This window comes from Erinaceus europaeus, chromosome 2 (genome assembly GCF_950295315.1).
Source record: "Erinaceus europaeus chromosome 2, mEriEur2.1, whole genome shotgun sequence".
Taxonomy (NCBI): domain Eukaryota; kingdom Metazoa; phylum Chordata; class Mammalia; order Eulipotyphla; family Erinaceidae; genus Erinaceus; species Erinaceus europaeus.
Window position 1 is genome coordinate 183,791,450 of NC_080163.1, and position 243,373 is coordinate 184,034,822.

Below are 243,373 nucleotides of genomic sequence, written 5' to 3' on the forward strand. Positions count from 1 at the left end.
ATGCAGGTGGATCCAAGTTATTGTCTGGGGAGATGATGTCATGGCTGGAAAAGGGACAGAAAGCTGGATCAGGGAAGAGAGTAGCTCCCTAATATGGAGAAGGAGTATATTGTTGACTATAAACCCCATCGATCTGATTTGGTCTGGGGCCCATATTCAGCCTATGTGACATCTGCATCCCTGTAGATCTGAGACCGCATGTTGTGGTCATGAGTAGGAACTTTCCAAGCTACCCCAATATTAGGACCCATCTTCCTCAGGTGTAGCATAAAGTATGTTGTCCAGCCTCCCTTCAGAGGATGGAACATTCTCTATCGTTGTTGATGATCCAAGTTGAGGGCAAGGTCCTATGGGGGGCCCACAAAGGGGTCTTTTTTGTTGTTCCTGATAGGGATGACCTGTAACAATGGAGAGAGGGATTTATTCGAGTTCTAGGCCCATCATGTCTGTTTGGGAATTTCAGGACTCCCTGAATAGAGCCCCAGCTGATGGGGTGGCCTGATAATGACTAAAGAGTCGTCGTTAAAGTGTGCCAGTCTCTTGCCCTTATTCAGCTTTTGCAGTCCTTGCTTTGATAATGTTAACTTTGGAGTGAGTGAGAGAACTGTAATAGGAAGTAGGTGAGGAGGGTATCTAAGTGTAATTAGATACTATTTCATGAGGAACTTTATACTGACTAACTGCAGACTATTGTGTACTTTTGCTTTCAGGTATATATTTTGCCCTCATTTATGGATACATGTGAACATATGCTCTATCTCATGGGACCTGGTCTATATCTAGGTTTTGGGACTTTGTTAGGAAGTGAACCTCCTGGAATGGAATTAGAGAATACTATAAAAGGAAAGGTCTCAGCTGAGTAATGAAGCTGAAGGGTTGACATTCCACACCTGAAGTCTCTGGACACAGTCTGAAGTGAAGCATGCTGAGGCGGTACTCGTTGCGTTTGAACTTGATTTCTTAAAGTAGCATTAAAGATTTGCATAACTATGTTCCTGAGTGAGATCAGTCTTTAAACATGTCCATGGTTATATTTTTACATTTGGGTAATGCTGGTCTCATGAATTAGGAAAAGATCATCTATTTTCAGAAAGTTTATACAACATTGGTGAAATATCACCAGTTTTTATAAGAATTTTATGTAAAATTCAAAGGAAAACTTTTTATATGACAATAATATTTTATAAGACTTAAGGGAAGCCATGTGTAATTTTCTTCATGGAAAGGTGCTGAAAGTCACTTCCTTTTATTTTTAAATTTTTTATTTTTTAAAAATATTTGTTTCCTTTTGTGTCCTTGTTTTATTGTTGTATTTATTATTGATGTTGTCTTTGTAGGACAGGACTGAGAGAAATGGAGAGAGGAGGGGAAGACAGAGAGAGGGAGAGAAAGACAGACACCTGTAGACCTGCTTCACCGCCTGTGAAGCGACTCCCCTGCAGGTGGGGAGCCAGGGACTGGAACCAGGATCCTTGTGCCGGTCCTCGCACTTTGTGCCACCTATGCTTTAACCCACTGCGCTACCGCCTGACTCCCTAAAAATTTATTTTCAAGGTTACGTACTGCTGAGCCCAGTGCCTGCTCTACAAATCCACTGCTTCCAGCTGCCATTCTCTCCCCATCCTTTTTTTCCTCCTATTTTTATTAGAGCAGACAGAAATTGAGAGAGGAGAGATAGAAAGGGAGAAGGGGGAGCTAGGCGGTAAAAGCGCACATGGCACCAAGCACAAGGACCGTTGCAAAAGATCCCAGTTGGAACCCCTGGCTCCCCACCTGCAGGAGGTCGCTTCACAAGCAGTGAAGCAAGTCTGCAGGTGTCTTGTCTTTCTCTCCCTGTCTGTCTTCCCCTCCTCTCTCAATTTCTGTTTTATCCAATAACAATGACAGCGATAACAATAATAATGATAAACAACAAGAGCAACAAAAGGGGGAAAAATGGCCTCCAGGAGCAGTGGATTCATAGTGCAGGCACCGTGCCCCAGTGATAACCCTGGAGGCAAAAAAAAAAAAAAAAAAAGAGAGAGAGAGAGACAGAAAGACACCCGCAGCACTGCTTCACTGTTCGTAACACACCCCCGCTGCAGATGGGGGAGCGAGGACTCAAGCTATGTACCTTTAACCGGGTGCGCCACCACCCGCCCCCCAACCCCCGCCCACATGTGTTCTAGCCCGCGGTTAACGCCTCCTCCACCTGCCGCAAGGTGAAGCTCGAGGTTCAGCCCACTGCACGTGAGACACCATGGTGACACAGGGCGCGAGCGAGGGACACGAAGGGGCCCAACCGCCAAAGCCAAGGGAACTGGCAACGCTTTGGGACTTCCTGCATCTAGTGGCAGGTATGTGGCACCAGTTGTCCCACAGCCCTGAGATCCTGGGGGTGCGGGCAGGGTGCGCCAGCTCTCGGTGGTCACAAGAGCTCAGAGACTGCTCCCCAGCAGAGTCCAGGGGCATCGCAGACCTTCTTGGAGTGGAGACCAGGCTCTCTGGGAGGGTTCGGTATGGGCCACTTGAGGGGTGGGGGTGGTCTGCTCTGTCTCTAGGGCTACTGATTCACCCTGGAAAAGGGGGTGATGGCAGCAGGTGTTCTGGTGTTGATGACTAGGTGGAGCAACACCTGGCTCCAGAGCCCCTAGCCTCTTTAATCCTCCCCCCTTACACACACACACACACACACACACACACACACACACACACACACACACACACAAATGCTACCCCTGTCACAGTCAGCTAAGGACCCAGCATGCCAACTTCTTACCCCCAACGGTCCCATGTCCAAAGAAAGCCCCCACCTGAGGGCTTGTGTGGGCCCACCGAGAAGCACAGCATAGGACATCAGTAGCTGGGCTGTCAGAGTTTGTGGCATGGCCTCTATACCTGAATCTTACTGCTTTCTCTCTTTGCTTCTTAAGGCTTCTTATAGATTCCACTGGATTCTCTGCATACACAATCCTGTTTTCTGTGCGGAAAGCCAAGGTCTCACACATGAGTACTTTCAGAGAAACAGAGACAGAGAGTTGGATGTCATAACACCAGCATTTCCTCTCTTGCCAGGGCACCTCTCTGTCTCTCTGCCTCTTGTCTTTCTATTTTAAAAAGTTGACCTGAAGCAGTGAAGCCATGGAGATAACAACAACAACAACTAAAAAAATCTAATGAATTGTGTTTTCATTTAATTAAAAATACATATCCTTGCCACCACGACCAAGGCAATTCATCTGCACTATTCTGCTGCTCCCAGCAGGCTTTTTTCCTTTTTAAAAATTTTATTATTATTATTATTATCTTTTTTATTGGATAGAGCCAGAAATTGAGAGGGAAGTGGGAGATAGAGAGGAAGAGAAGCAGAGAGACACCTGCAGCACTGCTTCACCACTTGCAAAGCTTTCCCCCTGCAGGTAGGGACGGGGGTGGGGGCTTGATCCTGGGTCCTGTGCACTGTAACATACAGCCAACCAGGTATGACATCACCGGCCCCCAGAATTTTTTCCTTTCCCCTTTAAATCAAAGAAATAAAGAGAGAAAGGAGCAGGGAAGAAGAGTGATATAGTGACAAGGAAAAGCACTACAGCACTGATCCACCTCTTGTGAAGCTTCCGCTTATGCAAGGTGTTGTCATGTGGTGCCAGAGACTGGAACCTGAGTAATTCTTCACACCTGGTACCAGGTGAGCTATCTCCTAGCCTCTATTTTTAACTTTCTCCTACAGAGTGTTCTCTCTTTCTCTCTCTCTCTCTCATTTTATTTTATTCTCATCACTGGGGTTTCACTATTCTGATCCAAAATTCTCAGATAGAAAGTAGGAGATAGAGAAAGAAGGAAATACTCCACAGCACAGAAGCTATCCCCAGTGTGGTGGGGGCCAGAACCCAAGCCCAAGGGTAGCAAAACGGTCATCCTCCTAGGCAGACTTATCTTGCTGGGCCCTTATATATTATCTTTCTTTCCTTTTTTTCCCCCCTCTCTCTTTCTTCTTACCAGAACACTGCTCAGGATTACATTGGTGCCAGGAACTGAAATGAGGATATCAGGTATGAAAAATTTTTTATAACCATTATTTTTTATATTTATGTTATTTATATTTATATTATTTTTACAACCATTATTATTAACCCAGTCCCTATGGGTTATTTTTAAATGTGCTGTTAAGTCTCCACATACTTCGGGATGTTCCAATGATCTTTCTGTAATTTATCTCTAGCTTAGTTTTGTTCTGGTGGTAAAAAAAAAGCATAGTTTGTATGATTTTTATTATTTTAAATTTTATTGATATATGTCTTATGGCCCAGAGTGTGGTCTATTTTGGTGAATGTTCCATGTGAACTTGAGATTATGTTCGACTAAGGTTGGGTGAAATGTTTCTTAACTAATGGGTTGTTGGTAAATGTTGAAGCATTTGCATAGAAAAATGTCATGACTTTTCCAACAACCCAATGTATGTCAGATCTAGTAAATAGATGGTTCTCTTTAGCCTAATTGTGTCCTTATTGTTTTATTTTTTAGGGATATTTATTTTTTATCGAATTTATTATTGGATAGAAACAGAAATTGAGAGGGGAGGAGGAGATAAAGAGGAAGAGAGACAGAGAGACACCTGCAGCTCTACTTCACCATTTGTGAAGCTTTCCCCCTGCAGATGGGGGCCAGGAACTTGAACCCAGGTCCTTGCACACTGTAAAGTGTGTACTGAACCAGGTGTGCCACCATCTGGCCCCTCCTTATTGTTTTCTGAGTCTGATGTTTGCATTGTGTAGTCTGTGTGTGGTTATGGTGTGTGTGTGTGTGTGTGTGTGTGTGTGTGTGTGTGTGTGTGTGTGTGTGTGTGTGTTTGTTAAAACTGACATATTGAGATCAGTCAATAAAAGGAAAGAGGGCATATTCTGATGGCAGTCATTGTCCTATAAATTCTCTCTCTCTCTTTCTTCTTCTTCTTCTTCTTCTTCTTCTTCTTCTTCTTCTTCTTCTTCTTCTTCTTCTTCTTCTTCTTCTTCTTCTCTCTCTCCCTCAAGTTTATTGCAGCCTGGGGAAGGTGCAGTGGATAGAGCATTGGACTCCCAAGCACAAGGTCCCAAGTTTGATCCCAGCATTACATGTATTAGAGTAATGCTCTAGTTCTCTCTCTCTCTCTCTCTCTCCTCCTCCTCCTCTTCTTACTCACTAATAAACAATTATTTAAAAACATTTATGAAAAATAGAGGGCTGAGGAGAAATCATAATGGTTATGTGAAAGGTTTTCATGCCTGAGGTTCTTAGGTCCCAGGTTCAATCCCCAGCCCCACCATAAACCAGAGTGGAGCAATGCTCTGGTCTTTTTCTCTGTATCTTTCTCTCTCGTTAAAATAAAAAATATCTTTTAAAAAAATAGAGAGGGAGAGAGAGTGCTAGAGCATCATCCTGGCATATGCATTGCCAGAGATCCAACTCAGGGACCTGGTGCTTGAGGGTCCAATACTTTACCCACTGTGTCACCTCCTGAGCCACCTTGTAAGTTATAAAATTAGAAGGAAACTAGCCTCAAGTTCAAGTCCTCTGGGACAACAGTTAGAACCACAGTGGTGTACAGCTGATAAGATGAATATTGTGCTCTCTCTCCATAGCAGAACTTCTCAAGTAAGTGTGTTGATTCTGACCAGCCTCATCTGAACCCACAACCCTTGGCATAAAGACTGCTCTGGTCCAGGAAAACAAATGGCAGGTCCAGCTCAGTCCAGGAAAACAAATGGCAGGTCAAGTTGGTTTGACATAACTAGAAGTGACTGAGACTAACTAGTGAAGCAAGATCTATTCATGGGGACAGTGGTCACCTACAATTTCTAGAGGAAGCCTTTTCTTTCAAGTTGGTTCTTACAGAAGAAGAAAATGAATGGGTTGGTGATCCCACTTCTTTCTCCAAAGAATCTCTAGGAAGATGACAAGTGTGCCCCCAAAGGCATGGCTACTGCTTGCTGCATCCATTAATGAGGTACATGTGATCTGCTCAAAGGTGGGTTTTTTCTCAGTAATGTTGGCTCTTTCTGAAGTCGGTGTGTGTGTGGGGGGATATCTTGGCTGGGAAGATGTATTCTAACGGAAGGCCAGACTAAAAGTGACTTTTGGAGAACATATGAGGTCCTATCTCATTGCACCAGAAGTGGCTTCTTGGAAGCATATGAGGCCTCCTGTCACCTCACCAGAGGTGCTCTGGTTAGAAGCTCCTCAGCTTCCCCAAGTGCTGGTGGAAGCAGAATCATCTCCAGTTACGGTGTCACTGTCTTCTCTCACTGCACCAACAGTATGTGGACACCAGATCCACTGACTGTATCCTTGGACAAGAATTCTTCAGCCACAGACATGGTGCCAGCCCTGTTGATGATAACTATCAGGTCTGGCCAGATGGTCTTTATTTGTCTGGCAGGAAGCATGAAGTGTCCTCAGGCATATGTTTCTGCTCAGCAGTGCAGACTTCATCAACAGTAATGGGTTTGCTCTGGCCAGGTGGACGCCAGGTGCTTAGACCAGATGGACTATGAGAAGACTCCATGACACTTGCTGTTCTAGCTCCTCCCATCACTACACAGGTGCTCTGGACAAATGGGATCCAGATTCTCTGACTGTTACCAAGGACACACCCCTCCAAACACAGGCATGATTCTGGCCCCTCCCACTGCAATGGGTATAGTTTAGCTGATGGGTTCCAAGAGATCTGAACATGAAGAGGAATAGAAATGCGTTGACTTCAAACCACAGGCCTTCAAAATGGTGCCAGTAGTAAGAGGTGTGCCTGGGCTGGGCACCCAGATAGTGTGGCTTTAGCAGGAAAGGGAATGTCTCCTAGGGCAGTTATGCTCCCAATTGTGCTGGCCTCTCCCTTTGTAAGAGAGGTGCTCTGGGCTGGCAGGACACTGGTGCTCAGGTCTAAGCTTCTGCTGATGTGAGTTGAGATCCTTAGTGTTCCCCTCAGCCCTGTCCTAAAGCTAGGTGTGTCAGACATGGAACTGCGGCCCTGGACTGACACATTGTACCCAGAGCTATCACTACCCAATGGAAAGGTATAGCCCACCAACATAAACTGAGCCAGAGTGGTGGTAGCAAAAACGTGAGCTGTGCTCCATATCGGGCACCCTGATGATGTGCCAGGTCAAGAAGGAGCAGCCTCCAGTGAGGAAAAATACCCAAGGTGCCTCAAGAGGCAGGACAGGAGCCAAAAGCGATGCCTGAGGAACATGGGAGTGTTATATACGTATAACTGAGTGATGCTCCCATGGGGTGTCTGGGTTATAGTAGAGGTTCTGTCTGGAGCTTGTAAGGCTTTCCAAAGGCTAAATGCTGTCAAAGACATCAAGATAGAGGTGACTAGTGGCTTTTGGGGTGGAGTAGGGTGGCGTTCCTGAGAAAGAGGTATTGTATCCGTATCAAATTTCATCAGAGTCAAAAACAAGCCTGGGTAGCCAGTTGCCTGGGGTCCTGGCAGCTGGAAAGGAAGCAATTGGCAAAGCAGTGATGGATGGGAGGCTGTATTTAGAAGCACTAGAGAAAGTAACTGCCTACCACCACCGTCACTATCAAAGATTTCATATGTGAACGAGAGGTGGCTCCTTGGCTCAAGGAAAGATTTCAAAGTTGGGGTAAGGCTCCTAACCCTGAGTGTGAGGAAAGCTCCTCAAGACTGAGGCTGACTCCACACTGAATGAGCCTGATCAAGTGGGGGATGAGCTGATACTGGCTCCTGGTGGGAGGAGAGGCCAGGAACCATGAACCTAGGGAGGACAAGCGGTGCCCGTGTCACATACACCCACTTCCAACACAGTCTGGAAGGTTGAGTCTGCAGACACACCGACTTCACAGTGGAAGTGATGGGACACTAAGGGTAGGCTAGAGGACTGGGTGGCTCACAACTTAATTGGGGACACGATGGGGAGGTCAAAGGAAAGGAGCTTATTTTTGAAAAGCTGCCCATGAAGTGCAGCGCTCTCTGCTCTCTGCTCCTGAAAGTATAGTGTAAGATAACTAGGAGATGCCTCCTAGTTCCTTTCTCTTTCCAGGCCAACCATGCTGTTCAACTTATGCTTGTGTAGCAGCATTGAAATGTGTGACTGGAAAGGGTATGCCAGGGTCCCTACTCCTTTCTCTTGGAAATTCCCATTACCTAATTGCAGTTGCTTAGTTCTAGAAGATCCCTTCATGCTATGTGGGTACCAGTTCAGGATTGCAACTGTTTGGCACCCACAGAGCTGGATGGCCCGTGCATGGGCCTGTAGCCCACTTGGCATGTGAAGCTGTAGTATTTAGTGTCTGTGGGTCTACTTGTCCTTCCTTTCAGAGTCGCAGGACTACAGATTCTGCTCAGAGCCAAGCTCTAGAGCAACCTAAATCTCGACAGTGTGGACATCCAGTTCACATGTGACAGGCAGGGATTGGAAACAACAGGGTTGGGCTCTTGTTTCCTGCAGATGCAGGTGCACCCAGGAGGGCCAGGCTGAGTGTAGTGAGTCTTGCACTGAGATGGAAAGGATTGACTGAGCGGCGCAGATATGATTTACCCCAGCTTCCTCCTATCAAGGTGGGCACCACAAATGGCATCTAATTACCCCCATGCCTTAGCCCCCTCCATGTTGGCAGGTCAGGTCTTTCTTGCCAAAGGAAGTTGCTATTGTCTCTCCAAGTCCTGGAGCAAGATGAGCCTTCTTTATGGCTACCTTGGAAAGGGACAACTCATAGTCTCGGCTGGGCTGGAGAATTTTCCAAGATAGGGATGGAGCGGTACACTAAGCTAGAGAGTACACTTCATACTATCCTTTCTAGAAAGATACGTTCTCTTTCTTTCTTTAAAACAGATTTCACAAATTATAAGCAGCATTTAACCCTTAGGCTCTTCTTCAGTTCATCCACATGGTAGTGGAAAAGGCCAGGATTTGAACCCAGTCTGTCTAATTCTAGAGTTCATGCATTAACCACAGGACTGATGCCTCTCAATGTTTGTGTAGCCATCACAGATGGCCATTTTTATAGTAATTAAGGCACACAGCACCATGGTGCAACTATCATGAACACAGATACGCACATACGCACAGACACAAAGACACACACACACACACACACACACACATTTTTGGGAAATCTCAACTGGTGAAAATTGTAAGGCACCCATACATCAGACTAGGCTCTGGTCTTCTCAAAAGACATAGGGCAAAGATCAATAATGTTAACATAACCTTGTCAGGTATTTATTTCTACTTGGCTTAAAAGACTTTAAGTCCCAAAGCATAATGTCTAACTAGAATTCCATAGTCTTACTTTGCCTTTGAACAAAGGAATTCCCTCCTCCAATTCCTACTCTGCTTTTTTTTTCATTATGAGAGACAGAGACAGATCATATGAGGCAGAGAGGAAAAAGAGATAAGCATCACTCTGGGGCATGCAGTGATACATGTCTGAACCAAACCAGATATGTCAGGTATGCAAGTCCAGCTCTCTACCACTTGAGCATTTTCTCCAGCCTCCTGAGTTTTCTTAAAGGGATGTCAGACTGTGTCAATTACTTTTCACACTTTTTACATAGTTATATGACTTTTCTCCTTTATTCTCTTAATACAGTAAATGACATGATTGATTTTCAGTATTAAACCAACCTTGAATCCCTACTACAAATTCTAGTTGGTCATATTAGATAATTTTATATTTGACTAGATTTAATCTCCTAAAAATTAAAATGTTCATATCTATGCTCATGACATATAACAATCTGTATATTTCTTTGATGTGTTTTTAGTACTAGAATAATGCTAGTTTCACAGAACAAATAAAATATGTCTCCTCTATTTTCTAAGAGTGTCTAGAACACTAAGTATTTTCTTATGTCTGAGTAAATTCACATGGAAAATTGTTGGGACTTGGAAAAATGTTTATAATCACTTGTTATCCTTTCAGTGTCTGCTAGAATTGTCACTCTTCTTCCCTCTTTATATTGGTAATTTGAGCGGTGAAGCAATGTTGCAGGTGTCTCTCTTTCTCCATCTGTATTTCCTTTTCCCTCTCAATTTCTCTCTGTATATATCCAATAAATTTAAAAAAATTAAAAAGAGTTCAGAGCATCACTCTGGCACATGTGATGCCATAAATCAAATCAAAGACCTCAAAATGTGAGAGCTCAAAGCCTTATCCACTGCTTATCATGGGCTGTGTATATACTTGTTTTCAAGAACATTCAGTGCTCACTTGAGAAAGACTGGGCATTTGTTTATCACTAAGACCTGAAGCATTAGTCACCAGGAATCTTGTTTTTATACCATCAGTGAAAGGGAAGCAAATCTGGAAAACACAGGAGGAACCAGGTACTCTTTCTTCTCTTATCTGAGAAGAGGAAGAAAGGAAAGACACTTGAAAGTAGTGTAATAGATGTTGGGTGACTTAGAAAGGAAATGAAGGCAGGACTATTGAAAAAAATGGGAGATAGACTGATAGGTAGGCAGGTAGATAGATGATGATAGATAGATAGATGATAGATAAAGATAGATAATCAGTCCATATCAGTGACCTTGGGAGGAGAACTGCAATTTCCAATGGTAGGGATGAAGACAGAACTCTGGTGGTGGGAATGTTATAGAATTATCCCCCTATTAACTTACAACTTTTTAAGTCAATATAAGATCAGTAATAAAAAATTTTAAAGGCTGTATTAAATTAATGTTCCACATAGTAGTTAACTAATACCATTTAACTAAAAGTTAAAGAAGGGGGCAGGGCGGTAGCACAGCAGGTTAAGCACACATAGTGCCAAGTGCAAGGACCAGTGTAAAGATACAGGTTCAAGCCCCCAGCTACCCACCTGCAGGGGTCCTGCTTTACAAGTGGTGAGGCAGGTCTGCAGGTGTCTATCTTTCTCTCCCCCTCCTCTTTCCATTTCTCTCTGTCCTATCCAGCAACAACAGCAGCAATGGCAATAACAAGGGCAACAAAAATGGGAAAAATATCCTGCAGTAGTGGATTTGTAGTGCAGGCACCGAGCCCCAACAATAACCCTGGAGGCAAAAAAAAAAAAAAAAAAGATAACACAAAATATTTTAAATGAAAGATGTAAAGATGTCAGGTTCCTAATAAGAATTGAGTATCTCAGGATAAGGAGTAAGATAAGGGGGCTGGGCGGTGATGCACCCGGCTAAGCACACATAATGCAAAACATAAGGATCCCGACTAGAGCCCCCAGTTCCCCGGCTCCTCACTTGCATGGGGGTCACCTCACCGAGCAGTGAAGCAGGTCTGCAGGTGTCTATCTTTCTCTACCCGTCTCTATCTCCCCATCTCTCTCAATTTGTCTGTCCTATCCAAGGGAGAAAAAAGAGGAAGAAATGGCTAATGCCTCCATTAGCAGTGAATTCCTAGATAACCCTGGAGGCCAAAAAAAAAAAAAGAGTAAGGTAACACATGGGTAACAGGATGATGCTTAATGAACTGAACACAATTACTGACTACAGTAACAGCAAGAAAGGTGTTTTTTGTTTGTTTTGTGGAAATCCGAGGCAGAGAGCCTTCCATAGTTTGAGGGCAGCCTCACACCCCTCTTCTGTCCTTGTTGTGCCCCTCTCTGGAGACTTTCTTCTCTGGTTCCCTGCAAAACACACTGAAGTTCACAAAAAACGGACTCTAGCCCTTCAGGTTACACATTTTGTTTTCCTTAAAGCTAAACATTATTTTTTAAAGAGCAATAAGTTCACATTTAATTGTTCCCAGGATACCTGTGGGCAACTTTTTGGTAGAAAGGTTCCATTGGCTTTATAGTCTCTGAAAGTATCAGAAATATTTGCCTTCCAGAGCATGCCTAGTTTGATGGAATCTGAAATAATATGAATTTCTGAATGTTGCCCATGCAGGTGGAGACCTGGGGCTTGAACCTGGGTCCAAGCACATGGTACCTTGTGCACTCTACCAGGTGCATCACCACCTGGCCCCTCCCCCCATCTTCCACCACCAGGGGGCCCTTCTTGTGTGCCCAGCCCCACCATTGCCTCCGTTGGACATGGCCATGCCAATGCAGGTCTCCTAAGTCACTTTCTTGTGCCTTGGCTGCCGCAGTTATAGTTAATCTCCCAGGGTGGGAGGACTCCACTCTCCTCCACTTGCTGTGGGTCATCTGGGAGCTGCCAGAATCAGCTCACCCGCCAGACCTTGGTGGGCGGGGCTGGGGCGGGGCGGAGTCAGACCCTAGTGGGCGGGGCCTGACGTAGCTGGCCTGTGGAGGCCCTAGCGTGTGTGGGCGTGGCTGGCAAGTCCACGCCTGCGCAGATGAAGGACTCCCAGCTGCTATGGCGACACTGCAGCTTTGTCCGGCTTCCCGTGGGCAAGGCCTCAGTGCGGACACAGGCCCATGCAGCCTGCGCTAGGGGAAGAGCCTTGACCAGTGAGGGTCACCCTGGCCCCATGGCAGACACACCCGGAAACATAGTGAGTCCTTGTGCTGGTGCTGGCCGGGGATTGGGGGCCCTGGCGTGAGTGGGAGGTCACTATTAAAGGTCATGCATGGAGGGAGGGGACGCAGGGGCGGCGCTGCCCGGGTTCCTCTGGTGGAGAACTAAGTATGTAAAGAGAGGGAGAAAGAGAGACACGGAGGTAGAGAAGTGGAGAGAGAGGGGGAGGGCCGATAGGAATATGCTCTGTGTTCTCACATCCCAGGTCCTAGGATCGGATCCTTCCCAGGCAATGAGTGTTTTTCCCGCTTATTGGGGCCTGCAGGAGACATGTGTGCGAAAGTCCCCATAGGATGGGAGGGAGGGCCAAGAAACATTGCTAGCACTCTCGCCTCTCATGTCCCACAGGAGTTGAGTGTTTTTCCCACTTGTTGGGGCCTGCAGGAGACTTGTGAGCAAAAGTCCACATAGGGTGGGAGGGACCATAAGAATATTGATAACGTTCTCACCTCTCATGACCAAGGCAGGTCTACACGGGTCTCTCTTTTTCTCCATCTCTCTATCTCACACCTTCCTCTCAACTTCTCAGTGTATTTTCAAACCAAAGAGCAAAAAAAAAAAAAATGAGGGGATTGGAGGGGGCAATTGCCATTGGCATTCCTGGCTTCCTAGTGAAGGCACAGAGCCTGAGCACTCAACCTAGTGGTTTCCAAACTAGAAAAGGGGGCAGGGTCGACACCAGAATGCTGATGCAAGGACTCTCCTGCCTGAGGTCTGAAGTCCCAGGTTCAATGCACCACACCACCATGAGCCAGAGCTGACCAGTGCTCTGGTGTAAAAAGAAATCAAATAGAAAGAGAGAAAGGAAAGAAGGGGAGAATAGAAATGGGGAGTAAAGTACAAACAATGGTGTATTGTACCAAAATAAAAGACTCTGGGATGGTGTGGAGGGTTCAAAATCTGGAACACGATGGCAGAGGAGGACCTAGATGGGGTTGAATTGTTACATGGAAAACTAAGAAATATGCAGACTTCTGTTTTTTTCTGTAGACTCTAAACCATTAATCCCCCATTAGAGAAATTAGAAAATATTTAACCAAAAAAAGGACAATAAGAGAGCTATGGATAATAATAAAGAAAAGATTACAAACAAGAATGAATGAAAGAAAGAAATGAAGAAAGAAAGGAACAGAATATACAGTGGGGTGAGGAGGGAGAGAGCACATATGCAGGAGCCCTCACAGGTGGTGCTGAGGATTGAACTGCTAGAATGAAGGACAAGGTTGGTGTTTGTGATTGGACCAGCAACCAGAAACTGCATCAAAGTTTCCAAGCTGTGCACAGTATCTGGGGTCAGAGTAGAGGTCACAGCAGCAGGAATACTTCAAAGGGGCTCACTCCCTTCCAACTATTGATGCTGGAAGGCTCTGAGTTGCCCCCTCATTGAAACCAAGGTCTGTGGTGTCCCAGGATGTGGCTCAGTGCACGGGGCCTTGGAAGGTGATGTTTTGAGTTCCTCTGACCTTTATCTCAGCAGGAAATGCTCTGTATATCTGTATATATTTTTATGTCACTCTGTTCTATAGCTCTCCCTGCTGCTGTGATTGGTAATAATTAAGGTCTGAAAATTGTTGCATCTTAAATTGATGCCATTTTGAAAACAAATCAGAGTGAGGGAGAGAAAGGGAATTCACGTTTGCTTGGTGACTGCTCATTGCTAGGAAAATGGAGACTCTATAGTGCAGGAGTAAGGAGTGGAGGAGTAGGTGGGGTGAGTCTCCTCTGTGGCCAGGGATGTGGAGACTTTGCTTTTGCCATGCTGCACAGGAAGCCACTTTTTCTACAGGGAGAAAATAGGGGTGTGTGTGTGTGTGTGTGTGTGTGTGTGTGTGTGCGTGTGCGTGTGTGTGTGTGTGTGTGTGTATGTATGTATGTATTTGGCCATCAAGAGATGTGGGTCAAAATATTAACAACGTAAAGTGAATTAAATTGTTATGAAATGAAGGCCTGGGCTGTGATACAGCTTTAAGTAGCTAGCATCATTTATCCCTCTCCTTCTGTCTCTCTAGATAAATGTACAATAAACTAAAAACATCTAAAACAAGAAGACCTTGGGCTGAGGAGCTATTTTATGAGTTCTGCCATAGACTTTCATGCCAGTGGCTGGAAGAACCCTTCAGTCCCTGATACCTTTAGCTTGAGCTGACAGTGCTGTGGTGTTTCTCTGTGTGTTTTTCCCCCAGGCTTGGTGTCAGATGAAAAAGAGGAGAATATTAGGAGAAATACAGGAGCCCTTTGGTTGGTTCTAGTCTCCTATAAGGTGCATTCTGCTCCATGTCCACAAGGTAGCAGGGCCCCTGTTGGGTGGGCTGTGCTCCCACTGGTTCACCTCTTGGTCTGAACTAGTTGTTGCTTTGGGCAGGGTGTTTGCAGTCTGTGCAGTGCATCTATTCTTGGAAGCTTCCTTCCCAGGAGACAGGGTTCATTGTACAGAGCACTGGGCTTTTTCAGCTGAGGTGCCATGTTTCCTTCCACAGAGGCAGAAGGGTCCTGGAGCTCTGCCTTTGCTCCTCCTGTGTCTGTGCCATGGGTCAGTCCCCTTCTGTTTCCTGCACTGCTCCAACCCCCTTCCAGGGAAAAAGTGACTTGAGCACCTGTGCTGGGCTGCTGGGCTGTGATGGACCCGCTGGAGTTCCCAGACTTCCATGCACATGGACCAGGGTTGGAGCCCTGTTCATTCCCCATCTGCAGGGTGAGGAGAGGTGAGGCAGGTCTCTTTCTCTCAATCTCTCTACCTCACACCTTCCTCTCAATTTCTCAGTGTAGTTTAAAATCCAAAAGAAAGTTCTAATGGGAAGTGGTTGGGAGTTGGGAGGAAATGCTTCCTGCAACCCTCAGTTCCGAGTTCTGGCACAGAGCCTCACCGGTTACCCTAGTGGCATCTAAACTAGCCACTGTGGTAGGTGTAGATGTCATAATTGTGATGCAAAGTCACTCTCATGCCTGAGACTGATGTCCTAAGTTCAGTGCCTCACACCACCATAAGCCAGAGCTGATCAGGCTCTAGTTTAAAAAAAAAAAAGCCAATAAGAAGAATAAATGAAGGAAGGAAGGAAAAAAGGAAGGAAGAAACAGAAAGGGGGAATAAAATATAAACAATCCTTTATTGTACCAAAGTAAAAGACTCCTGGGTGTGGTTCAGGGTTCAGGTCCTGGAACATGATAGCAGAGGAGGACCTAGAGGGGATGAATTGTTCTGTGGAAAATTGAGAAATTTATAAACGACTGTGATTTACTGTCAACTCCTAGCCATTTTTCTTCCAATAAAGTAATTAGAAAAATATTTGACAAATTTAAAAAGATAATAAAAGGGCTATAGATACCAATAAAAACGTACAAGAAGAGATAAAGGCAAGGAAGAAGTAAAGAAAGAAAGAAGGAATAGAAAATGGGGGCTGGGGGGCACATATGCAGGAACTCCCATAGGTGGTGCTGGTGTTTGAACTGGTAGAATGAAGGACGAGGCTGGTGTTTGTGATTGGACCACCAATCAGAAACTGCATCAACGTTTCCAAGCTGTGCACAATGCCTGGGGTCAGGTGGTGGCCACCCCAGCAGGAATCCTTCAAGGAGATTCATTCCCTTGCCACTGTTGGCCTTGGAAGTCTCTAGCTGTTCTTCTCATTGAAATAAATGTCTGCAGTAATAAATGTCCTAAGAGGTGGGTCAGGGCACAGGGCCTGGCAGGTAATGTGTGAGTTCTTCTGACCTTTCTCTGATCAAGAAATGCTCTGTATATCTATGTCTCTCTGTGTTGTATTTCTCTCTATTTCTCCCTGTTGGTGTGATAGGTCAGAATTAAGATCTGGAAATTGTTGCAACTTAAACTGATGCCATTTTGAAAACAAATAAGAAAGGGGGGATCAGTTTGCTTGGGGACTGCTCATTGCTCGGAGACTCCACAGCACAGGAGCAGAGTTTTGCTCACTGCGAGGGTGGAGGGGTGGGTGGGGTGAGTCTCCTCTTTGGCCAGGGATGCGGAGAGTTTGCATTTGCCACGATGAGCGGGAGTAACTCTTTTCTTTTCTTTCTTTATGTCTTTATCTCTCTCTCTCTCTTTGAATTCACTCTTTTCTACAGAGAGAAGACGTGTGTGTATTTAGCCAAGTTTGTCAAGAGAGCAGGTCACAGCAGTTAGGCCTGGGAAGGGCAGGGAGTAGAACTGGGGCTCTCAGGTGTAAGAATCACTGTCCTTCATTGAGCCATGAGGAAGGCTGCCCCATTCTTGGACTGAATCCATAGTCTATTGAAAGAAGTCCTTGGGGACTGGGGAGATAGCTTAATGGTTTTGTAAAAAGCTTTCATGCCTGAGGTTCCAAGGCTTCAGGCTGAATCCCCAGCTCTCCTCATAAGTCTGAGCTGAGCAGTGTTCTGCTCTCACTTCTGATGTTATTATTTTAATTATTTTTTAAATTTTCTTAGTTTCCCCTTTTGTTGCCCTTTTTTATTATTGTTGTAGTTACCATTGTTGTTATTGATGTCGTCGCTATTGGATAGTACAGAGAGAAATAGTGAGGGGAGGTGAAGGCAGAGAGAGAGGGAAAGAAATACCTGCAGACCTACTTCATCACCTGTGAAGCGACTCCCCTGCAGGTGGGGAGCCGGGGGCTCGAACCGGGATCCTTATGCCGGTCCTGGCGCCATGTACACTTAACCCACTGCACTATCACCTGATCCCCCTATTTTAACTATTTTTTTTACCAGGGTCTTTCTCAGCCCTATGTCTAAGTGTTACGGAAACCTCAGAACTACAGGTATGAGAATCTCTTTGCATCAGCATTATGATACCTAGCCCTGCCCATCTCACTCTGGCTGTATCTTTCTCTGTGTATACCTAACTCTCCTTACAAAACATAACAATAAAAGAAATGTGATAAAATAAGAAATAAAAAGGAGAGCTTGAGTGGAAGTGACTGCCTTGTAGTTATCATCTTTCTCTCTTATTTATTTTTTTAATTTTTTAAATATCTATTCCCTTTTGTTGCCCTTGCTGTTTTATTGTTGTAGTTATTATTGATGTCATCGTTGTTAGACAGGACAGAGAGAAATGGAGAGAGAAAGGAAAGAAAGAGGGGGAGAGAAAGATAGACACCTGCAGGCCTGCTTCAACGCCTGTGAAGCGACTCCCCTGCAGGTGGGGAGCCAGGGGCTCGAACTGGGATCCTTACGCCATCCTTGTGCTTTGCACCATGTGCACTTAACCCACTGAGCTACCACCGACTCCTTCATCTTTCTCTCTTTAAACCTATCTCTCAATACTCAAAATTTTAACAAAGTAAAATAAAAGTATTTTAAAAACAAGACCTGGGGTGTGAAACAGCTTAGTAGCTAGCATTCTCTCTCTCTCTCTCTCCCTCCTCATAGATAAATATACAATAAATTACAAATATTTAAAATAAGAAGACCTTGGGCATAGGAGCTATTTTAGGAGTTCTGCCAAAGACGTTCATGCCTGTGGCTTCAAGAACCCAGTTATAGTCCCTGGCAGACTTTTAACTTGAGCTGAACGTGTTGCGTTTCTCTGTGTGTTTTTCTCCCTCAGTCTTTATTGGGCAGGGGGTGGGGTGGGAATAAGAATATTAAGAGAAATACGTGAGCACTTAGTTTGGGTCTAGGTTCCTATAAGTTGCATTCTTTTCCGTGTCCACAAGGCGGCGACATAATCCATCAGGGCCCCTGATGGGCAGGCCTTGCTCCCACTGGACTGCTCCTTGGTCTGAACTAGTTGTTGGTTTTGGGCAAGGTGTTTGCAGTCGGGTCACAAGATCTGTTCTTGGGAGCTTCCTTCCCAGAAACTAGAGAGAGTCCGGTTACAGGGTCCACTGTGCAGAGTACCAGTCTTGTGTGGCTGATGTGCCAGGTTTCCTGGCCTGGTGGGGTGGCCACAGAGGCAGAAGGGTCCTGGAGCTCTGCCTTTGCTCCCCCTGTGTCTGTGCCATGGGTCAGTCCCCTTCTGTTTCCTGTACTGCTCCATCCCCCTTCCAGGGAAAAAGGGATTTGAGCACCTGTGCTGGGCTGCTGGGCTGTGATGGACCCGCTGGAGTTCCCAGACTTCCGTGCACAAGGACCAGGCTTGGAGCCCTGTTCATTCCCCACCTGCAGGGTGAGGAGAGGTGAGGCAGGTCTGCAGGGGTCTCTCTTTCTCTCAGTCTCTCTACCTCACCCCTTCAATGTAATTTCCCAGTGTAGTTTAAAATCCAAAAGAAAGAACTAATGGGAAGTGGTTGGGGGTGGGGTGGGACAAAATGCTTCCTGCCACCCTCAGTTCCGATTGCTGGCACAGAACCTCACCAGTCACCCTAGTGGCATCCAGACTAGCTACCGTGGTGGGTGTAGATGTCATAATTGTGATGCAAAGTCACTTTCATGCCTGAGACTGAAGTCCTAGGTTCAGTGCCTCATACCACCATAAGCCAGAGCTGATCAGTGCTCTGGTTAAAAAAAAAAAAAATCGGAAGTCGGGTGGTAGTGCAGCGGGTTAAGTGCACGTGGCACGAAGCGCAAGGACCAGCAGAAGGATCCGGTTTGAGCCCCTGGCTCCCCACCTGTGGGGGGGGGTCGCTTCACAAGTGGTGAAGCAGGTCTGCAGGTGTCTTTCTCTCCCCCTCTTTGTCTTCCCCTCCTCTCTCCATTTATCTCTGTCCTATCCAACAACTACAATAAACAAGGTAACAAAAGGGAAAAAATAGCCTCCAGGAGCAGCAGATTCGTGGTGCAGGCACTGAGCCCCGTTGATAACTCTGGAGACAAAAAAAAAAAAGATGAATAAGTTCTTTCCAAGTAGACAGGTTAGAATAAAAGAACCTCAGATTCCTCAAATTCACCCAAATGACTTGCACATATACATGTGTGTTTTCATTTTCCTGAATAAAGTTTTTTTTACAGTTTTTTTCTGTTTGGATAGAGATTGAAAAGGCATGGCGCGTGTCTCTCTCTCTCACTTATTCCCTTCCTCTCTCTTTCTCAATAGTCCTCAACATCATTATTATTTTACCAGAGCACTGTCCAGCTCTGGTTTATGGTGGTGTAGGGGATTGAGCCTGGAACCTTAGTGCTTCAGGCATGAAAGTCTCTTTGCATAACCATTATACTATCACTCCAGTCCCCATAGGACAATTTTTACAAAGAGAGAAATGCTCACGGAGCTCTGCTAGTGGGTAGAGAGAAACAACACTCACAGACCCTTTGGACCAGCTACAGATAATTTTCAAATGCTCCTATGGGCATCACCCAGTGGTCCCCCAAACTCTGGTGTGGCAGTTACCAGGGACCACATGTCTTAATTACCCTGCTAACCTTGGTTAGCAGTCGCTTCAGCTCACCCACCATGGCGAATCTTCTAGGAAACCTAGCACTCAATGAGTCCTACTCTCAGCTCCAGGGAGTCAAGGGACTTGCTGGGTTGAGATGAGCTATTTATGGGTGAAATCTTCATGGAGTCAGGTTCCAAAATTACCCACCCTCAGATCCCACCCTAAATACTACACTCAAGCTCACTGATCTCTCTCTCCTTCCTCCCTCCCTCCCTTCCTTCCTTCCTTCCTTCCTATCCTTCCCGTCCCTCTTAATTTCTATCTGTCTCTAATAAAAAAGTAAAATATGTTTTTAAAGGGGACATGCGGGGAAGAGAAAAATGGGACCCCTGAGTGGGAAAACTCACTCTCACAGCCCAGAAGGAAACCTCCATTAGAACCAGGGGATGGGGGAAGGACAGGCTCAACACCCACAGAAATTGAAGGTCTGAGAGGTGAGAGGTGGTGGTGGGGGCTGGCTACTGCTACCTTTTAGGAATTGGGTGCCATTGGGGGTGAGGGGAGGAAGGGAGGCCTAATGCCCAGCAGGGAGCACTGGGTGTTAGGAGAGACACTAACTTCACACATAGAATGACTCTGGAGTCCTGAAGACCATCTGCCTCCCACCTCTGCTGCTCTTACCATTTGACCCTACACATCTGTCCTTCACTGTCATCATGTCTGGCTTCATAAGGAGCCTATGGGATGGCTCGGGACTGAGTCCAGACTGCATGTGGAGAGGCTGGGAAATAGCTTTGCTGGTAGGACTTGCATGTCTGAGACCACTGGTTAGGTTCCCAGCACCACCATAAGCTAGACTAAATCTCTGGATTCTCTCTCCTTCTCTCTGACTCATTTCAACAAACCTTTACAATATATACAAAGAGCACTGACACACTACTACTGCATAAGTAGCAGGGTTCAAGACCCTGCTCTCCATCTGGGAAGGGTTGGGTAGGAGAGGGGTTAGAAGATTCATGAGTGGTGAAGTCCTCTTCCCTCTCAATTTCTTTATGCTCTGTTGAATAAAAGGGTGGAGGGAGTGGCTACTGGGAGCAGTGTATTCCTTGTGCAGGCAGAGTCCCAGTGATAACCCTAGAAGAAATAAAAACAAGTGAAATACAAATTAAAAGAGAAAAGAAAATGAAGAAGTAGAAAAATTAAAAAATATGTATCTAGGAAAAATGTGGAAACGCTCCCTAATTTCATGACCAGTATTTCCTCAACTTCCAATATCTCTATATTGCAGTTGACAAAAAACAAATAAACAAAAAGATAAATAAGCCTGGCTTCCACGGCATTGAAGGAAATTTTGGCACTGTGGTCTCTTGCACTGTCTGTGTCTAAAAATAAATAAAACTGTATATGGACAGTCATGAACCCATCTTTCATTTGCATTGGTCTTTGGAATCTGCTCTGTGCTTTGCTCACTCATATTCCATTACTTTTTGTGAACTCTTTCTCCTTAATTTTGCTTTATTTTTATCATTTTTAAAATATTTATTTACTGATGGAGAATGGAGAAGGAAGAGCAAGAGAGAGAACCAGAGCGTCACTCTGGCACAGGCTATGCTGGGGATCTAAGTCAGCGCCTCACGCTTGAGACTCCAAAGCTTCACCCGCTGTGCCACCTCCCCGGCCCCAATTTTATCCTTTTCATTTAAGATGAAGAGAGAAGCAGAGATGACCCCTGAGATTCTGCACCACCTCACACGGGAAACTGACTTTCCACACATGGCTCTGTCTTCCCTTAGTTTTAGTTTTTTTTTTCCTCCCGGGTTATAGCTGGAGCTTGGAGCCTGCGCTATGAATCCACTGCTCCTGGAGGCTATTTTTCCCTTTTTTTTTTTTTTGCCTTTGTTGCACTTGTTGTACTTATTCTTGTCATAGTTGTTGTTGGATAGGACAGAGAGAAATCAAGAGAAGGGAAGACAGAGAGGAGGAGAGAAAGATAGACACCTGCAGACCTGCTTCACCACTGGCAAAGCGACACCGTGTAGGTGGGGAGCTGGAGGTTGGAACCAGGATCCTTATGCCAGTTCTTGCGCTTTGCGCCATGTGCAGTTTTAGCTTTTAGACTGGTGTATAACACCATCTATCACTCTCAAGAGTTTCTGCAACTAAACATCTTTCCCTTTTAAGTTGGATATATAAACACCTATCAAAGCAGTTGAAATTGTAGTCTACTGACAGCAAGGTTTAAGATGCCTTCAATCTCTGATTTGATTTTCTCCTGAAACCTTCCAGTCTGCCCTGCAGGTAACTTCAAAATCCGAGTGAAGTGCGGAGCTGGAGTATCACAGGGTTGTGTGGGCGGAGTCAGAACCTGGAGACCCGCCTGACCCACAGCTACCGGAGGACTCCCTGTGGGCGTGGCCAGCGAGTCCGCGCCTGCGCAGATGCAGGACTCGGGCTGCTAAGGTGGTATTGCAGGTCTGTCCCATGTCCCAAGGACAGGGCTTCAGTGTGGACACAGGACTGTATCGTCTGCGCTGGGGGAACAGCCTAGACCACAGTGAGGGTCACCAGGGCCCCATGGCAGCCCCCCACACCCGGAAGCATAGTGAGTCCTCATGCTGATGCTGGCTGGGGTTTGGGGGCCCTGGTGTGGGTGGGAGGTCACTGTCCCGGTCAAAGGTCAGGCATGGAGGGGGGGACACAGGGGCGGCGCTGCCCGGGGTCCTCTGTGCCCCCAAGTCAGAGGGGGACAGTGTCAGCCGGGAGAGCTGGGCCGCGGGGGCCGTTTCCAGGCCAGCTTCGCCTCTGGCTCCTGCACCTGCTCTTCAGCGCTGAGCGTGACAAGGAGCCGCGAATCCTTCCAGCCCCAGCCCAGTCCAGGGAGTCACGAGACTCCTTGGCGGTCCTGTGATTTTTTATGTTTTATTGGAGAGAGACAGAAATCAGGAGGGAGGATCGGGGAAGAGACAGAGGCACCTGCAGCCCTGCTTCACCCCTTGGAAGCTTCCCCCCTGCAGGTGGGGACTGAGGGCCTTGAACCCGGCTTGTCACACACCAGTACTTGTCCCCCCCATGTTGTCATGTTTCATGTTTTCATCATTAAATGTCAGTATGCAGAGTTATTTTTGTCTTAGTCATGTTTGTGGGTCCACGTGTCCCTCGGTAAGCGGCGCTGAGGAGGGAGGAGCCAGGACATGGCATCTCCAGGCACTGTGCGCTCCTGTATGCCTTCTCGCACCTGGGTCTTCCTTTCTTTTCACGGTTTACTGGCTTCACAAGGAAGGGAAAGATCTAGAAGAGAAGCGGGAGCAGCACTCCAGCACACGCACTGGACACCGCAGGGCTGCCAGCACAGCGAGCCACTCCGTTGCCCACCCGAGTCCCTTCACTAACCACTCTGCACTTTTTGCGGGGTGGGGGTGGGGGGGGAGGTCCAGCCCCGCTTGCCCAGGAGCCCAGGGCCCTATTGGTTGAAGATTTGGGGCCCCTGAGCTGCTTACTCGAGCTGAAGATGTGCTTGGGCTTAGCAGAGTGACTGATACTAGGTTGAGGTCATGTCAGAATTAGAGCCACAGTATTAGGGGGCCCTGAACTTGTAGTGGGCATGGCCACTGAGCCGGACTGAGGGGAAGCAGAAGCACAGGGTGCCCCTGAGAGTGTCCCCCCCACAAGCACACTCCAGAGGGGCTCTGCTGCCTGTCTCTGGTTTAGTTGGGAATCTGGTCAAGAGGGGCCAGTGATGACCCACCTGGTAGAGTGCACATATTGCCATGAGCAAGGACCCAGGTTCAAGTCCCCACTCTCTACTTGCAGGGGGGGGAGTTTTACTAGAAGTGGAGCAGAGCTGCTGCACTACCTTTTGATAGAACAGAAATTGGGGGTGGGGTGGGGGAGAGGGGCCTGCAGCACTGTTCCACCACTTGTGAAGCTTCTTGCCCTGCAGGTGGGGCCTGGGGCCTTGAACTTGGGTCCTTGTGCATGGTAGCACATGCTTAGCTGGGTGCACTGCTGCCCAGCCCCCCAGACAAGCCAGCACCTGAGGCTCCTCACCCCCTCCCCTTTCTTGAATGGCTTCCAGGTGGAGAACACTGGACTTGGGCAGAGTCAGCTCATTAGCATACAAAAGGCAGACAGCTTTAAAAAATGTTAAATTTATCTATTATTGTTATTTATTTTTATTAATATATTTTTATTTATAAAATGGAAACTGACAAGACCATAGGATAAAAGGGTACAATTCCCACCACCAGAGCTCCGTATCCCATCCTCTCCGATGACAGCTTTCCTATTCTTTACCCCTCTGGGAGTATGGACCCAGGGTCATTGTGAGATGCAGAAAATGGGAGGTCTGGCTTCTGTAATTGCTTCCCCGCTGAATATGGGCATTGACAGTTCAATCCATACTCCCAGCCTGTCTCTGTCTTTCTCTAGTGGGGCAGAGCTCTGGGTAATCAGAGCTCCAGAACACACTGGTGGGGTTGTCTGCCTAGGGAACTCTGGTTGGCATCATGGTAGCATCTGGAACCTGGTGGCCTCACCCGAACTTGCCAGTTTTGAAGCAGCCTCCTTGCAGAGCTCAGGCCTTGTGTGGTCTCCGAGTCGCCATCTTGGCTCCGCCTATTGTTATTTATTGGTGGATAGAGACAGAAATTGGGGAGGTAGAGAGGGAAAGAGAGAGACACCTACAGCCCTGCTTCATTACTCCTGAAGCTTTCCCCCTCCAGGTGGGGACCAGGAGCTTGAACCTGTGTCCTTACGCACTGTAATATATGTGCTTATCCAGCTGCACCACTGCTTGGCCCCATGAGAACTTTTTTAATCATTAGTGATTCCATATTGATTTACAAAATTGTAAAGTAATAGGGATCTAACAGTGTGGACACCATTCCCACCCCCAGAGTTCTGTGTCCCATCTTCCCCATTGGAAACTGCAGTGATTCTCCCACGCTCACCGACATGGGCTGCTTGTATCTAGGTATACATATTTCCCCCAGTTTGTTAGGAGCAATATATTCCTTTCTGAAATGGATCCGAACAGATACAGCTCACTTTAGGACTCTTTTTTTTTTTAAGAAAAGAAATCACTTTATTGGGGAAAATGATGTCTGGGCCAGTTGTTTATACAGGCACGTACTTCCTGACCCCTGTGCCAGGAATCTGCACCCCACCCCAGCTGGAAGCCCCCCACCCCCGTCCTGTGGCGGGGCCAGGAGGTGGCAGCAGGGCTGCAGTCAGGTGTCTCTGGGCTCTGTGGACTATCGAGAGCCCAGGCTTCCGCCGGATCTTTCTGTGTGGACTGTACAGATTATCCATGAAATGCGTCCTTCTCCTTTGATGGGAGTTGGTGTGCAGATAGGCTATTATGTGTTTATTTATTTGGCATGTCTTTATTTATTTAACCATGAGCGTGTAAGTGGTGTATGCAGGGTTCCCTGGCCATGATGGACTCCTCGCTTAATTCAGGGCCTAGGGGTTGTGACTTAGATGGGAAGAGAGAGGAGAGAGAGATAAGGAAGAGTCATGGTCTGGGACCAAATGGTGGATAAAGCATTGGATTCTCAAGTATGAGGTCCTGAGTTCAATCTCTGGCAGCACATGTACTAGAGTGATGTCTGGTTCTTACTCTCCTCCTATCTTTCTCATGAATGAATAAATAAAATCTTTTAAAAACAGAGAGAAATAAGGAAGAGAAAGAGACACCACTGCATTGCTCCATCTCATGTGAAACTTCCCTAGTGATGTTGTTTTTTGGAATTTGATTTAATTTTGGAAAAAAAAAAAAAAAGGACAGGTCAGACGTTGGTCTAGAAACTGATCCAGACACTAGTGAGAGACCTCTTGGTGCTAGAGTACCCAGATGTGCAGCTCTGAGGCCCAGGTGCCTCTGGGAAAGCCAGGCGCCGAGCGGGCCTTGATCTCCACTGTCTCGACTATCCAGTCAAGACTGACTAATCTAAGTAAGCGCTGTCACAGAAAACAGCTTGAAACATCCTCACTGTCCAAGCAGGATCCAGTTAATAGCGAGTTTAGACAATAAAAGTGGCTTGGGGCTAGGTGGTGGCACACCTGGTTGAGCACACATAGTAAAATGCAGGAGGGCTTGGGGTCAAGCCCTGGGAGAAAAGCTTCAGGAGTGGTGAATCAGGTCTGCAGGTGTCTCTCTGTCTCTCTCCACTTAGTTTCTCTCTATCCTATCAAGTAAAGGTGGAAAAATAAAGGGGAAAAATGAGAGGAGAAAGCTCCCTGGCCCCATCTGGCTGGAGCACGGCAGAGGGGAGGCCTCTTGATTGAACCACAGTACCCCACAGACACCACAGTAGCTCCCTGCTGACCAAAGGTAGCCCTGGCTCTAGAGCGCTGAGCTATAAATGATCGTTCCTCAGACACAGAAGGGAAGGCAGCAGGCCTTCTGACACAATTGGGCTGAGCAGTTTAATAACGGAACCGGAATTTAATAACCAACATATATAAAGAGTTTGCCAAACTCAACAACAAGACAACAAATAACCCCATCCAAAAATGGGGGGAGGACATGGACAGAATATTCACCATAGACGAGATCCAAAAGGCCGAGAAACACATGAAAAAATGCTCCAAGTTTCTGATTGTCAGAGAAATGCAAATCAAGACAACAATGAGATATCACTTCACTCCTGTGAGAATGTCAGACATCAGAAAAGGTAACAGCAGCAAACGCTGGAGAGGGTGTGGGGTCAAAGGAACCCTCCTACACTGCTAGTGGGAATGTCAATTGGTCCAACCTCTGTGGAGAACAGTCTAGAGAACTCTCAGAAGGCTAGAAATGGACCTACCCTATGATCCTGCAATTCCTCTCCTGGGGATATATCCTAAGGAACCCAACACATCCATCCAAAAAGATCTGTGTACACATATGTTCTTGGCAGCACAATTTGTAATAGCCAAAACCTGGAAGCAACCCAGGTGTCCAACAACAGATGAGTGGCTGAGCAAGTTGTGGTATATATACACAATGGAATACTACTCAGCTGTAAAAAATGGTGACTTCACCGTTTTCAGCCAATCTTGGGTGGACCTTGAAAAATTCATGTTAAGTGAAATAAGTCAGAAACAGAAGGATGAATATGGGATGATCTCACTCTTAGGCAGAAGTTGAAAAACAAGATCAGAAAAAAAAAAAACCAAGTAGTACCTGAAATGGAATTGGTGTATCGCACCAAAGTAAAAGACTCTGGGGTGGGTGGGGAGAATACAGGTCCAAGAAGGATGACAGATGACCTAGTGGGTTTGTATTGTTATATGGGAAACTGGGGAATGTTATGCATGTACAAACTATTGTATTTACTGTTGAATGTAAAACATTAATTCCCCAATAAAGAAATTAAAAAAAATTAATAACGGAACCGGAGCACCGCTAGCTCACCACAAGTTGCGGTTCAGATACGGTCTTTGGAATCAAGTCCCCAAGGAGCAGATGAGCTGCCCTTCTCCTGAGGCTACTGCCCTCTGGTGTGTTTGTATACCTCCCTGTGGTCTCGGGGTCTTTCTCCTCTTCTGAGAAGCCAGTGGTCTATATTCATTCATTTAAAAGCACTTCTGGTGCAAGAACCGGCATAAGGATCCTGGTTCAAGCCCCCGGCTCCCCATCTGCAGGGGAATCGCTTCACAGGCGGTGAAGCAGATCTGTAGGTGTCTCTCTTTCTCTCCCCCTCTCTGTCTTCCCCTCCTCTCTCCATTTCTCTCTGTCCCCCCTCTGTCTTCGCCTCCTCTCTCCATTTCTCTCTATCTAACAATGACAACACCAATAACAACAATAATAACTACAACAACAATAAAAAACAAGGGCAACAAAAGGGAAAATAAATAAATATAAAAATTAAAAAGATTGTTAAAAATAAAAATAAAAGCACTTTCGGGTTGCGGTAGGTAGCATAATGGTTATGCAAAGAGACTCTTGGGGCGGTAGAGCAGGGGGTTAAGTGCACGTGGCATGAAGTGCAAGGACCGGCGCAAGGAGGATTGAGCCCCCAGAACCCACTTGCAAAGGGGGTCACTTCACAAGCGGTGAAGCAGGTCTGCAGGTATCTATCTTTCTCTCCCTCTCTCTGTCTTTCCCTCCTCTATCCATTTCTCTGTCCTATCCAACAACAACATCAATGACAACAGCGATAATAACTACAACAACAATAAAACAAGGGCAACAGAAGGGAAAATAAATAATAAAAAATAAACCAAAGAGACTCTCTTACCCCAAAGTCCCAGTTTCAATCCTCCATATCACCATATGCCAGAGCTGGTTAAAAAAAAAGTTTCAACCTGGGATTCTCCAGAGAGATCACCAGGTTGCAAATGCTACCATGATGCCAACCAGACTTCCCTGAAGCAGACGACCCCACCATGTATCCTGGAGCCCCGCCTCCCCAGACCCCCACCCCTCTAGCAAAATAAGAGAGACAGGCTGGGAGTATGGGTTGACCTGTCAATGCCCATGTTCAGCAGGGAAGCAATTACAGAAGCCAGACCTCCCACCTTCTGCACCCCATAATGACCCTGGGCCCATAATCTCAGAGGGATAAAGAATAGGAAAGCTATCAGGGGATGGGATGGGATGTGGAGTACTGGTGGTGGGAATTGTGTGGAGTTGTACCCTTATCCTTTAATTTTTGTCAGTGTTTCCTTTTTATATATAATTAAAAAAAAAACCCACCTTCTACACTTCCTATCCATGTAATGAGGGAAAGGGTATTCCCGAGAAACAACCAGGCCCAGGATTGGCAGGGATTTAACCTGGGATCACACATTCAAGTCCTGCTCTCCACCACTGAGCTATCTCCCCAGCTTCTATATTATCATTATTATAATTTTAGCAGAGCACTGGTTGATGGTGGTTCGAGAGATTGAACCTTGGACCTCAGAACCTCAGGCAGGAAAGTCTATTTGCATCACCATTATGCTGTCCCAATTGCCTTCCATGGTATTTTTAAGTGTAGTGAGACGAATATCTGAATATAAAGTTTACACTGGGAATTGATGAATTCGCCTATTCAGATGCATTCTACAGTGTGTCCACGAGGTGGCAGCAAAACAATCTAACCTGTTTCTAAATATTTTGTAAAAAGGAGAGCTCACACTTTGTACTTAGTGCATTTCTTAAATACTTTTTTAAAATTAAGTTTCATATATATATGTGTGTGTGTGTGTTTATTTTTTTTTAATCTGAAGAGTATATGGAGAGTTACAACTTTTTCTATTCAGATGCATTCTTCAGCATTTCCACAAGGCGGCAGCAGAACACTGTCAGCCTGGTTGTTTCGAAGCATTCTGTGTAATGTGGCTTTTTGCACAGTGGATTTAAACACGTGAGTGCCACAATTACCCTCAAACTACTGTTTTGTTTTTTTTCTCCTATGATGTATGGAGTATCTGGTGTTTATAATATGTTACTTTATATTCAATGAACATCTTTCTTTAGGCACCTGGTAGATTACTGCTTTGTTTTTAAATTAGAGGTGAGAGCCAGTGAGATAATGTGGACAGGAGATATCAATGCAGGTGAAGAGAGAGAAATAGAGAAAGTAGCGGTCCGGGAGGTGGCGCAGTGATAAAGCTTTGGACTCGCAAGCATGAGGTTCCAAGTTCTATCCTCGCAGCACATGTGCCAGAGTGATGTCTGGTTCTCTCTCTCCTCCTATCATTCTCATAAATAAATAAAAATCTTAAAAGAAAAGAAAAAAGAAAGAGAGAGAGTGAGCTGCAACACTGACACACTGTTCCTGACTGTTGCCCATGCAGGTGGAGACATGGGGCTTGAACCTGATCCGAGCACATGGCGCTTGGTGCACCACCTGGTCCCTCCCCCACCTTCCACCATGAGTGTGCTCCTCTGTCTGTGAAGCCCCACCTTTGCTTTGGCTGGATTTATGGCTACGCCAATTCAGAAGGTCTCCTAAGTCACTTTCCTGGAGATGGACACGCTGATTGGAAGGACTGCAGGTGTGGTTAATCTGGGGGGTGGGGGTCAACACCCTCCCCCTGCTCCACCCTGGTGGGAGGGGCCCGACGTGCATCACGTGAGGTCGTCCTAGCACGTGTGGGCGTGGCCCACAAATCCGCGCCTGCGCAAATGCAGGACTCCAGATGCTGTGGCGGTGCTTCAGCCCAGTCCCTTTTCCCATCCTCGGCCTACAGGTTGGACACAGGGCTGTGCCGTCTGCGCTGGGGGAACAGCCTTGACTTGTGAGGGGTCACCAGCGCCCCACGGCAGCCCCCCGCACCCGGAAGCATGGTGAGTCCTCATGCAGGTGCTGGCTGGGGGTTGGGGGCCCTGGTGTTGGTGGGAGGTCACTGCCCGAGTCAAAGGTCAGGCATGGAGGGAGGGGACACAGGGGCGGTGCTGCCCGGAGTCCTCTGGCTCCTGCACCTGCTCTTCAGCGCTGAGCATGACAAGGAGCCGCGAATCCTTCCAGCCCCAGCCCAATACAGGGAGTCACGAGACTCCTTGGCGGTCCTTTGATTTTTTATGTTTTATTGGAGAGAGACAGAGAAATCAGGAGGGAGGATCGGGGAAGAGACAGAGGCACCTGCAGCCCTGCTTCACCCCTTGGAAGCTTCCCCCCTGCAGGTGGGGACTGAAGGGCTTGAACCGGGGTTGTCACACACCAGCGCTTGCCCCCCCCCATGCTGTCATGTTTCATGTTTTCATAATTAAATGTCAGTATGTGGAGTATTTTTGTTTTTGTCATGTTTGTGGGTCCATGTGTCCCTCAGTAAGCGGCACTGACGGAGGAGCCAGGACATGGCATCTCCAGGCACTGTGCGCTCCTGTATGCCTTCTTGCACCCAGGTCTTACTTTCTTTTCACGGTTTACTAGTTTCACAAGGGAAGGAAAGATCTAGAAGAGAAGCGGGAGCAGCACTGGACACTAGACACCGCAGGACTGCCACCGGCTGCAAGCCACTCCAGTGCCCACCCGAGTCCCTTCAGCGCTGGCCTGCACTTTGCAGGGGGCGGGGAGCCCCAGCCCCGCTTACCCAGGAGCCCAGTTGGTTGAAGATTTGGGGCCCCTGGGCTGCTTACTCGAGCTGAAGATGTTGGGCTTAGCAGAGTGACTGACACTGGGTTGAGGTCATATCACGGTTAGAGCCACAGTTTTGGGGGGCTCTGAACTTGTAGTGGGAATGGCCACTGAGCCAGACCGAGAGGAAGCGGAAGCACAGGGTTCCCCTCAGCTCCGGCTCAGGAGGCCTTGGGCACACGGGTCCTGCGCTTTCCCACTGAGCTCTCTTCCTGGCCTGAGAGATTTCTGCAGCAGGGAGATGGGGCCGCAGGCAGAGCAAGGGACTTGCATATGTGAGGCCCAGAGTTTGGTCCCAGCCACTGCCAAGGCTGGAGTGATACTCTGGTTCATTCTCTAATAAATATATTTTTTAAATGGTTCTTTTTAACATACTTTTCCTTTTGTCCAGAGCCCCTATCATCTCTGGCTTGTGGTAGCAGGGCCTCCGGGTCCCAGCCCGTGGGGTCTGTTGCGTGAGTGTGCTGCGAGCTGTTCGATGCAGACAGCAAAGTGGGCACTGGCTGGGGGGTGAGGGCAGATGGTGTAATGGGACTCAGGAGCAGGGCACCAACCTCCGGCGTCAACAGATGGAGCTACATCCTCACAGCCCAGTGCTGGCCACAGGCTGCTGATCCAGATGAAGCCATCCACCCGTCACCTCAAGGCCCCCAGCAGCCCCTGGCCTGGAGACACCTTCAGGGGTTGGGGGGGTACCCTCCTATTTGGTCAATTCTCACCCTGATTTGCCCCTTCTCCTGGCAGGGGCTGCTGTAGCAGATTCTCCTGCAGGAAGTTGAGAGAGTTGTGTGGGTGTTGGGGGGCGGTGAGCCCAGAGCCCACCTGGGCTCCCAGGGCCTTGGGTTCAATCCTTGCTTGTCACAGCTTGAAGGAGAGAGTTGTCAGAGGCAGCTTGGTGTGGGGTGAATAGCCCCGGAGGCTGGCATGTTTCTTATGTCCCAGGTCCGGGTTTCAGTCCCCCCTAGTATCTCCCCATATCCCAGTGTGTGAAGCATTTCCAGCTTTTCAAGCCTCAGCCCCCCCCCAACCCCAGCCTGGAGGAGACTTGGGGGCAGAAGTCCAGGAGGCAGGTGACTAGCCCCGAAGAGGCCTCTCGCCTCTCACAGCCCAGCTCCCGGGATCAGTCAAAGGCCAGTGCTCTGAGCACTTTCACACGTGTTTGGGCTTTAGAGAGATGAGACCTGGTGGAGAGCTAAGTAAGTTAAAGTTGGCCTAAGGTGGTGGGCGGGGGGTTTAGGAACACTGCTAGCGCTCTCGCCTCTCACGCTCCAGGTCCCGGGATCGGATCCCCGGGTGCCGAGTGTTTTTCCCTCTGGTCGGGCAAAAGTCCGAGTAGGGCAGGAGGGAGAAGAGGAGAGAGGAGAGAGGGGAAAGGATGAAGGCGGGGGAAAGGATGAAGGCGGGGGAAAGGAAAGGTAGGTAGGTAGGTAGGTAGGTGAAAGGATGAAGGCGGGGGAAAGGAAAGGTAGGTAGGTAGGTAGGTAGGTAGGTAGGTAGGTAGGTAGGTAGGTGGGTGAAAGGATGAAGGCGGGGGAAAGGAAAGGAAAGGTAGGTAGGTAGGAAGGAAGGAAAGGAAGGGGGTGGGAGAGTGCCGATAGGAACATGCCAGGATCCCGAGTGCCCCCCCTGAGATCCCCCGAGTGTCTTATATACTTGTTGGAGTGTTTTATATACTTGTTCGAGCCTTGCTGCCTGGAGAAGACTTATAGGCAAAAGTCCGCGTAGGGAGGGTGGGAGAGACAATAGCAACATGCTCAGCGCTCTCGCCTCTCGCGTCCCAGGTCCCGGGATCGGATCCCCCCAGGAGACAAGTGTTTTTCCCACTTGTTGGGTCCTGCAGGAGACTTGTGGGCACAAGTCTAGGTAGGGTAGCAGGGATGGCCCATAAGAACATTGAGAGTGCTCTCGCCTCTCATGTCCCAGGACTCAGGATCAGGTCCCACACCCCCAAAAACTTTTTCACTCTTGTTTGAGCCTTAGGCCTCAGCAGCCTGGAGGAAACCCAAATGGCCTCGGAGGGTGGCGGCTGGCTCAGTAGCCCTGTGAAGGTGCACTTACCTCGAGTCCCAGGTCTCCAGTTCAAGCTGCTGTAGGAAGGCACTGACAACATGAAGCAGTTTACTTTTGTCAACGTGTTTTATTTTCAACGTGTTTTATTTTCATGAACTCTAGTTAAAGACAGGGAAGAAGGAGGGAGGCCCCTCAGAACCATGAAACCTCTCCAGGTCTTTGTCTTTCCGGCAGGAACTGCAAGTGTCTGCAAGTGTCCTCTGTCCTCTGCAGCTTGACTCCAGCCTCGTCTGCCATCCAGACTGCTGAGAGTGGCAGGAGGGGACAGGGGCTGAGTGACACAGCAGGAAGCAGAGACAATATAAGTGAGGGAGATCCCAGCCCTGCTGTTCCCTGAGTTCTCGGCAACAAGTCTGCTGTGAACACAACCGCAGTGATTAATGATTTTAATTTTCAGCTCCGGAGGCGGAAGGACAGGCTGGAACAGGGCAGGAAGCAGGTCTCAGGCCCTGCAGGATCGGCACCGGCTCTGTGACTACCCGGCATGGCAGCTAGCACCTGGGTCTTGGATGCAGCCGAGAGACAGATCTTAGAGCTTTTCTGAAGAGAGAGATTTAAGGATTCAGGAGCATATGAGGGGCCAAAAGCAAACTGTATTCAAGTGTCCCAATGATCCAGAGTGCTTGCTCAAGTTTTCTGGGTGATGGGGGAAGAGTTTGAAACCAAGTGAGACCAGGGTTGCCCCGTGGAAATCCCAGGCCATCAAGAGACTGATGATAGCTGACCACACACACGCGCACGCACACACGCACGCACACGCACTCACACACACGCACACGCTCACACGCACACTCACACACACACACACACACACACACACACACGCAGCTTCACCATCTCTGTTATGCTACAAAATATTTCAAAGATGCAGGAAACGACCCATACTGTATTGTTCTTTGTGGAGATGCCTGCTCCCTCTTCCTCGACTGTCTTGTCTGTCCCATTCTGGCATCTAGGTGTTTTCTTCCCCTTCTCTCATTAGCATGGCTTCTCCTCCAGGTGAAATCTATCCAGCTCACTCGTTTGAAGGTCTTTGCAAACCTTAATCACTTCCCCCATGAGGCCCAGCTGAGAGCTCCCCAACGTTCGTGCAAACCGTGCGCTCAGATCCTCACGGCCACGGGGCTCAGGAGGCGGCACAGTGGCTACAGTGCCGGGCCCTCTAGCAGGAGACCCAGGTTCCACGCCAGGCACCACATGGTCCAGAGTGATGCACATGCTCGTGCTCCCTCGCTCACACACAAATAAATCTTTTTTGAAAGATTCCCTACATCTGTGTATGTAAGCGGCACATACCTGTCTGCCTACTTGCCTACATCCTACCAGTCAAGATACTTAACATTTGAATGCTGACTTGACAAAGCAACAAACTATTCCGGGGGGACCAGGCAATGGCGCACTCGGTTAAGCAAACAGAAGGTGTGTGGGAGGACCTGGGTGAGGACGAGGGTTCGAGACCCTGCTTCCCACCTTCAGTAGGACTCTTCAGGAGCTGTGAAGCAGGTCTGCAGGCATCTATCTTCCTCTTCCTCTCTACTCAGTTTCTCTCTATCCTATCGAACAAAATAGGAAAAGAAAAAAACTATTTCTGACAAGGAAATAAAACTCCAGGGAGTGGTGGGCACAGAGCAGGTTTCTGACCTGTGAGGAGGTAAGATGCCCACTGGGTGACAGGCCTCTGTCTCCTTCCACCTGAAATATATGTTACCTGGTGGGGAGCCCAGGTGACGGTGGGGACTGAGAGCCTGAGGCCACCGAGGAGCCGGAAAGCCCTGCAGGCCTGAGCCAGGGGTGGGAGTCGGCCTGTGTCAGCTTAGGGTCCCTGCTGGGGCACAGAACTGGGCACTCTGTCCACTAGTCCGTCCCTGTCCACTAATCTGTCCCCGGTAACCAGCGCGGCATGTTCTCCACCTTGTCCCAGGCAGCTACTTAGAGACCATCTTTTTCCAGAGCTGCAGGACAGCGTCCGGGCCACATGGGGACAGGCCCAGGGGACAGCAGGGCAGGCACTGGGCGGGGAGCGGGGAGGCCGAGCCGGGACTCACCAGGGACACGAGAGCGGCCGTGCAGGTGACCGGAGCTGCGGGTGGAGCAAGAGGAGACACAAGCACAAACCTGTGGCGCCCCCGAGCGGGCTCAGGACAGGAGCTCCCAGTCTGCGGCTGCCGGAACAACAACTACCCGGAAGTGGGCGTGGCCGGGGCGAGACCCCGCCCCCGTGCTCGTGAGGGGCGGGGCCTACAGTCATGGGGGAGGGGCCAGTACCTGGTACTGGGCTGGAAACCCCTTCACTCACCCCCAGAAGTCACTGCTCCCTGAATTTGGGCTCATAGACGATCTTCCTATAAAGGGTCTCTCCTAGAGCAGGGTTGCTCCTGGTCCTGGACATCATGACATTAGAACAGCTAAAAAAGTGGTGGCATCCCAATGAAGTTTTTATTGGAAATTCAACAACTTAGAAAAATAAGGCCTCTGTTCAACAATTTGTTTAGCTTCGTATGTTAACTCTCTTTCAGCCACCAGGTTCCGGATGCCAGCACGATGCCGACCAAACTTCCCTGGACTGACGACCCCATCAATGTGTCCTGGAGCTCCACTTCCCCAGAGACCCACCCTATTAGGGAAAGAGAGAGGCAGACTGGGAGTATGGACCGACCAGTCAACACCCATGTTCAGCTGGGAAGCAATTACAGAAGCCAGACCTGCCACCTTCTGCAACCCACAACAACCCTGGGTCCATGCTCCCACAGGGATAGAGGATGGGAAAGCTATCAGGGGAGGGGGTGGGAGATGGAGATCGGGCGGTGGGAATTGTATGGAGTTGTACCCCTCCTATCCTACGGTTTTGTTAATGTCTCCTTTCTTAAATAAAAAAAGAAAAAGAAAAAAAGGCCTCTTCAACAAATGGTGCTGGAGAAACTGGACAGACACATGCAGAAAAATAAAACAAGATCACTTCATATCATGCGCCAAAATCAGATCAAAATGGATCAAAGAGCTAGACATTAGACCAGAAACTCTAAAATGTATAGAAAATTCATCAAAACACTGCAGGATCTTAACACCTCCCACCTGAGAGAATGGCCTACACCGACAGGAAACAGCCGAGCAGGTGGTGGAGAGGTCCTGGAGAAAAAGAGACTTTTCTGTGCTGCTGCTGGGGAGGCAACTTGGTCAGCTTCATGGAAGGTGGCATGGAGCACCTTTACATAAAAATGAAATCACATGACCGGGCAATAGCACTCAGGTATTTACCCAAAAGATACACAAACACCCAAAGGGGCATATGTGGGTAGGGGTAGACAGTGTAATGGTAATGCAAACAGACTGTCAATCCTGAGAATCTAAGGTCTTAGGTTCAATCCCCTGCACCACCATGAACCAGATGATCAGTGCTAAAAAAAAAACAAAGAAAAAGCATATGTGTGACACCATATTCATAGCAGCATTATTCACAGTGGCCAACGAGATCTTCAGCTGTTTATCCTATCTCGCCCTCTCAGTCATCCCCTCCTCTCCTAATTTCTCTCTGCCCTATCCAACAACAACAACAGCAATAACAATAATAATAACAATGATATGGGCAAAAAAAGGAAAAACATAGCTTCTAGGAGCAGTGGATTCGTGGTACAGGAAGAGAGCCCCTGCAATAACCCTGGAATCCAAAAACTAAAAATAAAAAAATGAGTATGAAAGAAAGTAAATGAAGATAATATTAGGAGAAATACGGGAGTGCTTTGGCTGGCTACTCTCCCATAAGGTGCATTCTGCTCCGTGTCCACAAGGTGGAGACAACACAGCAAGGTCATTGCTGGGCTTGCATGATTTAGGAGCCAGGATTACTGGCCTGGTGGGGTGGCTTCACAGACAAAAGAGTCCTGGAGATTAGCCATTGCTTCCCCCCTTTCTGTGCCATGGGTAAGAAACCCCCATAGACCTGCCTCACCTCTCCTCACCCTGCAGGTGGGGAACGGGGCTCCAAGCCTGGTCCATGTGCACGGAAGTCTGGGAACTCCAGCGGGTTCATCACTGCCCAGCACCCTAGCACAGGTGCTCAAATTGCTTTTTTCCTGGTAGGGGATTGGAGCAGTGCAGGGAAGAGAAAGGGAGTGACCCATGGCACAGACAGGGGGAGCAAAGGCAGAGCTCTCTATATGTTTCTCTCTATATTTGTTTCTCTCTATACTATATATGTTTCTGTATTTCTAACCTTATAAAACATAACAATGAAATAAAATATGACAAAATAATAAATTTAAAAGGAGAGATTCTGTGGAAGTGACTGCCTAAGTGTGATCTTGCTATTTTTAAACCTATTTTTCATTACTCAAAATATTAACAAGATAATGGTCCGGGAGGTGGTGCAGTGATAGGACTTTGGACTCTCAAGCATGAGGACTCGAGTTCGATCCCTGAAAGCACACATGCCAGAATGATGTCTGGTTCTTTCTCTCTCCTCCTATCTTTCTCATAAATAAAATCTTTTAAAATTTTTAAAATATATATTAACAAGATAAAGCCTCATGAGTGGTGAAGCAGGGGTGCAGGTGTCTCTCTGTCTCTCTCCCTCTGTATGGAACAACCCCTTCCTGCAATTTCTGGCTGTCTCGTTCCCACAAATAGACATAGTAAAAAAAGTTTTTTTATTGCGAGCCCCTGCAATAAGCCTAGAATAAAAAAATAAATAAATAAAAATAAAAATGAGTAAGAGAAAATGAAGAGAATACTAGGAGAAATACGGGAGCGCTTTGGCGGCTACTCTCCCATAAGGTGCATTCTGCTCCGTGTCCACAAGGTGGAGACAACACAGCAAGGTCATTGCACAGGTGCTCAAATTGCAGCACCTGTGAACTCCAGCAGGTTCATCACTGCCCAGCACCCCAGCACAGGTGCTCAAATCGCTTATTTCCTGGAAGTGGGCTGGAGCAGTGCAGGGAAGAGAAAGGGACTGACCCATGGCACAGACAGAGGGGGAGCAAAGGCAGAGCTCCAGGACCCTTCTGTCTCTGTGGCCACCGCAAAGGCCGGGAAACTGGTTCCTCAGCCAAGCAACTCCGGTGCTCTGCCCAGTGAAGCCTGTCTCCTGCCTCTCTCTAGCTCCTAGGTAGTAAGCTTCCAAGAACACAGCCTGTGAGCAGACTGCAAACACCCTGCCCAAATGAACAATTAGGCCACACCAACAGGCTTTTATTCCAGTGGCAGCAAGGCCCCCATGCACAGCAGTGGCCCTGCTGAGTTATGTCGCCACCTTGTGGACACAGAGCAGAATGCACCTTACAGGAGAAAAGAACCAACCAAAGGGCTCCCGCATTCCTCTCGAGTATTCTCTTCATTTTCGTCTCTTGACACAGACCCAGTGAGAAAAGCACACAGAGAAACACCAGAACACTGCTCAGCTAAAGAAAATGGTGGCCCTGGTGTTGATACTGGGTTCTTGAGACCAAAGGGATATAAAGTCTTTGGAATAACTCCTAAGATAGCTTCTGAGCACAAGGTCTTATTCAAATATTTTTTTCTCCAGAGTTATTGCTGAGGCTCAGTGCCTTCACTGGTTTCCTCCCAGGAAGATCTACCTGCGAACAAGCCCTGGCCCTCTCAACTTACATTGAAAATGGATTCCAGAAGAATTTAGAGATGGGTGCTGTCTTTGTTGATCTCACAGCAGCCTATGACAGGGTCTGGCATCGTGGTCTCCTAGTCAAGATCTCAAGATGCCTGCTTCCATGGGTGGCCAACACTATATCGTTTCTTCTCCAAAACAGAAGATTCCGGGTGCATCTGGGTGACAAGTCTAGCAGATGGAGACTTGTCTCAAGTGGCCTCCCCCAGGACTCTGTTCTGGCTCCTACGCTATTTAATATTTACATCAATGACCTTCCAGAAACTTCTTCAAGGAAGTTCATCTATGCCGATGGCATCTGCTGTGCAACTCAGGCATCCAAGTTTGACATACTCGAGGAAACACTCACGAAAGACATGTCTCTGATATCTGATTACTGTAAAAAATGGCGACTAATCCCTAGCACTGCAAAAACGGTATCATCTGTTTTCCATCTACACCATGCCTTGGCCTCGCGTGAGCTTAATGTGCAGCTTGATGATACGAGAATCCGGCATGAAGCCCAGCCAGTCTATCTTGGCGTTACTCTCGATCACACCCTGTCATTTCACGAACATCTCATAAAAACTGCAGCAAAGGTGGGCGCGAGGAATAACATCATTGCAAGACTGGCCAGCTCCTCATGGGGTGCGAGCGCTTCCACACTACGATCATCATCTCTGGCATTATGCTATTCCACTGCAGAATACTGTGCCCAAGTATGGTTCCATAGCCCCCATGTCCACTTGGTCGATTCCAAATTATATTCCTCCATGAGGATAATTTCTGGAACCATCCGTTCCACCCCGGTTCCATGGCTGCCAGTTCTTAGCAACATCGCCCCGCCAGATATTCGTCGGGATGCGGCATCATCTAAGTTCATTTCCCACGTCTACACTCGACCGGACCTGCCAATATATGCGGATATCTTCGCCCACCCTGTCCAACACTTGATGTCTCGTCACCCAATCTGGTCCCCTACGCCTACATTGAACTTCTCTGTTCCAGACTCTTGGAAACAGAATTGGCAGTCAGCTGAGGTAAAGAACAAACACCTCATCACAGACCCCTGCAAGCGTCAACCCGGCTTTGACCTAGCACGTTATGATTGGGCCCTCCTCAATCGCTATCCAACAGGCCATGGCCGGTGCGCCGCTATGTTCCATCGCTGGGGAGCCAGAGACGACCTGAACTGCCCCTGCGGCTCCAGACAGACTATGACCCACATAGTCAACGACTGCCACCTCTCCAGATTCAAAGGAGGTCTCGAAACTTTACATCAGGCTCAACCTGACGCTGTTGACTGGCTACGGAAGAAGGGCAAACGCTAGAAGAAGAAGTGCCTGCACTATGAATCTACTGCTCCTGGAGCCTATTTATTCCCTTTTGTTTCCCTTGTTGTTTATTGTTATTATTATTGTTGTACTACTGACATCATTGTTAGATAGAACAGCTTGGAACATTCCTACTCATGATCACAGAATGCGAGCTCAGCCCTATAGGGAAGCAGAGGTCACATAGACTCCTAAGCTGAATATGGGCCCCAGATCAGATCAACAATATTTATGTACCTTTCCCATATTTGGAAGCTACTTTCTTCCCTGATCCAGCTTTCTGGTCCTTTTTCCAAGCCATGACATCATCTCCCCAGACAATAACTTGGGTCCACCTGCATATCACGTGTCAGACTCACACACACACACAAAACCACTATTATAGTCATGGGCCCTTTGGACTACAACTAAAATAGGCCTACAAACTATCTGCAAACAGAGACCCTCCAAATCTTCATCTGCACTATTCCAGCCTTTGGATTCATGATAGTCAACAATTTGTTTGGCTTTATATGTTAACTCTTCTTTCAGCCACCAGGTTCCAGATGCTACTACCATGATGCCAACCGGACTTCCCTGGGCAGAAAACCCCACCAATGTGTCCTGGAGCTCCACTTCCCCAAAGCCCAACCCACCAGGGAAAGAGAGAGGCAGACTAGGACTATGAATCAACCTGTCAATGCACATGTTGAGTGGGGAAGCAATTACAGAAGCCAGACCTTCCACCTTCTGCATCCCATAATGACCCTGGGTCCATACTCCTAGAAAGTTAAAGAATAGGAAAGTTGTCAGGGGAGGGGATGGGATACGGAGTTCTGGTGGTGGGAATTGTGTGGAGTTGTACCCCTCTTAGCTTATGGTTTTTGTCAGTGTTTCCTTTTTATAAATAAAAATTATTTCAAAAAAAAGCTACCGAGGAGGCCAGTGGTGGTGCACCTGCTTGAGTGCACATGTTATAATGCGCAAGGATCTGGGTTTGAACCCCTAGTCCCTACCTGTAGGGGGGAAGCTTTGCAAATGGGGAAGCAGCGTTGCAGGTGTCACTTTGTCTCTTTCCCTCTCTATCAACCCCTTCCTTCTTGATTTCTGGATGCCTAGTCCAAGAAATAAATAAAAATAAAAATAAACTAAAATAACACACTGAGATTCTACCTACCAACTGAGAGAATCGCCTACACCAACAGGAAACAACAGAGCAGGTGGTGGAGAGGTCCTAGAGAAAAAGAGACTCTTCCGTGCTGCTGGTGGGGAGGCAAACTGGTCAGCCTCATGGAAGGTGACGTGGAGCACCTTTACATAAAAATGAAACCACATGACCAGGCAATACCACTCTCAGGTATTTACTCAAAGGAAACACAAACACTTACCCAAAAGGACATATGTGGGTAGGGGTGGACAGCGTAATGGTTATGCAAACAGACTGTCAAGCCTGAGGATCTAAGGTCCTAGGTTCAATCCCCTGCAACACCATGAACAAGAGATGATCAGTGCTAAAAAAAAAAAAAAAAGAAAAGAAAGAAAAGGCATATATGAGACCCCATATTCATAGCAGCATTATTCACAGTGGCCAAAGAGTGGAAGCAACCTCAATGCCCACTGACAGATGACAGTGTAAAGATACCGTGTGGCATATATTGCACTGAATATTATATTACTCAGCAGTCAGAAAGGAGGATGTTGTGACCTTTCAGACAAGATGGATGGAACTGGAGGTGATCATGCTTATCAGTTGAGCAAAGAGATAAAGAACAACACCACATGGTTTCACTCATATGTAGAATCTAGAAAGCTTTATACACACAAACTTTCAAACAAAGAAAAAAGAAAGAAAGAAAGAAAGCAAACTGTTTCTGGGACTTGGGAAAACTCTGGTGGTTATCTTTGGGAGGTGTGAGGCTGGGAACAAAGAACTCTGGTGGAGGGTGTGGTGTGGAGCGATGCCCTCTGAACCTCGCAGCCTAGTTGTTTCTAATTAAAAACAGAGAGAAGCCCTGAGGGTGGCGCTCACTTCACTACCTTCAGTCGCTGTTGCAGAAAACAACTCCTGGCGGAAGCCCCTACCGCCACACTCCGAACACGCTGACCAGTGTGTCTGCACACAGACTCCAGCATTCTCAAGGACGTCTGAATGCTCCTTCCACTTCCACGTTGTTCTGTCTCACATTTCACTAGGAACACAGTCCTGCAAGTTGCCTCTCTTCAGTGCAACAAGTGCACTATCAGGGGAGCTATTTTGCCAGCCCACAAATGGACGTTTGAAAGGAGTGATTTGGTGATACTATGCTTTTCTTTTATAGAGACAGAGGAGGAGGGAGGGAGAGAGAGAGAGAGAGAGAGAGAGAGAGAGAGAGAGAATCAAAGAGACCATAGCCCTGAAGAGCAGCACACTGTCCAAGTCAGTTATTTCACTGGCCTGCCCTCGACTCTGGATTAAAATCATGGCTTTGTCCTTAGGAAAGGAAGTCTCAGGTAAGCACGTATTACATGCGTGTGCACACACAGAGACACAGAGAGAGAGACACACACACGACACTAAATTTGCTTAAAACTGTACTGACTGACTAAATGAGAGCTAATAAAAAATCTACTTCAGGGGGAACTAGAAAGGCTGTCTGGTGTAGGGGAGGAAACATCCTGCCCCCCACAACTGTTTTTAGCCACTCTCTGTATGTTTCTCTCTATATTTCTAACTCTCCTTATAAAACATAACAACAAAATATGACAAGATAATAAATTTAAAAGGAGAGCTTCTGTGGAAGTGACTGCCTAATAAGTATCATCTTGCTATTTTTAGACCTATCTTTCTTTACTCAAAATATTGATAAGATCGTGGTCCTGGAGGTGGCACAGTGACAGGACTTTGAACTCTCAAGCATGAAGTCCCGTGTTCGACCCCTGACAGCACACGTGACAGAGTGATGTCTGGTTCTTTCTCTCTCCTCCTATCTTTCTCATAAACAAGCAACATCTTTTTTAAAAAAATTAAAAATATATTAACAAGACAAAGCCCCATGAGTGGTGAAGCAGGGCTGCTGTCTCTCGCTCCCTCTGTATCAACCAACCCCTTCCTGACAATTCCGGGCTGTCTCTATCCAACAAATAGATATAGTAAAAAAAGTTTTTAGTATTTTAAAATGAATAACTGGGTGTAAGACAGCTTAGTAACTAGCATCATAATCACCTCTCCCCATAACTAGCTATAATAATTCAATAAAACACAAATATTAAAAATAACAAGGCCATAGGCTTGTGAGCTATCTGAGGAGTTCTGGCAAAGACTTTCATGCCTGTGGCTTCAAGAACCCAGTTTCAATCCACACGACCACCAGAGCTTGAGCTGCGCAGTGTCCTGGTGTTTCTCTTTGTGTTTTTCTCCCTGGATCAATGTCACGAATAGAAAATGGAGAGGGGGGCAGGTGGTAGCTCAGCGGGCTAAGTGCACATGGTGCAAAACATGAGAACCAGCATAAGGATCCCGGTTCAAGTGCCTGGTTCCCCACCTGCGGGAGTGTCACTTCACAAGCCGTGAGGCAGATCTGCAGCTGTCTACACTCTCTCGCCCTCTCAGTCTTCCCCTCCTCTCTGCCCTATCCAACAACAACAACAGCAATAACAATGATAACAAGGGCAACAAAAGGAAAAATATAGCCTCTAGGAGCAGTGGATTCGTGGTGCAGGCAGAGAACCCCTGCAGTAACCCTGGAATCCAAAAAGCAATAAAAAATGAGTAAGAAAGAACAAAAATGAAGAGAATATTAGGAGAAATACGGGACCACTTTGGCTGGCTATTCTCACATAAGGTGCATTCTGCTCAGTGTCCACAAGGTGGAGACCTAACACAAAGGGTCATTGCTGGGCTGGCATGAGAGCTGCCAGGATTCCTGGCCTGGTGAGATGGCCTCCCAGACAGAAGGGGCCTAAATGAACAATTAGGCCACACCAAGAGTTATTTATTTTTTCCAGTGGCAGCAAGGCCCCCACACACAGCAGGGGCCCTGCTGAGTTATGTCACCACCTTGTGGACATGGAGCAGAATGCACTTTACAGGAGAAAAGAGACAACCAAAGGGCTCCCGTATTTGTCCCGAGTATTCTCTTCATTTTCTTCTCTTGACACAGACCCAGTGAGAAAAGCACACAGAGAGACACCAGAACACTGCTCAGCTAAAGAAAATGGTGGTCCTGGGGTTGAGACTGGTTTTACAGACCAAAGGGATAAAAGTCTTTGTCTTAATTGTTAAAGACACCTTCTGAGAAAAAGATCTTATTTAAATATTCCATTTTTTTCCTCTGGGGTTATTGCTAGGGCTCGGTGCCTGCACTATGAGTCCACGGTGCCTGCACTATGAGTCCATGGCTCTGGGAGGCTATGTTTTCCCTTTTGTTTCCTTTGCTGTTTACTGCTGTTATTATTGTTGTTGTTATTGCTGGTATCATTGTTGGATAGAACAGAGAGAAATGCAGAGGTGGTGAATAGAGAGAAGGGGAGAAAAAGATTGACACCTGCAGATCTGCTTCACTACCTGTGAAGTGACCCGCCTGCAAGTGTGGAGCCAGGGACTAAAACCTGTATAGGTTAGCTGGTCCTTGCTCTTTCTGCCATGTGCACTTAACCTGCAGCACTATTGCCTGGCCCCGTTATTCAAATATTTTATAGTATTCTTGTATTTATCTACTGAGAGAGAGAGATCGAGAGAGAGAATGATGCAAGCTACTAATAGCCCATAATTTGGGCTACTGTGAAGAATGCAGTTATGAACATGGGAGTGGAGTGCATATGTCCTTTTGAATCATTGTGTTTGTCTTTTGTTTTTGTTTATTGCCACCAGGGTTACTGGTGAGGCTTGGTGTCTGCATGACAAATCCACCAATCCTGGAAGCCATTCTTTTCCTTTTCCCATTTTTATTACAGGACAGAGAAAAGGTGAGATGGAACAAGAAGACAGGATAAAGATGCACCGTATGGACAGTAACTGGGGGCCAGGTGGTGGTGCACCTGGTGGACTGCATGTTACAAGCTCCTGGTTCCCCACGTACAGGGTCGTTGCTTCACAAGTGATGAAACAGATCTGCAGGTGTCTATCCTCTCTCTCCCTCTCAGTCTTCCACTCCTCTCTCAATTTCTCTCTGTTCTATCCAACAACAACAACAGCAATAACATCAATAATAATAACAATGATAACATGGGCAACAAATAAAAACATATAGCCTCCAGGAGCAGTAGAATTGTAGTGCAGGCAGCGAGCCCCTGCAATAAGCCTAGAATCAAAAAATAAATAAATAAAAATAAAAATGAGTAAGAGAAAATGAAGAGAATACTAGGAGAAATACGGGAGTGCTTTGGCTGGCTACTCTCCCATAAGGTGCATTCTGCTCCGTGTCCACAAGGTGGAGACCTAACACAGCAGGATCATTGCTGGGCTTGCATGACTTAGGTGCCAGGATTCCTGGCCTGGTGGGGTGGCTTCACAGACAGAAGGGTCCTGGAGACTGGCCATTGCTACCCCCCTCTCTCTGTGCCAAGGGTAAAAACAACCCACAAACCTGCCTCATCTCTTCTCACCCTGCAAGTGGGGAACAGGGCTCCAAGCCTGGTCCATGTGCACAAAAGTCTGGGAACTCCAGCGGGTTCATCACTGCCCAGCACCCCAGGACAGGTGCTCAAATTGCTTTTTTCCTGGTAGGGGGTTGGAGCAGTGCAGGGAAGAGAAAGGGACTGACCCATGGCACAGACAGAGGGGGAGCAAAGGCAGAGCTCCAGGACTCTTCTGTCTCTGTGGCCACGCAACAGGCCAGGGAACCTGGTTCCTCAGTCACACAAGTCTGGTGCTCTGCCCAGTGGAGCCTGTCTCCTGCCTCTCTCTAGCTCCTAGGTAGTAAGCTTCCAAGAACACAGCCTGTGAGCAGACTGCAAACACCCTGCCCAAATGAACAATTAGGCCACACCTAGAATTATTTATTCCAGTGGCAGCAAGGTCCCCACACACAGCAGGGGCACTGCTGAGTTATGTCGCCACCTTGTGGACATGGAGCAGAATGCACTTTACAGGAGAAAAGAGACAACCAAAGGGCTCCCGTATTTGTCCTGAGTATTCTCTTCATTTTCTTCTCTTGACACAGACCCAGTGAGAAAATCACATGGAGAAACACCAGAACACTGCTCAGCTAAAGAAAATGGTGGTCCTGGGGTTGAGACTGGGTTTTTGAGACTAAAGAGATATAATTCTGTCTTAACTTTTATGATACCTTCTGAGCACACGGTTTTATTTAAGTATTCCTTTTTTTTCTTCAGGGTTATTGCTGGGGCTCGGTGCCTGCACTATGAATCCACTGCTCCTGGAGGCTATGTTTTCCCTTTTGTTTCCATTGTTGTTTATTGTTGTTGTTGTTATTGTTGTTGTTATTGCTGACATCTTTGTTGGATAGAAGAAAGAGAAATGGAGAGAAGTGGGGATGACAGAGATGAGGAAAAAAAGACAGACACCTGCAGACCTGCTTCACTGCCTGTGAAGTGATCTGCCTGCAAGTGTGGAGCCAGGGGCTAAAACCTGTATTGGTTAGCTGGTCTTTGCTCTTTGTGCCATGTGCACTTAACCTGCTGCCTGGCCCCTTATTTAAATATTTATATTGTATTGTATTATTATATTTAACTACTGAGAATGCAGTTATGACCATGGCGGGTAGAGTGCATATGTTCCTTTGAATCAGTGTCCTTGTCTTTTGTTTTTGTTTCTTGCCACCAGGGTTACTGGTGGGGCTTGGTGTCTGCATGACAAATCCACCAATCCTGGAAGCCATTCTTTTCCTCTTTCCCCTTTTTATTATAGGACAGAAAAAAGGTGAGAAGGAAGGACAAGACAGAATAATGACGCATTGTATGGATAGTAACTGGGGGCCAGGTGGCGGTGTGCCTGGAGGAGCGCACATGTTACAGTGTGCAAGGACTAAGTAAAATAGCAAGATGCAAAATTAACACCCATAGCTATGTGGCATATCTATATAGAAATAACAAGTTAGGGTGGAGAGTAGATAGCATAATGCTTATGCAAAAAAAGAGAGAAAGTATGACAAATCAGAGAAAAGGGAATTGAATAACTCATTCCCATTTGCAATCTAACCTAAAAAAATAAAATAAACCCAGGTACCGAACAACAGATGAGTGGCTGAGAAAGCTGTGATATATATATTGCAGCTATTAAGAACAATGAACCCACCTTCTTATGGAGCTATAAGGAATTATGTTAAGTGAGCTAAGTCAGAAAGATAAAGACAGATGATCCTACTCATAAACAAAAGTTGAGAAAGAAGAACAGAAAGGGAAACTCTAAGCAGGATTTCACCAAAGTAAAAACCCTGGGTTGAGGGTGGGCATGGATGTTTGGCTTCATGGAGAAGGGGGGGAGGATGGGTTGGGACACAGTCTTTTGGTGGTGAGATGGTGTTTATGTACACTCCTATTAATTTGTAGTCATATAAATCACTATTTAATTAACATGAGGGTGGAGTGATTGAATGATCAAACTTTTTAATGCACAGACTGAATCTTTTTAATACATAGGCCGAGTCCTTGATATGTTGACTCTCTTAAAAGCGTAGACCAGGGAGAACAGAAGCAACTGGTGGCACAGCCGTATACAATTAATGTCAAAGGACACAAATTATGGTGATGTTGTGTATGATACAATAAATTCTAACAAATGATTTGTTAGGTCATTTCAGACTGTGTCCAGAGATGTCAGGAATGGAATGTCAACCCTTCAGCCTCATTACTCGGGTGAGACCTTTCCTTTCATAGGATTCTCTAATTCCTATACAGGTGGTTCACTTCTTGACAAAGTCCCAAAACCTAGATATAGATCAGGTCCCTTGAGATAGAGCATATGTTCACACGTATCCATAAACTAGGGCAAAATATGTACCTGAAAGCAAAAATAAACAATAGTCTGCAGTGAGTCAGTATAAAGTTCCTCATGAAATAATGTCTACTTAGTCTTAGATACCCTCCTCACCTACTTCCTATTACACTTCCCTCACTCACTCCAAAGCTAACCTCATCAAAGCAAGGACTGCAAAAGCTGAATAAGGGCAAGAGACTGACATACTTTAACGATGACTCTAGTCACTATTGGGCCACCCCATCAGCTGGATCCCTATTCAGGGAGTCCTGAGATTCCCAAACAGACATGATGGGCTTAGACCTCAAATAAATCCCTCTCTCCATTGGTACTGGTCATCTCTATCAGGAACAACAAAATAGACCCCTTAGAGGGCCTCCATAGGACCTTGCCCTCAACTTGGATCAGCAAAGGTAGAGAATGTTCCATCCTCGCAAGGGAGGCTGGACAACATACTCTATGCTATACCTGAGGAAGATATTGAGGCATCTTGGAACGTTCCTACTCATGACCACAGAATGTAAGCTCGAATTTACAGGGATGCAGAGGTCACATAGGCTCCTAAGCTGAATATGGGCCCCAGATCATATCAGATCAATGGGGTTTATAGTCATCAATATTTATACATATTTCCCATATTTGGGAGTTACTCTCTTCCCTGATCCAGCTTTCTGGTCATTTTTTTCAGCCATGACATCATCTCCCCAGACAATAACTTGGATTCAGCTGCATATCAGATTTCAGGCTCAGGGGGAAAAGAGAGAGAGAGAGACAGAGAGGAGATAGAGAGAAACTAGTATAGCCACTGGCCCTTTGAAATATAACTAAAATATGCCTACTAACTATCTACAAAACGAAGGACCCCCACCTCTTCATCTGCACTATTCCAGCCTTTTAGGTTCATGACTAGTCAACAATTTGTTTGGCTTTATATGTTAACTCTCCTTTTAGCCACCAGGTTCCAGATGCTAGCATGATGCCAACCAGACATCCCTGAACAGACAACCCCAACAATGTGTCCTGGAGCTCTGATTCCCCAGAACCCTGCTTCACTAGGCAGAGAAAGACAGACTGGGAGGATGGATCGACCTGTCAATGCCCATGTGTAGTGGGCAAGCAATTACAGAAACCAGACCTTCCACCTTCTGCATCCCACAATAATCTTGGGTCCATACTCCCAGAGGGATAAAGAATAGGAAAGCTATCAGGGGAGAGAATGGAATAAGGAGTTCTGGTGATGGGAATTGTGTGGCATTGTACCCCTCTTATTCTGTGGTTTTGTCAGTGTTTCCTTTTTTTTAGTGTTTTATCTATTTATTTATTTATTTATTTATTTATTTTTATGAGAAAGATAGGAGAGACAGAGAGAGAAGCAGACATCACTCTGGTACATGTGCTGCCAGGGATTGAACTCAGGACCCCATGGTTGAGAATGCAATGCTTTATCCACTGTGCCACTCCTGGAACCACCAGTGTTTCCTCTTTATAAATAAAAAAATACATCACTTGTGTCTTTCTGTATCTACAACTCTCCTTACAAAATAGAACAATGAAATAAATATTAAATAAAAAAAAGGAGAGCTTCCGTGGAATTGTTGACCGAGTTATTATCATCTTGCTCGTTTTAAACCTAACTCTCATTACTCAAAGTATTAACAAGATAAAGTAAAATAAAAGTATTATAGTGGGGGTCGGGCGGTGGTGCAGTGGGTTAAGCGCATGTGGCGCAAAGCATAGGGAACAGCGTAAGGATCCCGGTTCGAGCCCCCGGCTCCCCACCTGCAGGGGAGTCGCTTCACAGGCGGTGAAGCAGATCTGCAGGTGTCTATCTTTCTCTTCCCCTCCTCTCTCCATTTCTCTCTGTCCTATCCAACAATGAACAACATCAACAATGGTAATAATAATAACCACAACGAGGCTACAACAACAAGGGCAACAAAAGGGGGGGGAAATGGCCTCCAGGAGTGATGGATTCATGGTGCAGGCACCGAGCCCAGCAATAACCCTGGAGGAAAAAAAAAGTATTATTGAGGGCTGGGTGGTGGCCCACCTGGTTCAGTACTTGTTACAGTGCAAGAACTGGATTCAAACCCCCAGTCGCCTCCACCTGAGGGAGGAAGCCTGATGAGTGGTGAAGCAGGGATGCAGGTGTCTCTCTCTCCCTCTGTATTGACCAAAGCCTTCCTCTCAATTTCTGGCTGTCTCTTTCCAACAAATAAATAAATATAGTAAAATTTTAAGTATTTATAATGAATAACTGGGTGTAAGACAGCTTAGTAACTAGCAGCATAATCATCTCTCTCCATAACTAAATATAATAATTCAATAAAAAACAAATATTAAAAATAAGAAGACCATAGGCTTGTGAGTTATCTTAGGAGTTCTGCCAATGACTTTCGTGCCTGTGGCTTCATGAACCCAGTTTCAATCCACACCACCACCATTAGCTTGAGCTGAACAGTGTTCTGGTGTTTCTTTTTGTGCTTTTCTCCCTGGATGAATGTCAGGAATAGAAAAATGAAGAGGGGGTAATCAGGAGATAGCTCAATGGTTAAGCGCAGGTGGCACAAAGCGCAAGGACCGGCATAAGGATCCCAGTTTGAGCCCCCAGCTCCCCACCTGCAGGGGAGTCGCTTCACAGGCAGTGAAGCAGGTCTGCAGGTGTCTATCTTTCTCTCCTCCTCTCTGTCTTCCCTTCCTCTCTCCATTTCTCTCTGTCCTATCCAACAACAACGATAACAATGAGGGAAACAAAGGAAATAAATAAATGTTTAAAAAAATAAGAAATTTAAGAGGAGGGGCAGGCGGTAGCATGGTGGGTTAAGTGAACATTGCTCAAAGTGCAAGGACCAGCCTAAGGATCCAGGTTCAAGCCCCTGATTCCCCACCTACAAGGGTGTCTCTTCACAAGCGATAAAACACATCTGCAGCTGTCTATGCTCTCTCCCCCTCTCAGTTTTTCCCTCCTCTCTTGATTTGTCTCTGTCCTATGCAACAACAACAGCAATAACAACAATTATAATAGCAACAACAATAACAAGGGCAACAAATGGAAAAATATAACCTCCAAGGGCAGTGGATTTTATAGTGCAGGGAACGATCCCCTGCAATAACCCTGGAATAAAAAATAAAAATAAAAAATTAATAAATAAGTAAGCAAATGAAGAGAATATTAGGAGAAATACGGGATTACTTTGGCTGACTAGTCTCCCATAAGGTGCATTCTGCACCGTGTCCACAAGGTGGAGACCTAACACAGCTGGGTCACTGCTGGGCTTGCATGGCTTAAGTGCCAGGATTCCTGGCTTAGTGGGGCGGCCTCACAGACAAAAGGGTCCCAGAGATCAGCCTTTGCTTCCTCCACCCTTTTCTGTGCCATGGGTACGAAACCCCCACAGACCTGCCTCACTTCTCCTTAACCTGTGGGTGGGGAACGGGGCTCCAAGCCTGGTCCATGTGCATGGAGGTCTGGGAACTCCAGCAGGTTCATCACTGCCCAGCACCACAGCACAGGTGCTCAAATCGCTTATTTCCTGGAAGTGGGCAGGGAAGAGAAAGGGACTGACCCATGGCACAGACAGAGGGGGAGCAAAGGCAGAGCTCCTTCTGTGTCTGTGGCCACCCCAGCGGGCAGGGGAATCTGATGCCTCAGACACGAATGTCTGGTGTTCTACCCAATGAAGCCAGTCACCTGCCTCACTCTAGCATCTGGGTAGCAAACTTCCAAGAACACAACCTGTGAGCAGACTGCAAACACCCTGCCCAAATGAACAATTAGGCCACACCAAGAGTTATTTATTTCTTCCAGTGGCAGCAAGACCCCGAAGCACAGCAGTCCTGAGTTATGTCGCCGCCTTGTGGACACAGAGCAGAATGCACCTGACAGGAGAAAAGAGCCAACCAAAGGGCTCCCGTATTTCTCCCGAGTATTCTCATCATTTTCTTTTCTTGACACAGACCCAGTGAGAAAAGCACACAGAGAGACACCAGAACACTGCTCAGCTAAAGAAAATAAAGAAAATGGTGGTCCTGGGGTTAAGACTGGGTTTTTGAGACCTAATGGACCTTTGTCTTAACTCTTAAGATAGCTTCTGAGCACAAGGTCTTATTTAAATATTTCTTTCTTTCTTTTTTTTTTTTTTACTCCAGGGTTATTGCTGGGATTCGGTGCCTGCACTATGAATCCACAGCTCCTGGAGGCTATGTTTTTCCTTTCGTTTCCCTTGTTGTTTATTGTTGTTGTTATTGCTGACATCTTTGTTGAATAGAACAAAGAGAAATGGAGAGAGGTGGGGAAGACAGAGAGGGGGAGAAAAAGATAAACAACTGCAGACCTGCTTTACTGCCTGTGAATTGGCCTGCCTGCAGGTGGGGAGCCAGGGGCTCAAACTGGGATTCTTAAGCCAGTCCTTGCTCCTTGTGCCATGTGTGTTTAACCTGCTGCACTATTGCCCGGCCCCCTTAAATATTTCTGTTTTATTGTATTATTATATTTAGCTACTAAGAGAAAGAGAGAGGGGGGAGAGAATGATGCAAGTTACTAATAGCCCATATTTTTGGCTACTGTGAAGAATGCAGTTATGAACATGGGAGTGGAATGTATATGTTCCTTTGAATCAGTTGTCTTTGTCTTTTGTTTTTGTTTCTTGCCTCCAGGGTTACTGGTGGGGCTTGGTGTCTGCATGACAAATCCACCAATCCTAGAAGCCATTCTTTTCCTCTTCCATCTTTTTATTATAGGACAGGAGAAAAGGTGAGTTGGAAGGAGAAGACAGAATAACGACGCATTGTATGGATAGTAACTGGGGGACAGGTGGTGGTGCACCTGGTGGAGTGCACATGTTACACGGTGCAAGGACTCGGTTATGTAGCAAGATGCAAAGTTAACGCCCATAGATCTGTGGCATTTCTATATAGAAATAACAAGTTAGAGTGGGGAGTAGATAGCATAATGGTTATACAAAAAAAGAAAAAGAAAGATAGAAGTGACATATCAGAGAAAATGGAATTGAAGTATTTAATCCCATTTGCAATAAAACCTAAAAAAAATAAAATACCTCTGAGTGAACCTCACAAAGGAGGGAAGGACCCTTATAAGAACAACCACAGAACACTGATAAAGAAATTGAAAAGGACACACAGAAATGGAAGAACAGGGAGTCGGGCTGTAGCGCAGCGGGTTAAGCGCAGGTGGCGCAAAGCACAAGGACCAGCATAAGGATCCCGGTTCGAACCCCGGCTCCCCACCTGCAGGGGAGTCGCTTCACAGGCGGTGAAGCAGGTCTGCAGGTGTCTATCTTTCTCTCCTCCTCTCTGTCTTCCCCTCCTCTCTCCATTTCTCTCTGTCCTATCCAACAACGACAACAACAATAATAACTACAACAATAAAACACCAAGGGAAACAAAAGGGAATAAATAAATATTTTAAAAGAAATGGAAGAACATTCCTTGTCCCCCGATTGGAAGAACATGCTTTAAACAGCTATTTCATCAACACCCATCTACATCTTCCATTTCATTTTCCTGTCAAGATCCCAATGGTGACTTTCCTGAAAACGGAAAAACTTAGACAATAAAGCCCCTTCCGCAAATGGTGCTGAGTAACTGGACAGACACATGTAGAAAAATAGAACTAGATCATCGCCTCATATCTTGCACCAAAATCAGATCAAAATGGATCAAAGAGCTAGACATTAGACCAGAAACTCTAAAATGTATAGAAAATTCAGCAAAACACTGCAGGATCTTAACACCAAAGACATATTGGGAGACTCCAGTCCCTGGGCTTGTGAGATGAAAACAAGAGGAAACAAACGGGACAAGATCAAATTCAGAAGCTTTTATACATCGAAAGCCAACTACCCAAAGCTAACCAGGCAACTCAGAAACTGGGAAAAAATCTTTACACACCACACATCAAACAAATGATGGATGTCAAACATCTAGAAAAAACCGGGATAGCTTAACAAGAAGAAAAAAAACAACCCCATAAAAAGTGGACAAAGAACTGAGCAGGCAGCTCTCCATTTAACAGATACATGTGGTCCACAGACACAAGAAGAAATGCTCCATCCACATCACTTATTATGCGACAAATGTCAATAAAAGTACAGAGGACGGGTGGTGGCACACCATGTTATAATGTTCAAGGACCCGGGTTTGAGCCCCCAGTCCACACTTGCAGGGGGAAAGCTGTGCAAGTGGTGAAGCAGTGCTGCAGGTGTCACTCTGTCTCGTTCCCTCTCTCCAACCCCCTTCTTTCTTGACCTCTGGCTTCCTCTGTCCAAGAAACAAATAAAGATAATTAAAAAAAATTTTTTTTAAACTGAGATTCCAATTCCCAACTTAGAGAATGGCCTATACCAACAACACAGGAAACAACAGAGCAGGTGGTGGAGAGGTTCTGGAGAAAAAGGGACTCTTCCATGCTGCTGGTGGGGAGGCAAACTGGTCAGCCTCATGGATGGTGATGTGGAGCATCTTTACATAAAAATGAAATCACCACATGACCGGGCAATAGCACTCTTAGGTATTTACTCAAAGGACACACAAACGCTTACCCAAAGGGGCATAAGTGGGCAGGGTCAGACAGCATAATGGTAATGCAAACAGACTGTCCATCCTGAAGATCTAAAGTCCCAGGTTCAATCCTCCTCACCACTATGAGCCAGAGATGGTCAGTGCTCGGGTATAAAAATAGAAAAGGCTGGAGTTGGGCAGTAGTGCAGCGAGTTAAGTGCAGGTGACACAAAGCGCAAGGACTGGCCTATGGATCAAGGTTCGAACCCCGGCTCCCCGCCTACAGGGGAGTCGCTTCACAGGTGGTGAAGCAGGTCTGCAGGTGTCTATTTTTCTCTCTCCCTCTCTATCTTCCCCTTTTCTCTCCATTTCTCTATCCTAACAACAACGACATCAATAACAACAACAGTAATAACTACAACAACAATTAAAAAAACAAGGGAGGGAGTCAGGCAGTGGCATAATGTGTTAAGCACAGGTGGTTCGAAGTGCAAGGACCATTGTAAGGATCCAGGTTCAAGCCCTCAGCTCCCCACCTGCAGGGGAGTCTTTTCACTGACAGTGAAGCAGGTCTGCAGGTGTCTATCTTTCTCTCCCCCTCTGTCTTCCCCTCCTCTCTCCATTTCTCTCTGTCCTATCCAACAATGACGACATCAACAACAACAATAATAACTACCACAATAAAGCAACAAGGGCAACAAAAAGGAAAATAAATCATTTTAAAAAGTCTCTGTAGAATCAAGTCTATAGCAAGGAAAGAAAAAAAAAACAAGGGCAACAAAAGGGACAATAAATTTTTTAAAAAGGCATATGTGAGACCCCATATTCATAGCAGCATTATTCACAGTGGCCAACGAGTGGAAGCAGCCTCAATGCCCACTGACAGATACCATGTGACACATATTCCACTGAAGATATTACTCAGCAGTCAAAAAGGAGGATGTTGTGACCTCAGGGACAAAATGGATGAAACTGGAGACGATTATGCTTATCAAATAAGCAAAGAAATAAAGAACAGGGGCCGGGTGCTGGTGCACCTGGTTGAGTGCACATGTTGCAATGTGCAAAGACCCAGGTTCGAGCCCCTGGCCCCCACCTGCAGGGGGAAAGCTTTGTGAGTGGTGAAGCAGGGTTGCAGGTGTCTCTCTGTCTCTCTCCCTCTCTGTCTCCCCCTTCCTCTCGATTTTGACTGTCTCTATCCGTAAATAAATAAAGATAAAAAGAAATAAAGGGGAGTCGGGCAGTAGCACAGCGGGTTAAGCGCAGGTGATGCAAAGCACAAGGACTGGCCTAAGGATCCCAGTTCGAGCCCCGGCTCCCCACCTGCAGGGGCGTCGCTTCACAGGCGGTGAAGCAGGTCTGCGGGTGTCTGTCTTTCTCTCCCCCTCTCTGTCTTCCCCTCCTCTCTCCATTTCTCTCTGTCCTATCCAACAACAACAATACAACAATACAAACAAGGGCAACAAAAGGGAATAAATAAATAAAATTTTTTAAAAAGAGGAAAAAAAGAAATGAAGAACAACTACCACATTATTTCACTCGTGAAATCTGGAAAACTTTATACACACAAACTTTTTTAATATATTTATTTATTTATTCCCTTTTGTTGCCCTTGTTGTTTTATTGTTATAGTTATTGTTGTTGTCATTATTAATGTCGTTGTTGGATAGGACAGAGAGAAATGGAGAGAGGAGGAGAAGACAGAGAAGGGGAGAGAAGGAGAGACACCTGCAGACCTGCTTCACCGCCTGTGAAGCGACTCCCCTGCAGGTGGGGAGCCAGGGGCTTGAACCGGGATCCTTATGCTGGTCTTTGCGCTTTGTGCCACCTGCGATTAACCCACTGCGCCACCGCCCGACTCCCCCACATAAACTTTCAAAAAAAAAAAGCAAGAAAATTTGTTTCTGAGACTTGGGAAAACTCTGGTGGTTATCTTTGGGAGGTGTGAGGCTGGGAACAAAGAACTCTGGTGGAGGGTGTGGTGTGGAGCGACGCCCTCTGAACCTCACAGCCTAGTTGTTTCTAAGTAAAAACAGAGAGAAGCCCTGAGGGTGGCGCTCACTTCACTACCTTCAGTCGCTGTTGCAGAAAACAACTCCTGGCGGAAGCCCCTACCGCCACACTCCGAACACGCTGACCAGTTGAGTCTGCACACAGACTCCAGCACTCTCAAGGACGTCTGAATGCTCCTTCCACTTCCACGTTGTTCTGTCTCACATCTCACTAGGAACATAGTCCTGCAAGTTGCCTCTCTTCAGTGCAACAGAAAAGAAAGTGCTCTGAGTGGTCCCGGAGGTGGTGCAGTGGATAAAGCACTGGATTCTCCAACATTAGATCCTGAGTTCAATCCCCAGCAACAGATGTACCAGAGTGAGGTGCGGTTCTTTCTTTCATCCTACCTTTCTCATTACGGGGCAAGTGAAATCTAAAATAAAATAAATAAGTAAATAAGTAAAAAGTTCTTTGAAGGTTTGAACATGCGATCCAAGGAGACTCGCTCGGCATTTGGCTAAAATAGTAACATCTCCATCAAGAACAACACACTGGACCCCTTTTGCGGGCCTGCATAGGACCATCCCTCAATGTGGATCAACACCGGTAGAGAATGTTCCAGGAGGAGTCGGAGAGGAGTGCATTGCGTTTAGCGCACGTGGTAGGAAGCGCAGGGACCAGAACAAGGATCCCAGTTCAAGCCCCATTCTCCCCACCTGCAGGGGAGTCACATCACAGGTGGCGAAGCAGGTCTGCAGGTGTCATTACTCTCTGTCCTATCTAACAGTGACATCAATGACAGCAACAATGATAACTACAACAACAGTAAAAAAAAAAAAAAAAAACAAGGGCAACAAAATATAAAATAAATAAATATTTTTAAAAGATAAAGAAACTAGAAAATGTTCCAGCCTCCAAAGGAAGGCTGGATAACATACTATCGCTCCCACCTGAGGGTCATAGGTCCTGAAACCAGGGCAGCGCGGAACGTCGCTACTCATGACCACAGAGTGTGAGCGCAGATCTACAGGGATGCAGAGGGCACGTGGGCTCCTAAGCTGAATGTGGGCCCCAGATCACATCAAATTGATGGTGGTTACAGTCAACAATATTTATACATCTTTCCCATATTTGGGAGCTACTCTCTTCCCTGATCCAGCTTTCTATTCCTTTTTTTAAAAAATATTTTATTTATTTATTCCCTTTTGTTACCCTTGTTGTTTTATTGTTGTAGTTATTATTGTTGTCGTCATTATTGGATAGGACAGAGAGAAACGGAGAGAGGAGGGGAAGACAGAGAGGAGGAGAGAAAGATAGACACCTGCAGACCTGCTTCACCGCCTGTGAAGCGACTCCCCTGCAGGTGGGGAGCCGGGGTTCGAACCGGGATCCTTATGCCGGTCCTTGTGCTTTGCGCCACCTGCGCTTAACCTGCTGCGCTACAGCCCGACTCCCTCTATTCCTTTTTTCATCTAAGACATCTTCTCCCCAGACAATAGCTTGGGTCCACCTGCATATCAGATGTCAGGCTCGGGAAAGAACTAGTACAGTCATAGGCCCTTTGGAATATAGCTAAAGTAGGCCTACTAGCTGTCTTCAAAATGGAGACCCCAAATCTTCATCTGCAATATTCTAACCTTTAGGTTCATAATTTTCAATAATTTGTTTGGCTTCATATGTTAACTCTTCAGCCATAAGGTCCAGATGCTACCATGATGCCTGCCAGATTTCCCCAGGCAGACAACCCCACCATGTGTCCTGGGGCACCAATTCCCCAGAGCCCTGCCTCACTAGGGAAAGAGAGAGACAGGCTGGGCGTATGGATCGAACTGTCAACGGCCATGTTCAGCGGGGAAGCAATTACAGAAGCCAGACCTTCCACCGTTTGCACCCCACAATGACCCAGGGTCCATGCTCCCAGAGGGATAAAGAATAGGAAAGCTATCAGGGGAGGGGATGGGATACGGAGTTCTGGTGGTGGGAACTGTATGGAGTAGTACCCCTTTAATCCTATGATTTTGTCAGTTTTCCTTTTTAGAAATAAAAATTATAAAAATGAACATATGCACAGCACAGCTATGAATCAATGTTGTGAGTTCACCGTGTAGTTTGTACACGTGTTTACAATGTCTGTAGTGTTGGAAGAAGTGGGACAAGTTTTATGGCAGAACAAGTGCCATCAGGGGAGCTATTAGCCAGCCCACAAATGGACATTTGAAAGGGAGTGGTTTGGTGATACTATGCTTGCACTTGACGCTTTGCTTTTATAGAGACAGAGAAGGAGAGAGAGAGAGAGAGAGAGAGAGAGAGAGAGAGAGAGAGAGAGAGAGAATCAAAGAGACCATAGCCCTGAAGAGCAGCACACTGTCCAAGTCAGTTATTTCACTGGCCTGCCCTAGGCTCTGGATTAAAATCATGGCTTTGTCCTTAGGAAAGGAAGTCTCAGGTCTGCACGTATCACATGCGTGCACACACACAGACACAGAGAGAGAGACACACACACGACACTAAATTTGCTTAAAACTGTACTGACTGACTGAGAGCTAATAAAAAATCTACTTCAGGGGGAACTAGAAAGGCCGTCTGGTGTAGGGGAAGAAACATCCTGCCCCCCACAACTGTTTTTAGCCACTCTCTGTATGTTTCTCTCTATATTTCTAACTCTCCTTATAAAACATAACAACAAAATATGACAAAATAATAAATTTAAAAGGAGAGCTTCTGTGGAAGTGACTGCCTAATAAGTATCATCTTGCTATTTTTAGACCTATCTTTCTTTACTCAAAATATTGATAAGATCGTGGTCCTGGAGGTGGCACAGTGACAGGACTTTGAACTCTCAAGCATGAAGTCCCGTGTTCGATCCCTGACAGCATCGTGACAGAGTGATGTCTGGTTCTTTCTCTCTCCTCCTATCTTTCTCATAAACAAGCAACATCTTTTTTTAAAAAATTAAAAAATATATTAACAAGACAAAGCCCCATGAGTGGTGAAGCAGGGCTGCTGTCTCTCTCGCTCCCTCTGTATCAACCAACCCCATCCTGACAATTTCGGGCTGTCTCTATCCAACAAATAGATATAGTAAAAAAAAAGTTTTTAGTATTTTAAAATGAATAACTGGGTGTAAGACAGCTTAGTACCTAGCATCATAATCATCTCCCCATAAGTAAATATAATAATTCAATAAAACACAAATATTAAAAATAACAAGGCCATAGGCTTGTGAGCTATCTGAGGAGTTCTGGCAAAGACTTTCATGCCTGTGGCTTCAAGAACCCAGTTTCAATCCACACGACCACCAGAGCTTGAGCTGCGCAGTGTTCTGGTGTTTCTCTTTGTGCTTTTCTCCCTGGATCAATGTCACGAATAGAAAATGGAGAGGGGGGCAGGCGGTAGCTCAGCGGGCTAAGTGCACATGGTGCAAAACATGAGAACCAGCATAAGGATCCCGGTTCAAGAGCCCGGCTCCCCACCTGCGGGAGTGTCACTTCACAAGCCGTGAGGCAGATCCGCAGCTGTCTACACTCTCTCACACTCTCAGTCTTCCTCTCCTCTCTGCCCTATCCAACAACAACAACAGCAATAACAACAATAACAATGATAACAAGGGCAACAAAAGGAAAAATAGCCTCTAGGAGCAGTGGATTCATGGTGCAGACAGAGAACCCCTGCAGTAACCCTGGAATCTAAAAAGTAATAAAAAATGAGTAAGAAAGAAAGAAAATGAAGAGGATATTCAGAGAAATACGGGACCACTTTGGCTGGCTAGTCTCCCATAAGGTGCATTCTGCTCAGTGTCCACAAGGTGGAGACCCAACACAGCAGGGTCATTGCTGGGCTGGCATGAGAGCTGCCAGGATTCCTGGCCTGGTGAGATGGCCTCCCAGACAGAAGGGGCCTAGAGATCTGCCATTGCTTCCCACCCCTTTCTGTGCCATGGATAAGACACCCCCACAGACCTGCCTCATCTCTCCTCACCCTGCAGGTGGGGAACAGAGCTCCAATCCTGGTCCATGTGCATGGAAGTCTGGGAACTCCAGTGGGTTCATCACTGCCCAGCACCCCAGCATAGGTGCTCAAATTGCTTTTATCCTGGTAGAGGGTTGGAGCACTTAAGGGATAAGAAAGGGACTGACCCATGGCACAGACAGAGGGGGAGCAAAGGCAGAACTCCAGGACTCTTTTGTCTCTGTGGCCACCGCAAAGGCCAGGGAACCTGGTTCCTCAGCCAGGCAACTCTGGTGCTCTGCCCAGTGAGCCTCTCTCTAGTGCCTGGGTAGTAAGCTTCCAAGAACACAGCCTGTGAGCAGACTACAAACACCCTGCCCAAATGAACAATCAGGCCAGACAAAGAGTCATTTACTTATTCCAGTGGCAGCAAGACCACCAGCACAGCAGGGGCCCTGCTGAGTTATGTCGCCACCTTGTGGACACAGAGCAGAATGCACCTGACAGGAGAAAAGAGCCAACCAAATGCTCCTGTATTTCTCCCGAGTATTCTCTTCATTTTCTTCTCTTGACACAGACCCAGTGAGAAAAGCACACAGAGAAACACCAGAACACTGCTCAACTGGAGAAAATGGGGGACCCTGGAGTTGAGACTGGGTTCTTGAAACCAAGAGAAAAAAGTCTTTGGCTTAACTCCTAATATAGCTTCTGAGCACAAGGTCTTATTCAAATTTATTTCCTCCAGGGTTATTTCTTGGGCTCAGTGCCTGCACTATGAATCTACTGCTCCTGGAGCCTATTTATTCCCTTTTGTTTCCCTTGTTGTTTATTGTTATTATTATTGTTGTACTACTGACATCATTGTTAGATAGAACAGCTTGGAACGTTCCTACTCATGATCACAGAATGCGAGCTCAGTGCTATAGGGAAGCAGAGGTCACATAGACTCCTAAGCTGAATATGGGCCCCAGATCAGATCAAATCGATGGGGTTTACAACCAACAATATTTATGCACCTTTCCCATATTTGGGAGATGCTCTCTTCCCCGATCAAGCTTTCTGGTCCTTTTTTCAGCCATGACATCATCTCCCCAGACAATAACTTGAGTCCACCTGCATATCACGTGTCAGACTCCATCCTGACCCCTAGGCACTGTGCACCGCTTGGAAACTTTGGTGCAGTTTCTGAGGGCTGCCCTGATGACAAGCACCCGCCTTGCCCTTCATGCTACCACTTCCATCCCCAGCAGCAACTATGAGGGTTCCTGCATGTGTGCTGAAACTGCCTATGTCTTTCTGTTTTTGTTAACTTTCTTCTAGTCTGGACATTTTTCCACTTCTGATTGTGTGTGTTTTTAATAGAGCACTGAACACCTCTGGCTTATGGTGGTGCAGAGCATTGAACCTGGGACTTCAGAGCTTCAGGCATGAGAGTGTCTTTGCATCACCATTTTGGTCTCTACCCCCAAACCCGCTTTTCTACTTTCCTTAACACTAGGTTGATTGCTGAAGCTCTGTGCCAGCACATGGAATCCACGGTTCCAGATGTAAAATAAAAAAGTAAAATAAAGGGATTATAGGTGGCGGGTGGTGGCCCACCTGGTTCAGTGTACTTGTTACAGTGCAAGAACCAGATTCAAAGCCCCAGTCACCTCCACCTGCGGGAGGAAGCCTCATGAGTGGTGAAGCAGGGCTGCAGGTGTCTCTCTGTCTCTCTCCCCCTGTATCAACCCCTTCCTTGTGATTTCTGGCTGTCTCTATCCAACAAATAAATAAATAGAGTAAAAAAATTAAGTTTTCTAAAATGAAGAACTGGGTTGTAAGACAGCTTACTAACTAGCATCATAATCATCAATCTCCATAACTAAATATAATAATTCAATAAAACACAAATATTAAAAATAAGAAGACCATAGGCTTGTGAGCTATCTTAGGAGTTCTGCCAAAGACTTTCATGCCTGTGGTTTCAAGAATCCAGTTTCAATCCACAGCACCACCATGAGCTTGAGCTAAGCAGTGTCCTGGTGTTTCTCTTTGTGCTTTTCTCCCTGGATCAATGTCAGGGAGGGCAGCCAGTTGGTTGGCTGGCAGGCTAGCAAACTTGGCACAAAGCACAAGGAATGGTGTAAGGAACCCAGTGTGAGCCCCCAGTTACCCACCTGCATAGGGGATCACTTCACAAGCAGTGAAGCAGGCCTGCAGGTATCTGTCTTTATCTCTCTCTCTGTCTTCCCCTCCTCTTTCCATTTCTCTAAGTCCTATCCAGTAATAGCAATAGCAATTAACAACAATAATAATAACAACAAAGATACAACAAAAGGAAAAAATAGCCTCCATGAGCAGTGGATTCTTAACACAGGCACTGAGGCCCAGTAATAACCTTGGAGGACAAAAAGAAAGAAAGAAAATGAAGAGAATATTGGAGAAATATGGTGCGCTTTGGCTGGCTAGTCTCCATAAGGTGCATTCTGCTCTGTGTCCACAAGGTGGAGACCTAACACAGCAGGGTCACTGCTGGGCTTGCATGACTTAGGTGCCAAGAATCCTGGCCTCATGGGGTGGCCTCACAGACAAAAGGGTGCTGAGACCAGCCTTTGTTCCCTCTCCCTTTCTATGCCAAGGGTAAGAAACCACCACAGACCTGCCTCACTACTCCTCATCCTGTGTGTGGGGAACGGGGCTCTAATCCTGGTCCATGTGCATGGAAATCTGGGAACTCCAGCAGGTTCATCACTGCCCAGCACCCCAGCACAGGTGCTCAAATCACTGTTTTCGTGGAAGTTGGCTGGAGCAGTGCAGGGAAGAGAAAGGGACTGACCCATGTCACAGACAGAGGGGGAGCAAAGGCAGAGCTCCAGGACCCTCCTATCTCTGTGGCCACAGCACCAGGCCAGGGAACCTGGTTCCTCAGCCACGCAAGTCAGTGCTCTGCCCAGTGGAGCCTGTCTCCTGCCTCTCTCTAGCCCCTGGGTAGCAAGCCTCCAAGAACACAGCCTGTGAGCAGACTGCAAATACCCTGCCCAAATGAACAATTAGGCCGGAACAAAAGGCATTTATTTATTCCAGCGGCAGCAAGGCCCCCATGCACAGCATGGGCCCTGCTGAGTTATGTCGCCACCTTGTGGACACGGAGCAGAATGCACCTGACAGGAGAAAAGAGCCAACCAAAGGGCTCCCGTATTTCTCTGAGTTTTCTTCTCATTTTCTTCTCTTGACACAGACACTGTGAGAAAATCACACAGAGAAACAACAGAACACTACTTAGCTACAGAAAATGGTGGTCCTGTCAGTTGGGCAGCAGGGCAGCTGGTTAAGCATAGGTGGCACAAAGCAAAGGGACCGGCTTAAGGATCCCGGTTTGAGCCCCTGGCTCCCCACCTGCCGGGGAGTCCCTTCAAATCCCCTTCACAGGCGGTGAAGCTGGTCTGCAGGTGTCTATCTGTCTTCCCTCCTCTCTCCATTTCTCTCTGTCCTATCCAACAATGATGACATCAATAACAACAATAGTAACTACAACAATGCAACAAAAGGGAAGAAAGAAACAAAAGAAGGGAAAAGAAAAAAAAAAGAAAAGGAAAGAAAAGCAATAGGTGGTCCTGGGATTGAACTGGGTTCTTGACACCAAAAGGATCAAAGTCTTTGGCTGAACTCCTAAGACAGCTTCTGAGCACAAGCTCTTATTTTAAATATTTCTATTTTATTGTATTATTCTATTTAGCTACTGAGAAAAGGTGAGAGAGAGAGAGAATGATGCTAGCTACTAAGCTATCTCCCAGCCCAGGATTTCTTTTAAAAATATTTTCCTTTTGGGAGCTGGGCAGTAGCACAGCGGGTTAATCGAAGGTAGCACAAAGCAAAAGGACTGGCTTAAGGATCCAGGTTTGAGCCTCCAGCTCCCCATCTACAGGGGAGTCACTTCACAAGCGGTGAAGCAGGTCTGCAGGTGTCTTTCCCTCCCCTTCTTCATCTTCCCCTCCTCTCTCCATTCCTCTCTGTCCTATCCTACCACTATCAACAATAACTACAACAATAAAACAACAAGGGCAACAAAAGAGAATAAATAACTACTTAAAAATATTTTAATTTACTTTCTTAATAGTTTTAGTAATGAGAGATATGTTTAAAAATAGATGAAGATGATAACCACAGGGCACTCTCACTTCTGCCCAAGTCTCCCTTTTCACTCAATATTTATCATATTTTATTTTATTGTTATATTTAGTAATGAGAGATAGAGATACTGAAAGATACAAAGAGAGGGAGATGGGCAGGGGTAGATATCATAATGGTGATGCAAAGAAACTCTCATCCCTGAGCTCTGAGGTTCCTGCCACACTGTGACACAGGGCAAAGCAAGGCTCTCGTGAAGTAGAAAATAAAAATTTTATATATTTTAAATATATATGAGTGACAACAGAGCACTGCTCAGCTCAGACTTACACTACAGAGCTGGGGATTCACCAGAAACCTGATACCTCAGGCATGGCAGATTAAGCGCACATGGCACAAGCATACGGAATGGCTTAAGGAACCCACTGCGAGCTCCCAATTCTCCACCTGCAGAGGGGGTCGCTTCACAAGCAGCGAAGCAGGTCTTCAGGTATCTATCAGCTTAGGTACCATTAAGGGCAGCCCACTGTCACCATTACTATTCAACATAGTGTTGGAAGTTCTTGCCATAGCAATCAGGCAGGAGCAAAGAATTAAAGGCATACAGATTGGAAGAGAAGAAGTCAAACTCTCCCTGTTTGCAGATGAGATGATAGTATACATAGAATAACTTAAGGAATCCAGCAAGAAGCTTTTGGAAATCATCAGACAATACAGTAAGGTGTCAGGCTATAAAATTAACATACAAAAGTCAGTGGCATTCCTCTGTGCAAACACTAAGTTAGAAGGAGTTGAAATCCAGAAATCAATTCCTCTTACTATAGCAACAAAAATAATTTTTAAAATCTAGGAATAAACCTAACCAAAGAAGTGAAAGACTTGTATACTGAAAATTATGAGTCACTACTCAAGGAAATTGAAAAAGACACAAAGAAGTAGAAAGATATTCCATGTTCATAGGTTGGAAGAATTAACATCATCAAAATGAATATACTACCCAGAGCCATCTACAAATTTAATGCTATCCCCATCAAGATCCCACCCACATTTTTTAGGAGAATAGAAGAAATACTACAAATGTTTATCTGGAACCAGAGAAGACATACAATTGCCAAAACAATTTTGAGAAGAAAGAACAGAACTGGAGGCATCACACTCCCAGATCTCAAACTGTATTATAGGGCCATTGTCATCAAAACCACTTGGTACTGAAACATGAATAGACACACTGACCAGTGGAATAGAATTGAGCCCCCAGAAGTGAGCCCCCACACCTATGGGCATCTAATCTTCGACAAAAGTGCCTAGACTATTAAATGGGGAAAGCAGAGTATTTATTTATTTTTAAGATTTTATTTCATTATCAATGAGAAATGTGGGAGGAGACAGAAAAAGAGCCAGACATCACACTGGTGCATGTGCTGCTGGGATTCAAGTGGAGACCTCATGCTTGACAGTCCTGTGCTTAGCCACTGCACCACCTCCCAGACCATAAGGTCTTCTTTGAAATATTTGTATTTTATTGTATTATTATATTTAGCTATTGACGGGAGTCAGGCAGAAGAGCAGCAGGTTACACACACATGGCACAAAACACAAGAACAGGCCTATGGATCGCGATTCAAGCCCCTGGCTCCCCACCTGCAGGGGAGTCATTTCACAGGCGGTGAAGCAAGTCTGCAGGTGTCTATCTTTCTCTCCCCCTCTCTGTCTTGTCCTCCTCTCTCCATTTCTCGCTGTCCTATCCAACAATGATGACATCAATAACAATAATACTACAACAATAAAAAACAAGGGCAACAAAAAGGAAATAAATATTTTTAAATGACAAAAAATATATCTTTTGACATAGAGACATACACACAGAGAAATGGCATATGTGAGACCCCATATTCATAGCAGCATTATTCACAGTGGCCAAAGAGTGGACGCAACCTCAATGCCCACTGACAGATGACAGTCTAAAGATACCGTGTGACATATATTGCACTGAATATTATAGTACTCAGCAGTCAAAAAGGAGGATGTTCTGACCTTTCAGACAAGATGGATGGAACTGGAGGTGATCATGCTTATCAGTTGAGCAAAGAGATAAAGAACAACTACCAGATGGTAACACTCATATGTGGAATCTAGAAAGTTTTATACACACAAACTTTCAAACAAAGAAAAAAGAAAGAAAGCAAACTGTTTCTGGGACTTGGGAAAACTCTGGTGGTTATCTTTGGGAGGTGTGAGGCTGGGAACAAAGAACTCTGGTGGAGGGTGTGGTGTGGAGCGACGCCCTCTGAACCTCACAGCCTAGTTGTTTCTAATTAAAAACAGAGAGAAGCCCTGAGGGTGGCGCTCACTTCACTACCTTCAGTCGCTGTTGCAGAAAACAACTCCTCGCGGAAGCCCCTACCGCAACACTCCGAACACGCTGACCAGTGTGTCTGCACACAGACTCCAGCACTCTCAAGGACGTCTGAATGCTCCTTCCACTTCCACGTTGTTCTGTCTCACATCTCACTAGGAACATAGTCCTGCAAGTTGCCTCTCTTCAGTGCAATAAGTGCACTATCGGGGGAGCTATTTTGCCAGCCCACAAATGGACGTTTGAAAGGAGTGATTTGGTGATACTATGCTTTTCTTTTATAGAGACAGAGGAGAGAGAGAGAGAGAGAATCAAAGAGACCATAGCCCAGAAGAGCAGCACACTGTCCAAGTCAGTTATTTCACTGGCCTGCCCTTGACTCTGGATTAAAATCATGGCTTTGTCCTTAGGAAAGGAAGTCTCAGGTAAGCACGTATCACATGCGTGTGCACACACAGAGACACAGAGAGAGAGACACACACACACGACACTAAATTTGCTTAAAACTGTACTGACTGACTATGTGAGAGCTAATAAAAATATACTTTGGAGGGATTGGAAAGGCTGTCTGGTGTAGGAGAGTCATCATCCCACCACCTACAAGTGTCTTTGGCAAAAAATTATTTCAAGGGAGGGGAGGGAAGGCAGACTGATGATCACCTGTGAATGAATCAGACATCACTCTCCCTGTAACTTTCTCTCTGTATCTCTAACTCTCCTTACAAAGCATAACAATGAAGTAAAATATGATAAAACAATAAATTAAAAAGGAGAGCTTCGGTGGAAGTGACTGCCTAGTTATTATCATCTTGCTCTTTTTAATCCTATCTCTCATTACTCAAAATATAAATAAGATAAAGTAAAATAAAAGTATTATAGGGGGCAGGTGGTGGCCCACCTGGTTCAGTGTACTTGTTACAGTGCAAGAACTGGATTCAAGCCCCTAGTCACCTCCACCTGAGGGAGGAAGGCTCATGAGTGGTGAAGCAGGGCTGCTGGTGTCTCTCTGTCTCTCTCCCTCTGTACTGACCAACCCATTCCTGTCAATTTCAGGCTGTCTCTATCCAACAAATAAGTAAATATAGTAAAAAAATATTTTAAGTATTTTTAAATGAAGAACTGGGTTGTAAGACAGCTTACTAACTAGCATCATAATCATCTAACTCCATAACTAAATATAATAACTCAATAAAACACAAATATTAACAATAAGAAGAGCTTAGGCCTGTGAGCCACCTTAGGAGTTCTGCCAAAGACTTTCATGCTTGTGGCTTCAAGAACCCAGTTTCAATCCACACCACCACCATTAGCTTGAGCTGAGCAGTGTTCTGGTGTTTCTCTTTGTGCTTTTCTCCCTGGATCAATGTCAGGGATACAAAATTAAGGGGGGCAGGCGGTAGCTCAGCAGGTTAAGCACACATGGCTCAAAGCGCAAGGACCAGTGTAAGGATCCTAGTTCAAGCTCCTGCTTCCCCACCTGCAGGTGGGTCGCTTCCCAAGCGATGAAACAGATCTGCAGCTGTCTATAGTCTCTCTCTCCGTCTCAGTCTTCCCCTCCTCTCTTGATTACTCTCTGTCCTATCCAACAACAGCAGCAATAACAATGATAACAATGGCAACAAAAAGAAAAACATACCCTCTAGGAGCAGTGGATTCATAGTGCAGACAGCGAGACCCTGCAATAACCCTGGAATCAAATAAATAAATAAATAAATAAATAAATAAATAAATAAATAAATAAATAAAACGAAAGAAAGAAAATGAAAAGAATATTAGGAGAAATACGGGTGCGCTTTGGCTGGCTATTCTCCCATAAGGTGCATTCTGCTCTATGTCCACAAGGTGGAGACCTAACACAGCAGGGTCATTGCTGGGCTTGCATGACCTAGGTGCCAGGATTCCTGGCCTGGTGGGGTAGCCTCATAAACAGAAGGGTCCTGGAGATCAGCTTTTGCTCCCCCTCTCTCTGTGCCATGGGTAAACCCCCCCCCCAGACCTGCCTAGCCTCTCCTCATCCTGCAGGTGGAGAACGGGGCTCCAAGCCTGGTCCATGTGCGTGGAAGTCTGGGAACTCCAGCAGGTTCATCACTGCCCAGCACCCCAGCACAGGTGCTCAAATCGCTTATTTCCTGTGCAGGGAAGAGAAAGGGACTGACCCATGTCACAGACAGAGGGGGAGCAAAGGCAGAGCTCCAGGACCCTTCTGTCTCTGTGGCCACAGCACTAGGCCAGGGGAACTGGTTCCTCAGCCACACAAGTCCAGTGCTCTGCCCAGTGAAGCCTGTCTCCTGCCTCTCTCTAGCCCCTGGGTAACAAACCTCCAAGAACACAACCTGTGAGCAGACTGCAAACACCCTGCCCAAATGAACAATTAGGCCAGACCAACAGGCATTTATTTATTCCAGTGGCAGCAAGGCCCCCACGCACAGCATGGGCCCTGCTGAGTTATGTCGCCACCTTGTGGACACGGAGCAGAATGCACCTGACGGGAGAAAAGAGCCAACCAAAGGGCTCCCGTATTTCTCCTACTTCTCTTCATTTTCTTCTCTTGACACAGACCCAGTGAGAAAAGCACACAGAGAAACACCAGAACACTGCTCAGCTAAAAAAAATCGTGGTCCTGGGGTTGATACTGGGTTCTTGAGACCAAAGGGATAAAAGTGATTGGCTTAACTCCTAAGATACCTTCTGAGCACAAGATATTCTTCTAAATACTTCTATTTTATTGTATTATTATATTTTGCTACTGAGAGAGAGAGAATGATGCTAGGTACTAAGCTGTCTCCCAGTCCAGGGTTTCTCTTTAAAATATTTTCCTTTTGAGAGTCAGGTGGTAGTGCAGTTGGTCTAGCCACATGGTGCGAAGTGCAATGACCGGCATAAGGATCCTGGTTTGAGCCCCCGGCTCCCCACCTGCAGGGGGATTCACAAGCGGTGAAGCAGGTCTTCAGGTGTCTTTCTCTCCCCCTCTCTGTCTTCCCCTCCTCTTGCCATTCCTCTCTGTCTTATCCAACAATGACAACATCAGCAACAACAACAATAAAATAATAAGGGCAACAAAAGGGAATAATAAATAAATAAATATTATATATATATTCCTTTTAATTTACTTTCTTAATATTTTTAGTAATGAGAGACAGGTTTAAAGAGAGGAGGATGATAACTACAGGGCACTCATGCACTTCTACCCAAGCTCTCCTTTTTTACTCAGTATTTTATCATATTTCATTTTATTGTTATGTTTAGTAATGAGAGCTAGAGATACAGAAAGATACAGAGAGAGGGAGATGGGCAGGGGTAGACATCATAATGGTGATGCAAAGAAACTCTCATCCCTGAAGCTCTGAGGTTCCTGCAACACCACGACACAGGGCACAGCAAGCCTCTGGTGACATCAAAAATGTATAGTCTATTTAAGAGTGAGAGCAGATTACCGCCCACCTCAGACTTAATCTGGAGAGCTGGGGATTCAACCTGACACCTTGAACCCTCAGGCACGAAAGCTGTTTACATAACCATTAAGCTGGCTCCCTAGCCCCCAAGGTCATCTTTCAACCTGAGCCCACAGACAGTTGATTCAGGCCAAGAATGGAGCAGCCTGCCACATGGCTCAATGCAGGACAGTGATTCTTATACCTGATGGCCCCAATCTGATTCCCTGCCCTTCCCAGGCCTAACTGTTTTGACCCCCTCACTGATTCACTTGGCTAAATACACAAACCTGTTCTCCCCCTGTAGAAAAGAGTGACTTCCTGTGCAGCATGGCAAAAGCAAACTCCCCAGATCCCTGGCCAAAGAGGAGACCTTGACTCAAGTCCCCTGGTACCGCCCAAAGCTCTGCTCCTGCCATATGGATTTCCATGTTCCTAGCACTGAGCAACCCCCAAACCAAGGAGATTTCCCTTAGTGCCACCACCCACTCCCTGTCCTCTCTCTCTCTCTGAATTTTTTCAAATTGGCATTAATTTTGCCTGAAACATTTTCAAGATGTTTAGTGCCACACACCAACTGTGAGAAACAGAGAGACAGAAATAAAGAGAGATTCAGAGCATGTCTTGCTCAGACAAAGGTCAGAGGAAATCAGACATCACCATCCAGGGCCCCGTGCACTCACCAACGACCTGGGAACCCAGGTTCCTTTGTGTCAATGAGGGGGACAGCTCAAAGCCTTCCTGAGTCAACAGCTGCAAGGGAATGAACCCCCAAAAGGATTCCTGCTGCTGTGACCTCCACCCTGGCCCCAGTGACTGTGCACAGCTTGGAAACTTTGACGCACTTTCTGATGGCTGGCCCCATCACAAGCCCCAGCCTTGTCCTTAATTCTACCAGCACCACCTGTGAGAGTTCCTGCATATGTGCTTTCCCCCATTGTCTGTTTTTTTTAACTTGTCTGTACTTTTTGCCATTTGTGATTGTAGATGTATTTTGTGTTTCTCTCTCTCTCTCTCTCTCTTTTTTGGCCTCCAGGGGCTCGGTGCCTACACCATGAATCCACTGATCCTGTAGGCTAATTTTCTTCCCTTTGTTGCCCTGGTTGTTTTTATGGTTGAGATTATTATTGTTGTTGTTATTGATTTTGTTGTTGGATAGGACAGAGAGAAATGGAGAGAGGAGGGGAAGACAGAGAGTGGGGAATAAAGACCTGTTTCATAGCTTGTAAAGTGACCCCCCCTGTAGGTGGAGAGCTTGGGGCTCGAACCGGGACCCTTACGCCGGTTCTTGCACTTTGTGCCACATGCACTACCGCGGGACCCCTGTGTAAATATTTCTATCAGAGCGCTGAACACCTCTGCTTATAGTGGGTGGTGCAGGGCATTGAACCTGGGACTTCAGAGCCTCAGGCATGAGAGTGTCTTTGCATCACCATTTTGGCATCTCCCCCCCCCCCCCGCCCCATTTTCTACTTTCCTTAACACTAGGCTGATTGCTGAAGCTCTGTGCCAGCAGTAGGAATCCATAGTTGCTGGCGGCTTTCCCTACCCCACCCACTCCCGTTTGATCTTTTCCTTGATTGTAAAGTACACTGAGAAGTTGAGAGGCGAGGGGAGCTAGACATGTGGAGAGAAAGAGTGATGACCCCCAAAGACCTGCCTCACCTCTCCTTCCTCTGCAGGTTGGGAAAGGGGCTCCAACCCTGGTCCTCTGTGCACGGAAGTCTGGGAACGACAGCGGCGGCAGTGTCCTCACAGCCCAGCCCCCCAGCACAGGTGCTCAAATTACTTATTTCCCCTTAGGGCTTTGAGCAGAGCAGGAGGCAGAAGGGGGCTGACCCACGGGACAGAGAGAGGGGGGCCAAAGGCAGAGTTCCGGGACCACTGTGTGTCTGTGGCCAAACCACTATACCAGGGAGCCTGGTTCCTCAGCCACACAACCTGGTGCTCTGCCCACTGACCCCTGTCTCCTGCCTCTCTCTAGCTCCCGGGAAGGAAGCTTCCAAGAGCAGATCCTGTGAACAGACTGCAGACACCCTGCCCAAATGAACACTTAGTTCAGACCAAGGGGCGGTCTAGCGCAGCAAAGCCTGCCTGCCTAGCAGGGGCCCTGCTGTGTTATGTCGCCGCCTTGTGGACATGCAGCAGAGTGCATCTTACCGGGGACTTCTAGCATTTGCCCTTCTTCCGTAGCCAGTCAACAGCGTAAGGTTGAGCCTGATGTAAAGTTTTGAGACCTCCTTTGAATCTGGAGAGGTGGCAGTCGTTGACTATGTGGGTCATAGTCTGTCTGTAGCCGCAGGGGCAGTTCGGGTCGTCTCTGGCTCCCCAGCGATGGAACATAGCAGCACACTGGCCATGGCCTGTTCGATACCGGGGACTAAAGCCAACCAAATGGCTCCAAGTTTCTCTGAATAGTGTCTTCATTTTCTTGTCCTCACACAGATCCAGGGAGAAAAGCACCCACATAAACACTAGAACACTGTTAAGCTAAAGCTAATGGTGGTGCCAGGGAGTGAAACTGGGTTCTTGAAGCCAGAGGCATAAAAGTCTTTGGCAGAACTCCTAAGATAGCCCCTAAGCCCAAGCTTTTATTTTATTTCATTTATTTATTTTTAAGATTTTATTTCATTATTAATGAGAAACATAGGAGTAGAGAGAGAGAAAAAACCAGATATCACTCTGGTATATGTGCTGCTGGGGTTTGAAGTCAGGACCTCATGCTTGACAGTCCTGTGCTTGTTCACTGCACCACCTCCCAGGCCACAAGGTCTTATTTTAAGTATTTATATTTTATTGTATTATTATATTTATCTATTGATGAAGACACAGTGACTGAGAGAGAGAGATACAGAGACAATGATGCTAGCTACTAAGCTATCTCCCAGCCCAGAACTTCTTTTAAAAATCTTTTTTACTTTACTTTTTTAAATATTTTTAGTAATGAAAGACAGGTATAAAGAGAGAAAAGAGACAACATAGTCAAGATGTTTTTTTTCATATTCAAAATGTTGATAACTTTCTTTTTGGACTTTTTTCCATTTGTGATTGTGTGTGTGTGTCTGTGTCTGTGTCTGTGTGTGTGTGTTTCTACTAGAGCACTGAACACCTCTGGCTTATGGTGGTGCAGGGCATCGAACCTGGGACTTGAGAGCCTCAGGCATGAGAGTGTCTTTGCATCACCACTTTGGTGTCTACCCCCAGCCCCTTTTCTACTTTCCACACCACTAGGTGATTGCTGAGGCTCTGTGCCAGCACATGGAATCCAGGGGTGCAGTCTGCTCTCCCTCACCACGCGCTCCCATTTGTTCCCATGTATCAAAATTGTACCATGACTCTCTCTGTCCACCCCACAATTAAATCATCAATTTTAATCTCACTGTTTACAAACAATATTAGAACAATTAGTAGCCCAGGAGGTGACACGGGTGGTTGTGTTGGACTCCCTGCTTTGAGGTCCTGAATTCTACCTCTGGCATCGCACGTGCTAGAGTGATACTTTGGCTTTTCTCTCTCCTCCCTATGGAAGAAATAAAATTAAAAACTCACATTAAAAAGAACTATTAACCCTGGGGATATATCCTAAGGAACCCAGTACACCCATCCAAAAAGATTTCTTTATACCTATGTTCATAGCACCACAATTTGTAATAGCCAAAACCTGGAAGCAACCCAGGTATCCAGATGAGTGGCTGAGCAAGTTGTGGTCTATATACAATGGAATACTACTCAGCTATTAAAAATAGTGACTGCACCGTTTTCAGCCCATCTTGGATGGATCTTGAACAAACCATGTTAAGTGAAATACGTCAGAAACAGAAGGATGGGGGTTGTACTGTTATGTGGAAAAATGAGAGATGTTATACATGTACAAACTTGTATTTACTGTCAACTGTAAAGCATTAATTCCCCAATAAAGAAATTTAAAAAAAAAGAAACAGAAGGGTGAATATGGGATGATCTCATTCACAGGCAGAAGTTGAAAAACAAGACCAGAAGAGAAAACACTAAGCAGAACCTGGACTGGAGTTGGTGTATGGCACCAAAGTAAAAGACTCTCGGGTGGGTGGGGGGGGAGTACAGGTCCTGGAAAAGGATGACAGAGGATCTAGTGGGAGTTGTATTGTTATGTGGAAAACTGAGAAATGTTATGCATGTATAAACTATTGTATTTACTGGCAACTGTAAAACATTAATCCCCCAATAAAGGAAAAAAATGTTTTAAAAAAATAGGCTTGTAGGGGTGAAGTGTGAAGATACCTAAAATTCAGTAAACTAAAAGGAAGAAATGCCCACCAAGTTGCAGATGCTAACATGACGCCAACCTGACTTCCCTTGGCAGATAACCTCATCAATGTGTCCTGGAACCCCACCTCCCCAGAACCCTGCCCCACTAGGGAAAGAGAAAATAAATAAATAAATTTATTAATTAATTAGAACAATTAATGGGATATAAGAGCTACCATATTTGTAAGTTTATAATTTACATTCCATACAACTTATTATAAGCCTTTGGAAAGGTTTGTCTATTAAATTATCCTGTGGTTTTTAAATGGAAAGGTCTAATGTATTAAATTTACAAGTATAGCTTGAAAGTTTTAAGGGAATTTTAATTAACTTATAAAAACTCTCCTGGAAAGAAATTGTTAAAAGCTTGTAGACAAGGCTAGCATAACCACGAGTTGCTAAAAACCACTAGGCAGCTGTGCTCACTCTGGCTGCACACACTGGGACTATACACTAAGACATGTATTGGATTGGCAGAAAACTGAGGACATTTTTGCATAGAAAATACATCAGGGTGGGGAGTCCGGCGGTAGCGCAGCGGGTTAAGCACATGTGGTGCAAAGTTCAAGGACCGGCGGAAGGATCCGGGTTGGAGCCCCTGGGTTTGACACCCCGCCCCCCGCTCCCCACCTGCAAGGGAGTCACTTCACAGGCGGTGAAGCAGGTCTGCAGGTGTCTTTCTTTACCCCTACTCTGTCTTCCACTCCTCTCTCCATTTCTCTCTGTCCTATCCAACAATGACGACATCAATAATAACTACAACAATAAAACAACAAAGACAACAAAAGGGAATAAATAAATAAATATAAAAAAATTTTAAAAAGAAAATACATCAGGGTGGCAGGCAGTGGTGCACCTGGTTAAGCATACACATTACCACTCACAAGGACCCAGGTTTGAGGCCCTGCTCTCCACCTGCAGGGGAGACACTTCATGAGCAATGAAGCAGGTCTGCAGGTGTCTCTCTATTTCCCTGTCTCCCCCTCCTCTCTCAATTTCTCCCTTCCCTATCTAGTATTTAAAATCCTTATCTGTTAAAGAAAGAAAAATGGCTGCTGGGAGCAGTATATTTCATAGTGCAAGCACCAAGCCCCAGCAATAACCCTGGTGCCAATAAATAAATATTAAAGAAAAATACATCATGACTTTTCCAACAACCCATAAATAATTTGCTTCTAAATCCTCTTAGAGTAAAGGACAGATATGATTTTTTTAAATATCCAAATAGTAGAGCCTTTATTTCCTAACAGCAGGAGCATTCCGCTACATAATCACAAAACCCCATCAATATCAGGAAATTAACAGACTAACACCCATAGACCTTACTTTAAAGTCACATTTGGTGGTTCATTGGACCAAAGCAAAAGACTCTGGAGTAGGAGGGAGAAGGAAGGGAGAGAGGGTTGCTAGGTTTCCAGGGTCTGATGATCCAACAGAACCCAAGTTGAGGGAGAGTGTCTTGCAGACACCTATGGTGGGGAGATGAGAGATTGTACCTATGTGACAACTATAACATATGAAGAATCAATTCCAGAAGCCAGAACTCCCACTTTCTGCACCCCATAAGAAATTTTGATCTGTACTTCCAGAGGGGGGAAATGTAAGGGGAAGATTAACAGAGGGCTCTGAACTCCAATTCCATCAAGATCCGAAGAGAGAAGAGGAAAAAAAACTAAGGACCTTCAGAAGTAGTTACAGGTGTAGGTGTGACTTAGAAAAGCAGAGAAGGAGGGGCTGGGTGGTGGCGCACCTGGCTGAGCACACATGTTACAATGTGCAAGCACCAAGTTCAAGCCTCAGGTCGCCATCTGCAGGGGTAAATCAGGGCTGCAGGTGTCTCTATTTCTCTTTCCCTCTCTATCTCCCCTTCCCTCTCAATTTCTGGCTGTCTCTATCCAATTAACAAATAAACCTAAAAAGAAAAAAGGAAGGAAGGAAGGAAGGAAGGAAGGAAGGAAGGAAGGAAGGAAGGAAGGAAGAAAAGAAGGCAAGGGCAGGGTAGATAGCATAATGGTTATGCAAAGAGACTCTCATGCCTAAGGCTCCAAAGGTCCAGGTTCAGTCTCCCATACCACCATAAACCAGAACTGAGCAGTGCTCATGTTTATAAAAAAAAAAAAAAAAAAAATATATATATATATATATATATATATACATACATATATATGCAGAACCAGATGGAAAAATGGGCAAAGATGTATAAATACAGATAGTTATATCAATAACAGTGAGCATATGTCTGTGACCTTGGGAGAAGTACTGAAGTTTCCAATGGAGGGAATAGGGACACAGAACTCTACTGGTGGGAATGGTGTGGATTTATACCCCTGTTATCACATAATTTTTAAATCAATATTAAATCACTAATAAAATAAAATTTTAAAAAGCTATAACAAAGCCATCAAACCCCTCCAACAAAGGAAAAATAATAATAATACAAAAGAAATTCACATCTGGTGACAGGGACAGTGAATTATATATACACATGTTACACAAGTATAGGTGTCAAACTATACTCTTAAACTCTTACAGTTTTTATGTACCAACATCAATAATAACAAGATAAAATAAATAACTAATAAATTCACCCTTGTGGCCCAGAGATAGTTCATTGATAAGGGATGTGCCTTACTATTCACTTGTCTCACTAATAAAAAGATAAAAAAAAATTTAAAAACCTGTATGGTCCAGGAGGTGGTACAGAGGATAAAGCATTAGACTCTCAAGCACGAGATCCTGAGTTCAATCCCTTGGCATCACATGTACCAGAGTGATATCTGGTTCTTTCTTGCTCTCCTACCTCAAAATACAACCTCAAAAAAAAAAAAAAAGCCTTAATGGGAGTCAGGCCACAGCCAGTTAAGCGAACGTGGCACAAAGCCCAAGGACCGGTGTGAGGATCCCAGTTCGAGCCCCCGGCTGCCCACCTGCAGGGGAGTCGCTTCACAGGCGGTGAAGCAGGTCAGCAGGTGTCTATCTTTCTCTCTCCCTCTCTGTCTTCCCCTCCTCTCTCCATTTCTCTCTGTCCTATCCAATAATGATGACATCAATAAGAACAACAATAATAAATACAACAATGAAACAGCAAGGGCAACAAAAGGGAATATAAAGAAATTTTAAAAAGAATAAAAAACTTGAAAAAAGAGTTTTTAAAAAATAAACAAAAAAAAAAGCCTTAAGTGATTTTATCCAATTTTTTAATAGGATAGGACAGAGAGAAATTGAGAGGGAAGGAGGAGATAGAGAGGGAAAGAGACAGACACCTGTAGCCCTGTTTCACTGTTCGTGAAGCTTCCCCCCCTGAAGGTGGGGACCGGGGGCTTGAACCTGGGTTCCAAGTTTTAAACCCCAGTACCACATGTAAGTACCATTGGAAACAGGATACTGTGGAGATATGTATGTATATGTATATATGTATATGAATAAAGAATGAAAATCAGTTCTCCGGCAGTGAAATTCAAGAGCATGGATGTAAAGCTGCAAAATAAATAAAAATGTTTGATATATGAAATGTGATGCTAGAAAATAAAATAAATGACCACTTATTATTTTTCTTTCTTTTTATAAGGAAAGATTTTTTTTCTTTTTTTTTTTTATTTAAGAAAGGATTAATTAACAAAACCATAGGGTAGGAGGGGTACAACTCCACACAATTCCCACCGCCCAATCTCCATATCCCACCCCCTCCCCCGATAGCTTTCCCATTCTCTATCCCTCTGGGAGCATGGACCCAGGGTCGTTGAGGGTTGCAGAAGGTAGAAGGTCTGGCTTCTGTAATTGCTTCCCCGCTGAACATGGGCGTTGACTGGTCGGTCCATACTCCCAGTCTGCCTCTCTCTTTCCCTAGTAGGGTGGGGCTCTGGGGAAGCTGAGCTATAAGGAAAGATTTTAAAAGATTGTATTTTATTTATTTATTTTATAAGAACACCAAAGATTCATTCATTTTCTAAAAATCTTTATTTATTTATTATTTACTAGATACAGAGAGAAATTGAGAAGGGAGAGAGATAGAGAGGAAGAGAGACAGAGAGACACTCGCAGCCCTGCTTCACCACTCCTGAAGCTTTCTCCCTGCGGATGGGAACTAGGGGGTGGAACCTGAGCCTTTGTGCACTGTAATGTGTGCACTTAACCCAGTGCACCACTCCTGGCCCCTCACATATTATTTTTCTCCCATTAGCTTGTTTATGATTTCCTATTAGCTTGTTTGATGCTGTCATCAAACCTTCGAGGAGGATCTGACTTAGCCTGCAGTGTTCATATATGGACATTAAGGTTCAGGAGTGCAGCCACCCTGTTCAAACAGACTGCACAAAGAATCCAGTTCACTCGATATCCAAAACCAGCCTATGTAGGGAGTTATCCCAGGAATTGCACTCAGCTCGGGAGATTAAAAAATGAATTCCTGGAAGAATCCATATGCCATTTGGACTAATAGCAGTTCCAAGATGCAGCCTGGGAGGTGGCATAGTGGCTAGAACATTAGGCCTGAGAACACAAACTTCTGAGTTTTATCCCTGGCATTGCACATGCCAGGTTGATGCTCTGGTCCTCATTCTCATATTAGTAACTAAATAAAAAATATGCAAAAAATACCAGGGGCCAGGCGGTGGCACAGCAGGTTAAGCGCACATGGCACAAAGAGCAAGGACCAGGGAAGCAATTACAGAAGCCAAACCTTCCACCTTCTGCATCCCACAATGACCTTGGGTCCATACTCCCAGAGGGTTAAAGAATAGGAAAGCCATCAGGGGAGGGGATGGGATATGGAGTTCTGGTGGTGGGAATGTGGAGTTGTACCCCTCTTATCCTATGGTTTTGTCAATGTTTCCTTTTTATAAATAAAATAAATTTAATAAATTTAAAAAGAGCAAGGACTGGCTTAAAAGGATCCCAGTTCAAGCCCCTGGCTGGCTTCCCACCTGCAGGGTATGAGTCTCACCTCCCGGGACTGCCACCATCCCCCACACACATACCTGCTAACCCTCAAGATAGTTCCCTCCTTCTGGGCCTTTCTTGACAGGTCTCTCTCCCCCAATCTTGCTGGCAATTGAATGGGTAAAGTCATTTTCTTATAGTTGGAGAAACTGAAGCAAAGTGAGGTCAGCTAGCTACTTCTGGTCAGGTCTACCCCGATGTCTTGGCCTTTTTTTGTTTGTTTGTTTACTTCCTGTTTTTTTCTTTTCCTTCTACTTCCTCTTCCTCTTCTTATCCTCCTTCTCCTCCTCCTTCTTCTTCTCCTTCTCCTTCTTCTACTGCTACCTTTTCTACTACCTCTTCTGCTCCTGCTCCTGTTCCTCCTTCTTGTTCTTTTCTTACCAGAACAACTCAGCTCTGGCTTATTGAGGTCCCAGGGACTGAACCTGGAACTTCACCGCCTCAGGCATGGAAGTCTTTTGTATAACCCACTCTGCTATCTCCCTGGTCTCCATTTTTTTTTTTTTTTTGATGCATTCGTTTATTTGTGAGACAGAAAGAGACAAAACCAGAGCATCACTCTGGTACATGCAAGACTTGGGATTGACCATGTTTGAGAGCCCAACACTTTGTGCACTATGCCACCTCCAGGACCACTTGGCCCTTATAGTTTTTATATGGAAGCGACTCAGAGCCTCAAACACGCATGATACACTCAGCTCCAGCTTTTGTTCTTTCTATATTTTTTGAGAGGGAGAAATACCGAAGCAGCAGCCACCCTCCATGGAGTTCCCTCAGTACTGTCCTGGGTGTTCTCAGGTGGTGCAGGGTCTCTCACTTGTGCTCTACCCACTGCACCATCTCCCGTGCCCTCTCCGCAACCCCCGTTTTTATACCACTGTCAGGAAGAAAGCAAATTACATGTCCCTGAACACCTCCTCAGCCCAGCGCCTCACAACATATTTGTAGCAGCACACTGCAACTAGATATTTGATGATTTCGAACTTGAGGTATATTTAATACCTAACCCAACACCTGGAGGCCTCTGTGCCCAGTAAAGTTATTTGCAGACTTCTCAAAAAAAAAAGTCACTGTGCAAAATCATCCAGAATTAGGTTGATTCCAATACAGATGTGGAGAGTCAGTAATTTGCTGAGGCAGTGGAAACTTAGGTTTAGATTTGGATATTTGAAGGTTTTATTGCTGTTTCCTGGATCCAAACGCCATTTACCCATGTACTACTGTTTGTCCTGCTTCCTGCTGAATCAACTCCTTTGTAACCTGGACTTTTTGATGTATTGTAAGATTTGCTATAAGAGGGGTTCTGGCCCTTACGGAGTCACTCCACTCTTTCTTCCCCCTCCTATAGGGGTGAACACTCAGTGGAGACATCTTCAAGGCTGTTGTATCATACAATTATAATGCTTTTGCCAGGCTGACAGTTCAGGTGGGCCAGTAAAAAAAAAAACCCAGGCTTAAGACATTTGCAAGTGGGGACTGAGTGGTAGCACATCTGGTTGAGCACACATTATAATGAACAAAGACCCAAGTTCGAGTCTCCAGTCTCCACCTGCAGGGGGAAAGCTTTGTGAATGCTGAAGCAGTATTGCAGGTGACTCTCTCCCTCTCTATCACCCCCTCCCCACTCAATTTTTTGGCTGTCTCTGGCCAAAAAATAAATAGAGATAATACCAAGACATTTACAAGTGCAAAAGCTCACTGTCACCTGGCAAATGAATAAGAGACCATCAACTAAGACAGAAAGAAATCTGTCCCTGAAGCCAATGTGACTACTGACACATTTTCCCTCCTTTCCCACAGACCCAGCTCTCATGGAAATGTATATAAGCATCCCATCCCTGCTAGGAGGGAGGCAGGCTAGCTCTCTGCTGACCAGCCTCCTGCTGTTTCACCTGTGAGCAGATGGTTCCTTTTCACTGTCTACCCTTCTCTTGATGACTATCTCTTAACTTGTTGGTTCCAGTAAACTCTGTAAGACCTTTGCTTTTGCCTTACTCTCTTTCCCAGATCCCCTGTGTATCACCAGCCATAAGAAGGCAAGTTATGTCTCCAAGGGTCTCAGTCGGACACCTAGCTTATGTCGCTCTGGGTGATCTTTTGCGTTCATGGGTTGAGGGAGTGAGTAGCTAACTGGGGCCATTCCCCAGTTTCCTCCCGTGGGATTTCTAGTCTGACTCCTACATGGAAGAATCACAGGAGTGTCACGTGGTCTTCCAAGCTTTATAGTCCCTTCAGAGGAAGGGAGGGACCATCAGGGGATGTGCTTCAGCCTGTGTTCTTCCTGTGCTCACCATAAGCTTCCACCTGCATTGTCCGGCTTGTTGCAGTCAGGTAGGGAGGGAGTGCTGGGGAAGGATATGCAGACACATAAACGCACTGGTGCCTCTGGCATCTTCTTCCAGCTTCCCGCAGGATGAGGGGCAGGGGTGCTGCTTTCCCTAAGCTGCCCTCCAACACATGAATCACCTGCCCAGCAGGTGGACAACACAACCATATTAAAAGACAAACTTGGAGCAATTCCTAGAGGAAAAAGACTCGTGCTTTTATTTTTCACAGACATCAGAAGCAGGAGCTGCCTCCCCAAGGAACTATCACCAGGACTTCATGTCACAACACAGAGGGAATGCAAAAAGCTGGGGGTGAGGGGTGTGGGGGCTTGCCTGGTGAGGCTGATGGTCGTGAGACCCTGCAGTGGGGTGGCGAGAAGCGAGGGACAGACAGATCAGGTCTCAACCTAGAGAAAACAGGTGCTGGTTCCCAGAGCAGATGGGACACAGGCAAGGAACAGAGCCAGCTCCTTGATGACTGATATTTTTCAGGGTTCTGCCAGAATCAGAAAGACTTGTCTAGAAGAAAACAAAAGGACAGTCAGTGGAATGTAGTCACTGCCCCCCCCAAATCTGCTGATAACAGATCCAGCTTCCACAATACTCTCTCATGGACTACCTTTTTCACCTATGGCCCCCTCCTTTTTACTCAGGCTAGGGTTTATTTATTTATTTATGTATTTATTTTTAATATTTATTTATTTATTTATTCTCTTTTGCTGCCCTTGTTTTATTGTTGTAGTTATTATTGTTGTTGATGTCATCATTGTTGGATAGGACAGAGAGAAATGGAGAGAGGAGGGGAAGACAGAGAGGGGGAGAGAAAGACAGACACCTGCAGACCTGCTTCACCGCTTGTGAAGTGACTCCCCGGCAGGTGGGGAAGCCGGTGGCACGAACCGGGATCCTTATGCCAGTCCTTGTGCTTTGTGCCACCAGTGCTTAACCCACTGTGCTACCACCCAACTCCCCTCAGGCTAGGGCTTTTACAGCTCTAGGCTGAGTGTATCCGATAGAAAGGCAGAGGTCGAAAAGCAAAAGGCAAAAGACAGAGGGAAAGCAGAAAAGACACTGAAGCTGTCTCTGGGCAGGCATATGGCAAAGTGCCTTCCCAGGTGAGCTATGCTCTGGACCCTTTCTGCTGTAAAACAAGCATCACCTGCTGCCAAGTTCATGTTACCCCTGTCCCATGGGTGACACCCTTCCTCCTGCCTCTGGACACCGGAAAGCCTCCCTCTTCTCCAGCCCCCCCAGAATAAGGCTGATCCCTTTCTGTCTCTGGCTGCTCCTGCCTCTCCCACCTCTGGCAGGCCTGCATTCAGACTCCACAGAGGAGACCCCACTCTGGAGTCTCCTCCTTTTTAAAATTGATTTATTTAATTTTTATTTGTGATTAATAGTAGGTTGCAAGATTGTAATATTACAGTGTATAGTTCCAGATGAATTTATTTTATTTCTTTCTCAAATGAGAGAGGGAGAGCAGCCTTCTGGCCCATTTGATGCCAGGGATTCACTTGAGGCCTCATGCCTGCAAGTCCTGAGCTCTACCACTGTGCCACTTCCTGGCATCCTCCTCCAGCACCCCCCAGGAAGAAGAGAACCACCCAGAGACCTTGGGCTCACCTACCAGAACTTCACCCACTGCATTAGGTCAGGTTGTGTCTGGAAGCCTGTGGGATAAGGAGGAAGCCTAAGGGCCAGGGAGATGCCACCCCCACCCCAATAATGTGCCTGCTTTGCCCTGCCTGTCACCCAAGTTCCAGCCAGGCCCCCCACTGCACTGGGGAAAGCTCCAGAGTATGGTGTCTTTCTCCTCCCAGTCTTCCTCTGTTTCTCCCCCCTCTGTCTCTGTTTCCCTCTTTCTTTCTTTTTTTTTCTGTAAATAAAAGTTTATTAGCACATAGTCCCACCCATTTGTTTATTGAGGTTTTAAAAATTGTTTTATTTATAAAAAAGGAAACATTGACTAAACCAGAGGATAAGAGGGGTACAACTCCACACAATTCTTACCACCAGAACTCTGTATCCCATCCCCTCCCCTGATAGTTTTCCTATTCTTTAACCCTCTGGGAGTATGGGAGTATGGAGCCAAGGTCATTGTGGCTTTGTATACTAACTCTCTTTTCAACCACCAGGTTCCAGATGCTAGCATGATGTCGACCAAACTTCCCTGGACAGACAACCCCACCAATGTGTCCTGGAGCTCCACTTCCCCAGAGCCTTTCCCCACTAGGGAAAGAGAGAGACAGGCTGAGAGTATGGATTGACCTGTCAACGCTCATGTTCAGCGGGGAAGCAACTACAGAAGCCAGACCTTCCACCTTCTGTTTCTCTCTTTCTATCTGAAAGGGACAGGCTGGAGCAGTGAAGCCCCAGTGACCAAAAAAAAAAAAAAAGAAAGAAAGAAAGAAAAAGTGCCCCAGTGAGTGTGGCACTGTCCCCTGTCCCCTGTCCCCTGTCCCCACAACCAGGGGGCTCAGAACCCTTCTCTAGAGGACTGGGTTTTCTCTCTTGCCCCCTCCCCAGAATTTACCAAGGAAGGAAATGTGACGCCCCCCTGTAGAGAAGACTCAGTAAAAGCCAGTGACAGTGGGCTTCAGGCTGTCTCCTGCCATGGTCCCAGGGCTCAGGAGGGGCTGGTGGTGGAGACAAGCTCAGGTCAGCAATGTTTTAAAGGCCCTTTGTTTGGACTGTGGACATTTGGTAGCAGTCACTCTTTTAATATTTTTAATATTTTATTTATTTTAATGAGAAAGAGAGAGAGAGGAGAGCACCACTCTACTCTTGCTAATAGTGGTACTGGGGATTGAACCTGGGAGCTCAGGTACTCAGGCACAAGAATCTTTTGCAGAACCATTATACTGTCTCTCCTGCCCCGGGACTGTGAACTTTTGGGACCTACAGCAACCTCCTGATCCAAAACACACTTTCCTCAGGATGGTTTTAACTGTGTTCCCTGGGAACCCAGGGGACCAGGAAGAGGGAGGGTGGTCTCCCTGGACCCCAGCTTACTGGAAAATTGGGTACCCACAGGTGTCATTGCCTACACTGTCATCTCCTCTCAGTCAGCAGTCTTGATGGGAGTCCTCTCCCCAACGGCAGGGGCGTCATTGTTCTGAGACATGGAGGGAAATACATGCTTATTAGTGTTGCTTTGACTAGCTCCAGCCCCAAGAGCCTATAGCCCATTCAATCACTAAACCAAGCCAAAGGCTGGTGTTGTCTTTGCCTTTGTGACATGAAACCTTTCTTGTCCCACCAATCAAGAGCTGCTTCTGGGCTGACTGTCCCCAGGAGATGCTGCACCCTACCCCACCCCCAAAATACTGTAAGGTTTGCAGAACAAGACAGTAAAAAAAAAAAAAAAAAAAGGCTGGCCACTTGCATTGCCCTGTGTCCTGTGTCTATCTGGGGTCCATACTGTCCTTGCCAAAGCCCCAGTGACTATTTATTTATTTATTTATTTATTTATTTTTGTGTGGATGTGAAGGGCATTGCACCCCAATCTTCACTTGCAATTCTCAGGTAGCCTGAATCTCTTTCCAAGTCACCAGGATTTGACCTCAGCTAAGCAACTAGAGGGCCCCAGTGTTGAAAATGCAACCCTCCCCACACACAAACAGAGGGAGACCCCAGTTGGAAGGCTTACCTTAGTGGGCATCTTGGCTGGGTGCTGGTTGTAGTCATAACTCTGTGGAGGGAGGTAGGGAGTTAACAGGGGGAAGACAGCAGTTGGTGGGGTTAGCATGGGGGCAAGAGAGACGCAGGAAAGCCCTGTGCTCTGGAAGAAAGAGTGTGCTCTGGCAGGATCTCTCTCAAAGCCCCTGCCTTCTCCTTTCTTTGTGTCTCCTGTGTCTTCTTCCTTTCTTTTTTCCAGAGCACTTCTCATCTCTGACTTATGGTGGGACTGGGGATTAAATCTGGGACCTCAAAGCCTCAGGCATAAGATCTATTTGCATCACCAGATGCTATCTCCTTCCCCCACCCTCCTGTGTGTTTTCCTTTATAGAAGCTCCTTCAGGACCAGAAAGAGACCTCAATCTATTACAACAGCAATTTGTAGGTCTGGGGCCCCAGAGGCCACAAGTTCGATCTCTGGTACCACCTTATGCCGAAGCTGAGCAATGCTTTGATCTCTGTTTCAGTTTGTTTCTCCTTTATCATCTCCTCTCTCTCTCTCTCTCTCTCTCTCTCATATCTCTCTCTCTTTTTTTCTTTCTTTCTCTATCACCACTAAGTTATGAATCAATGAATCAGAAAGAAGGAAGGAAGGGAGGGAGGGAGGGAGGGAGGAAGGAAGGACATTAAGAAGAAATGAGAGAAGAGAGGAGGGAAGGGTAGAGGAGTAGAGAGGGTGGGAGGGAATGGAAGAGGAAAGGAAGATGGGGGCAGAATATGGAAAATTTCCAGTTGGCTAGACCCAGAGATAGGACAGAAGGAACTGTACCCCAAGGGCAGTCTGGAGCCAGGAGGCCTCACCTCATCATTGCCACTTGCCCTCCTATGGGCCAAAGATGCCTTGGTTCCCTAAAAGAAAGAGCAGGAGTGAGAGTGTCTCCCCCAGGCCCAGCCAGGTTGTTGGGGCTCCAGCCCCAGCTGTCTGAACTCTGACCTCCTTTGGAGCAGCAGTAACCCCACCAACCACCACCCTTCTCACCACCACACTCCACCCCTCTCAGTGGATGGATGGCCCATGCGAGCGCTGCCTACAGAGCAGGCAGTGAGGAAATCCATCTATCTATCTGGGGCACACAATTTCCACACAGTGTGGGTGATGGGGAGCCAGGACAGAGCCCAGGGCTTGGCAGCACCGGCCCCACCCACGGCCTTACAGCCCTAGGGCGCTGGCAGTCTGGCCTGGTCTGGAATGACACACGGGTTTCCCTCTGCCCACGCCAAGCCCTGCTCCCCCTTAGGCCCTGAATGTCAGTTCATGAATGCTCTTTCCTATGGGTACTTGGAAGGGTGGGCTGACAGCTTTGATATCTAGCTTCTCTCTGTGGAATCAAGGTCAAAGCCTCGTGTGTGTGTGTGTGTGTGTGTGTGTGCGCGCGTGTGTGTATGAGACACAACAGTCTGACAGGGGGGCTTGAACTCAGCTTTTGTGCAGCCCCACCCCACCCAGCCCCTCGGGCCCATGTAGGCAAACGCTTTAGTACCCCAAAATCCTGATCCCCTATGGTCACACAAAGTCACAATGTGGTCTTCTGTGCAGCCTCCCAGAAGAAGCCTTTCAGAAGAAGCCAGATACACAGGCTTTCCATACCTGCCTACATTTGACCATGAGCTGCCCCCTCCCTCCCCCATATAGCCTGTCTTTCTGTCTCCCTTCTGATTCCCTGCCCCCCCTTTTCCAGCAGCCTGAGAGCTATCCCCAGCTCCAGGTCCCTACCTCATCCCTAACATGTGGCCCCACACACTCACCCTACAGCACCCACCCAGCTGTGACTATCCCCCAGTCAGGCTGTGCCTCACAGGGCCAGCAGCAGACAGAGGACAGTGGCCAGCTTTGTGTCACTGTGCTTATAAAGGCCCTGTCCCTGGGCCACTGGCTTTTATCCTAGGGAGCCCCCCACCCCCACCCACACCTATTCCTTCAGTGACTCGAAGCTTCTCTCTCCCACCCTGCCCCCACATGTGTAAGAGCTAAGAGAGGAGAAAGAGGGAGATACCATCTCTCTGCAAGAAGGGGCAGGGATGGGAGACACACTCTGCTATCACAGCCCAGAGCCCCCTCTCCCCAGAGCTGAACTTCCTGGACCTGAAACCAGAGTTCCCACAGCCCTTACCTCAGTAATGGCTTTCCAGTTCAGGAAAGGAGTGTTGTGTTTGAAATCCTGGAGGAAGAAGGAGAAATTAAGTGGGTCACTGGAAGATGGCATGGGAGGAAGGTGAGGGGCTAAAAGGTTTCCATGTCATGTGCAGGCATGCTGGGGGTGGAGTCAGAACATAAGGTGCCTGAGTCGGAGTTGGTCTTGGTGATAAAGTGTAGGTGTCATGATGCCATCACACAAAGGACAGGAAGTAAAGTAGGTGGCACTGGATTCTCAAACACCAGGTCCCAAGTTCAATTCCTGGCACCACTAGAGGCATGCTGGGGTACAGGATGGTAGGAACCCCCTCAGTTCCTCAAGAAAGGAGACCTCTCCTACCTCCCAGAGACGGCTGAAGTACAGGCGGGCTCGAGTGCCAACAGAGGAGGGTTGGCTCTGTGGGTGAAAATGGGGAGCTGATTAGCAGGGAACCTGAGCTTTACTTCCAAAGCCTCTGCCTACACCACCCCTCAACCAAGTCTCCTTGGTCTGAACATGTGCTGGCTGAGTTTGAGGAAACCGCGTTTGGAAGAAAGACCGCGTTTGAGGAAGAAAGACTGGATCTCAGAGCCTTTACCTGACTCCCAGCCCCACCAGCATGCACACAGAGTCCCAGCCCCATCATTGGCAGAACACCATACCAGAAAAATCTCAGGACTGGGACCAGCCCCCAGGGCTGCCTACCTTCTCAGCTGCCCAACTACTTTATGCCCAACTCTCTAAGCTATGAGGCTGAAGTCATCCTTCCACACATAACCTGGGCATGTAAAAAAAAAAAGGGCAAAGACCAGGTTGTAGGACAGCTGAGGTTTACTTCAAGGGCTAGAGGTAAAACTAGCAGTGAGCTTATGGTGTGTTAATGAAGAGTAGTGGGCAGCTCAGGAGGCATTATGGTGCAGTGGCTAAGGCATTGAACTCTCAAGCATGTGGTCCCAAGTTCGGTCCCTAACATCACATGTGCCAGAGTGATGCTCTGGTTCTCTCTCACTCTCATATATATAATTTAAAAGGAGGAGGAGACCATCCACCTGGTAGCTCCTCGTCTGAAGGTCTGGGGTGATGAAATTACCTCTGGTCCTGGGAAAATAAATCATTTCTAAAAGGACCCTCCAGGAACTGGGATTCCCAGCATACAGAACTCAGGCAAGGATTAAACAAACCAAATCTACTTATGAAATCTTCAGGAACCTGTGTCCCCAGGGCTGTTATCTGGTCAAACTCAGGATCCTCAGATCCTGCTTGGTGTGGAAGCCCTCTGTTGGGTCAGTATCTTTACATATAGGCCCTCCTGTCCTCCCTTCTCCTTCCCTACCAAGTCCTCAGCCCCCTCACCCTCTGCTGAAACAAGAGATGTGGGTGACATCTCTGCCTGTCTCTGTCCTAGTCCTCTCCCCGCAGATCACTTTCCCCTCCAGGAATTCACCCAAATAGTACCCACCTAACCATGGGGTCTCAATTTACTGCCCCCTAGAAGTCTGTTCTGGCCCTCTGGGGAGTGTCTGTTGAAGCCCTAATTTTCCCCTGGGGACCTGGTCTCCCTGAGGATTATCTATGGCACAGGAACGGCCCCAGCTGTTTGAAACTCCGAGGCAATTGGGAAACTCTGTGTCTCCCATCTTTCACCTCCATGTACCCAAAAAGGCAGGTTTTCACTTTCCTGCAGTTGAGACTGTCTCTTTGCCTCTCCACCAACTGTGATCCAATGTCCCCCACAAAGTGCACAAGTTTTCAGGAGAAGGACTTCTGGTCTTTATTTTTCAAGGTCAGAACCCTGGCTGGTCATAAGGCTAGAATGACAGTAAGGGACAGTGGGGGTTGGCATTCAGGGACAGCTGTTAATAGTCCCATGGGGCCAAATTCTCAAGAAAAAATCAGAAATCTCAAAATGGGATTTTTGTGAAGCCTGGTTTTGTTGCCATTGGGTCTTTGTGCCTGCCAGATTCTACTGCTACTGCTAGTGGAGGTTTTTTGTGGGGGGTGGGAGGAGGGGATTGTTCAGGTAACAGATGAAAGAGAGGGAGAGAGAGAGAAAGGAGGACACCACAGCATTGCTTTACTGATGATGAAGCTTCCCTTTTGCACAGCACTCCCAAGTGGTAGCTTGAGGGCTCAAACTTAGGTCCTTGTGCCCGATAAAGCATTCACTCTATTGGGGAACCATCTCTAGACCCCCATCATTCTCAGTTTAAAAAAATTTTTTATTGTTTTTATTTATTTCCTTTTATTGCCCTTGTTTTATTGTTGTAGTTATTAATGTTGTCATTGTTGGACAGAGAGAAATGGAGAGAGGAGGGGAAGACAGAGAGGGGGAGAGAAAGACAGACACCTGCAGGCCTGCTTCACTGCCTGTGAAGCAACTCCTGCAGGTGGGGAGCCGGGGGCTTGAACTGATACCCTTACTGGTCCCAGTACTTTGAGCCATGTACACTTAACCCACTGCACTACTACCCAACTCCCCGTTCTTGGTTTTTAAATGTCGACCACTATCTCAGGTTGTACACAGGGGAACGGGTCACATGGAGTAAAGGTGTGGGCCACCAGAACCAACTTCTGCCTTTGGGAGTCTTGTTTGTGTGCTTTTCGCCCCTCCACTTCCTGCCCCACCCTCTGCTCTGGAGGCACTCCTGTCATTCTGGCGCCATATCTGCCTGGCCAGAATGGTCTCCAACAAGAGGAAGAGGTGGAGGGGGAGGAAGGAGAAAGGGCTCCTGGGGCCCCACTATCTCCAGGGGTTATGTGTGATGGTAATACCCACGAGGTACTCCAGGAGGGGTCACTTTCTTTCTTCCCCTTCCTACTCCTACCAATCCTCACACAGATTTTGACTCCCCTGCCTCTGTGCCCTCTGTGGTCTCCTGGCTCCTTCTTTTAACTTTCTAGGTCTCGAAGAGGAACCTGAGCCTTAATCCCCAGGACCACCATATGCCAAAGCGGAGCAGTGCTCTGGTAAAAGTAAGTAAAAAGATAAAACAGGGGGCAGGTAGTAGCGCACCTGGTTGAGTGCACATGTTGCAATGTGCAAGGACCCAGGTTCAAGCCCCCAGTCCCCATCTAACTCTATCCAATAAGTAAAGATAATTTTAAATAAATAAATAAAAAGATTAAATGCATAGGGCCGTGTACTATTTTAGTGATCATTGCTTCCCTGGATCAACCATCATCAGCCTTACCTTGCTGATGGCATCCCAGTTAATGATATCCAGCTTGGACCTGAGATTCTTCAGAAGAGAGGAGGGAAAAAAACAAGAGGATGATCAGGCTTAGGGAGAGGTAGTGTAGTGGTTATGGAAAAATGTTTTTCATGCCCGAGGAACCAAAATTCCCAAGCTCAATCTTCAGCAACATCATAAGCTGGACCTTAGAGTTGGTCAAGCAGAAAAAATATATGTCAAGCTGAGCCTTAATCAAGTTAGTTCAGGGCTTTGGGACAGGGGAGAGCAATCCTAATGGCTGTTCTAGAAAGAGAACTACACTCCAGATTTGAGCCCCGCATCACTTGAGAACACCACAGACAGCACCTAGGAGAGCTCCGTAGATAGTGGAATCGGGCTGTGCTGTCTCTCCTCTTTGTCTGTCTCTCTGATTTCTCTTCTCTCTCTCTTCTTCTCCCTCCACTCACCTACTCTCCCTTAGAATTTCCTTTTAAAGGGTGTGGGGTCAAAGGAACCCTCCTGCATTGCTGGTGGGAATGTCAATTGGTCCAACCTCTGTGGAGAACAGTCTGGAGAACTCTCACAGGGCTAGAAATGGACCTACCCTATGACCCTGCAATTCCCCTCCTGGGGATATATCCTAAGGAACCCAACACACCCATCCAAAAAGATCTGTGTACATATATGTTCTTGGCAGCACAATTTGTAATCGCCAAAACCTGGAAGCAACCCAGGTGTCCAACAACAGATGAGTGGCTGAGCAAGTTGTGGTATATATACACAATGGAATACTACTCAGCTGTAAAAAATGGTGACTTCACCGTTTTCAGCCGATCTTGGATGGACCTTGAAAAAATCATGTTGAGTGAAATAAGTCAGAAACTGAAGGATGAATATGGGATGATCTCACTCTCAGGCCGAAGTTGAAAAACAAGATCAGAAGAGAAAACACAATTAGAACCTGAAATGGACCCAAGTAAAAGACTCTGGGGTGGGTGGGTGGATGGGGAGCATACAGGTCCATGAAAGATGATAAATGACATAGTGGAGGTTGTATTGTTAAATAGGAAACTGGGGAATGTTATGCATGTACAAACTATTGTATTTACTGTTGAGTGTAAAACATTAATTCCCCAATAAAGAAATAAATTTAAAAAATTAAAAAAAAAAAAAGAATTTCCTTTTAAATGGGAATGTCAGCCTTGGAGAAGGCCACTTATCAGTGGTAACTGCTACATAATTTTTAAAAAGAAAAGAAGAAACAAAGAGCTAGAGTGGGACGAGAGAGAGAGAGAGAGAGAGAACTTCAGGACTGGCAACACAGTTCACACCAATACTGAACCTACTTTGCCGTGTACACAATCCAGGCTCCAATTTGACACTCATCACACTAGGGGAAGTTTCAGTGCAGTAATGGTGTCTTTTCCTCTCTCTGTCTGTCTCCCTATCTCTGTCTCTGTCTAAACTGTGACACTGGCAAAAGTTAGTTAATTCATTAAAATAAGAGTTCCACCTGTGGGGCCAAGGACTAGAGCTTCAGCCTTTAAAACAAAGGAGCAGAGCCATCATGCAGAACTCACCTTCCAGAAATCGTCAAAGTGGAAGATTCCAGGCGATGTCTGATACCTCTAAGGAACCAAAGAGAAATGGAGTAAAAACTCACTCTACAAGTGGGAGGCTGAGGCAGGAGATATAGGTGTCAGGAAGGGAAGTGGGGGCAGGGTGCTGGATGCCAGAGTCCCAGACTGAGGTCCAGGGATGCCTCTACTCACCATAGAATTGAATCCATTGGCATATTCATTCCCTCCGTTGTACCCTTGGCCCTGGGGGAGGAGAAGGGTGGAGTTCAAGACTCATGAATCTAACTATTCATGTCACCTCTCAGCTGTACCCCACCCACTCATCTCTGCCTACTCCAGCTCTGCATATCTCTGTAAAACTATGTACTCTGGAGACATCAAGATAACTCTTCTGGGAAGACACCTATTGTGCAATGCATGCAACCCAGGTTCGAACCCCCAGTATGCTGCATGTGAGTACCATGGCGCTAGGGAAACCTGGGTGCTATGATCTATCTGTGTCCCTATCTATCTGAAAAAGTCAGCAACAACTTATATATATAATTTATGTATGTGTGTATTTATTTATTATTATTATTTATTATTGAGAAAGGAAAGGGAGGTAGAGATGGCGAAAGACACCTGCAGCACTGTTTCACTACTCATGAAACTTCCCCCCTGCAGGTGGGAACTGGGAGCTTGAACCCAGGTCCATGTGCATAGTAACATGTGTACTCAACCAGGTACACCATCTCCTGACCCCAACTATTTTCTAATGTCTCCTTAGGGCCTGGAAGAAAGCTCAGCCTGTTAGAACACCACGGTGCATGCCTGAGGCTCTAGAGGCCATAAGTACAGAACCCAATGCCATCTGTGCCAAAGCTGAGCACTACCCTGCTGTCTTTATTCTATTCCTTTCTCACTCTTCCATAAAGAAGTTAATCTTTCGTTAAAAAATTAAGTAAATATGGGACAGGGCAAAGGTTTTCCCAGTAGATCATACATCTGACCCTGTGTAAGAGCCTGAGTTCAAGTCCCTGGCCACCAATTGGGAGCATCATACAAAAGAAACAGTGCTACTGTTTCTCCTTCCCTCCCTCTCTTTCTCTCTTCTTCTCAACCTCTATCTAAAGAATCTACTAGGAGTAATAGAACTGTGCAGAGAGAAAAACAAATGAGTTAATGAATATGTCTCTTTGACTATCCTCCCATTGTTTGTGTCCCTGTCTCCACTCACAAAGGGAATATGGCTCAGATCCTGTTCCTTATTAGAAGGAAAGAGAAAGTGGATGGATGGAAGGGGAGGGTGGCAAGAATCACAGAACCCCTCTTTACTGATGTCCTAGTCACTACCTGCCCCCGACTCATAGAGGCTAGCTAGAAGGAGCTGGCTATCCCTGTTTCTTTTCCCAGGCCCCCAACATTCTCCCCCCTATACTACAACAGGAGTCCCCTTCCCCCAAACCCAGGTCTGCTTACCTGGTAACTGCCTTGGGTGCGTGCAAGGATACGGTTGGCCTGTGTGCTGATTTCCTGAATGGGGTGGGGGGGAGCATAGAGAAGAGTCTTCAGGGACTCAGGCTGGATGGGAGTGAGACCACATGAAAACAGAGCGTAGTCAAGGGACTCCTGAGTCAGGCCTGTGACCTGAACATGATGGAGGGCTTCCCAGGGGAGACCCTTCTCTCTGGCTTCCTACACCTTCCCTGGAAAATCTTGTCTCAACCTCTGTGGGGCATATTGTGGCCCATTTACTATGCTTCTTGCCAATATAACCATCTTTGTGTCTCTTGGCACCTATAAACTACCTGTAATTCAGCAAGAAGAGGGTTTGCCACCCCTTGGTTGGAACTAGGCTGTTGAACTGAGTTGACTCAGACTGCAACACTCAGCCTGGGCCGGCATGCTGCTGGGGAGAAGTGGGAACTGGGGAAGGGAAAAATGTAATCTCCTGAGTCCAAGGCAGGCAGGCTCCTCTTGAGTCCTCCTTTCATTGCTATTGAGGAACCCCAGCCCCAACAGCAGCTCCTAGTCCCCAGAGCTAAAGCAAAGAACAGGCTGAGATGCACAACTGTCAGCATTTCTCCTAGGGACCTGCCCCCAGCTTGTTTAGTGCTGACTATGCCCTAACACTCAAGGGTATTTTCTTACCCGGATGTCACCAGAGCCACCTCCTTGTGCCCCTCTGTAGGCCTGAGGGATGAGACCGTGAATCAGATTCCTTGACTGCATCCTACATCCAACCCTGCAAGTGTGTGTGAATTCCTTGGCTATGAGTTTTCTAAAACCTCTAGTGGGATTCCCTTTTGAATTTGGTCATACCATCTCAAAGTTCACTTAGAAGACTAAGTGTTCTGGGGGGTATGAGATGAAGCACCTGATTGCACACAAGTTACAGTGCACAAAAACCCATTGGTTACAAGGCACAAGAACCCAGGGTTCATGTCCCTGGCCCCCACTTGCAAGGGGAGAAGCTTTAGGAGTGGTAGAGCAGTGCTGCAGGTGTCTCTCCCTCCCTCTGTGTCTCTATCTTTCTGTCTCACCCTCTATCAAAATAAAATGTTTAGTGGTCCGGGAGGTGGTGTAATGGATAAAGCACTGGATTCTTAAGCAAGAGGTCACTAGTTCAGTCCCCAGCAGCACACGTACCAGAGTGATATCTGGTTCTTTCTCTCTCTCCTCCTATCTTTCTCATTAATAAATAAATAAAATCTTATAAAAATAATAAATAAATAAAATGTTTTTAAAAAACTGGTCACCACAGTGAAGTTGTGCAGGCACTGAGCCCCAGCAGTAACTCTGATGGAAAAAAATAAAAATAAAATCCAGATGAACTAACAAGTTAGGTTGAATAAAATAGCAATTGTAGAAGTATCAATAGTGCAAGAGGAAAATACAGACTTATTTTTAAGAGCAGAAACCATAGAAGAGAAAAAGACTGATTTATTTGACTGCATATTTAAGACTTTGGTATATATAAAATCAGACAGAGTGGGCCAGGTGGTGGCGCTCCTGGTTGAGCAAACTTATCACAGCGCACAAGGTCCCAGGTTCGAGCCTCTGGTCCCCTCCTGCAGGGAGGAAGCTTCACAAGCGGTAAAGCAGGGCCATAGGTGTCTCTCTGTCTCTCTCCCTCTCTACCTCTGCCTCCTTTCTCAATTTCTGACTGTCTCTATCCAATAAATAAAGATTTTTAAAAAAACAGACAGAGTTATAAACTGGGGGAAATTTTTTTTTAATCCCAGAGCACTGCTCAGCTCTGGCTTATAGTGGTGTCAGGCATTGAACCTGGGACCTCAAAACTGCTCCCTGGCCATGGGAGAGATTTCTTAAAACCTGTCTGCCTTGGGTGGAGGAGATAGCAAAGCGGTTATGCAAAGAGACTCTCATGCCTGACACTCTGAGGTTTAAACCCCTACACTACTCAGAGCTGAGCAGTGCCCTGGTTTAAAAAATAATCAGTCTGCCTTGGGGTAGGGAGATGGCTTACCCAGTACAAGGACCTGGGTTCAAGCCCCTGGCCACTACATGAGAAGCTGCATGTGTGAGTGTGGAGCAGTGTGTCTCTCCTTTCTATTTATCACCTTTTAGGAAGGAATGGAGGTAGGGAAGGAGGGAAGAAGAAAGAAGGGGAAGGAGTAAAGAGTGAAGAGACAAGAAAAAGGGTCCACCAGGAGCAGAATAATCATGCAGGCATGTAGCCCAGTGTCACCATGGTATTGAGGAGAAAAAAAAAAGAAAAAAAAAACCCTAACACTCAAAACACTCTTTAGAGCTCCTTCTCCGGGTGGTGGGTGGCACTGTTTGGCCACTGTCTGCTTCTCCCTCCTCCTACTCTGCCCGCACACACCCACAATGTCAGCTTCCCTGGGGCTGGTTAGAAACCAGAATCCCTGCCTGCCTGGTAACCTCTGACTCAGAGCCTGCTTTTACACAAGTACTCCAAGCTATTTCAGGGGACATTAGGGGAGCACTCCCTATGTCTGCCCTGCATGTGCTGACAGGGGTGGGGGAATGGAAGGGGGACACTACATTTCCAGAATAATGAGAAAGAAATGCAAGCTGTCTAAACTCCCTCAAAGAGTCACTGAATTCTCTTTTGCAACTATCTTGTTGTTTGCTTTTCTTGTTTTGTCTTAGTTTTCTTTTTTGTTTTGTTTTCTTCTGATGCTTCTTCTTCTTAGATAAAGAAAGGCAGAGAGAGAGAGAGACCACAGTACTGAAGCTTCCTTTAAGGCAATGGGGGTTGGGCTCAAACCTGTGTCGTGTACATGGCAAAACACCACACTAGTCAACTGAGTTATTATTTCACCAGCTTTGTTTGTTATGGAGTCCCAGGTCTGCAAGATTTCTCCCTCTCAGCTGCTTTTTTTTCCCATTCAGACAGAGAGACAAAGAAAGAGATAGAGATGGCAGAGATACCACAGCACTGAAGCTTCTTCTGTTACCATAGCTCCCTCCCCGTGTGGTGCCAAGGCTCGAGGCTGGACCATACATATGGCAATGCAGGCACCCTACTCACTGAGCTATCTGTCCAGCCCAGAAACTTAAAGAAACTTAAAGGGCTGGTCTTCACACAGTTCTCCACACGCACACCTGTGTGTGACTTATTGCAACAGGATTTACAGCTAATTCTTTGGAGCTAGGAATTCTAGGCATGTGCTGTGGTTGGGAGGGATAGCCGTAGCTGTTGTGTCCCCACAGGGCTGGCTCTCACCTGACCCGCTGACCCTGAAGATACACGGACTTCATTCCCAGAGTTTTCACACTGTGGAAGAGGGGGGGATATTGCAACATAACAGCCAGAAGCTAGCCCGTGTGTGTCCCTGTGAACCCAGCAGCCTTCTCAGCCCCGATGACACCTCCCCTGCCATCTGTCACCCAAGGGGCCTCAGTGCCTCTTATTTCCCTCCCCACAACTGGAAGGAGAGATCTATGCAGGAGTGTGTACCCTGGACACTCACCCCTGGGGTGTTTCTTCCGTTGCTTCCACCACCACTACTGCCAGAGGAAGAGCCAGTGTTGGAGACCTGCTGGAAAACAAGAGTACACGCAGGGTCCTAAAGGGCCTGGGGAAGATCCCAAAACATCCCTGGAGATACTAGGAGCTGTACCTCCACATTCCCGTCTCCAAGCAGACCCTCATCTTTAGCCAGCTGGTCACTAAGGGTAGTTTTTTGGGGGCACAGGAAGACCCAGATAGGCCAGGTGTATTTGGAAACACACCCCCTACACACACACACACACACACACACACACACACACACACATTGTGTGCCAGGGTGAGAAACTTCTGGAACCTAGTTGCACTGAAGCCATGACCTTGGCTCTGGCGGCGGGGGGGGGGGGGTTGCCCAACCCTCTCCTGCCTCACTTCACCCCTCATCCTCTCTTAAATATGGAAAGGAGAAGGCACCCCCCTCCCCAGAATTCTTAGCTGATAACCTACATAGTTGCTTTGATCAAAAATTGTAGAATTTTGTAAGGTGGTAATGAATGAAGGGAGGAGCAGGCAGTACAAGAAGCATTAAATTAAAGCAGCCTGGGTCACTGAGCACCCTCCTCTTGCCTGACACCTTCTAATCCCCAAGGAAGCCAGGTGTACCCACTTCACCCCTAGGTCCCATCTTAGTCAGGGTGCCAACTGTGGACCCTCCTGGCCCCTCTCACAGAATTTGTTCCAGTTTTCTGCACCTCAGCTCTTTAAATACCCTAAATGTTTTGTCCCAGTTTTCTGAGAGCTCCCCCAGACCAGTGTCATGTCTTTCTGTGCCCCCCCTTCCCCTTACTACCCCAAATTGCAGTCGGATTTTCCCAGGAAAGGGAGCCCTAAATGATAGATGCCAGTGATGCCACCTGCCCTGCCTGGTACTAGCAGCTATGGTGACAACCCCAGGAATGGTGGCATCTCAGCCCCATCTGTGACATCAATAAAGGAGCAACTCACCCCGCTGGAGCCAGAACTGCTGCCACTATAGCCGTTGTTGTTACTGTAACTGTCACTGTAACCACTGGTGCCACCATAACCGCTATTGCCATTATAACCGTTGTTGCTTCCATAACCGTTGTTGCCACCATAACTGCTGCTGCCTCCATTGCTATTGCTGCCTCCACTACCACTGCTGCCGCTACCACTGCCATTACTGCCACCATTGCTGCTGCTTCCCTAAGGGCCGGGACAAGGTCAGAGTGAGAATTAAAAGGGAGAACACAAGATGGCTTCCCTCCCTTGTCCTTGCAGATTCCCACCCAGTCCAAGGAGGGCAGAGCCTCTGCTTCCTCCCTGTGCCCCAGGCCTCAGGCTGCTCTGTCCTCATACCCCAGAGTTTCCAGAGCTTCCATCTGAACCAGACGGAGGAGAGTTGATGCACTGTGGAGGGAAGGGGACATATGAGTGTCGGAACCATTGCCACAGGCCTGACTTTCCTACTTCTATTACTTTTATTTAATAAATTAATTAATTTAATAAAACCAGTGCATTGCTCAGTTCTGGCTTATGGTGCTGCTGGGGGCTGAACCTGGGACCACTGGGGTGTCAAGCATGAAAATCTGTTGCACTATCCTTAGTGTTCTCTCCCCGGCCCCCATGGTGTGACTTTCTATCCTTGACACATCCTTGACAGAAGAATGAGATGGACAGGGGGATGTGTTTACATGGTGAAGTCTTGGCTGTGGCAAGTCAGGGTGAGGGTGTTAGGGTGGAGAGAGAAAACCCACACATCCTCCTCTTCCCCAACTCTTCCTCTTACCTCATTATTAGGGTTGCCACTGCCTCTCACGGAGTCGTACCCAGGCTGAGCCACAGCTCCCTGCAGGAGAAGGGTGAGATTGAGAGTGTGAGATCCAGAGGGTGAGGGAGGTGTGGGAAATAGAGCTTGGAGGGAAGGAGGGGAGGAGAGAGGGAGGTGGTGGGCATCAGGGCAGTCACCTTACCTGAGCATTGGTCCCCATGTTGAATGGCCCTACTCCGTTGCCTCCTTGACTCCAGGAGCCTCCCTGAGAGCTGCCACCCAAGCTGCCATCAGAGCCTGGGGGTGGTTCCTGGCTCCAGGGAGTCCCTGACCCCCAAGGGTGGCCTTGGCCTTGCCATCCACTGATGCCACCCTGAAAGCCATGGCCGCCAGATGATCCCTGCAAGGACAGAGTTCTGCTGGGCATGGGAGGCAGCAAGGCAACAGGAGAGGGGGGACAGGAAGGGGGGCAAAGAAAGAGATAAGGCCATAAATGGCCACAAGGAGGAGACTCATTCACTCAACCCTCTCTCCCTACACCCAACTTCCTAGCCACTCACTCACCCAGGTGCCACTGTTGCTGCCAGGTGCCCCCTGCCAGGAGCCAGGGACATTGCTGCCAGGTGCCCCCTGCCAGGCGCCATGGACGGCATCCATTCCTTGCCGAATGACGGTCTCAGCCTGTCTGCCAGCCTCACCCCCAGTGTTCCCAAGAGAATGGACTGCTTCCCCAACCCCTCGGTAGATGGCCTCTCCCACTCCGGGGTCCATGGCCCCCCTCACTCCAGAGCTGGCTGCCTCTCCAGCCCCTTGGCCAACAGCCTCCCCAGCTGCCACTCCAGCACCCTGCCCTCCAGTCAGCAGTGGCCCAGCCTCCCCACAGCCCAGACACAGGGCTAGCAGGAGGCAGGCCAGGGACCCCTGTAACTTCATCCCTGCTAGCTCCTTCCCTCCTCTCTCTCTCTCTCTCTCTCTTTCTCTCTCCTCTGAGTCTCTACTTCCCACCCAAGTGCTCTTCTCTTTGCCCTTTCTCCTCCTCTGCACCCTCTTCCCTTCTCGCCTTCTTTCTGCTGCCTCTTCACTCCTCTAGCCTCCCCAGCCTCCCCAGAGGCCTCCACCCTACCTCCACTCCTTATACTGTACCTGGGGATGGTGACAGGGCTGGGCAGCCCAGAGTCCCTCCCCCCAGTGACTCAGGACCATCCAACCCGCCCCCCAGATAGGGTAATAGACTGTAATTGTGAGTTTGGGAATCAGTGTCGAAATAGAGATGAAGCCCGGCCTCAGAGAGGAAGGGAGAAGCGAATGCAAAAGTGATCTGGTTTCCCAACCCCAGGAATTTGGGCCACAGGGTGGAGGTGAGGGCATCTCAGAAGATAGGCTGGTCATGTCTCTTGGAACCAACAGGGTGGAGGGGACATGGGAGAAGGACTCAGGGGCAGGACAACCCCCCCATACACACACACACACACACACACACACACACACACACACACACACACTTGGGTAGTAGGGGCAGGGAACTCAGCAGAGCCCAGCAGGGTATCAGCAGTGGGTGTCCTTTATCTTTTTTCTCTGTCACATCAGCTGGTCTTTGACTGTCCCACCCCAGCTCCTGCCACCCAGGTGACCACTGTCAGCTCTTCCATACCCTCAGGTCACTGAGGGCCTGTTGGCTGTGAGATCACCTTCAGTGGCAGGGACCCCAGGCTTTAGAGAAGAAAGCAGCCACCACCACCACCACCCCCAGAGTGGTCTTTAGAGTGTCTCAGGCTGCCCTTGGCTGAAAGAGAGCTGGGTGCGGAGCAGGGGAACTGGGCGGGCCACCAGCCCCAGGGAACAAGTAGGAGGGAGATGCCAGGGAGGGCACAGCTGACCCAGTCAGCCTCCTGTTTACCTGCTGGGGCCCCACCCAACTCTAAGCCTCCTCCAGGGACCAGGGTGGGGGACACAGAAGAAGGGGTTCAGCACCAGGCCAGAAGTCCTAGGTTACTGCATGGCCTCCCTTCTCCCATACCCAGTACAGTCCCCCCACCCCACCAGATCTCATCCTTGCCCTGTGAGTTGCTTCTCCACTCCTGGGAGGCCTGGGTCCTCCCACTTGGCACCTTTGTGGTATCACTGGGACTCATCACCCTGCTAGGAGGGGCCGGTTTCCATCTGCCTTTCTCAATGTCTCTGTGTCAGTCTCTCTCTCTCCACCCCAATACCTGCACCCTGACTTGTCACAGCCAAGACTTCACCATGTAAACATATCCTCCTGTCCATCTCATCCTTCTGAGCTCTGGTCTCCCTGGAGGGGTCCATCTTTGATTCTGTCATTATGATAATCATGGTGATGGTGAGAATAAGTAGAATAACCAGGATGCATTGGATCGACCTTCTTGTGGTGCATCCCGTGAGTACCCATTCATTGGGGAAACTGACAATCCTTCCTAGCCGACTGAATCCACGTGGATCCCAGTCACTTTCAAAGCCAGCAACAAGCAGCTCCTGACAGCTTTCAACCTGACCTGTTGACTGGCTACGGAAGAAGGGCAAACGCTAGAAGAAGAAGAAATAGAATAACTATAGGCTTCGGTTCATTGAGGGCTTTCTATGTGCCCAGCAGGGGACTGAGAACTTCAGTTCCCATGTTGTCCTGGGAGAGAGGTTTTATTATCTACTCAACTCCTTCCAAAGGGGGGGGGGGACAGACAAAGACAGAGAAGTTGAGGCTGAGGGAGACAGACATGTAGTCAGAACCAAGCCCAGGCACGCCTCCTGCCTGAGCCCTGGCTCCCAGCACGTCCTGCTTTTAAAAACCCTCATTGTCTCTGGACTGAATTGGGTTGGGTTTTGCTCCAGGACCAGGAGCCTATAGAGGTCTCAGAGACAGGTGGTGGAGACCCCAGCTCCCAGACCTGCTGCTTCACCTCCATCAAGCAGGACCTCAGAGGAGAGTGGAAGGGACTTGACTCCAAGCCTCCTTCCCATACTTCCATAAGGAAAACCACCTTCCAGAGGCCTGTGCCTGCCCTCCTCCTTCCTCTGTTGGCTGTCTTTCCTGCAGCCAACTTCCTTTCTGAAGTGTATTTTTTATTTTATTTATGAAAAAGAAAGAGTGGACAAATGGTGAAGCAGGTCTGCAGGTATCTATCTTTCTCTCCCCCTCTGTCTTCCCTTCCACTCTCCATTTCTCTCTGTCCTATCCAGCAACAATAATAGCAATAACAATAATAATAGTAACAACAATGACTATAAACAACAAGGGCAATAAAGGGAAAAAAGGAGAAGTGGATTAGTAGTGCAGGCACCGAGCCTCAGCAATAACCCTGGAGACTAAATAAATAAATATTTTTTTAAAAAAGGAAACACTGACAAAACCATAGGATAAGGATAAGAGGGGTACAACTCCACACAATTCCCACCACTAGAACTCCGTATCCCATCCCCTCCCCTGATAGCTTTTCTATTATTTAACCCTCTGGGAGTATGGACTTAAGGTCATTGTGGGATGCAGTAGGTGGAAGTGTATTTTTAAGAGAAGACTTTATATCATGGCTATGAACAGAATGCCAGGATCACTTGCCCACACATAGGAAGTTATAGAAAAAGCACCAAACAAGGCCACAGCTCCTGCACTGTTTTTGTTTTAAAAAGGGAGACCAGCAACAATGAAGGAGACAATCAAAATACACTGGCACAGAAAGGGAGATATAGATAGATAGAAAGAAAGATAGATAGATAGATAGATAGATAGATAGATAGATAGATAGATAGATAGACAGACAGACAGGTATGGTGTCATAATGAGAAAGGAAAGTGAGAGAATAGGAAGTTTCTCACTATGTGATCATTGTGATTCAGTTATTCAAAGCTGTGTTCATAAACCACAGAGCACCCCTTCATGCCTCCTGCAGATCTATGGCTTACCTTCTGGGGAAAATTGCCCTCTGACATCTGTGGACCTCAGGGGTCACCTCAAATCAGTCTTGAGGTGCATTTAGTAAATATGTATTACATGCTAAGAGCCATATAGGAGGCTAGGTGCTGACACATCTGGCTGAGCATACACAGTATCAAGTGCAAGGACTTAGAGCCCCCACTACCCACTTGCAGGGGAGATGCTTCACAAGTGGTGAAGCAAGTCTGCAGGTGTCTATCTTTCTTTCTTCCTCTCCCCTCTAAATTTCTCTCTGATATATCAAATAAAATAGAAAGAAATGGGGGAAATAGAATAAGGCTAGGTGCTTTCATGTGAACAATTGAGTCCCATCCTTACTCTATGCTTGAGAAGAGATATTTCCTTCTGATAGGGATAGTCACCAAGCTTTTCACTGTCACACAGGGTCTTGTGCAGAAAGATCAGGGGAGGGGGCCAGGCAGTGGATCACCTGGTTAAGCACACACATTATAGTGTGCGAGGACCCAGGTTCAAGCCCCTGGTCCTCATGTCCAGAGGGGGGAAGCTTCACAAGTGGTGAAGCAGGGCTGCAGGCATCTCTTTCTTTCCTTTTCTACCTTCTCCTTCCCTCTCAATTTCCCTCTGTCTCTGCCCAATAATAAATTTAAATAAATATAATTTTAGGGTATTGGGTAGTAGTGTAGGGGGTTAAGTGCACATGGCATGAAGTGCAAGGACCAGAGCAAGGATTCCAGTTTCAGCCCCTGTCTCCCCACCTGCAGGGGGGTCGCTTCACAAGCGGTGAAGCAGGTCTATAGGTGTCTATCTTTCTCTCCCCACCTCTGTCTTCCTGTCTTTATTTCTCTCTGTCCTATCCAACAACAATAACAGCAATAACAACAACAATAATAACAACAGTGATAAACAACAAGGGCAACAAAAGGGAAAAAATAGCCTCCAGGAGCAGTGGGTTAATAGTGCAGGAACTGAGCCCCAGCGACAACCCTGGAGGCAAATACATAGATATAATTTTTAAAAGAGAAAGATCAAAAAATAAAATTAACATATCAGGGGGGAAAAAGCTGTCTGGATTTTGACAGACTTGATGCAGGCTTGTTTGACTCCAAACAACTTTGTAATCTACACACCTCCTTTATTCCTGTGTGGAATCTGGTATGCTCCCTCTGCTACTGCGGTTGGTTATAGTTACATGTTTTATTTATTTATTTTTTTTTTATTAAAGAAAGGATTAATTAACAAAACCATAGGGTAGGAGGGGTACAACTCCACACAATTCCCACTGCCCAATCTCCATATCCCACACCCTCCCCCGATAGCTTTCCCATTCTCTATCCCTCTGGGAGCATGGACCCAGGGTCGTTGAGGGTTGCAGAAGGTAAAAGGTCTGGCTTCTGTAATTGCTTCCTCGCTGAACATGGGTGTTGACTGGTCGGTCCATACTCCCAGTCTGCCTTTCTCTTTCCCTAGTAGGATGGGTCTCTGGGGAAGCTGAGCTCCAGGACATATTGGTGGGATCTTCAATCCAGGGAAGTCTGGCCGGCATCCTGATGACACCTGGAACCTGGTGACTGAAAAGAGAGTTAACATACAAAGCCAAACAAATTGTTGAGCAATCATGGACCCAAAGCTTGGAAAAGTGGAGAGGAAGTATTAGGGAGGTACTCACTGCAAACTCTAGTGTACTTCTGCTTTCTTACTTTGGTGCCATACTCCAAACTCAGTCAATTTCTGCTTTGCGTTTCTACTTCTTCTTTTTTTTTTTTTTTACATGTATAACATTCCCCAGATTCCCATTTAGCAATACAACCCCCACTATTTCATTCATCATTTTTCATGGACCTGTATTCTCCCCACCCACCCACCCACCCCAGAGTCTTTTACTTTGGTGTAATACTCCAATTCCATTTCAGGTTCGACTTGTGTTTTCTTTTCTAATCTTGTTTTTCAACTTCGGCCTGAGAGTGAGATCATCCCATATTCATCTTTCTGTTTCTGACTTATTTCACTCAACATGATTTTTTCAAAGTCCATCCAAGATCGGCTGAAAACGGTGAAGTCACCATTTTTTACAGCTGAGTAGTATTCCATTGTGTATATATACCACCACTTGCTCAGCCACTCATCTGTTGTTGGACACCTGGGTTGTTTCCAGGTTTTGGCTATTACAAATTGTGCTGCCAAGAACATGTGTGTACACAGATCTTTTTGGATGGATGTGTTGGGTTCCTTAGGATATATCCCCAGGAGGGGAATTGCAAGGTCATAGGGTAGGTCCATTTCTAGCCTTCTGAGAGTTCTCCAGACTGTTCTCCACAGAGGTTGGACCAATTGACATTCCCACCAGCAGTGTAGGAGGGTTCCTTTGACCCCACACCCTCTCCAGCATTTGCTGCTGTTACCTTTTCTGATGTGTGACATTCTCACAGGAGTGAAGTGATATCTCATTGTTGTCTTGATTTGCATTTCTCTGACAATCAGAGACTTGGAACATTTTTTCATGTGTTTCTCGGCCTTTTGGATCTCTTCTGTGGTGAATATTCTGTCCAGTTCCTCCCCCCATTTTTGGATGGGGTTATTTGTTGTCTTGTTGTTGAGTCTGGTAAGCTCTTTATATATGTTGGTTATTAAACTCTTATCTGATGTATGGCATGTAAAGATCTTCTCCCATTCTGTGAGGGGTCTCTTGATTTGGGTAGTGGTTTCTTTTGCTGTGAAGAAGCTTTTTAATTTGATGTAGTCCCATAGGTTTATACTTGCCTTAGTCTTCCTTGTAATTGGATTCGTTTCATTGAAAATGTCTTTAAAATTTATGCGGAAAAAAGTTCTTCCAATATTTTCCTCTAAGTATCTGATAGTTTCTGGTCTAACATCCAAGTCCTTGATCCACTTGGAATTTACTTTTGTATTTGGTGAAATACAGTGATTCAGCTTCATTCTTCTGCATGTTTCAACCCATTGTTTCCAACACCATTTGTTGAAGAGACTCTGCTTTCCCCATATAATAGTCTGGGCCCCTTTGTCAAAGATTAGATGTCCATAGGTGTGGGGCCTCATTTCTGGGCTCTCAATTCTATTCCACTGGTCAGTGTGTCTGTTCATGTTCCAGTACCAAGCAGTTTTGATGACAATGGCCCTATAATATAGTTTGAGATCTGGCAGTGTGATGACTCCGGTTCTGTTCTTTTTTCTCAAGATTGTTTTGGCAATTCTAGGTCTTTTCTGGTTCCAGATAAACATTTGTAGCATTTGTTCTATTCTCCTAAAAAATATGCTTGGGATCTTGATGGGGATAGCATTAAATTTGTAGATGGCTCTGGGTAATATATTCATTTTGATGATGTTAATTCTTCCAACCCATGAGCATGGAATATCTTTCCACTTCTTTGTGTCTTTTTCAATTTCTTTGAGTAGTGACTCATAATTTTCAGTATACAAGTCTTTCACTTCTTTGGTTAGGTTTATTCCTAGATATTTTATTGTTTTTGTTGCTATAGAAAAAGGAACTGATTTCTGGATTTCAATTTCTTCTAACTTAGTGTTTGCATAGAGGAATGCCACTGACTTTTGAATGTTAATTTTATAGCCTGACACATTACTGTATTGCCTGATGATTTCCAAAAGCTTCTTGCTAGATTCCTTAGGTTTTTCCATGTATACTATCATGTCATCTGCAAATAAGGAGAGTTTGACTTCTTCTCTTCCAATCTGTATGCCTTTAATTCCTTGCTCCTGCCTGATTGCTATGGCAAGAACTTCCAACACTATGTTGAATAGTAATGGTGATAGTGGGCAGCCCTGTCTAGTACCTGATATGAGGGGAAATGCTTCCAGTTTTTCACCATTGAGTATGATGTTGGCTGTAGGTTTGCTATATATAGACTCCACTATCTTCAGGAATTTTCCATCTATTCCTATTTTTTGTAGTGTTTTGATCATAAAGGGATGTTGTATTTTGTCAAAGGCTTTCTCTGCATCTATTGATATGACCATGTGGTTTTTGGCCTTGCTTTTGTTGATGTGGTGGATCACATTGATTGATTTACGTATATTAAACCAACCTTGCATGCCTGGGATAAACCCCACTTGGTCATGATGAACAATCTTTTTGATATACTGCTGTATCCGGTTGGCTAGAATTTTGTTCAATATTTTCGCATCTATGTTCATCAGAGATATTGGTCTGTAGTTTTCTTTTTTGGTTGTGTCCCTGTCTGCTTTTGGTATCAGGGTGATGTTGGCTTCATAGAAGCTGGCAGGGAGTATTCCAGTGTCTTCAATCTTCTGGAAGACTTTTAAAAGTAGAGGTATTAGTTCTTCTTTGAAAGTTTTGTAGAATTCATTTGTAAAACCATCTGGTCCAGGACTTTTATTTTTGGGAAGATTTTTGATAACTGTTTCAATTTCATTAGCTGTGATGGGCCTGTTCATGTTATCCACTTCCTCTTTACTTAGTTTTGGAAGTTGGTAGGTATCTAGGAAATCATTCATTTATTCCAGGTTCTCTAACGTGGTGGCATATAGTTGTTCATAGAAGCCTCGCATGATATGTTGAATTTCTGCAGTGTCTGTTGTGATATCTCCTCTTTCATTTACTATCTGATTTATTTGGGTCTTCTCCCTTTTTTGTTTTGTGAGTCTGGCTAAAGGTTTGTCGATTTTGTTTACTCTTTCGAAGAACCAACATTTACTTTCATTGATCTTTTGTATGGTTTTCCTATTCTCAATGTTATTTATTTCTGCCCTAACTTTAGTAATTTCTGTCCTTCTGGTTGCTTTAGGGTTCCTTTGTTGTTCTTCTTCTAGGTCTTTAAGATGTGCAATCAGGCTGTTTATTTGTGCCTTTTCTTGTTTCCTAATGTGTGCTTGTATACCTATGAACTCCCCTCTTAGGACTGCTTTAGCTGTGTCCCAAATATTTTGATAGCTTGTGTCTTCATTTTCATTGAACTCTCGAAACATTTTGATTTCTTCCTTGATTTCCTCTTTGACCCAGAAGTTGTTAAGAAGTGTACTGTTGAGCTTCCACATTTTGGTACTGTTACTAATCTTTTGTTGATTGTTAAGTGTTAGTTTAATTCCACTGTGGTCTGAGAAGATGCTTGGGATGATTTCAGTGCTCTTGAATAGGCTGATGCTGTCTTTGTGGCCTAACATATGGTCTATCCTTGAGAATGATCCATGTGGATTTGAGTAAAATGTGTATTCCAGTTTCTTGGGATGAATGACTCTGAAAATGTCCAATAGTTCTAGTTTATCTATCTCTTCATTTAGCTCCCTTATGTCTTTACTGATTTTCTTCCTGGATGATCTGTCAAGTTGAGAGAGTGGGGTGTTGAAGTCCCCTACTATGATTGTGTTACTGTTAATATATTGCTGTAGCTCTTTCAGTAGAAGTTTGATGTATTTAGATGGATTCTCATTGGGTGCATAGATATTAATAATTGTTAAGTCCTCTTGATTGACTGATCCTCTGAGCATTAAGTAGTGTCCATTCCTATCTTTTTTAATCTTATCTATTTTAAAGTCTATCATGTCAGATATGAGAATAGCTGTTCCTGCCCTTTTTTGTGGGCCATTGGCTTGAATGATAGTTTTCCATCCTTTCACTTTAAGTCTGTGTTTGTCTTGTTGCGTTAGGTGAGTTTCCTGTAGACAACATATTGTTGGGTTGTGTTTTCTGATCCATCTTCCTACTCTTTTAATAGGTGAATTCAGGCCATTCACATTTGTTGATATCAAAGATTGAAGATATTTTAACGCCATTCTTGTAGAGTTTTAGAGTGTTTTGATATATGTTCTATTTGTGGTAGTCTGGTTGTTTATAGGAAACCTTTCAGAACTTCTTTCAAGGCAGGCTTGGTGATGGTTGCTTCCTTCAACTGTTGCTTGTCTGAGAAGGTTTTGATGCTTCCATCTAGTCTGAATGACAATCTAGCAGGATATAGTATTCTTGGCTGAAAGCCTTTCTCATTGAGCACTCGATAGATATCTTGCCATTCTCTTCTGGCCTGTAGTGTTTGTATGGAGAAGTCTGCTGCTAATCTTATGGGTTTTCCTTTGTAGGTGACTCTTTGTTTTTCTCTTGCAGCCTTGAGGATCCTTTCTTTATCCTTATTCCTTTCCAATCTAAGTATGACATGTCTTGGTGTCTTTAGGTCTGGGTTAATTCTGTTTGGGACCCTCTGGGCTTCTTGAATCTTTATGTCTTTGGTGTTGTCTAGACTAGAGAAATTTTCAGCTATTATGGCCTGGAGAACGCTTTCTTCCTCCCCTTCTCTTTCTTCCTCTGGTAAGCCAATAATGCGTATATTGTTTCTTTTGAAGTCATCCCATAGGACTCTGTTGTTGTTTTCAGAATCTCTTAATCTCTTTTTGAGATCTCTTACTTCTTTATTAGTTGTCTCTAATTCATCCTCAATCTTGCTAATTCTGTCTTCAGCCTCATTGATTCTATTCTCTCTGCCCTCTACTGCTTTCTGGAGTTCATCTATTTTGTTGCCCTGCTCTGATACTGTTTTAACTTGTTCAGCTAGTTGCCTTCTTAGCTCAGCGATTTCAGCTTTCAGCTCTCTAATAACCATGAGATTATTAGAATTTTCTTCCATATTCTCATTTGTTGTTCCTGCAGTTCTGATTACAATTTTTTCAAATTCTTTACTCACTCCTGTTATTATTTCCTTAGCTAATGTTTGGATGTTGAACTCGTTGTTTTGTGCTTCGCCCTCTGGAGGACTTTTAGCTGGACTCTTGTCCTGGTTCGAGTCTCCATTATTTTTTCTTGTTGTTTTAACCATTTTATATAAGTTAACAGTTTTTTCAATCCCTAAGTTGGAGTTCAGTGGTGTAAAAGCCTTTTTTTTTTCCCCTGTAGGCTATGGTAGCCTGAGGGCTTTTAAAGTATCAATAGGCTTCTTCGCTTAATCAATGACTCCTGACCAAGAGATAAAGCAGGGTGTGGCAGAGATAATCCAGTGGTTATGCAAAGAGACTTTCACAGCCCTTCAGCTATGCCACCGAGGTATAGGTCTTCTCCTGAGTTTCCCGGTTAGATCTCTGTGCCCTGGTGTCCCTCCCTCTTGCTGCTCCAGATTCTGAGGGTAGTAGCAATGGAGACTCAGAGTTGTACTTGGTGAGTCTCTGGGGAGTCCTTTCCTCCCTTCAGCTGTCCCCTTGTTGGTGGAGCAGACTGGAGGTGGTGTCTCCACTGACAAACTGTGGAACTGTTAGCAGTCACTTAATCTCTCCTTAGGCCCCTCTCTCCTCTCTGTCACCAGCCATGCGTGTTTGTACTCACGGGTGATTTACTGGGTTTCTGTGGTCATTCTAGTCCTGTCTTGTTTCGGTCAGGGTGGTCTCCTTTGGTATTCCTAGTTGATCCAGGAGAGGAGAGCTAGTTACATGTTTTAAACCAAGTTTGTACTTTTTTCTCCAAACAGAAACCTAAGTGACCCAAAGAGATTTCTCAGATATATTTGTTCTCTGCCCACAGTTCCCCAAAAAGATCTGCACACAGATCCCCAAAGCCTTAAAACTTTTAAAGTATTGAGAGTGGTGAAAGTGTCTTTTGCTTTATTTGTGTGTGTTTGTTTGTTTGAGGTTTGGGGGAGGGGGGCTTGTTCTGTTATGTTTTTCACCAGAACACTTCTCAACACTGACTTATGGTGATAACAAGGATTGACCCAGGACCTCAGAGTCTCACATATGGAAGTCTTTCTACATAACTACTGGCCCAAAGGTGTCCTTTGGTAAAGAGAATTGAAGTGACTTGGAAACAGGTGAGGAAGAAACAGTGACTAGAGTCTTAGTGCTTTCAGCTACACTCCTCAACCTCTGCTAAGATAGAAACACAAAAGTTGCCAAAGGCCCGAGTTTAGTCCACAGTGCCTACATGAAAAAATCATCCATCAAGACCCAAGAGGATAGGACCTCAACATGGTCCCAGGCTGGGTGCCCAGAAGCCCCTGCCTTCCCCCATACTAAGCCCAGACTCCATGAGCCAGCAGCTCCTCTGCTCAGGACCTCACTGTTTATATTCCTTTATTTTGCTGCTGCTTATTCATATTTGTAATAAAGCAACAGTCTTGTGAGTAAATGTATTCCCTGAGTTCCGTGAGACCTTCAAGTGCATTAATCAAACCCTGCTGTGGGATCATGGGAACCTCCCGTCTATAGCTAGCCAGTCAGAAGTGCTGGGTTTGTGCCAGGCCTCTGCAGGGAGGGTGGTTCTCAGGGCCTGTGCCTCATGTGTGCAGCTGCTGAGGGCACCCCAATAACCTAAGAACAGCTTATTGATGATGAAGTCTCCATATGCACTCATATTAGAACTGGCCCCCTAACCCTTTCTTCCACTTTATGCCCCAGACTCTCTAATTCCAGCTTCTTGTATCTAACTTATTGCTTCACTCATTCAACAAGTTCTTTGTTGACTATGTGCTCTGAGCCTCACCTGGTGTTGGGGTAACAGTGTGAAGCAACAGCATGAAAAGCAAGACAGAAGGGGTGTTTGAAAGAGTGTGGCCGGAAATGGGGTTCAGGGGAAGTGGCCTATGAACTGAGACACAAAACAAAGGATAGAGTGAGTCATGAGGCTCTCATATCTGGGGCTAGAGGAATCCCAGCAAAGGCTAGCAGAGAAGAGATGTGTAAAGGCCTCGAGGGAAAAGCTTGCTGACTGCTGACTATTGTGGGCTGGAGCAGGGAAAAAATGGAAGGAGTTGAAGTCAAAGATGTAACCATTATTGGGGGATAGGAGAGCACAGAAAGGACTTTGACTGTGGATGAGGTGGACCCCACAAAGTCTTTGAGCCAAGGAAGGCTATGATTCAACTCAGGCACTAGCAGGGTTCCTCTGGGGAACAAACTGAGTGAGGAGGACACTGGACTCATGTGCTGAAGGGGGATGGTCTATGTGGAGTCTCCACCCCAGCCTGGGGGTCCTAGGCCCCCACATTGACAGCTGTAGGCACAGTTTACCACAGTGCTACCCTAGAATCTAGGTGGATACACACCTACCTGTACAGCAGCTTCCTCGTTTATAGGAAGAATGGCCATGGGGATTGCATGAAGCAACACATGCAAAGAGCTTGGCTAGGGCCTGGCCTGCAGGAGCTCCCAGTACCCATCCTTAGTAAGGATGGACACCTTGATGCTGGAACACTGTGGGCAGTTGTTTGGCTTTGAGACATAAGCATGCACGTGCATACACTTCCTGCAAAGGCCGGATGCAGAAAGTTATTTTTTAATTTAAGATACATGGTATTTATGGTAGAATATACTTTTAGCCCACCTGCATGTTGGCTGTTGGGCTCAGGCAAAAAAAATTAGTAAAGTCCTGGGCCCCTTGAAATATAGCTAAAATAGCTAGTAAGCTTTTTCCAAAATAGAGCCCAAATCTCATCAGCTATATTCTTACCTTTGGGTTCCTGATAATTAAACAATTTGTTCTTCTTTACATCTTAATGCTTTTCCACTGCCAATTTGCAGATGCTACCATAATGCCAACCTGACTTCCCCAGGCTGACGACCTTGCCAATGTACCCTGGAACCCCACCTCTCCAGAGCCCTACCCTATTAGGAAAGGAAACCTGACGCTGTTGACTGGCTACGGAAGAAGGGCAAACGCTAGAAGAAGGAAAGGACAGTAACAAGCTGGGAATATAAATAGACCTGCCAATGCCCATGTCCAGTGAAGAAACAATTACATAAGCCAGACCTTTCGCCTTCTGCGCCCCATAATGATCCTGGGTCCATGCTCCCAGAGGGACAAAAATAGGAAAGCTTTCAATGGAGGGGATAGGATGAAGAATTTCGGTGGTGGGAATTGTGTGGAATTGCACCCCTCTTATCCTACAGTCTTGCCAATCATTATTAAATCAATAATAAAAAAAAGAAAGAAACCACATGTCACAAAAATCCATCTTTGTTGTTGTTGTTGTTTTTAACTACCAAGGTTATTTCTAGTACTCTATATCTGCATGACTCCACTGCTCCCAGCAGCAATTTTTATTTTTTGAGGTAGAGAAAGAGAGAGAGAGGGAGAGAGAAGAAAGGACACCACTGGTGAAGCTCTCCCCCCACCCCTTGCCTGCAGGTGCTACTTCTAGTAATTTCAAAGTTATACAACCCTCACTACTATCTAACTTTCATCAAATCCCCCTAAAGAAACCTTTACCCATTAGCATTTACTTTCCACTCCCCTCTCCTTCTAATCCCAGAGGAGTAGTAATCTACTTTCTGTCACTGTGGATTGTTCTGCTTCTCTACATGCCATAGAAATAGAATCACGGGCGGGGGTAGATAGCATAATGGTTGTGCAAAGAGATTCTCGTACCTGAGGGCCCAAAGTCCCAGGTTCAGTCTCCTGCACCACCATCAGCCAGAGCTAAGCAGTGCTCTGGAAATGAGAGAAAGAAAGAAAGAAAGAAAGAAAGAAAGAAAGAAAGAAAGAAAGAAAGAAGAGAAGAGAAGAGAAACAGAAAAAACACAACGGTCCATGGGTTTGTGCATCTGCAGACTTCTTGTGCCTTCCTGAAAGACTTCTTTCATTTCACTTAGCAATACACTTCCAGGAGTCATTCATGTGGTGGCACACCCCAACACCTCATTCATTCATACCCATGGCTAAATCAGTTCCCATCCCACGGATATGCGGTACTGAGCTCATCATCTATTACCAATGCATACATTGGAGTTGTTTTCTGTTCTTGGCTCTTGTGATTAATGTTGCCATGAAATCCATGGGTAAGGGAGTCGGACGTAGCGTAGCGGGTTAAGCGCACATAGTGCAAAGCACAAGGACCTGCTTAAGGATCCAGATTGGAGGTCCCAGCTCCCCACCTGCAGGGGAGTCACTTCACAAGCAGTGAAGTAGGTCTGCAGGTGTCTATCTTTCTCTCCCCCCGTCTTCCCCTCCTCTCTCCATTTCTCTCTGTCCTATCCAACAACGACGACAATAATAACTACAACAATAAAACAACAAGGACAACAAAAAGGAATAAATAAGTAATTTTTTAAAAAATCCATGGGCTTTTTATTTATTTTTTATTTCATTTTTTATTAGTGATTTAATATTGGTTTACAAAAGTGCAAGCTTACAGGAGTGCAATTCCACACCATTCCCACCACTGGAGTTCTGTGTCCCTGTTCCCTCATGGTATAGATTTTGCACAGACATATGTTTTCAATGTCATTGAATAGATAGAATTTCTGGGTCATATAGTAACTTTACTTTTTACTTTTTGGGTTTTTTGTTTTTTTTTTTAAGATTCTATTTATTTATTAGAAAGATAAGAGGAGAGAGAAAGAACCAGACATCACTCTGGCACATGTGCTGCTGGGGATTGAACTCGGAACCTCATGCTTGAGAGTCCAAAGTGTTATCACTGTGCCACCTCCTGGACCACTACTTTTTACTTTTTGAAGAATAAAGTCCTTTAATAACAACCATTCAGGTGCAAAAGGTCCATAAGTCAAGTTTATTTAAGTCAAAGACTTAGTTTTTAATATTTTGTTTATTTTAATGAAAGAGAGAGAAAGAGAGAATGAACAGAGCACTACTCAGCCCTGGCTTTTGGTAGTACTGGGGACTGAACCTGGGACCTCAGATCCCCAGGCTTGAAAGTCTTTTGCAGAACCATTGTGCTGTCTCTCCAGCCCAGAAACTTTTTTTTTTTCCCTCCAGGGTTATTGCTGGAACTCGACGCCTACACTATGAATCCACTGCTCCTGGAGGCCATTTCTTCCTATTTTTGTTTCCCTTGTTAAATAGGACAGAGAGAAATGGAGAGAGGAGGGGAAGACAGAGAGCAGGAGAGAAAGACACCTGCAGACCTGATTCAGGTGGGGAGCCAGGGACTTGAACTGAGATCTTTAAGCTGGTTCTTGCACTTAACCTGTTGCACAACCGTACCCCCCAACTTCTTTTTAAAAGAGACTTGCTTTGAAAAAGCCCTGTCCATTCGACTTCTGGAGGCGGAGCTACGAGCAGCAGATCGCTTTCTCTCCTCTCCTCTCCTCTCCTCTCCCGGATCAACTAGGAATACCAAAGGAGACCACCCGGACCAAAACAAGACAGGACTAGAATGACCACAGGAACCCAGTAAATCACCCATGAGTACAAACACGCGTGGCTGGTGACAGAGAGGAGAGAGGGGCCTAAGGAGAGATTAAGTGACTGCTAACATTCAGCAGTTTGTCAGTGGAGACACCACCTCCAGTCTGCTCCACAACAAGGGGACAGCTGAAGGGAGGAAAGGACTCCCCAGAGACTCACCAAGTGCAACTCTGAGTCTCCATTGCTACTACCCTCAGAATCTGGAGCAGCAACAGGGAGGGACACCAGGGTACAGAGATCTAACCGGGAAACTCAGGAGAAGACCTATACCTCGGTGGCATAGCTGAGGGGCTGTGAAAGTCTCTTTGCATAACCACTGGATTATCTCTGCCACACCCTGCTTTATCTCTTGGTCAGGAGTCAGTGATTAAGCTAAGAAGCCTATTGATAGTTTAAAAGCCCTCAGGCACCCATAGCCTACAGGGAAGAAAAAAAAGAGGCTTTTACACCACTGAGCTCCAACTCAGGGACTGAAAAAAAACTGTTAACTTCCACCACGGTAAACCCTTTAATTAAATTACTTAGACACAAGTCAATCCAGGCAATAGTGATCAATAATTTGAAAAGTACTGATAAAGGGAACTCATAACATAATATATAAAATGGTTAAAACAACAAGAAAAAATATTGGGGACTCGAACCAGGACAAGAGTCCAGCTAAAAGTCCTCCAGAGGGTGAAGCTCAAAACAACGAGTTCAACATCCAAACATTAGCTAAGGAAATAATAACAGGAGTGAGTAAAGAATTTGAAAAAATTGTAATCAGAAATGCAGGAACAACAAATGAGAATATGGAAGAAAATTCTAATAATCTCATGGTTATTAGAGAGCTGAAAGCTGAAATCTCTGAGCTAAGAAGGTAACTAGCTGAACAAGCTAAAACAGTATCAGAGCAGGGCAACAAAATAGATGAACTCCAGAAAGCAGTAGAGGGCAGAGAGAATAGAATCTATGAGGCTGAAGACAGAATTAGCAAGATTGAAGATGAATTAGAGACAACTAAAAAAGAAGTAAGACATCTCAAAAAGAGATTAAGAGATGCTGAAAACAACAACAGAGTCCTATGGGATGACTTCAAAAGAAACAATATACGCATTATTGGCTTACCAGAGGAAGAAAGAGAAGGAGAGGAAGAAAGCATTCTCCAGGCCATAATAGCTGAAAATTTCTCTAGTCTAGACAACACCAAAGACATAAAGATACAAGAAGCCCAGAGGGTCCCAAACAGAATTAACCCAGACCTAAAGACACCAAGACATGTCATACTTAGAATGGAAAGGAATAAGGATAAAGAAAGGATCCTCAAGGCTGCAAGAGAAAAACAGAGTCACCTACAAAGGAAAACCCATAAGATTAGCAGCAGACTTCTCCATAATAACACTACAGGCCAGAAGAGAATGGCAAGATATTTATCGAGTGCTCAATGAGAAAGGCTTTCAGCCAAGAATACTATATCCTGCTAGATTGTCATTCAGACTAGATGGAAGCATCAGAACCTTCTCAGACAAGCAACAGTTGAAGGAAGCAACCATCACCAAGCCTGCCCTGAAAGAATTTCTGAAAGGTCTCCTATAAACAACCAGACCACCACAAATAGGACATATATCAAAACACTCTAAAACTCTACAAGAATGGCGTTAAAATATCTTCAGTCTTTGATATCAATAAATGTCAATGGCCTGAATTCACCTATTAAAAGACACAGAGCAGGAAGATGGATCAGAAAACACAACCCAACAATATGTTGTCTACAGGAAACTCACCCAACACAACAAGACAAACACAGACTTAAAGTGAAAGGATGGAAAACTATCATTCAAGCCAATGGCCCACAAAAAAGGGCAGGAACAGCTATTCTCATATCTGACATGATAGACTTTAAAATACATAAGATTAAAAAAGATAGGAATGGACACTACTTAATGCTCAGAGGATCAGTCAAGAGGACTTAACAATTATTAATATCTATGCACCCAATGAGAAGCCATCTAAATACATCAAACTTCTACTGAAAGAGCTACAGCAATATATTAACAGTAACACAATCATAGTAGGGGACTTCAACACCCCACTATCTCAACTTGACAGATCATCCAGGAAGAAAATCAGTAAAGACATAAGGGAGCTAAATGAAGAGATAGATAAACTAGAACTATTGGACATTTTCAGAGTCATTCATCCCAAGAAACTGGAATACACATTTTACTCAAATCTACATGGGTCATTCTCAAGGATAGACCATATGTTAGGCCACAAAGACAGCATCAGCCAATTCAAGAGCATTGAAATCATCCCAAGCATCTTCTCAGACCACAGTGGAATTAAACTAACACTTAAAAATCAACAAAAGATTAGTAACAGTCCCAAAATGTGGAAGCTCAACAGTACACTTCTTAACAACTTCTGGGTCAAAGAGGAAATCAAGGAAGAAATCAAAATTTTTCGAGAGTCCAATGAAAATGAAGACACAAGCTATCAAAATATTTGGGACACAGCTAAAGCAGTCCTAAGAGGGAAGTTCATAGCTATACAAGCACACATTAGGAAACAAGAAAAGGCACAAATAAACAGCCTGATTGCACATCTCAAAGACCTAGAAGAAGAACAACAAAGGAATCCTAAAGCAACCAGAAGGACAGAAATTACTAAAGTTAGGGCAGAAATAAATAACATTGAGAATAGGAAAACCATACAAAAGATCAATGAAAGTAAATGTTGGTTCTTCGAAAGAGTAAACAAAATCGACAAACCTTTAGCCAGACTCACAAAACAAAAAAGGGAGAAGACCCAAATAAATCGGATAGTAAATGAAAGAGGAGATATCACAACAGACACTGCAGAAATTCAACATATCATGCGAGGCTTCTATGAACAACTATATGCCACCAAGCTAGAGAACCTGGAAGAAATGAATGATTTCCTAGATACCTACCAACTTCCAAAACTAAGTCAAGAGGAAGTGGATAACATGAACAGGCCCATCACAGCTAATGAAATTGAAACAGTTATCAAAAATCTTCCCAAAAATAAAAGTCCTGGACCAGATGGTTTTACAAATGAATTCTACAAAACTTTCAAAGAAGAACTAATACCTCTACTTTTAAAAGTCTTCCAGAAGATTGAAGACACTGGAATACTCCCTGCCAGCTTCTATGAAGCCAACATCACCCTGATACCAAAAGCAGACAGGGACACAACAAGAAAAGAAAACTACAGACCAATATCTCTGATGAACATAGATGCGAAAATATTGAACAAAATTCTAGCCAACCGGATACAGCAATATATCAAAAAGATTGTTCATCATGACCAAGTGGGGTTTATCCCAGGCATGCAAGGTTGGTTTAATATACGTAAATCAATCAATGTGATCCACCACATCAACAAAAGCAAGACCAAATACCACATGGTCATATCAATAGATGCAGAGAAAGCCTTTGACAAAATACAACATCCCTTTATGATCAAAACACTACAAAAAATGGGAATAGATGGAAAATTCCTGAAGATAGTGGAGTCTATAATAGCAAACCTACAGCCAACATCATACTCAATGGTGAAAAACTGGAAGCATTTCCACTCAGATCAGGTACTAGACAGGGCTGCCCACTATCACCATTACTATTCAACATAGTGTTGGAAGTTCTTGCCATAGCAATCAGGCAGGAGCAAGGAATTAAAGGCATACAGATTGGAAGAGAAGAAGTCAAACTCTCCTTATTTGCAGATGACATGATAGTATACATGGAAAAACCTAAGGAATCCAGCAAGAAGCTTTTGGAAATCATCAGGCAATACAGTAATGTGTCAGGCTATAAAATTAACATTCAAAAGTCAGTGGCATTCCTCTATGCAAACACTAAGTTAGAAGAAATTGAAATCCAGAAATCAGTTCCTTTTTCTATAGCAACAAAAACAATAAAATATCTAGAAGTAAACCTAACCAAAGAAGTGAAAGACTTGTATACTGAAAATTATGAGTCACTACTCAAAGAAATTGAAAAAGACACAAAGAAGTGGAAAGATATTCCATGTTCATGGGTTGGAAGAATTAACATCATCAGAATGAATATATTACCCAGAGCCATCTACAAATTTAATGCTATCCCCATCAAGATCCCAAGCACATTTTTTAGGAGAATAGAAAAAATGCTACAAATGTTTATCTGGAACCAGAAAAGACCTAGAATTGCCAAAACAATCTTGAGAAAAAAGAACAGAACCGGAGGCATCACACTGCCAGATCTCAAACTGTATTATAGAGCCATTGTCATCAAAACTGCTTGGAACTGGAACATGAACAGACACACTGACCAGTGAAATAGAATTGAGAGCCCAGAAATGAGGCCCCACACGTATGGACATCTAATCTTTGACAAAGGGGCCCAGACTATTACATGGGGAAAGCAGAGTCTCTTCAACAAATGGTGTTGGAAACAATGGGTTGAAACATGCAGAAGAATGAAACTGAATCACTGTATTTCACCAAACACAAAAGTAAATTCCAAGTGGATCAAGGACTTGGATGTTAGACCAGAAACTATCAGATACTTAGAGGAAAATATTGGCAGAACTTTTGTCCGCATAAATTTTAGACATTTTCAGTGAAACTAATCCAATTACAAGGAAGACTAAGGCAAGTATAAACCTATGGGACTACATCAAATTAAAAAGCTTCTTCACAGCAAAAGAAACCACTACCCAAATCAAGAGACCCCTCACAGAATGGGAGAAGATCTTTACATGCCATACATCAGATAAGAGTTTAATAACCAACATATATAAAGAGCTTGCCAGACTCAACAACAAGACAACAAATAACCCCATCCAAAAATGGGGGGAGGAATTGGACAGAATATTCACCACAGAAGAGATCCAAAAGGCCGAGAAACACATGAAAAATGCTCCAAGTCTCTAATTGTCAGAGAAATGCAAATCAAGACAACAATGAGATATCACTTCACTCCTGTGAGAATGTCACACATCAGAAAAGGTAACAGCAGCAAATGCTGGAGAGGGTGTGGGGTCAAAGGAACCCTCCTGCACTGCTGGTGGGAATGTCAATTGATTCAACCTCTGTGGATAACAGTCTGGAGAACTCTCAGAAGGCTAGAAATGGACCTACCCTATGACCTTGCAATTCCCCTCCTGGGGATATATCCTAAGGAACCCAACACATCCATCCAAAAAGATCTGTGTACACATATGTTCTTGGCAGCACAATTTGTGATCGCCAAAACCTGGAAGCAACCCAGGTGTCCAACAACAGATGAGTGGCTGAGCAAGTTGTGGTATATATACACAATGGAATACTACTCAGCTGTAAAAAATGGTGACTTCACCATTTTCAGCCGATCTTGGATGGACCTTGAAAAAATCATGTTGAGTGAAATAAGTCAGAAACATAAGGATGAATATGGGATGATCTCACTCTCAGGCCGAAGTTGAAAAACAAGATTAGAAAAGAAAACACAAGTCGAACCTGAAATGGAATTGGAGTATTACACCAAAGTAAAAGACTCGGGGGTGGGTAGGTGGGTGGGAGAATACAGGTCCATGAAAAATGATGAATGAAATAGTGGGGGTTGTATTGTTAAATGGGAATCTGGGGAATGTTATGCATGTAAAAAAAAAAAAAAGAAGTAGAAACACAAAGCAGAAATTGACTGAGTTTGGAGTATGGCACCAAAGTAAGAAAGCAGAAGTATACTAGAGTTTGCAGTGAGTACCCTCCCTAACACTTCCTCTCCACTATTCCAAGCTTTGGGTCCATGATTGCTCGACAATTTGTTTGGCTTTGTATGTTAACTCTCTTTTCAGTCACCAGGTTCCAGATGCCATCAGGATGCTAGCCAGGCTTCCCTGGATTGAAGACCCCACCAATGTGTCCTGGAGCTCAGCTTCCCCAGAGACCCACCCTACTAGGGAAAGAGAGAGGCAGACTGGGAGTATGGACCGACCAGTCAACGCCCATGTTCAGCGGGGAAGCAATTACAGAAGCCAGACCTTCTACCTTCTGCAACCCTCAATGACCCTGGGTCCATGCTCCCAGAGGGATAGAGAATGGGAAAGCTACTGGGGAAGGGGTGGGATATGAAGATTGGGTGGTGGGAATTGTGTGGAGTTGTACCCCTTCTACCCTATGGTTTTGTTAATTAATCCTTTCTTAAATTAAAAAATAAAATAATAATAATAAATATTAAAAAATAAATTTAAAAAAAAAAGAAAAAGCCCTGTCCATCTCCAGAGTAGAGCTGGGGGGGGCTGCCATTGCACTTAGAGGTCCCCAGCAGGAGCCGCTCAGGAATAGGGGCTGAGGCTATCACCTTTCTATACCTGGGTGGCCTTTGGCTACTTTCCCTACTCTGAGCCTCACGTCATCCCCTGTGAAGAGGGTAATCACAGGGCCTGCTCCATGAGGTGGTTGTGAGGAGGGAATGAATCATGGCTAAGCATTTAGCATGGATGTAGTAAGCACTCATTAATAGACTGGGTGAGAAGGTCTCGCCCAAACTCCTCATCCAGTTCTTCCACATCTGCAGAAACTGACCCTCCTGTCCTTGTTCACTCCCTTCAAGAGACATGGATACATGTTTCTTGCTCACATTTATTCTCAAGCCCGAATGAGCTGGCAGTCTCCCCTGTACCAGCTGCCTGACCTTGAACATGGACAAGACATGACACCCAACTGTGACAAACAGGGTGAGTGAAAGTATGGCTGTGCCGTGAAAGAATAGCAATGGTGCTGGTCAAGACAGCGGAAACCAGAGGGTGAGGAGAGCCCCACCAGGGAGGCCTAGAGAATCTCCTCCCAACGAGAGACTAGCACAATGCTTATCAGCCTTTTGGCTAAGATCAAGTCTGGAGGGACTAGCACGCAAAACTAGCACAGTGAATAAACTGTTGGACCTCAAGCATGAAGTCCTGAATTTGATACCTGGCAATGCATATGCCACAGTGATGCTCTGGTTCTCCCTGTCATTAAAAGATAAATAGATCTTTTTGGGGGTTGGGCGGTGGTGCAGTGAGTTAAGCGCATGTGGCGCAAAGTGCAGGGACCGGCGTAAGGATCCCGGTTCGAGCCCCGGCTCCCCACCTACAGGGGAGTCCTCTGTCCTTTCCAACAACGAACATCAACAATGGCAATAATAATAACCACAACAAGACTACAGCAACAAGGGCAACAAAAAGGGGGGAAAAATGGCCTCCAGGAGCAGTGGATTCATGGTGTAGGCACCGAGCCCAGCAATAACCCTGGAGGGGAAAAAAAAAAAAGATAAATAGATCTTTTTTTAAAAAAAGTTTTCTGTAGATATGTATTTTACATTTTATTGGGTGCTTCTTTTACCCTTCAGAACCAGCCAAGCTTGGCTTTTCCAGAAACCTCCCAGGACTGATTAAAGTTCTCCAACACACACTGATTACCGTAAGTCTCCTGGACTTTACTTTCAAGAACCCCAACAAAGCCAACAAAGTAAGAAGACACAGGGGCAAATAAAATCAATGAAAGACTTGACTGTGAAATAATGATTCCATAGACTATTCCTCTTCAAAAAGGAACTCCTCTAGCCCATTTGAGACAATGCCCAGCCCAGAGTAGACCCTCAAAAAAACATTTGATATCAATAAATGATCCATTGATTAAAGTGTAGGAAACACATGTCCACAATTTACTTGGGGAGTGCACCCAGGATGCACTGCTAGACAGATGGCTGTGTGCAGAAGGCTTGTGTGCTAAAGCAGGTGTGCTAAACACTGGTGGTTAAGGGCTAGGTAGACAGCATAATGGTTCTGAAAAAAAAGACTTTCATGCCTGTGTCATGGAAGGTCCTAGGTTCAATCCCCTGTAACACCATAAGCCAGAGCTGAGCAGTGCTCTGGTAAAAATAAATAAATAATAGTCATCATTGCAGTAGTAGTAGTAGTAAGCGGTGGTGGTGGTGGTGATGGTGGTCTTGAGCTAGGAGACAGCATGATGGTTATACAAAAGATTTTTAATGCCCAAGGCTCTGAGGTCTCAGGTTCAATCCCCAGCACCACCATAAACCAATGCTCTGGTAAAAAAGAAAAAGATAGTAAATAAATGCTAGTGGTTGAATTTAGGTAATGGATGTGTAGAACTTTGCTGTAAGTCTTTCATCTTTGTGGTGCTTGAAACATTCTTAAGACAAAATATTGCCAGGAAGGAGAAGGAATGTGTGTGAGGAAAATGATGGTTGTCTACAAACAGGGAAAAACACAGCATACAGTGTCAGGAAGTATGCAGGAGCCCCACTCTCAGCTCTCAGCCATGTCACTTCACTCTTATTGCTGTCTTGTTTATTTTTTATACATTTTTTAATATTTATTTATTTTCCCTTTTGTTGCCCTTGTTTGTTTTTTACTGTTGTTGTCATTATTGTTGTTGTTATTCATGTCGTTGTTGTTGGATAGGACAGAGAGAAATGGAGAGAGGAGGGAAAGACAGAGAGGGGGAGAGAAAGACAGATACCTGCAGACCTGCTTCACTGCTTGTGAAGCGACTCCCCTGCAGGTGGGGAGCCAGGGGGGCTCAAACCAAGATCCTTACAGCGGTCCTTCCACTTTGTGCCACGTGCGCTTAACTCACTGTGCTACCACCCGACTCCTTGGTGCCTTATTTATACCTTGTCTCCCAGGCAGCCTGTCTGTCCCCTATAGGCAGACACACTGTCTCTTATCTTTGTGGTTGTTGAGATTTTGGAGCTGGGAGCCATGTGTGAAGGTTTGCCCTGCAGACACCACTACCTCCCTTACTGTAGGAGGAAACTGTGGGGAAGCCACTTCCCTTCCCCTGGGGAAGTCAGGTGCCTCCAGGCACAAGGTTGGGACTGGACTGCAGTTCTCCATGCAATGGAGCTTGTGATGCTGAGACTTTATAGGCATGAGGGAAGAAGGTCAGGCTCCCAGAGTAGATAGACCTGCTGCTTCCTCATGGGTTCCCGGGCACATCTGTGGGCCTCTGTTAGCTCATCTACACAACTTGAGTCATCAGAGGACCTCTGCCAAGGCCTGGGAGGTGGTGTAGTGGTTAAAACACTGGACTAACAAGCATGGGGTCCCAAGTTTGACTCTGATCGTGAATGCCCTCAGAGTGATGGTCCAGTGTTCGTTCTATCTATCTATCTATCTATCTAGCTAGCTAGCTAGCTCTATCTCTCTCATAAATAAATCATTTTTTAAAAAAATTAAATAAATAAAATTGTACTTACAAGGTTTAAATTGTCAGAGTACAGACAGCTCTTCACACAGTCTCTGAGACTCAGCAGTCAGTCAGTTCAGGTTATGGTAGTTGTGGTCATTATACCTCTAGGCTTTCAGATCTGTATTTCCTGCCTTCCATGTCATTGCCAAGGGACCCTCCCTCCTGTCACTGACATACCTGTCTCTAAGCCTCCCAGAGAAAGAACCTTTCATTTGTCTCTCTGTCCCCTCAGTCAAGATCCACTCTGCACTAATGTCAAGCAGGAAAAAACCTCCATGTTTCCAGAATCCCCCTTGTGACCTCAGGCTGCCCACCCCTCCACTCCCAAGCTGTCACCCGGTGGTGGTTCTGGTTTTGCCAGCATCCCCTCCCTGTGTTGCTCTCCCTTATGGGGCAATAACTGTGCCTCTTGCCTAACTGGGAGACTTGGGTGATGTCAGGCATGTGAGCAGCCTGCAGGGAGTCTCGTGGGTCACAGTTGCACAATGAATACAAGTCACCATTGTTATCCCTGTGAACCACGCCTCCTCCAAAAAGGTACTGCACCCTTCAGGCTCCACCTGGATGCCCACCCCCCATCTCTTCCTGGGAGTCTGTGTCCCTACCACTGGCCCCAAGTGGCTGGTGCCTCTCAGGGCCCAGAATGATCTTGGCTCACTAGCCCTGACCCTACATCTGCTAGCTCTGTGGTCTCCAGGGAATCCCATCCTGGGCCTCAGCACCCCCAGCCCTACCCCCAACTCTTTCAGCAGGAAAGGGAGATAAGACAGGCAGGACCCCCACCGTACCCACGATCCTTCCTCAGGGAGCACAGTAATGAAAGAGCACGGTCAAATTTATTCACAGATCTTACCACAGACCCCCCCAAAAAAAAGTACCCCAGATATTTACCACCCACCCACCCCTACCCCACCCCACCCCAGGTCCTCTGTCACTTCAGCTGAAGGAACCACAGCTAAGTCAGTCTGCTCGAAAGTCTGGTGCCTCAGTTCAAGGGATGATGTTGGCGACGCTCTGGAAGAGAGCAGGAGAGAAGGAGTGAACGAGGTGGACATCACCTCTGCCCTTGTGCTCACCCCCTTCCTCAAAGAAATGAGAGGGAGATGGGGAGGGGAAGTTGCTTGTGTTTTATAAAGGGGTCTAGAGGAAAGCAGCACCTTGTTTTAGGGAGAAAAGGAAGTAGGGGCACAGGGTGGGAGTGGAGATCCATTGGAAATGAGAAGCCTGGTCTGTTGTACCTCAGAAGAGGTTCCTCTGCTTCCACATGGTCTAGAAATCAACAAGGGATTTACCCCCCACCATCCTGGTTCAGGGATCTGGGTACTAAACTACTAGTCACACACTCACACTCTGGGAAATTGGTGAGCTCCATGTACAAGGAAGAGCCAGGCCCTGCCCTGAGGCCCAGAGTGAGGACTTGGATGTTGGGTGGGGGACAGGGGGGTGTCAGCATACAGGGAGGGGGATACAGTTGATGGGAGGAAGACAATTATAGAAAGGACAGAGCTGAGGACCAGGTGGTGGTACATTTAGTAGAGCACACCTTACCGTGCACAAGAACCCCAGTTTATGTCCCTTGTCCCCACCAGCAGGGGTGAAGTTTCACAAGCAGTGAAGCAGGTCTTCAAGTCTCTCTCTCTCTCTCTCTCTTTCCCTCCCTCCCTCCATCTCTATCTTCCCCCTTCCATCTCAGTTTCTTTCTGGCTCTATCATATATATATATATATATATATATAGAGAGAGAGAGAGAGAGAGAGAGGGAGAGAGAAAGGAAGGGAGGTCATGCAGTGGACTTTCAAGCATGAGGTCCCAGCAGCACATGTACCTGAGTCATGTTTTGATGCCCTCTCTCTCTCTCTCTCTCTCTCTCTCCCTCTCCCTCTCCCTCTCTCCCAATCACTCTCATCAATAAATAAAATCTAGAAAGAGAAAGAGAAAGAAAGAGGGCCCCAGGTTGCCTCCCACTATGACCACTGCCACCAATATGGCTGCCAGGTTGAAAGAGATATTCACTGAGGGCATCAGAGGACTGATGATATGGGGAGACGGTGGGGCCCTGGAGGGGTCTCCTCCAGCCTGTGCACCCCTCCATCACCTCCTCCAGAAGGGAGTGAGACCAAAGGTGAGAGCAGGGCTCAAAGGAAAGAGCAGAGGAAAATAGGGAAAGCCAGGGCGGGACAAGGCGCGATGAGCAGGGAAGCATCTGTGGGTGAACAGGCAGGGGGAAGAGAGTATGAGCAGGGTGGAAAAGCCTAGTGGACACTCACCTGCCACAGAGCTGAGAAGCTGATGAAGGGCTTGTTGACTGAGGCCTGGAAATCAAGGATGAGAAGGTCAATGGCCACCCTCTGTCCCAGCACCATCTCAGGAGGATGACTAGTGGTCTCTGTCCACCCGCAACACCCCCATCCCTGCTCCTCCCCCCCCTCCACTTCTGGGTCCTGAAAGTTAGGAGACTTACTCCAGATGTTGCTGTGGTGGCGGCCCCTCCATGCTGGCCGGTATAGCCTCCTTGATGGCCGCCCTGTGGACAAAGCGCCCCCCATCATTCCAGCCCCTCAGCCCCAGGGGGAAGGGGTGCTCCCGAGTTCCTTTTCCCAGAGACCTGCTCCCCTTTGGGATGACTGGGACTGGGCTGGGGAGGGGCACAGGTTCACCCCTGCACTCCATTCTGCAGGAGGTGAGATGGACAGCCACAAAGAAAGTCTGCTTGTCCCCTACCAACTAGCCCTCCCCTCTCTTTCATTGCAAATAATGGGGAGCTCTCTGTCACCAATAAGAAGCCTGACCAGAAAGGGAGCTTAAGGATCCACGTGAAGATCAGGACTGTAACTGGATTTCAGCCTTGCCCTCAAACCCACCCCTCTACCCATAAGCTAGCTTGATCCGCAGTACAAATCCAAAACACTTAACTCTCCACAGTGTCTTCCACCCACCCACCTATCCTGCTGTTACCTGGAACCCCTAAGCAAACCTCCCTCCCCGGGCCTCTACTAGAAACCCTGCATTCTAACTGAGCCCACTCCCCCAACACCAGGTCCCCCCATTACCCCCTCCCCACCGCCCACCATCACTGGCTTCCTGCTGGGCAGTCCCTGTGGCCATGGTCTTCAAGACCTGGGCTCCCCATCCTCGTCTGGACAGCATCCCAAAGATTCCTCCTAGGGACTTGGAGAGTGGGGAGCTGGGGTGAGCAGGAGTCAGCCCTGACCCCCAACTTGGTGCCTGCTCTGCTGTGACCATTTGCCCAACCTGGCTTCTGGCACCTGCTCCTGCCGTACAAACCAGGATGGAGCTCCTTCAGAAAGGGCGGAGAAAAAGCAGACAGGGGGCCAGGCAGTGGAGTACCTGGTTAAACATTCACATTACTAAGTGTGAGGAACCAGGTTCAAGCCCCTGGTCCCCACCTGCAGCCTCACGAGTGGTGAAGCAGGGCTACAGGTGTCTTTCTGTCTCTCTCCCTCTCTATCTCCCCCACCCTTCTCAATTTCTCCCTGTCTCTCTCTTCTCTCTCTTCTCTCTCTGTCGTGTGTGTGTGTGTGTGTGTGTGTGTGTGTGTGTGTGTGTGTGTGTGTGTGTGTGTGTGATAAATCAGACAAGCTGTGTGCTGGCATGGGGGAGCAGGGCAACTCCTCTGGGACCTCACTGCATCCTCCCTACCTTATCTGAGCATCAGGGTGTTGGCCTCCTCCCCCCACTACCTCACTGACTTGCTATGAAGACTGGCCTGAGGGTGATCTCCCAGCTAGTCCTCACAGGAGCTTTCTCAACAAGCAACACTCAACACTCACTCTCATGGACACCGTGATAGGATTTGGCCTAGGTAGCTATCCTGCTCCTTCCTCCCCAAGAACATGGCTCTCCAGGACGGGACTAGGTCCCCCACACACTGTGTGGGCTTCAGGGTTTTGGGGATAAGAGTTTAATCTACCAGCAGATTTCAGATTCTTTGTAAGAAGCCAGAGGGGAAGGAGGACATGGTTGCACAGCTGCCCAAGCTTCCAATATGGAATGAAGGCCCCACTCAGACTTCCACAAACATCCCCAGGGCTTAACCTCTCCCTCCCCCAGGGCCCCTTTGCCCCCTCTCCCAGCCTTTGTTCACCTACATTCAGCAGCTGGTTGGCATCCTTGCCGGCTTGGTGGACCCCATTATGAACATTCTGCTGCAACCTGTCGGCCTCCTTCCCGGCCTGGCCAGCAGCCTGGTGGACACCTTGGCCAAGTTTCTCTGCTTCCTTTCCGGCCTGGCCAGCAGCATGGTTGAGCCCTTGGCCAAGTTTCTCTGCCTCCTTCCCGGCCTGGTTGACCCCATCATGGAACCCTTGGGCCACTTTGTCTGCTTCCTTTCCGGCCTGTTCAACAGCATGGTGAACCCCCTGGCCAAACTGCTCCACCTTCTTCCCAGCCTGGTTAACTCCATGATAGAACCCCTGGGCCACTTTAACCCCCTCCTTCCCAGCCTGCCCAGCAGCTTGGTGGACACCCTGACCCAACTTCTCTGCCTCCTTCCCAGGCTGGCTGACCCCAGCATGGAACCCTTGGGCTATTCTGTCCCCCTCCTTCCCAGCCTGCCCCATGGCATGATGAACATCTGAACCAAACCACCCTGCCTCTTTCCCAGCCTGGCTGACTCCATGATGGAGCCCCTGGGCCACTTTGTCCCCTTCCTTCCCAGCCTGCCCAACAGCTTGGTGGACTCCCTGACCCAGTTTCTCTGCCTCCTTCCAGGCCTCACTAGTCCCATGGTAGACCCCCTGGCCAAACTTCTCTGCCTCCTTCCCAGCCTGATTGACCCCAGGATGGAACCCTTGGGCTATTCTGTTCCCCTCTTTCCCAGACTGGTTAGTTCCATGTTGGATCCCCTGACCTAAATTCTCTGCCGCCTCCCCAAAATTCTCTGCTGCCTCCCCAGCCTGGCTAAGTCCATGATGGTTCCCCTGACCCAACTTCCCTTCCTCCTTTCCAGCTTGATTACCATGTTGGATCCCCTGACCTAACTTCTGTGCTGCACCCCCCAAATTCTCTGCCACCTCCCCAGCCTGGCTATCTCCATGATGGTTCCCCTGACCCAACTTCCCTTCCTCCTTCCCAGCTTGATTACCATGATGGATCCCCTGACCTAACTTCTGTGCTGCATTCCCCAAATTCTCTGCTGCCTCCCCAGCCTGATGAAGTCCATGATGGTTCCCCTGACCCAACTTCCCTGCCTCCTTTCCAGCCTGGTTGACCCCAGCATGGAACCCTTGGATTATTCTGTCCCCCTCCTTCCCAGTCTGTCCCGCAGAGTACTGAACTTCTGGGCTAAAATGTTCCACCTCCTCCCAAGCCTGGTTGCCTCCATGATGGAGTCCTCCAAATATTTTACCTCCCTCCTTTCCAGTCTGCCCAAAGGCATGGTGGATCCCATGACCTAACTTATCTGCTTCCTTCCCAGCCTGCCCAATGCCATGGTGGATCCCATGACCTAACTTATCTGCTTCCTTCCCAGCCTGCCCAATGCCATGGTGGATCCCCTGGCCAAGTCTCCCTGCCTCCTTCCCAGCCTGCCCAATGCCATGGTGGATCCCATGACCTAACTTATCTGCTTCCTTCCCAGCCTGCCCAATTCCATGGTGGATCCCCTGGCCAAGTCTCCCTGCCTCATTCCCAGCCTGCCCAATGCCATGGTGGATCCCCTGGCCAAGTCTCCCTGCCTCATTCCCAGCCTGCCCAATGCCATGGTGGATCCCCTGGCCAAATCTCCCTGCCTCATTCCCAGCCTGCCCAATGCTATGGTGGATCCCATGACCTAATTTTTCTGCCTCCTTTCCAGCCTGCCCAATGCCATGGTGGATCCCATGACCTAATTTTTCTGCCTCCTTTCCAGCCTGCCCAATACTATGGTGGATCCCCTGGCCCAACCTCCCTGCCTCATTTCCTGCCTGATTGACCCCATGATGGACCCCCTGAATCACTTTGTCTGCCTCCTTCCCAACCTGTCCAGCAGCGTTGTTGACCCCATGGGCAAACTTCTCTGCTTCCTTTCCTGCTTGTCCAACGCCATTATTGATCCCATGGGCTACCTTGTCCAAGCCGTGGTTGAGCCCCTGGATGCCCTTGTCCAGATCCTTGCCAGCCTGGCTCCCCGTGTTGCCAAGTCCATTAAACACTTTCTCCACCTCTCGCCCAGCTTGAGTGATTCCGTTGTTAATGCCTTCCAGGGCCTTGCCCACTTCTCTCTCTGCACTGGTCAGCCCTCGGTTGATACCTTCAATGACCTTCTCAAGAGGGTCTTCCTTGGCTGCCCATCCCGGCAGGGCCCCCAATAGCAGCAGAAGGGAGCAGAAGCTAAACACACTGGCAAGATGCATATTGTTGGAAAGGTGGGAAGGATGCAGAGAGGAGCCAGGGCCGTAGAGCTGCTATTTATTCTCTGCCCCCTCCCTCCCTCTTCTCCACCCCTCATGACTCAATTGCCTCTGTGAGGCACTGACTTGGTCCCCAGTCAAGGAGGTGTTTCCCAGGGAGATTTGAGGTTGAGCAACATAGAGGAGGAGGAAGAGAGAGTGAGTCACTCACGGAGAGGACTCACATGGCATCTGCACTCCTTCCCAGTTCAGGGACCTCCACCCCAGAGCCCAGATGTCTGCCCTTCCAGTCACCTCCCCATTTCATTCCTCACCCACCATTCAGGCATCCTCTCTCCCAACCTCACCTTCAGTTGCCTGCCATGCCTGGGACCCAGGCCTGTTTCTTCAGCATGTTTACTCTCAGATCTGAGGGCCCAGCTACCCCAACAATGAGCATCAGGGGAGAAGGGAGACTCCTGGGGAGTTGAACTTCATCAGAAATTTTTTTTTTTTGGGGGGGGGGTTGCCTCCAGGGTTATTGCTGGAGCTTGGTGTCTGCTCTATGAATCCACTGCTCCTGGAGGCCATTTTCCCTATTTTGTTGCCCTTGTGGTTGTTATTGTTATTGTTGCCATTGTTGTTGGATAGGACAGAGAGAAATCAAGAGAGGGGGGAAGACAGAGGGAGAGAGAAAGAAAGACACCTGCAGACCTGCTTCACCACCCATGAAATGACCACCCTGCAGGTGGGAGGCCGGGGACACGAACCAGGATCCTTACACCAGTCCTTGAGCTTTGAGCCAAGAACTTATTCTTAACCCCTCCCTGGTATACACACACACACACACACACACAGTGCTCCAGGGTCTTTTCCCTCAAAGCATGCTAAGTCCACACCTGCCTCATGGCCTTTGCATTTAATCTTCCCTCCACCAGAAATGAAGAATTCAGAGCTTCATGTGGCCAGTTCATTCTGTCCTTAGCATGCGTGTCACCCTTCTGCCATATTATTATTATTATTATTATTATTACTATTACTATTACTATTACTATTACTATTACTATTACTATTACTATTACTATTACTATTACTATTATAGACAGGGAGAAATTGAAAGGGGAGTGTTGTTGAGGTGGTCTGGTGTCGGGCTGCACCGCGGAGAAGAGAGCGGACATCCAGAGCAAAGGGGTACACAAATCTTTATTATAGGATGGGGGGGTTGGTTCAGACCACGTGGAGCCAGCCAGCAATGGCCGACCACGGGGGGAGAGCAGGGAGCGAGACCTCAGAGAAAGAGATCTGAGAGCCCAGAGAGGGGGGAGGGGTGAGGGGGCTTTTTATTGGGCGACAACCAGAGGTGACGTGTAGGGCCAGGATTGGTTGAAGGGGGCAATGCTAGGGTTTCGCGCGGTGTAGTAAAACCTGGGGACGGAGACTGCATCAGAATAACTCCTCAGCAACAGAGGAGGGAGAGAGAAAGAGAGACACCTGCAGCACTGCTTCATAGCTCATGAAGCTGTCTCCCTGCAGGTAGGGAGTGGAGACTTGAACCTGGGTCCTTGTGAACTGTAATGTGTGCACTCAACTGAATGTACCATCACATGGTCCCTTTCTACTCTGTCATATCATCCTTTTAGTTTTATAGCCCTTACTATGATTCAAAATTTTCTTTTTCTTTCTTCTTTTTTTCTGTTAACTCTGTTTCATCTACCAGATTATAAATTTTCAGAGGACAGGGCCTTTGTCTGTGTGAGTCATTGCTGTGGCCCCAGTTTCTAGAATGTTGCCTGGGGTTTGGAAAGATGTACAAGTTGAACAAGTGTACAAGTTTGAAGAGACCAAGGGAAGAAGGGTCCAGACCTGAGTCTCACAGAGGCCCTCTCATGGGGGTGGGGAGTTAAAGGGAGGGGACTGGGGGATGGGCCCCCAGAACATCCCAGGGTCCCCTGGAGGACCTTGCAGATTCTGAAGCCAGGATGTCATTCTGACACAGAGACCTGGCCTCCTGCCTCCCAGCCCTTGGGCGAGGGCAGGGGGCTGATTGCCATGAGCTGGTAACAGGACGCAGTGGCTCCTGAAAAGCCGGTTGAGGTAGCACTGGGAGGGGCCAAAGACCGAGGGTGACAGGAGAGCAGCAGCCAGAACCTGGGCTAAGGGCCAAGAACTCATCCTCGCTGCCTTCCGTCCCCCACCCGGGGGCCTTCCACATCCCAGCCTGCACTTAGCAGCATAGGCTTGAGGGACAGCAGCCCCAAGTGTGGACTGGGCTTTGCCAGGGGGCTGCAGGAGGCAGGACAGGGAGTGGCCAACAGGCCTGTGGATGCCTAGTGACCTGGAGCTAGTTTAGCGGGAGCCCCGGACCAGAAGAGCAAGAGCCAGTGGGTGGATACAGTTGGGCATCGGAGTGAGAGATACTTAAGTTTTGGTGCCAGTGGGAAGAATCTGAGAGAGGAGGTGGAGGTGGGCAGGCCAGGTGGGAAGGAATGTGCAGGGTGTGCGCTAGCGGAGGTAGTCGAGGTATGTGTGTGGGTGCCCGGGGCGAGGTGAGAATCGGCACGTGTCTGCAGGCTTCTCTCCAACCAGGGCAGCCAAGCCCACTCCCCTCAGAGGACTCAGGGTCTCACCCCCCCCAGCCCCCAAGATCCTGGACACTGGGTTCCACCCTGGACCAGACACCCCAGAGCTTCTCCCTAAGCGAGGGTGAATAATGGTGCCACCACTCCAAGCTGGAGCTCATCAAGTCTGTTTCCCAGTTTCATGCTCCAGGAACAAAGCCAAAACCCTGGGCAACCTCATATGTGGTTTTCTATCCCTGTCCAGGGCCCAAGTGAGGGCATTTCCCAGACAGGAAGATGGGTGGATGGGAAGTGCTGAGAGGTGTCAAGACACAGAGTCCAAATCCACCAAGACATTGAGAGGAGAAGTTTCTCCCTTAGAAACATGCTCCCTCTTGGGTTTCTCTCTCTCTCTCTCTCTCTCTCTCTCTCTCTCTCTCTCTCTCTCTCTCTCCCCCCCCTATCCTACCACCTCCAGTTGGTCCCAGTCCCTCTCCTGGGTGATCTAGTCCCCAGCTGCCACCATTCCATTCAGGGCTTTGGCATCTGTCACCATCTGTGAGGTTGGCCTGGGACTGTCTTCCTTTGCCATCCTCTGCTGCTTTTGCTAATGTGGTAACTGCTTTTCTTTTTCTTTTAAAAATGTATTCCTTTAAATTTACTGGATAGAGGCAGAGAAAGTGAAAGGTACGAGAGAGAGAGAGAGACCTGCAGCCCTGCTTCATCACTCATGAAGCTTCCTTCCTGCAGGTGGGGGCCAGGGGCTTGAATCTGGATCCTTGCACACTAATGTGTGACCTTAACCAGGTGTGCCACCATCTAGCCCCCCCTTTTTAATTTTCTTAATTGCCACCAGGGTTATCTCTGGGGCTTGGTGCCTGCACATCAAATCCATCACTCCCAATGGCCATTTTTTCTTTTTCTTTATTTTTTCTTTATTTTGTTATTTGTTTTATTTGGCAAGACAGAAATTGAGAGGGGGGATATAGAGAAAGAATGAAAGACATAAACCTGCAGCACTGCTTCACCACTTGTGATGATTCCCTCCTGCAGGTGGGGATCTAGGGCTTGAACCTGGGTCCTGTGCATGATAACATGTGAGCTCAACCAGATGCACCATGATCCAGCCCTTAGCACTGGTTATCTATATTGAGTCTGGAAGGCTTACCAGTAGTCCAGCCATCATGCCCCACCCTTCTCGCCAAAGCACTCCTGAGAAAGCAGCAAGTGCCGTTAAGTACACAGTATATACTTGTCAGTTCCAGGGTCTGGAAGCCTGTGCCCTGCCCAGAGCTTCTGTGCACAGCAGTAGCAGTCAGGCATCCCAGTTTGGCTTGGGATCTGCCACTGACCCTCAAGAATAGCAAATATTTGTTCTCAATCCTTCCACACATCTTCCCGTAAAATCATATGGGCGGTAGTGCAGCGGGTTAAGCGCACATGGCGCAAAGCGCAAGGACTGGAGTAAGGATCCCGGTTCGAGCCCCCAGCTCCCCACCTGCAGGGGAGTCACTTCACAGGCAGTGAAGCAGGTTTGCAAGTGTCAATCTTTCTCTCCCCATCTCTGTCTTCCCCTCCTCTCTCCAGTTCTCTCTGTCCTATCCAATGACGATGACATTAATAACTACAACAATAAAACAAGGGCAACAAAAGGAAAAATAAATAAATAAGTAAATATTTTAAAAATATATATATATATGGACCTGAAGATCTTTGGAAGACTACATATGACTCCTTTTGTCACTTCCCTTGTTACCTCTTTGGTTCCAGCTTTGGTCCTTGATCTGTCCATGTTTAAGCTGTGTCAGACCATTTTTATTTCCCCAGAGTCTCAGAAAGAGACATTAAAAAAAATCCAGGGTGCAGGATGGTAGTGCAGTGTAGTGCAGTGGGTTAAGTGCACATGGCGCAAAACGCAAGGACCTGCTTAAGGATCCTGGTTCAAGTCCCCAGCTCCCCACATGCAAAGTGTTGCTTCACAAGCGGTGAAGCAGGTCTGCAGGTATCTATCTTTCTCTCCCTCCTCTGTCTTCCCCTCCTCTCTCAATTTCTCTCTGTCCTATCCAACAACAACAACATCAGGAATAATAATAACTATAAAAATAAAACAAGGGCAACAAAAGGGAATAAATAAACAAATATTTTTTAAAAAATTTAAATCCAAGGACAATATTAAATCAGTCAGCCTGAGTGGCTTTCAAAGGGTGAATGGTTATACATATCCAGGTAATGGTTTCTGTTATAAAGGATTTGTATTGTTTTTCTTTTTCAAACTTTTGTTTAATAACATGAGAGAGAAGGAGAGATACCTGTAGCGCTGCTCTACCACTTGTGAAGCTGCCCCTGCAGGTGGGGAAAGGGGGCTTGAAGCCTGGTCCTTGCACATGACAACCTGTGTGCTTTACTGGGTGTGTCACAGCCTAGCCCCCACTGGGAATTACCTTCTACTACTAGTGCCATTCATGAGAGTCCCCGGACCCTCAGATACTCTTCTCTGATCACCACTTGCCACCACAGGTGGTGTTGAGTCCATTTCCAGTTTAGATGTCCTCCTTGCTTCCCTAACTACCCCCCCCCACTTTCCCAGATGCTGAGTTTCACCCAAAGAAGTGAACAAATCACAAAGCCAGTGAAGAATTCACCCTCTGGTCAGTTCACTAATCTAAAGAGGAAGAAGACAACTTCAGCAGATTTTCTAGCAAAATAGTGCACAGGAGACTGGTGGAAGACCCTTGTTTCTCTCCTGGTCTCTGTCTGCTATCTACAAGTCCTGAGCATCTCCGCCTGCCCTGCCTTAGCCTCAGGACCATCTAGACAGAGGACAGGCTCACAGCTGCTACTGTGCCAGAGCAACAAAATGTGATGCTGGGACCCTTTCCCAGGGTTCATAAATACATGTAATAGATATAAAAGGAGCCCACTCTGCTTCAGCCCAGACTCCATCTTCCAGGATCCAGAACTTCAAAAGCAAAGGGTGTCTAGCCATTCGCTACAAACATATGATTGTGGAAACAAATGTTTATGACTTTTTATGACCAGTGGAGTAGCTGTTATAAAAAGGAAGCATTGACAAAACCACGGGATAAAAGGGGTACAACTCCACACAATTCCCACCACCAGAACTCCGTATCCCATCCCCTCCCCTGATAGTTTTCCTATTCTTTAACCCTCTGGGAGTATGAACCCAAGGTAATTGTGGGATGCAGAAGGTGAAAGGTCTGGCTTCTGTAATTGCTTCCCCACTGAACATGGGCATTGACAGGTCGATCCATACTCCCAGCCTGTCTCTCTCTTTCCCTAGTATGGTAGGACTCTGGGGAAGCAGGGCTCCAGGACACATTGGTGGGGTTTTTTGCCTAGGAAAGTCCGGTTGGCATCATGGTAGCATCTGGAACCTGGTGGCTGAAAAGAGAGTTAACATACAAAGCCAAAAAAACTGTTGGCTAATCATGAGCCTAAAGGCTGGAATAGTGCAGACGATGAGTTGGGGGGTCCTCCATTTTGTAGATAGTTGGTAGGCATATTTTAGTGATATTCCAAAGGGCCTGTGTCTATACTAGTTGTATGTTTTTTTTTTCCCTGAGCCTGAAATCTGATATGCAGGTAAGGTAGATCCAAGTTATTGTCTGAGAAGATGATGTCATGGCTGGAAAAGGAACAGAAAACTGGATCAGGGAAGAGAGTAGCTCCCTAATATGGGAAAGGGGGATAAATATTGCTGACTGTAAACCCCATCGATTGGATTTGGTCTAGGGCCCATATTCAGCTTAGGAGCATATGTGACCTCTGTAACTCTGTAGATCTGAGCTGCATATTTTTTAACTTTTATAGATTTTTTTTTTTTGCCTCCAGAGTTGTCTCTGGGGATTGGTGCCAGCACTGCGAATCCACTGCTCCTGGAGGCTACTTTTCCCATTTTGTTGCCCTTGTTGTGGCTATTATTGTTATAGTTGTTATTGTTGTTGGATAAGACAGAGAGAAATGGAGAGAGGAGGGGAAGGCAGAGAAGAGGAGAGAAAGACAGACACCTGCAGACCTGCTTCACGGCTTGTGAAACGACACCCCTGCAGGTGGGAAGCTGGGGGCTCATACCGGGATCCCTAAGCAGGTCCTTCCACTTTGCACCGCCACCAGTGCTTAACCTGCTGCACTACCACTCAGCCCCCACTTTTACAGATTTTTAAAACTATGATCCTATATGTGTCTTGAGGTTTCTATGGTAAGTTTTACAGCAAACAGTTATTTTTTCACTCACTTTTTTGTCACCAGGGTTATTACTGGGGCTAGATGCCTGAATGACGCCACCTTCCAGCAGCCTTTTTTCTTTCTTTCTTTCTTTCTTTCTTTCTTTCTTTCTTTCTTTCTTTCTTTCTTTCTTTTTTTGTATAGAGGCGAGAGAGAGAGAGAGAGAGAGATGAGAGACTTCTTCAATACAGCTTCATCACTTATGAAGCTTATCTCTGCAGTTGGGGACCAGGGCCTTGAACTCAAATCTTTGTATATGGCAACATGAAAACTCTACCACGTGAGCAACCACCTTGGCCCCAGTATTATAAACTTTTTATTGTCATCGAAATACATAAATATCCTAGTAATTCTCTTATTCTTCTGCTTCCTTTGACTCCAGCATACACCAAAAAGAACTCCTTACATTCTTTGTTTTATCATTATTAGATAACAAAAGTATTTTTGCTAGTGTGAAAAACAAAGGTAAGTTGTGTCTAGCATTTATTACTTTTTTAAGTTTTCTTTTTATTTCTTTATTGGGGAATTAATGTTTTGCATTCAACAGTAAATACAATAGTTTCTACATGCATAACATTCCACAGTTTCCCATATAACAATACAGCCCCCACTAGGTCCTCTGTCATCCTTCTTGGACCTGTATTCTCCCACCCACCCCCACCCCAGAGTCTTTTACTTTGGTGCGATACGCCAATTCCATTTCAGGTTCTACTTGTGTTTTCTGATCTTATTTTTCAACTTCTGCCTGAGAGTGAGATCATCCCATATTCATCCTTCTGTTTCTGACTTATTTCACTTAACATGAATTTTTCAAGGTCCATCCAAGATTGGCTGAAAACGGTGAAGTCACCATTTTGTTTTGTTTTGTTTTATTATTTTTTTAAATTTATTTCTTTATTGGGGAATTAATGTTTAACATTCAACAGTAAATACAATAGTTTGTACATGCATAACATTCCCCAGTTTCCCATTTAACAATACAACCCCCACTATGTCATTTATCATCCTTCATGGACCTGTATTCTCCCCACCCACCCACCCCAGAGTCTTTTACTTTGGTGCGATACGCCAATTCCATTTCAGGTTCTACTTGTGTTTTCTTTTCTGATCTTGTTTTTCAACTTCTGCCTGAGAGTGAGATCATCCCATATTCATCCTTCTGTTTCTGACTTATTTCACTCAACATGATTTTTTCAAGGTCCATCCAAGATTGGCTGAAAACGGTGAAGTCACCATTTTTTATAGCTGAGTAATATATATACCACAACTTGCTCAGCCACTCATCTGTTGTTGGACACCTGGGTTGCTTCCAGGTTTTGGCTATTACAACTTGTGCTGCCGAGAACATATGTGTACATAGATCTTTTTGGATGGATGTGTTGGGTTCCTTAGGATATATCCCCAAGAGATGAATTGCAGGATCATAGGGTAGGTCCATTTCCAGCCTTCTGAGAGTTCTCCAGACTGTTCTCCACAGAGGTTGGACCAATTGACATTCCTACCAGCAGTGCAGGAGGGTTCCTTTGACCCCACACCCTCTCCAGCATTTGCTGCTGTTACCTTTTCTGATGTATGACATTCTCACAGGAGTGAAGTGGTATCTCATTGTTGTCTTTATTTGCATTTCTCTGACAATCAGAGACTTGGAGCATTTTTTCATGTGTGTGTCGGCCTTTTGGATCTCTTCTGTGGTGAATATTCTGTCCATGTCCTCCCCCCATTTTTGGATGGGGTTATTTGTTGTCTTGTTGTTGAGTTTGGCAAGCTCTTTATATATGTTGGTTATTAAACTCTTATCTGATGTATGGCATGTAAAGATCTTCTCCCATTCTATGAGGGGTCTCTTGGTTTGGGTAGTGGTTTCTTTTGCTCTGAAGAAGCTTTTTAATTTGATGTAGTCCCATAGGTTTATACTTGCCTTAGTCTTCTTTGTAATTGGATTCGTTTCATTGAAGATGTCTTTAAAATGTATGCGGAAAAGAGTTCTGCCAATATTTTCCTCTAAGTATCTAATAGTTTGTGGTCTATCATCCAAGTCCTTGATCCACTTGGAATTTACTTTTGTATTTGGTGAAATACAGTGGTTCAGTTTCATTCTTCTGCATGTTTCAACCCATTGTTTCCAACACCATTTATTGAAGAGACTTTGCTTTCCCCATTTAATAGTCTGGGCCCCTTTGTCAAAGATTAGATGTCCATAGGTGTGGGAAGTTTTTTTTATATTTAATTATCTATTTATTTTTCTTTTTGTTGCCCTTGTTTTTTTATTGTTGTTGCAGTTATTATTGTTGTTATTGATGTCATCACTGTTAGATAGGACAGAAAGAAATGGAGAGAGGAGGGGAAGATAGAGAGGGGGAGAGAAAGATAGACACTTGCAGATCTGCTTCACCACCTGTGAAGCGACCACCCTGCAGGTGGGGAGCTGGGGGCTCGAACCAGGATCCTTGAGCTTTGTGCCATGTGCGCTTAACACGCTGTGTTACCACCCGACTCCCTATCATTTCTTATTACTATAAAGTTGTCCAAAATTGTTTCTTATATAGTTCCTGGATTGATTTGTGTGCTCTTCTCTCCCCTTTGTCACCGATGGTAAAGTACCCCCCCTCCTGATTTGTTTGATTAGTCTGTTTTTTTACATTTCTTTTTTTTATAGATAGATATATCTTTAGCTACAGATATCAAGTATTTTTGGACTATTTATTTATTCATGAGAAAGTCAAGAGGAGAGAAAGAACTAGATATCACTCTGGTACATTTGCTGCCAGGGATCAAACTCGGGACCTCATGGTTGAGAATCCAGTGCTTTAACCACTGTGCCACCTTCCGGATCACAACATTTCTTTTTTTAATATTTTATGTATTTAGTAATGAGAGGGATAAGAGGAGAGAGAGAAAGAATCAGACTTCACTCTGGTACATGTGCTGCCAGAGATCGAACTCAGGACCTCATGCTTGAGAGTCCAATGTTTTATCCACTGCACCATCTCCTGGACCACTTTTTTTTTTCTTTTGGCTCCTTGATATCGTCCTATTTTTCAGCCTACCCAGCAGTTGGCAAACTGGCTTTCACACAGAGGCTTGGGAAAGGAAGGAAGAGGCTATGTCATTCTGGCTTCCACACCTCTCTCAGGGATGGTGACTCCTTCCTGGCTCAGACCCCCACACCCCCTAGAAATTGGTCACAAGTGTGTCAACCACCCCTGCAGGTGAAGGTGCCTGTGAGTCACAGGTGTACAAGAAAGCCAAGCCCTCTCCCCCATGTTTTAGGTGAGGGGAACCCCTCGTCCATTTGCTTTTCCCCAAGCATCCATCGAAAGATTACTCTGTTCCAGGCACAACTGTAGGCCCAGTGGTGAACAGACAAGGGTGAGAGGTTTACACCTCAATATGGAGGTAATCAATAAATAAACTCAGAAATGGTAATGGGTTCCATGGAAGGCCCCAAGGCACAGAATGGAGTGCTTCGAGATGTGAGAGGCTACAATTTGGAAGATGCTTTAAGTTTGAAGATCCAAAAAAACTAGAGGGGGGAACATGTATTTATCCTATTATTCATTGAATGAACACTTTCTAACTGCTAATCATCCTTCTAGTGATCGGAATGTAAAAAATGATGATGGCAGACAAGCACTCTGCCATCCCAGATCTCAGTCTAGCAGACAGAGACAAACTGGCAAGAAAGTGAGTGAATACACTATAGAGGGGCCAAGCAGTGGTGCACCTGGTAGAGTGCACACGTTACCAAGCTTGAAGACTTGGGTTCAGGTTCCTGATCTCCACTTGCAAGGAAGAAGTTTCATAGGTGATGAAGTGAAGCAGTGCTGCAGGTATCTATCTCTCTCCCACTATCTCTCCCTCCCCTCTCAATTTTTGTCTCTCTATTTTTATTAATGAATGAATAAGCAGCATGATTTTTAGAGAGAGAGAGACATGCTGGGGAGTGGGATTCAAAAATAGGTTTTAGGACCAGAGCACAGCCCAGGTTTGAACACCAGACCCACATGGAAGGTATCATGGCACCAGGGAAAATGCCAGTGCTATAGTGTCTCTTTCCCTCGGTGTCTGTCTTTCTCTTCTCCCACCCTGCCTCTACCTGAATCAGAAAGTCCATTCAGCAAAAACTAATAAATTATATTTAAAGTGCTAATTTATTAGATATATATAATGTAATGTATATTAAACTATATACTACTGTGGTAGGCTTTTATCCATTGGAACACCTAACCAAGAGCAGGCAGTCAGTCAGGCAAAAGGGTGTTTAGGTGTTTGTAGAGAATCTGGGAAAGGGAAATCAGAGGGGCCTGTCTCAAAGAGGGGCATTATGGGAAGCCCAGGTAGATGTCTAGAGAGGAGGTCAAGGAACACTGCGTCTAGGGTGCCAAGGGGAACCGGGGTCAGGTTCTAGACACAGAGCTGGGCCTTGGCCAAGCGGGAGGTGATCTCACCTGGACCTCCTTTGTGTGCTTGTCTGTGATGTCACTGTGACGTCAGCCACAGCCAGAAGAGCCACGGCCAGAAGCCCCGTGCCCACTAGCCCGGCGCCCAGCATCCCGGTAACATCACAGGGCACTAGATCATGAGACCTTAGGAGGCCATGTCGAAACGCGACGTCGTACTCACCAATGTCACCGTTGTCCAGCTGCTCCGACAGCCATGCCCTGGTGAGGCCAGAAGTAGGGCCACTCCTGAGGGGTGGGGGAAGAAAGGATGGTGCAGGGCTCTCTCCAGCCCCTTACCCCCTCACTGTGCGGGGACCCCCATTTCTTCTCGCCCCTTCCCCCGCTCTTCCACTCATGGAGCCGCTGCCCTCCCGCCACCCCTACCCGGGTTTGCAGGCAGGGTGGAAAGGAGGCTTCCCTTCCTGGGGCCGGGTTTTGCGGGATGGGGAGGCGGGTTGACATAAAGGTCTGGATGAGGGCTACAGCACACATAGTGCGAAGCGCAAGGACACACGCAAAAATCCGGTTCGAGCCCCCGGCTCCTCACCTGCAGAGTGCAGTATATAGTAGTATATAGTTTAATATACATTACACTGTATATCTAATAAATTAGCATTTAAAATATAATTAATTAATTAGTTTTTGCTGAGTGAACTTTTTGATTCAGATAGAGGCGGGGTGGGGGAAAAAAACACCAAGAGAAAGAGACACTATAGCACTGGAGTGGTGAAGCAGGTCCACAGGTGTCTTTCTCTCCCCTAACTTCCCCTCCTCTCTTAGTTTCTCTGTCCTGTCCAAAATATCGAAAAAGTGGCCACAGGAGCAGTGGATTCCTAGTGCAGGCACCAAACCCCAGCGATAACCCTAGAGGCAAAAAAAAAAAAAAGAGGGCGGGAGAGATAGCAATAGTGGTTATGTAAAGAGACTCTGATGCCTGAGGCTGTGAGGTCCCAATCTCCTGCACCACCAAACCAGAGCTGAGCAGTGCGCTAGTTAAAAAATAATAATAAAATAAAAATGAAGCCGGCTTCCCAAGAAAGCTCCACTATTGTGGGCCCGCGCTTTGGGCCTACCTGTGTTTTGCCCCCCCCCACCCCCGCTCTTGTACAAAACGAGGGCACTTTACAGGTGTGCGCTCGTGGCAGCCTCACCACCGCCCACTGAAGTGGCGTGTTTATTGTCCCCATTTTGCAAAAGGGCCAGAAGCGAAGTGAGGTGGCACAAGCAAACCATTTCCCTGCGGCTCTCAGCGCGCCCAGGGATGCCCAACCCTTCCAGCCAAGGGGGGCGGGGCGTGGGGTGGGGAATTCTATCGACTGGGCGTGGTCTATCGGTTGGTGGGGCGGGGCCTGTCGGTGGGCGGGGCCGGGCTACTGGGCCCCAGCAGCATACGAGGGGCAGCAGCACAGAAGCTCTGGCCTGAGCCTCGGTTTCCCGGTTTCTAGCCCATGCCCGGAAGGGCTCAGTAAGCTGATGCACAGCAAGAGCTCCTGGCCCCAACCCACGTTGACACCCAGGAAGTGGGAATGCTGATGTAATGGGAAGAGAGGAGGCCTGTGCCCTGTTGCACAGGGCAACAGCTCCTCTGGGCTTTTCCTGGCATAGTTGTGTACCCCACCCCGAGTATAGCAGAGAAGATAGGAGGGTTGGAAGAAGTAGGGAGCAGAGGGCTAGCTGAGGGTTTTTGTTTTTAAGATGGCTTGTAAAGGAAGTGTTGATTTAAAAGACCTTTATTGTCACAAGAATACAGTTTCACCTGAATTTGCTTTTGAAAGACGGCCAAGTGAGCTCAGGTCCCCACTCCTAAACTGGACAGGCAAAGTCTTCCTTCATGATAGCAGAAACAGAACTTTCAGGTGGCCCAGGAGGTGGCAGTGGATAAAGCATTAGACTCTCAAGCATAAGATACTGAGTTTGATCCCCAGTAGCACATGTATCAGAGTGATGTCTAGTTCTCGTTCCTCCTCTCTCTCCTATCCCTCTAATTAATAAATAAAATATTTTTAAAACCTTATAAATAAAAAATAAGAAACAGAACCTTCAGCAACAAAAACTTCTTTAAGGTCACCAGTACTCACAGGCACCAATAAACACTGACTCATACCTTTATGAACTTATGTTACTACTGGAAACACCCACATCCCAGCCTCAGGCCACAAGGTCTGTCACAGCCCAGAGAGGTCAGGGAGACAGAAGCCAACTGCCCGCCCCCAACACCATCACCATCACCACCACCCTGCCTTTAATTCTGGTGCCAAAAGCAATACCCACTGCCATCTCCCTACCATCTAGTCCCTTCTCTCTCCCTTTCCTCATACTCTTAGTACTAGACTTCCTCTTCTCTACTGAAATAAGCACCTACTTCTGGGCCTCAAGCTCTCCTTGGAGTCTTCCCTAGTGGAAGGTAGATTTAACACCAGGAAACAGACCAGAGAGGTTCATTAACTTGCCCAAAACCACACAACTAGCAGGCGACTGAAGCAGACTCGATATCCAGACCTAAATCTAAGCCTAAAATCCCAGGCTACCGTCTCCCCAACATGGCTCTGCTCCTCACAAGCCCACATTCGCACCTCAGTAGAAACACCCCTCCAGACAGAGGTTTCTAAATGTAGGAAGGGAATGGAAGTGTGGATTTGGAATGCTGAGACCTAATATGAGTTCTCATTTGTTCATATTTACGATAGTTATATTTCCTTAAAAATTCCAAGGAAAAGAATCACCTGAGGGCAGCAAAATAGCTCACTTTGATAGTGTGCTGCTTTACCATGTGCACAGTCCCCATCTGAAGGAAGCTTTGATGCTGTGGTCAGTCAGTCGGTCTCTCTCTCTCTCTCTCTCTCTCTCTCCCTCCCTTCCTCTCCTTCTCCCTCTCTTTTCTTTCCTAAATAAAGAAATCTTTAAAAGAGATATAATCGGGGCCAGGCAGTGGTACACCTGGTTAAGCGCACACATTACAGTGCACAAGGTCCCAGGTTCAAGCCCCTGCTCCCCACCTGTAGGGGGAAAGCTTCACAAGTAGTGAAGTAGGGCTGCAGGGGTCTCTCTGTCTTCCTCTCCCTCTCTATCTCCCCGACTCCTCTCAATTTCTATCTCTATCCGATAATAAATAAATATGTTTTTTAAAAAAGAAAGTGAAATCATCATTTTAAATAAATAAATAAATAATAAAAGATATATATATAATCACCTCGAGTGCATCCCTGGAGGTTGTGCAGGTCAAGTGCCCAACTTGCAAGTATAAGACCCCCCAGTTCAATCACTAGCACCACATTTGCCTGAGTAATGCTCTGGTCCTTTCTCTCTTTCTCAAATCTTTAAAGAGACAAATCACTTGGGTTACTTGATGAAAACATCATTCCTGGACCTCAGTGCAGACTTAACTAAGTCAGATACCCCTAGGAAGAAGCCTCACACATAAATGCACACCTATTTATGGGCCTCGAGCTCTCCCTTGAGTCTTCACTGGTATTGAAGACATACATCCAAACTACATGTAACATATAAACTACATATAACATACATCCAAACTATATCCAGGTTTGAGTCCCCACTCCCCACCTGTGGAGGCTGGGAGGGTGCTTCACCAGCAGTGAAGCAAATCTGATTTTTTTTCTCTCACCTTCTCTCTCCTTCCCCTCAATTTCTCTCTGTCCTATCAAATAAAATAGAAATAAAGAGAAAAAAAGATGGCCACTGGGAGCATTGGATTCATAGTACTGGCACTAAACCCCAGCAATATTCCTGGTAGCAATTAAAATATATGTATTTTATATATATTTACATATATTTTGGAGATATATATATATATATATCCAAACTATTTGCAAAGCACCAGCTTATATAAGTTATCAGACAGGGCAGAGGGTAGATAGCATAATGGTTATGCAAACAGACTCTCATGCCTGAGGCTCCAAAGTCCCAGGTTCAAGGCTCTGCACCACCATAAGCCAGAGATAAACAGTGCTCTGGTAAAAAAAAAAAAAAAAAAAGTCATCAGACAAGTTTGGAGAATGACTTTTGAAGTATGAGCATGTGAAAAGTTTACAGGACAACACTATAAGTACTACATACATATTTAATTCTCACAGTGATCCTCTAAGAGGAATACTATTATCTCTCTCTTATGGAGAAGGAAGCTGAGGCACAAAGCTTATCATCACCCCAGTCAGCTGTTCACAGTACATAGTCACTGAATTTGAATCTGCAGAGAAGGGGCCCTGGTGTTGCTATTTTCTTTTCTTTGTTTTTCTTTTTCTCTTTTTTTAATTGCCACCAGGGTTATTAGTGGGGCTCAGTGCCAGCACTATGAATCCACCACTCCTGACAACCATTCCCCCTCCTTTTTTTTTATTTTTTATTAAGACAGAGAAATTGAGAGGGAGAAGATAGAAAGTGAGAAAGAGAGACACTAGCAGTACTGCTTTACCACTTGTAAAGCTTCCCCCTTACAGGTGGGGAACAGGCACATGAACCCAGGTCCTTGAGCCTAGTAACCTGTGCACTAGCTGGGTGTGCACTGTCCGGCCCCTGGAGTTTCTATTTTAAAGCAAGTCCAGTCTCAAGCCATTCTGGGGGTTTGTCAATTTAGGAAACGGTGGGCCACTAGGAGCTAGGAGCTAGGAGATAGCCATAAGTTCTAGTGACAAAGATGGTTCGTTCTTAGTATGACCTCTGACACCACTTTCCCGTAGTAGCCAGGCCACCACCACCACCACCGCCACCGCCACCACCACCGCCACCGCCGCCAGAGGCCAAGATTGAGCCAGAGCCCAGGCCTGTGTCCCCGCCTCCACCCCAGCCTATGCCTGTCATAGAGGAAGCCCCAACACCACCACCACCGCCTCCACCACCACCTCCCCCACCTCCACCTAAGTCAGTCCTGACAGTCGGCATCAATGGGTGAGTAGGCCATGGGCCCTGAATAATATATTCCTGGAGCTCACAGCCCTAGTCACTCAGAGCTCTAATCACTAACAGGGGCTTATCACTATCAGTGCCTGCATTAGTCTACCCTGAAGAAAGAAGGGATGAGGCAGGCAGAGAGCTCACACTCTGGTGGCACTAACCAATCAGTGTCAGGCACAGCATAGGAGTGTGGAGTAGAGTAAGGCTACAGAGGGCATGTTAGCAAGGGCAAAGGTGGGGGGGGTGGGGCTTGAGAGAAAGGCCTCAGAGTGAAGACTGAATGACAGCTGTGCAGCCAGCCAAGGCTCTTGGACAGAGATGCTTAGGACAGGCAGGAAGTCAGTGTCGCTAGTATAGTATATAGGGAGAGAGTGAGGGAGGAGAGAAGTAGCAGAGGCCTTGCACACCATGGATTTGGTTTTCCTGAGAGTCATAGAGACATAAGCTGGCCTGTCTTTTCATAAGCTCCATGCAACTAGAAGGTTAGGAACAGTGGGGAGGGGGTGGATGTACAGAGAAGACAGCAGGTATACAGCTGGCAAGATCATCTGGGTAGAAGAGAGTGGTTCAGTGCAGAGCTGGCTAACCTCTTCCCCAGCCTCCAGGGAGCCCCAGTCCCCTTGAGGGGGAGCCTGCTCTCTGTTACCCCCTTGTCTGCTGACCAGATAAACATTCTAAGAACAAGGCCTGCAACCTTTGTTCCTGGACAGATTCGGACGCATTGGCCGCCTGGTGCTGCGTGCCTGCATGGAGAAGGGAGTCAGGGTGGTAGCAGTGAATGACCCATTCATTGATCCCGAATACATGGTAAGCGGTGGGCAGAGGGACATGGGTAGGGAGGAGTTTGGGCAAGCTCTGTGGAAGGTTCCCATGATGAGGTCGGACCCCCTAGGAATGCTCCCTCCCACAACAGCCCTGCACCCACATGACGAGGAACCCCATCTCCCACAGGTGTACATGTTTAAATACGACTCCACCCATGGCCGATACAAAGGGAACGTGGAGTATAAAAACGGACAGCTGGTCGTGGATAACCAGGAGATCACTGTCTTCCAGAGGTAAGGACCGGGCACGCCCAACACTTAAGAGGGCAGGGGCTATAGAGACGACAAGAATGGGATTCCATGCAGTGCATAACTCCCAAACTGGGGCCCCCTCGGGATACTGGTTTGGAGAGAGGTTCTCAGAGAAGGTGCTGGCTGCTGAAAAGGTCTAGACACACTAGTTGAGAGACATCCCTCTGCACCCAAAATCTTTTTGAACACACATTTGCTGGTTTTTTCACAGAAGCTCAGCATGTCTAAAAAGTCAACTCTTGGACCCCTTCGGCTCCCAAACGTATTTATCCTGACCCCCCCATACCACCCCAAAACAGTACCATCTGGCCACTTTGTTTCTACATGGCAGTCACAGAGTCCTCCCTCACAGCCCCTCAGAAAGACACAGAGAGTCCACAGCACCAAAGTTACATCCTATACAGAGGGGGCTGGGCTTGAATCTGGGTCTCACATGGGAAAGCAATGAACTATTCAAGTGAACTATTTTGCCAGCCTCACAAGCCATTCTAAGACATCAAATGGCAGGCTGTAGAGGCAGCATAATGGTTTTACAAAAAGAATGTCCATGCTGTACTATGGACATTCTCGTGTGTGTGTGTGTGTGTGTGTGTGTGTGTGTGTGTGTGTGTGTCCAGAGTTCCAAACTTAATCCCAACATCTCCTATAAGCTAGAGCTGAGCAGTTCTCTAGTTTAAAAAAATTTTTTTAAACACCTATTTAGATCCTCTAGTGGTTCCCCATCATTCCACAAAGATAAGCCCATAATTACCCCCTACACACACACACACACACTATACCCCCCACCCTGCAGTCTTTCTGTCACTTCAGCCACACTGGGTATCCCTCTTAGCATCTTGAGCCAACAGCATTTACCCCGATGCCTACAGGCTTCTTACTGCCACAGACACTCCTGCATTCAAGACAGACACTCCTGCATTTCAAGATATCCTTGGAATCTTTAAGACAGCCAGTAACATCGTAGCTACCTAATGCACTACACATTTTCAAGATATCAAAATTTGAACATACAAAATCAGAATCACCCTAGTTTATATTTTTTAATATCTTTACTGGTTTACTGACACAAGAGAGAAACAGCATCATTCTGTGCCCAGGTGATGCCAAGGATGGAACCCAGGACCTCATGCTTGAGTCTCAACAGTGTAGCCACCTGCTGCCTCCTCCTAGGCTGCCTGCTTTATATTTCTTTATTTATTTATTATTGAGAAAGATAGGAGGAGAGAGAGAAAGAACCAGACATCGCTCTGGTACATGTGCTGCTGGGGACTGAACTCAGGACCTCAGGCTTGAAAGTCCGATGCTTTATCCACTGCACCACCTCCCGGACCACATAGTTTATATTTTTAATGCAAACATTACTCACTGCTGGCCCCAAAGCACCTCTGGCTTTACAGGATTGCTAGCCTCCTCTGGATCCAGGGAAGGTCTTCAGCCTGTTTTTGTGGAGAGGTGGCCGGGGCAGGGTGCTAGAGAGTGGCAGGGTAAGTGGAGGCAGGGCCTGGAGCCAGGATGGGAGAAGCTGCCTAATGCTGCACGGCTGACGTTCTCGTACGTCTGTGTGTATTGTGCATATACATTATACATGCATGTTCTTTACCTCATCCACCCCCTCTTGTTTGGGCAACCTTGAGCAAAGGAATCGACTTTTCAGAACCTGATTCCTCATGTACCTGCAGGAATGATCTTCCTCATCATCCCCACCACAACTGGAGCACAGCTGGAGTTAACAGCATTTTCCCATCAAGTCCCCATTCCCTTATGTGTGTATGTGTGTTGGGGGGGGGGGGAATATGGGTTTGTGTCAACATCATTTCTTGGGCATCCTCAAGTGCAGGACCTCATCTTTGTTAGGTTCAACACTTCCATGAATGAATGAATGAATGAATGAATGAATGAATGAAATTTTTAAATGAGTCCATCCTCTTGGCTGAAGGGATCTAAAGGAAGGGACTGGAGTCTCTTGCAATACTGCCCTGCCCCAGGCCAACTCCACAAATGCTATAGAGGAATTCCTCAATATGGCCCCCAACTTGGAAGGCAGGGAATTGGGGTGGGGGACATCAGAAAAGAATGAGCTTGGTCAGATGATGAAAAGTGTGACCAGACAGAGCAGAGGGTCAAAGAGACAGAACAGCCATATGGTGACCCAGAGACTAGAGGGGAAGTATTTCCACCATTTGTTCATGCATTCAATTCAGGTAGGGTGGCTAGGAAAGCAGATCACTGGGCCAGCCCACCTGCATGCACACCCTCTCTGCTCTGCCTCCTCACACCCTCACCTCTACCAGATTTCAGCTTCTCTGAAAAAAACTGCCAATGATATAACATTAGTCAGATGGTGAGAGTGAAACAAGTGCAGTACAGGTAAAACACTGCCCACACCCAGCAGGTGTTCAGTGAACGCCATTCATAGATAGAATAAGCTAATGAAAACAAAACAAAAAAAAAACATATTAAGTGAGGCCCTCCAGGGTGGGGCTGGGGAGTGACAGACACAGTGGTGGAGGAAAAAGACACAGCCCTCTGCCACAGGAAAGACAAAAGCAGATAATCACAGAAGCATAGCCAGCAAGTGTAAAGAACTCCGTGCAGGAAAGACCTTTTAGTTTACCAGTATATTCACTCACTGCTCATTTGTTAAGTAGCAAATAGCAATGTTAGCTGTTCAACTGTGGCCCAAATACAAATGCTTGGTAAAATGGATCACTGAGTCAGCATAGTATCACTTCACCTTTCCATAAACTATTAGCCCTGCTGATTAACAGTAGGGTGCACAAGGGGGTGTCCATGATGTGAGGTGGAACTCATCTGGGGCAGCAGGTGTGTGTGAATGTGGGGGAGGAGGGGTGCAGGCCAGATGAACAGGTATCTAGTAACCCCTTCAAACAGTAAAAAGGCATGGACTGTGAAGATGGGGCGGTGGGGACTGGCTGTGACAGCTCACAGCTGTCTTCCTTCCACAGCAAGCTGCCCAGAGAGATCCCCTGGCGGTCCGTCGGGAGCCCATATGTGGTAGAGTCCACAGGCGTGTACCTGTCCTTAGAGGATGCTTCGGTAGGATGGGGTGCAGGGCCAGGGCTGCCTGGGGCTGTGGCACCCTGCACAGGCACCACATGACAGCCCTGCTCTGTCCCTAGGCACACATCGGTTCAGGTGCCCAGCGTGTGGTCATTTCTGCCCCCTCCCCGGATGCACCCATGTTTGTCATGGGGGTGAACGAAAGGGAATATAACCCTGGATCCATGAGAGTCGTCAGGTAATGGGTGCATAGGGGTGGGGGGCCAGAGGACACGTGACCATGTGGTGGTGAAGGATCATACCTGCCTGGTCACCCCAACCAGTGCTTAAGCCAGGTTATTCCAAAGTCTTCACTAAGAGATAAAGTGACTCAAAGCTGCCTGCTAGAAATGCATGACTTCTGGAGAACAAGTTTGGGGAGCTTCCCCTATGGCACTGCTGTGCCTCCCGCCCTTTGAAGACATCCCCAGTGACCCACCCTCATCCCCACAGGGCTGTTGCACCCTCCTACGACCCACCCTTGTCCCCAAAAGAGAGAAATGAGCAAAGCACAGGACTTGTAGAACAGGGACCCCTTCCCCAAGTTCAATCTGCATCATTTCATGTACCAAAGCTGAGTGGTCTGTGTGCCGCCGCCCCCACACCAATGAAAAAAAAAAACAAAAACAAAAACAAAAACCAGGGGGTAGAGAGTAAGTTATGGTTTAATGGTTTAGACCAGCTACTGTGTTCTATCATCCCTTCTGAGATTCCCCCTTTTCATACTAACACCTCTCTGCCTCCTGGAGAAGAGTTTCATTGGGAGCTGGGTAGTGGCTCAACCAGTAGAGCCTAGGTTCAAATCCCCAGTCCCCACTTATAGAGGGGAAGCTTTACAAGCAATGGAGCAGTGCTGCAGCTGTCTTGCCTTGCCTCTCTCCCTATCTGTCTCTCACCTATGAAAAATAAAAAATGGCCACCAGTAGACACTGAGCCCCAGAGATAACCCAAGTGGAAAAAATAAAATAAAATACAGCGGGAAGAGCAGAGGGTGGCACTGAGACTCGACTCAGTGTCCTTTGCACACCTGACCATTTCAGCAATGCATCCTGCACCACGAACTGCCTGGCCCCCCTTGCCAAGGTTATCCATGAGCGATTTGGGATTGTGGAAGGGCTGATGGTGAGTAGGAGAAAGGAGCTGGAACAGGATGGAGGGTGGGGAAAGCCAACCTCTTCTTCTTCCCAGGACTTGCTCAGCATATACCATTAATGGGGGAAGGCCAGTTTGGGGGTGAGTGGTCCATTAGCAGTGAGGTCTTTTAAAAACACGGTGTATTGGGAGCCAGTAGTATACCTGATTAAAAGCACATATTTCATGCACAAGGATCCGGGTTCCAGACCCTCCTCCCCACCTGCAGGGAGCTTTGTTGAGTGGTAAAGCAGGTCCTTCTCTCACTGTCTCTCCCTCCTCTCTCAATTTCTCTGTCCTATGCAATAAAAAGAAAGAAAAATGGCCACTGGTAGCAGTGGATTCGTAGTGCTGGCACTAAGCCCCAGTGGTAACACTGGTGGCCAATAAATAAATCACTGACAAGGCATGTGCCCCCTCGCCCTGCAGCCTGTGCTGGTGGCCCTGGGCCTAGGCACATAGGAGCAGAAAGATCTCACCTTTGTCCTATTCTTCCCCAAGACCACCGTCCACTCCTATACTGCCACCCAGAAGACAGTGGATGGACCATCGAAGAAGGACTGGCGAGGTGGACGAGGTGCCTCCCAGAACATCATCCCAGCCTCCACTGGAGCTGCCAAAGCTGTGGGCAAAGTCATCCCTGACCTAAAAGGGTATGAGGACAGGAAGCCACAGCCTGGGGAGAGGGGGATAGAGGGGGAACACATCTAGGACTGGACTGGACCCTAATCCTTGAGGTGTCTATTGAGGGGAAAGCAGAGTCAAGGGAGAGGGAGGGAGAAGCCCCTGGGGTCTGACAACCCCCCCCCCCCATACCACTTGGGATTCTCCAGGAAGTTAACAGGAATGGCATTCCGGGTGCCAACCCCAGACGTGTCTGTTGTGGATCTGACGTGCCGCCTGGCCAGACCTACCCAGTACTCGAGCATCAAGGAGGCCATAAAAGCAGCAGCCAAAGGACCCATGGCTGGCATCCTGGCATATACAGAGGATGAGGTAGGTGCTGAGAAGACAGGATTCTGGGAAAGGAGAATGGATTTCGACTTTGCAGGGAGCTGCTGACAAAGTGTAGAGTGGGGCTACAGGGCAGGGAAGGTCAGCTCTCCCTCACGACCTTTGCACTTACTGCTTCTTTGTTCTGAAAGGCTTTCCCCCAAGTGGCTGTCAAGTCTGTCCCACCTCCTCCAAGGCTTCAACCTACACTTCAGCCTCCCTCCTCAGCAACATATTCTTTTCCTTGGCCCTGTCTTTCACCTAAAATTTTGTTTCATAGTCAGGATTCCCTGACAGACACCTCTGGGTGTTTGCCCTCTGTGTACTTTGGCCAGTCCCCCTGCCAGCAAAGCCTGTGCTCCTCTGCCTTCCCCATCGCCTGAGCACTGACACAGCTAGGCTCCAGCAGGTACTCCAGATGAAATCATCATGGACTGTGGGCCGTGGACTCGCAGCCTGAGCTCCCAGAGGGCCTGGTTCTACCGCCCACACTTGTCTTTGAAATTCTGATGCCCACAGGTCGTCTCCTCGGACTTCTTGGGCAATACCCACTCATCCATCTTCGATGCGAAGGCCGGCATAGCGCTCAATGACAACTTCGTGAAGCTCATTTCCTGGTGAGGGGGGCAGGGGCTAGAGAAGGGGGGAAGGGGTGCGCCTTGGGGGTGGTCGGGAGGGACCCCCTGACCCCGCCCCTCCCCTTCTCTCCCCAGGTACGACAACGAATACGGCTACAGCCACCGGGTGGTAGACCTCATCCGCTACATGTTCAGCCGGGACCAGTGAAGCAGGAAGTCCCCGCCTCCGCTCCCCTTGCTCCCCGGGCCTGAAGAAGAGTCTGGGGTCCCGCACGCAGCCTCCCTGAGAAGGAGAGAGCGCTCATTTAGTGGCCTGCGCCGTTGGCCAGCGGCGAAATAAAAATCCAGAGTGGTCACTGCTGCTCCCCTTTTCTTTGCGTCGGTCTAAGTGTGATCAAACCCGGGCGCAACAGTTAATGCGATGGAAAACTGGGCTTTCCTCTGCGGGCGGGGAACTGCGCAGGCGCAAGCGGGGCTGCCTCCGGGGAGCCCAGCCTGGCCCGTCCTCATACGTCATCACACCGGCGCCGCGACGGGACTCCCGTTCCCAGCAGGCCGCGCGGGCCGCGCCGGAGGCAGGTGGGCGCCAGGCCCGGCTTGGGGCGCCAGGCCAGCGGGGGGAGACTTCCGCGCTCCGAGACGCCGCCCCGACAGCCCGCTCCGGCGGGCCCGGGCGGCCGGCGCCATGACGCTGTTCCACTTCGGGAACTGTTTCGCCCTAGCCTACTTCCCCTACTTCATCACGTACAAGTGCAGCGGCCTGTGAGTGTGGGGCGGCCGTGGGGCGGGGAGGGCAGGACAGGCCCGACCCCTCAACCTCCCGCTCCCGCAGGTCCGAGTACAACGCCTTCTGGAAATGCGTGCAGGCCGGGGTCACCTACCTCTTCGTGCAGCTGTGCAAGGTGAGGGCAGCCCGGACCCCACGCGGCGGGCCCCCAAGCTTCGGAGACCCAGGGCTCCGCCCCCGCTTGGGTCTCCCCTTCCCCCCGGGTGGGACCCGGTGTAGGGACGCTCCCGAGTACCCACAGAAGACGACTTTGGAAGGCATGGAACCTGAAAAGGAGAGGTCTCGCAGCAACTTTTGCATTGCACTTTTAGGATCATTGAGGAACTCTGTGTGGTTGAGAGGGCTTTGGTACAGTTAAGAACCGACCCCGAACCGCTGTGCTCAAACCTGACCCGATCCCCTGCGATATCACACACTTCCAGCCCCCTCAGAGACCAGGTTCCTACCTTTAACCACCCCTGGTCTTGTTACCCTGTCCCTGCCTAGTGATCCCTCTCTCACACACGGGTCCCCAGACCCCCAGGGTCCTTTCCTTCACGTACACACTGACTGCCCTTAAAGCCTTGTGGTTGATCCCTGTCACCTTGAGGTGACCTCTCCACTTTCCCTTTCGCAGATGCTGTTCCTGGCCACTTTCTTTCCCACGTGGGAAGGCGGCATCTATGACTTCATTGGGGTGAGTCTGTAAGGGGGTGGAGGGGAGAGAGTAAAGTGAGGGCCCTGGCACCTGTGCTGACTCCAGCCTTACTCTGACCCGTAGGAATTCATGAAAGCCAGCGTGGATGTGGCTGACCTAATAGGCCTGAACCTCGTCATGTCCCGGAATGCTGGCAAGGGGGAGTACAAGATCATGGTCGCTGCCCTGGGCTGGGCCACTGCGGAGCTCATTATGTCCCGGTGTGTGCAGCAGCTTAGAGCTAAGATTCTTGAGGAAAGAGACAACTGGGTTCCTCCCAGGGAGGGAGGGGTCGCTGGAGGTGGGGACTCGGAGTCTGGGCATTGAGGGTATCTGGGTACTGGAGAATCCCTCCTTTTGCCATCCTCAGCTGCATCCCTCTCTGGGTTGGAGCCCGGGGCATCGAGTTTGATTGGAAGTACATCCAGATGAGCATTGATTCTAACATCAGTCTGGTAAGCAGCCCTGCTCTCCCACACACCTTTGTGCTCTGGCTGCACTCCTCCCCAGTGCGTGACCCTGACTTCCTGCCTCCTTCCAGGTCCACTATATTGTCGCATCCGCTCAGGTCTGGATGATCACACGCTATGACCTATACCACACTTTCCGGCCGGCTGTCCTCCTGCTGATGTTCCTTAGTGTCTATAAGGGCTTTGTCATGGAGTAAGCTGAATGGGTCTGAGGCTGGATGGGTCCAAATGAGGGTGGATTATCTGTTCTCTCCTCACTTCTCTTTCTCCACAGGACCTTCGTCCACCTCTGTTCCCTGGGCAGCTGGACGGCACTGCTCGCCCGAGCAGTGGTGACGGGGCTGCTGGCCCTCAGCACCCTGGCCTTGTATGTTGCTGTTGTCAATGTACATTCTTAGGCTTGATGCCACAGAGGTTCATGCACCTTTTCCCCATCTGCTGATCTCAGTGAAGTAAACAGTATTTGGGAAATTGTTTCTGTCTCCATTTCTTCCCAGTGGAACTATCTGCCAATGTCATGCTCTCCCAGCTCCTACACGTTCTCATTCTCACTTTGGAGTCAGTCACACAGATTGGAAAACTAGCCAGGACTGGCTTGTCTTATGTTCCAGGGACCCAGCCCCTTGTATTTCTAGAAAAGACAGGACCTAAAAGATAATCTGGGGGCTGGGCGGTAGCGCAGCAGATTAAGCGCACATGGTGCAAAGTGCAAGGACTGGCATAAGGATCCCGGTTTGAGCCCCCAGCTCCCCACCTACCAGGGGGATCGCTTCACAAGTGGTGAAGCAGGTCTGCAGGTGTCTTTCTCTCCTCTCTGTCTTCCCCTCTCTCAATTTGTCTCTGTCCTATCCAACAACAATGACCACAACAAGGGCAACAAAATGGGGAAAATAGCCTCCACGAGCAGTGGATTCACAGTGCTGGCACCGAGCCCCGTCGATAACCCTGGAGCCAAAAAAAAAAGAGATAATCTCTGAACTGTGGCAGAGACCAGGGCTGTTCATAAACAGGTGACAGAGGTGATAGAACCAAAAGAGGATTCTAGGACCGGGAAACTAGCTCACTTAAATAATGCCACCTGCCTTATGCGCAGTTGACCCAGGTTTGAGCCCAACTCCCACTGAACTGGAAGAAACATTGATGCTATAGTGTCTTTCTCTGTGTGTCTCTTTCTGTTTGAAATAGTCTGGGGCGGCACAGCCGTGGCAACAACTACCACACAAAAGGGGGGAAAAAGGGTTTTTCTGTGCTTCTGACAACATCAACCTGGCCCTCTCCCTGGCTGGTCATCTCCTAGGCTTCCAGCCCCAACTTCCCACTTATGATCCCCCCTTTATGTGACCATCAAGGGGATTTGTATTCTATTTTAAACCATCTTTGACTCCCCCACTGTGCACTGAATGGTATTAACTACTTGACTGTTGTTTTGCCCTTGGGGGCAAACTGTTGACATTTTTTTAGCTTTTCAATTCTTTTGAACACACGTCTATCTCCTCAGGGTACAGTTAAGAGACGATTGTGGCCAAAGAAGATAGTTAAGCCCACTTAGTTACTGTCCTAGCTGCAAACCTTCTTACCCCAGTCTTTCCTTGGTCAGTGTGGTCAGCTCTGCTCCACTCCCTCCCTGTCCCTAGGTGGTATATGTCTGAAGCAGGGCTCTGAGTGTGGGGCTAGTCTCCACCTTGGTGTTCACAGTGGGCTCCCTCAATGTATTAGACAGTGATCAGTGGAAACAACTGTGTCCACCTAGCTGTGGACACAGTCCTGCCATGATTTCTTTGCCCTAGGCCTAAAGAAAGCACCAAAGGTGCCTGTACTGTCAGCTTGGTGTTTTCTGTGGGAGCGCTAGCTCATCACTGGGGCAGCCTGCTCTCTCCTTGCCCTAGGTAAGTCGCCTCTAGGTATCTTGGGAATGTGGTGGGAAGGCAGGTGATTGATTGGTCATCTTCATTTCCATGTGGAAAGGGGTGGGGGCACTGGGGCACTCCCTAGGCCCACCTGGGTAGTAAGTAGTCGGTTCACTTTCTCCCTCACTTTTCCCTACCTACCCTTTGACAAATCAGGAGGCAAGTGAAAGTTGGAGAAGTCTGACAAGCCGGGACTCTGAGCCAGGCCCCCTACTGATGGCCAGCTGTCTGTGATCTAATCTTGGCTTTCCTAGAGCTCAGGAAGACACCAGAGCAATGGGGGCTGAGGTGAGAAAACCAGGGAGGAGTTTGCAGGGCAAAGTAGAACAGCAAGTGTCAGGGCCTTGAGGTCAGAGAGAGCCTAACCCTTGCACAGAAGCCTGAGGGCTGATAAGTGGAATATGTGTGGAAACTTATGAGACCACAGAAGGCTTTAAAGGCTAGGAGTTGGCCAGAGACTGTGGAGACTAGGCAGGGGAAGGAGAGGGTCATACTTGGCTTTAGGCAGATCACAAAACCACTGTGAATGGAAAGACTGAAGCTGGTGTGGGTGGGAGCAGATTCGAGAAGTAATGGTGACTGGTGGGCTAAGTGTGTTTCTATTGTTGGGGCTGAGGGTACCCACAAGGAGTGTGCACAGTATACGTGACTAAGGAGTGAGCCCCATGTAACAATTTGGGGGCTTGTGTCCCCAAGGGCTTACCACTTTTCCTGAGGAGGAGGAACCACACTGGCTCCCTTCAGACAAAGAAAGAAGGAGGCTTGAGAGATGTGGTCTGCCAGAGGTGAGACAGGGAGTTGGGAGGGTGAGTTGTGTTCTAGCAACTGGAGAGTTAACTATTAACCTTTCAGGTGAGAGTGAGCTTGAAGACCTGTCACTTTAGCCTCCAGGAGTTGTGACAGCATGAATGCCCACCGCGGGGATAACAGAGTGAGCAATCCCAGTCAGAGTGGAGAAGTTCACAGCTCAATGTGGAAACGGTTTTTGACAATACGTATCAAGGAGAGGCCAGGTGCTAAGAAGCTATAGCTCACCTGGACAGTGCAGCTGCTTTGCCATGTGGGTGACCCAGGTTTGAGTCTGGCCCCTACCACACTGGAGGAAACTTTGGTGCTGTGGTGTTTTCTTTGTCTATCTCAAGAAATAGACTCCAGGAACAATTTTTAAAAAAAAGGGGGGGGGGGGTGCCTGGTGGTGGCACACATGGCTGAGCACACGTGAGCAGGCACAAGGACCTGGTTTCAAGCCCTTGCCCCCCACCTGCAGAAGTGGTAACACAGATGTGCAGGTGTCTCTCTTACCCCCTCCCCTATTTTCCCTTGCCCCTCTCAATTTCTCTGTCCTAGCAAATAGAAAAGGGGAAAAGGGGGTGGAGGGTGGGAATGGCTACCAGGAGCTGTGGATTTGTAGTGCTGGTACCAAACTCCTGCAGTAACACTGGTGGCAATTTAAAAAATTGGAAATAAAAAGACAACCCTGGATGGAATTGGCGGTCTGGTCAAAAGAGTGGTAAGAGGTTCTGCTTGCATGTGGTCTCCTATGTAAAAAAAAATTGGGAAGGCTCATTCCCTAGCTCCCCAGAATATTGAGTGCCTACCATGTGTCAGGCTGAAATCTAGAAACTAGAGGAGAGCCTTTAACCAAGTGACCCTAAGGTTGCAGGGTTGTGGAAGGGTAAGAAACACTTAAGACAACACCTCGCATAGAATGAAGCACAAGTTCATGTGAGCTGGTTCTGGTTTATTACGATCACGCTGACATTGTTTTCAGAGCCCCCAGACAATCCTCTTGCCTGGGCTGGAGTCCACAGAGCTGCTAGCTCCTACACCCCCACCCCCCAAAGCCCCCAGCCCTTTAGGGGGCAACTTCCCCAAGGCCAGCACAGGGTACAGATCCAGGAGGGTAGACCCCTTGTGCATGGGGAAAGGAAGTGGATCCATTCCACTCCCCGCCCCAAGGCTGAGGTGCAGTGGACTACAAGATGACACAAGTGGAGCCAGGACTCTTGACTGCTCGGAAGTTCAGGTGGCTGTTCGGAGGGCTCCAGGGGTCCTGCCCCACCTGGCCGTCCATGGTGGATGCAGGGAAGAGTTGCAGGCAGTGACCTAATAGTAGAGCTCCTTATCCCACCAGCCTGGGAGAGAGAAAGTGGACTCAGAGCTAGCCTAGAGCAGGTGAGGGAGGGAATACCTGGGGCTTAGAGGTCACAAATCAATGGTAGCTAGATTAGGAGGTCAAAGATGAAGCAACTACTCTAAAAACTTGTGCACCGGAGTCAGGCGTAGCATAGCGGGTTAAGCGCACGTGGCGCAAAGCTCAGGGACCAGTGTAAGGATTCCAGTTCGAGCTCCCCTGCTCCCCACCTTCAGGGGAGTCACTTCACTAGCGGTGAAGCAGGTGTCTGTCTATCTTGCCCCCTCTCTGTCTTCCCCTCCTCTCTTCATTTCTCTTTGTCCTATCTAACAACGATGTCAATAACTACAACAATAAGAAAAAAGGGCAACAAAAGGGAAAATAAATAAATATAAAAATATATTTTAAAATTTTTGCACCACCCCAAACTCTCCAAATTCCACACTCACTCCCTGGGCAACAGCGAACTCCCAGTTTCCGGATTTCATCATAGACAAAGATGAGGAGGCCGAAGGGCATGGGGACCAGCCACCACTGGTACCTGCAGGCATAGGTGAGACAGCAAGGTGAAGGCTGCCCCAGGTACATACAGTCTTGCAGGCCCAACCCTCTGCTCACATGTCACAGCCCCTCACCGAATGGGCATGAAGTTGAAAATGTTGGGCATCCCGGGGCAGTAGCACAGGAAGCAACCGATGCAGACCTGGAACACGATAGCAATCACCAGGATCTTGTTCCTGCAGGCGGGGCAGGATGGGACAGGCTCAGGTAGGTAGACGGGGGAAAAGGCCATGGGGAGTTGAGAACCAGATGGAAATCAGGGTACTGGGTCAGAGGAGGTTGGGTGGCATCAGCAGTACAGAGACATCCTAAAGCGTTTAACCTTGCTCCAACAGCGGCTGACAACCTGCCAGTTTCCCCATTAGTTGAGACCTGAAGGAACCCAGCTAAGAGGCACATAGTAGGAGCTACTGGCCAACCACTGAGAGGAGTGTTAGCACCTGGCACCAACTTATCCAAAATGGAATATGCTGGCTGCAGCAACTCCTAGTCAAGACCTCACAGGGGCTGGACTAGGGCATGGGGGTTAGACAACAGGCAGGGCAGGGGCCAGCCTGGAACACCTGAAGAATCCCTGCTGGAAGGCAGAAAGGCGACGTGTCTTGCGGATGAGGACGTCAGCGATCTGGCACATCTCAATGCTGATGAAGAACACAGTGTAACAGGTGTACTGCTGGTACAGGCGCTGTCCAAACGTCTGTGGACCAGGAGGGAACAAAAGCAGCTTGAGTCCAACAGAACTCCAGAGCCAGCCAGGAAAGTGGGGCCAGGAGCCCCTAAGTGTTATCCCTTATGTCAAAGCTGAGCTGGGGGGAGACAGGAGAGACAGAATCTGCTGGATTTGCAGGTCCCTGGAACATGGGCCCAGGAATGTTGGTCTAACAGATGGCAGTGCCTGGGCAGATGGCAGGCAGGACAGTTGCTTTCATAATGCATGACAGGGGAGATGGAGAATTTCCTGGGTGTTCTACTGGAGAATAGTCCAAGGCAGGAGTCACGTTTGGCTTAAGAGGGTCTTAACTGTGGTCCGGGAGGTGGCGCAATGGATAAAGTGTTGGTCTCTCAAGCATGAGGTCCTGAGTTCAATCCCCAGCAGCACATGTACCAGAGTGATGTCTGGTTCTTTCTCCTCCTATCCCTCTCGTTAATAAATAAATAGAATATTTAAATAAAAAAGAGGGTGTTAACACAGATATGTCCCATTTAAGAGGGCAGTCACTAATGAATCCATTTCTTTTTTTCTTTTTACCAGAGCACTGCTCAGCTCTGGCTTATGGTGTTGCTGGGGATTGAACCTGGGATCTCAGAGCCTCAGGCATAAAAATCTTGTTACATAATCACTATGCTTGTCTCCTCAACATTTCAGCTTTAAAAAAAAAAAAATACCAGCTAACTGTATGGAAAACATTGTGCCCCAGGTATTGAGTGGTCCACATGTATCATCTGATTTAGTTCTCCCACTGAGTCTATGAGGCAAAGCGGTGTAATCAAAACATCAGAATTCCCAGAAGGCTTCCAGGCCCCACTCCCAGAGTATCTGACCTCAGAGGAATTGAGACTTGACATTGGGTCTGGGAGGTATCTCAATAAGTAGGGCATGAACTTGGGAGCCTGAAGTCCTGAGTTCAACCTCCAGCATCCCACATGCTGAATGGTGCTCTGGTGTTTCCTCCATCCCTCTCATTAATATATTTTTATTATATGTATTTATTTATTTAGTGAATAGAGATAGCCAGAAATCAAGAGGGAATGGGAGTTGATAGAGGGAGAGGGACCAGGCGATGACATACCTGGTTAAGCACTCACAATACAGTGTGCAAGGACCCAGGTTCAAGCCCCTGTTCCCCACCTGCAGGGGGAAAGTTTCACAAGTAGTGAAGCAGGGCTGTAGGTGTCTCTTTGTCTCGCTCCCTCTCTATCTCCCCCTCCCCTGTAAATTTCTGTCTCTGTTCAATAATAAATAAAAAACATTTTTTTAAAAAGAGGAAGAGAAATACCTGCAATACTGCTTTATCACTCACAAAGCTTTCCCCCTGCAGGTGGGGACTGGGGGCTCAAATCCATGTCCTTGCACAGTATAACATGTGCACTCGACCAGATGTGCCACCACCCAATCCCAATAAATCTATTTTTTAAAAAGGCAATTTACATCCCAAAGATGTTTCCATCCCAGGTACTGCTGCTGCTTTTCAGGGAACCACACTGAAAAGTCACTGAGGTAAACATTAGGATTCACTTTCTGGGTAAGAAAACCAAGGTACAGAGAGACAAAGCAATTTGCTCAGGGTCACACAACTGTGAGAAGTAGCAGGTAACCATGAACTGAGGCAGTCTGGCTCCCCAGGTCTGCATTCTTCTCATGATGGCAAATATGTATGGGGAATGTCCTGATCTGTAGCCCTCCAGGGCAAACTAAATACACCTGATAGCCTGTCTTGTCTCTCTATGCTCCAAGCCTTCATTAAAGTCATCCACACAGGTAGATACCCTGGGTAAGTGATGCTGCAGGGAAAAGAACAAGGTGGTCCCACACCTGAGACGATGTCTTACTGTCAGGGCAACTGGGAGCTTGGGACAGTGTGTGTGGGTGGGCAGAGGGGGGAGGGGAGTGAGGTCCTAGACCCCAAGCTTGGCAAAGAGTTTAGGTGTCTGGGATGCTGTGACTGACTTGTCACATGTGGAGGGAGGGAGTGTGCACCACACACAAGACAGGTGGCTTTGGAAATAAGGGAGTCCTGGGGGTATGGGCGGGGCAGCTTACCCACTCCTGGCCATAGCTATCCTGCAGATCTTGTAGATGGTGATCCTCCCACTTTGGCCGCAGGCCCACACACAGCAGTGGGAACCAGCCCTCCTGGGCCATGGCTGTGAAGTAGTCGGTGAAGCCAGCAAAGGACTGGATAGCACCTGGGGGAGGAGCAGAGAGCCAGAGAGGACAGAAGAACATGGAGAGACAGACACAGAACCACAGGCAAGCAATAGGGACTTGAGATACAGAATACTGGGAGAGGCAGGGACAGACATGCCCAGAGAACCTAAAAAAAATAGGACTGAGAGATGGTTCATACATTTTACCATATACAAGGATCTGTCTTCAAGGCCCCAGCCAACACAAGGGAGCACAACCACGGGTGAAACTCCATGGGTGGTGAAACAGCACTGTGGTATTTCTTTCCTTTTTTTTTTGCCTCCAGGGTTATTGCTGGGGCTCAGTGGCTGCACTATGAATCCACTGCTCCTGGAGGCTATGTTTTTCCCCTTTTGTTGCCCTTGTTTTATCACTGTTATGGTTATTATTGTTACTGATGTCGTTGTTGGATAGGACAGAGAGAAATCGAGAGAGGAGGGGAAGACAGGGGGGAGAGAAAGACAACAGCAGACCTGCTTCACTGCTTGTGAAGCAAACCCCCCTGCTGGTGGGGAGTGGGGGGGGGGGACTTAAACTGGGATCCTTGCACCAGTCCTTGCACCTCACGCCATGTGTGCTTAACCTGCTGCACTACCACCCAGCCCCCTCTTTTTTTTTTTTTTTTTTTTTAACAAGGGCACTGCTCAGCTCTGGCTTATAGTAATGTAGGAGATAGAACCTAGGACTTTAGAGCCTCAGGCATGACAGTCTATTTGCATAACCATTAAGCTATCTACCCCAACCCATGCTGTGATATTTTTCCATCTCTGCTTGAGCCCCCATTTCTCTTTTTGTTTGCTTGTTTGTTTCCAGATCACTGCTCAACTCTGGCTTATGGTAGTACTGGGGCTTGAATCTGGGACCTTTGATGCCTCAGGCATGAACATCTTTTTGCATAACCACTATGCTATTTCCCCACACATTCTCTCTTCTCTCTCTCTCTCTCTCTCTCTCTCTCTCTCTCTCTCTCTCTCTCCCTCTCCTCCTCTGTCAGGAAAAAAAAAAGTCCATTGAGGACAGTGGAATCATGCAGGCACAGAGCTCCAATGATAGTCTTGGTGGAAATAAACATTTTTATAGCTACCAAGATTATCGCTGGAGCTCAGTGCATGCATGATGAATCCACTGCTCCCAGTGGATTTTTTCTTTATAGAAAGTAAGAGGAAGGGGCCAGGCGGTGGCACACCTGGTTAAGTGCACACATTACAGTGCACAAGGACCCAGGTTCAAGCCCCTGGTCCCCACCCTGCAGGCAGGGAGGCTTTACCAGTGGTGAAGCAGGGCTGCAGGCGTCTCTCTGTCTCTCTCCCTCTCTATCTCCTCTTCCCCTCTCAATTTCTGGCTGTCTCTATACAATAATAAATCATAAAATATATATTTAAAAAAATAAAATGTTAAAGAAAAAGAAAGTAAGAGGAAGAGAGAAAGGGAAGCACCTACAGCACTGCCCCTCCACTCATGAAGCTTCCCTCCCTATTAGTGGGGACCAGGGACTTGAACCCTTGCATATGGTAAACTGTGTGCCACCACCTGGCCTCAAATAAACATTTTTTAAAAAAGGAACAACAAGCATCCAATAGCACAGCTATATACAAGATACTGGGTACTGTACAGCAAACCATAACAAAAGGACTTTTCAAAGTTAACCCAATTGCCAAATAATGTGATGATAACATTAACTATCGATTGTCTTTTTGAACCCTAAGACAGCAGGAACCTCACATCTCCACTATAGAGCCTCTACTTCCCCCAGTCCTGGAACCCTTGGATAGGGCCCACTTTCCCGTATGCCTCTCCCAATCCATATCAAATAATATTGCATCTGCCGATCACAACCTAATCAACACAACGATTGCCACCTCAACATGCTTCACTTCAGACTGTGTCCAGAGACTTCACATGTGGAATGACAACCCTTCAGCTTCATTACTCGGGTGAGACCTTTCCTTTTATAGTACACTCTAATTTCATCTCAGGTGGTTCACTTTCTAACAAAGTCCCAAAACCTAGATATACACCATTTTCTGTGAGAGAGAGAGCTTATGTTCACACGTATCTATAAACTACTGCAAAATATATACCTGAAAGCAGAAGTACACTAGAGTTTGCAGTGAGTACCCCCCTAACACTTCCTCTCCACTATTCCAAGCTTTGGGTCCATGATTGCTCAACAATTTGTTTGGCTTTGTATGTTAACTCTTTTCAATCACCAGGTTCCAGATGCCATCAGGATGCTAGCCAGGCTTCCCTGGATTGAAGACCCCACCAATGTATCCTGGAGCTCCGCTTCCCCAGAGCCCCACCCTACTAGGGAAGGAGAGAGGCAGACTGGGAGTATGGACCAACCAGTCAACACCCATGTTCAGCGGGGAAGCAATTACAGAAGCCAGACCTTCTACCTTCTGCAACCCTCAATGACCCTGGGTCCATGCTCCCAGAGGGATAGAGAATGGGAAAGCTATCAGGGGAGGGGGTGGGTTATGGAGATTGGGTGGTGGGAATTGTGTGGAGTTGTGCCCCTCCTACCCTATGGTTTTGTTAATTAATCCTTTCTTAAATAAAAAAATTAAAAAATAAATTAATTAAAAAAATAAAATGTCAAAAAAAGGGAAAAAAAGGAACAACAACAATAAAAACAACAAAGGCAACAAAAAGGAAAATAAATAAATATTTTTTAAAAAAACTTTCAAAAAAAAGACATAGGGTGAGTGCAGCTGGTAGAGAGAGCATACATACAGCAATGTGAAAGGACCAAGGTTCAAGTCCCAGGTCCCCCACCTTCAGGAGGGGTTTCCTCACAAGTAGTGAAGTAGTACTCTTTCTCTCTATCGCCTTCTCTTCCCTCTCAGTTTCTCTCTTGTCTGTCTCTAGCCAAAAAATAAAATAACAGGAGATAGTTGAGGCCACAGAGGTGGTTCAATGGTAGAGCATTTACATTGCGTTTATAAAGCTGGATCCCAGCAGCACAGGAGAGCCGAAGAGACAAAGCAGTAGAACCCCATGAATAGTAGAGCAATGGTTAGCACTGGATGTGTATGTGTGTTTTTCATTTATTCTCTCCAGTGAATGAATGAGTAATTGGGCCCAGAAGGCAGACTACATGCATGAGACCCTGGGCTTGATCTGCAGGAAGAAGCAATGACCCAGAGACAGGGTCACAGAGGGACACTCAATTATAGAGACCCTCATGTGCACACAGGGAGATTCAGAAGCAGCCCCAGTCCATATCAGAGAGGACAAGGCAAGTGAGTCTCACGTTGGAGCAAAGACACTCACCAATTTGGAAGTAGGAGTAGGCAGCAAGAGGCTCATTGACCAATCGGTCACGCTTTGGGTTCCGTGGACGCAGGTGCATGATGTCACTTTCAGCCTTTTCATAAGCCAAGGAGACTGATGGGAACTGACCAGAAGCAGAAGGAACCAGGTTTAAGAGTCTGTCTGGCCTGAAGGCCATTTCAATATTACCATGTTACCATGTGCAAAGACCCTGGTTTAAGCCCCTATTCCCCACCTGTAGGGGGAAAGCTTCACAAGTGGTGAAGCAGGTTTACAGGTATCTCTCTTTCTCACTCTGTCTCCCCCCTTCCCTCTTAATTTCTCCCTGTCCTGTTAAATAAGATAAATACATATTTTTTAAAAGGGGTGGGGTAGATAGCATAATGGTTATGCAAAGAGATTCTCATGCCTGAGGTTCCAAAGTCCCAGCTTCAATCTCCTACACCACCTTAAGCCAGAGTTGAGCAGTGCTCTGGTTTTAAAAATAATAATTATAATAAAATAAATAAGTTGGCCCTCTGGCCTTGACCCTGTCCTTGCCTGCCTCCTCTCACCTCCACTAGTGGGCAAGGACCAAAGTAAGGTTAGGAGACAGGGTCCATAGTGACCACAGTCACACCTGCCTGGACAGGATGGCTGATCCCTGTCAAAATGATCTTACTCATAGACAGAAGTTGATAAATAAAAAACATAAAGGGAAATACAAAGCAGAATTTGGACAGGATTTGGTGTACTGCAAGTAAAGGATTCTGAGGGTAGGGGGTGGGGGGAATTTCAGGTCCTGGTGCGTGATGGTGGGGAGGACCTAGGCTGCAGGTGAGAGTGTTTTGCATAAAACTGAGAAATTTTACAATTGTATCAACAACTGTATTTACTGTGAACTATTAATCCCCCAATAAAAAGGAAAAAGGTTTGGCATGTCCAGTCCACATTTTTCCTGATGTTCATCTCCATCAGAGCATCGACATATGTCTCTGATTCCCTCTCTGTCTCTCTCTCTCCTTGCCCCCATCTTCCCTTCCTCTGCACCCAAATGTCAAGGGTTGTCCCTATGGGCTGGGGCACAGGGTCTCCAGACTCACAATGTCCGTGCAGAGCTCTATGAAGAGGATGGTGATGCAGCCAAGTGGCAGGGGCACGCTGACGGTGATATAAATGAGGTAGGGTGTGAGCTCGGGGATGTTTTTGGTCAGCGTGTAGGCAATGGACTTCTTCAGGTTGTCAAAGATCAGGCGGCCTGGAGGGAAAGAAGGAGGGAGGGAGAGATTAGCAGGCTCCTCAGCCTTCCCACTGCCCCTGCCTCTTGCACCCCATCCTATACCTCCAAGCCCGCCCCCATCTCAGCCCCAGGCCGGACCCTGCTCCACGCCCGTGACAATGGAAGCAAAATTGTCATCCAGCAGGATCATGTCTGCAGCGTTTTTGGCAGCATCCGAGCCAGCGATGCCCATGGCCACGCCAATGTCTGCCTTCTTCAGGGCCGGGGAGTCATTGACACCATCCCCAGTTACAGCCACGATGGCACCCTGAGGGGAGCGTGCACAGGTGGGTGGATGGTCAGCCCAGACGCCCTGGGGTGATCCAGCCCTTCCACCCGCCTCCCTTGGCCATCGCACCAGTCGCTGGCAGCTCTCCACGATCACCAGCTTCTGCTGGGGGCTGGTGCGGGCAAACACCATCTCAGGGTGGGTGCGCAGCGCCTCCACCAGCTCTGCCGGGTCCATGTCCTTCAGCTGCATTCCATTGATCACACAGGCACGGGCATCCCTGCAGCAGGGATGGGCATCGCTGGGGCCTCTGGTGCCTGGGTTGTGGGAAGCCCCACTGGGAGGGAAGGTTGAGGACTGGGGTGGGGGGCTTACTTCCGGTTCACCTGGTCCACAGGCACACGGAGGCGAGCAGCGATGTCCTCCACTGTCTCACTACCTTCTGAGATGATGCCCACACTAGCTGCAATGGCCTTGGCTGTGATGGGATGGTCACCTGTCACCATGATCACCTGTGATGGTGGGAGAGAAATACTGACAGACCCTTGACAACTTCATATCAGCCCACTGTCCCTCCACACCCTCCCTCGTGAATGTCTACTGGTACGCTCATTCATTTCTTTATTTTTTAATTTTTTAATCTTTATTTATTTGATAGAGACAAGCCAGAAATTGAGAGGGAAGGAGATGATAGAAAGGGAGAGAGACAGACACCTGCAACACTGCTTCACCACTTTTGAAGCTTTCCTCCTGCAGGTGGGGACTAGAGGCTTGAACCTGGGTCCTTGTGCGATGTAACGTGTGTTCAACCAGGTGCACCACCACTGGGCTCCCCACGCTCATTCATTTTTACTTTCTTTCTGTAGTTGCCAAGGCTTCACTGCTCAGAATAAACTTTTCAGATAGAAAGAAACACTACAGCACCAAAGCTTCTTCCAATGAAGTGGGGAATAGACTTCATTCATTCATTCATTCATTCATTCAGCATTCATGAAAACCTGCTATGTGCTGGGAAACCTCAAGGACAAAACAGAAAAATCCCTTTCCTTGTGGGGCTGATATGCCAGTGTGCGAGGCAGACATAAAATAGGGCTGGGAGATAGCATAGTAGTTATGCAAAAAAAAAAAAAAAAAAAAAAAGACATTCATGCCTGAGACTGAGATCCTAGGCTCAATCCTCAGCCACCACGTAAGCCAGAGATGAGCAGTGCTCTGGTAAAAAAGAAAGAGAAAGGAAGGAAGGAAGAAAAATGGGTGATATTGTATCCTTCAGGACAAAATGGATGGAAGTGGATGGTTAGGGTTAGTGAAATAAGTGTGCCCAGGGAAAGCCTAACAGAAGATTACATTTGAACAGATATCTGAAAAGGGTGAGACAGATGGCCAAGTAAAAATCTGGGGGAAGAGTGTTCCTGGCAGAGGAAACAACCAATGTAAATAAAGGTCCTGAGGTGAGCAAGTGCTTGAATTGTGGGAAGAACCGCAGGGAGTGGGGCTGGAAAGGAGGGGAATAGAAGGGAGGGCAGGGCAGGGAGGGTAGGGGTGGGGAGGGGAAGAGAGCAGAGGGACTAAAAAATGAGCTGAGAAAGGTAGCAGGCCCAGATCTGAGTGAGGCCTTAGATACACAAGGTGCAGGACTGGGGTGGTATTTGCTCATCACTGACTCCCCCATCCTTAATCTGTCTTTGGGGAGCCACCCCTCCCTAGCAGACTGAAGTGAGGTGGGCCAAGACTGGGCAAGTAAACCTTTATCAGCCCAATCCAGGTATTGTTTTTTCCCCAGTTCCTCCACAGATGGGTTCATAAATGAACATGTGACCCAGTCTGGTGTGATTGCAAGAACTCTTTCTATGGGGGTAGCCAGATATGTGGGGTGTGTGTGTGTTGTGTATGTGTGTCTCAGTCCTTGAACACTGCTCAGGGCTGGTCTTTTTTTTTTTTTCATTCAGCCAGAGAAAGAGAGAGAGACACCACAGCACCCTAACTTTCTCCAGTGCCCTAGTACCTCCCATGTGGTACTGGGACACAAATTCAGACCTCACACATGCCAAGGCACATGCCCCACCTGGTGAACTATCTCTCCAGTCCTGGAGTTGCTTTATAAGTTGTCACTTTTGTTCACTGAGATGAAGGAACTGCTTGAAAAGTAAGGCCAGGGCTGGGGAGACAGTGTAATAGTTGTGCAAACAGATTCTCATGCCTGAGGCTCTGAGGTCACAGGTTCAAGCCCCTATACCATCATAAGCCAGAACTGAGTAGCTGAGTAGTAGTGCTCTGGAGAGAGAGAGAGAGAGAGAGAGAGAGAGAGAGAGAGAGAGGAGAGAAGAGAAAGACCAACAAGGAAAAAAAACCACCTGAGCAAATTCCTAATAACAGCTGAGTTCCTGGATTTAGCTATGCCTGAAGCTTCATCCCCCAGAACTTTTTTCTTTTTAGCTTCATAAATCAACACAATCCTGTTTAGATGAAACAAAGTTCTTATCATACATACAGTTACTCAACTCCCCCCCCCCCAATACTGCCATCCTCTGCCCTCTGCCTGGTCCTCTTCCTAGCCACATACCCGGATGCCCGCTGTGCGGCACTTGAGCACAGCGTCAGGGACAGTGGCCCGAGGTGGGTCTATCATGGACACGAGTCCAGCAAAACACAAGCCACTAGTTGGAAAGTTCATGGCCTCCACATCAAAAGCATAGCCAGGCGGGTAGTCCTTCTCATTCAGGTAGAGCTGGCAGAAGCCTGGACAGAGAAGAGGAGCATCAGAGAAGAGTCCTGGGTGGACAATTCCCCAGTAAGACCATGAAGTTAGCCCACTAAGTACTAGGCCTCTGTGGGTGTGTGGGTGTGGGTGTGGGTGAGCCCTGTGTTCAGTTCCATCCATGCTGAGTCCAGCCTCAAGGCTGCCCCCAAGGCTTTTTACATCCTATTTCTACAGATGAGGAAACTGAGGCTTATAAAGGGGGTGTTTCTTGCCAGAGGTGATAGCAGATAAGGTGAAAGATTCAGAATTGGATCCTTAAGCCTGTGCATTCAAGGGTTGGAACAATTAGGTTTAGGGAAATTAAGGAGTTAAGACAAAAATGAAGGGAAGTTGGAAATCCAATGTGGAAGTTTGGGTGAGGATCAGTGGGCAGGGGCTGAGATGCAAGTAGGAATTTAGAAAACACCAGCATCAGGACTATGACAGAGTGGGTTGGGGAGATAGCATAATTATTGTGCAAAGGGTTTTATGAGGGGCAGGGTGGTGGTGCACTTGGTTGAGTGCACATGTTACAAATGCAAGGACCCAGGTTCAAGCCCCTGTCCACACCTGCAGGGGGAAGTTTCACAGAAGCACTGCTACAGGTGTCTCTCTTCCCCTCTTTCTCTTTCCCCCTTCCCTCTCCATTTCTGTCTCTATCCAATAAAGAAAAAAATAGGGAGGGGGAGATAGCAGAATGGTTATGCAAACAGACTCATATCTCAGGCTCCCAGGTCCCAGGTCCCAGGTTCAATCCCCCATACCATCATAAGCCAGAGTTGAGCATGCCCTGGTATATAAATAAATAAATAAATAAATAAATAAATAAAGGAGCAGGAGAGACAGCATAGTGGTTATACAAAGAGACTCTCATGCCTGAGACTCCCAGGTCCCAAGTTCAATTTCTGGCACCACCACAAGCCAGAGCTGAGCAGTGTTTTTTTGTTTGTTTGTTTGATTTTTAGATAGGACAGAGAGAAATGGAGAGGAGGGGAAGAGAAAGATAGACACTTGCAGACCTGCTTCACCACCTGTGAAGTGACTCCCTTGCAGGTGGGGAGCCGGGAGCTTGAACCGGGATCCTTATGCCAGTCCTTGTGCTTTTCGCCACGTGCACTTAACCCGCTAAGCTACTGCCCAACTCCCTGAGCAGTGTTCTAGTCAATCTCTATCTCTCTCTATCTCTCTCCACTCTCTTTCTCTTTTCTTTCTAAATAAAATAAAATAACTAATTAAATTTTTTTTAAAGACCCAGGAAAGAACTATGACAGAACAAGTGGGAGGTGAGAGTGTGAAAGGGGAAGGGCAGGTTTCAGACTGGACAGGGAAGGCCCTTCTCCTCCTCCCCTACCCTCTGGTCTCACCCAGTACGCGTTCGCCCAGGCCTCCCAGGCTGAGGTAGGCCGTCTGGAAGGCCTCCCGCCACTGCTCATCCAGCGGCAGCTCCTGGCCCTTGATGAGGATGGAGCTGCAGCGCTCCAGCACGCGCTCGGGGGCGCCCTTCATCACCAGCACATGCCGCAGGTCCCGCGGGTCCTCCAGGGTGTGGATGGACAGCTGCGGGCGGGGACGCGGGACAGGGCTCTTGGCTGGAGCTGACCGCGCGGGGGCGCTGCTCCGAGAGCCAGAGAAGGAGGCTCCAGGAAGGAGGTGCGGACTTCGGAGCCAGACCCATCAAGGTAAAGAAAGCCCCCCCCTCCCCCGAGGGAGGGTCCTGGGAGCGGCGGGTGGGCAAAAATGGGGAGTAGGAAGGAGGACAGGATTTCGATTGCAGGGAAGGTCTAGTTAAGAAGCCACGGAGAGGGAGTCTGGCGGTAGCGCAGCGGGTTAAGCGCATGTGGTGCAAAGCGCAAGGAGCAGCGGAAGGATCCTGGTTCGAACCCCGGCTCCCCACCTGCAGGGGAGTCGCTTCACAGGCGGTGAAGCAGGTCTGCAGGTGTCTGTCTTTCTCTCCCCCTCTGTCTTCCCCTCCTCTCTCCATTTCTCTCTGTCCTATCCAACAACAATTACATCAGTAATAATAACTATGACAATAAAACAACAAGGGCAAGAAAAAGGGAATAAATAAACAAATATTATTTTTAAAAAAGAAGCCACGGAGAGCACCCGGGGGAGGTAGTGGAGCTTTGTACTGCTAAGCATGAGGTCCCAAGTGTAATACCCCACCCCACATTTAACAAAGTTCTTCTCCGTTCTCACTCTCCTCTCTCTCCCTATTTCTAGCTCATGGGATAAATAAGTTATACAATAAGTCTTTTTTCTTTTCTTTTCTTTTTTGCACCGAAGCAAAAGACTCTTGGGAAAGGAGGGTTAGGAAAAGCATTGGGGTCCTGGTGCATGACTGTGGAAAAGGACTTAAATTGGCGGTGAGAGTGTCCTGCAGACATCTATCACGGGGAGATGAGAAATTGTGTCTATGTACCAACAATTCTGCTGTAAACCACTAACCCCAAATAAAATGACTCTTAATTTTTTTTTCTAAACAAAAAGGAGCCCACGGAATGCCCAGTGGTTAAGGGTGAGTCGTGACCTGGCAGTCGATGGGCTTTGACTGTGGACGGGGCATGTGGGTGGTGGTGGTGGCTTTGGAGGGAGTTAAGGGCTAAGCCCGCAGACAGCTGCCAGAGGAGTGGGAGACCCTGGGGTGGGCGTGGCCTTGAATGGGTGGGCGGGGCCTTGTCGCGTGTGGGCGGGACTTGTAGTGGGTGGGCGGGGCCACAGGAAGGGCGGCTCACCTGGAACTTGTTGGTGGAGTTGAAGGGGATCTCGCAGACTTTGGGGAAGCGCTCACGGTAGCCCATGGCATTGCCCAGAGTCAGCTCGGAGAACTTGAGTAGCGCTGTCTCGGACGCGTCGCCAATCACAATGCGCTGGGGAGAGATCGTGGCTTCAGAGACAATCTCGGCAGCAACAGGCCCCGGGACCACACCCCACCCCCACCCTCAACCCAGCCTCTGCACAACCCGCCGCGCCTCAGTTCTCACCTTGGGCACCGGCACCGCATCCTGCCCAGATTTGAAGGCAGCGCGGTTGCACAGCGTGAGCACACGGCACAACGCCCGCCATGTCTCGGAGGACTGGTCAAAAGTCTGCCCTGGAGTATAGGGGTAGACAGCACCAAAGTTGTGCAAACAGACTCTCCTGCCTGAAACTCTGAGGCCCCAGGTTCAATCTCCAGCACCACCAGCCAGAGGTGAGCAGATATATGGGGGAAAAAGTAATAGAGGGGCTGGGGAGACAGCATAATATTATGCAAAGAGATTTACACGCCTGAGGCTCCATCTGAAGTCCCAAATTCAATCCCCTGAACCACCATAAGCCAGAGCTGAGCAGTGCTCTGGTAAAAAATAAATAAATAAATAAATAAATAAATAAATAAAAAGAAAAGTGTGCCCTGTAGGCCAGGAATCTGGACTGGGCTCAGGGGATTCTGCAGACTCCTTCAGGCGGAGCCCTCCTCTGGATCCTCCTGCCCTGAATGGGACCCTCCTCCTGCCCCCTGACAGAGCCATCTCTCAGGCTCAGTGTCCAGCCTCCCTTGTGACCAGAACCCAGACCCACTCCCCCTGGGCGGGGGCTGAGCTGCCTCTGCCCCTGGCCATGGAGCCCCCACCCCCAGGCAGCCCCCCAGAACTTGTTCCAGCGACCTCTGAGCCACAGGCTTTAGGGTCCCCTTATACACTGGCCCTTCCCCTCCTCCCCCAACACACACACACACACCTGACTGGTCCTCCGTGGTGTCCGCTGTATGGATGTGGTTGTCGAACCACAGGTGGGACACAGTCATACGGTTCTGAGTAAGCGTCCCTGTCTTGTCAGAGCATATGACCGAGGTGGAGCCCAGCGTCTCCACTGCCTCCAGGTTCTTGACCACACAATTCTTGCTGGCTAGCCGCTTGGCGGTCAGGGACAGGCAGACCTGGGGAAGGGAATGGAAAAGGCAAGTGTTGAGGGAGGGGCGTCACTCTTGCTTCAACTCGCAGGACCACCCAGTGCGGGTTTGGTGTACACTGGGTTCCTTTACAGAAGTCAAGCTTTCTCTGGCCCCTGTGCTTTCCACTTGGGATACTAACCCACTCCAGGCGGATAAATGTCGCCAGACTCCTCTGTAAACTGCACTGGCTGAGCAGCAGCCCAGGCAGTGGTGCAGCATGAAGGGCATCTGACATACAAGCATTAGGAACTAAGTTCAGTTCCCCACATCACATGTGTCAGAGTGGTGCTCTGGTTCCCTCCCTCACCTCTGTCTCATAAATATATAGATATTTTTTTAATGAGAAAGCAGTTCTCAGGCTGAGTAGACATCATAATGGTTATGCGAAAAGACTTTTACGCCTGAGGCTGTGAGGGCCCATGTTCAATTCCCAGCTCTCTCTGTATCTTTCTCATTAAAAAAATAAATGGAATTGGCGTATTGCACCAAAGTAAAAGACTCTGGGGTGGGTGGGTGGGGAGAATACAGGTCCAAGAAGGATAATAAATGACATAATGGGGGTTGTATTGTTAAGTGGGAAACTGGGGAATGTTATGCATGTACAAACTATTGTATTTACTGTTGAATGTAAAACATTAATTCCCCAATAAAGAAATAAATTTTAAAAATAAATAAATAAATAAATAAAAATGGGGTGGAGGTATAGCATAATGGTTATGCAAAGAGACTTTCATGCCTGAGGCTCTCAAGTCCCAGGTTCAATCCCCCACACCACCATAAGCCAGAGCTGAGCAGTGCTCTTGTAAAAATAAATAAATAAATAATAAATAAATAAATATTTGAGACCTCACTCCTCATCTGCAGGGGGGATGCTTCATGAGCAGTGAAACTGGTCTGGTGGGTTCATAGTGCCAGCTCCAGCAATAACAGAGCTCCAGCAATAACCCTAGTGGCCATTAAATAAATAAATATAAATGAATATAATTTTATATAAAATATAAAAGCCCCTCCCCAACATTTATAATATAAATTTTATATAAAATATAAAAGAAAGAATGCCAGCAATCAATGACTTAAGAGGTGGCGCAGTGAATAAAATATTGAAATTATGAGGTCCTGAGTTCAGTCCCTGGCATTGCATGTGTCAAAATGATTCTCTAGTATTCTCTCTCTCCACCACCATCACCGCCACTACCCCTTTTCATTTATGAATATATAATTTTTTAAAATATTTATTTATTTATGAGGAAGATAGAGAGAAAGAACCAGATAACACTCTGGTACATGAGCTGCTGGGGACTGAACTCAGGACCTCATGCTTGAGAGTCTAATGCTTTATCCACTGCACCACCTCCCGGACCACTAAATAAATAACTTTTTTTTTAAAGATTTTTCCTTACTATTTTATTAGATAGGACAGAGAGAAATTGAGAGGAGAGGGGAGATAGAGAGGGATGTGCCTCTTGCAGGTGGAGAGCAAGAGCTCAACCCAGATCCAAACCTCCCCTGAGCCTCCTCTGGAGCAGGTCTTGTTCTGAATACAGGCTATTGAAAGTTATGCTGTTCACACAAAACCCAGCCATGCCTGCCTGTATCATCTCTGAGTGTCACTGTGTGACCCAGATGTGGCCCAGATTTGTCTATAGGAGTGTTTGCTGAATGGGGTGAAGAGGTTGGAGGATGACTGGGCAGAGTGGACAATACACAGGTGGATAGACAAATGGACAGGTGAAGATGGGGTGGGGGGCGTCCAGATGAACCAAGCAGACAGGTGGGCAAGTCTCTGGCCTCTGTGCCTCTCTTGGTGCCTCCCCAACTCACCGTGACGGTGGCCAGCAGCCCCTCAGGCACATAGGCGACCACAATGGCCATGAAGAAGACCATGGCCCTCAGGAAGGTGTAGCCAATACACATGGCCACCACAAAAAAGGTGGCCCCAAAGAGGATGGCCAGGCCTGCGATGATGTCCACAAAGTGCTCGATCTCAATGGCGATGGGTGTCTTCTCGTTCTCCACTCCTGAGGCCAGAGACGCAATGCGCCCAATGATGGTGCGGTCGCCAGTGTTCACCACCAGGCCCTGGGCCGTTCCTGTGGGAGGCAGAGAGAGAGACTCAGGCCTGGGCAGTCATGGCGTGGGGCCCGGGGCACAGTGGCTTAAGCTGAAGGCAGAGCAATAGGCAGAAAGCAGTATGGCTGGGAAGAGGAGTGTACTAAGGGGATCTGGGGGCAGGGGTGGAGGTGAGGTGACCTGAGGGGTGGCAGCTTTGGGGAGGGGCTGTGTCTCAGACTAGAGTGGGTCATCTGGGTGGGCAGGGGCTGCACAGACCCTCAAGGCACATGGTGGAGAAGAAGGCGATGTTGCGGGTCTCCAGGGGGCTCTCGTGGGTGCACTCGGGCGAGCGAGTCTGCGGCTCAGATTCTCCCGTCAGTGAGGAGTTGTCCACCTTGCAGCCCTGAGCCTGAAGGATGCGGATGTCGGCCGGCACCCGGTCCCCACCTTTCATCTCCACCAGGTCGCCCACTACCAGCTGGTCTGCATTGATCTGGAACTTGTCCCCATCCCGGATCACAGTTGCTTGCTGTGGAGCAGTGGAAACAGAACTGAAGGGGGCAGGGGACTGAAGGGGTGGAGGCTTCTGAGGACAGGAGTGGGGGGCCTGCTGAGGACAGGGAGCTGTCTGTGGGTGTCTCTCTGTCTCTCTCCCTCCTTTTTAAAAAATATTTATTCCCTTTTGTTGTTCTTATTTTATTATTGTAGTTATTCTTGTTGTCGTTGTTGGATAGGGCAAAGAGAAATGGAGAGATGAGGGGAAGACAGAGAGGGGAAGAGAAAGACACCTGCAGACCTGCTTCACTGCCTCTGAAACGACCCCCCTGCAGGTAGGGAGCCGGGGGCTGGAACCAGGATCCTTATGCTGGTCCTGGAACCGGGATCCTTACGCTGGTCATTGGGCTTTGCGCCACCTGTGCTTAACCTGCTGCTCTATCATCTGCCTCCCTCTCTCTCCCTCTCTATCTCCCCTCCTCCTCTCAATTTCTGGTTGTCTCTACCCAATAAATAAATAAAGATGATAAAAAATGAAATAAAAAGGAGAAAGAAGAGACACCACAGGACTGGGAAGACAGCATAATGATTATCCAAAAGACATGCCTGAGGCTCCGAGGTCCCACTTCAAACCCAGGCATCACCATAATACAGAGCTGAGCAGTGGTCTGGTCTCTGTCTGTGTGTATCACTCTTACGAAAGAAATAAAAGGAAAGGAAAAACAACCCTCACCTGCGGGGGGTAACGTCATGAGCAGTGCTGCAGTGCTGCAGGTATCTATCTCCCTCCTCCCTTTATACACCCTTCCCTCTCAATTTCTCTGTCACTATCAAATTAAAAAGTTAGAAGAGAGAGAGAGAGAGAGAGAGAGAGAGAGAGAGGAGGAGGAGAGAGTAGAAAGATGTGATCCTGGAGGTGGTGCAGTGGAATAGCATTGGATTCTCAAGCATGAGGTCCAAAGTTCAATCCTCAGCAGCACATGGACCAGAGTGATATCTGATTCTTTCTCTCTCTCCTCTTTTCTCATTAATAAATAAAAATGACAAATTTTTTTTAAAAGAGAGAGAGAAGAAGAAGAAGAAAAACCACAGCATGCTCCACTGCTAGTGAAGATTCCTTCCTACAGGTGTTCTCACATGGTGTCCAGGGGCTTGAACTGGGTCCTTGCTCACAGTCATATGTGCATTTTACTAGGGAAGCTACCTTCTGGCTCCATATAGTAATCAAAATTTTAAAAAATACAAGAAAGAGAAATGGGGTGTCTGTATGGAAACACATGTGACCCAGGTTGAAGCCCTGTCATCATATAGGAGGTGCTATGGCAAGGGAGGGCACATCCTTGCCATGGTGTCGCCCTCTTTGTCTGTCTGTCTGTCTATCAGAGTAAAAGAGAACATGACTCAGAGCTATGAAATCTCACACACATGAGACCTGGAGTCAGCAGGAAAAAGAGGGGCAGGAGTAAATAGCATAATGGTTATACAAAGAGACTCTCATGCCTGAGTCTCCAAAGTCCCAGGTTCAATCCCCTGCACCACCATAAACCAGAGCTAAGCAGTGTTCTGGTAAAAAAAAAAAAAAAATGAGGGGCTGGACGGTGGCGCAGCAGCTTAAGCGCACATGGCGCAAGCACAAGGACCAGCTTCAGGATCCTGGTTCGAGCCCCAGCTCCCCACCTGCAAGGGAGTGGTTTCACAGTCGGTGAAGCAGGTCTGCAGGTGTCTTTCTTTCTCTCCCCCCTCTGTCTTCGCCACCTCTCTGTCCTATCCTATCCAACAACAACAGCAATGACAACAATAATAATATCAACAACGAGGGCAACAAAAAAAGGGGGGAATAGACTCCAGGAGCAGTGGATTCATAGTGCAGGCACCAAGTCCCAGCAATAACCTTAGAGGCAAAATAATAATAATAATAATAATAATAAAAAGAGAGAAGTGAAGTGAAGAGGCTTAGGACCCATGGGGAAAGATAGATGGAGGTCTGATGGGAGGGGCCACAGATTGCTGCCCAGACCAACATGAGACCTCTGGAACTGGAAGCAGCCTAGACCTGGGGGACCTACCTGGGGCACGAGGTTCTTGAAGCTGGCAATGATGTTGGTGCTCTTAAACTCCTGATAGTAGCCAAAGCAGCCGGTGACCACGACCACAGCGATGAGAGCCAGTGCCAGGTACAGCTGGTAGGGGGAGCGGGGAGCCAGGGATACCCATGGTAGCAGGGGCTCCCTGCACTGTGCCAACACCTGCTCCCCAGCCCCTTGGTCTTCTCAGGGTCACCTCAGGTCTCCCAGACACTGTTAGGAAGTCTCACACACACACAGTTCCCATTGCCTGTGGCCTGTCCCTATATTCTTCACACCCTACATTCAGCATCCCCATTGTCTCAGTGTCCCTACAGCTTATATTCTCTGGTCCCTGATCCCTACAATGTGTCCTCATACCCTCTGATTCTCTCCCCTGGGGCTGAGTCCATCAAGTGTATATGTCCCCCTTTTCCTTGGTCTTCTGAGTATTGTATTCTTTGTGTCCACTTTTCATTTTCACAATCTGTGCACCACCCTCAGTGTCTCCTAGACCCAATAGTCCCTGTGACCTCATGTCCCCACATCCATGAATCTGTGTGCTGTAGATTCATTCACATATTCTGTGTCCTCTGAGACCATCTTCCAAATCCCAAATCTCCAGATCCAGTCTTTGTCCATCTTGGTCCCCATCCTGTATCACTTGTCCTATGCCTTCTCAAGCCTGTGTCCAGTGTCACATACCCTAAATTCCCATATCCCCTGTGCTGACTCCAGTTATTGGTCAGTGCCCTGCCTCTTATTCTCCCTGTGCTTCCATGTGTAAGGTCCTGTGTTCCTCCACGCACTGTGACCTGAGTCTTGTGGCATATATGTCCCCATGTCCTTGTGTTCCATGTTGGAGTCCCAATGTCCCCTGGGCCCTCTGTCCTTGGCTGTCCTATGTCCTTGTGTCCTTGCTTCCCTTATCTTAAACACTGCATTTCTATGTTGTTATAGTCACATCTATGTCCTCCATCTCTGAGACAATTTCTCTCCTGTGTCCTCTGTGACCTGTGTCCTTGGGTCTTTCCCACACCCCAATCTCCTTTATCCTCCATGACCCAAGAACTGCATTCCCACATTCTTCTGTTGTCCTAAACCCCAAGGTCAGTGTCTTCTGCCCCTCCCCCCACCACCACCCCATGGTGTCCCTGTGTCTGCATCTGCCCCCCCAGCACCCAGCACTCACATTGTCATCGGTGGTGAGGTCACCCTCACTGGCCTGAATAGCAAAGGCAATGAGGCATATGGCAGCTGCCACCCACATGAGACATTGCAGGCCTCCTGCCAGCTGCCGTGCAAACTTAACATACTCTGGGGTGCCCTTCGGGGGTCTCAGTGCGTTGGGGCCATCCCGTAGCAGCAGCTCCGCCGCCAAGCTGGCAGAGAGGCCCTGGGGACAAAGGGAGAGGGTGGGGCCAAGGCTGCCAGAGGGCTCTCCTCTTACCCTGTTCTTTTGTCTCTGGCTCCTTCCCTACTTCCCTTTTTAAAAAATTTTTTTTTATTTCTTCCTTCCTTCCTTTCTTTCTTTCTTTCTTTCTTTCTTTCTTTCTCCAGGGTTATTGCTGGGGCTTGGTACCTGCACTATGAATCCACTGCTCCTAGAGGCCATTTTTCCCATTTTATTGCCCTTGTTACTGTTGTTGGATAGGACAGAGAGAAATTGAGAAAGGAGGGGAAGAGAGGGGGAGAGAAAGATAGACACCTACAGACCTGCTTAACTGCCTGTGAAGCAACCCCCTCTGCAGGTGGGGAGCCAGGGGCTTGACCGCTATTCTTACACTGGTTCTTGAACTTTGTGCCATGTGTGCATAACCTGCAGCGCAAACCCCCCCACCCCACTTTCCTTCTCTAGCTCTCCATGGGTGTCTTTCTGTTACCAACCCTGTCCCTCATCCCTCCCTACCCAATTCCAACACTCTTGGTAGGGTCTCTCTCTCTCTCTCTCTCTCTCTCTCTCTCCAGATATGGAGTAAGAGACACAAATAAAGAAAGTCACAGAGAGGAGAGGTACCACAACACAGCTCCAGCACTCAAAAACTTCCTCTTTGCATGGTGCTCCCATGAAGTTGGGTGCTTGAACCTAGGTCCTCAAGCATGGTAAAGTCTGTGCTCTGCCAGATTAGCTATCTCTGAGCCCCCTCTCCCTCAATATCCTTCTTTCTTCCCTTCCCTCCTTTTTCTCTTATCTCTAAGATCTTTTTCACTGACTTTCATGTTGTCTCTATCCTGTTTCTTATCTGTCTCTTTACCTTTTCCTACCCTTTCTCCCATGATAGTACCACTTAACTCTGGTTTATGATAGTTCAGGGGATTGAACCTGGACCTTTGGCGCCTCAGGCATGAAAGGCTCTTTGCATAACCATTAAGCTGTCTCCCCAGCTCACCCGCTTGCCTTTCTATCTTTGCCCTTTTTGTCTCTCTCGTTCTCTCTTTTTCTCTCCAGGCTAACTTTCAGATAGAGCGACAGAAACAGAGTGACAGAGGGAAAGACATCATAACACCAAAGCTTCCTTTAATGTAGTGGGGGCCAGGCTCAAACCTGGATTGTACACGTGGCAAAGCAGTGAGCTAATTGCCAGCCCCGTTTCTCTCTCTTTGTCTTCTTCTCTTTCTGTTTGGCCTTTTCTTTCTAATTCATCCTCCTGTTTTTTCTATTTACTTACTGTTGTCAGCAGGACTTTACAGCCCCAGGCTTCCTTTTTTCAGACAAAGAGAAAGTCAAGGGGTGTGAGGGACAAGGAGAGACAGCACAGCATAGAAGCTTCTCCTAGTGCCATAAGTGCAGCCCTGTGATGCACAGGGAGCTCTAACCTGCGTGTCTGTCTGTCTGTCTCTCTCTCCCTCTCCCTCTCCCTCTTTCTCTCAGCAAAATAAATGCCCTCCCAGGTGAGCTAGCTCACTACCCCTTCCCTCTTTGCCTCCTATCTTCGCCTCCCTCTTTTCTTCCTGCACCCTCGCTGCCCTCCACCACAGCTCACCTTGGTGGCACTGGTCTTGTATTTCTGTTCCAGCTCTGCCACCGACAGCTGGTGGTCATTCTGTGTAGAGACACAAGACACTGGCTGTCACTTGACCAGCCCGCCCCAGCACCCACTACAGCCCCCGCTCCTGCCCCAGGCCCCTGCTCACGATCTCCATCTCCTTCTTCATGTTCTCCAGCTTGTCCTTCCTCTTGCCCCCACCACCGCCCGCCTTCTTCTTGCCCATCTTGTTCCCGCCAGAACCAGCGCCTAGCTCGACCGAGTGCAGCTCATAATTCTCCTGCGGGAAGAGCAAGAGAGGAGTCATCAGAGTCCGCTGGAACCTTGACTTCCATCCCCCTGGCTCCCAACCTCCAGCTTCACCCACCGCCTTCCCCATGGTGCCAAGTGCAGCTGAAATCCTTTGCCGAGACAGAGCCTGGGGTCTGGACCAGCTTTAATATACCCAGGGAGGGAGGAGGTGGAGCAGGACTGGCCTGATTACAGCTGATTACTGGCCTCCTTTGGGTGACCTCCAGGCCTGGGAATCTGGGGAATTTCCTATGGGTTGCCCCAACCTGCTCAGATCCCCCCTCATCTCAACCCACTATTTAGATAGAGGAGCCCCTAGAAATATCCACAGGAACCATAAAAGAAAGAACAAGCTCATGTACACATATGTGACAGCACCACACTACTATGTCTTAATTCACTTCTCTTCAATCCAACCCCTAGAAGAGCACACTTCACCACACCCTGGGGGTGACTGAGACCCCAAGCGGGGATTCAGTGACCTGCCTGTGCTTCCCCAGCATGGGAGACTTAGGACTCAGAGCAGGCAGGTTGGCTGCAGTATCCTCTCTTAGGCCACACAGTGCAGGTGAGGGTGCTAGTGGGAGCCACTATGATGGCTGCCATTGGGGGAGAAGGACCATGGACCCCACCTGCCCTGTGTGCTTTGTGCCAGTTCCATGAGTTCTTCACAGAAGCCCTATGTGTTATGTTCTCTTGTAACTGGGGAGATAGCTCAACTGGTGGAACACTGGACTTGACTGTCTGAAGTTCCCAGTTCAAGCCCCAATGTCACATGTGCTCTAGTCTCTCTCTCTTGATATATATAGTTATTTATGAGAGGGAGAACCAAAGCATCACTCTGGCAACATGTGATGGCAGGACTCAAACTCAGGGCTTCATGCTTGAGACTTCAACACTTTATCCACTGCACTACCTACCAGACCACAAAGTCAGCCTTTTATTAAAAAAAAAAAAAAAAAGAGCTTATGTTCCCCATAGCCCCCCTGGTACAGATGGGGAAATCAAGGCAGAGAACTGTGCCTGCGTTTCTGGTAGCCAAGTGTCCAGCACAGGTTTGATCTCAGAGGCTGACTCTCAGATGGAACCTTAATGCAAAAACCCAGACTTCAGCAGCAGTGCCAAGGATATGCCAGGCATGGGCTCTTGAAACAAACCCCATTATGCAGAAGAGAAAGCTAAGGCTTGCAGAGTCTCAGAGGCTGAGACTCCATAGCCAGCACTCAGCCAGCCCAAATGGGGAAACCAGGGTGCAAAGTGGGAGGAAATGTGTCCAGGAATCCTGACTTGAACTTTGTGCCAAACTTACAGTGTGGGGAGCCCAACTCTAAATTCCTCTGATTGGGGGATTGTGCGGAATGGGTACCAGCCTTGTAGAATTGTAAGTTCTTGCCATTTTGTGCTGAGTTGAGCATAGCAGACCAGTGGCAGTGTCTCCAGAAGCAGAAGTGGGTGTGCCTGATAATGACCTTGGTGATGTCCTTCTCAGGACAGGTCACCAGGGAAATTCAAACTGAGTCTTCCCTACACACCCCTAGACTGGATACCCCCAACTTGCTGTAGGAAATTGCGAAAGAGAGGGAGGCAGGAGTCCTACATGGGTTCCTGCTATTACTCATTGCAGGGGGGTGAGGGGAAAGCCTTCATTTCCCTGAGTCCCATGTGTGAAAGGGTTGCACCTATGCTAGAAGCCCTGCAAGGGCCCCCTTTATCACTCAGAGTAAACCCCACAATCTGTCTTGCAAGACCTGGCCTGGCTCTGGTCTCCTTGCTGTAGTTTGTATAAGCCAAGGTCATTCCTGCCCCAGGGCCTTTGCACTTGCAGTTTCTACTGCCAGGAGCTCTCTTCTTTAGGTGTCTACATGGCTCTTTCCTCAGCTCCTTCAGGTCTCAGCTCAAAGAGAATCTCTCCAGAGAGGCTTTACTTGCAAAGTTATAGCCCAATCAGGCTTCATCCCCTATCCCCTCAGCACCACCACCACCCCAAAAAACTTGACCTTGTATTTGTTATCTATTTGTGAGGTATCAATCTTTCCATACTACAAGTTAGGCTGAGATTTGATTGTGTGTACTGCTATGTATACAGCACCCAGACAGTGTCCTCAACCTTACCACACAGTAAGATGCTCAGTGTTATGTGTCTGGATGTCAAGCAGGATTTGACTTCTTGGGTGGCTGGAAATATTCTGTAACAAGCCTAGAGACAGAGCAGACCCTCAGAAAATGCTGGTCACCAGGAACTCCTCAGGGACCTGGAGAAACTGAGGCACAGTCACTGGCAGCAGAGGTTGACTTCCCATAAGGTACAGGGTTCTGTCAAATTCAGAGTCAGGCAAGGAAGATTTTTCATAACCATTACGCAAAAGACTCTCAAGCCTGAGGCTCTGAAGTCCCAGGGTTCATACCCCCACCCCCACCACCACCACCACAGGACAGAGCTAAGCAGTCCTCTGGTTAAAAATGATAGGGGAGTTGGGTGGTAGGTAGCACAGTGGGTTAAGCGCAGGTGGCACAAAGTGCAAGGACCAGTTTAAGGACCCCGGTTCAAGCCCCCGGCTCCCTACCTACAGGGGAGTCACTTCACAAGTGGTGAAGCAGGTCTGCAAGTGTCTTTCTCTTCCCCTCTCTGTCTTCCCCTCCTCTCTCCATTTCTCTCTGTCCTATCCAACAACAATGACATCAGTAACAACAATAATAACTTCAACAATAAAACAAGGGCAACAAAAGGGAATAAATATTTTTAAATAGATAGATAGATAGATAGATAGATAGATAGATAGATAGATAGATAGATAGATACAGTGGTCTGGGAGGTCACATAGTAGATAAAGCATTGGACTCTCAAGCATGAGGTCCTGAGTTCAATCCCCGACAGCATATGTACCAGAATGATGTCTGGTTCTTTTTCTCTCTTTGCCTATCTTTCTCATAACTAACTAACTAAATAAATAAATAATAAAATAAGTACACAAATAAATATAAAAAAATAAAAGCAACTCTGGTCTCTGATTCATTTGTTTGCCCTTCTCCTTTCTTAGTTTTATTATTTTGTGTTAATGTTTTATTTTATTTTTTTACCAGTGCACTGCTCAACTCTGGGATATAGCAGTTCCAGGGACTGATCCTGAGACCTGAGAGCTCAGGCATAAGAATGCTTGCATCACTACTATGCTATATCCCCAGCTCTCTGTTAAGTCTTTAGATCTTTATTTGTGTGTGAGAGAGAGTGTGTATAAGAGAAAGATTAACCATAACATCACTCTGGCACATATGATACTGGAACTGAACTCAGGACCTCATACTTGAGAGTTCAACATTTTATCCACTGTACCACCTCCCAGGTCACAATTTTATGCTGATTTTTAATATTTTATCTTGAATATTTAAAAGCCTATAAGTGACAGGGAGCATGAAAAGAATACCTGTCCAACCTACACCTAAATTTAAGGACTCCATGCATTTGAGCCAGGTGCTGCTGATAGATGAAGGACAAATAGAGGGATAGAATTTTCTAAAGTTTTGTTTGAATGCTGTGAAAGTAAGTTGCAGATGGGATGCTTGCTTATCCATAAGTTCTTAGACATAGACCTCTTACAAACATGAATAAAGACATTCTCTTTTTTAAAAAAATTTATTTATTCACTTTTTGTTGCTCTTGTTGTTTTATTGTTGTAGTTATTGTCTGTCTTTGTTGTTGGATAGGACAGAGAAAAATGGAGAGAGGAGAGGAAGACAGAGAGGGGGAGAGAAAGATAGACACCTGCAGACCTGCTTCATCGCTTGTGAAGCGACTCCCCTGCAGGTGAGGAGCCGAGGGCTCGAAACAGGGATCCTTACACCAATCCTTGCGCTTTGTGCCACATGCGCTTAACCCACTGCGCTACCACCCGACTCCCTCTTTTTTTTTTTTTTAATTAATTTTTTTCTTGCCCCAACCCTCCTGTACCACCCCTGATTAAGGACATTCTCTAGCATTTTTGTTTGTTTGTTTTGGCTTTCTTTTGGTTTTACCAGAGCACTGGTAGAAGCACTATCAATTCTGGCTTATAGTGGACTGGGGGTTAAATTTGGGACCTTTGGGACCTCAGGAATGAGAGTATTTTTGCATAACCAATATGCTGCTCTGCCCTCCATTCTCTGACACAAATCCAATCCAGTGACCGCATTCAGTTAACAGCTGTTACTAACTGACCGAGAGAATGTGTCTGGATTTCTCATCTTCCCACTCTTTCTCTTGTCTTGAAGGCCCTTGACATTTTGGAAGGGTGCCCATTAGTCATTTCATAGACCTTCCCTCAGCTTACCTTACCCAGACCCTCATGCATGGTAACAAAACCATGATCTCTTGATTTGGTAGTTGAACACTGCCATAGCCAAGGTTGGCACACCACTGCGCTGGGAATTAAAGTAATAAAAGCACAGCCACCGCCTGAACCCCCAGACCTCTATACCCCAGCCTTTTGAAGAGACTGCTGGCCCAGTCAACCCTGTCCCAGTCATGACCATCTCCATCCAGACTTCTCAGTGCCCAGCCATGTTGATGGTTAAATATTCCCCCAGGTCCTCCCTGTCCTCACTACACAGCCCTTAGACAGTATTCAGATTTGATGTCCTTGGGGGAAGCAGGAAGAGGGAAATCTCTTGACTGACACATTTAATTTTTTTATTATGTGATAAGACAGAAATAACTAGAGAAGGGAGAGGAAGATTGAGAGACACCTTCAGCACTGCTTTACCACTCATGAAGCTTCCTCCCTGCAGGTGGGGGCCAGGGACTTGAACCCAGGTCCTTGCACATGGTAACATGCACTAAACCAGGTGTGTCACTGCACAGTCATTTATTTATTTATTTATTTATTTATTTGACCAGGGCATGGTTCAGTTCTGGCTTATCATGGTGCTACAGATTGAACCTGGGACTTCGGAACAAGACATGAAAGTCATTTTGCAAAATCACTACACTCTCCCTAGCCCTTACTTTTGCTGTTTTCCGGGAGCTCTGATGTCTATTTTTCTTGACTGCTAAGACAGTAAATTTCATGTGTTAGTTATTTTCACTTAGTCTTTCATTTGTCTAAGCCATCCTAACCGTGTCTCTGGGATTAGGCACAAGCTTTCACCCACAGGCAAGAACATCTGGATGAAGCAGGAGGTACGCCAACATCTCAGGCACCCTGGCATCAGACCTGTTTCAGGCTACACAAAGACCTAGATTCAAGCCCCCAGCCCTCACCTGCAGGGAGGAAGCTTCCCAAGCAGTGACATAGTACTGAAGGTGTCTTATTGATTCTCTCTTCATCTCTCTATCTTACCTTTTCTCAATTTCTCTGTGTCCTATCAAACTAAGAAATAATATATATTTTTAAAATGTAAAATTAAAAGTATATTATCATTTGGGTGGGGAAATAACATAACAGTTATGTAAAAGACTGTCATATTTGAATCTCAAAGGTTCTAGTTTCAGTCATGAGCACTACCTTACGCTAAAGCTGAGCAGTGTTCTGGTCAGTCTCTCTCTCTCTCTCTCTCTCTCTATATATATATATATATATATATATATATATATTTAACATTTTATTTATTTATTAGTGAGAAAGATAGGAGGAGAGAGAGAATGAACCAGATATCACTCTGGTACATGTGCTGCCAGGGATTGAACAGAGGACCTCATGCTTGAGAGCCCAGTACTTTATCATTGCACCACCTCCTGGACCACCCTATCTATCTATCTATCTATGCATCTATATATCTATCTTTATGTATCTCTCTCATTAAATCTATATTTTTCAGGGCCAGCAGAACAGCTTATACGGATAGTGCACCTACTTCATGTGCAACTTAGTTCAAGTCTGACCCCCACCACCTCGAGGAAGCTTCAGTGCTATGCTGTCTTTTACTTCTCTGTCTTTGCATTTAAAAAAAATCAGGCTAGAGGTATGAAATGCTAACAATGACAAAAATAAGTAAATATATATCATTTTAAGACCTTGACACATGCACTTTGCCTCACCATCTCTTTGCTTAAAACAGCCTCCCCGTCTCTTTGCTTAAAGCAGCCTCCCCATCACTTTGCTTAAAACAGCCTCTCCATCTCTCCCCACCCATGTCCAACTGCTTCTTATCTTTCTTGCTTTAGTTCAGATGCCTCTACCTCAAGGAAGGCTTCCAAGATCACCCACCAGCTGGATCAGGTACCTGCCAGGACTCCCATGGGTCCCAAGGTTACCCCATCCCAGGCCTGACTACCCTGACCCATTATTCCTGACCACCCTGGACTGTCACTGTACACACACACACACACACACACACACACACACACACACACACACACATATACCCAGTATGCCACTGTCCCCACTGTATACCCTGCAGTGCCTGCCCCGTGCCAGCCCAGGCTGTTCTCAGGGAGTATTTGCCAAGTGTAAGAACTCATTGTGACCTTGACTTTTGATAGATGTTTGGTCTCTGATAAGATAGTGGACACAACAATGTCCTTTGCCTGCTGGGCAGGGTCACTCACTGCCCCATACTAGCTCCCAGAGATAAAGCCAGTTGCTGGGAGGCAGGGACCTGGTCTCTCCCCTCTTTGAGTTGGCATAAGAGCAGGCTGTGGGGCAGTGAGTGGAGGTGAGGTCTGATCCCCAGTGTGGCCAAGCTGGTAGTCTGGCTATTGTGTTATACACTTGAAACATCTTCATTTTATATGTCAGAGTGTTGCTTAGCTCTGGCTTATGGTGGTAGTGAGGACTGAACCTGGTACTTCAGAGTTGCAGGCATGAAAGTCATTTTGTATAACCATTACACTACATCCCCAGATTTTATATTGTTGTCTTTGCTGTTCCTTTAGAATTCAGATGACTATTTCCCATGACTTATTTCACTGGACCCTCACTGGCCCAGACTTTTAAAAAGATCCCCCCAAACGGCACTTTGCTCACATATCTACATGCAACTGATTTATTTGTATCTGCATGCAGTGCTTTTATTTTTAAATTATTTAATAAATTTATAATAATTTAGATTTAATTAATAATCATCACAGAAAATATCAATATACACAAATCACATAAACAAATGATTTGGGGGGGAGTCCTCCAGATATTCAAAGTGTAAAGAGGTGCTGAGACCAAAAAGTCTGACAACTGATGCTTCAGAACTCTGCTTAGTAGCAAGCACTGATGTTATATACTGCCTACCAATCCTAACACCAGCCCCACTAAGCACTTTTGCCCACTCACACTGCCCCACACTGGAGATACAGGGAATTCCAAGGTATTATCTAGTCAATACTTGGGCTACTAAAACCTGCACTTTAGTATGAAGCTCTTATTCCAGGGCTTCTCCAAGTCCTGGTAACAGCATCTATCCCTTCCAGCTCTGGGTGTGGTCTCTGCTTCTTGTACATGATAATCTCTGGTAATCTATTTTGCTCTTTCAGGATTCCAATGCCTATGTAGTCCTCAGTCAGATATGCCTGCTGTGTCTGCCTTCCTGACTGAATTCTAATTAATACAACAGCTACATCAAATATCTGCCCCTTCTTCTTCCTCCTTCTCCTCGTACTCCTACTCCTCTTATTCTCCTCCTCTTCCTCCTTCTTAATAGAGACAGAGGGGAAGAGAAGCAGTGAAAAAAAAAGGCACAGCACAAAAGTTTCCATCAGTGCAACAGGCCAAGCACATGTCAAAGCAGCTCACTGTCTGTGTATGTAAACATCCCCTAATTAGACGTCACTTTTTTTAATTTTTAAAAATTTATTTTGGACAGAGACTCAGACATTGAGAGGGGATGGAGAGATAGAAAAGGAGAGACAGAGAGACACCTGCAGCCCTGCTTCATCACTTAGGAAGCTTCCCCCCTGCAGGTGGGGACTAGGGACTTGAACCCTAGTCCTTGAGCACTGTATAGTGAGCACTCAACTACGGGTGCCACCACCCAGCCCTGTTCCCCTTCTTAGGTGTCTTTGAGAGGGTTCTGTTTCACTTCACTCACCTCTCCAGAGCCCTACCCCACTAGGGAAAGATACAAACAGGCTGGGGGTATGGATCCACCTGCCAACACCCATGTCCAGTGGAGAAGCAATTACTGAAGCCAGAACTCCCACCTTCCGCACCCTCAAAATAATTTTGATCCTTACTCCCAGTGGGGGAGAAATATTAGGGGAAGATGACCAGAGGGCTTTGAACTCCAACTCCATCAGGACCTGGAGAGAAAAGAGGAAAAAGGGAGGAACATTTGGATGTAGTAATAGATGTATGCATGACTTAGAAAGAAAGAGGGGAGCCAGGAGGTGGCACAGCAGGTTAAGCGCACATGGCGTGAAACACAGAGACCTGCTGAAGAATCCTGGTTCGAGCCCCAGGCTACCCACCCGCAGGGAGTTCGCATCACAAGCGGTGAAGCAGGTCTGCAGGTGTCTATCTTTCTCTCCCCATCTCTATCTTCCTTCCCTCTCTCGATTTCTCTCTGTTCTATCGAACAATGACGACAGCAATAATAACAACAAGGGCAACAAAAGGGGGAAAATAAAATAAAATAAAATAAAGAAAGAGAGAAGGGGAGTTGGGCGGTAGCGCAGCAGGTTAAGCACACGTGGCACAAAGCACAAGGACCAGCTCCCCACCTGCAGGGGAGTCACTTCACAAGCAGTGAAGCAGGTCTGCAGGTGTCTATCTTTCTCTCCCCCTCTTGGTCTTCCCCTCCTCTCTCCATTTCTCTCTGTCCTATCTAACAATGATAACATCAATAACAACAATAATAACTACAACAATGAAATAACAAGGGCAATAAAAGGGAATAAATAAATAAAAAGGAAGAGAAGATGGGACCATAGGGGGGAAAAAAGGGCAAATAACATACAAATATAGACAGACAGTTGTAGAAATAATAGTCAATCCATATCTGCAACTTTGGGAGAACAATTATAGCTTACAATGGATGAATTGGGGATTCAGAACTCTTGTGGTTGTAATGGTATGGAGTTGTACCTCTGTTATCTTGTAATTTTGTAAATCAATATTAAATCGCTAATTTTTAAAAAAAAATAAAATAAAAAGAAGAAAAAACGAACTAAATTACACTGTAAAAAAGTTTCACTTCTGGGAGTCGGGCGGTAGCGCAGCGGGTTAAGTGTACATGGCACGCAGCGCAAGGACCGGCATAAGGATCCCGGTTCGAACCCCCGGCTCCCCACCTGCAGGGCAGTCACTTCACAAGCGGTAAAGCAGGTCTGCAGGTGTCTATCTTTCTCTCCCCCTCTGTCTTCCCCTTCTCTCTCCATTTCTCTCTGTCCTATCCAACAACGAATAGCATCAACAATGGCAATAATAATAACCACAACGAGGCTACAACAACAAGGGCAACAAAAGGGGGGAAAAATGGCCTCTAGGAGCGGTAGATTCACGGTGCAGGCACCGAGCCCAGCAATAACCCTGGAGGGGAAAAAAAAAAAAGAATAAATAAATAAATTAAATTTTAAAAAAGTTTCACTTCAATAAGTAGGACAAATACTAGATGGTTTCACTCACAGGTGGGGCTTAAAAAGCAAAGATGGGGGTGGGGATAAATAGTATAATGGTTATGGTTAGGCAAAGAGACTCTCATGCCTGAGGCTCCAAAGTCCTAGGTTTTGTCCCCCACAACACCATAAACGAGAGCTGAGCAGTGCTCTGGTCTAAATAAATAAATAAATAAATAAATAAATATTTTTTAAAAAGAAGAAGCAAAGATGAGGACTGAGCGGTGGCGCATCTGGTAAGGCACACATATTACAATGTACTAGGACTCCAGTTCAAGCCCCCAGTAAAGCAGCGCTACAAGTTATCCCTCTTTCTATTTTCCCCTTCCCTCTTGATTTCAAAAAGAAATTATTTTTTAAAAGAAGCAAAGAAAGGAAAAATGCACAGGAAAACTTTAATTAGCTATGATTTATTGGAGAAGGTCCAAGGAGTCTAACAGGGGAGGCCCAAAGGAGCTGAAAAGGTGAGGGATGCAGTGTCCTATGAAAAGTTGGAAAAAAAGGTGTGGAATGCTGCCACCTGCATAGGGAGATGTGAAACTGTCCTCCTGTGATGGCCATGGTCTCATAATGAACATTTCCCAAAGAAGGTCACATTTAGGACAGAGGAGATAGTATAATGGTTATGCAAACAGCCTCTCAGACATGAGGTTCCCATGTCCTAGGTTCAATCCCCCAAGCCACCATAAGCTAGAAGTAAGCACTGGTCTGGTTTAAAAAAAAAAAAAGAAAGAAAGAAAAGTTACATTAGGGGGTCAGGAGGTAGCACAGTGGGTTAAGGGCGCATGGCATGAAGGGCAAATATGCTAAGGATCCCAGTTCGACGCTCCCACCCCCCCAGCCCCCCAACCCCGCTCCACCCCCCACCCCCGCTCCACTCCCCACCTGCACAGGGGTCGCTTCACAAGAGGTGAAGGTGTCTATCTTTCTCTCCCCCTTTCTGTCTCCCTTCCTCTCTCGATTTCTTTCTGTCCTATCCAACAACAACGACAGCAATAACAACAGTAATAATAACCACAACAACGATAAAACAACAAGGGCAACAAAAGGGAAAAAATAGCCTCCAGGAGCAGTGGATTCATGGTGCAGGCAACCAAGCCCCAGCAATAACCCTGGAGGCAACAAAAAAAGTTACATTAAAAAAAGATAATAAACTGGGGACCAAGTGGTGGTGCACCAGGTTAAGCACAAATAGTAATGAAGCACAAGACCCATCTCAGGGATGCTGGTTCCAGCCCCTGGCTCCCCACCTGCAGGGTTATCACTTCACAAGTGGTAAAGCAGGTCTGCTGGTGTCTCTGTCTCTCTCCCTATCTCCCCCTCCACTCTCAATTTCTCTCAGTCCTATCCAATTCAAAAAAAGAAAAAAGTGGCCGCCAGGAGCAGTGGATTATAGTGCAAGCACTGAGGCCCAGCAATAACCCTGGAGGCAAAAAAAAAGAAAAAAGTAATAAAAAAATATGAAAGAAAAAATTCATTTATTTTGATAGTTTGGGGATATATTTTCAATTAAACCATTTGTGATTAAAGCAATTGTTAGTCTTGGTTTAGAACTCATAAATATCGGGGGCTGGGCAGTAGCGCAGCGGGTTAAGAGCACATGGCTCAAAGCACAAGGACTGGCGTAAGGATCAGGTTTGGCCCCCGGCTCCCCACCTCCAGGGGGTTCGCTTCACTGGCGGTTCATGTAGCAGGTCTGCAGGGGTCTTATCTTTCTCTCCCCCTCTATTTCTTCCCCTCCTCTCTCCATTTCTCTCTGTACTATCTAACAACAACAACCACAACAAGGACAACAAAATGGGAAAAATAGCCTCCAGGAGCAGTGGATTTGAAGTGCTGGCACCGAGCCCCAGCGATAATGCTGGAGGCAAAAAGCAAACAAACAAACAAAAAACTCATAAATATCTTCCGTATATCCAAGCATAGTCAGTCCATCACTCATTCACATATGGAGAAGGTGGTTCCCACATGCTGGGAACTCCACTCACTCATCATCACCACCATCATTGCCACCACCACCATTATAATCATCTGACCGAACACTCACCATGTGACAGTTCTAAGTAATAATGAGGGCAAACTCATTATTGTTTCCATTTTAAAGATAAGAAAGCAGGTGTACACATGTAGAAACTACTGTATTTTACTGTTGACTGTAAACCATTATTTCCCAATAAAGAAAAAAAAAAAAAAGCAGGTGCATAGAGAGGTTGAGTGATGGGAACACTATGACATAGCTAGTGAGTGCCACTGCAAAGTATTCAAAGCCAGGAAGTCCTGTTACAAGTCTGGATTTGTTGTAGTCCACATTCACTGAGTGAGGTATATCCTGGGTTGTTTTAGATGTTAGGGTTAGGCTATAGAGAATACAAACAAATGCCTTTGACCCCTACTAAATCACCTCTTCCAGAGCTGGGCAGTAGAGCACATGTTACCATGTGCAAGGAACTGAGTTCAAACTACCTGTTTCCACCTGCAGGGAAAGATTCACAAGCAGTGGAGCCGTGCTACAGTTGTCTCTCTTTCTCTCTTCCCTCTTAATTTCTGTTCTTATACCCCCTCAACAATAAATTTTAAAATTAACAGATAAAATAAACCATCTCTACCATATTGTTATCTTCTCTTTTTCACTGGGACACTGTTTACTTCATCTTTCCCATTAAAAGCAAAATAAACTCCACTCTCCATAATCCATCAAGCCCCCTCAAGCTATGAAGCTGTTTAGTTGTCTTCACTTGTGCTTTTAATCCTAGAGAAAAATGAAGAGCTAGAACTTGAGACCATCTATCATCTTTTCACATTCTCCATCCTGCTATCGAGAATGCTGGGAGTATACTGAAGTCCCCCCCCCCCACACACACACACACCTTAAATAAGTAAAATCACCTGACCAGGGAGTGGCATAATGGATAAAGTTTTGGACTCCCATGCATGAGGTCCTGAATTCAATCCCCAGAGTCACATATGCCAGAGTAATGCTCTGGTTCATATTCTCTCTCTCTCTTTCTCTCTCTCTCTCTCTCTCTCTCTCTCTCACACACACACACACACACACACACACACGTTGGATAGTATGCCAGCTCCCCCTGGCTTCTGCTTAACCATATGCCTATATAGGGATAGATTTAATCCCATTCAAAGCTTTGGTCTATTTACATAAATCACTTTTACATTTACATAAAGCACTCCCTCCAGGGCATTGGTGGTTCAGTGATAGGATTCTCGCCTGCTCCACCCCCTCCTTGTCACACTCTGATTTTCACCAGTCACTTTTCTCTCCACCCTCTCTATGTCACATCCTGTTTCCAGCATCCTGTTGCCCTACTTGGCAAGTATATATAAAGACAGCATTGTGAGTTTTACCTTACCTTTAGTTTAGCTTAGCTCGGCTTAGATTGTGCTGCGTCCTGCATGAGTAAAGAGATACTGCCTACAGCTCAACCATGAGTCCCTGGCCGTCTGTTACCCACTCGTGAAGCCAGCCCGGTGAAAACAACATAGCCCGTCGAAAACAACACACACACACACATAAATAATTTGCTTTACTGCTACCAGGGTTATTTCTGGAAATTGATGCCAGAACTTCAAATGTACCACTCACAACAACAAAGTTTTCCTTTTATTTGATAGGATGAGAGAAATTGGGAGGGGAAGGGGAAAAGTAGGAAGCGGGGGGGGGGGGGAGGAAGAAAGATACCTGCACCAATGCAGGTATGTAACTATGGGCTCAACCATGTACATTACAGCCTGGCTCCATAAATAAATATTTTCAAATGGTCCAGAAGGTGACACAGTGGATAAAGCATTGGACTTTCAAGCATGAGGTCCTGAGTTCGATCCCCAGCAGCACATGTACCAGAGTGATGTCTAGTTCTTTCTCTCCTCCTATCTTCACTAATAAATAAATAAAATATTATAGTTAATTAATTTTCCCTTTTGTTGACCTTGCTTTTTATTGTTGTTGTAGTTATTGTTGTTGTTGTTATTCATGTCATCGTTGTTAGATAGGACAGAGAGAAATGGAGAAAGGAGGGGAAGACAGAGAGGGGGAGAGAAAGATAAGATACCTGAAGACCTGCTTTACCGCCTGTGAAGTGACTCCCCTACAGGTGGTGAGCCGATGGCTTGAACCAGGATTCTTAGGCTGGTCCTTGTGCTTCGCGCCACATGAGCTACCGCCTGACTCCCAATAAGTAAAATATTTCTTAAAAATTAAATATTTTCAAAAGACTTTTTTAAGCAAGATAAGGGGCCAAGTGGTGGCATATCTGGTAGAGTACAATACACAGTGACCTGGGTTTAAGGTTCTGGTCCCCATATGCAGAAGGGAAGCTTCAAGAGAGGTGAAGCAATGCTGCAGTTTTCTCTCTTATTCTCTATCTCCCCTTCTCTCTCAATTTTTATCTCTATCCAGATTAATTTAAATTATGTTAATATTTTTAAAGTAAAAAAAAATAGGGGTTGGGCAGTGGCACACCTGGTAGAATGCAGATGTTACCATGTGCAAGGACCCAGATTCAAACACCCATCCCTAAATACAGGGAGGAAGCTACACATTCAGTAAAGCAGTGATACAGGTGTCTCTCTTTCTCTCTCCTCCATCTCCCTCCCCCCAACTTGAGGAGGGCTTTTGCTTTAGGATATAAATGCTTGTTGTGGGGGTCGGGCATTGTGTCCTATCCAACAACAACGACATCAATAACAACAATAAAACAACAAGGGAAGCAAAAGGGGGAGAAGCAAATTTTAATAATAAATAAATAAATTCTTATTGTGATATCAGGTCCGAGGTCCTGTCCTGACTGCCAGGATGGTTTAGCCTCTAATTCTCCAGAATCGAAAAAAAATCTCACTTCCTGTCTTTCTTCGGGTCTCCTAGTTCATTCCTGAGTTTGCAAGGGTGGGCTTATCTAGAACATCCTGATGACAAATAAAACACGCTGAAGAGTCTGAAAGGGCGAGGTATATAGCATAATGTGTGTGCAAGAAGACCTTCATATCTAAGGCTCTGAAGTCAGTGGTTCAATCCCCTGGACCACCATAAGACAGAGCTGAGCAGCGCTCTGATAATAAAAATTAAAGTGGGAGTCGGGCGGGTTAAGTGCAGGTGGCACAAAGCACAAGGACCGGCTGAAGGATCCCGGTTGGAGCCCCCGGTTCCCAGCTGCAGGGGAGTCGCTTCACAAGTGGTGAAGCAAGTCTGCAGGTGTCTATCTTTCTCTCCCTCTCTCTGTCTCCCCTCCTCTCTCCATTTCTCTCTGTCCTAATCCAAGAACGACGACATCAATAACAGCAACAGTAATAACTACAACAATAAAACAACAAGGGCAACAGAAGGGAACAAATAAATAAATAAAATAAATATTTTAAAAAATAAAAATTAAAGACAAGAGAGACAGAGAGTAAGGCATCGCTCTGGCACATATGCCACCAGGGATTGAACTTGAGACTCCAGTGCTTTATCCATTGCACGACCTCATAGACAACAGTAACTTAAGATGCTACTTCCAACCTACAGCTTTGGCCAATCCTTAGCAGGGTGGGCGGAGCCCGGGTCCAAAGAATGGATGGAGTCAAACTGTACCTTCCTAGACCAGAAGCCACGAGAAGCGCGGGGCCACGCCCCTTCCCGTAGGCAGCCAATCAGGACTGGAGGTACGGGCTTCTCCATTGTGAAGTGGTGGCCTTAGATGATTTGGGTTTTGCATTCCCAGCTAGAACCCAGGGAGGCATATTGGGGTTTCTCTCTGCTTCCAAGACACTCCGGATCTGTCAATTTCCGGGTTGAAAGTCCATGGCAGAGAAAGAGGATACAAAGTCCACCACCGAGAAGGAGGGTGCAAAGCCCACCGCTGAGAAAGACACCAAAGCAGAACCCCAACCTCAGAGTGCGGAAGAACCTAAAAAGGAAGAAACCACCTTGTTCCCCGGGGCTCCCCTACTAGAAGACAACTCTAAACAAACAGAAGAAGAACTGAGATTTTACGCCCCGGATTACCTAGTTTTGACTGTCCTAGCCGCACTTCTTTTCCCTCCTCTGGGATTTGTAGCTGTCTACTTCTGCTACCAGGTAAAAACAATCCCTAAACTATGGCCCAACCTATCTTCCACCTACCCCTTGTCTCTGCTCCTGTCCTGAAGGGGTAGGGGTTCCCCTTTAGGTGTCAAACCCTACTCCAAGGTTGTCACAAAGCTATACTCTGAAACCCACACCTTATAACTGCCCTCCTTACAGACCATAAAGTACAACAAAGACAGCGAATGGACAGAAGCTTACCACAACTCAAGTATAACTGGCTGGCTGGATACATTCAGCATACTCATCGGTTTAGGCCTTATTTATTACATCACTCTATTTACTTAAAGACCAGACCCAGAACCTTAGGGTACACTCTCTAGCAAGATCCACTCAAGACATCAACCAGCCAAGTCAGTCACCATGCAAGAAACCAACAGCTGAGACAACTCCTAGCCAGGAAACCCACCAGCCAAGGAATTCAACAACCAAACAACCTATTACAGGGTAGAAACTACTTCATTCCATTTGGCCTCTTGAACTATGTTCTTCCCACCTTGGATATAGGCTCTTCCATTACTCAGAAGCCCATAGTTCCTTGATATTGGGCTGCTCTTTCAGGAAAAAATAAAAGGTTTATTGAAATCAATAAAAATGAAGGGAATACACTGGCATCATGTTTGTGTTTGGGTGTGAAAGTGTATGTGTGTTTCCAAGTCAGTGTCTGGCTTGATACGTTTTTCCCAGACCAAGTAAACTAATGTCAAAGCCAGGCAGATTTGATAGGTTTACATCCTACCTTTAAGACTTTCAAGTCATATATCCTTAAACAAAATAATTTTCTTAAGCTTGACTTTGTAAAATGGGCATATTGGGGACAGATGGCAGTGTGCTTGGTTGACTGCACATGTTACAATGCACATGTTACAATGCACAAGGACCCAGTTTCGAGCCCCCAGTCCCCACCTGCAGGGGGAAAGTTTTACACGTGGTGAAGCAGTGTTGCAGGTCTCTCTCTTTCTCTCTGCCCCCCCCCCTTGATTTCTGGCTGTCTCTATCCAATAAATAAAGATAATTTTTTAAAGCAGTTTTTTAAAAAAATAAATAAAAATAAAATGGGCGGGGAGTTGGGTGATAGCGCAGCAGGTTAAGCACACATGGCGCAAAGCACAAGGACTGGCATAAGGACCCCGGTTCCCCACCTGCAGGGGAGTCACTTCACAGGCAGTGAAGCAGGTCTCCAGGTGTCTATCTTTCTCTTCTCCTCTCTGTCTTCCCCCATCTCTCTCCATTTCTCTCTGTCCTATCCAACAATGACATCAATAATAACTACAACAATAAAACAAGGACAACAAAAGGGAATAAATAAATAAGTAAATAAATATTTAAAATTTTAAAAATAAATAAATAGACAAAATGGGCATATTAATTGTCAGTGTGGGGAGATAATTAGAAATATGAGTCAATATTCTGTAGGTGTTTCCCCCATTCAAATTGGAATTCCAAGCTTCTTGTGTCTAAAATCAAGAATGGAAAAACAGAAGTCATCTCCAGCTTTTTTAAAAAAAAAATTATTAATATTTATTTATTCCCTTTTGTTGCCCTTGTTTTATTGTTGTAGTTATTATTGTGGTTGTTACTGATGTCGTCATTGTTGGACAGGACAGAGAGAAATGGAGAGAGGAGGGGAAGACAGAGAGGTGGAGAGAAAGACAGACACCTGCAGACCTACTTCACTGCCTGTGAAGTGACTCCCCTGCAGGTGGGGAACCGGGGGCTCAAACCCAGATCCTTAAGCCAGTCCTTGTGCCACGTGCGCTTAACCCGCTGCACTACCACCGTCTGACTCCTGTTATATCCATATTTTAAGGATCCAAAGTCATGCTCTTAGAGGGGGAACGGAAAGGTCTTGAAAAATGAATAGATTTGACAGAAATGCTGATGAAGACCCCCTCTAATAATATTCAAGGAATAGAGAATGTATAAAATGACATATCTGTAACAAGTTCCCTGTAGTTTGCATCTTAAGAAGGGCCATATCAGGCTAGGGAGATAGTATAATGGTTTTGCAAAAAAAAATTCTTCATATGAGAGGCACCAAAAGTTTCAGGTTCATTCCCCAGCACCACCATAAGCCAGTGGTGAGCAGTGCTCTGGTAAAATAATAAATAAATAAATAAATAAATAAATAAATAAATGGCCCCAGATCTTACCTATATTCCCTGTTCACTTAGAAGTCCTAAAGAGATACTCAAGATCTCAAAGAAAATATGTTGCATACTTTGGACAACTAGGAAAAAAAAGGCCTCAGACAACCAAGTGAGCTATCACATGCCCTAACTGGTATCAAGGAGGTGAGGACCACAAGAATGCCACGTGCCAAGTTCAGAGTCAGATCAGAGAAGAAAGGGAAAGCCTTCCCATGGTCATGAATGAAAAGGTCCAACATCTCTCCCAAATTGATATGAAAGTCTAATGCCATTTCTAGTTAAGAACAGATTGGATAGCCAGGGAAATAGTTCATTTATCAATAGTAGATTGTGGGACTTGTATACCTGAGGCTCTCAGCTTCACCATCCCCCCACCCCAACCCCACCCCCAGCACCACAGATATCAAGATGATGCTCTGGCTTCTGCTTTCTCTACATCACACTGTCCTTCAGGTGAAATGAATAACATGGGGGTTGGGTGATAGCGCAGCGGGTTAAGCGCACATGGCGCAAAGTGCAAGGACCAGGTAAGGAACCCTATTGGAGCCCCCGGTTCCCCACCTGCAGGGGAGTAGCTTCACAGGCATTGAAGCAAGTCTGCAAGTGTCTATCTTTCTCTCCGCCTCTCTGTCTTCCCCTCCTCTCTCCATTTCTCTCTGTCCTATCCAACAACAAATGACATCAACAACAACAATAACCACCACAACAAGGACAACAAAAGTGGGGGGGAGAAATGAATAACACAGATCTTTAAAAAAAACAGTATTTTTATATCTAGACATAGGCAACAATTCTGGATAAAGTCTGAAGTAGTCACACTACCCATTGTTTAAAGTGTAACATTGGTTTATAGCATTACATAAGCTTCAGATCTACATTCACATCTGTATATATATATTTTTTCCTTTTGTTGCCCTTGTTTATACTTGTTGTTGCTATTATTGTTGTTCACATCTGTATATATTATGACTACCATCAGATGTACAGTTTGGGGGTCAGGGAGATAGCATCACCAGTAGCACAACAGACTTTTATGCCTGAGGCACCAGAGGGCCCAAGTTTAATCCCTGGCACCACCATAAGCCAGAGCTGAGTAGTGCTCTAACTAACAAGAGCAACAACAAAATTTCCTTTCATTATCACATAATGAAGCCCCTTTACCCATGTTACCCACCTCATCTGCTCCCATATTGTAAGAGTAATTGTAAAATTATATTAAGAAGACAGGATGGTAGAGGCAGATGGATTGAAACAGACCAGAACAGAGAAAGAGAATCACATACATATGATTAATGTGTTTACAAAGGAAATCCTAACAATGTATTGAGGAAAGACTATGTTAATATGAGACTAGAGAGATAGCATAATGGTTCTGCAAAAAATAAAAATAAAAGACTTTCATGCCTGAGTCATGAGTTCTGAGCCTTAGTCTCCAGTAACACCAAAAATCAGATCTAAGCAGCGCTCTGGTGCAAAAAGTAAATATATATATTGAAAGAGAGAGAAAGAGGATACTTTATATATAGTATATAACATTAGTGTGGTCCAGGAGATGGTGCAGTGGATAAAGCATTGAACTCTTAAGCATGAGGTGCTGAGTTCAATCCCTGGCAGTACATGTACCAGAGTGATATCTGGTTTTCTCTCTCTCTCTCTTCTCCTATCTTTCTCATTAATCAATAAATAAAATCTGTAAGTGTATGTATGTGACATTATATAACTACTCTATATTTGAATATGCTATATATTAGAATGTATTGGGAGTCGGGCAGTAGCGCAGCAGGTTGAATGCACATGGCACAAAGTGCAAAAAGACTGGCTGAAGGATCCTGGTTCAAGCCCCCAGCTCCCCACCTGCAGGGGAGTCACTTCACAAGCGGTGAAGCAGGTCTACAGGTGTCTGTCTTTCTCTCCCCTTCTCTGTCTTCCCCAACTCTCTCCATTTCTCTCTGTCCAACATTGATGACATCAATATCAACAATAATAACAACAACAATGAAAAACAACAAGGGCAACAAAATAGAAAATAAGTAACAATAAATAAATAAACCCCCCTTTTAAAAAAAGAATGTATTGAGTATACATTATAAAATATATAATAAAATATAACGTTAATACATTATATAATGATATAAAATATAACAAGATATAATATCTAATATGTGAATACATATTATTTTGACAGCCATATACAAAAAAAAATCCTGGCTAAGACCTCAACCCTCTATGATTATTAACTCAATGTGTACCAGAGAGCTCAATGTGATAAGTCTATGGTACATTCAGAAGTAAACAGAGGATGATTTTGCTGTCCCTAGTATGAGCTGAGTTCTTACACATCAGACCAGCAGCATATTCAAAAGATAAAAAAAAAAAAAAAACACCCCCACACCTATGGACATCTAATCTTTGACAAAGGGGCCCAGACTGTTAAATGGGGAAAGCAGAGTCTCTTCAACAAATGGTGTTGGGAACAATGGGTTGAAACATGCAGAAGAATGAAACTAAACCACTGTATTTCACCATTACAAAATTAAATTCCAAGTGGATCAAGGACTTGGATGTTAGACCAGAAACTATCAGATACTTAGAGGAAAATATTGGCAGAACTCTTTTCCGCATAAATTTTAAAGACATCTTCAATGAAACGAATCCAATTACAAAAAAGACTAAGGCAAGTATAAACCTATGGGACTACATCAAATTAAAAATCTTCTTCACAGCAAAAGAAACCAATACCCAAACCAAGAGACCCCTTACAGAATGGGAGAAGATCTTTACATGCCATACATCAGACAAAAGTTTAACAACCAATATATATATATTTTTTTAATTATTTTATTTTTTTTTATTTAAGAAAGGATTAATTAACAAAACCATAGGGTAGGAGGGGTACAACTCCACACAATTCCCACCGCCCAATCTCCATATCCCACCCCCTCCCCCGATAGCTTTCCCATTCTCTATCCCTCTGGGAGCATGGACCCAGGGTCATTGAGGGTTGCAGAAGGTAGAAGGTCTGGCTTCTGTACTTGCTTCCTCGCTGAACATGGGCGTTGACTGGTCGGTCCATACTCCCAGTCTGCCTCTCTCTTTCCCTAGTAGGATGGGTCTCTGGGGAAGCTGAGCTCCAGGACACATTGGTGGTGTCTTCAATCCAGGGAAGTCTGGCCGGCATCCTGATGACACCTGGAACCTGGTGACTGAAAAGAGAGTTAACATACAAAGCCAAACAAATTGTTGAGCAATCATGGACCCAAAGCTTGGAAAAGTGGAGAGGAAGTATTAGGGAGGTACTCACTGCAAACTCTAGTATACTTCTGCTTTCTTACTTTGGTGCCATACTCCAAACTCAGTCAATTTCTGCTTTGCGTTTCTACTTCTTTTTTTTTTTTTTTACATGCATAACATTCCCCAGATTCCCATTTAGCAATACAACCCCCACTATTTCATTCATCATTTTTCATGGACCTGTATTCTCCCCACCCACCCACCCACCCCCGAGTCTTTTACTTTGGTGTAATACTCCAATTCCATTTCAGGTTCGACTTGTGTTTTCTTTTCTAATCTTGTTTTTCAACTTCGGCCTGAGAGTGAGATCATCCCATATTCATCCTTCTGTTTCTGACTTATTTCACTCAACATGATTTTTTCAAGGTCCATCCAAGATCGGCTGAAAACGGTGAAGTCACCATTTTTTACAGCTGAGTAGTATTCCATTGTGTATATATACCACAACTTGCTCAGCCACTCGTCTGTTGTTGGACACCTGGGTTGCTTCCAGGTTTTGGCTATTACAAATTGTGCTGCCAAGAACATATGTGTACACAGATCTTTTTGGATGGATGTGTTGGGTTCCTTAGGATATATCCCCAGGAGGGGAATTGCAGGGTCATAGGGTAGATCCATTTCTAGCCTTCTGAGAGTTCTCCAGACTGTTCTCCACAGAGGTTGGACCAATTGACATTCCCACCAGCAGTGCAGGAGGGTTCCTTTGACCCTACACCCTCTCCAGCATTTGCTGCTGTTACCTTTTCTGATGTGTGACATTCTCACAGGAGTGAAGTGATATCTCATTGTTGTCTTGATTTGCATTTCTCTGACAATCAGAGACTTGGAGCATTTTTTCATGTGTTTCTCGGCCTTTTGGATCTCTTCTGTCCATGTCCTCCCCCCATTTTTGGATGGGGTTATTTGTTGTCTTGTTGTTGAGTCTGGTAAGCTCTTTATATATGTTGGTTATTAAACTCTTATCTGATGTATGGCATGTAAAGATCTTCTCCCATTCTGTGAGGGGTCTCTTGATTTGGGTAGTGGTTTCTTTTGCTGTGAAGAAGCTTTTTAATTTGATGTAGTCCCATAGGTTTATACTTGCCTTAATCTTCCTTGTAATTGGATTCGTTTCATTGAAAATGTCTTTAAAATTTATGCGGAAAAAAGTTCTTCCAATATTTTCCTCTAAGTATCTGATAGTTTCTGGTCTAACATCCAAGTCCTTGATCCACTTGGAATTTACTTTTGTATTTGGTGAAATACAGTGATTCAGCTTCATTCTTCTGCATGTTTCAACCCATTGTTTCAAACACCATTTGTTGAAGAGACTCTGCTTTCCCCATGTAATAGTCTGGGCCCCTTTATCAAAGATTAGATGTCCATAGGTGTGGGGCCTCATTTCTGGGCTCTCAATTCTATTCCACTGGTCAGTGTATCTGTTCATGTTCCAGTACCAAGCAGTTTTGATGACAATGGCCCTATAATATAGTTTGAGATCTGGCAGTGTGATGCCTCCGGTTCTGTTCTTTTTTCTCAAGATTGTTTTGGCAATTCTAGGTCTTTTCTGGTTCCAGATAAACATTTGTAGCATTTGTTCTATTCTCCTAAAAAATGTGCTTGGGATCTTGATGGGGATAGCATTAAATTTGTAGATGGCTCTGGGTAATATATTCATTTTGATGATGTTAATTCTTCCAACCCATGAGCATGGAATATCTTTCCACTTCTTTGTGTCTTTTTCAATTTCTTTGAGTAGTGACTCATAATTTTCAGTATACAAGTCTTTCACTTCTTTGGTTAGGTTTATTCCTAGATATTTTATTGTTTTTGTTGCTATAGAAAAAGGAACTGATTTCTGGATTTCAATTTCTTCTAACTTAGTGTTTGCATAGAGGAATGCCACTGACTTTTGAATGTTAATTTTATAGCCTGACACATTACTGTATTGCCTGATGATTTCCAAAAGCTTCTTGCTAGATTCCTTAGGTTTTTCCATGTATACTATCATGTCATCTGCAAATAAGGAGAGTTTGACTTCTTCTCTTCCAATCTGTATTCCTTTAATTCCTTGCTCCTGCCTGATTGCTATGGCAAGAACTTCCAACACTATGTTGAATAGTAATGGTGATAGTGGGCAGCCCTGTCTAGTACCTGATCTGAGGGGAAATGCTTCCAGTTTTTCACCATTGAGTATGATGTTGGCTGTAGGTTTGCTATATATAGACTCCACTATCTTCAGGAATTTTCCATCTATTCCTATTTTTTGTAGTGTTTTGATCATAAAGGGATGTTGTATTTTGTCAAAGGCTTTCTCTGCATCTATTGATATGACCATGTGGTTTTTGGTCTTGCTTTTGTTGATGTGGTGGATCACATTGATTGATTTACGTATATTAAACCAACCTTGCATGCCTGGGATAAACCCCACTTGGTCATGATGAACAATCTTTTTGATATACTGCTGTATCCGGTTGGCTAGAATTTTGTTCAATATTTTCGCATCTATGTTCATCAGAGATATTGGTCTGTAGTTTTCTTTTTTGGTTGTGTCCCTGTCTGCTTTTGGTATCAGGGTGATGTTGGCTTCATAGAAGCTGGCAGGGAGTATTCCAGTGTCTTCAATCTTCTGGAAGACTTTTAAAAGTAGAGGTATTAGTTCTTCTTTGAAAGTTTTGTAGAATTCATTTGTAAAACCATCTGGTCCAGGACTTTTATTTTTGGGAAGATTTTTGATAACTGTTTCAATTTCATTAGCTGTGATGGGCCTGTTCATGTTATCCACTTCCTCTTGACTTAGTTTTGGAAGTTGGTAGGTATCTAGGAAATCATTCATTTCTTCCAGGTTCTCTAACTTGGTGGTATATAGTTGTTCATAGAAGCCTCGCATGATATGTTGAATTTCTGCAGTGTCTGTTGTGATATCTCCTCTTTCATTTACTATCCGATTTATTTGGGTCTTCTCCCTTTTTTGTTTTGTGAGTCTGGCTAAAGGTTTGTCGATTTTGTTTACTCTTTCGAAGAACCAACATTTACTTTCATTGATCTTTTGTATGGTTTTCCTATTCTCAATGTTATTTATTTCTGCCCTAACTTTAGTAATTTCTGTCCTTCTGGTTGCTTTAGGGTTCCTTTGTTGTTCTTCTTCTAGGTCTTTAAGATGTGCAATCAGGCTGTTTATTTGTGCCTTTTCTTGTTTCCTAATGTGTGCTTGTATAGCTATGAACTTCCCTCTTAGGACTGCTTTAGCTGTGTCCCAAATATTTTGATAGCTTGTGTCTTCATTTTCATTGAACTCTCGAAACATTTTGATTTCTTCCTTGATTTCCTCTTTGACCCAGAAGTTGTTAAGAAGTGTACTGTTGAGCTTCCACATTTTGGCACTGTTACTAATCTTTTGTTGATTGTTAAGTGTTAGTTTAATTCCACTGTGGTCTGAGAAGATGCTTGGGATGATTTCAGTGCTCTTGAATAGGCTGATGCTGTCTTTGTGGCCTAACATATGGTCTATCCTTGAGAATGATCCATGTGGATTTGAGTAAAATGTGTATTCCAGTTTCTTGGGATGAATGACTCTGAAAATGTCCAATAGTTCTAGTTTATCTATCTCTTCATTTAGCTCCCTTATGTCTTTACTGATTTTCTTCCTGGATGATCTGTCAAGTTGAGATAGTGGGGTGTTGAAGTCCCCTACTATGATTGTGTTACTGTTGATATATTGCTGTAGCTCTTTCAGTAGAAGTTTGATGTATTTAGATGGCTTCTCATTGGGTGCATAGATATTAATAATTGTTAAGTCCTCTTGATTGACTGATCCTCTGAGCATTAAGTAGTGTCCATTCCTATCTTTTTTAATCTTATCTATTTTCAAGTCTATCATGTCAGATATGAGAATAGCTGTTCCTGCCCTTTTTTGTGGGCCATTGGCTTGAATGATAGTTTTCCATCCTTTCACTTTAAGTCTGTGTTTGTCTTGTTGCGTTAGGTGAGTTTCCTGTAGACAACATATTGTTGGGTTGTGTTTTCTGATCCATCTTCCTACTCTGTGTCTTTTAATAGGTGAATTCAGGCCATTGACATTTATTGATATCAAAGATTGAAGATATTTTAACGCCATTCTTGTAGAGTTTTAGAGTGTTTTGATATATGTTCTATTTGTGGTGGTCTGGTTGTTTATAGGAAACCTTTCAGAACTTCTTTCAAGGCAGGCTTGGTGATGGTTGCTTCCTTCAACTGTTGCTTGTCTGAGAAGGTTTTGATGCTTCCATCTAGTCTGACAATCTAGCAGGATATAGTATTCTTGGCTGAAAGCCTTTCTCATTGAGCACTCGATAGATATCTTGCCATTCTCTTCTGGCCTGTAGTGTTTGTATGGAGAAGTCCGCTGCTAATCTTATGGGTTTTCCTTTGTAGGTGACTCTTTGTTTTTCTCTTGCAGCCTTGAGGATCCTTTCTTTATCCTTATTCCTTTCCAATCTAAGTATGACATGTCTTGGTGTCTTTAGGTCTGGGTTAATTCTGTTTGGGACCCTCTGGGCTTCTTGAATCTTTATGTCTTTGGTGTTGTCTAGATTAAAGAAATTTTCAGCTATTATGGCCTGGAGAACGCTTTCTTCCTCTCCTTCTCTTTCTTCCTCTGGTAAGCCAATAATGCGTATATTGTTTCTTTTGAAGTCATCCCATAGGACTCTGTTGTTGTTTTCAGCATCTCTTAATCTCTTTTTGAGATCTCTTACTTACAACCAATATATATAAAGCGCTTGCCAAACTCAACAAGACAATGAATAACCCCATCCAAAAATGGGGGGGAGGACATGGACAGAATATTCACCACAGAAGAGATCCAAAAGGCCGAGAAACACATGAAAAAATGCTCCAAGTCTCTGATTGTCAGAGAAATGCAAATCAAGACAACAATGAGATATCACTTCACTCCTGTGAGAATGTCACACATCAGAAAAGGTAACAGCAGCAAATGCTGGAGAGTGTGTGGGGTCAAAGGAACCCTCCTGCACTGCTGGTGGGATGTAAATTGGTCCAACCTCTGTGGAGAACAGTCTGGAGAACTCTCAGAAGGCTAGAAATGGACCTACCCTATGACCCTGCAATTCTCCTCCTGGGGATATATCCTAAGGAACCCAACACATCCATCCAAAAAGATCTGTGTACACATATGTTCTTGGCAGCACAATTTGTAATAGCCAAAACCTGGAAGCAACCCAGGTGTCCAACAACAGACGAGTGGCTGAGCAAGTTGTGATATATATACACAATGGAATACTACTCAGCTGTAAAAAATGGTGACTTCACCGTTTTCAGCCTATCTTGGATGGACCTTGAAAAATTCATGTTAAGTGAAATAAGTCAGAAACAGAAGGATGAATATGGGATAATCTCACTCTCAGGCAGAAGTTGAAAACAAGATCAGAAAAGAAAACACAAGTAGAACCTGAAATGGAATTGGCGTATCGCACCAAAGTAAAAGACTCTGGGGTGGGGGTGGGTGGGGGTGGACAATACAGGTCCAAGAAGGATGACAGAGGACCTAGTGGGGCTGTATTGTTATATGGGAAACTGGGGAATGTTATGCATGTACAAACTATTGTATTTACTGTTGAATGTAATAATTCCCCAATAAAGAAATTTAAAAAATCATTGTAAAGAAAGAAATCTTTAAATTTAAATATTTAATTTAAAGTCTTTTCTCCAAATGGTGCTGTTAGAAAAGATAGAAGTCTGTTGGTGGTTCACTCAGAGTGTACATGGCATCATGTGCAGGTACCTGATTTGAATTCCAGGCCACCACATGAGAGCACCTGCATGGCAGAAACCTTACAAGTGGTAGAGTGGTGCTACCCTCTCCTCTCTCTTTCCCTCTCCCCTCCCCCCTCTCCTCCTCTCTCTTTTCCTCTCTCTCCTTCTCCCCCCCCCAACCCCTCCACTCCTCTCTTGAAAAGAGAAAAAAAAAAAGGCTGGGAGTGGTGGCAGAAGACCCAGTAGTAAACCTAGTGGCAGAAGAGAGAAATGAAAAGCTGCAGACCAAGAGAAAATATTGAGAAATCGCATACCTGTATTCAAAATATGTCAGTGACCCACAAAATGATCTGTAATAAAAATGATCCAGTGTGGGGCCATGCGGTAGCACAGTGGGTTAAAAGCACAGGGATCAAAGCTCAAGGACTGCCATAAAGATCCTGGTTTGAGCCCCCAGCTCCCCACCTGCAGGGGAGTCACTTCACAGGTGGTGAAGCAGGTCTGCAGGTGTCTACCTTTCTCTCCCCCTCTCTGTCTTCCCCTCCTCTCTCCATTTCTTTCTGTCCTATACAACAACAAGGGCAAGAAAAGGAGGGAAATAGCCTCCAGGAGCAGTGGATTCATGGTGCAAAAGATCCAGTGTGTGTGTGTGTGTGTGTGTGTGTCTTCACTGCGATGAGCCAACTTTTTCAGATAGATAGAAACAGGGTGGGGATGGGGATATGGGAGGTGGTATGAAGGTGGCGGGGCAGGAAGTACCACAGCAAGGGAGCTTCCTTCAGTGCAGTGGGGATCATCTCTTAAATTTTTTTATTATCTTTATTTATTGGATAGAGACAGCCAAAAATCGTGGGGGAAGAGGGAGATAAAGAGGAAGAAAGAGAGAGAGACACCCGCAGATCTGCTTTACCCCCCTGTAAGGGGGATCCAGGGCTTGAACCCAGGTCCTTAACGCACTGTAACATGTATGCTCAAGCAGGTGTACCAGCATCCAGCCCTGCTTATTTTTCCATTTAAAAACTGTCAGGGCTGGGGAGGCAACACAATGGTTATGCAAAAGACTCTTGTGCCTGAGGCTCTGAAGTCTGTCTTGGTTATTGCTTTTTAAACTTTTATTTATTTTAATATTTTGTTTTATTTCACAATTATTGTTCTAAGATTTTATTTATTTATTCATGAAGAATGATAGGAAGAGAAAGAGAGAGAGAAAGAACCAGACATTGCTCAGGTACATGTGCTACTGGGAATTGAACTCAGGATCTTCAGCTTGAGAGTCTAAAGCTTTATCACTGCACCACCTCCTGGACCACTATTTTATTATGTTAATGAGAGAGAGACACAGAGGTACAGAGAGAGAGAGAGAGACCAAGACCAGAGCACTGCTAGCTCTGGTTTATGGTGGTGCTAGGAACTGAACCTGGGACCTCAGAGCCTTGGGCACAAAAAAGTGTTTGCATAAAAATTATGCTTTCTCCCCAGACCTTTTAAATTTATTATTATTATTTTATTTAAAGTATTTTATTTGGGGCCAGGTGGTGGCCCCGACCATCTCTAACCATTTCTAATGCATATGGCAAAGCAGGCAGATTATCTAAGTGAGATGTTTTTCTAATCTAGCCTTTTTTTTTTACTTTTCAGCTTTTTTTAAAAAAAAACTTTTATTTATTCCCTTTTGTTGCCCTTGTTTTTTATTGTTGTAGTTACTATAATTGTTGTTGTCATTGTTGTTGGATAGAACAGAGAGAAATGGAGAGAGGAGGGGAAGACAGAGAGGGGGAGAGAAAGACAGACACCTACAGACCTGCTTCACCGCTTGTGAAGAGAGTCCCCTGCAGATGGGGAGCCAGGGCTGGAACCGGGATTCCTACACCAGTCCTTGCGCTTTGCGCCACGTGAGCTTAACTCGCTGCGCTACAGCCCGACTCCCAGGCCTTTTTTTATATGGGAGAAAGTCTTGAGCTGAGCACAAAGAGGACATGAAGGTGACAAACAGCACATGAAAAGATGCTGATTCATGTGAAAAAAACACTCTGAAATGATGAAGAGCTGGGTCCAAATTATTTAATGATGTCATTCAACGTAATTTGAAGCAACAAACCAAGGTTCCAGATCCACACCACTCTTGCTCCTTGTGGTGGTTCTCTCCGAAGGCACCTGGAATTAACCAAGGACTTGACACAATTAAAAAGGAGGGAGTGGGGACTGAACTCAGGGCCAGCAATTGACCAACTTACTTAATTACATACAGCCTCCACCAGCCAATAGAAGTAGAACGATAGGAGAGTGGGCGTGGCCTTTCCAGTATCCATGGCAATGCTGATTGGTTGGCGGGAGCAAGAGGCTGCAAGTAGCCTTGGAAATGCCAGATTCACGTGTCCTAACTGGGGGTCCTTGAGGGGCCAGGAGGAAATTTCTGGGGAAACAGGGTAAGTAAAAGAGCTAGCTGGTATGAAGATGGAAGGAGAAGGGAAGATGGTTTCGTGATAGGGGGAAAAAGGATATTACATGTAGAGACATATTTAGAGGGGGTTTGTAGAACAGGGAGAGTGTTCTTAGTGGATGACTTCCTAGGGCCAAGAGGATGATTACAGAGGTGGAGAGAAAGTGTAGTAAGGGGGTTTGAGGGTGAATGGCATAGTGGTTATGCAAAGAGACTCATTCCTGAGGCTCCAAAGTCTCAGGTTCAATCCCCAACACCACCACCATAAGTCAGAGCTGAGCAGAGCTCTGGTTAAAAAAAAAATGTGGGGAGTCGGGCGGTAGCACAGCAGGTTAAGCGCAAGGACCAACGGCTTAAGAATTCCTGTTCGAGCCCATGGCTCCCCACCTGCAGGGGAGTCGCTTTACGGGTGGGTGAAGCAGGTCTGCAGGTGCCTATCTTTCTCTCCCCCCTCTCTGTCTTCCCCTCCTCTCTCCATTTCTCTCTGTCCTATCCAACAACAATGACAACAATAATAACTACAACAATAAAACAACAAGGGCAACAAGAGGGAATAAGCAAATAAATATCTTTAAAATGTGATAAGAGGAAAGCAGGATAGACGATTATAAGGAACACAGAAGAAACTGAGGAGCCAATGCAAGGTTCTGGGGGATGATGAGGGAAGGCAGGTGTTTAAGGGTGATCGATGACAAGAGTCGTGACTGGACCACAGCAGACTCACAGATACAAAGAAAGGGACATTCTTGAAGGGATACATAGAATGCTCCTGTAGACATTAGATGGTTTAGCAGGCAAAAAGAGTCTTAGAGTTCAGTGAAGGCTTTTTTTTTTTTTTTGCCTCCAGGGTTATCGGTGGGGTTTGGTGCCTGCACTACAAATCCACTGCTCCTGAAAGCTATCTTTTCCCATTGTTGTTGTTATTGCTGTTATTGTTGTTGTGTTGTTGCTGCTACTGCTGCTGTTGCTGAGTAGGACAGAAAGAAATTGAGAGAGGGGGAGAGAAAGATAGTCACCTGCAGACCTGCTTTACCACTTGTGAAATGATAGCCCCTGCAGGTTGGGATACAGGTCTCAAACCCGGATCTTTGTGCTTCACACTATGTGCGCTTAACCCAATGTGCTACTGTCCAGCCCCAGAGAAGGCCTTCTTAGTAAAGTGTTTTACAGGGCAGCAATAAGGCTGCTTTGGGAGGGCAGCAGGGTTTTCTACAAAGTATGAGAATGAGTTAGCAGAGGGTGGTGGAAACACAAGTGAGAGGCATCAGAAGGGATCTTGGGGTGGGGAGACAGTGGAGGGAGCTGGGTTTGGTGGTTCAGCCAGGATCTGGACAGCAGGTAGGGGAGTCGAGGAGGAGGTTGGAGACATTGGAGGGAGTGGGTCTTACACAACAAGGGAGAAAGGGGAGATAATGGAGTTCTTGGGATGGCGAGAGAGTGATTGGTGAAAGGCACTTAGTGGAAGTTGGAGGGAGTTGCTGAGAGTTTTAAAGGGATCAGCGAAGTTTATAGGAGCCACTGCTGAACCATAGCACTCTCTGCCCCCAGGTGTTTGAAATCATGCCAGAGGAGATCCCCAAGGACTACCTCTTGCTGGCGATCGTGGCCTACTTCCTGTGCTGTCCCCTAGGCACTGTAGCCTTGTACTATTCTTCCCAGGTGGGAATCTGTTTCTGCTACTTGTCAATCCTTGCCCTCCTCTCTCTTCACCCAGTCCCTGTTCCTGAACCAGCTTATCTATGTTCTCCCCCTGTTGGTTCAGGTCCCTACCTCGGGTCCTTATTGACTTTTTCCAAGTTCAGTCCTATCCAAGTACCCTCTCCAGTCGCTTTTCAGTCCATCCATTCCTGTTCACCTCTCCCTCCTCAACTCAGACAAGGAAGTACAAGAGAAAGGAAGAATATGATCTGGCAAAGGAGTCCTCCGATAAAACTTTCTCCTTTGGACTCGCAGCAGTTATCTTGGCAGTCATCTCTCTCATCAACTTTGTGATTGTAGTAATAACGGCCTTACCTCGGTAACTCCCTCTCTAGCTCAAAAGAAAACAACAACAACCACACCAAATATACACAACAATATCCATCTGAGTCAAACAGGACATCTGTGCCTCAATGTCTAGAGTACCAAGTGTCGCCAACCGAGCCAACACCTGCAGGTTGCCAATGGGGGAAGGAAGCTCAGGCAGTCCATGGCCTTGAGTTCAAGACCAACTCTGGGGCCTTACCTGGGGATGGGGACCATGGATAAAGGTGAAGGGACTGCTTCCCCAGGGCAGTCTCCTCTGTCGTTCCCACAGTCATTCTTTCCTACTATCAAATTAGTGAAACTGTTCAAGGGACTTGACTGTGCCTGATTCTAGGGACATAGCAGTCACCACTTCCGATGCAACCCCTCCCCCCTTCACAACTTACGACCCAGGCAGGAGGTCACACACATCACCAGACAGGGATTATGGGTGGTCCAATGCCTAATGGGAAAAACCAGAGAGGTGGGTTGTAAGATGTCAGACTCAACCTGGGTACTTGTGGCCCTGCAGAAAAACAGAGTCACATATGTTCACAGAACTGGTAAGAACTAGGGGGCTGGGGAAATAGCATAATGGTTATTTAAAAAAAAAAAAGCTTTTCTTGTCTGAGACATAAGAGGTCCTAGGTTTAATCCCAGTACCACCATAAACCAGAGCTGAGCTGTGCTCTCATAAAAAAATAATAATATAGGGAGTGGGGTGATAGCGCAGTGGGTTAAGCGCAGGTGGCACAAAGCACAAGGACCAGCTGAAGGATCCCAGTATGAGCCCCCAGCTCCCCACCTGCAGGGGAATCATTTCACAAGCGGTGAAGCAAGTCTGCAGATGCCTATCTTTCTCTCCCCCCTCTCTGTCTTCCCCTCCTCTTTCCATTTCTCTCTGTCCTATCCAATAACAATGACATCAATAACAACAATAATAACTACAACAATAAAACAACAAGGGAACAAAAGGGAATAAATAAATATTTGAAAATTTTAAAAAATAGGGAGTCAGGTGGTAGCACAGCAGGTTAAGCACACGTGGTACAAAGCACAAGGACCAGTGTAAAGACCCCGGTTCGAGCCCCGGCTCCCCACCTGCATGGGAGTCACTTCACAGTCGGTGAAGCAGGTCTGCAGGTGTCTGTCTCTCCTCCTCTCTGTCTTCCCCTCCTCTCTCCATTTCTCTCTTTCTATCCAACAACAACGACATCAATAACAACAACAATAATGACTACAACAGGACTGGGTGGTGGCACACCTGGTTGAGCACCTGGGTTAAAATGCGCAAAGACCCGGGTTCGAGCCCCTGGTCCCCGCCTGCAGGAGGAAAGCTTCGCAAGTAGTGAAGCAGGGTTGCTGATATCTCTCTGTCTCTCTCCCTCTTTCTATCTCCTTCCCTCTCAGTTTCTGGCTGTCTCTGTCCAATAAATAAAGATAATAAAAATTTTTTAATGACTAAAACAGTGAAAAATAACAAAGACAACAAAAGGGAAAATAAGTAAATAAATATAAAAAACAGGTGAAATAGATCATTTATATAGCGCTCTACCTTGCCATGTGTGCTATGCAGGTGCAAGACCAACCTCCAGTGAATTGAAGGAAGCTTCAGTACTATGGTGTCTTTCATTCTCTCACTGTCTGTATCTAAAAAAGAAAAAAGAAAAAGAAACCTGTCTAGAATTCACATCATGAGGTCTGACTATAGAAAGCTTCTTTAACTGTTATCACTGCCTCCCTTCACCTACCCAGTCACCCATCAAAGCCTGAGACTTAATCATCATTCAGCAAATAATTGTGAGCACTTAGCATGTATGAGCAGCACTATACTACTGATAGAAGGTAGGAAGGCAACAGAATCAGATAAGAAGACCCCTTTTTGGGCTGGGTGTTGGGAAACCTGGCTGAGCGCATGTGTTACCTTGAGCAAGGACCTGGGTTCAAGCCCAATCTCCACCTGCAGGGAGAAAGCTTCACAAGTGGGGAAGCAGTGCTACAGGTGTTTCTCTGTCTCCCTATCTCCCCCTTCCTCTCAATTTCTGGCTGTCTCTATCCAATAAAGATAATAATAATAATAATAAAATTTAAAGCAATTATTTTAAAAAATAATATTTTTAAAAAAAATCTTAGTAAAAAAAAAGTAAAAAGATGATGAAAAATATATGCAGTACAACACCACCAACAAAACATGATCAGTGTTGACCATAATAATAATAAGTTGAAAATCAAAGGTTGGGGGACAGCATAATGGTTATGTGAAGGTCCCTGGTTCAATCCCCAGCACCACCATAAGCAAAAGCCAAAACAAAACAGTGCTCTGATCTCTAGCTTAAAATAAAATATTTTTAATTGGGAGGGTAGGGGAGATAGAGAGTGAGAGAGACTGAGAGACACCTGCAGCCTTGCTTCACCACTTGTGAAGAATTCCCCTTGCAAGTGGAGACCAGGGTTTGAACCTGGGTCTGTGTGCACTCAGCCAGGTGCACCACCACCTGGCCCCAAATAAAATACTTTAAATAAAATAATAATAATAAATTTAAAAGGTCTGGGGAGAAAGCATAATTTTTATGCAAACACTTTTTTGTGCCCAAGGCTCTGAGGTCCCAGGTTCAGTTCCTAGCACCACCATAAACCAGAGCTAGCAGTGCTCTGGTCTTGGTCTCTCTCTCTCTCTCTGTACCTCTGTGTCTCTCTCTCATTAACATAATAAAATAGTGGTCCAGGAGGTGGTGCAGTGATAAAGCTTTAGACTCTCAAGCTGAAGATCCTGAGTTCAATTCCCAGTAGCACATGTACCTGAGCAATGTCTGGTTCTTTCTCTCTCTCTTTCTCTTCCTATCATTCTTCATGAATAAATAAATAAAATCTTAGAACAATAATTGTGAAATAAAACAAAATACTAAAATAAATAAAAGTTTAAAAAGCAATAACCAAGACAGACTTCAGAGCCTCAGGCACAAGAGTCTTTTGCATAACCATTGTGTTGCCTCCCCAGCCCTGACAGTTTTTAAATGGAAAAATAAGCAGGACTGGATGCTGGTACACCCGCTTGAGCGCATGTGTTAGTGTGCAAAGATCTAGGTTCAAACCCTCAGTACCCACCTGCAGAGGGAAAGCTTTTCGCAAGTGGTGAGGCAGTGCTTCGTTGTCTCTCTGTCTCTTTCTCTCTATCCCCACCTTCTCTCTCAATTTCTGGCTGCCTATCCAATAAATAAAAGTAATTTTCAAAATTTTTTTTAAAAGATAAGCTGTAGACTCAGAGAAAATACCCGCAAACTATATGCTTGACAAAGAATTTGTATCAAAAATATATAAATGACCCTCAAACTTAAATGTAATAATGAAATAACGATTTTTTGTCTTTATTTTTTTAAATATTTATTTTATTTATTTATTCCCTTGTGTTGCCCTTGTTGTTTTATTGTTGTAGTTATTATTGTTGTTGTCGTTGTTGGATAGGACAGAGAGAAATGGAGAGAGGAGGGGAAGACAGAGAGGAGGAGAGAAAGATAGACACCTGCAGACCTGCTTCACCGCCTGTGAAGCGACTCCCCTGCAGGTGGGGAGCCAGGGTTCGAACCGGGATCCTTATGCCGGTCCTTGTGCTTTGCGCCACCTGCGCTTAACCCGCTGCGCTACAGCCCGACTCCCTTTGTCTTTATTTTTATACTACAGAATTACAGGTCGACAGAGTTTTAATCCACACCATTCCCACCACCAGAGTTCTGAATCTTCACTCTCCCCACTGCAATCCACCACAGTTCCCCTAAAGTTGTACTCATGGGCCAGCCATGTTCTCTACAACTATCTGTCTACATTTATACATAGTTGCCCCTTCTTTTTCCTAATTCAATCCTCTCTTCCCCTCTAAGCCACTCATAACATCATAGCTACTTCCATATGTCCCTCTCTTTTTCCTTCTCCTTCTCTGGGTGCTGATGGAGCTGGAGTGCAGAGTCCTATTATCTTCATCCTATCACTTCTCCCCTGCTGGGAGTTCTGGCTTCTGTAGCTGCTTCTCCGCTAAATATGGGTGTCGACAGGTCGATCCATACCCACAACCTGTTTCTATCTTTCCCTAGTGGACCAGAGCTCTGGCTTTGCAAAGGTCCAGGACATATTGGTGAGGTCTTCTACCCAGAGGAGTCAGGATAGAGTCATGGTAGCATCTGTAACTTGGTGTCTGGAAGGTAGCATGACCAAGGCAGGGAAATGTACTAGATATTTAAAGAAGTCTGCAAAATAAATATTGAAATAAGAGATATTCCATGTGAACCATAACTAGATAAGAAATGAAATAATAGGGAGTCGGGAGGTAGCGCAGCGAGTTAAGAGCATGTGGTGCGAAGCACAAAGACTGGCTTAAGGATCCGGTTCCAGCCCTGGCTCCCCACCTGCAGGGGAGTCGCTTCACAGGCGGTGAAGCAGGTCTGCAGGTATCTTTCTCTCCCCTTCCCTGTTTTCCCCTCCTCTCTCCATTTCTTTCTGTCCTATCCAACAACGACGATATCAGTAACAACAACAATAATAGCTACAACAATAAAACAAGGGCAACAAAAAGGGAAAATAAATAAATAGAAAGAATAAAAAAGAAAGAAGAGGGAGTTGGGCGGTAGGGCAGCAAGTTAAGCCACATGGCGCGAAGCCCAAGGACCGGCATAAAGATCCCAGTTCAAGCCCCGGCTCCCCACGTGCAGGGGGGTCGCTTCACAAGTGATGAAGCAGGTCTGCAGGTGTCTGTCTTTCTCTCCCCCTCTCTGTCTTCCCCTCCTCTCTCCATTTCTCTCCGTCCTAGCCAACAACAACAATAATAACTACAATAAAACAAGGGCAACAAAAGGGAATAAATAGATAATAAAGAAATGAAACAATAACGATGATAATTCCACAAGTCTATCAAACTCCCTATGACACTAAGAAAGGGCATCAGACCAATCAGAAGATACGAGAACATTGACTCACTGCCCATCATGCACAAGTCCTAGTCAGCCAATAGAAACAGAGATACAGATTTGGAGGCGGGGCCTGTCTGGTCTCCAAGGTAACCCAGTACTGGCCGGTGTGTGAGGAGGACTCCCGCAGCCTAATCCCGAAGCCCAAATGAAGGTCACTGAGGGGCAGGGGGTTTTGTGGAGGCATTTGGATGGAGGTGGAAGGGGAAGAGCTGACCTTCTAAGGGCTTCGTGATAGGGCAGAAAATGTACTATAGTAAGTAGAGAAATATTTAGGGGGAGCAGGGGTCTGGCAGAACAGGGTAGCTGTTCTTGGTGGATGAGGTCCTAGGGTCAGGAGGATGGTTACAGAGGCGGAGAGAAGGTGTAACAAGAGGGAAGAGAAGGAGACAGGGCAGACCTTTAAGGGGAGACAGAGAGCCTGATCTTATAGGGTTCAAAGAGGGTCTCAGAGGAGCCTCAGGGAGGGAAGGCAGGGACTTAAGGGTGAGTGATGTCAAGAATCTTGGCTGGGCCTCAACAAACTCACAGTGATAAATATTCTAAAAGAGATACAGCTGCAGCTATTAGAAGGTTTTGACAGTTGAGATGTGAGAATGTCAGAGTTTCTCACCCAGTAAAGGCCTTAGTAAGAGTTTTTGTTTGTTTGGTTTGCTTATTTGTAGCTTCTGAGTTTTTAGTGGCATGATTTTTTAAAAAGCAGGTGCCCATACTAATGTGGTAGGGGAGAAAGGCAGGTCCAGAGGGTAGGAATTCTGCTCTATTTGTAATAAAGCTTCAGGTTCACCCCATGGTGGGTTTCATTGTCCCCCAGAGACATGTGCTCCTTAAGAATCCTGTACCACTTCTTAAGGGCAGTCTTATTCCAGTGGATGCCAGTTTGGGATGTGATCAGATTCTTCTGCTCCCTGAAGGTGTCATTAATATTGTATTTAACTTGGACCTTCTTCCTCAGACAATCGTTGCAAACCAACCTGACCGACCTCGGCTTAGCAGTCACCCGAAGCAGTCTCTTCACCCCAGCTCTGAGCTGGAGATGACGGCCGCCACTGGGAGTCGGAGGCAGACCTTTGTAGAGTATTTTATAGGGGCAACAAGAAGGCTGCTTTGGGAGGGCAGTGAGGGTTTTCTTGGAGCAGATATTATAGAACATGGGGTAGGGGGCCAGAGAGTTCTAGGAGACACAGAGGTAGTGAAAGAATTAGGGGGTGAGGGCAGTGGCACACCAGGATAAGTGCACATATTACCATGTGCAAGGATGGGGTTTGAGCCTCTGCTCCCCACCTGCAGGAGAGATGCTTCACAAGTAGTAAAGCAAGTACTGCAGGTATCTATCTTTCTATCCTCCTCTCTATCTCCCTCTCCCCTCTCAATTTCTCTTTGTCCTATCAAATAAAATAGAGGGAGAAAATGGCTTTCAGGAGCAATGAATTCATAGTACTAGCACCCCAAGGCCCAGCGATAACCCTTGTGGCAAAAAAAAAAAAAAATCAGGAAGATGTCAGAGGGTCAGGGTGGGCCTCAGAGAGTCAATGTGAGAGTTGTAAGGGTGTGAGGCTTAGATCAATGGAGTTTTTGTTTGTTTGTGTTTTATTTTTTGCCAGAGCACTGCTCAGATCTGGCTTATGGTGGTGTGTGGGGGGGGTTGAACCTGGGACCTGGGTGCCTTGGGAATGGGTGTCTGTTTGTATAACCTTTATGCTATCTCCGCTCCCCAGTTTTGTTTTGTTTTGAAGATTTTTTAAAAATATTTATTCCCTTTTTGTTGCCCTTGTTGTTTTATTGTTGTAATTATCATCATTATTGATGTCATCACTGTTGGATAGGACAGAGAGAAATGGAGAGAGGAGAGGAAGACAGAGAGGAGGAGAGAAAGACAGACACCTGCAGACCTGCTTCACCGCTTATGAAGCGACTCCCCTACAGGTGGGGAGCCAGGGGCTCAGACTAGGATCCTTATGCTGGTCCTTGCACTTTGCGCTTTACCCGCTGCGCTACCACCCGACTCCGACTCCCCACTCCCCAGTTTTTTGTTTTTTGTTTTTTGCCACCAAGGTTATCAAAGGGGCTCAGTGCCTGCAAAACAAATCCAGTGGCTATTTTCTTCTCTTTTCTCCCCCTTTCTTTGATTTGATAGGACAGAGAGAAATTGACAGGGGTAGAAGCAGGGGGGATAGAGAGAGACACCAGCCTCACTACTTTTTTTGTGAGGCTTCTCCGCCCCCCTGCAGTTGGGGAATAGGGGCTCTATTCTTGCACATGGTAATGTGTGCGCTCAATACTACTGCCCCACCTCCAATGAAGTCCTTCTTTAGGAGTCAAGGAAAGATGTATTATCATAAAATGGGGTTGGGGTGGGTTCAGAAGGAATGATAAAATCTAGTAGCCAGACTAAGTCATAACTTATTCCCTGCCCCCAGGTCTTTGAAATTTTGCCTTCTAAGCCCCCCAAAGACTACATGTGCCTGTCAATTTTTGCCTGCCTCCTGTGTTTTCCCATCGGCATCATTGCCTTGATCTTCTCTATCCAGGTAGTTATCTACATCCTGCCAATCCTCTCCCCATCCCCTCCCTCTTTTCAGACCCTTACTCAAATCTCCTGGTCTCCCTCTAGTAGTTTAGGCCCCTACCCTGGTCCTTACAACCCCATGACCCACCCACACTCAACAACCCCTTAAGTCCATCTAGTTCTACTCCACCTCTCCTGTCAATCTCAGACAAGGCACAGCAACAAATGTCAGGACCGAGCCTCGGCAGCTGAGACTTCCCACCAAGTCTTCTACATCGCAGTCACAGGGATTGTTTTGGGAAGCCTCGTCATACTCAGCCTCATGATTTACTTCCTAATCGAATTACTTTCTCGGTAACCACTCTCCAATTCATGAACAAAACACCAAATATATGCATATATAGTAGTGTTCCTTACTTGGATTGTTTAAGTATCCATTTGAGCCAAATGGGACAGCTGCGTCTTGATGTCCAGAGTGCCAGATGTCACCACCTGAGCCAATACCTGCAGGCGGTCAATGGGGGAAGAAAGAGGTAGCAGTAGTGTAGGCTGTCCATTGGCCTTGACTTCAAGACCAACCCTGGAATTCTGCCTGGGGTGGGGACTATGGATACAGGCAAAGGCACTGTTTCCCCAGGGCAGTCTCCCCTGTGCACACAGTCATTCTTTGCTACCATCAATCTAGTGAAAACTGTTTAATGGCCTTGACTGTGCTGCCTCACTCTGGGGGCATAGCAGTCACTACTTCAGGTCCAATTCCCCCACCACCACCAACTTACAAACCAGGCTGGAAGACACATACAAACATCACCGGACACGCAGACTCCCTGTGTTTCAAACTGACCAATCCCTGCAGCTTATTTTCTCATTGTCTTAATATTTTATTTTTAATAAGAGAGAGGAGAGAGAAAGACACAGAGAGAAAGAATAGAACACTGCTCCGTTCTTGTTTGTGATGGTGCTGGGGGTTGAACCTGGGGATCTCTAAGCCTTGGGTATGAAAGGTTTTTTTGTTTGTTTGTTTGTTTGTTTGTTTGTTTTAACCAGAGCACTACTCGGCTCTGGCTTATGGTGGTGCAGGGGATTGAACCTGGGACTTTGGATAACCATCTGCATAACCATTATGCTATCTACCCCTGCCTTTTTTTTTTTCTAGAGCACTGCTTAACTCTGGCTTATGGTGGTGCTGGGGATTGTATCTGGGACCTCCAAGCCTCGGGTTTGGAAGTCTTTTTGCATTAACTGTTATGCTGTCTCCCCAGCCCTGAAAGCCTTTTACATAATCACTATGCTGTCTCTCCAATCCTGCAGTTCTTTTTTCTTTTTTTTTTTTTTTTTTTTGCAGAATTTTATTGTATTTTATTACTTGATTTTATCTATTCATTCATTTATTGGATAGAGACAGAGAGAAACTGAAATGGAAGGAAGACACAGAAAGTAAGGATGAGAGAGAGAAACACTTGTAGCACTGCTTCACCACTTGTGAAGTTTCCCCCTTGCAGGTGTGGGGGGGCGGGGATTGGAACCAAGGTTCTTGCACAGTTAACATGTGCGCTCAGTCGAGTGCGCCACCACCTGGATCCTCTGCAGTTTATTTTCTATCCCAGCCTGCGATGTGTCTTGTCCCCTGAACTGTGAGCTCTGTGGTGTTAAGACGGGGGTTCTCCAGCTCCGGGGCGTTTTCTGAATGTTATGGATGGTGAGAACAAACGAATACTTAGAAGAAAGCTTCCCAGGAAGATGTTGGGACCTTGTCGTGCCTTCTATCCCTTCGTTTGGACCTGAGAATGCCCGTATTTCTAAAATCAGAAAGTAGTAAGCCTGACAGCTCCTCGCCTGGTTCCAGCCCTCCCAGGAAGAAAGTTTTACTTTGTCCAGAAAGTTAAGGGGGATTCTAGGGGCCCTTCGTCACGTAGGGGATAGCTGATAATAAGTAGGAGGACCGCGGGATGCTCGCGGGGTCCATCGCTCTCCACGTCCCTTTCATTTCACCCAATTGCCAAGGTCCCAAAGGAGCTAGACTGACAGTTCGGAAACCGCAGAGCCGGAAATCCACAGTCTGCCAGGCAACTAGTGATGTCACTGACGGCGCGCTCATGACGTCAGAAGCGGGAGACGAGTTTGAATGGGTTGCGGGAGGAGCCAGCGCTGTCATGGAGTTAGCTCAGCAAGTGCGGAAGCTGGGTCTCTGGGCGGCCGAAGAGATGGGGCTACCCGCGGCGGTCCGACCCCCGGAATCGACGCTGCGCAGGTGAGAGCCGCTCGAGGAATGAGGCCCCTCGGCCCGGGAAGTCTCTCCTCCCTCCCTCCCTGAGGACGCGCCTTTCTCCCCCGCCGCCCCAAAGACAATGAATCCTGAACCCCCTTTCCCTAGGAACAGGATGTTTAGAGAGGCGGCTAGATTGAGTGGGAGCCTCCTGACGGTGACCCCTGCAATCCAGAAGCCGTCCCTAGCGTTAATAATGGGTTAATAAAACCCCTGGCCCGCAGGAAAATAGCATCTCCAGAGTGACTGTGTACCTACCCCTCCACCCATACCCACCCCAAGCAAACGGTGTGGACACTCCATAGTCCGCAGAGACCCCTCCTGTTAGGGACTGAAGCTCAAGGACTGATGACCCCCATCTGGAAGTGAGAGAGCATTTTCCGACAGCATAGCCCCCACCTGGAGATGACACGACCAGGAAATGGGAACGTCTACCAAGTTGTGTAGAATACCTTCACACCATACCCAGTGAGAGGTCTAACGCTCTCAGAGATTCAGACTCCCACTTTTTCTCACTCTTTTTTTGTTATTAGTGATTTTATAACGATTGACAAGACTGTGGGATAAGAGGGGTACAGTTCCATACCATGGAAGGTTCCCTTTTTTTTTTTTTTTTTTTTACCAGAGCACTGCTCAGCTCTGGCTTGTGGTGCAGGGGATTGAACCTGGGACTTTTGGAGCCTCAGGCATGAGAGTCTGTTTCCATAACCATTATGCCATCTACCCACCCCACCCCAAGTTCTCTATTCTTTATCTGTCTCGGAGTATGGACCAAAGATCTTTATGGGATGCAGAAGGTGGGAGGTTTGGCTTCTGTAATTTCTTCTATGTTGGGCATTGACAGGTCAATCCATACCCCCAGCCCATTTCTGTCTTTCCCTAGTGGGGTAGGACTCCGGGAAGGTGGTGTTCCAGGACACATTGGTGAGGTCATCTGCCCAGGGAAGTCAGGTTGGTGTCATGGTAGCATCTACAACTTGGTGGCTGAAAAAGCATTAAGATATAAAGCAGAACAAACTGTTAGGAATAAGGAACCTAAAGGTAAGAGTATAGCAGATGAAATTTAGGGTCTTCGTGTTGGAAAAAGCTAGGGTGTCTAATTTAGGTTTATCCCAAGGGGCCCATGACTTTACTAGTTTTTGCCTGAGCCTGACAGCTAACATGCAGGTGGGCTAAGAGTATTGTTTGGGAAGATGATGTCAGAATTGAGAATAGGACTAGAAAGCTGGATCAGGGCAGATAGAAGCTCCCAAATATGGGAGCAGACCCCCCACTTTTACCCATAAAGTGAAATCGTTCATTTTGGAAGGTGCCTGCTTTGTCATGTGCTTGGCTTAGATTCCAGCTCAGCCCCCATTACACTGGGGAATGCTTTGGTGCTGTTGTGTCTCACTTTCTGTTTCTCTCATCTAAAAAAGTCAATCCATTTTTTAAAAAACATTTATTCCCTTTTGTTGCCCTTGTTGTTTTTGTTATTGTTGTAGTTATTATAGTTGTTGATGTTGTTGTTGTTGGATAGGACAGAGAGAAATGGAGAGAGGGGGAGAGAAAGTTAGACACCTGCAGACCTGCTTCACCACCTGTGAAGCGACTCCCCTGCAGGTGGGGAGCCGGGGTCTGGAACCGGGATCCTTACGCTGGTCCTTGCGCCTGGTGCCACCTGTGCTTAACCCGCCGCGCTACCACACGACTCCCCAGTTTTTTTTAAACAAGTGATAATGCAGTTTTTTTTAACCAACAACAGCTTAAAACATAGTGGGGGAGGGGAGCAGTGGCTCACCAGGTTAAGCACACATAGTACTAACACCTAGTCAAGCATATGTGTGGCTACCAGGACCGCTTACAAGTAAGCAGCATGTGCTACAAGATTTCCTTTTATCCAAAAATAGTACTAAGTACAAGGATCCAGGTTCAAGCCTCCAGCTCCCCACCTGCAGGGGGGTTGCTTCACAAACATCAAAGCAGCTCTGCAGGTGTCTGTCTATCTGTCTCTCTCTCTCTCTCTCTCTCTCCCTCCCTCCCCCCCCTCCTCTCTCAATTTCTCTGTCCTATCCAATAAAATGGGAAAAAATGGCCCCCAGGAGCGGTAGATGCATAGTGCTGGCACCGAGCCCCAGCAATAACTCTAGAGGGAAAATAAATAAATAAATATTTTAAAACTTAGGTAGAGGGGCTGAGTGTGGCTGCATCTAGTTGAGCATACATGTTACAATGCTCAAAGACTGAGGTTTGAGGCCTCGGTCCCCACCTGCAGAGGGAAAGCTTTGGAAGTAGTGAAGCAGTGTTGCAGCTGTCTCTCTATCATCCCCTTTCCTCTTGACTTCTGGCTGTCTCTATACAATTAAAAATAATTAAAAAACCAAAGTATAGATGCTCACTTTGTCGCCTCCCCCCCCCCCCCCACGAAAGGCAAATTCCCTAGAAAAGGCCTTCCTCATCACTACCTGTGAATAAGCCTCCTTCACACTGTGATATCCCAGGCCTGACCTTTCTGTCCCCACAGGCTGTGTCTGGGCCAGGGTGCTGACATCTGGGCCTATGTCTTGCAACATGTCCACAGCCAGAGGTGAGCCGGGTGGTGGCAGGGAGACAGCAGCAGAGGGAGGGGACTCAGGCAAGTTCTACCATGACTCCTCTTCCCTCCTACTTCTCCACTGTAGGAATGTCAAGAAGGTCCGGGGGAACCTACTCTGGTAACATCCCAAGTTATTGCTTCCTCTCTTCCCTTACTCCATCCAGCCCTGTCCCCGCCCACACCCACAGCATCCCACTTCCCAGCCATCCCCCCGCCCCCTGAAAGCCTCTCTGTTATCCCTGACTCTGCCCTCATTTCCTCAGGTATGGTTACCAGGACCGCTCACAGGTAAGTAGCATGTGCTACAAGATTTCCTTTTATCCAAAAATAAGACTTACAGGTCTTGGGGAGGTTGGTGGCATATCTGGTTGAGCACACATTACAATACGCAAAGACCCAGGTTTGAGCCCTGGTCCCCACCTGCTGGGGGAAAGCTTTGCAAGTGGTGAAGCAGTGCTACAGGTGTCTCTCTGTGTCTCTCCCTCTCTATCTCCCCCTTCCCTTTCAATTTTTGGCTGTCTCTATCCAATTAATAAAGATAATAAAAAATTTTTTTAAATAAAAAGGACTGTGGTCCGGGAGGTGGCACATTGGCTAAGGTACTAGACTCTCAGGCATGAGGTCCCAAGTTCAATCCCTGGCAGCACATGTAGATGTAGACATCACAGAGTGATGTCTGGTTCTTTCTCTCTCTCCTATCTTTCTCATTAATAAATAAATAAAATCTTTTTTAAAAAATTTAAAAAATAAAAAGGACTTACAGATCTTCATTAAGTCCAGCCTTGTTGCTGAGTGACTCTAGGGGCACTTGAATCACAAAATGGCCCTGATCCCTGAATTCACAGGGGCCTCTAGTCCAGAGAGAGACAGGCATGAGCTAGGAATTTGGGGAAGATGGGGAGGACATTGATATGAGGCATGGTAGCTGTTGAAGGGAATGAGAGAAGGGATGGATTTGGGAGAGATGCTGAAATCAATTTGGATCCTGTTTGCTGCAGGAAACTAGGTGACATCTAAAGGGAGACTCTCAGGAGGCCTTGGGGTTCCTCAATGTGGGTCTCAGCTGGAGATGACACCACCACTGGGACAGAGATGTGGCATCATTGGTGCAGAGGCAGGAACTGAGTTGGAAGGACAAATGAGTCAAAACTAAGAAAAGGGAGGAAGAAAGGGCCAGATTTGTAAATGAGTATTCTTCTGGGCCTAGAGGCTCAGACACAGAAACTGCTTAAGAAAGAAAAAGAGGGAGTCGGGCTGTAGCGCAGCGGGTTTAGCGCAGGTGGCGCAAAGCACAAGGACCGGCATAAGGATCCCGGTTCGAACCCCGGCTCCCCACCTGCAGGGGAGTCGCTTCACAGGCGGTGAAGCAGGTCTGCAGGTGTCTATCTTTCTCTCCTCCTCTCTGTCTTCCCCTCCTCTCTCCATTTCTCTCTGTCCTATCCAACAACAACGACAACAACAATAATTACAACAATAAAACAACAAGGGCAACAAAAGGGAATAAATAAATAAAATAAAATAATAAAAGAAAGAAAAAGAAAAGGGGAGAGAGAGGGAGAGACAGAGAGACAGATACTGCTAAGGAAAACTTTACTGCCACCCCACATCCCAGCCAGGTGAGGAGACTGATGCTTCACGAAGGGCAGTCAGGTCACACCAATCCCCAACAAGTACACCTTGCACACCTTACTCTCTCTGCTCTCACCAGGTCTCTCAGAAGTTGGAACTGAAAGCAACCATTGCCCGGCTGAGGGCAGAGATCCAGGAGTTAGACCAGAGCCTGGAGCTGATGGACCAAGAGACTGAGACTCAAGGTGACCTGTGGGGCTGGGCAGATGGGCAGCAGGATGGGAGTAGAGGGGGTGCTTATGGCCATTCCTGTCCCTCCTTCAGACATGGCCATGGGGCAGATGCTACAGAAAATACAAGACACCCAGCGTCATGCTCTCCTTCTCCAGGCCCAAGCAAAGACCATCCAAAGAGAGCAGCGAGGGCTTCAGGAGCCCACACAACGACTGCAGAATCAGCTCAGGCGCCTTGAGGACATAGAGAGGTGGGCTTATTCAGATGGGCTAGTGACCAGCCCACACCAGGTCACAAGGACAGACATTCTCCTGCTCTGCTCTGACCCTTTCTTGGTTTCTAGAATTATTATACTCCACCTCTACCTCCTTCTCCTCCCCCTTGCCCTCCCCCTCCTCTTCTCTGTCCTCCTCCCTACTACTCCCTACACATTCTCCTCCACCTTTTTCCAGAGCACTGCACAGCTTTGGCTTCTGGTGGTGCTGGGGATTGAACCTGGGACTTTATAGTCTCAGGCATGAGAGTTTCTTTCCATAACTATTATGCTATCTACCCCACTGTTTTCCAGAATGGCAAAGTCCCCTCCGTAGGAATTAAAGTCTGTGAAATCAGGAGGTCTTATTTCAGTGGTCTGTATTCCCAGAACCTAGGATAGTGCCAGTGGACTATCTAGAACACCAGTGCTAGAGAATAGTAAACAGGATTTCCTTGCCATGAGCACCTAAGAAACAAGAAAACTCGGGAAACGGGTGGTAGCACAGCAGGTTAAGCGCATGTGGCTCGAAGCACAAGGACCGGTGTGAGGATCCCGGTTCGAGCCTCCAGCTCCCCACCTGCAGGGGAGTCACTTCACAGGTAGTGAAGCAGGTCTGCAGGTGTCTATCTTTCTCTCCCCCTCTCTGTCTTCCCCTCCTCTCTCCATTTCTCTCTGTCCTATCTAACAACGACAACATCATAACAACTACAACAACAATAAAAAACAACAAGGGCAACAAAAAGGAAAAAATAAATAACTATTTAAAAAAATTTAAAAAGAAACAAGAAAACCCATACTTTCAGGTAGAGGTCAGTGAAGCAAAGGTGATATGACAAGCAGAGAGGTAAATGCCACTCTAAAAGGGATGGTTAAAGGAGGCCTTTCTGCTGAAGTGACATTGGAGTTGGAAGAAGAATTTCTGCACAGGCATGTAGGATGAACAACCAAGTGCAGGCAAGCGACAAAGTGCAAGGCAGTATGGTTGGAGAGAAGGACAGAGCACCCATCACAAATGCACTGACTCATTCTCTGAGGCTGGCCTCCTGCCCTAACTTGACCACTTCCAGCTATATGATCTTTTTGTGTGTGTGCCTCATTTTCTAAGCTCTAGAGAGTAGTCATCATATTAATTTTGAGTTTTGAGTAGAACAGTGACATGGCCCACCCAAGAGGGGTGTGTGTGTGTGTGTGTGTGTGTGTATGTGTGTGTGTGTTTTACCAGAGCACTACTCAACTCTGGCTTATGGTGATTCCATGAACTGAACCTGGGTCCTCAGAGTCCTAGGCATGAAAGTCTTTGGCAGAACCATTTTTCTATTTCCCCACCCCGTACCTACCCAAGGCTTTAATTAATTAAGGAGTATTAATTTAATTAATTCAGGAATATTAACTACTGAATGGATAATGAGCATATGGAGAGCAGTTAGGAATTGAATGCACTCTCGAGGGCGGGGGAGACAGCATAATGGTTATGCAAACAGACTCTCATGCCTAAGGCTCCTAAATCCCAGGTTCAATCCCCCGCACCACCATAAGCCTGAGCTGAGCAGTGCTCTGGTGTTTCCCTCTCTCTCTCTCTGCATCTCTCTCAAAAATAAAATTAATAAAAAAAAAAAAAAGAAAGGAATTGAATGCACTCTCAAGCCAGAAGATGACAGTGATCTCATATTTGGAGGTGGCTCCTACATTCCAGACTAGCCATGCTAGCAGGAAGGGACAGGTATCTATTCTCCCAGCTCCCTTCCAGGGACCCTAGCTCCTATTCCATCCCCATCGCCAGGAAGAATAAAGTGGACATAACCTTTGGACCCTTGACATCATCAGCTCTGGGCCTGGAGCCTATGGTCCTGGTAAGTCCTGAGCCATGGGAGTGGTGGTGGCAGGGGTGGGAGTGGGAGAGAGTTTGGTATCAGCTGGATCTCCGGTCCCCTTCTTACCCTATCCTCTTCTTCCCAGAATAATGTTAAAACAGCTTGTACCCTCCGAACCCAGTTCCTGCAGAAACTCCTGATTCCTCAGACCAAGGGAAACAGTATCTTGTGAGTGTCTTCTCCCCACCCCACCCCCTTCCAGTGCCCCCAGAGAGTCTGCAAAGAGCCTACACTTTGAGGGGAGTTACCTGTCTGTAAATTCTTCAAGACACTGAGCCTCTGGGCTCTGTCTCCCAAGCTGGGAAAAATGTTCAATGACAGTGATGATGTAGGTGAGAAGCCTGAGAGACCCTATGCACCCAGAGCACAGGCTTTGCCCCACAAAGGAGATGGGAAGACTAGGTTCCTGGTGAGAAGACGTAGCCAGGGTACAGGACCCTGCAGCATATGTGAAAGATCCCAAGACCAGATCTAACAGGAATCAGTGGAGCTTGGTTTCCACATCTGTAAAATCTGTAACTTTCTCTTTCTTTCTCCCAACCCTGAAGGGCCTTTCAAGATGACTACTTTGGAGCTTCCTACCAGCAGTGGCTAAGCTCAGTGGAGGTAAAGGGAGCTTAATCGAGCCTTGGGGTGCTAAGGGCCTACATTTAAAGGAAAGGAGGGAGTAAGGATAGATAGCATAATGGTTATACAAAGAGACTTTCATGCCTGAGGCTCCAAAATCCTAGGTTCAGTCCCTTGCAGCACCATAAGCCAGAGCTGAGCAGTGCTCTTGTGGGGGGAAGAAAAATAAAACCAGAGCATGACTGTGGCACATGCCATGCTAAGGACCAAACTCAAGACCTCATGTATGAGAGTCCAACACGTGATCCAATCCAATGTGCCACCTCCTAGGCCTCAAGGACCTAACTCCTGATCCCCCCCACCATCCCCATGGGGTCCCAATACTCAGCTCTGACTCCCTCTCCCTCCACCAGACGCTGCTGACAGACCACCCTCCAGGCCACATCCTGGCTGCCCTGGAACACCTGGCTGCAGAGCGAGAGGAAGAGATCCGCTCCCTTTGTAGCCCAGATGCACCCCAAGATACAGAGATAACCAGGTGTGGGGTGGAGCACTCACACCAACAAGGTGGCTGTCTGGTGGGCTGGGACAAGCTAGAACGAGGGACAGTGTCCTGCCAATGAGGGTGAAACAGAAATCTCATGACCAATCTAGAAGGTGGGCCAACACCAGCTACCCTGAAGGGCCCAGGCACAGGGAAGTGGTTCCTCCCTCAGCAGCTCTGTCTCTACCACCAGGTCCCAGGCAGCGGACCAGTCAGACAGCAGCCAGCCCCTGCCATCCATGTCACATCTCATCCAGGTGACCCCCAGGCTCCCTCCCTAGAACCCCACCCCCAGGGACCATGCCCTCCCTCCTGACTTTGCACCCCCTGTCCCAGGAGGGCTGGCGAGCTGTGGGAGCACTAGTCACCCAGAGGGGCCCCCTCCTGAAGGAGCATCAAATCCTGGCCCAGCGCCTCCAGGACCTGATGGAGGAGGTGGAGAGATGTCCCCTGGGGTCCAGGGAGAGGTGAGGGGACTCCCTCTGCAGAAGTCTGTAGGCTATCTCTCCCCCAAGCATCTCAAGTATTTGCTCTGGCGGCCCCTCTCTGCCTCCCTACTTTCCTGATTCCTTTCCCCATGTTTATAGCTCCTTGTGCCACCTTGCAGATCTGACTTCCTCCCTCAAGTCTGTCTAAGTCTGACAAAATCTCCCCCCTCCCCTGCCCCATTCCTGGCTTTCCATCTTTTCTGCTTATGCAGCAAGCAGGTACTGATCCTGGGGCTGCGGAACTCTGGCCTGTGGGCAGAGCTCAAGGCCCTTCGAGCCCAGAGTCAGGAGCTGGAGGAGGCTGCAGGGCAGCAGCAGCTTCTACTGAGGGAGCTTCAGGCCAAACAGCAGCGGATCCTGCAGTGGCGCCAGCTGGTGGTGAGAGGCAGGGCCTCCTGAGGAAGTGGCAGGGCCTGGTGGAGGGTCAGAATGATGGCTGAGAACCTGTTGGTCCAGGCCTGGGCCTCCTGGGAGGGGTGTGGGGGGAGGCATGTAGGGAAGGGAGTCCAGAAGTGGGGAGGACCCCAGGGTGTGAATACCAAGAAGAAGCCGGTCCTGGGAGGTGGAAAGGAAAAGCAGCCCATCTCCATGGCCTCCTGAATCACCAGGAGGAGACTCAGGACCAGATCCGTCTGCTCATCAAGAGCAACTCAGCCAGCAAGACGCGCCTGTGCAGGAGCCCTGAAGAGGTGAGACTGGACTTAGGATGAGTTCTGGGTAGCACCTGACCTCCTTGAGCAGGAGGTGGGTGACCCTCCCGTCACTTTCCTTCCCCAATAGGTACTGGCTCTGATTCAGAGGAAACTGGTCCCCGTGTCAGAGGCAGTGGCATCACAGAACCAGGAGCTGCTTCAATGTCTGGAGACAGAAGCCCAGCATCTCTCCCACCTGCTGCCGGGCACCCTGCTGAAGCACAGGCCTGGAGAGTGAGAAAGGGACCATCTATACCCCCTCCAGCAGATGACTGTTACTGTCTGGGCCCAACCCAAAAGAATAATTGCAGAGCAGGGAGCTAGCATAATGATTATGCAAAAAGTTCTCATGCCTGAGGCTCCAAGGTCCCAGGCTCAGTCCCCAGAAACAACAAAAGCCAGAGCTGAGCAGTGCTTTGGTTAAATTTTTTATTTGTTTATTTATTTTTGCCTCCATGGTTATTGCTGGGGCTCAGTGCCAGCACTACAAATCCACTGTTCTTAGGGGCCTTTTTTTTTTTTTAATGTTATTGGATAGGACAGAGAAAAATTGAGAGGGGAGGGAGAGATAGAGTGAGAAGGATAGACATCTGCAGACCTGCTGCACTGTGAAGCAACCCCCCTGTAGGTGGAAGCTGGGGGCTCAAACCAGGATCCTTGTGTGGGTCCTTATGCTTAACCAGGTGCACCACCACCCAACCCCCTAAAATTTTTTTAAATAAATAATTCCTGGGTAGGGGAGGTATCATAATGGTTATACACAAAGACTCTCATGCCTGAGGCCTTGAAGTCCTAGCTTCAACCCCCCCATACCACCCCACACACCATAAGCCCGAGCCGAGCAGTGCTCTGATAAATAATCCTCAAAAGGATAATCCCAGACCTCTAGTGTTCCTATGTGGCTAGCTCTCACTCTCAGACCCTCAGTCACACTCTGAGAACTCCATGGTCCAAGTTCCCAGGCTGGCAGAGCCCACCTGTCAGTGCCCCCCCCCATACCTAACATAACCTCTTTTCACAGGCTGCAGCCCCTGCCCAGGTTCCTACCATCCATCCACCAGCTGCACCCTACATCCCCAACGGGCCCCGGCCTCATAGAGATCAGCCACATACTGGGGCTGCCCACGGGAAAGGTGAGAACCTGTTCTAGAGGACCTGTCCTCCTCTGCTCCCAGCCTGGTATGACCAGCCCAGCCCTCTTCCTCCCTCCAGGCCCCAGAGCTGCTCCTCCCGGTGGCCACCTCTCTTCGCCAGGATCTTCTGTTCCTCCAGGACCAATATAATCTCCAGTGTTGGCATCTGCTCCACATGAAGGCCAGCCTTCCTCAGGGACCATCCACCCAGGGTAGGCCTGTCCCGCTCCCACAGCCGTCATCTCTGCCCACACCCAGAAACTAGGGCCTCAGACAGTCACAGCTTGCCACTCAGGCCCACTTTTTTATTCAATTAGAGAGATAGCGACAAAGGGAGAGACACCAAAGTACCAGAGTTTGCCCTGGTCCCAGGGCACCTCCCATGCACTTGGCCCAGGTTTGAGCCTCCCAGCATACCACCTGAGAGCATTGCAGCACTGGGGGAAGCTTTGGTACTATTGATGTCTTCCCCTCCTCTTTCTCAGCCTCTATCTGTCTGTCTCATTCTATCTAGAAAAAAAAAAAATCCGCTCCAAGAGGTGAAATCTGGTATGCTTTTTTTTTAATATATTTACGTACTTCCCTTTTGTTGCCCTTGTTTTTTTTACTGTTGTAGTTTTTATTGTTGTTGTTATTGATATTGTTGTTGTTGGATAGGATAGAGAGGAAGGGAAGACAGAGGGGGAGAGAAAGACACACACCTGCAGACCTGCTTCACCACCTGTGAAGCTACTCCCCTGCAGGTGGGGAGCTGGGAGCTCGAACCGGGATTCTTATGCCGGTCCTTGCGCTTTGTGCCATGTGCGCTTAACCCGCTGCGCTACCGCCCGACTCCCCTCTGGTATGCTTTTTACATAACCGTTACACTGTCTCCCTGGTCCCAGGAGTCATCCTTGGTTTCTCCCTGCTAAGGCCCCACCACCAATCTGTCAGCAAGCCCTGTGGCTCAGATAATTCCACCTGACTTCAAGAATAGCTGGGAAAAGGAGATGTGTCCTGTGTAACATCACAAGGCAAAGATGGGACAGAACCTGAACTCAGGTCCAATAGGCTGATCTGCATTGTCCCTCAGCTGGGCCCATTATGACTCATTGTTAAAGAAGTAGACCCTGGGGGCCAGGCGGTGGCGCACCTGGTTAAGTACACACACTACACTGCAAGGATCTGGGTTCAAGCCCCTAGTCCCCCACCTGCAGGGGGAAAGTTCACAAGTGGTGAAGCAGGGCTGCAGGTGTCTCTCGCTCCCTATCTCCCCTTCCCCTCTCAATTTCTCTGTCTCTATACAATAATAAGTAAAAATATTAAGAAAAACAGGGAGTCAGTTAGCACAGCGGGCTAAGTGCAGGTAGCGCAAAGCACAAGGACTGGCGTAAGGATCCCGTTTCGAGCCCCCGGCTCCCCACCTGCAGGAAAGTCGCTTCACAGGCGGTGAAGCAGGTCTGCAGGTGTGTCTTTCTCTCCCCTCTCTGTCTTCCCCTCCTCTCTCCATATTTCTCTGTCCTATCCAACAAGGATGACATCAATAACAACAATAATAACTAAAACAATAAAACAACAGGGGCAACAAAAGGGAATAAATAAATATTTAAAGAAAGGAGAAAAACAAATTGTAAAAATATTTTTTAGTGGTCCAGGAGGTGGCATAGTGGATAAAACATTGAACGCTCAAGTGTGAGGTCCTGAGTTCAATCACGGCAGCACATGTACCAGAGTGATGTCTGGTTCTTTCTCTCTCCTATCTGCTTCGTGAATAAATAAATAAAGTACTTTTTTTAAATGTTTTAAATTAAATAAATAAATAAGGAAGTAGACCCTATCACTGTTCTCAGAGGAAACTAGGGTGAAAGACTGCAGCAGTGAGGATGCCAGGAAGGGCTTGTAAGAGTAAAGATGGTGTCTGAGGTGGCTGTAAGTAGGTAGGGGATTAGATGAGGCTTTGACTTGGATTAGTGTCTTTTTGAATTTTTTTAAAATATTTTATTTTTGTTATGTCCCAAACCATAAAATTTATGGGTTAATGATAAGGAAAGAGAGAAATAAATGCATATGCATGACCAGGTATTGAACTCAGGGCCTCAGGCTTGAGAGTCTGACACTTCATCCACTGGGCTGCCAGAGGCCACTTAATAAAAACACCTAAGTACTAAACTAATGAGCTTGGACTCTGTCTTGGGGGCCATTGGGGAATCTTGGAGGGTCCCAAGCAGAAGGAGGAGATGAGTTTTAGGCTTCATGAAGACAAGTCTAAGTGCCATGTGGGAAGTGAGCCGGAGCAGGAAGCTGGAGCCTGGTAAGAAGGATGAGGGAGCTGAGGAGTGGGCTGTGGAGACTGCTAGTGTGTCAGCAGGAGGGTTGAAGTCATCCAGGATGTGGCTTGGGGTACAGTGGGCACAGGATAGGATTGGGAAAAAGCTGAGGTCATAGGTGAGTGGAGACCAGGTGCCTCATCGATTTCAAGGCACCAAAGGACTCAGTGCTGCCTCCTGGGTTTCTTACCTGCAGAGCTGCTGCAGCTCCGAGCATCCCAGGAAAAGAAGCAGAAGGAGAATCTGGGACAGGCCCTGAAGCAGCTGGAGACCCAGCTGAAACAAGCACTGGAGCACATCCCCAAGCTGCAGGGGACTGTGGGGGACTGGTGAGAGGGGATATGATAGCAGAAGGGAGTGAGCTGGGAGTAGAGGCAGGGGGCTGGTGACAAGCAGGCAGTGGTGTTGGGGAGTCCAGTGAGGCCTGGAGGTCTGGGCCTTCCTCTGACACATTCTCCCATCCCCAGGTGGGAGCAGCCTGGCCAGGTCGCCCTCTCTGGGGAACTCTGTCACGGCCTGTCCCTGTCCCAGTGGAAGTTGCGCTGGATCCAGGCCCAAGGCGCTCTGCAGCAACTGTGTAGATGAAGAGGAGTCAAGAGCTTCACACTGGTTCACCCCAACACTACCCACCATACACACACACACACACACACACACACACACACACACACACACACACGACCTTTGGAATGAAGCACCACCTGACTCAGCTGAATGTGTCAGCCCATTATCTCTGCCCACTCTGGCATCCATAACCTGGTCCTTCAACTGCCTCATCCCTATCCTTTCAGTCCATCAAAGCCAGAGAACGGGAGCGCTCTGCACCCCATGCCAGAGGCCCCTGAGATACTCCATCACTCACCCTCAGCAAGAAACCATAGAGCACCCGCTCTAGTCACTGAGAAGCTGACACTTGAGCAGAGTGACATTCTAGGACAGGAAAACAGGTTTCCAGCAAGATAAGTAAACAAAACACATATAATGTGTTGGGAGGTCAGTGTGGCAAAAAATCAAGAGGTAGGCTTTTAAATAGAAGATTATGGGTAGGGTAGATAGCATAATGGTTTTGTGAACTCTCATGCCTGAGGCTCCAAGGTCCCAGCTTCAATCCCCACACCACTATAAGCCAGAATTGATCTGTGCTCCGATAAAAAATAAATATTAGGATCCCTATTCGAGCCCCCAGCTCCCCACCTGCAGGGGAGTCACTTCACAGGCAGTGAAGCAGGTCTACAAGTGTCTATCTTTTTCTCCCCCTCTGTCTTCCCCTCTTTCCATTTCTCTCTGTCCTAACAATGACAGCATCAATAACAACAACAATAATAACCATAACAATAAAAACAAAGTCAACAAAAGGGAAAATAAATATAAAAAATAAATAAGCTACTTGCATCAGTCACTTTCTGTGAGGTGGTAAAAGGGAACCACATGGTGTCTGAGAGTGGAGGGGGAATGTAAAGGCTCAGAGGGGAAAAAAAAGATACCAGAAAAAATAGAAAGAAATGACCTACATAGGCATTTACTCTTTGCTCAGTCTCATTGTTAAATAATCTATTCCAAAGATAAACTGGATAAAATACACATTACAGTAACGACACCAAATTCTTCAGAAGGCCAATGGAGTTACAGTGAGGTATATGACAACGACTACTACTACTAAAGACATGAGTTCTAATGGTAATGCAAGATACTGACTGACTGAATTGTGTGTGTTTGTTTTGTTTTGGGGGGGTTGTTTGTTTTTATTGAGGCAAAAGTGATTTACAATACAGTTGTCAAGGGGCTATAGTTTCATATCTCCCCAGGATAGATGTAAGCAGCTATCACCCTCTCCCATAGGGCCCCCACCACCCCATTTGAACTATCACCCTTATTTTGAGTCCTTGGATCTGATGACATAGACCACAGTTGATTTTGTTTTTTTATTTTTATTTGATTTTATTATTATTTTATTTTTATTTTTATTTCATTGGCTGTGATTGGCCTGTTCATATTTTCTGGTTCCTCTTTATTTAATAATTTTGGGAGTTTGTAGGTATCTAGGAACTTGTCCATTCCAGGTTCTCTAGCTTGGTGGCATATAGTTGTTCATAGAAGCCTCGCATGATATGTTGAATTTCTGTGGTGTCTGTTGTGATGTCTCCTCTTTCATTTACAATCCAATTTATTTGGGTCTTCTCCCTTTTTTGTTTTGTGAGTCTGGCTAGAGGTTTGTCAATTTTGTCTACTCTTTCAAAGAGCCAACACTTCGTTGATCTTTTGTATGGTTTTCTTATTTTCAGTGTTATTTATTTCTGTCTTAACTTTCATTATTTCAGCCCTTCTGATTGCTTTAGGGTTCCTTTATTCTTCTAGGTCTTCTTTAAGGTATGCAGTCAGGTTGTTTATTTGAACCTTTTCTTGTTTACTAGTGTGTGCTTATATGGCCATGAACTTCCCTCTCAGTACTGCCATAGCTGTGTCCCAAATATTTCGATAGCTCATGTCTTCATTTTCATTGAACTCTAGAAACATTTTGATTTCTTCTTTTATTTCCTCTTTCACACAGTACTTGTTAAGTAGTATACTGTTGAGTTTCCACATTTTTGGGAATATTACTAATCTTTTGTTTATTGTTAAGTTTTAGTCTAATTCCACTGTGGTCTGAGAAGATGCTTGGGATGATTTCAGTGCTCTTGAATTTACTGATGCTATCTTTGTGGCTTAATATATGGTCTATCGGGAGTCGGGCTGTAGCACAACAGGTTAAGCGCAGGTGGTGCAAAGCACAAGGACCGGCATAAGGATCCTGGTTCGAACCCCGGCTCCCCACCTGCAGGGGAGTCACTTCACAGGCGGTGAAGTAGGTCTGCAGGTGTCTATCTTTCTCTCCTCCTCTCTGTCTTCTCCTCCTCTCTCCATTTTCTCTCTGTCCTATCCAACAACGACAACAACAATAATAACTACAACAATAAAACAACAAGGGCAACAAAAGGGAATAAATAATATATATATATGGTCTATCCTTGAGAATGACCCATGTGGACTTGAATAGAATGTGTATTCCAGTTTCTTGGAGTGAATGACTCTCAAAATGCCCAGTAGTTCTAGTTTATCTCATTTCACTCCCTCGTTTCTTTATTGCTTTTCTGTCTGGATGATCTGTCAAGTTGAGAGAGTGGGGTGTTGAAGTCCCCTACTGTGACTGTGTTGCTGTTAATATATTGCTGTAGCTCTTTCATGGCTTCTCATTGGGTACATAGATGTTAATAATTGTTAAGTCCTCTTGAGTCCTCTGAGCATTAAGTAACGTCTCCATCCCTATCCTTTTAATTTATTTATTTTAAAGTCTATTATGTCAGATATGAGAATAGCTGTTCCTACCCTTTTTGTTGTTGTTGTTGTTGTCTATTGGCTTGTATGATAGTTTTCCATCCTTTCACTTTGAGTTGTGTTTGCCTTGTTGAGTTAGGTGGGTTTCCTGCAGACAGCTTATGTTTGGGTTTTGTTTTCTGATCCACCTCCCTACTCTGTACCTTTTAATAGTTGAATTCAGGCCATTGACATTTATTGATAATATAGATTGAAGATATTTTAATGCGATTATTGTGGATTTTTAGAGTATTCTGACATATGGCATATTTATGGTGATCTGTTCATAGGAGACCTTTCAGAACTTCTTTTAGGGAAGACTTGGTGATAGTTGATTCTTTCAACTGTTGCTTATCTGAGGAGATTTTTATGCCTCCATCTAGTCTGAATGACAGTCTAGCAGGATACAGTAGTCTTGGTTGAAAGCCTTTCTCACTGAACACTCAATAGATATCTTGCTATTCCTTCTGGCCTTTGTATTTATGTGGAAAAGTCTGCTGCTAATCTTACGGGTTTTCCTCTGTAGGTGACTGTTTTTTCTCTTGCAGCCTTCAGGATCCTTTCCTTATCCTGATTCCTTTCCATTTTAAATATGTGTCTTGCTGTCTTTAAGTCTGGGTTAATTCTGTTTGGGACCCTCTAGGCTTCTTGAACCTTTATGTCACCCTGGTGTGCTAGAAGTAGGGTTTTGTATAGTGAGAGCCTTTCCACATTGTTCTCCTGATGAATTGGGGAGACACGGTGGATAACTGTCATAGAACCCAGAGAGTATAAACAGGATTTACTGGAAATTCACAGGGCTAAGCAGTACTTCCAGCTTGGCTTTGGCTGCTGGAAGAGCAGCTGAATTGAGACCAGGGCTTTGGATCCTCAGGGTGTGAGAGTCTGTGCATAACCACTGTGATATCTCTCCCCCACCCTAACTTAGCTCTTGGTCAGAAGTGAGTGATTAAGCTAAAAAGCTTATTTATAGTTTAAGAGCCCTCAGGCTCCCATAGCCTACAGGGAAGAAAAAGGACAAAAGAGGCTTTAACAGCCACTGTGCAAAACAACTGTTAAATTTCCACAACTGTGAACTCTTAATAGCCCTTATATGTGATTCAGGAGGTGGCACAGTGGGTAAATGGTGGACTGGAAAGCATGAAGTCCCAGGTTCAATCCCCTTGACCACGTATGCCAAAGTGGCACTTTTTTTTTTCATAAATAAGTGAATAGATTTAAATAATAATAAAGTCCTTATCTGTTAAACATCATAGAATGAATAGACATATGTCTGGAGTTTGCTCTGATATATCCCGGGGGGGGGGGAAAGTATAAACAAGAAGGGTAAACTTTTAGTAATTGTTGGAAGTACAAAGAGGTCCATATATTCTTGCTACAGTACTGTTTGGATAGAGGCAAGTGAAAGAGACCACAGCACGGAGGGCCAGGTGATGACACACCTGGTTAAGCATACACATTACGATGCACAAAGACTCAAGTTCAAGCCCCCAGTCCCCATCTGCTGGGGGAAAGCTTTGCAAGTGGTAAAGCAGCACTGCAGGTATCTCTCCATCTCCTGCTACCCTCTCGATGTCTGCCTATCTCTATCCAGTAAAAAAAAAAAAAAAAAATTAAGGGGAAGCAATTACAGAAGCCAGACCTTCCACCTTCTGTAACCCACAATAACCCTGGGTCCATGCTCCCAGAGGGATAGAGAATGGGAAAGCTATCAGGGGAGGGGATGGGATATGGAGATTAGGTGGTGGGAATTGTGTGGAGTTGTAACCCTCCTACCCAATGGTTTTGTTAATTTTTCCTTTCTTAAATAAAAAATAAATTTTAAAAAAATTAAATAAAAAGACCACAGGTGGTCCAGGAGGTGGCACAGTGGATAAAGCACTGGACTCCAAGCATGAGGCCCTGAGTTCAATCCCCGGCAGCACATGTACCAGAGTGATATCTGATTCTTTCTCTCTCCTATCTTTCTCATAAATAAAATCTGTAAAAAAAATTAAATTAAAAAGACCACAGCACAGAAGCTTCCTTCAATGCAGCAGGGGCTGGCCTTGAACTTGGATCATGTGTATGGCAAAGCAGCACAGTATCCAAATGAACAATTTTGCCAGCCATCCTTTTTCATAAACATCTTTTTAAAAATAATGAAATTAGGACGGGTAGATAGCATAATGGTTATGCAAAGTCACTCTTATGCCTGAGGCTCCCAAGTCCCAGGTTCAATTCCCTGTACCACCATTAGCCAGAGCAGTGCTGAGCAGTGCTCTGGAGGAAGAAAAAAAAAAAAAAAAAGGACTTCCCCAGAGACCCACCCTACTAGGGAAAGAGAGAGGCAGACTGGGAATTTGGACCGACCAGTCAACGCCCGTGTTCAGTGGGGAAGCAATTACAGAAGCCAGACCTTCCACCTTCTGCAACCCTCAATGACCCTGGGTCCATGCTCCCAGAGGGATAAAGAATGGGAAAGCTATCAGGGGAGGGGATGGGATATGGAGATTGGGTGGTGGGAATTGTGTGGAGTTGTACCCCTTCTACCCTATGGTTTTGTTAATTTATTCTTTCTTAAATAAAAAAAAAATTAAGGAAAATAAATATAAAAAATAGTTGAACTAATTTCAGGACCCATCTTCCTCAGGAGGTAGAGTATGTTATCCAACCTCCCTTTGGAGGATGGAACATTCTTTACCACTGTTGATCTACATTGAGGGCAATGTCCTATAGGAGCCCACAAAGGGGTCCATTATGTTGTTCCTGATGGTGATGACCAGTGACAATGGAAAGCAAGGTCTATTTGAGGTGTAGACCCATCATGTCTGTGTGGGAATCCCAGGACTCTCCGACTAGGGCCCCAGCTGATGGGGTGGCCTGAAAGTGACTAAAGAGTCGTCATTAAAGTATGCCAGTCTCTTGCCCTTATTCAGCTTTTGTAGTCCTTACTTTGACAAGGTTAGCTTTGGAGTGTTTGAGGGAAGTGAAATAGGAAGTAGGTGAGGAGGTAAGAACAATCCCTTTTGGGTGGGGGTAGATAGCATAATGGTTATGTAAAGAGAATCTCATGCCTGAGGCTCCAAAGTCCCAGATTCAATCCCCCGCACCACCATAAGCCATAAGGCATCCAAGTTTGACATCCTCGAGGAAACACTCACGAAAGACATGTCTCTGATATCTGATTACTGTAAAAAATGGCGACTAATCCCTAGCACTGCAAAAAACGGTATCATCTGTTTTCCATCTACACCATGCCTCGGCCTCGCGTGAGCTTAATGTGCAGCTTAACGATACGAGAATCCGGCATGAAGCCCAGCCAGTCTATCTTGGCGTTACTCTCGATCGCACCCTGTCATTTCACGAACATCTCATAAAAACTGCAGCAAAGGTGGGCGCAAGGAATAACATCATTGCAAGACTGGCCAGCTCCTCATGGGGTGCGAGCGCTTCCACACTACGATCATCATCTCTGGCATTATGCTATTCCACTGCAGAATACTGTGCCCCAGTATGGTTCCATAGCCCCCATGTCCACTTGGTCGATTCCAAATTATATTCCTCCATGAGGATCATTTCTGGAACCATCCGTTCCACCCCAGTTCCATGGCTGCCAGTTCTTAGCAACATCGCCCCACCAGATATTCGTCGGGATGCGGCATCATCTAAGTTCATTTCCCACGTCTACGCTCGACCAGACCTGCCAATATACGCGGATATCTTCGCCCACCCTGTCCAACACTTGACGTCTCGTCATCCAATCTGGTCTCCTATGCCTACACTGAACTTCTCTGTTCCAGACTCTTGGAAACAGAGTTGGCAGTCAGCTGAGGTAAAGAACAAACACCTCATCACAGACCCCTGCAAGCGTCAACCCGGCTTTGACCTAGCACGTTATGATCGGGCCCTCCTCAATCGCTATCGAACAGGCCATGGCCGATGCGCCGCTATGTTCCATCGCTGGGGAGCCAGAGATGACCCGAACTGCCCCTGTGGCTACAGACAGACTATGACCCACATAGTCAACGACTGCCACCTCTCCAGATTCAAAGGAGGTCTCGAAACTTTACATCAGGCTCAACCTGATGCTGTTGACTGGCTACGCTAGAAGAAGACCGTAAGCCAGAGCTGTGCAGTGCTCTGGTGTTTCTGTCTTTCTCTCTCTGCATCTCTCTCAAAAATAAAATAAATAAAATACTTAACAGAACTATTCCTTTTAACTCAAACAACTCATTTGATCTAGCCAATGTATTTTTAAAAACTGTTAAAGCTATCCCAGGCTTCTTCTTCTTTTTTTTGAATAGTTTGTAACAAAATTATAAGATTACAATATATAGTTCCACACCACTCACCACCAGATCTATATCCCCGCCCTCACAAAAAAATAACCACCATAGTTCTCATAAGTCTTACAGTTTGTGCTTCTGTTTGGTTTTTTTTTAGCAAGTTCATGTAAATCAGATCTCTAGATTCCACGTGAGTAAAATCATTCGGTAGTTGTCTTTCATTTCTTATTTTGCTAAGCATAATCACCTCCAGTTCCATCATTTTGTCCCAAAGGACACAATATCATCTTTTTTTCCATTCTTTACCAGAGCACTACTCAGCTCTGGTTTATGATGGTGTGGGGGATTAAACCTGGGACTTCGGGGCCTCAGGCATAAGAGTTTCTTTGCATAACCACTATGCTATCTACCCCCGCCCACAATATCATTTTGCTTGATTGCAGA

The 243,373-nt window shown here is 46.6% G+C and overlaps 7 protein-coding genes and 4 long non-coding RNA genes across 26 annotated transcripts; 7 read left to right on the plus strand and 4 right to left on the minus strand.

Annotated features, from left to right (window-relative positions):
* The first annotated feature begins 14,347 nt into the window (after nucleotides 1–14,347).
* On the plus strand, nucleotides 14,348–31,161 carry LOC132536798 (uncharacterized). 3 transcript variants are annotated; one of them, XR_009548334.1, is made up of 5 exons: nucleotides 14,348–14,725; nucleotides 17,145–17,194; nucleotides 21,980–22,295; nucleotides 29,858–29,954; nucleotides 30,541–31,161. It is a non-coding gene; the product is annotated as an uncharacterized LOC132536798 (long non-coding RNA). The 3 variants fall into 3 exon arrangements; XR_009548332.1 differs by lacking the exon at nucleotides 30,541–31,161 and having other exon boundaries at nucleotides 14,350–14,725; nucleotides 29,858–30,078; XR_009548333.1 differs by lacking the exons at nucleotides 14,348–14,725; nucleotides 30,541–31,161 and adding an exon at nucleotides 14,918–15,142 and having other exon boundaries at nucleotides 29,858–30,078.
* A 1,795-nt stretch (nucleotides 31,162–32,956) lies between these two features.
* On the minus strand, nucleotides 32,957–71,951 carry LOC132536799 (uncharacterized). Its single transcript, XR_009548335.1, has 4 exons — nucleotides 71,663–71,951; nucleotides 68,203–68,253; nucleotides 34,285–34,367; nucleotides 32,957–33,354 (listed from the first exon to the last, which is right to left on the minus strand). It is a non-coding gene; the product is annotated as an uncharacterized LOC132536799 (long non-coding RNA).
* Nucleotides 52,788–113,712, plus strand: LOC132536800 (uncharacterized). Its single transcript, XR_009548336.1, has 2 exons — nucleotides 52,788–52,922; nucleotides 113,582–113,712. It is a non-coding gene; the product is annotated as an uncharacterized LOC132536800 (long non-coding RNA).
* On the minus strand, nucleotides 81,429–99,909 carry DMKN (dermokine). Of its 10 annotated transcripts, none has more exons than XM_060185752.1 (19): nucleotides 99,369–99,909; nucleotides 99,007–99,204; nucleotides 98,823–98,882; nucleotides 98,393–98,443; nucleotides 98,021–98,239; nucleotides 97,038–97,103; nucleotides 96,791–96,841; nucleotides 94,225–94,266; nucleotides 93,553–93,606; nucleotides 92,287–92,337; nucleotides 92,095–92,142; nucleotides 90,533–90,580; nucleotides 87,702–87,758; nucleotides 87,339–87,386; nucleotides 86,029–86,076; nucleotides 85,199–85,240; nucleotides 84,581–84,664; nucleotides 83,177–83,219; nucleotides 81,429–82,068 (listed from the first exon to the last, which is right to left on the minus strand). In XM_060185752.1, exons 1-17 carry the CDS (start codon nucleotides 99,735–99,737, stop codon nucleotides 84,611–84,613), a joined length of 1,506 nt encoding a protein of 501 aa, XP_060041735.1. In that variant the 5' UTR covers nucleotides 99,738–99,909; the 3' UTR covers nucleotides 81,429–82,068; nucleotides 83,177–83,219; nucleotides 84,581–84,610. The 10 variants fall into 10 exon arrangements, with proteins under 10 accessions (XP_060041735.1, XP_060041733.1, XP_060041732.1 ...); XM_060185750.1 differs by having other exon boundaries at nucleotides 84,597–84,664; nucleotides 97,038–97,106; XM_060185749.1 differs by having other exon boundaries at nucleotides 97,038–97,106.
* Nucleotides 113,713–124,915: 11,203 nt separating the features above from the next.
* Nucleotides 124,916–130,458, minus strand: SBSN (suprabasin). Of its 4 annotated transcripts, none has more exons than XM_060185740.1 (5): nucleotides 130,025–130,458; nucleotides 128,156–128,401; nucleotides 126,508–126,570; nucleotides 126,314–126,358; nucleotides 124,929–125,060 (listed from the first exon to the last, which is right to left on the minus strand). In XM_060185740.1, the coding sequence occupies exons 1-5, from the start codon at nucleotides 130,397–130,399 to the stop codon at nucleotides 125,037–125,039; spliced, it is 753 nt and encodes a 250-aa protein (XP_060041723.1). In that variant the 5' UTR covers nucleotides 130,400–130,458; the 3' UTR covers nucleotides 124,929–125,036. The 4 variants fall into 4 exon arrangements, with proteins under 4 accessions (XP_060041725.1, XP_060041726.1, XP_060041723.1 ...); XM_060185741.1 differs by having other exon boundaries at nucleotides 124,935–125,060; nucleotides 130,112–130,434; XM_060185742.1 differs by lacking the exon at nucleotides 128,156–128,401 and having other exon boundaries at nucleotides 124,916–125,060; nucleotides 130,025–130,455.
* An 11,208-nt stretch (nucleotides 130,459–141,666) lies between these two features.
* Nucleotides 141,667–153,722, plus strand: GAPDHS (glyceraldehyde-3-phosphate dehydrogenase, spermatogenic). Of its 2 annotated transcripts, none has more exons than XM_060185745.1 (11): nucleotides 141,667–141,842; nucleotides 146,318–146,522; nucleotides 147,239–147,335; nucleotides 147,480–147,586; nucleotides 150,571–150,661; nucleotides 150,745–150,863; nucleotides 151,705–151,786; nucleotides 152,297–152,448; nucleotides 152,629–152,791; nucleotides 153,308–153,405; nucleotides 153,502–153,722. In XM_060185745.1, the coding sequence occupies exons 1-11, from the start codon at nucleotides 141,776–141,778 to the stop codon at nucleotides 153,572–153,574; spliced, it is 1,254 nt and encodes a 417-aa protein (XP_060041728.1). In that variant the 5' UTR covers nucleotides 141,667–141,775; the 3' UTR covers nucleotides 153,575–153,722. The 2 variants fall into 2 exon arrangements, with proteins under 2 accessions (XP_060041728.1, XP_007538734.1); XM_007538672.2 differs by having other exon boundaries at nucleotides 141,668–141,842; nucleotides 146,315–146,522.
* A 171-nt stretch (nucleotides 153,723–153,893) lies between these two features.
* On the plus strand, nucleotides 153,894–155,770 carry TMEM147 (transmembrane protein 147). Its single transcript, XM_007538674.2, has 7 exons — nucleotides 153,894–154,128; nucleotides 154,199–154,268; nucleotides 154,770–154,829; nucleotides 154,914–155,050; nucleotides 155,200–155,284; nucleotides 155,371–155,492; nucleotides 155,574–155,770. The coding sequence occupies exons 1-7, from the start codon at nucleotides 154,052–154,054 to the stop codon at nucleotides 155,695–155,697; spliced, it is 675 nt and encodes a 224-aa protein (XP_007538736.1). The 5' UTR covers nucleotides 153,894–154,051; the 3' UTR covers nucleotides 155,698–155,770.
* Nucleotides 155,771–158,891: 3,121 nt separating this feature from the next.
* Nucleotides 158,892–182,222, minus strand: ATP4A (ATPase H+/K+ transporting subunit alpha). Its single transcript, XM_007538676.2, has 22 exons — nucleotides 182,211–182,222; nucleotides 181,992–182,123; nucleotides 181,841–181,900; nucleotides 180,049–180,252; nucleotides 178,860–178,973; nucleotides 176,575–176,827; nucleotides 176,068–176,336; nucleotides 174,033–174,231; nucleotides 173,297–173,406; nucleotides 173,048–173,182; nucleotides 171,677–171,869; nucleotides 170,136–170,311; nucleotides 167,948–168,084; nucleotides 167,702–167,852; nucleotides 167,443–167,611; nucleotides 167,168–167,322; nucleotides 166,086–166,209; nucleotides 162,663–162,808; nucleotides 160,465–160,598; nucleotides 159,976–160,077; nucleotides 159,790–159,881; nucleotides 158,892–159,341 (listed from the first exon to the last, which is right to left on the minus strand). The coding sequence occupies exons 1-22, from the start codon at nucleotides 182,220–182,222 to the stop codon at nucleotides 159,313–159,315; spliced, it is 3,096 nt and encodes a 1,031-aa protein (XP_007538738.1). The 3' UTR covers nucleotides 158,892–159,312.
* Nucleotides 182,223–197,367: 15,145 nt separating this feature from the next.
* Nucleotides 197,368–198,333, plus strand: PMIS2 (PMIS2 transmembrane protein). The gene is made up of 2 exons (XM_060186468.1): nucleotides 197,368–197,721; nucleotides 197,887–198,333. The coding sequence occupies exons 1-2, from the start codon at nucleotides 197,446–197,448 to the stop codon at nucleotides 198,013–198,015; spliced, it is 405 nt and encodes a 134-aa protein (XP_060042451.1). The 5' UTR covers nucleotides 197,368–197,445; the 3' UTR covers nucleotides 198,016–198,333.
* Nucleotides 198,334–211,240: 12,907 nt separating this feature from the next.
* On the plus strand, nucleotides 211,241–213,434 carry LOC132537033 (uncharacterized). The gene is made up of 2 exons (XR_009548549.1): nucleotides 211,241–211,327; nucleotides 212,890–213,434. It is a non-coding gene; the product is annotated as an uncharacterized LOC132537033 (long non-coding RNA).
* A 9,442-nt stretch (nucleotides 213,435–222,876) lies between these two features.
* HAUS5 (HAUS augmin like complex subunit 5) lies at nucleotides 222,877–235,955 on the plus strand. Its single transcript, XM_007538681.3, has 19 exons — nucleotides 222,877–223,060; nucleotides 225,579–225,641; nucleotides 225,736–225,768; nucleotides 225,914–225,938; nucleotides 227,359–227,464; nucleotides 227,544–227,703; nucleotides 229,490–229,559; nucleotides 229,666–229,748; nucleotides 230,129–230,186; nucleotides 230,561–230,685; nucleotides 230,885–230,948; nucleotides 231,028–231,158; nucleotides 231,392–231,557; nucleotides 231,788–231,868; nucleotides 231,960–232,105; nucleotides 232,893–233,004; nucleotides 233,084–233,216; nucleotides 235,507–235,639; nucleotides 235,778–235,955. The coding sequence occupies exons 1-19, from the start codon at nucleotides 222,906–222,908 to the stop codon at nucleotides 235,893–235,895; spliced, it is 1,962 nt and encodes a 653-aa protein (XP_007538743.2). The 5' UTR covers nucleotides 222,877–222,905; the 3' UTR covers nucleotides 235,896–235,955.
* Nucleotides 235,956–243,373: the final 7,418 nt, after the last annotated feature.

Coding starts and splice junctions, on each gene's coding strand:
- DMKN (XM_060185750.1), bottom strand. CDS start 99,737: ATGAAGTTACAGGGGTCCCTGGCCTGCCTCCTGCTAGCCCTGTGTCTG. Junction 98,240..98,392: donor GAAGCTCTGGAAACTCTGGG/GTATGAGGACAG, acceptor CCCGGCCCTTAG/GGAAGCAGCAGCAATGGTGG. Junction 93,607..94,224: donor GTGGCTCTGGTGACATCCGG/GTAAGAAAATAC, acceptor CACCCCATTCAG/GAAATCAGCACACAGGCCAA.
- SBSN (XM_060185740.1), bottom strand. CDS start 130,399: ATGCATCTTGCCAGTGTGTTTAGCTTCTGCTCCCTTCTGCTGCTATTG. Junction 126,571..128,155: donor ATGCCAACCAGCTGCTGAAT/GTAGGTGAACAA, acceptor CTTTGTCCACAG/GGCGGCCATCAAGGAGGCTA. Junction 125,061..126,313: donor GCTTCTCAGCTCTGTGGCAG/GTGAGTGTCCAC, acceptor GCTCTCTTCCAG/AGCGTCGCCAACATCATCCC.
- GAPDHS (XM_007538672.2), top strand. CDS start 141,776: ATGTCGAAACGCGACGTCGTACTCACCAATGTCACCGTTGTCCAGCTG. Junction 147,587..150,570: donor GAGATCACTGTCTTCCAGAG/GTAAGGACCGGG, acceptor TTCCTTCCACAG/CAAGCTGCCCAGAGAGATCC. Junction 152,449..152,628: donor GTCATCCCTGACCTAAAAGG/GTATGAGGACAG, acceptor GGGATTCTCCAG/GAAGTTAACAGGAATGGCAT.
- TMEM147 (XM_007538674.2), top strand. CDS start 154,052: ATGACGCTGTTCCACTTCGGGAACTGTTTCGCCCTAGCCTACTTCCCC. Junction 154,269..154,769: donor TCTTCGTGCAGCTGTGCAAG/GTGAGGGCAGCC, acceptor TCCCTTTCGCAG/ATGCTGTTCCTGGCCACTTT. Junction 155,493..155,573: donor TATAAGGGCTTTGTCATGGA/GTAAGCTGAATG, acceptor CTTTCTCCACAG/GACCTTCGTCCACCTCTGTT.
- ATP4A (XM_007538676.2), bottom strand. Junction 167,853..167,947: donor GTGGACCAGGTGAACCGGAA/GTAAGCCCCCCA, acceptor TCCCTGCTGCAG/GGATGCCCGTGCCTGTGTGA. Junction 167,323..167,442: donor TGTCACGGGCGTGGAGCAGG/GTCCGGCCTGGG, acceptor CTTTCCCTCCAG/GCCGCCTGATCTTTGACAAC.
- PMIS2 (XM_060186468.1), top strand. CDS start 197,446: ATGGCAGAGAAAGAGGATACAAAGTCCACCACCGAGAAGGAGGGTGCA. Junction 197,722..197,886: donor CTGTCTACTTCTGCTACCAG/GTAAAAACAATC, acceptor CCCTCCTTACAG/ACCATAAAGTACAACAAAGA.
- HAUS5 (XM_007538681.3), top strand. CDS start 222,906: ATGACGTCAGAAGCGGGAGACGAGTTTGAATGGGTTGCGGGAGGAGCC. Junction 230,187..230,560: donor AGTGGCTAAGCTCAGTGGAG/GTAAAGGGAGCT, acceptor TCCCTCCACCAG/ACGCTGCTGACAGACCACCC. Junction 230,686..230,884: donor CAAGATACAGAGATAACCAG/GTGTGGGGTGGA, acceptor CTCTACCACCAG/GTCCCAGGCAGCGGACCAGT.